At 39.0% G+C, this 250,218-nt stretch overlaps 1 protein-coding gene and 2 long non-coding RNA genes across 4 annotated transcripts; 2 read left to right on the top strand and 1 right to left on the bottom strand.

The window, feature by feature from the left end:
- The first annotated feature begins 12,506 nt into the window (after nucleotides 1-12,506).
- On the top strand, nucleotides 12,507-170,631 carry mdga1 (MAM domain containing glycosylphosphatidylinositol anchor 1). Of its 2 annotated transcripts, none has more exons than XM_086071779.1 (18): nucleotides 12,507-12,921; nucleotides 14,300-14,389; nucleotides 59,550-59,689; nucleotides 80,118-80,292; nucleotides 111,400-111,596; nucleotides 112,327-112,459; nucleotides 120,504-120,773; nucleotides 123,509-123,838; nucleotides 125,187-125,486; nucleotides 130,800-131,066; nucleotides 131,307-131,455; nucleotides 138,415-138,595; nucleotides 140,493-140,516; nucleotides 144,727-144,879; nucleotides 144,948-145,109; nucleotides 150,494-150,624; nucleotides 165,931-166,039; nucleotides 168,009-170,631. In XM_086071779.1, the coding sequence occupies exons 2-18, from the start codon at nucleotides 14,323-14,325 to the stop codon at nucleotides 168,092-168,094; spliced, it is 2,874 nt and encodes a 957-aa protein (XP_085927905.1). In that variant the 5' UTR covers nucleotides 12,507-12,921; nucleotides 14,300-14,322; the 3' UTR covers nucleotides 168,095-170,631. The 2 variants fall into 2 exon arrangements, with proteins under 2 accessions (XP_085927905.1, XP_085927904.1); XM_086071778.1 differs by having other exon boundaries at nucleotides 165,931-166,048.
- Nucleotides 160,452-161,813, bottom strand: LOC147176951 (uncharacterized). Its single transcript, XR_015094408.1, has 3 exons — nucleotides 161,491-161,813; nucleotides 160,741-161,034; nucleotides 160,452-160,654 (listed from the first exon to the last, which is right to left on the bottom strand). It is a non-coding gene; the product is annotated as an uncharacterized LOC147176951 (long non-coding RNA).
- An 18,271-nt stretch (nucleotides 170,632-188,902) lies between the features above and the next one.
- On the top strand, nucleotides 188,903-189,642 carry LOC147176949 (uncharacterized). Its single transcript, XR_015094454.1, has 2 exons — nucleotides 188,903-189,031; nucleotides 189,144-189,642. It is a non-coding gene; the product is annotated as an uncharacterized LOC147176949 (long non-coding RNA).
- The last annotated feature ends 60,576 nt before the right edge of the window (nucleotides 189,643-250,218 follow it).

Raw genomic sequence — 250,218 nt, 5'->3', positions numbered from 1 at the left:
TAACAGATATAGAATTTGTGATTAATCATGAGTCAACTATTGAAGTCATGTGATTAATTATGATTAAAAAATGTAATCGTCTGACGCCCCTTTTTTTAAATTAGGGGCGTCAGGCGATGACATGTTTTAATTGTAACTAATCACATTATTTCACTAGTTAACTCACGATTAATCACACATTTTATATCTGTTCTAAATTTACAATAAAAAAGTCTAGGTTTTCATATTTGTAAGCAAAAGTAAAAAAAAAAGTTAAACCAATAGAAATAGTTCAAATGAATTGTTGACGTTTATAGCCGTCAATGGCAGTGAATGACTTAAACAAAAACAATATGCAATTATTTGTGTTTTTAAATGTCATAATAATTCCCACTGTTAAAACTTACTCTTTCACTTGTCTACATCATTCCTTAAACCATAACTACAACGATGAAAACGTTTGACAACCCGTAATGGAGGTGTCCCATTACTTTTGTCTATGTGTATAATCTCCAGTAAATGACAACAGTGGGGTTAATACTGATAATTAGTATGTCTCAGCTTTTTTTTTTTTCCAGGCAGCTACATTATGTTATCTTTGTACTCGTCACTTATTGAGTGCATAGTGAGCGTTTGATGACGTTTGTGTAATGTCATCTGATACACGAAGACACTTAGCCGCAGCTTGTATTTCACACACTTTCATTAGGGAAACACACGCGTGCATACACCACATCCTTAGAAAAAGTTGACAATGCGGAGATGATTAGTTTCAAAGGAAAGTTTCAAGGCTACGCAAAAACAGTCTGTTTTGAATTCAATGCGGCGCTGTGCTTTGCTTATCGCAGCCTTCAACCAATCTGTTTAGAATTGATGCACGAACCTTCCTGGTTTTGAATGATCTTCGACATGAGATATTGAATGTATTCCAAATTAACTCATTCACTGCCATTGACGGCTATAGACGTCCAAAATTAATTTGAACGACTTCTATTAGTTTGACATTTTTTCCCACTTCTGTTAACAAGAGTATGAAAACCTAGAAATGTTGCTTTTTTTCTACATTTAGAACAGATATAAATTTTGTGATTAATCGTGAGTTAACTAGTGAAGTCATGCGATTAATTACGATTAAAACATTTAATTTTTTTGACGCCCCTGATTTTTAATAATCTTTTCTTAAAAATAATATTAAAAATTACAATTTAAAAAAAATAAATATATTTTTTTAAAGAAAATATTATATTACAATCTTTAATCGTAATTAATCGCATGACTTCACTAGTTAACTCACGATTAATCACCAATTTTATATCTGTTCTAATACAAAAAAAAAGGTTTTCATACTCTTGTTAACAAAATTGGGGAAAAAAAATTAACTAATATAAATAGTTCAAATGAATTTTTGACGTCTATAGCCGTCAATGGCAGTGAATGAGTTAATACAAAATGCCTCCCTATATGTTATCAGCACGCAACCTCATTCCTGACGATCTGTGAACTTAGCATCAGTGATCTTTAAATACCCATACTGCACTGCACCTCCCCATATACAGCTCTTCAGGTCCACTTAAGACATGCGGTCAGGTTCAAGAGAAAATTAGCCCACACTATGAAAAATCCAATCCCAGCACGGCAAGCCATTACTGTCAACTGAACACGTTTTTCTCCATTTGACCTTTAAGAAAGAAGAAGACGGCATATCTGGCTTCTTCTTCTGGATGACTTACTTGAAGAGGGTGAGATAAAGCAGTGAACAGATAGAAAAGGCTCCGATGAAGGATTCCGCTGGGGAGGACACGCAGTGCTTCCATGATGCACATTATGTGACCATAACCTGGCCGTTCACTTTACGTGTTCATCTCTCAGGTCGCACATAATGTAGACATTTGTCTGTTTGGGAACTGCATGTACCACATGGTATGATTTGCTAGCTAGACAATTATTTTATAATGAGTCTTCATCAAAGTATACTTAAGCCTGTAATTATTTTCTATTGAGCATTATGTTCCGCTTATTAGCAAATAATGTAATGGACTCAATACGAAGCATCTGACTGTTATCATTTGATCCTGCAAGGATGCCAATCAAGATGTGTAATCAAGTAGTTGCAATAAGTGTTTTTTTTTTTCTTTACTGAAAACCACATCCACACAATGTCTTCGGATAATATGACATTATTATCTGGTTTAAGCGTCAACTCATTGTTCGGGCAATATTGTGAGGGCACTTCCATAGCTATAAAGCTCATTTAATTGATCGGGATACGAATGGGAAAGATCGGATTGGAGGAAATCTATACTCATCTGTCAGGAAGTCCTGACAACACAATCGCAGCGGCCTCGCCCACCTTTCTCCAGGATCCCATTACACAGGCAATGATAAAATTTCCCCTATGACACCTGGCACCATCACATCTGCAAGAGGCAGAAACATCAATTCAGCGTAGCGCCCCTGCATGGTGTCTAATTTCTAATTCTTATTGCGCTGGCTAGCAATTTGCGCACGCCCATGCTGTTTGTGTATGGACGTGATTGAGTAGGAAGGAAGAGGGAAGAGCAAATGTCTTTTTCCGGAGTGATCCATGATATTGGACAACTCCATGGAGGTTGGCTTTCAACCAGGCGCTGATCAAATTCATGTACAGTACATGTGGGAGGGAGAACTCGTGCGGTCCAATGAAACGCTTTCTAGAGTTATGATTTGAAAAAATGAGGCTAAATCAATTAAAGATATACATTTCAGCTCGTAAACTTTTATGGAACTTTGGGACGTGCATCTGAGCATGTGTGTGCTTTATGGAGCGACCACTTAAAAGCAAGCAGTTAAACATTCCACATATTGTCATACGGGCTAAAACATTTCCGGCTATTGCAGGGATGGGCAAATGTTGGCTCACGGGCCACATGCGGCCCCACATCACACTCGGTACCTTGATTTATAATAATAATAATAATAATAATAATAATAATAATAATTAAAAAAAGTAAATTCTACATTTGTCTTTATTTTCTTTTTTTCCCCTTTTTTTTTTTACAAACCCCAAAAATTCATCAGCAACGCTGATAGACATTAAATACAGATTTGTCATGAAAAAAAGTGGGGGGAAATACTGTAAAAATTAAAAAAATATATATTGTAGAAAGAAAGAAAAAAGAAAGACAGAAAAAAACCCTGCAAATATGCAATTTTGGGGGTGCCAAAATTTTGAGTATACATCGGCTGTAGCTTTAAGTTAAGCAAAGAATGGTTAAAAATAAACTTTCATTAAATTTACTTCAAACAAAAGTCATGTTTTTGTTAAATTTAAAGAGGGAACTCAACTACAAATTAAAATCAATAATGTTGAAATTGAGAGGGTACAGGAAGTTTCTCGGGGTAATTTTAGTTGGAGACCTCAAATAAATAGCACCCGTTCCAAATAAGCAACAAACAAAAAATTGCAATAATGAGTAAATGCAAGTACCTGCTTGATGAAAAATCACTTCACATACTTTATTGCTCACTTATTCTTCCATATTTAAGCTATTATATTGAAAATGATACGTGATAAGTATTTTCCATAAATATGCTAAAGAAGCATATTAGATCCATGGTTTCTCCGGATGTAACAAAAATGTTTAGGAATATTATTATATTATATTTCGGAATATATTGAATATTAAATGGCATTACATTTGGAATAATATGTGGTATGGCGGCAGATAGCTGTATTGCAGGGCCTAAGAACTTATTTTTCATTTGTATTTGTTTTATACATTATTTAGTTTTGCACAGCATTTTGGTTCTCATTTTCAATCGATGTTTATGATTGGTGTTTTTTTTCATGTTGAGTATTAATAACTAAACTAATTCAAGTTGTCATATCACAATTCACCACTAGATGGCAGACATGGTTTAGTAGCACTTACACTGGGTCTTATGCTACAACAAGTGATGAAGACCTGATATTTTTTTGTGGATTTGGAATGACACACAGGATAAACATATTACCTCAATAACATTAGAATTTTGGACTGACTTTATTTTTGCAAAATAATGCACAAAATGAATTATTGCACTTAATACAGTATTGGTTTATTGTTGAGTAGTTTTGTGCTGTCCTTGAATGGTCATGTTCGCAAGAGATCCCTTTGTACTGGAGGGGGAAAAAATCACAGTACAGTATGTGGTTCTTCTTTGGTGCTAGGTTCAGTGTAATTCAATGTATTATTGAAACAAAATATATTAAGAGCACATATTTTTCAAATTTGCACATATTTTGTGTGTGGTTGTATGTGGCCCTTGAGTATCAATGATGACAAATTGTGGCCCCCTCCAGCATTTTAGTTGCCCGTCTCTGATCTATTGCATGCATCTTTCAGTTTTCTAAAGTGCTTGTCCCCCTTTGTGACGTGGGTGAGCTATGGAGAGGCGACGTATTCACTCTGGACCGGGTGCCAGCCAATCACAGCTGAGGAGGAACCAGAAACTGAAATGCATTCAATTCATTTCAATTTTATGTACATATTTACAATTTTTAGACACATTTTTCTTGTCTGCATGCTGTCTCTTGCGACATTGGATATTTCTCTGCATGAGATTTCTTGTTTGGAAAACAAATTGAACATAAATCAGTTTTTTACTTCCTAAATGTCTCTCCGTGAAGCTAAATTGGTAATAAAACATATCCATCAAAAGAAAGCAACGTCCCAACGGAACACAACTGCATGTGGTGGAAAACTCGGCAAATATTAAACACTTTGAGTTGAATTAGTTTTGGGGCTGTGCGGCCTCCACATCGTTTATAGGTAAGAAATAAATAGAGTCTATTAAAGAGGACAAGGACTAATTCCAAGCCACTCGGAATCCCACTGGATTCGTCTGTTGTTCACTGGAAAATCCTAATTGGCCGCAGAGATGTGGCGCCGTGATCGCTATTGGAAATGAAGAGACGCTGTGTCAATTGTCATCAGCCTCTCATAGCTGACTCAATGCAAGGTCTCATCAGGACTTTTTGGTTTATATAGCACTCAATTAACACATGCTAGCTACTATTCCCTGCGTGTTTTAGATTGCATGCATTCATATTGAACCCTCCTTCCTCTCCTATCTAACCAGGTACCCTCTTTATTTGGCTGTGCTCTATTGAATTTCTTTACGAATAACAGTTAGTACACACTTTTTCTTCCTGTCTTATTGGAATGGATTGATTTTCTTCCCCCCTGTCCCATATACAGAAAGTAAAACCATCACAGAATGCCTGCACTAATAGACTACGCAACAAGGGCCACACAATAACAACAATACTCAAAGGGGACCAATCGTGCCGTTTTATTGAGTTCATTCTTTGGTTTAAATTGTGCGTGAATGGCTTTACATGCGCTTATGTCTAGGCACAAACATAACTAGGGGCTTGCATTACATCTTGGAGAAACCATCTCCTGTCTGTTGCTGTCTTCTGACTTTTAATATGGACGGCTGGCGATCAAATCCTGTTCAGGGACCTTTTCGGACTTGAAGTTTTTAAAAACGTGCCACTGCATGGAAGGCAAAGCTTTCAATTAGGCCTCTTTAGCAAACATGATTAGATAGTTGACTTGTGCTAAGCTGTTGTGTTGCTGTGACCTTTTTCCTGGCTCTGCATTTTACCACTAATTGTCACACCTATCTAAGTGGGGTGAAATTTGTTTTCCGGATTTGACCCATCCACTGAGGAAGCGGTGAGCAGCAGTGATCTAACCCTCCAATTCCAACTCATAATGCTGAGTGTTTTATAGTCTTTGGTATGACCCAGCCCAGGATTGAACCCACGACCTCCCAGTATCAGGGTGGACACTCCACCACGAGGCTACTGAGCTGGTTTCCTATCTTTGAATGTGTGTTTTGTCTTCTTTTTATTTTATTTTTAAAAATGTTTTTATACAAACTTTACTGAACACTTTCTCCCCCTACGGTAATCATCAATCTCTAATCGTGACATTATTGCTTGTAAATTGGTGAATTATTTTATTTTTGTAATTCTTATTCAACAAATGCAAAACACCATTTTAGACTAGTGGGGTTAAAACTTATTACATCTAACCAAAACTTATGGGAAAAAAAACGAATTCTAAAAATGAAAATGCTTTTGAAAAAATTAATACTAACTGAAACTACATTTCATATTTACAAAACGAACTATAACTAACTAGTACTGATAGCAAAAAAATATTATAAATAATTGTATAATCATTTTATAATGCTTCACGATTTTTGTTTTGCATTTGACAAAAATACTCCATATATTAAAACAACTAAAACTAATAAAAACTAAACTAAAATGATTAAAAAAAACATTATAAAAAAAATAATTACTGTAAAACTAATTGAAAAACAAAACAAAAACAAATGTCAAAACGATTTAAAAACGAATTACAATAAAAACTTTAACCCTGGTGGGGCCAAATAGAACATAAACTGCAAATAAATGTTTTGACTTGACTTTGAGAAAAATACATTAAAAGTAACACATTTTTGTATTATTTTTTGGGGGGTGATGCAACAGATTAAATATATGTCCATTCATTTCAGTGGGAAAAGATGTTTTGAGATATACATGTGATCATGGAAGTTACGAAGTCCACAGTATTAGGAACATCTCTCATTGTGATGCTTGTTGCGGTTGTAGCCCACATTTGACCAGTGTAGTAATTGATTGTGTGAGTCTTTCAAGGATGCCATTGACATAACTACCATCAATCCAGGCTTTTTGAGGAAAGCGTGTCTCTGTTAGTAACCAGACACACACACACACGCGCATACACACACTGACTGCACTTCTAAGAGATGGGAATGCAGAGACCTCGAGACACTCTTTGTGGCAAATCATTAATTATTAATGGCCGAGATTCACACACAGCTTTTGATGTTGGAGCAGTCAAGCTTCTTAAAGGGTGTGTGTGGGGGTGTTGTATGATAGCTTCTCGGGGGCCGTGACTGAGTTGATAAAGCGCGCGGTTTTTATCTGCGGGGTCACAAGACGAGGGCCGACATTTCTCCTGCACTGATGATTTCCTGTGGGCATCGCAGCTCTGCGGACACTTGCTTTCACATGGCTTTATCGCTGCATCTGCCAGGGTTGGCTGGACTTTCCCATGCACAGGAGGATGCATAGCTAATCAGAGTCATCACTCGCCTGGTTTTCTAGTGGTTTGCTTGTTAGTGCTCAGGATGCAACCAAGTGACCCTCGATAAACCACCTCAACAAGGATCTGAAATGAAAGGCAGTGTTGAATACTGGTGTAGGGAGAGGGAGATCATCAGTGGCCAAAAGTAAAAAGGGAAGTGGCTTTCTTGTATCAAAGGCCCCCATGGTGTCAAGGTTGTGAGGAGATATGATTCATATGTCACAGAGCCTCATGTGATGCATAATCAGGGTTGGGAGGGTTACTTTTCAAATGTAATCCATTACAGTTACAAGTTACCTGCTAAAAATTGTAGTTAGTAACGTAATCCAAGGACCATCATATTAAAGGAATGTAACTGGATTACTTTTGGATTACTCCAATATTGAGTATGCTCATGAAGACAAAATAAAAATAAATATCACCACAATATATATTCTATACAATGTGCCCCTGCTATTTGCGGGTGACAGGGACCCGGGCAGCCTACAAATAGCAAAAATCCTAGTGTCATTAAAAAGCATGTAGGCGATTGATTGATTGATTGATTGATTGAAGGCCATCTGCTGTTTTTGAACTGTCACTGAAAGCAACCACTCCTCACAGATAAATAGATAGATAGATAGATAGATAGATAGATAGATAGATAGATAGATAGATAGATAGATAGATAGATAGATAGATAGATAGATAGATAGATAGATAGATAGATAGATAGATAGATAGATAGATAGATAGATTCAAAAATGTGAAAAATGCCATTGCAGTAGACTCTTCTTTTCATTTGTTGTTGTGATTTTGTGCCAATTGCAACAACATGGGGATGGGGGAGGGTGGGGTGGGGGGGTTGTTTTAGTAAAAAACAAACTTCGAGTCACTGCCAACACTTTTGGCTACAATTGTACACACAAGTAAGAGCGTCCTTAATAACTATTTACAACACCAGAAAACAATCAAGTCTTGGAGAGACATCCAATATTTTGTGTGCAGAGAAATCCAAATTGACAAATGGTATCATAAGCACTGAAATGTGAAGGAGAGCACACAGATGGAAAGAGGTTATCACTTTATTTCTTAGTTACAATAATGATTGTTTGCAGCCTTAAAAAAGACGAAAAGAGCCTCACAATTTGTTTGAATCATTAAAAAAGAAAACCTTGTTACATTCACCATTGCATTATGACAGTAATGACTTCACAGAATAAGCCATGAAGACAGCAAAACGTCACTGACTCATTTATTTCTCTCCTCTTGTGATGCTTTTCACTTCCAATCTGTTGTTCCTCACCTTTTCCTCTCCTCTTCCTCACGTCGCCTCTTTCCCGGCGCGCTGATCAGAACGTCAGCAGCTGTCGAGGTAATGAGGATCGGTGTTGTTTTAAACATGAAATGGTGAGGGGGAGTGAGGAGAGCGAGAGAGTGGGGAGATCAATAAGAGCCATTACTTCTCCTCTCTAATGATGCAGCCCCCCCTCCTGACACCCCACCCGCTCCTCACCCCTGGTCTCAGCCCATTTCTACACGCTATCCGATATCGGAAGGGAGGAGGTTATGAATTATCGAATCCCAAGGGCGTGTGCCTTGCCGCCAATTACGCAGTGAAAAATGGTCCTTTCTGGAAGCGCGTGTGTGTGTGTGTGTGTGTGTGTTTGATGAGAGGAGAGGAGAGGTTGATGTCGACCAGCCAAAGTTAGTGGACAGCAACAGCGTTTTGTCTCTTTCTTATGTTGGTCTGTCCTGCACATGTTACATAGGAAGCATATATTTACTCTTTGTCACTGCACTCGTCTAGAAAAACTTGCTACAAACGTGTCAAAATCTTTACTCATATAGCCTGTGATGTATTCAGGGACATCAACGAACAGTTCAAATTAGGCCTTTGTTCACTCCAGAGCAGCCTAGCAGTTCATTATCACAGTGTCACCCTGCCTTAGCGACATCACCATCCACCAGTGCTAATCTATCCTCCAAACACCGTCTTTAATTTACCATCGAGACTTTGTGTTGTGTCGTGTATTGATGACTCGCACCACTATTTCATAGTTGCCTTTCTTTCGCACATGCACGCACACAATGAAGTTATTGACGGTCTCAAGTGTATCTTTCCTGTCTATTTAGCTGTTGGTGTGTGGGAAGTGCTCGGCGCTGATATACAGCACTTGGAGCTCTTATTGAATTGCACTGATGGAACATCAATTACAGGCCTTGGTGCCAGAGAAAAAGCGTTAACTAAGCTGCTCATATCACATTACAGTGTGCGGCGCTCTGATGGCTGCTCTAAATAAAATCCCATTGTATTGAGTGTTTGCTGCATTGTCCCTTAGTTGGTCCACCACAAACCTCAACAAAGATGGACTGTGTTGTTTGGGCTGGCATGGATTCGTCTTCTTATTTTTTTTTACATTGAATTAGGGAGGAAAAAGCTAGTTAACGTATGAAATGCAGTCCATTGTGTATTGTGACAGAAAAAAGAGAGAAAATAAGCTATGCTAACTGTTAGCTTACCATGTCACTTTAATATTGCGCTTCAAACTTTTTTCCTTGTCATTTTTACTGTGGTGAATGACTTGTACCATAGGTGTCAAACTAAGGCCCACCAATTCATTTTATGTTGCCCGCAACTTCGTATTTCTTGCCAAAAATTGCAAATTGTTTCCACTTTTTTGTTGCTCCTATTGCACCTTTTCAAATAAATGTAATGTAATGGATGTAATGCGACAAGACAAAATAAGAGTGCCTAATATAGGCGCATAGCAACTGACCACATTGTGACATTATCATCATAAGGAACATAACTTCAAAAGACTAGACAAACTAAGCTCGGCTAACACGGTTAAAACATCATCATCGTCACATTATCATCATAAGGGGCATAGTAACTGCATACGCATAAGTCACCCAGAATACAATGACTCCCTGACCCAACCCAAAACACAATCATAACAATTAAATCATTCCAGACACCAATAAATACAACAACAACAACAAAAATATATATATTTTTTCAGATAACAACATGTAGTTTTATAGACAGAAAATGATGGGAAATAAAGCTAAGGAAATTAAATACTTAAAAAATGAAAACGTTAAATATAACTTTTACTTTTATTGCAGACTCTTTCTTATTGCCGCATGGAACATGGCAAGGAGAGGAGATTTAACAGGACCCCTATCTCACAAGAAATTGATCATTAATGTGAACTTTCCGAGGAGGTTCTACTCATTGAAAAATGTGTGAATGTAAGAGTCAATGGTATTTTTTTTTTTAATAGGCAAGTGGTATAGAAAATAAATGGATGGAAATTTAGTTCACTGTTATTGCATCATTCAGAATACAGCATTACAGCCAATGTATGAATAGCTTCAAAATGTGTTCAAGCTAAACTTTGCCAACAACGATTGTGTAATCAGCTTTCTGTAGCTTTTGCATCCAGTGAGCACAATAAATATTAGACTTCTCAGTGGTCGCTTATCAATAAGCGTGCTTTGCTAATGCATCTCCAGTTTACTCAGCTCAAATGTCTGCACGAATATTACCCAGATGTGATAGCCTGCATTAGAGTCCAATGTCATTTCTTGTGAGGATGCTTTAACCACTGCATTAAATTATGATGCATTTTTATCTGAATAATGTCTAAATTGAATTGAGGCTCGTTTGTGCTTAGTGGGGATGCAGGATGAGAATTCAAATTGTGCTAATGCCACCACAAATACATTTTTCATGTATATGCTTTCAGTGTGCACTTACTGGTCAACGATACGAATGTATTAATTGAAGCTAGTCTGCAGCAAGCACATGGGTCAAAATATTAGGAACACATCTCAGTGATGATCAACCACAGTTATCAACATTACCATTAAATTGTTACTTCTATTAATATAATTATTATGTTTGGTTGAAATGGCGCCCGTGCTTTATTTTTTTTATTATTATTATTATTTTTTTTATTTTTTTTAAATAAATAAAAAATCAGAGTCATAAAAAAAAAAGGAAAAAAAGAAATGGCGCCCGTGCAACGGAACCGAATGACGAGGACAAGCTGCACATTGAAGACCACAATATTGTAGTGATGGTGGTGGTGTGTGTGTGTTTGGATTAAGGGCAAAGTGACTCATTACAGGAAATGATTCTAAACATATTTGTCAATGATGATGATGATTAAGACCTATTTACATGTTTACATGACCATAGTGACTCAAAACATAATATTGATGGATGAACATAGTGCACTGAAATAGGCTCCAACCATATAAGTGAAGATTTTCAATCCGGTGGAAGCAAATATTACTCAAACAAAAATGAATGTATTATAGCAAAATTCATTGTGGCAAAGTGTTTAACCTTGAGTTAAACACTTTGCCACAATGAATTTAATCAAATAAGCAAATACAAGTTTTACAGTTTTTTTTTATTGCTGCAAACTCTACTTTTAATACAAATATTGAGAAACTTAACAATCATAACCTTCAAACTAGTGTCTCTATAAATTTACCAAAAATATTAGAAACAGCACAGCACAGTTGAATGACTTTACTTTTAATATTTTTTATGTGTGTTATTTACTGTCCATGTGTTATTATTGTCTGCTTGCTTTGAAATGTACAGCACAACATGCAGTGTATTCACCTTAAGATTTTTATAAGCTAAAGCTTGTTGTGTGGGTCATATTTGAGTGCATTTAACCTGTAAATGTCATCCAAAAAGATAACTGAATGTTAAAATAATAATAAACATTTGTTTACTTGGTACTGAGCATAAAGTTAATGTGTTGGGTCCATTTCAGACATATACATTAGTGCAACAATTCACATTAATATCGCTCTGATATTTTATGTATCTCTTGTATTGTGCAGTTGGCGTACCTAATAAAGTGTCCGTCGAGTACAGGTACAGCTGAATGTGTGTTGAGCTGAAAGTGGGCCCTCTTGTGGGGAAACGTGTAAATGCAGCACTCTGTACAGGAACAGCGAAAGAAGGACGTAATCAGTGCGTTTATGTTTTACTGCCTGTCACATATAATTGCCCCCCCCCCCCCCCCCCCCCCACACACACACCTCAGGAAAAAAACAAAACAAAACTTTTTAGCTTCTAATTGGTAGGCTATTGAACTCCTCACAAATGTTGCACATAACGGCATGGTGACCCATCGGAACCAAAAAGGAGAGCTGCCTGCGAATGTTCTTTTCGGACAATTTGTTCCTCACGACCTCACCACTGTGGAGCCTCTGTTGTCCTCCCTCTCTCCTCTCTCTCTCTCTCTCTCTCTCTCTCTCTCTCTCTCTCTCTCTCTCTCTCTCTCTCTCTCTCTCTCTCTCTCTCTCTCTCTCTCTCTCTCCCTCTCTGCGCACAGACAGGCGCGCTCGTTCTCAGTCTGCGCACATCTCGCGCTTGGCCAGCATCAATTTTGGAGTCCACAGACACGGCTCTGATTGAGCCTCCTCACCAGAGCGGAGGTCCGCGCCGCTCCACCCCAGCAGCGCCCGCACCCACAACCACACACAAGCCCTGTAAGAGTTACACCATCATGCGCACAACAATTGGACGACTGTGTGAGGAGAAGTGCTTTTATTGATTTGGGGCTTTTTGTTTGAATTTTGGCATCCTGGATTGGAGCTGGTGGAAAAGTGTCAAAGCCACCGAGGAGATTTATTTGAAGTCGTTCAAGTGATTTCCGGGAGGATTTCTAACTTTTCTCGTGGTGCAGAAGGGGCAGCGGTGTAATTTTGTGAGCAGAGCCCGGACGAGAGCGCTCAGCGCCGGGGAGCTGGCTGACCCACAAGACCGGACCGAGATAAGGTTAGACGGCTCCCACTGAACGCACTACACCGACTGGACATCTACTCTTCCTCACGTATCCACGATTTACGAATCTTTACGCACTTTTGTATGCATTTAAAATGATTTTTTTTGGGTGGAAATTCCCTTCAGTAGAATGTGTTGAGTGATCAAACATGCGACGTTTGGGCGTCATGCTGTGCAGCGCTATCTTTGAAACTCGCGTGAATTTTTTTTGCAGTAATTAAAAACTAAAAACTTTGATTACAGTGCAAAAAGTATTTCCACCTTAAGAGTTTTTGTGGTTTCCCAACAGACGAAGTGACAGGAAAAACTTCCGGTCACAACATTAGGGACACCTGCACACAGATTCACAAACATACAACAAGATATTGGTGCTTTATAAACTATATTGAGTCAAGGCACATGTTTTACATAAAAAAAAAAAATCTCATGGCACACCACCAAACTGGATACACATAATTACAAACTCTCCCGGTCACTATTAGCCACTGGCATAGATAGTTTAGCAAACATGTTTGATGTGTAGTAAAATAAATAATCTTCACACCAGATAAGGGGCATTGGATAGTCCCCCTCAGCACACCTGATGATCATTAGCACACTGATTGGATAGAGGCTGACATGCTCATTTTAGATCAACTTAATTTAACACCATGTTTTATGATTGTGGTTGCATATGTGACAACCTGCATTGCATCACGGTGTTCCTAATATTTCGGTAACCTTTTTTGAGCTTCAAGTAAGTACAAAAACAATGAAACACGCTTCGGTTACTGCTATTTTGCTCACGGGGTGGAACTGCACTGCTTAGTAGTGGTCCAGGAACAGCTCCGTATTTTTTTTAAAATTGTGACATCTCTGACCGTGTCAAACAGAAACGAGCACATTTTGAAGCCACTAGCATGTGCAAATGTACCTAATGTTATGTCCTTTGAGGATGTTCATGTTTTTAGACTCTTTACCGAATGTGTGTCTTTGGTCGAGTTCGTAACATCCCCCTATGATTACTGCAGTCCAACTCCGGCACTGACCCGAACCACCTGTACTTCACAATGACCAGAGGACAGTCACGCTAAAGTGCTCCCAAATACAATGCATGTCTGATGCTCTAACATGCCTGGCTTGTAAGCTTCCTATAATCCACCATTTGTGATTGAATTACCCGCCCTATAAATTGAATGAAATGTTGTAGGCCGTGCAGTGGGAGCTTGTTCGGGAATATTACTTTCACGGCTTATAGGTTTAGAATGGAGGAAAAAAAAAACAATTGGCCAAAAAAGGCTTACTGTATAGTTATTTCCTTTTTTTTTTGTGTGTGACAGCAATCACTCAGCTTTTAAACGTGACAGGATGTCCTCTCTTTTTCTTTGTTTAGGTTATGACGGAGAGCAGCTGAACATGGAACTTTTGTGGATTTTGTTGTTTTCTAGCGTCTATCCCTTTGCCCGCTGCCAAGGCGTTTATGGTAAGAATGACATCTTTTAGCAATTATTTGTACAGTGTGTCAGCATTGTTTTGCTTCCGTTTGGACTGACGGAGCTCCGGTCGCAGAAGCCATTCGTTGTTTAGCTAAGGTTGTGGAAGACGATTATTGGAGAGATCAATAACATATTAACGGATTTAATGTTCATTTTCACGTGCTTCGAGGAATGAGTAAGAGGCCGCATATCTGTTCTACAAAATGGCCATGTTGCATTTTGTTTGGATTAGAAATACATTTTCCTTAGGTAAATAATGTAAATACAGTAAAAGTACTCTGCTCAAAATATGTCCACTAAGACTTTTATTATACACATAAAAGAAGACGCACAATTGAGTGTAACATGTGTCGTCTTTATTGTCAGAACTTAAATACTGCCAATGATAAAAATCTAATCATCCGTCCAGCCATTATCTGCACTGCTTATCCTCACATGCTTTAATTCACCACAGACGTTAATCTTAAGGCACTTTACGTACACAGCAAGTCGAGAGATGTGCTCGTCACACATCAACATCATGAGACCAACTGAATCCCGCATGAGCAAATGCGAGACAGCGGAGGTGGGGAAAGACAGCGAGTGAGTGCGTGAGTGTGGAGAGAGAGCGAGAGAGTGGATAGAGAGGAAAGAGAGATAATTGCATGTAAGTTCAATTAAAATTGGACCAAAATAAATATTTGAAAATTGAAAATGAACAGTTCTAAAAGATGACATGGAAATATTGTAGTTAAAAGGGAAGTTTTCTATACAATACATTATTCTGATTAGTTTCACATTTGTGGAATTTAAATGAAGCAGCAAAATCCACCTTTTTTTTTTTATTGTATTTTTATTTTTTTAAATCTATCTCAGGGGGCGGCCATTTTGCCACTTGCTGTCAACTGAAAATTACATCACTGTTGCTCAGGTCATGACCGTTACCTGAACCCTGAGCAACTGTGGTGTCATTTTCAGTCGACAGCAACTGACAAAATAGCTGCAGCCTGAGATTGATAAACACAGGTGGCGTTTGCGGATGAATTCATAATCCAGAACACAATATTCTTCAGAATGCTGTGTTTCGACTATAGTGGGGTCACATAGAACATACTCAACAGATCACTGGATGAAAACAAACTTTAAGATACTCTTAACCCGCCATTCATTTCAATGGGGGATTTCGACCCCTTGTAGCCCGCCATTCATTTCAATGGGGGATTTCGACCCCTGGTAGTTAACATCATGCAGAGTTTGAACATTTAATTCAGTGCTTTTTCACATATCACTGGAGGGAGACTGACTACCCCTAGAGGTACCCGTACTGCACTTGGAGAATCACAACCGTAGATTATCTGAAGATGATATGAGATGCAGATGAGTCTCACACTTGATTCTTTTATAAGTTGAAAAATAAGTGAACACCCGATCTTGACTTTGATAAGTGAACATGCAAGCATATGGTGATGCTGGAGTCTTACCACTTTTGAGTCTAATAGCTTTACAAAACGTCACGTTCATTCATTTTCTCACATTTCTGTTCTTTTTTACATTTGACGTTGGATGTTCCACTGGCTGATGATATCTTTAGGGATCCATAATGACACATGACTTTTAGAGCTCAGGAACCTACCCCGTACAATGGATTTCCGGAATTAGGTGGTTAGTGTTTGACTGTACGATGAGGGGGCAGAACTGGTGTACGACGCAGGCTCACTTTCCTCAGCGACAGGCGGCGCTCCGGCCATGTGTTCCGCCTCAAAGCAAACACACACAAGCCGATCTGTCGCCTTGGATACGCCGACCGGGATGTTCGAGGCGTTGTGGCAGCCGTCGCAAACAAGGTCTGTTTAGTCGCGGTGGCAGAGACTGGCGTTGTCATGAGCCATCGCGGGGTAACGCTGACAAGCTGTCCTTTGCTGAAGCTTGTGCGCTCATGAAGAAGAAGAAGAAGAAGAAGAAGAAGAAGAAGAAGATGATGCTTACTTCTCTACAATTGGAACTCCTCCCGAAGTCACCATCAGTGTAGTAGTATAATTAATATAATTCATGTTCGAGATCTGAAAGGCAAAAAAAAAAAAAAAGGGTATTTGCAATAATTTTGAAAAAGATTGCTTGAATATCATGACAGGGCAACTGTTCTGATAATAATAACAAAAAAGCTTGAAAACATTCAGTTAGGATCGATCCGGAATGAGAAAGCGGCACACAAATTTCCATTTATCTGATGAAAGTTTTTTTCTCCAATCTGCTTTGGCAAACAATCGTAAACTTGAATCCGTGTGGTCAACACCGAGTTAGGCCAGGCCACAGACTCAGTGATAGTGACGAGAAACGTAATGATAGCTAACGGGACCTGAAGCTGTACGCTAGCAGGTTAGAGAGGTGGTTACACAAGTCATTCACCACAATAAAAATGAGAAGCGTTTGCAACCGTCAGGTAGGCTAACAGTTAGCCTAATTTCTCCTATTTCAGTTTCTTTCTTATTTTCCAGCAAACTGGAAGCTGGTTGGCCCCCTTGAGTCCGCCCACAGGCACACGAAAAAAGAAGAAGAAGAATACACATAATTGTTAAACACTGATTAAGATGTTAAACATTTTTAAGTATGCACCATGCTAAAGATCGTAAAATCTGATTCGGAACGCAAAGCAGTACTTGAAATTTCTTAATTCACTTCGGGTCACTTCAGTCGCAGAGTGGTCGTCTCCCAACCTGAAGGTTGTGGGTTCAATCCTCGACCCTTGTCACCATCTCGAAGTGTCCTTGAGCAAGATACTGAAGCCCCATTTTCTCCTCATGTCCATCATCAGTAGGTAAAATCAAGTGTAAACAGTGTTTCATTGCGTTTAGTACTTAAGCGCTGTGAAGTGACAGCCTCAGCCCACTTTGACGAGTTCCTCCGGTGATCAGTCCAGGGTTTAGTCTGCTTTAGTCGGCTTGGATAGTCTTCCACTTTCCATGACACTGAGCAGGATAAATGTTATAGAAAATGGATGGAGGAATTCCTGTATGAACTTGAAACAACTGAACCTCCACTGATTCAGAGCAGCATCTAAACTGCCTGACCAGTCCTCTCGCATGCAATGCATGCATCTGTCTAATTAAGTCAAGACCATTGATTCGGTCAATAAACACAACAATTAATATGATTAACTCATTCACTGCCATTGACTGCTAAAGACGTCAAAAATTCATTTGAACTATTTCTATTAGTTTAACATTTTTTTGCACTTTTGTTAACAAGAGTATGAAAACCTAGTGTTTTTTTTATATTGTATTAGAACAGATATAAAAAATTGTAATTAATCGTGAGTTAACTAGTGAAGTAATGCGATTAATTACGATTAAAAATAGTACTCGCCTGACGGCCCTTTTTAATAATCTATTCTTTAAAAAAAAGTAAGGATTATTTAAAAAAAAAAGGGAAAAAAAAGAAATCAGCCGATTACAATTTGCAATCGTAATTATTCGCATTACTTCACTAGTTAACTCACGATTAATCAATTTTAGGTTTTCATACTCTTGTTAACAAAAATGGAAAAAAACGAAACTAATAGAAATAGTTCAAATGAATTTTTGACGTCTATTGCTGTCAATGGCAGTGAATGTGGTGGTTGGGGGAAACAATTCTCATGCCTTTTGGGGGCCCTCTAGTGGCCAGGAGGTCCCAAGCAGCTGCTTAGTTGGTTTATGCTTTTGGCCAGCTCTGGCTGGCAACCCTTTGTTATGTTACTGCTCCTTCCTGGCTCATAGTTGAGCTTTTTATTATTATTCTTTTTATTTTTATTTTGGCTCACAAAAAGTGTGCTGTAGTCTCCTGGGCTGTGTCACACATACACAGGACTGGTCCAAAACCAGCCTCAGTTACTTTTTGTCCGTTGTGTTTCTGAGAGCCGTTTGGTGTGCGCGCAGACAAAAATGGATGAATCACCAACGAGCATTGTGGGAACGACACTGGGCTGCATTGACAGGCCTCCACAGGTCCTCTGGTGGATGCGCATTTGAGACGTTTCATATACTAGGAAGACATCTTTTCACCATGACCACAATCGCAAGTCCACTAGGAGGAGAGAAGAATCGGGGGAGGGAAAAGAGAGCAAAAAATGTTGGCAGGCGTCTTTTTCCTCACGGCGTAATTGTTTCTCACTCACCGCGGCGGACAGATGCGACCGGCGTCCGTCGGGAGGCCAAGTGTGTGAGCGTGCCTGATGGATTTCAGAGTGTGAGCTTCATTTACTGTTGTCCTCTCTGGGGGCGCCTTTGGGTGCCTCTGTCAGCCTGTGAGGACGGATGCAGGTGTTCTTTGCTTTTTTTTTTTTTTGGTGTGTGTACGGCATACACGGCAACAGTTTGCTAGCTCAGCAGGGACTGCAGCATCAAAACGCTCTTTCTTTTGCAGCGGCGTCATGTTGATTGTGCATCTGTCACGTAATAACATCAGTAAGTCACATTGTCACAAATGTGTGTGATGATGAAACATATTTGTTGTCACGACATAACAGGACTATGTAAAACATTGCCACATGTCTGACATGACACTTTGAGGTTCTCGCAGTGGTGGGCGGTCGGGGTCAGCAAGCGCTTTTCTGTTGGCCTACATTTGCAAACTGAATTGTAAAACAAGTGAATTAAAGGGGGGGGGGGGTGGGGGGGTTAGCAGTTTTAAAACTGCTAGCTCGATTTGAATATAGCGTAATTTCACTAGTCCCTCCCTTACTCAAGTCTGATGAAAGCCACGCCCCTCACTTAGCCACAGCTGTAATGTTGGTGGCATGACGTCTCCGTAATCGAGTTTTACTATTACACAAAATGTTATGGGTTTGATTCTTTGGAATGTGCAATCGGTTAAAATCAGAGGTGCTAAATGTACCAGTCAGGTAGAAATGTTGCTAATTTTGCATCATTGAATCCTCAGTTACCTGACATCCCTGCTAGAAACATTTGATCAAGACATCGAAAGAACTTGATTGCATTGTGAAAGAAAATGCACGTTTCCTTAAAATCTCCACAGAGTTCCCTCCACACTTCCCTGCCTCCATATTGCATTTATGCTTTTTCTCTCGTCCATTTAATGTGGATAGAAAATAATCCGCAGGCATTACACGCATGAAGTGACACTCACAAGTGCTAACTCTCAACTTACTGAAGGATTAGGGGAGATTCTCCAAACTTCAAGACTCTCACACAGGAAGTGACTCTTCAACTCCTTCAACACAACACACATATTCACACACACACACACACACACATGCGCACACACACACACTAATGCAGAACAAACGTGTTATTGGGTCGCGGTGTTGTGAACAACACTCTTCACAAGGACACTAAAGCATTGATTTATTTGCAAACTGCCAGTGTCAATAGGATGCCAACTACGTCCGCCTGCTGTTAGATGTTTCATTATGTGATTGTTACAAGAAATTTAATGAACCTTTTGGATTTTTAATGGCTTGCAAAAGTAAACACTTCACTTGTTCCACATTTGGTTATGTTACAGTCTCTTTACAAAATGGATGCAATTATATTCAGTGCAGTAATGGACAAACACTTTCTACATAAGTTGATTATTATATATTTTTTAGCTATCTGCTTTACTTTAGTGTATTTTTCTGATTTGTTTTTTAATTTTACTCTTAACATTTGAAAACGGATATTTGTCCTTTGTACTCCTTACTTTGTCAAAATGAGCTTGTGACTTTTGTCAACATTTTGCGGATGATGATAATTAAAATAAGAAGTCAGTGGTGGATGCGCGAACTGCCACTGAATATGATTTATCCCAGACGTAACCCAGCCGAGTTGTAGAAACATTCTCAAGATATTGTTTAAAAATGTTTTTAATAAACTGTGAAAACTGAACTTTACCATTATGGGGTAACATTTTAATGGAAACAAGAATTTATTAAAATTTGAAATATGGCTGTAACGTAACAAAATGCAGGAAAAGAGAAAAGTTACAGCATGTTTTTGAATGTACTGTACATGAACATATAGTATTTAAGTAGCTAGTACCTCACTGTGGCACTTTAGTCCGAGTTGACCTAGAATGAAAAATCTTTCCAGGTTTTCCTTTCCCCGCCACCGGCTCCCCTGCAAAGTTAACTCTTGACAATCTCACAATCAGCAGTTTTTTCCTCTCGCTTCCTCTTTTCATGTCCATCGCCGCTGAGTTTGTTTGGGATGCTGAATATTGCCCTTTTCTAATAAGCATATATAATTTATCTGCGGCTCTGAGGCAGAGGAGAGGAAGGAAGGGGGGGAGAAGGCAATAGGAAGAGACTGGAGCATTAAGCTTGTGATGATGCTAATCTTTACCTCCCACAACAGAACACTTTCTAGCACACGCACACACTGCCATTTATCCATCCATTTTCGGAACCGCTTGCTCTCATTAGGGTCACGGGCGTGCTGTAGCTTATCCAAGCTGTTTTAGGGCAGTAGGCGGTACAGCCTGAACTGCAGGCTTGGGGAGTAACGGAATACATGCACCGCCGTTATGTAATCAGATTGCAAAAAAATGCAAGTTACGGGAAAAAACATGTCATCGGATTACAGGTACATTGATTAAAAATGGGGATTACTTCAAGGGATTACAAGATGGGGAGAACATGCAAACCCCACACATGAAGGCCGGAGCCCGAATTCAAACCCACAACCTCTGCACTGTGAGGCGGATGTGCTGACCAGTCCTCGGCCAAACATTCTTCTTCCGATTGTCTCCTCTAGCCTGTTCCGTTTTCTCAAATGTCCATAGGAAAATGCGACCCAAAAGGCGGGAAAAGTGCAGACATTTGTTTGAGAGGAGTTACACAACATTGCGTTGTCAGTGACATTTGTTGGGGAATCTCCTTGCGCACAATTTTTTTGTTTCGCGCATATGGAATATGCTGACGATGAAGACCTTATTTATCCTTCAAATTGGCGCTTACTCCTTAAAACTACCATTTCAATGTCTTAAAAATCCAGACACCACAAAGTACATTCTGTGGCTGTGTGTAGAATTTGCCCACATTGTAATTTGTATGTAACATACTTGAACATTTTAAAACACTGTGATAATATGACTGAGTCATTCGATTTTCAAGCGATCATGATAAATGAATGAGAGGTCTGAATTTGGATCAAAAAGGCCCCACACCTGCTGATACCCTCAGTTTTGCATCTTTACTTACATGTTAGTGTTGAGTGATTAACTACCCCCCCCCCCCCCCCCTCCTCATTTGCAGGAATGAGGATAGGCTCCAGCTCACCCATGACCTTATGAGAACAATTGATCCTGATAATGAATGGATGAATGAGATGTGTGAAGCACATCTGTAGGCTATCAAGTATCTCCATGTTATCTATATCGTCATTAAGGTTGCTAAAACAGACCATTTTATTGATTCTATGTCTTTTATAATAACAGTGGTCAAATTATTTCCACACTAGAAAGTTAAACTAAGAATATTATTATTATTATGTTAGTTTAATGATGCCGACAGTTGGCCTTGGAACACATTATTTTTATTACCATTATAATAATATTTATTTGTATAGCGCTAGACTCAAAGACCCTTTACAAAAATAAAACTGATAAAAACTAGAGTCAACGGAAAAATACAAGTAGGACTTCCAAATATTTACAACTAAAAGAAACGGCTCAACAATACATCGTGTAGAAAGTAGTAGTATTTCTTATTTGGGGGGAATTTCTGTGCAAACCTTTTCATGACAATGTACAGTGTAAGGCCAATCTGACTCTGTTAAAAAAAAGTGGTGAAACAAAATGTAAAATTGATGATTGTAAATCAGCTGTTAACTGGAATGTTTGACCTGCATCTGCTACCACCTACATATTATCTGTCTTGTCTTTACCAGATTAAAATAGCCCGTTTCATTGTTTTTACATCTTGATCTTGCGTGATAGCTAATTTAACTAGCTACGTAGCTACATAGCTTGCTAGCTGGCTCGATTGATGGTTTCATTTACTTTATTTACCCACAAGGTACAAAAAACCCATCAACACTGTCAATGGTATCAACACCGGCATTGCAAGACATTTGCTTGTACAGCTAATATAGTTTTTATGATGCTGAAAGGTTATTATTTCCCATGGGGGAAAAACATACTCTATGTTTTCATACAAAATCCAATGACACGATTCTACGGAATAGCCTGACTGCCTCCCCAAGGTTAGATCGAATTTGTTGTAATGTATACTCAGTCTTAAAACACAAGGGGTGAAACAAAATGAAAAATTGATGGGAGGAATGATTCTAGTTAGCCAAAAGCAATTTTCAGTTCTTTTATTTATTTATTTATTTAATTTGAGTCTAAATGATTTCATTCGTCAGTTGGCGATGGGAGCACAATAGACACCGCCTCAATTTATCTTTGTCCCTCGCTCATTGTTGTCCCACCTTACATCATCAGTCAGCCCCCCATCCTGTTTAAAATGTCTTTTTTTGCACGGTGCTTAAATGAAGCTGTTTACTCTAAAGGTGTTTTTTGTTGGTAGAAGCTATGCGATGGCTTGGCCGCTCTGTTTTGGGTGCTTACTCAGCACATTGTCCACCGCTGTCATCCTTCTTTTCTTTTGTGTTCTTCTCTTTTACTCCGCTCCCCTCCATGCTGTATGGCTGAGCGCGTATAAAAGCCTGACAACGTTTCTATTAACCTGCGGGTCAGCCGCGGAGCCAGAGGACTTTGGCCGAAGTGATATGTTGACCATGGTTTACACTAGCCTTGCTACCTGGGGTTAAAAGATAAGAGCGTTTAGATGACGTCTTGGGAGGTGCGATTTATCACCTCGTCCACCGGTGGCAGCCTGAGGTGGGCACCAGGTAGCTGTTAAAGGTGGGCAGTGGGCCGCATGAGTATATCTTCTTAGGAAGCAAATACAGCAGGTGCTGCTTTCCGTTCAAGTGACTCGGCACATATAAGGGATACAAAAACAGGTTGTACGCTGGCTTTTAGTTGTAGTTTTATTTTCTGTAAAAGACAAAACAGCTTTAATATGATATATTTAACTTTTATAAATAGAAGAGAGATTACACAAAACTCTCAACGATGTTGGTTACAATCTTCTGTTTTACACGGACTGAATATGTTGATGATTGCAGGGTGTCCTTGAATTAAATTTTACAAAGTGAAGCCCTTAATTAGGCTAAAAAATGGCACTCCATCTGTAAAATCCATCTTTCAAAGGTTTTAAACATACTCTGCCATTTGCATGAAGTGCAAGCTGGATTTGTTTTTTTTCTTTGGGGGTGGGGGGGGGGGGTTCATCTTTTTGGATGTTGATATGCATGAAGAAAATCCAGATTTTCATGAAGATGCATTGTGGTTGTCCATGGTCCAACATTTCCAGCTGCAGTGGAACACGCACAATCTGCTCCATGACGATGGTTGGTCTGATTTGTTCTGATTTCCTTTTTTTTTTCTCTCCCATTGGGTAAAACTGTCACCACAAGGCAACATTTAAATCCACAATCATGCAAGTGTAAAAACATGTTTAATGACAGTTAAATAAAGCAATTGTGTGGAAAAACGCTAATTTGCCTTGCATGCGTACTTTTGGAAAAAGTGCCAAAAGATGTCAATTTGTTTAAAAGAAACACATCAAAAGCATAAATAAACATTTCACAAGGTAAATCAGGAGTTCTAATGCTAAGAAAAATCAAAATGACACATGGAAATGATTATTTGCTGCTTTATGCTTGAGTTTTCTTTTTTTTGAGTGTAATTTCCATGTACATTTAGTCAAATTCCAAATTGTTGGTTCTTGGAGTGAGTAGACATGATCATGGATGTGACAGTTATTTTTGACGCAATTTTTTATTGGAAAGCAAGGAAGACTCTTCAATTTGGAAAGTTTTCTTAAGTTCATAAGTCCAACTAATGCTGCAAGCTTGTTTCTACCAAGATGAGTTATGTATGACATACATTAATGTACGTAATGTAAATACTGTAAGTTAAGTTTTTAGGAAGAGTCGCTGGTTAACAATGTTGATGTGATTCAACAAACATGCTTGACTTCAGAATTCCTCTTTTAATTGAAGCAAAGTTGCACTGACAGCATGTATGAATACGTACCGCATGGCATACTTATTGAAGTGCATATTCCGAGTTCGACTGAAGGAAGTCAGAAGTCAAAGTTTGATAGGAAGGCTCTCTCTTTTGCGTTGTGGTGGTGCCAACAGAATTGCTATCCCTTTGTCATGTATTCACTCCCTTATTATTTCTTCACCTTGCTCTCAACTTAGCAACGTGCGCGCACACAAACACGCTTTGGGATATAATTGGTGGTTACGTACAGTAAGTATGTTACTGGTTCAGCTTGAAGAGGTTTTTATTTGCTTGTGTCTTCGGGCATAGCTTGTGGACAGTTACTAGAAGAGAATACTTATGAAAGGTTCGCACATTTGTTATTAATGCTCGCGTTACGCTTTAATTAGTTGCTATAAATCATTAGATAAGAACAGCCAGGGTGACTTCCTGCCTGCCAAACGGTGAGACCAAAATTAGCTCTACTGCTGAGTCCCTTTGGTATAGTTAAAATAATAGAACAGAAATTATATTACGCACTTAAAATAAATAAATAATGCCTTTTATAATGAAAATGCTTTTTTTCATACATTAAAACATTTCCCTGTTGTTTTTCGATAATAATATTTGTTACTCCATTGCACAATACACTTTACACACCTGCTGATTAGCCTGTTTTGAGGGGGCGGCGCTGTCTGATGCGATCGAGCCACCTCACATAAGATGAGTACAGCTTTACTTGCCGAACCAATGATGGGGGTGGTGCTCTGGGTAGCTGCGCATTAAGCAACAAATCTAAAAGTAAGGAAAGGTTGGATTTTATTTTCCTTTTTGGAGGCAGTACTTCAACACCGCCTAATTACTCTTGGCAATTAGTATGCAGGTCAGTACAAGTGGGGCATGCATCAGCAAACACAAATGCCCAACCCCGTATCCCTACTGCATCAACAATTTCATCAAGCAGGTGCAGCTCATCAGAAGCTAATGCTGTTGGCTAAGGGAATTGGTAATGCAGCTCTGCTTACCTTGTGGCTATAACATCAATGTTGTCCTTCTAGTAGCAGAGCTTGTGTGTTTTCTTTTCCTTCTGATTGTGCCTGTGTAGTCCGGCCATTGCTTGAAAGTGGCTCTGGATCTCCACCCAGCCTCTACTCCTGTCATGGGTGGTTTATATGTAAATTAGCATAATTTTTTTTACAAGCAATACAAATGTTAATTTCCCACAATATCTCCCCTTTGTAGTTGTCCAGTACAGTAAACAAACCGTTTTGTGATGGTGACAGTTTGTCATGGGGACAAATTATTCCAATTATTGACTCGACTTTGCTTTTGCAGCTTGTGTGCGTTGTGGGTGGCGTGCATGGAGCGGCGAGGGCGGGGAGCATTTGGCATGTGACTTATTCATGGAGATGACAGGATGCTTGTGAACAGCGGCGAGAACACGATTCACATCAGAGCGCCCGCCTCCTCCCGCACGTCTCTCCCGCTGTCACTCTCGTTCTTCTTCACGTCCTTCACGTGCCGTCTCCTCCTCTGCTTTGTCTTCTCTTCTCCTCCACACTCAGCAACTTTGATGACACCTTTCTGGGCGAACCGAATCAGTCAGGTCCAGCAGTAATTGGACATTGCATTTTTGTTGTTGACTTTTTGATTTACAGCCATGTCTATAAACAAACCCTCCCTATTCCAAACTAATTGGACTTTTGACTGACAGTCATGTTTTCAAGGCCAGGTGTGGCCCCTTCGCTCCTTATTTCATGACAAATTAAGCCCATTAAAATCTGGCGCTGAGTTCTTTATTCGTTTGGATTTGATATCTGTCATGATGCTGGTGTGAATGCAAGTAAGTGGACAAAAGAATTGAGACAACCGGTCAATATAAGATTTTGCAGTGTGTATGTGCATGGGCTCTTCACAAATCCAAACATGCCTTCATAAACAGAAAATGCCCTTACCTAAAATGTTTCCAGAATCTTGGGAGAACAGAATTAGGCACAAAGTCGAAAAAATAAATTTCAGGTCCCTATTTTTTTTTCTTTTGTTATTTTTTTCGCCCGTGCGCTCAGCATAAAAACGGGCACATCTTCATTTTTGTGCTGGGGCAAGATAACTCTGTCGCGGTATTTGCGAGTTCACAAACTCCGGAGAATACATCTTGTACCGCCCACGCTGATACGTTTGCAGCCGATCTTTTTCCAATCCGATCAATCAGGCGTTGTTTAGGCAGGACAAAACCAATAAGCGACGATGATGGGGGGGGGAACAAACAAACCTAACAGACGAATGAATGGATGCTGCCATTAATTATGTTCTTGCAGGATTACTCACAGTTTCCTTGTTGAATATGAACAGCAAGAGGAATTTCGTAAATTTTTATTTGGTAAAGATGTTCGTGGTGCATCTGGCAATTTGGTGACCAAAAGGAGACTACATTTTAGACTCGCTAAGAGCAGGTCTAAGTTTTGGCGCAGGTAGTGTAACGCGATTCTGGTGGATTTGATCGAGGCACAGACAGATTCTGTGCACCGTGGAGACGTGTGGTGCATGTCATCATATGATAACAGTGTAGAACAATCCCGCTGAATGTTTGTGTAAATCAAGGCAGACGGTCAACATCATTTGCAAGTAGAGATCTTCTTGCGGTTGTTTTTTTTTAATGTACTTTGCAGGTGCCATCCCCTGCTTCTACATGTAGACTGCAGGTCTCACTCTCCACTGAATTTAAAGGGAGCTGCTTCAATTGGCCGGGAGTCCGCTGCGTTCCCTCCCACAATTTTTTTAGTCTAGAAAAATGCCAAAAGAAAGTAAATGTAGACTTTAGTCGGGCACGAAAATAGGGTCCTTACACCCTGAGGTCCAAACCCTGCTTGTTTACTTATGAGAATAAAAATCCATCAATTAACCAAGCACGACTGTCAAAAACAAACAGATAAATAAATAATCAATAATTGGTTGTGGTATATGTGTAACACGATCACATACTGCATAAATTAGACAATGAGAAATAATATATTGTGTATATTTTAGTGGTTAGCAATGCCCCTTGACTGCCGGCCCCATGCCCGGATAATTCCATCAGGAAGGGCATCCGGCATTAAAAACTGCGCCAACCAATTCAAGAAAGGAAAGTCACCCCAAGTGCTGTTTTTCTGGTGTATCATCTACCTTAGTGTTTGCTGCCCCTGTTCATTTTCACCAACAGTGACTTTAAAAGTTCACCGCAGCAGCGGCAGCCTGTTAAAGCCACAAATCTGAGCAACAAAACAACCTCAGTGTGCTCCTGGCTCCGTCTAAACTTAGTGACAGCAGGGAGGCATCATCGCTGTGAATGTACCTCATGTGCCGACACACGTCTGGCCTCAATAATTCAGCCTTTCTCATTTTCCCGCCGCCGCACACCCTTTCCTCACCCGTGACGCTTTTAGTGGAAAAAGAGAATATTTTTCTCAGTTTGAGATTTTAGCTCTGTGAGCTCACATTTTGCCGTCTTTTTTTTTTCTTCTTCTTCCCATGCATCTCAACATCTCACTCACATAGTGATGGTGTTTGTGTGCAATGTTTCAGTGAAGTTTAACTTCTCATCCTGCTCTGCTTCAGTTTACCCAAGTAGGACAACTTTCACATGTCAAGAAAGAGGCTTACGAATGCTGTGACCTGCTTGAAAATACAATAATGGGATCATGTTGTGGATTTTTTTTAAGGTTTGCTTGAATTTTGGATAAAGTAGTTTAAAAGTGCTTTGCAAGGCTTAAATCGGGGATGGGCATCTTAAATGCTGGAGGAGGGAAATTTTTTCATCAAATTTGATTACAAAATCCTATTTTGGATATGGACAAAATACGAAAATACTAAAAATGTGTGAAATACGTGCTCTTATGATATTTCATTTTTGATAATACATTTCACTGTGTATAAAATATCCACTGGCCTAACCCAACAGCAAACGGTAAGAAGCAAACAACTGAATTACCACAGACTGTTTTCTTTTCCAGTGCAAAGGACTCTCTTGTATAAAAATTACCATTCAAGGACGGCACATAACTGTTGAAAAAGAAACCAAAATGAAGTGCAAGAAATTAATTTGCGCAATTTTTCCACAAAAACCAACTCTCAGTTTTAATATTGTTGAGGCCCCCATGATTGTCCTCCATATCATTACAAATCTGCAAAAAGAAAAAGAAAAAAGTGTGCTCCCGTTGTATATAGGGCAGTAAAAAAAACTCTCGCAATTAAGCCAAGTCTGCCATCTAGTGGGTGATTGGTAACATTACAACTTAAAAACGAACCTGTCATATGTGCAGTTTGGCAACCAGGGATTTGCATATTTGTGGATTTTGGATTTTGCATTGTTTTCCCCCCGGGATTTTAATGTTCATTTCCTTTCGCTCTTTGTGGAGAACGTATATTTAGTGTTCATCTAAGTATTTTGAATTCTATTTTTTGGGGAGTTTGTAAAATGTATTTATTTATTTAAATTAAAGATGCATTAGGTAATGTTAAAGCATTTTCTACATCATGCATGCTCTACCAATGCCCAGATGAGTACGAAGAAACCTGTCTGTTTTACTCTGCATCTATTTATTGCTTTGATCTTCCCTTTTATAGTAGAGTTTGCAGGCCCTGTTTCTTTAGTTTTTCTTACCTCATTTAAAGTCATGTCTTTCTTTGTCATCTGTGACTGTCGCTTTAAGATCGTGCACGTACTCGCACGCGCACCATGAACGAGCCTGACACATATGCTGCAGTTACGCTTTGGGCCAGAGGTGGCAGTCACGAGTAAAAAAAGTGACGAACTGCACAAAAATCCTTTAATCAAGGGCCGCCCGTTGCCCATCCCTGGTCTTAAATACACATATTTTTACGTGTAGATGTGTCAAATTTACATTTGTCCAAGCCCAATAATCACTTCACACTGTTTTTATGGCAATTTGCGGTAGAGGGCTCTGCTGCCCCACTTAGGAGAAAGAAGACAGAGAGAGCGGGCAGGAACACAGTAAAAAGCATATTAAACATATAATTTCTCTGTATTGCATATAAAATACCTATTATTGAGGAAGAAGGATATCCAGCCGTTTATCACAAAGCCATTTGTTGCTTGAACATGTCACTAGCAACACTAATAGAAAACCACCATGACCTCTTTTAATGCAAACGTCTACAAATGAAATCCTTGTTGATGCTGGAGCGTGCTCCTTGTTTCAGATGAAAAGTTTCAAAAAGCTACAGAGAAAAACAATCCTTTGATGCTCATTTAATTGCGGTCTTGCCTCTCACCGTCCATGCCGAACTCCGACATTTCCATGCGAATTCAGAAGTGTTTACCCCGGCAAATGTTAGTCAGATTCCAACTTGTACAACCTCGGGGGTTCTTCACTTTAGAGGTTTCACTTAAGTTGAAAAGTGCTTGAATTTGGAGCGTGAACCCTTAAGAAACTGCTTCCCATCATCTCTGTCCTCTTTAAACTCCTCAACAATCCTCTTTCCCTTTCCTTAACACTACAGATAAATGTTGTCCATTTTCATCTTTTCCAACCCTTCTCAGTATGATTCCTCCCCTCTCTTCGGCAACATTTACTTTTTCCCCGCAGCCGCTATCTCTCTCCTCGCTGTCAGGTCCTCGCTATCATCCGCCGATTGATTCAGCGGCGAGCATCCACCCACCTCTCCACTTAGTTCGTGTATAGGATGAGGGGCCCAATTGTGGCTGATACCTGCAGACAGCCGTTGGGAAGCAGAAACTGGAGGGTTGGCACCAGTAAACAAGCGAGGCAACCGCAGCGAGGGGCCGCTCAAATAAGGGTGGGTGGGAAAGTTAACTAATGAGGAAGTGTGCTCCAACCAGCAGCACTAAGAAAAAAAAAAAAAAGGTTTACTTGGCCAGTAGAGGGCGCTTTGGATTTTTGAAGCGTACAATGACCAATCCAAACTCGTTACAATCGGTCACTTATTTTCCAACTTTATGGATTCTTTGGATGGATGCTTTGTTAAATCTCACTCGTCTTTTGAGTTGCAAGGTCATGCGCTGAATTCATGTTTACTTACATCTTTGGTTCTTTACTCACGACCGGCTTGCTCAACCAAATATGGGCGGGTTAATAAATGTGCATCAACTATTGCATGTTTAAGGGCAGATTAAATTGGCAAACATAAGATGACCCTGTCTTGTTGTTTGTCAAATCATTTGCATTGAATCAGTCTGGGGATGTTTGCAGGAATGGATTGGATGTGACTCGGCTGCATGGACAATTTTCCATCACTGAAATGTATCTTAGAATCTACATTTACATATACGTGCAGTGAAAATTCTCTATGGAAACAATCCATTCTGTGGGGTTTCGGGAACATAACAGAAATTATTTTTTTTTCTTTCCCCAGGCTTAAACTGTAAAAGCATAAAACCTTTATTACCCCTCCCTACAGGCAAGTTTTAGCAAACATTTGAATAATTCTTCATACTCAGGTACGATAAATTAACCAAAATAAATGAGGGTGCTGAAAATGGAACTAATTGTTTCTGGAGTGATACTGGTGGTTTTTAGCATAGTAAGCCTCTCTGTGGAGTTTAATGATAATCATTTAATAGCCATTATGTGATTAGCTACATGCTATCGCTGGGGAAATGTATTTGATTATGTCGAATTAATTTAATCAGTTGTATTGGTCATATTGTAATAAGCAGTTAGACATGTTCTTAACTTTAAGTACGATTTTCGGTTTATATAATCCTCAGGTCTCATGAATTTTTTGCTGACATTTTATAATGATCTGTTTTGGTATTTTAGTTGAGCTGCTAATTCATGTGTGGTTTCCTTTTTTGAGTTGCACTGTATTTCATCAATACAAGCCAGTGATTTGATATTCAGTGGACATCAGATTTGTCATTTTAATTTGTCGTCTAGTCCAGCTCGGCGTGAGCTTTTCCACTTTTATTTTTTTTACTGATGCTTCCCACTGCTTTAACAATCTCTTCCTTCCTAGCCAAGTTAATTTGGTTCTATGGCTCAATGTCCATGGGGGTCTGCAGAGGCTCCGTTGTAAATCATTCCATTAGTTGATGAAAGTCGCAGCGGAATGACAAACATTTATATTTGGATGTAATGTGGGCGCAAATGGATGTAAATCAAAACCATATAATGAGAGAATCAACAGTATGTACGGTGCGGAAAAAAGGAAAACATTTGCATTACGTCAGAAGTATAAAAATAAAACTGACCAAGTTACCCGCTGCACCACTTTTCCACCTTAAAGTAGAAAAGTGCCATTCCGTTATTGTGACAGGGATCTCGCTTATGACATGGAGGAGGAAAAGTTCTCAGCAGGACGGAAAGCTCAAATTACAAGCAGACAAAGGCGCGGTGAGAGCGACATTGCAAAGGGCATCCACAGAAGCTAAAAGAAGAAATACTTATCTGGGAGAACAGCGCGACACATCGACAGGAGGCTCCTCGAATGAAAACGAAACAGGAGCAATGAGTCAGTGTGATGAAAAGTAGGGAAAAGTATTTTTAAATATTGTTGCATCTTGTTTAGTCTACCAATTGTTCCCGCAACACAACAGAGACAAGAACGCTTACAAACAGTGACATAAAAATAAACCTGGCATTAGAAAGGAATTTAACACATTCCGTAAAATGATGGTGGATCAATTGTTTATGTAAAATATTTGCTGTTCTTTTTTACTCAAATATGTCACTTTACTAAACCACACATAACAGTACATGAAATTCCATTCTTCATCATCGCCACTTGTTGCTAGGCAGAATTACATTCCTGTTCCCTTGCCTGTAATTGAATTAATGTAATAAAAGCTCAATGTTTTTTCCCATTTTGCTCTGCTGCTCCATATAAGAGACAAAGAACAGAAAAGTCAGCACAAAAAGAACCACATTTGCATTTATTTATACAGATTTATTGAATCACAACTGCCTATTATACAGAAGTATTGGAGTGAGAAAATGCGTTTAAATATGTTTGCAAGTACTTTTAAGCATAATTGAGGGCTAAATGCTAAAAACATTGGCATTTTTCCCCATAATGCCACACAGTATTGACTTGGATGATTTCCATTCTGCCTTACAACACCCCTCCCCCCCACCACCATTTTGCTACTGGGTATTACATGTGCAAGTCAATACCGCATTTTTAGCATTTGGCCTACAAGTACATGTGAGCGTACTTGCAAATACATACTGTACACTATTACATATTAAGTGGAAAATTAATACTTTTCCACTGGCAAAATCAGTAGTACTACCAGGTGTTTTAATAGGTACTAAACCACTGCTGGTCACTCATTGGTCAAGTGGCTGAAAGTAAACACATAGCGTATGCTAACATACTGTAGCCTATGCTAACTTAAAATCCGTTACTGCGTATTAGCTTAGGATGCTGCACTTTAATACTCCACACCCCACACCGTTTTCTTGCTCCTCTTGAATGAAATGAACTCCTTAGTACTACTACAGCCACAAGTAAAAGAGTAAATACACAAGAAGACCCTCACATATTGTTTTTTGTTTGTGTGTCTATTTCTGACCGCCTGCGTTTAATGTGGTGTGTTTTTTTGCTGTTTCTGGTGGGTCAAGTTTGACAATTTGTCCATGTTATTCTTTACGTTTTATACAATTCCTTACTAAAGTCATTGCGGTGTGACATCAGCAACTGAAGCATTTGGAGTGACCGTGGCCATGCGGAGTGAAAAGTTTCAGCATTTGGCTCATCACAAAGCTGGCTGTCCACATCTCTTCCTGATCCCCGCTGCGCCTGCGGAGCCTTCTCTCAATGTGCTGTCTAATTGGATGGCACGCTGCCATTCTCAATGTCTCACGGTCTCACCTGTTCGGACAACAGTGGCTACTACGAGCTGCCGCAGATGGGGCCCATTTTGTCACCCTCTAACCATTTCCTGCTTCTCTTCCTTTGTGTCCTACTATTAAAAGTCCTCATCTATCTTCTGCTTCATTCTTCATTGTTCTGTCTTCTTATCCTTTCTTCCTCTGCTTCTCTATTCCCGCCCGCAGCACGCGGCAATGCAAACAACCTCTTCGGGGGGGGGGGGAAAGTGAATTATTGAAGGTGCCGCTGTCATTCCCCGGGTGCAGAAGTGGGCCGGGGAGAGGAAGTCGTCGGCAGAGGAGGAGTATGGCGGTGGAGGCAAAGAATGGAGAGTTTTGAAAGGAGAATTGCAGGGCTAATCGACAGGACGTAATTGTGTTTACATACACTATAGGCAGCTGATATGGAGTAGCTGATGCCTGTTAGTGTTAATCAATATGAATGAGACAAACTGGCCCAGATAAGCAGAAACATTCTGTAAAGTTCACATGAGGAGGTTGGCTGGTGAGTAAGTCATCTATTATCCATTCAGCTGCCTCACAGGGGAGACTGCTCAAGTCAGAATTGAGTACTTTTTCATACAAAATTTATATAATTAACATAAAAGTGATACTTTTTCATTGGGTGAAGTTAAGGTTACACAATGAACTGCTATCCTCCTCATTTAAATACTAATGCAGTGTTCCCCTACAATTTTCAGGGGACAGGGACCGAGACCTGCCACAAAAAGTGAAAATTTGCAAATAAATGACACACTAGTGGCTTTCGTAGAGTAAATTTTACTCTAAAAAAGACTATTCGGTCCCAGTCTAAACAGAGTAAACTTTACACTTGGAAGAGTAAAAAAATAGATAAAAAATAAATATATATATATATATATATAAATCACTCGCAGGTTAAGGAACGATCGCACAACCTTTAACATAGGAGACGGCCACTCTACTACTTGAGTTATGCCAAACCTACTGTTTGTTAATATATTGCTGGTGTGTCCAAAACGAGACCAAAATAGTGTTGGAGGTACGAGGACTCCACTTGACCACAGCGATAAACATTCAGGATGTTTTCTATTTGATTTTTTATGGCTTGGAGGTGTTTTTCATCCGCATATTTACAGAAATCATGTATCGTACTCTGTGAGTGTAGATCAATGACGGAAATATTTTGCTGCACATCTCACAAAAGCGCCTCTACGGTTTTCAATACCTTGACTTTTGTTGTGAATAATGAACGCTTACTTGGCAGAGCGCCTTTATCTCATTTTTCTTAATGGGTACACTTTCACTTTAATAGAGTTAACCATGTGAATACAAACTTGTTCTTTGGAATGGGAATGTATTGAAATGCAGACCACCGTCTTTCCACCTGGGCGGAGGTCTACGCTTCACTGACTGCCTTTCATGTATTATAAGTGTAAGGAATATTAATGATGTCATTCCATGTGAAAAGAGACTTAATATGCGTTTCCGTCCGCAAAACACTTCCCATGTGTCTTAATACCATGCCAGTGACATGCTTTCTTCAATGTACCCCATGCAAAGCGCTACAATTTGATAAACATTTCAAGCTCGTGCTTCACTTTAATGATTAGAAGCATATTAACATAATTTGAACTTTTCTTGAGTTGGTTGGAAGGCGTTTATTATAGGCAGGCATGTTTAAAATAAAAACAAAAAGACATGGTGGCCAACTTGTTTACATTAATGGACTGTGTCGCTTTGTCATAAAACATCAACGGCCGAGCATGCAACCTTGTAATTAACACTTGTTGACAAGAGGACACATTAAAAATGCATATGCCATGTTGTTTAAGCACACATCTCATTAGGAGATGCCGACACATGCAAAAGCATTAACATCTGTGTTGCATTGACTGGAATAAAAGTACAGCAGACACAGTAGAATACGTTTTTTTTTTGAGCAACAAAACCTAAATATCTTGTCATGATTTCAAAATGTATATCAATGTTGTAACGAAAGTCATACATTTTGTTTGTCTGTTTGGTTTACAAGCTTTGGATCTATTCTAGTTATACATTTTCTAGCATCTTTTTAAAAAAAATTTTTTTTAGACCATCATACGTCATTCATGAACAAACCCATACATTCAAATCAACTAATGGGAGCCTCCATGTTCACCATGAATTGTAACTTCTACAAAGCCTTTTTTTTCTTCTTCTTCACATCACAATCCATAAAGCTGTTCCATTTTCCCAAAATCCAATTTTCAGTTTTAGTGTTAATTGCGTTATGCTCTTTTCACAGCTATGTATTTATTCATATTCAATTCCACAGCTTTTAAATTTGAACGCTATCAATTAAGTTGCACGGCTTTTAATAACCCTGTGCTGCTGTGAAAATATATATACAGGATGTGTGTATGTGTGTAAATATATATATATAAAATAGTATTTTTTTCAAACGATCCCTTCTTCAACATTTCTAGGAAATCACAATGACTCGCCACCGGTGAGCTATTTTTTTAGAACACAATTCACTATTTAGCCGTGATCTTTTGGCTTCCTAAGGTTTTACAAAAAGAGCAATTAGGGCAGTTTTTACGTGAATAACTGAGGCAAAGTTACATAGAAAAATAACCCCATTAGTGAAGAGCAAATGTCGACCACTGTATTGTTCTTGAAAATGAAGTTAGACAGAACTATAGAGCTGACAAGATGTTCAAAATGTTTCACTCTACTGCAAACGCACTACATAGTAAAAGATAAAACCATGTATGAGTTATAAATAGTCCACCATAAGGATGTGTTATTTGTTGTAATGTGCATGTTTGGGGATTTTCTGCACTTTCATCTCCATCCCACTTGTAGAATCGCTGCATTTTCAGCTTGGCACTGGCAGCTTTGAACACACGCCCAAGAAAATATGTTCTTTTATTGGTGCCAAATTGATTTGAAACTTGTTGATGCAATATAAATGTTCTTCACCGGAGCGGCGGCTGTCGGCCAAGGTGTTGATTCATGTGCGCTGGCTCGGCTTTTAAAAGCGGCGCGGCCACCTTCAGTTGTTTGCGGAGGCTTCGCTGTTGTTTTCTGTTGTTGTCCTTGAGCTTGACAAGACACCTTTTTAATTTATCTCTTTTATTAACGATAATGCCCGCAGGAGCATAATTGTAAGCGAGGAGTCCTGCGAAAGTTCAATAAATCTCCTCTTATAAATTGGACATGTTAATGGTGAATTGTGTTTCCCCCATTCTGCCAGATAGTTGGCATTTTATGTCAGCACGCTTGACAAGTGTGTATACGATATCTGCTGTGGTGTCCTTGAACGGTGAACCAAACACACAAACTGCATACTGTTGCCAAGCGTGATCCATATACAGCTCATGTGGAGATCAATATTACACGCTTGTTTCGTTATTATTGCAAAGTCAATCATAGCGGAGTCGGATTATCGCAGCCACGCATTATCACTGTCTTCCAAGCATGAGAATGCCACTGATATGAAGTCTGTTGTGAAAAATCTGCGCTGGCTGCATGGCACGTTCGAAGGCTCAACCGGTTCTGTTGAGTTGAATTCCCGACATGAGGTTTTCCAGCATGACCCTTGCATCACTTTTGAAAATAATGATAACATTATCGTTGGAGTAGAAAATTGTATCCATCCATTCATTTTCTGCAGCCTTTGTCCTCATTAGGGCCAAGGGTGAGCTGGAGTTTATCCCAGTTGACCAGAAGAAGGGTTCATGGTGACCAAAAGCAGGCAAATTTCAAATTTCAAATCCGGTTTAGGCCAGAAGAGGTTTGTACCTTTTGAATAATTTTGTTTGGAATGATGTCTTTTCGGTTCTTCCTTTCCAAACATTGCAGCTGAAATGGTTTATTAATTTTTATCAGTGAGCAGACATTTTATAGTTACATTCCAAGTTGTTATTTTTAAATTCTTTGACTTGATTTTTGCTGCTACACGCCAATGCTAAACCTTTACAATAAATTCTTCATATTGATTATGACAAATTTTCACCCTTTTTGTTTCTTTGTGGTGATTCAGCAGCAACTTACAGCGTTATTAGATTTTAACTGCCAGGGTTATTCTGGCCGAATAATAGAATTAACCGTTGTAAGAAGACTGGCAAACCATTGGCAACCAAGTGCTGTGATGAATGAATGAGTTATTTACTTTTTTGCTGATGAAGGAATAAGTGATAAAGATCAACCTTTTAAAGGATGTGATTAGATCACGTGGCTTCTAGCGTATACGAGGTCGAGGTGTGGACTGACTTAAGCTGGATCGGCACCTTCCGATTGGCCGAGAGAACCTACACAAATTTCTCTTATGTGAGTTTCCATCACCTTCTTTTTTTATAAATTAATAAATTAAATTTTTTTTTTTTTTTACATGTTGCTATTCACTGTATAAGGGATAACGGGGAGCTTTTAACTAGTTACTTGGAGAGTTAAAGTAATAAATCAAGTAACTGGTTGGGGCATCCGCAGCACCTCGTCTACAATTAATTTCAATGCGCGGCAAACTTTCTTTAACAACCTTCTAATGTTTTACTTTGGTATCTACTGTTGCAACTGTTGAAGATTGATCAAAAATTGAATATTTCAAGTTATGGGCGAGGCACATAATTTTAGGTTATACACTTCATCCCATAAATATGTAATTGTATTGAGTGAGATTTTTTTTTCAGCATCAGATGCACACACACACACACACACACTGAATAATTCCCCACAGGACTCATTCCATAGCCTGAATAATGAATTTCACCCAGTGTACCAGCAGGATTGTTTCACAAGAGGAAAATGTAGAGTAAGGATCCATCAGCCATATTGACTATGAGGACACACACAGGCTTTACTGTACAAACTCTCTCGCACATTTTGACCAACACAAGCGCACACACGCAAACAATCGAACAGGAGCAGACGATGCTGTGCGTTCCGCGGTGGTTGTAATAGCCTCATTATTCATCTGTGCATTGTGCTTCAACAGCCAGCAAAGGTACGAGGAGAAAAACCAGATGCTATTAGACCCGCAACCACAAATACACATGCATTTATTTATAAACACATATATTTATTCTCAAATTACTCTCAATAAAAAAATCTCCATGTTGCTATGAGAACTCGCCCAAACGCAAACGTTCCTTTAGCATGTGAACTTGCTTATTTACTGATCGTTTGATGGGGGAGCTGAATTGAATGTGAATAATTTAGCACATTGAGCGTGAGGCTGGCCCAGGCAAGAAACAAGATTGAAAGTCATGCTTGTGATAAAAACTGCAGTGTTGTTCTAAAAATGAGAACCACATATACATTAAAAGTACACATGGAAGATTTTTATTTTCAGACACAGGCTGTGAAATTAATGCCAAGGTCAATGCCTTGGTCTAGTGAGAGTTTTTGATCATTTCTTCATAATATTGTAGTTACTCCTTGTTCATTGCTAAATTATTGTAATAATTAAACATTTCAGATTCAGTACGTCTATGTAGTAACAGATAACGTTCCAAAATTGGTGTTTTAAACATTAAAGAAAGAAAGAAATGTATTTAGGATGAAGTTTATCATGGTTTCTAAATATAGTAGATCATATCAAATATTTTTTTGAATGAACGTCATTTTATTTATTTATTTTTAAATTAATTGTAAACATATTTAGTCATTGATTTGGATTAAACATATTTTTCACTATTTAAAACCAGGTGCTTTACTGTTTTCAAAACTTAATAACATGAATACAAAATTTCCCCCACTATTATGTTGCAGCTATTTGAAGACGATTAAAAGTCAATTTTTCATGTGTGCATTTAAAAATGTTCCATCTCCAACCAAATAACTATCATTTATTTTTAAGCTTTATAGTATAATTCCAATTAAAAATATTGATTACTTCATTGAGTCCCTGTGGCGACCCCTGAAGGGAAAGAAGATTACTTCATATGGTTTAGCTATAGTAAAATAATGAATTATTGTAGATAACATTAAAAGTACATGTTGCCAAATAGTTGTTTACATCCACTTGTATACTTCGACACTGTTTTGTTGTTCTTACTACACACTATTAGTTAAGAGAAGCGTCACTTATTATTATTATTATTATTATTGTAGTGTGTGTAGTTGCATGTTGAAGTTGGCTTTAACTGACCTAAAATTACTGCAAGACAAGACTGCACATTTAAAAAGCAAATTGACCTTTCTGTGTTTCCACAGATGTGAGGAGAGTCAGGCAATATTGCAGTGTAAATATGTTAAATTCACCAATAAGGCAAGCAATGGCCATTTTATGAGGTCTTTGGGAATATTTAGAAAGACGTTAGGAGCGTGGAGTTGGCAGTAAGTCAGTGTTTGCCTTGAATCCGTGCAAATAACACAACCGGGGCTTTAAGAGTGGACCTAAGCTGGGCTTTCATTAATCCATTTGTCAGCCGAGTGAGCCCCGAGTGTGAGAGTCATATGCCTCTTGTGCCAGTGACTTTGATATTTACTAGTCTGGTTAATTGCCATGGCAACGCTGACATAGAGATTGTTGGTGATGTGGCTACGGGGGGCGGAAGCAACGCGGAGGTTAACAGTTGTGCGTCAACTGGGGCTTATGCCAGATGACTTTGGGCAAGAGGCAAGGTAAACCCTGGACTGGTCGACATCCAGTCGCAGTAAGAGATCAGCAGTGGTTTAAACAACAGCATCATCTCCGCACATTTGGAACACTGATCAGGCAATTGCATTTACCCGGTTGGACTTATTTTTACCAATAGAAAATCATATAGCGAGCAAGATGCAAGATGTTTTGGTTCAGTATTGTTGCTAATAGCTCCAGTGCTAATACCAGAGTACAGTGTTTAATTATGAATATTGAGTTTCCTTGACATCGTTAACTTTAGCGTTAGCTTTAGAAGCATAATAGAAGTGTTCCTTCCTACAGCTCGAATGCATACCTGTAAATTCTGTCTGAGCTGAGAAGCTTTGCTGATTAACTAACACTCCAAATTACACTAAACCTTTAAGCTCCAATTAGTATGACCTGGTACTTATTTTCGAAGGTATCATTGTGCTTGTGCGTATTTAAAATGCATTTGAGGCTTTCAAGGACAAAGTGGGAGCTTTTCAGAGATTTCCTTGATGGGCTTCTCCAATTACAAAAGGGGTAGAAGAGGAAGAGCGAGATGAGTCACCTGAATGCATGCGGCCTTCAGTTTGAGTCATGAGTCAAGACGGTAGACTCTTGTCACACTCTGAGCAACATAGCGGAAACTGTTGTGAAAATGTTTATGAAGCGTACCATTTCAGTTACATTTCATTTGGTGCCTGCCCTTTGCATACAATTAGGTTAGCAGAAAGCAAAATTTCCCACTGTAGTACTGGCTTACTGAAATCACAGCTGTTTTTTTTTTGGGGGGGGGGGGGGGGGGGGAACCCAAGAGGGCAGGACCAAGCCAACAGAGTGGATTCTGAGAAAAATCCCTTGAAAACCCCAGTTAATGTTCCACGGCTGATGCAGTTTCATCAGAGGATTTAATAAGCTAATTAACCGTATTACTGGAAGAGTATTACATGTATTTTGGACAGCGCTGTGACCTAAGGAAATAGCCGAGCATCATTTGGCGCGTGCGAGCATTTAATGAAGGCTGGTAGATGGCTTCTTGCCTTTGGTACATTAAGCATTAGCACGCTGCACTTGAGCTCAGCCTCGATCAATTTACGCGGCCCCAAAGACACGCAGCCATATGCGTAAAATTTGTTGTGGCTCCGAGCGCCACTCGGATCTACACTTTTATTCTTAAATTAACGGCCGCTCACTCTGAGAAAATGATCTCGGTGAAGGCTGCGTTTTCCCGAGAGGAAGCCGGATCGAGATGGAGCTCATCCAAGGGAGAAACCTTAACATATTGAGCCCGTGTGCGGATGCGGGCATTAATTACTCCATACGTTGTCCATAGGTGCTCACGCAAGCATGTACATTATACAGTATTATGCTTGAGCAAGTAATATGAGCGCAAAAGTGTATGAATATTTTCCATGAACTAGTTTGCCTCCATTAAGTCCATTTTAAGTGCAAACAAGAATCACAGGGTCACTGTAGCACTTTTTCCCTCTCTGCTCATTAACTACAATTTACTTCAACATCTGTAGATATCTGATGTAGCTCTTGTTATTCGGAAAAAAAACCCTGCTGAACCGTGTACCACACTACAGGTAGCAGTCTTTTCTTCATGATGTCATCATTCACTTCAACCAAAACTATAAATCTTCCTCCTCTGTTGTCCTGCCCATTTTTCATCCTTGTCTCCGCCGCTGCTGCTTCACTTCCTGTCCAGCAACTAATTTCCTCCTCTTTTACTTTCTCTTCATCACGTTCAATCTTCTCTCTTCTTCAATCTGCCTCAATCAGGAAACACTCCTTTATCTTTCTTTTCTTTCTTTTTTTACACTTGCCATGTTTCCTGTTTCAACCTGGATATATTGAGTGGAAAACAGGTCTAACCATCCCACTAATGACACCAATTATATTTGCTGACCATGACACATAGCATGGTAGCCAGTGAGCGCATGTCTCACAGCATTCCAATTGTCCTAGAGCTTCAGTCATCAGCAGTCGGTCATAGCGGGCTCATCCGAACTGAAGGCTTTCCTATCTGGGCACACCCAACAAACGGAGGCTACAATTTGAAAATGAAATATGAAATAAGTTTAACCAAATTTAATCACTATCCAATCTTCGTCAGTGGTGTCAAGTGCGAAAGACTGTTGACATGCGACGCGGGATGGCAATCGCTAATGCTAAATGCTATCTTGGTGGGCAGTTCAACAGCTGTAAATAAGTCAATACACTCACTTTTAGCTATTGGAAGCTGCCTGTGCTGTTTCCCTCTCGCCGGTCACGCATTGTAACATTGGAAATATGCCGCTAGAAAGCACATCTTAAGGTGTGTGACCGGCAAGTGGTGACTGCAGGATTTCATTTCCCATGATTCATAGATGAGAAAGCAGGAAGTAGTTCTAGTCCCGGTGTCTCGACAAAACAGCATACCCGTCAGAGTAGCATACCTTGAACTTCTGTGAATGCGCAGTAGGAACGGGTTGGGTGTTAGGTTGAGTTTCGGATGAGGCAACAGATAGCTTACATAGAGGCGTATGCTGATCTGACAGAACACCGGTCAACGCCTGCTATCATGCTAGCGATTAGACACACGTAAACGGTTTACAGTTTTACCATCAGCCTGCATGCAGTATAGTGCTGGTTAAAATATCCATACTGCATATGATTATTCCTAAATCACAACTTTGTTCAGATAAGAGCCTTTACTAGAACAGGTTTAATAGCCTGCAAATGCATTTTCAATGCCGTTGTCCAGAAGAGTTTTAGAGCCAGGGCAGGGGATCAATTTACAATCAGATACTAAAGGTGAACTTAACCCTACAGCCTTAAAGGCATGTTCCTCCTTGGCCATTTGTGGCACTGAAGAGTAAATCTTTCCCAACCTAACCCCCGGAGCTGCACCGCAGGCAACACAAACACTTATTATTTACTATGTGATCTATTTCCAAATGAGGTCTTTTAACTTTTTGCTTACAACCTTTTCCCTGGGAGGCGAGGACGGCAGCCTTGTCAACCGTAAAGAGAAATTGCCATGTACAGCCAACACAAACAAGCACACACGCGGGGCTTTGTTCACGAATGTACACAAAGATGCTCACACAATGTTGACCAAACTCTTGCACTTAGTTGAAGGACAATGTCAACCATTTTCTTCCCCAGCAAAACAGAATTGTCAATAGGGTTATTTAGCATTAACCTAGAGCTCCACGGATCCTTTTATGGTACCTCCTGTGTTTTTGTGTGCGCCAGAGTGTATTTGTTCTGACAACAGCAAGCAAAGCTCATGCCTGCAGGATTCTTGCCAGTGCTTTAGTCGTTAAGACAATTTGTTTTAGAAAGTTATTCCAATGTGAGAGTCATGTTGGTGTAATGGTTCACTTGCCTCACTTTGGTGGTGTCGGTTCAGTTGCCACTTTGTGATGGTTTAAATTGGTAGGCATCATGCTGTAAATGATTCTTATCAGAGGTCAAAGTTAGCATTACTAGAGGCTCTTTATCACCTGCTGCTGAATTCAATTTCTTGAGAATGTCACCCAGTTGATAGGGTAGATCTTCATAGTCACCTCTCTACAGGTCAACATTTTCAACCAGTCGTCAGAATTTTGGCAATTCATTCTTCTTCAAAGCAAGAAACCAAACAGTTTTGTTGTTGTTTTAGAACAATCTGACATGGCCAGTAAAGAATAAGCTATATAAATAGGTAAAATTGTCCCTCATCACCTCTATTAGTTACCAACTGAATGTGACTGTTATGTGACACAAGTCACAGGTCAAATTCTTTCATATGTCTTGTAATCCCACTACCTGTGATAGTTGTTATCCAATCTCTAAAACTTCTGAGATTCAGAAGAATCCTGTAGAATTTGAGAACATTCTGAAATATGATAATCCAGTTAGTGTTGGTAATTGTAAATCGATAGACGTTAACCGATATGAATTCTCAACAGATTGGAATTTTACCCCATCCTCCCGCCCAAGAAAAACAAACAAACACAAAATAGCTGGTTACAAATTGTAGAATCATTTAAAACAAGGAATACAGTATGATGTGAAAGCAATAGTTGTACTGTTTTTTTTTTTTATGTTTCACACAAGTAGTCAGAAAAGTGCATTCAAACTAGAAGCTGTTCCTCACGGTCTCTATAGCGGTCTGTTATCATCATTTGGTCCATGTCAAGATACAAATTGATTTTGACCAATGAGTAATCTGTTTTGTTTTTATGACTTCATGCCTCAGTATGTTTGGGAAGGCCATAAAACAAACATTACAAATATACTACCGTATATTGGCTCCATTCGAGGCAGATGCTTAACCAACCAATAAATACTAATATAACTACACGTACATACAGGCATATTCTCTGGATGAATCCTTGTATAAATGCAGGTGAGTCCAACCTCCCTCTTTTGGGTTTCCTTTGGAATTTTATTACCTGTGCTCGCTGCTTATTGATCCTGTTATATACACGAGGCCAAGCAGCTGCTAAATAATTCAGTTTGGTTAAATAGGACTCTTCCATTATTCAGGAGTGTGGCACGGTGTAATTAATATTGTAGAGATATGTGACAGGCTGGGTGGCATTTTACTGACTGACAGCACATCGCTCTCTCGCCACTTTTTGCTCACGTCCCCCCCTTCTCTCTCTCTTTCTCTCTGATGCTCCGCGTCTCTATCTCCCAGTATACTCTTTTCCTCTCAGCTTTGTATGTCTTACCGCACCTTCTCTGTGTTGGTTCTATCTGGATGCAAAATCCAGTCTTCTGCTGACTGGCCTATCATGTGTGTATGCAATAATAGGAAATAAGTTGCCTTACCTCATACTCATGTTTTCTTATTCTCGATCCGCAGTGTTGCCACAGTTATGCTGCACAGTGGTGTTTACAAAACAATGCATTGTAACACTGTATTCAATATTATGCTTACAGTTTTAGCTACATGAGAATGAATAGATGCCTGGCTTTAGCCTATGGGGTATATGCCACGGAGGAGGCGGGACCTCCGACTTCCTGGTTTTCACACATAAGCTTTGTTTAAGTTTCCTGTTTGCGACGTGTAGGTCGCGTCCCAATTCTTGCGCTTCCGCCTTTGTGCTCCTCGGTTGCACGTTCCCATCAACGGGTGCGAGTATGTAGTGTGTTTGTCTCAGTTGTTGTTTTGTGAAACCCGGAAGTCGGAAGTACGTAGCATCTACCCCATAGAAAACCAAAATGTGCTTTAACCCTTCTGAGCCTATTTGTATCTTGGTTGCTAGCCAAAACAGCAGCACCAAAGCACGTAAACATGAATTAAAGTGTGGTCTATACCGAATGTTGTCAATGAGTCACCGGCACTGTATTAGGGATGATTTTATGTGGTGATGTCTTCTTGTAATGACGCCTAGTGTTCTAGTTGACATGTGACCGTTTCTAGTTGACTTATTGATTCAGCCTAGTCTGCTCCAGTTCTTACATTCTAAAAACAGTTGGGTCAAAAGTGACCCAATGTTGGATAAAAAATGGACCAATCCACTTAATGGGTGAATTTGACCCAACTTTCTGGTTTATTTTAAACAAAATGACCCAATTTTTTGACCAAAGTAAAGGATCTGACCAATATCTATGAGTTATTTTACACAAAAAGTCTAATTTCTTGACTCAAAGTTGGGTCCAATTGACCCAGTTAGAGGATCGGTCCATTTTTGACCCAGAGTCGGGTTATTTTTGACCCAACTGTTTTAAGAGTGCACCATCTCATTACAATTTTAGTTTTTTAACCTTCACTTTCACTTCACATGCTATGTAATATTCTGCTAACATTGTTTCATATTGGTTCAAAAATGCCTGCCCCAATCTGCAGTTGAATAAATAAACATCCTTATCACTATGTGGAAATATGATAGCTCCCTGATTGTGTCAGTCAAAAGTAAGCAATATTATTTTAGGCTTTTTTTTTTTTTTTTTTTTTACAATTCTTGTAGTGTCTCATCAGGTGTAGGCCTACCTAAAGAAATAGCCGATGAGTGTATCAGCTACTGTTTATATGAATCACCTCCTCCCTTTTGTGCCGCCGCATCACTTTTAATTCAATCAGCTCAAATCTCTGGTCCCATCTTCTTCTCCACGCTGCCAATTACGAGACATTTTTCTCGCTTTCAACAATCTTCCTCCACTTGTAGTTGTTTGACAACAACAGGAGCGAGGAGACTTCAAAAGAGCCCGTTATGTCATCCACGCACACACATGCAGCTTTTACCAAGGCGCAGAGTGAAACGACAGAAGTACTCGGATGACAAGATGAAAGCTCAAAGGGCCTGATGCTTTTGGATTTGTGTGCTCAAACAACATCCAGAGGGATAATTAACCATATCTCTGTGTTTTTAGTGTAGCTGTGGTCTAAAAATGTGCCTTACAGACATGCGCAGTGCGTTCACCATCACAGAAGTGTTGCTTGACTTTTACACAACTACACTATTGAAATAAAGCAATCAGGATGTGATTGACATTTGAACTTTTAGAATGAGTTGAAACGGTTTTACAAATAGCATTTAGTTGTACTTAATCCGCAAAAGTAAAATCTTAACAGGATCAATGAAACTGCTGAGACACAATCCATCATCAAGTGGTATTTTTTTTCCCAGCAGAAATCCATTATTTTCTCAATTTCGTCCCAGTCTTGTAAAAGAACGCAGATTGTATCGGATTGGAGAAATTCACTCAGCACCTCAATTGACAGATTGATGACATCCTGTCATCCTGTGGCAAGATTATGCTTCATTTAACTAATACGCTTTTCAGACAACTTTTCACTCCGTTGACAAATTGTTCTATTGAAATAACTAATATTAAACATAATTGGATGTTGTGACAAGTATAATGGATGGATACAAGTACAGGAACGTGGAAGAACAATCCGTTTACCAGACACCCAAACGGACTTCGATAGGTTGAGGTCAGGACTCTTCATTACCTTCATTTCACATTTAATTACTGTCCTCAAAAAGTAGCAGGCATATTTGAGGTAAGGCATTTCGTATGGGGAAAGGCATTTTTAAATAGTATCTGCTTAATATGAATTTCCTCCTGCACTCACCTCTAACACTAAACACGCATTCAATTACATATGCTCAATTTTATTGTACAGTCTTCTAAGGTTTTATGGACTCTATTCATCACTGAAAAGCACATCTATGTCACTTTTGTGACTATTCGATTGTGTTTGTCCCATATTGAAACAGCTATGTGTTTGGAGTGTGCCGTTTATTTATTTAAGTGGATGAATTAGGGCACAGCAAGGAAACACGATAAATGAATTATTTAATAAGGACGTGCATCGACCTAATATTTGTTACCAGGACTTTAAGTGGATCATTTTCAGTTTCGGTTTGTCCATTTGACATTTTACGTGTCTTTTTTTGTGTGTATTTCATGCTGCTTCATATTTAATGCTTTCCTTTATTTCCCTTGCTATCTTTCCTCTGTGTTTTTTCTTGTTTCCGAAATCTTACGTCTTGCTAAACAACCCACCACCATCAGATCTGGGCTTTTGAGTCTGACTGCTGGTGAATTTTTAATCTGCTGTTAAATAACACATTGTCAAAGAATCACTGCCTTTGTTATGCGTTTAGCCACACGGTGCATTCAACTGTTTGTTTTGCAAATGTGGTCAACTTGTGTTGTCTTTCTGGTAAGAAATGAACTCGGAAAAACATTCTGGATCCCTTTTTGGAGTGATCAGGGTGTACCAGATGCTTCCTTGCGCTGGGAAAATGAAGAGACCTATTCATAGATATGAAGTCGTAACTTATACAGTAGGTGTCACAAAAGCATCATGGGCAAGCGATGATCCAGAAACTTTTTTCCCATCATCCTTCTTTTTACTCAATATTAATCGCACACAACGGACAACCTGAACCAGATCAGAAAATCAAACCGTACAAATATTTTTGATTAATGATTGATTGAATGATGCTAAACACAATGTGTCACGTTGGTTAAATCCCACTGAAGATGGAGGCAGCTCTTCATTAGGACCCGATAGCAGCTAAAAAAAATGTGTGCTAGGTACGAGGAATGACACATTAACAATGCGTCGTTCATCAATTAGTAAGTGACTCCAGTGGGTATGTGTGAGACTAATATTAATATCCAACGTCGAGCTGTGTTGACAGGCTCATAGGACATTGTGTTTTACATTACATCGATGCCTCCTCGTAATTCTCTTCGACTGTATTAAATTGAGACCTTGTGCTTTTTTCCCCACATTGACCGACCCACTCTTGCGTCTTTTTATCAATTTCATTGCCTCTGCCAAGATGTTCACCGCCTTGGGCGTCTTTCTGTATTTCTTTCGATGAAGCGCTTAGTTTGAAAACCACATTGTTCATTCCTTACAGAAAATAATATCTATTAATTTTCCAAACCGCTTATCCTAGAAAAGAATATATATATATATATATATATATATATATATATATATATAATTTTTTTTTTTTTTAAAGACCGTGTTATATGATGGTCTTAAAATCTTAATTTGAACAAAATGTAGTTATCTGGTTGTTATCTCAGCTCTCAGGGCAGGACATCGCATTTTACATGATAGAGTTTGCATATTCTCTCAGTCCTTGCGTGGGTTTTACCCAAGTACTCTCTTCCTCCCGGATTACAAAAACATGCATGTTAGGTTAAGTTAATCTAACCAAGCTTTAAATGCCTCAGTTTTGCACAGTACAAAACTAACTTTTTTTTTTTTTTTAAACACTTGCACATGCAGTTGAATTGCTATTTAAAGCATAGCCTGTACAGATAAGAAAGGTTTTATATGGTGACAGTTTCACCACAGAACAGATGATCATTCATTACTTTTGTAGAATTACATGAACAGGACCCAAATGCAAGCGGGAGAAAAAACTGTTCCAAAAACACACTGATAAAGGGATTACATGACGGAATTTGAAGCCCTTCCACAGTTAACTATAGGCATATAATGATTTTACTAATGCGGAAGTAAAACGCCCGGTTCAGTAAAACCCTGCCTCTCTCCGGGTGGTTGCCGCGCCCCTCTCGTCCCAGTCTCAGGGCGGACACTCTACCACTAAGCCGCTGAGCTGGCGTTGCAAATGTGCAGGATAATTGATTGCTTTGAATTCATTAGGACAGAATGTTTACTGATAAAGGCTACTTTTGTCACTATCCCATGGCGGTCTCATAGAAAGTGGGCGAGCGTTTAGTCCGCAGAGGCGGTGCAGGGGTGCGTAATGACGTCAAAAAGGAGGGGCTGGTGCTTGGAGAACAGAATGACCTAGAATTTCTCATGTTGCTGTCTCTTTAATAATAATAATAATAATAATAATAATTACAAAAACAAGCTGGGTTTGGTACATAGGAAGGCAGTCAGCCAAGTAAAAAGTAGTTCTTAAAAAACAACTAATAAAATAAAGTACAGAATCAAACCTAACTGAAAGTTTCCATGAGTCGGTGGTAATAAAATAATCGCTGCTGGAATGCGATGACAAGAATGAGACGCAAGGCTAAATAGGTAATGTAATCAGAGATAACAAGGCAATGAGGCACAGTTGAGGAAGGAACAATCAGGAGCAGGTGAGCACAAGACAGGGAGGAGAGGCAAAAAACACACACGCACACGCACACGCCCCCACTCACAACACACATACATGTGCACACACATGACAGAAATTGTTACATTGTTTTTGCTTGACGTGTGTAGATTTATCCTTGGCCTGTTCTATGACCGAGAAGAATTTTGGACTACTGTATACCCACCTCAAGATATCTGATGTCTTTTCAGCACTCTACTGGCTTTTTTTAAATATATATTTTTTAAACATTCTATTGCAGTCTTTTATTGATTTGTAATAATAATTTAAAAAAAGGCTGAGTTAGTTGAGTTATTTTTTTCTGAATCCAAACAAATTAGAGTTTAACCAGCGTCCTGGAACAAATTGGTTTCCGCCTTTGATGTTCCGCTGTATTAAAATCCTAGATTATAGATGATTTCATTTCGTATTTCTGTTCAGCCGCATGAAGAAACAGACTTCCAAGCACTTTCCTTCTGCTTCAGATATATATTTTTTACTTTTCATCCAACCCTGCCAACTCCCCTTTCCCCCCCATGCACTCACGCTCCAAGTCCAGCCTTTAATTCCAGCTCTCAACTTCTTCCAAATCCTTTCTTCCTACCTCCGTCCTTCCGCCCACTTCACCTGGATTGCCCGCCCGCCCGCTCGCATTGCCGACTACTCCTCATGCACAAGGAACTCTTCTTCTCGTTATCCACTTCCGTGTGTGCCATTAAAAATGAGTTGGCGTATTATGGTTGAGTAGAATTGGGTCATGCCGACGGTCGGGCAGACGGATGATGCGGGCCTCACGGCCGTGCTACATCGCCTCGTCTTGCCTCCGAAATATAAAGCGCCTCTTACTGCGCTCTCCTCTTCCTTCCCTGTCATCCTGAGGTTACGCTGCCGTTGGCCTGAGCTGCCTCCGCTCTCCTCTCCATCACGGCACACTCGTGGAAAATGGGAGAATTATTCCATGCCTCTCCTCATCATACCCGTGCTATTCCGGCTAGCTTGACCGGAATCGCCATATGTTCTACCTAAGGAGGTTTAGGTGGCATATGGCTCCACGCACACGTACTCAAAGTAAAGAAAGCTGAACCTTTTGCTGTAGTTTTTTTAGGCTCCTCACCAGCTGTTACCGTGCCCTGTCTTTCCATAACAGATGCTCCGAGACACCCAGAGATTGGCGGGGACTGATGTGTGGGAAGGGCGAGGGAGCAAATCGGAGATAGTCCTTATTCCGATCATGTATTGTTTTCTACTCTTCTCTCCCGTGTCCTCTCAATTTCTCAATTTGAATCTTGATAATGATACGGAATGCCAACGAGAGGGCCCACAGGAGCATGTCACATGACTTGAGATGAAAATGTCGTTAATAATTGAATGCCACAAATTAGTCAACCGGAGGTTCTCGTCCCAGTAGAGAGAGACAAATATGAGTCATTTAATTAATTCCACAAAATAGCCCTGATTTGTCTTTTCTCGAAACTATCTTATGGATTCTCATCAAAAAACACTCTCACGCATCCAGCAGGTTCAGAATGCAGAGGCCAGGCTTCTTAATGACTCAAATAGACAATATCCCCCTAATTTGGACATCAAGAAGTAGGTTTCCAGATTTTAAGATTTTACTGATGACTTTTAGATGTGGTATGGATCTGGCTCCGAGCTATAGTTCCAAATGTTTAACCATTTATGGCATTGTCTTCTTCTTGTCATTGTCATTGTCATTATCATTATCATTATCACAGTAGTATATTGTCATGATAAAAAAAAAGAGAAACTCTTTGAAAGGCCTAAATTCCTGTTTTCATGCCATTGTTGTATAGAACAGAATAATGCTGCCTGGAAGAGCTGTCTTTGGGGACGTCGCTCATCTTGTATAACTGTCTTGAGTACATTATAAATACGGCACATAGTGATTATCATTCACAATTCGTTTTGATTTGAGTAGTTCATCCAAGGAACCCTTGAGGTGGTGTTCACTTGACTATTTTCCTCTGTGGTGATTAGGCTAGTACAGAGATGAATCATTGCATTGTGAAATTCTTTCATCAACATTTTGTGTCAGGTGTTTTGATGGAGAGAGTTGCCCGACTAAAGACAAGTGGAACGTCAAAAGTCATACACAATCCGCTCGCTGACCCTCATTAAGCCCAACGCTAGTGGTCAAACTGGTGTAAATGTCAGCTAATCAACTGGGTTTGCTGACATTCTGCGGAGCAGTCAAGAGATGTCGAACGCTGTTGCCGTGGCGACACAGTTGGTACTGCATGGCTAAATTGGATAAGAGACCAAGCCGTCTTGGTGCTGTGATCCTGAATTTGCATTGAAATGGCGGGCCAGACAGAGGTACAGTTACAGTATGTCAAAAATGTGAAGTTTATCTCAATTTGAGAGGGATATTTTTCCTGAAAGTTTGGTTGCCTTTCGGATTGAATACAACTTTCAGGGTCACCATTGCCAGTTCTGCTGTTGTCAAAATAGTTCTCTAGAGTACTATTTGGTCTAACATATAATGGAAGGAGTTACTGCAGAAAGAAAATATTTTATGCATATGTACTTCGTTTTTAAGCATCTACAGATTTGTGATATTTTTTTCCATTGTACATTTTTGTTTCGTTCTCACCCGCCCCACCCCTTGTTCTCTTCTTATCGTCACTTCCATCCATCGACAAAAAAGTATCCAAGCCATTCTCATCTCTTTGTCGCTTACTTTCTTTATAATTTACCTTTGTTCTTGCAACCTTCGTTTTAAAGGAAAAGAACAAGAAGTTTACGTTTATACAAAGAGACCATCTGAAATGGCCTTGGACGCTTGTAACAGGCAATCTCTTCCTGGCTGTGTGTCTGATGTTTTAGAATTGCACCCTGTCATAACCATTACTTCATCTGAACATTTAATTCAAAGAAAGAGCACAGGATTACACATCTTTTTTTTCCTTTTTCTTTTTTAATGGCATACCTTTAAAACATTTTTTAAACCTTTTCCCAACCTACATTCATTCCAAACCGCGATTAAAACTTGACACTGGTGGCTGTAATTGGTTTGACAAGCTTTGAGAAATATTTTTCTTCATGGTCACGTAAGTGGCTTTCCAGGTGGCATTTATGTTTTTATTGTTTTTCCCCAACAACCATATCTGTTCATTTCATTCATTCAGTTCATGTTTTGCTCCTTGATGTCAGCATTGATATCTATGGTAATATTGATAAGTTTGTGCTTGACTTGAAAACCTATAAAGTATTCTTCCTATTGTGTACCCCCGCATACCTGCTTGAGAATTTTTTACTTTTTTTTTTTTATACAAAGGTAAATAATCTCCTAGAAGCTTATTCACACACAATGAATATACTTTACAACATATTTTCATGTTCATCCAAATTGGGCACTTTGCAACATATTATACTAAACCAAAGGTGTATGACTGAATTTAAGTGTATATACATTTCATTTCCAAAAGAAAGTAGATACATTTATTTATTTATTTTTTTTAATTCATAACTAACAAAAATCATGTTTGTTTAGATGAAAACTTTCTGGCTCGATGAATATATTTACTTGCACAGTCAAGACAAATTTACATATTAGATGTAGGCTACTTCTACTACTATCAAAACATTTGTAATTCTTTTTCATGTTGGCTTCTTTGAAAGTGAATTGTGCCTCTTGGTGTTGCCTCATTTCACCATTTGCTTGCTCCTCTTCATCATGTTTGCAGAAGATGAGAAGATTGACAGAGGAAGGAGGTTTGCAGAAATGAGACAGTTGTTTTTTGAAGACATCATTTCCTGAAAAACTTTTATACAAAACATGACAGGTAGTCACTAGTCACCCCGACCTGTTTCGGGAAAAATCCAGTCACAACGGCATCATTCTTGGCTAGCAGCCCAAATCATGTTATTATATACATAAATTGGTAACATTAGACTAAAATATCACATTAGAATAAATGCACAGTACACTCTTCACACTAAACCGGTGCCTAGGGTTGTGAAGAGTGTACTTGTGTATATTACTCTTGATTTTGAATTGATATCTTCACCAAAATAAAGATTAAAGAAATTATGGTAAGCAAATTTGTGAATAGCAAATAGGTAGGGGTTCCATTGTACATCCATCCATCCATTTTCTTAACCGCTTGTCCTCACAAGGGTCGCGGGGGTGCTGGAGCCTATCCCAGCTGGCTTCGGGCAGTAGGCGGGGTACACCTGAACTGGTTGCCAGCCAATCGTAGGGCACACAGAGACGAACGACCATTTACATTCACAATCACACCTATGGACAATTTGGAATGTTCAATTGACCTGCCATGCATGTCTTTGGAATGTGGGAGGAAACCGGAGTACCCGGAGAAAGGCACGGGGGGAAAATGCAAACTCCACCCAGGAAGGCCGAAGCCTGGACTCAATCTCACATCCTCTGCATTGGGAGGCGGACGTGCTAACCAGTCAGTCACCGTGCCGCCCTCCATTGTACATTCCAAATAAAATCCCAAAACCTGCAATACTCTTTGAATCATGCAAACATACATACACAGGAAAAACAACCTCCTTACTGCTTTAAATTCCTGTTCTTATGTGTGTCATTGTGTGTGCTTTGACTTTATGGGTAAGCACGTGAACAGCAACTTGCAGTTGAGCGAAAGAACCAATACGGTTATTTATTGTTTGGCGGCCATTTACCGGTCAGAACAAATGTTAAATCAATGCACCAAACATGATTTGATATCCAGAGGTCCAATTGAGCTATCATGAAAGGGAACTCATGGGAGTTGCATGAAAGTCATGGCACCAAGTGTTTAGATCTCTTTGCTCTGTATACTAAGAATATATATATATATATTTTTGTCTGTTTGCTGGTGTGAAAAAATCTTTAAGAGAAATCAGCGCCCACGCCATTTTTTTTCAGGTCTACACTTAACATTCTTTATTCGTTTCCTATGTTAGCCTTTCCTTACCCGACATGATAGCAGAGGAAGTGCCAAAGCGACTCAGCGCCGTCTTGCGAACGAAGAGAATAAAAAACCGAGCTCATCTGCATGCATGAGCAGCCGCATAAAGTAACTAGGCATATCTATCACGTTCTACGTGGCTCCGCCTTCCAACAGATTCATGACCCTCGGCGGAAATTCCTCCACAGAAACACTGACACACACACACACACACACACACACACACTTCAACTGGCGCTCTGTCAAGCCCTCCAATGTCGTCGTTAGTTTTTGAGAGAGATGTCCTGACGCCTGTACACATAAACAAACAGGCAGGCTGTGAGGGCTCAATTAATCAGAGCGGCATTTTGCAGATAGTTATGTCCCACACGTGACTAATGTGCATTGAATGTTTCCAACCATGTGGAGACAACACATTCAATCAGCGTCCCATGGGACTTTTTCTTTTGATCGATGGATCATCACAGTCGGACGGATTCCTGCCGGAGCAGCGCTTCTGAAGACTGATAGTCGTCTTTCATGCTTACTCAATTGATGCATGTCTGAGCAGCACGAAACGCAGCATTACTGCTCGTGGGAAGAGATTTTGCAACGTTTTCACAGGAGGGACGTCCCTTAATGTAGTCCTCACAATGTGACAGCACTACATGAGATTTGGTCCCATTCACACTGTCACACACATTTCTTAACCACTCATCCGTTTTCTGTAGCACTTGTTCTCATAAGTCTCTCCTCAGCTGCCTTTGGGTGAGAGGTGAAATACAGCCTGGAGTGGTTGCCAGTCAATCGCACGGCAACAATTGTTAACCCTTTGTTTGTCTTTAATGGATTACTCTCGTTTTCCAGAGCAAGGATGGTATTGGTTCTAAATAACGATGAGGGTCAAGTAGGGTGACCTGACGTTCCATTTTTAATATTTCAGCCTTGTGTCCCAAGTCCCGGCAGATTTGCTTTGTCATATTTTTATGCGGGTCCCATCCTGGTTTTTCCAGTCATCAAACCAATTTGTTCGGGGCATGCCAATCACACGGTTGCCATAGCGATTCATACAATAAACCAAGTGAAAAGGAATTTATCCATTAAATTCCTTCCTATTTACTTTCGCATTCACGTTTGCGTCAAACCGGAACTTAAACTACTCCCGGCTTCTGTTTCTAAGAATCATGGGAAATGTAGTCAGACCGAATGCGAGCTGAGTGTTTCTGGTGGCAAATTTTTTTTCATTTAAAGACATGATTTTGAAAAAAAGAAAAAACGTGCTTGTATTCAACGATCGATAGCTGATAGACGACATTTTCATCCGTGGCTGTGATGGGTCAAAACAAACGTGCGCAACATGCCGCACCGTCCAATCAGCTCGAAGTATTATACAAAATGTCCCGCCTTTCCCGAGCAAATCACTGTGGAGCAGTCCCAGATTGATACTGTGGAGAACTCCCTTGTGTGATTCACGATATCAATCTGCCTATTGTCAGGTTACAGTGCATTGCACCCAAGATAGCATTTAGCATTAGATAAAGCAGAAGTGGGCGCGTCAATGAATAAATTGGAGGCTAATAAGGCAACATGCTAGCTTGCTAGAGTTTGGCGGCAGGTAGGGCTTTTTGTATGTGCATGCGTGAAGACGCGGGTGACTGGTGTCTGACTGGCTGTCTTGCACCTCAATCAAGTGATACATTTCATTTTTAATGCAATGGGATCTACGTATGTGGATGTATCACTAGATTATTTATTTGCCTGCGCCTTTCAGACAGAACCTAACAAAGCGGTGCAGTGATTCCCCCCCACCCTTTCATCTTTCTCCATCATCCCTCTATCTTGCATTTCTTTCCGTCCTGTTCCATCTTCCACATATCTGCCTCTCTGCCGTCATTTCTTTCTCCGATCAGACAGCCGAAGCTGCCAAGGTGCCGGAGGCGGGAGCAGACAGAGAAGCTGCTCTATCTAACCTCTCTCTCCGGAGAGGCAAACTAATGCAGACACGCCAATCAGCTTTTAGCAGGCAATTATTCACCATTTATATCAGCTCCCCGTCTTCTGAACTTATTCCCACATTAGTTCTAGACCAAGCACACAAGGCTCTTTCAAGAGTGTGATCCTTTGGCTGCTTACACTCTTAAGTTCTGTGAGCATGATGATGTGTACATAAGGCATGCAAAGCTGTTTTCTTTATACACAAGACATGATCCTCCCTCCCACAGCAAGTGCCACTAATATGCCCTTCAAGCAAGGCACCTCACCCTTTGGTTCTGCAGGGTATACGCGGTGTCATCATACTGGGAACGAGTGAAAATTGCATTCTTTCGCTCTGAACGGATATCGTAAATTGCTATCATGCTCCTGTAACCTTTTTCGTTTGTGGAGAGCTCAAATGTCCTGGTCTCTGCATTGTGTTGTTAAATTATTTACAAGGTACGTAACTTTTGTTGACTCGTTTACTTCCTGCTCAAACACACAACGTGCACTGGTCAGTTCCTTGGAGCCTAATCTGCATACTATTGCAAAAATTATTAAATTAGCATACTTGGCTAATTATCTATTAGCAAGTGCACAGCGCTCCCAACTCACCCGGGCAGTGACTCAGATCAACCAGCAATTTGTACTCACCGCAAGGAATAGGGGGCGCTGTCGAGCCATTACGTTTAAACAAGTGGAAGCGCTCCAAGATCAAAGTAAACTCTTTACATTCCGTTGACATACAGCAATGACAACATTTTCATAATTTTGCATCAGCCATCTGTTTAGCTTCACAAACAGGATTCACATTTAGTCGAAATCAGACAAAATCTCAAAGATAAGTTTGTTTTTGAAGAACCTCTTAGAAATGCCCCAAAGGACCCCAAAATGGTGGCTTTGAAGCAAATGTAAGACTTCCTATGTCTTTATGGGCATTTACTTTTTTTTTTTATGTCTACCAAATTTCCTTTTATTTAGGGAGGCTGCCTTCAGGGGCTGAATCTTTCAAAAATTATAGTATCAATTCTTATTTTTGAGGTGGTGCCAGCAACCCACATCAAAGGTAAATTTTCAGCAATATAAACACACCGGTAAAATATGGTTTTGAACATGAGCAAGTCCTGAAAATGAGATTTATTTGGCCAAAGAACAATAATGCCGAATAAACAATTTCAAGGCGTACTTTGCATGCTCAGGTCATACTTCTAATGAGAGTGACGATCTGTGATTTTGATCTTGTGGTAATGAATCTTGTCACTACATACTACCCTTAGCACTGCAAGGACCACTAACACTTGTACTTAAAGTAGAACTAAGGAACTTTTCAACCCTAATAAAATATTTTCATAATTCTTCTGATGAAACATCGACTTAAAACTAATTGAATGGTACCTTTGCCATGGCCTGAGTCGGTCTGTATCATTTTTACTGGCACAAAAAAAAGGAGGATGGTAGGAACACTGCCACACAAAAAACTACAAATGTGCTGACTGCTTTATGGTATACGTCACTTCCCCCTTTACCCATTGGTTATGAAGACGGAAGTCAATTTGACTGGTGTGAGCTAAAAAAAACTACGCAATGCGCTTGTCCTCATGGGAAATTTGGTCTTTCTTCAAGCATAACATTACCACTTTTGTCCATATGGCGCCTCCATAATCAACATAAATTGAAAGTTCCTAAGTGTTGCTTTAAATTATTGCTAAAGCCCGATCCCACTGAGGGGCAAACATTTTCAACGCTAGCGATTGGAGATTTCACATCCGGGTTTGTCAGACTTTGTTCAAGGTCACAACATTCAGTAAACATTCGCCAGACGTTCGCCAACAGTTACATTTTTTTGGTGTGCTTTAAGGACATTTTTAACAAGTTCAGTGAACGTTGCGATCTTGAATAAACCCTGATGTGAAATCAACATTCGCTAGTGTTGCAAAGATTTGCCCCTTAGTGGGATATGGGCTTAAACAACAATCAATTTTACATTAAAAGCAGATACAACTGGGGATATTGGGATATTTAGGTTTATTTAAAATAATAATAATAATAATGCATTACATTTATATAGCGCTTTTTTGGACACTCAGTCGCAGTTGATGCATTATTCGTGTGTTCACACATTCACAATCTGGTAGCGGTAAACTACTTAAGTAGCCACAGCTGCCCTGGGGCAGGCTGACTGAAGCGATATGAAGGAAAATGATCTGCGATCGTTTTTTTTGGCCAATTTTATGTATCAAAAGTACTAGTGGTATCGGTAATTGATATCGGTGGGAGAGAAAAAAAATCTAATTTTCTGCTAAATTCCTACTTACTATACCCACTTGCAATATACAGGGCCTAGATTAAAGAGGATTGTCTTGACTTTTGTGCTCATCCGAGTTAGAAAAGCAGATGAACTCAAATCTTGAACCCGAGATGAGCTGCGGCATTATACCTGATGTGAGCTGAAGTTGTAAGGTGAACAGGCCGCCCGCTCGCTTGCTGTCTGTTCAGTGATAACAGTTGCTGAGCACCGTGAGGATTTGTTCTCGGCGTGAATCGATTCTAATCACATCATTGTGCTGTCCCGACTCCCGCGACTTTCCCGGGGGTTTTAACGCTCCTCTCTGGCCTTTTTCCCCACCTCGCCTGCTGTTAGGCTGCGTCTGGCCCCCTCCTCGCTTCTATCTCCCCTCGTCACAGTGGGGTGAGGACAGTTGATGCTAATTGCTCGCAAGCCAGGGTGCTTCATAGGTCACTGGAAACCTTGGGGGGATACATTAGTAATGAAGTCCATTTGAAAAAACAAAAAATCACCATGTGCAGATCAGTATGTGTTGCATTGCCGATTTCAGCGTTCGGTGTAATGCTCCAATGTGCCGTACATGAAAAGACGTCTGTTTGAATTTGAAAGTAGAATAATGTGATATTTCTGTCAGGCAATAAATATGACTTCTCTTCCCGTGGTGATTCCAATTCACCGACGTCGGTGTTCGACTGTATATTAGCAGTGGTCATTCCTTCACACTGCCTACACTCATCGCCCTAAAGTTAGTAATCAGACCTATGGACAAAATTACTAGTTCTTCCTTATTTCTACTCTTTTTCCACAGTTCGAATTTCCATTCCATTTTTTTTGTATTTTCTGTGTGACGTATTGATAAAGCACCAGTGAAAGTTCTTGACCTTTTCCCGCTTCAGAGCTCTTACTGATTACGTAATATGCTTTTCCTCCCCCTTCTTCCTATGGCCTGTCTGTGTCGCCACCCGTGCACGCACCACAGCTCCTGCCAATGCCCAGATTGTGCACTCGGGCGCCGCGTGCAACGTCAAGGACGATAACATCAGCGAGAGGATCTACACCATCAAAGAGGGAGACACGCTCATGCTTCAGTGTATCGTGAAAGGACACCCGAGACCACAGGTAAGTTCCGGCATCTGCTGCTTGTTTTCAAGTGATTGTTTTGGGACAATTGCATACACTTCTTGGGAGGCCTTCAAATGTCAAGTAAGGATTTTACCATTTGGTAAATGGACACTGATAATTGTTTTCTGTAAATCACCACCTGTGGATCTCAATGGGTTCTCAAAGGGAAGTTGAGTCAAAAAAATGTTTTACAAATATATAACCTATGAGCCCCCACTAATGCAAACACGGCATTCTGATTCATATTTTGTTAGTGGAATATGTATTGCATATGGGGCGGCATGGCTCAGTGGTAGAGTGGTCGTCTCTCATTCGTGATGTTGTGCGTTTGATCCTCTCCCACGGTGACCATGTCGAAGTGTCCTTGAGCAAGACACTGAACACCGGTGAGTGAATGTGAGGCATTGTAGAGCGCTTTGGACACCATATGGTGTAGATAAAGCGCTATATAAAAAAAAAAGGAGTCCATTTACCATATGAATTAAGCAGCAAAACCCGCCATCTCAGGTGAGGCGGCTATTTTGACAGTTGTTGTCAACCGATAATGACATCACAGCTTATCAGGGCTCAGTTAATGACCAATCACGGCTCAGCTTGCAAAAATCTCATGACCTATCCCAGAAAACAGGTGAGCCGCGACGGTCGTTACTTGACGCTGTCATTTACCCAAGCACAATATTAATCTGAATACCATGTTTAGAGGTAAGGGTGGCATATAGTCATAACATGATACAACATTATTCTCAGGACATTTTTTCACTTGACTCCCCGTGTGGCCTTGTTATCGCTGTAAAGGCAGATGTCTGCATACGGTCACCAAAGGGTTTGCTTTGTTGAGTCTTTTTAATGTCACAGGTGATCTTGAGAAAACTTCATGGCTGGATGTCATGACAAACGACATTTCCCATGTTGTTTGCACATTAGTGCTGTTTTTCATGATAAATTATAGCAAAGCCTTAGGCCTGATGAAGTTTTTGCTGTTATTAGGACACATTAGCACATTGTGTTAACATTGGGGTTGTGTAGCTTTTGGGATAAACATCACCTCGGCGATGTTAGCATTTTGGTGGCAAAAACACTACTGGCAAAACATGTACTGGTCCGGATAATCTGTCAGCGCACCCCTTCTCCTCTTCCAATTCTTTGTATTTTCGGGTGGACACTGAAGCCACACAGCATTCCCCCTCATCATCCTCCATATGTTTTCACACAGCTAAAAGTGGTTAAGACAAAAGCGAATCCTTATGACAAGCTACAGTGAGATTCTCTCTATCCACTTTGCTGCTTCGCTTGAAACGTTCCCCCAAGTTTTTTTAAAGCCAAGCTGGCGAGAAGTGAAGAAGAACAAATGAATTTATGAAGCGGCTTTATGGGTCGCACATGTTGGCTTCCATTCCAAGACGGCTCACAATAAACGTTACGAGCACACACAAAACATCCACTTAGAGCTCGCCTTGTACTGTGGCATCTCCACAACCTTGTACTCTTTTGAGATGAATGTTCACCGGCCAATTTTCTTCTCACCACTTTTCCTACTGTAAGTCAATAGATCAGAATTGACTCTAAATGACGAGCTGCAATATGCATAGACCGTACTAATATTTCCCTTTAAAAGGTACATATTTGGTGCATATAAGCAGATGCAAGGAAGTTTAAAGTTGTGAAAGATGGACCGAAAACTTAATGACTTCCTTAATCTTTACCCTATTTCCGAAAGGTTGGTATCATGCAAATGGATTATACCAAAACTTAACACATAATAATTATGCTAATTATTTTTGATTCATACCAAAGTTAAATTAGAGAATGTGGCACTCAGAACATGCAAAGATTAAAGCTAATTAGAGCTGAGAATGAACAAACACTATGCAAATTGCTCAAATACATGTACATCGCAAAAACATAGAATATCATGAAAATGTTCAATATTTTTCAAAGGTCATTTCAGAAAGTGGAAATATTATTTTACATACACCACGTAGATATTTAAAGCTTTTCTGTCTCGTCATTTTGAGGACTATAGCTAACAGATAAAAAAGCAAATTTGAATATCACATAAGATCAGTCCAAAAAAGGATTCTTTAAGCACAAATACCAGGCTTCTGAAACGTATGTTCATTTCTACGCATGAATTACTGCATTATTGCGCCGTGGCGTGGAGGTCACCAGCCTGTGGCACTGCGTAGGTGTAAAGGAATCTGCCTTCAGGTATCTGCATTGTTGGGTCTGGTTTCTGTCATCTTCCTTTTAACAGCCCATCGATGTTCTATGGTGCTCGGGTCCGGAGAGCTCGTTGGCCAATCAAGCTCAGTAAAACTTTGGTCATCGAACCAGCCTTTGGGTACCAAGTCCTGCTGGAAGATAAATCTGATCTATACAAAGTATTTAGCTTTCAGCAGAGGGAAGCATGAAGTGCTCAGGAATTTCCTCGTAGATGGCTTCGGACTGTTGACTTCTGAAAACCAAATTGGAGCAACACTAGCAGATGACATGTCACCCCAAATGATCACTTGACAGTGATAGTGGAGAAGCACAGAATCCACCTGGCTTGAAGTCCAGTCTGAAGTTTCCATAGGAAAAACAAAACAAAAACAAACAACAACTACAACTAATGGAAAAAAGACAACCAAAGGCACAAAGGAAAAAAACACGTCTACAGAATCAAATTAAATCAGACTATAAACTGTCATATGTACTGCCCAGCTTTTTTGGGGGTATTTTTGTTCCTAGTTTCCATTGGAGCTCTTGAAGAGCGCTGTATTAGTAAACAGGCCTAATGTTTTGGGATATTTGGAAAGCAAGGTGGACTCAGAAGTCTCTTTTTATTGGTTTTAGCGTGATTCTTTGTCGTCGCTGATAGTGTAGTGGACAGCAATCAGTATGGGATCAACGTGACTAGGTACGAGTGTTTGTGTGAATGTTTGTCTTCATGAATTTAGATGATATAAAATGCATGTATTTAGTTAACTTAGAGACATTTGACCTACATTCAGCTTGGATAAGCTCGAGCGCATTTGTGATTCTGAACAGAAGAACAACTACGAAGGGAATTCTTCGTTCATTATAGTCAGGTTTTTATTTATTTATTTTGTGTTTTTTAGTTTAGTTAGTGCTGTAAGTATACTGCTTCTAATATTAGATGTATCGCAACACTAACGTCTATACTAAAGCTAGGTGGGCCTCATTTTCTGTCCCTTGTTTGCTAAGTTTCCAACTTCTAAAGTAGATTTGTCTGAGATTTGTTAACTTATTCACTGCCATACATTCATAAAAAAAAAAAGAAGATGATTAAAAATTAGGGGCAAGAGGCGCAAATTGTTTTAAATTGTAATTAATCACACGACTTCACTAGTTAACTCACGATTAATCACAAATTTTATATCTGTTCTAAATGTACAATAAAAAATTCTAGGTTTTCATACTCTTGTTAACAAAAGTGGGGGAAAAGAATGTTAAACTAATAGAAATTATTTTTGGACATTTATAGTCGTCAAGTGAATGAATACAAAAAATAAAAAGATTAAAAATTCGGGGTGTCAGGCAATTCAAGTTTTTAATCGCATGTTTATAACCATCAATGGCAGTGAATAAGTTAAGTAGCGTCGCAATTCGGGCTGAGGTAGGACGCCATGCAGCCGCAAGCATGGCTGTTGCCTATAGGAACGACGCCATCTGGTGGCACTTTTTTATTGGTTGCCAGTAGATGATGTCACTTCTACGTGACACACAGTAAAAGGACCACAACTTCCAGACAACTGTTCGACCTTCCTTTTTCCGGTTAACACCGATACATTTAATTTAAAATCACGTTTATAATCAACCCCAAAGGCTTGTTTAATTATTTGCCAAAGACGAAAAAACGAGACATTTTCCCGATAATTATAGTTAGGTTTGTAAATGTAAAATGCTGTTTCAGTAAGTTTTTTTTTTTTCAAACACTTTTGTTTTCCCCAACAATAAACAACCATATTGGTCGTTTCACCTCTCTTTGTTCACAAAAATGTTTTCAATTTTCTTCATCTGAAAAAGTTGGACATCATTAAAGTGTCTCATACTAGCATCCACTGATGAAGCCATGGACAAGGAAAGTCTTTCACACATGTATGACTCAGCAGCACAAGCAATTAGCACCCTTAGACACACTGCCCCCGGCAACAGATGACTTTCTTATCCTAAAGTGTTGCTTGGAATAACTGGCAAATTTTGTCACAGCTTTTTCTTTCCGAAGAGAATTCCAATTGGAAATAATTTGTTTGTTACCTCTCTGGAACATTTCACGCACGCAGACTGACTTGTTTTTTTTTAGAAACACATCTGCCCTTAGGTTTAAATGGTTCCTGCCATGGTGCGTGCTACACCCGTCGACGAAGTTTAGTGAAGAATCTGTGAAAATTGCCTTGTGACAAACAAACCACCGTTGTTAAGAGAGATGGAAGAAAACAACAACCTGGCTTTCTAAGGGGCAAAATGAGGAATGAGAGCAAATAGGAGATGTTGCTGGAAACATCTGGTGTCCTGTGGTGAACTCGCGTGCGTGTGAGAGAGCTTGCAGAAGGCTTGTGTGTTTTGTGTGTGTGTGTGTTGGGTGAGAAAAGCAGTGTTCCTCACGGGTACGTGTCCACTAGCATCACGTCAACATGAATAAAACAGGCCTTGTGTGTTTACTCCTTGTTCTTCTTCTGTTGATGTTTATATGTACAAAGTGCACACATTTATTGATTTAATTTTTAATTTTATTTTACTCTCTTCCTAGTGTAAATCTTAGTTCACTCTAAAACGGAGTCTATTTGGTCCCTATCTAAATTGTCATCAAATTCAATCAAATTTACACTACATAATTTACTGTGTATAAAAGCAGAACAGGAAGTGCCATCTACTATTGCGCGGCTAAGAATCTGAATGCCCTGTACAATATGAACGGGACAATCAATGTGATATCAATTACATGTAAAAAATAAATGTAAAATTATTCATAATGACAGTTGTTTATTATTTATTTTGCTATCTGCATATCAGTACAAGCCTTAGAATGTGTATGACCAAGAAACTTACAATATGTATGCACACACATTTCCAGACAGGAAACCTTGGGGGCTGCGACAATGAAATCGCATGATTAAATCTTCGACATATAAGCGGATAAAACAATATAGGGGGATAACGGGTAACCACAGGGGATAAGAGACATTTTTATTATTGCTTTTATAGGCACTTTTTGTTTTGTTTCTTGTCCTTATAATGTGTAAAATACAATGTGAACATCCACCACGTCAGGACGAGCATGCTGCAATCACTAATGCCCGATGATAATGTGAACACGCACACAAACCCGCAAAACATCCGATCACAAAAGATGAGGCAATGTAGCTAAAATTGAATGATGCAAGATCACAAGAGGAAAGGAGCAAAAAGGGCTTCATAATGGTGAAAATAACACATGAATTCTACTTTAACTCAGTAAATGCAACTATTTCTAAAATCTCTCTATAAGACACATTATTTTCATTTCCACTGAGCGCTACACCACATTAACAAAAAAGTGGCCTACCGAAAAGAAACTTAGAAACTTGAAGTGATAAGTAGTTATGCTGACCTCTGTGCCAGTCTTGTGTGTCGGATAAGCACACTGCAGCATTCTCAATTGTCTCCCTTTGGGCATATTGCCTTCCCACCGCACTCCATCAGCTGTATTGATCATGTGATCCACGTCACCTGAGCCGCCGCCACTGTCTTTTTCTCTTTTCTTTTTCTAGCTACAGTATCTTATGGAATATTTTTTTTAACACAAAGACATGTATTATACGTTGGCTTTAGCTGATGCCAACGCCCATAAATTGCCTACTTTGTCGCTCCTTAGTTTTTAATTAAATGTGGTGCTTTATGAAAGAATTGCAGACATGGTGTTTTTCGCTGTCACATGCATTTTCAAGAACATTTTTATTTATACGACACTGCTTTTTACCTGGTCAACCTTGTCATTTTTTGTTATAGTTTATGGACTTATTCTTGTCACAATCTCAGCTTGTTTTGATCTCGGTCTTGTCTTGGTCTTGGTCTTGGCTTGCCTCAGTCTTAGAGTGCTAAATTGGTGCCCATCACAAGTAGACAGCAACTTTGCAAATGGAGGCAGTTACCTTTCTTTTTATATTTTTCAGATGTGCACCATTATACTGTAAATGGGAGCTTTGCGCCATTGTGGGTGTGAACACCAGGGGTGTGTAAAAGAAAATGGCCGCACTTCAAAGTTAGTCAAATTCTCGTACTGTTTTGATGATCGCTAGCAGTTTCTTATGTCATTAAATGGTGTTCAATCTGCTTCATAAACAATTTATATTTTTTTTGGAATGAAGTCTCAACTATCCATCCATCCATTTTCTGTACCGCTTGTCCTCACAAGGGTTGCGGGGGTTGCTGGAGCCTATCCCAGCTGGCTTCGGGCAGTAGGCGGGGTACACCCTGAACTGGTTGAAGTCTCAACTAGTCAAATTGAATATTTAGTGCAGATCTCAGTATGCTGGAAAAGCTGAAAAATTGATCTTAAAATCATTCAAATGTGTTTAACCTGGGAAAAGGTGTATGAATAAAGAATTTCAAGGATTCACCAGATCAAAAAGTAAAACAATTATATTAAAAACAGCCCCAAAAGTTACATAAAGTTGAGCTTATGATGTCTTTTTTTCCCCTTCCTCTTACCAGAAGTTTGTATTTGCCTGTGGGTGTTCACGGTCTATTCTGGCTGCTTTATTATTTATGACTAAATTTCCAATTTATCAAGAGCGTCCTCATAATTCTCTCTGTATGCAGCCATCAGAGAGACAATACACCAACAAATTTGAGCCGACAACATTTAAATGAATTTATTGATGAAGGCGCCACGCAGAATCTTAAGAGTGTTGTAGTTAATTTATTAGATAAGTGGTTTCATTTCATTGAAGAATCTTTTATCCATATCCTCTGGCTTTGGAATGACAATGTGGCATGTTTAATGGCTCGCTCCATTTAAAATCATAAGATGTCCTGATTAAGAGTCTTTTTTTTTTTTTTTGGTGCTTTTCAAGCCATGTCTTCTCTGACCGAGATAGCTTTCACTCTTCCCTCACAAGGAGGATCCAATTTAGGCAGGTGCGGGCGGCCCAATAGAAAGCTGCTTGGGCCAGAATGAGGCTGATTGAGGATTTGTCCAGTCCTTTATCAGGAGCGATTGTTTACCTTTGCCTGAGCTGGATGAGATTGAAAAGGGAGCTCCGTACACCTGCAGAGCAATCTGATCACTTCTCTTTTTGGCCACACATCTTCTTTTTGTTTCACATATTAATGTAGTGCTTCACTGCGGATAACTTTCTTAACTTTAAAATCTTTTGTTTTTGCCTCTTTTCTGCTGGTTTCCTCTTACTTTTCCTCTCCTCTGTCATGTCAAGCGCCACTAATTCTTCTTCATCGCCTATCGTCATTTTGATCCACTTGTAGACTTTCTCTCGCTTTTCTTGCTGTGCTTCACTTCGGACCAACTGCAACGGTCTACACATCTAGTCATCACTGCTCACTTTAGTCAAGTACACTGACAAGACAACTGAGAAAAAACATCATGAATATTTTGTTCTTATCGCTAGCGTCGGGCCAAAACTCCAAAAACACAATTTTTGTTCAACCATTGCATCATCAAAGATAACATTCCATTTTTAACACATTTTTAGATTGGTCAATAATTTAAAAAATAATAATAATAATAACACCGACATGTGGACGAACCAATAGATCAAGACCAATATCAGACTGCAAGGAAAGAAAAAACATATTCAAGGGAAGGGAGGACATGAAGGAAAGAGTTTAAGGTAGGATGTAGGAAAGAAGGAATGGGAGATGAGATTGAAGATTGAAGAGCTAGACGGAGGAAAGAAAGGCGGAACGGCAGTAGAGGTGATGGCCAGAAAGAGTGATTAAAGAACAAAAGATGGAAGAAAGAATAAGTGATGTAATAAAGAGGGGGAAAAAGAGGCGAGGTCAACGCAAAGGTGCTTTTTGCATCACTTAAGTGAACTCCCAGGGCAGCGAAGCTTTTAGTTAACAAAACGTTCTAGTCTCACTCAGCAACCTTTTGTTACACACACATACACACACACACGCATACCCCCCCCCCCCCCCCCCATACACACACACAGACACCCACTCACATCCCCTCTTCAAGAACACAATAGGACAGTAAATGGCTTTTCTGAAAGTGATTCCAACCCACTTTATTATTTATTCATGGATCTGCTGGTCACTGCAACCTTGAGCTCGCTGTGCGTGCGTGTGTGCGGAGGATAGGTGGAGCTAACCATAAAAGAGAAAAGTGGCGAGGCAGAGACAAAAGAGGGGGGGGGGGGTCTGTGTGATGAGGGCCGCAGTTTGGAATGTGGGTTTGGATTTCCGTCCTTGAGGGGCGAGTGGAGGGCGATCGATGGCGAGGATGAGAGCCGCCTGATCGGGTGGCAGCGTGAGGCGGCGCAGTCACCGAGTGGCTACATGACTTGGACACAAACAAGGTCACAAGCTTGGCCTATGACTGGATGGCGGGAATGACAGGGGGATGATGAGGAATAGAGATATAGTGGACATTAAGACAGTGACACTTTAAGCCACAACAACATTTTAGAAACAAGTGTTGAATGGTGGCAGTGAACTCAGTGCCCTGCAAAACAAAAAGCAGCAGCAAATTGTGAATACTTCTAAAAACAAAAAAAAGCAGTTTCAAGATGTTTATTGCCACTGCCAGTCAAAGTTAACTCTCAAATTAACAGAGAGAATTACATATTGTGTATTAAAAAATCAAAAAAAATTCACATAGCCTACTGTAGCTTTGCTTTTGTCAATTTAGCTAATAATGCTAATAGTAAACACTTAACACTCAAAAAAGCAGCTTGTTGCCCCTCTCAGTTGATGTTTTGTGTCAAATCAATTATAACAAGTATGTTTATGACTGGAACTCCCCTCACCACACACTTTATACAGTCAGACAGGCATTAAAATATTTTTTTCCTGAGAACAGCGAGAGGTGAACCCTGTATAGCCGTACAATATCTCTGTCGTATACTGCCCCCCAGGGGGCCATGGTGCACACATCAGAAGGAGCAGCATCATGTCCATTGTATTGAAGCAAAAAAAGAAGAAGAAGGAAACACTGATTTTTAGCACGGATCGTGGAAGTTTGCACATGATTTGCTTTCATGGGCCACATAAAAATTATGTGGCGGGCCCCTCGAGTTTGACACAGGTGTTCTATAGAGAAAGATGATTTGAGTTGAATCAAACTTGTATCTCAAGGCACCACTGGATTGCACTTTTGGCAGGATACAAGATTCTATTAGGAGAACGTAAAGTGGCATTGAACATCCTTATTTACAATGAAATTAAATATGAGCATAACTGTACGGACACAGAGTGTCATTTGAAACTGACTTTATTGTAATGCTGAGAGGAAATTATGCCTCTTGTCTTGTTTTTGGAAAAACATCTAGCATTGCATTGTGTCATATTTATCCTATTAGTTTAATTGGCGAATTCCACGCTGACGTGCTGCAATGATGTCACGCTATTTATGTGGCTGATGCCGCTATCAGCATCCCGCAGTGCAAATGCAAGCCCGGTCAAGATTCATTGATGTGAACCGAACTGAACTGGACTGCTTTAGTGGCTTTGCATACACAAAGATGTGATGAACAAGTTTTACAAGAGCAAAGTGCTTATGATGAATCGTGCGCAGTGTGAAAGACTAATAAGCTTGGGGGAAGGAGCCAAGTTGAGAAGGTGGGCTGGCAAAATATGTCCATTATGTTTGCCGTTGCGTGTTCGACCTCAGATGAGTTTTTCAAACTCGTGAACTGGTAAAAATACAACCGTGACGTCAATGAGTAAAGGTCCGCCAGGGTTCTGTGCTTCCGGGAGAAATAATAAGCAGCTGGGCAAGGTAGAACATCTGCTGCACAATTTGTACATGAAAAGCTTGTTCACAATTGCTTGGGATGTTTTTGTGACGGTTCATCATTATGAAGCTTAACTTGACCCTTTTAGTCATGTCGGAAAAGTGGTTTGTTTTTTAGGGCAATTACACAAAATCGTTATTTTGTCTGTCTTCTTTTATAAACTTCACATTCGATTGGGAGCTGGTGTGATGGAAATTAAGTAGACAGCTACATGGGTTCAGATAATAATGTCCTGGTGAAGGAACATTTGGTTCTTTAACTAATGTTTTTCTTGTGCACTATGTTCCAAGTAACTATAAGCAGCTGAGCAAGAGACATTATAAACTGTACTGCATGCTGTGCACCAACTCTACAATCTGCTCACAATGACTTTTCCCCCTATCAGTCTTAATGTTATACAGTATTTGAGTAAACGCAAGTTGATAGTAGCTCATGTGTTTATTTTCTAACCTCCAGTTGATTTTTGTTTATTTATTTTGCTAACTAAACTTTAAATTGTAATGCTCAGAAGTTACCCTAACTTCACTTTTAGTCTTTTCTAGTCTCGAATTGTTGACAAGTGCCAATTATCGGATGCTCAAAATTCATTGACCCCGCCCCCTCCGCTGACCTCACTGGATTTGAGCACATTTGGTCTTAAGCATATGTCTCTGTGCAGTATCTCTAATGACTTATGCAACACCTCATTAGGGAGATTTTAAAATACACAATTTGCTCCGCATCTTCTTATACTTTATTTTTTATTTTTTTATGTCACACTTCAATTTAAATTGACAGATAACAAGTACAACTTCTTAAAATGTGTTGGTGAAGGTGTTAAAGTGTGAGATGCACAGCCTTGGCAAAGGCTTCCTTGACTGCTTGATACATAGAGAGACAGAAATAAAATTAATTTGCTCATGAAGCAATGAAAAATATATATGAATAAACGCTGAATATATATATATATATATATATATATATATATATATATATATATATATATATATATATATATGCAAAGGTCCCTATCTTAAATAAAAATGTGCTATGAATGTCCGTGCCGCAAAGTAAGAAAAAAAAAACAAAGACTTGTGGCTTTTTTTGTGGAGTTTACATTGAAATCAAACGTAGCATGGCATTTAAAAATCACAGAAAGTCTCCATTGTAGACCAAAACTTTTTTTTTTTTAAATGCATTCACAGACCATCTATACAAACATAAGGTTTAATTTGGCACCATGGTGGATCATTGGTTGTGTCTGCCGCACAGTCGACATATCACTGTCAATTAAACAACGGACCAAGAGAGTAAAACAAGTTGTAATTCCACAAAACAAGTTGGCAATGTGCCAAGATATTGCATCATCCTTAAAACCTGATGATTCCTCTGTTTCCTGTAATGTTATCACAGCTTGGGAATCAAATTACTCTGGCAGCAAGACCAACTCAGTCATTCATATTGGATGACAAGGTTAAAGAGAAGGAAGGCGTGTTCAATATCAATGAGTCAGTTTTATTGAGCGTTGTGCGGCCCCACCTTCACTCCACATGGCAAACTTGTATTACTCGCCTTAAAAGATGGATTTGGAAGAATGCACATTTATCATTTCACAAGTCCACCTTGCCAAGGTTCAAGACGATCCTGGACCAATCAGCATCCTTTAGGAAGTATAGAGGTGGCATCTGCAGGCGTGGTTTACACGTTGACTGAAGTGGCATGCAGAACTGGACTTTATTCATTATTTAGCGACGTGCTTTGTCGTAGAATCTTGGTCATATGTCATTTTGCATTTTCAATGCCTTCCAATACCATCCCAAATGTGTCCAATATTATCCTGTTTATGAATTTTTGTAAAGTAAATGGAATGAAATTCACTTCTCAACTGCTTTGTTTGGTCATTTGTGAGCTACAAAACTGGTTATAAGCAGACCACGCAGGTTAAGGGCTGTCTCATTTCTCTTCTTTTCGTACATGCCTGTGTTTATTGTTGTTTTTTGATAGCTTTGCTTTGAAATGCACAAGCTTCCATAATTGTATCTACATATATGAACATTTACATTAGTTGCACATGATTAAAATGTATTAAACTAACATACATTATTCTGTAACTTTGAGAGGGGAAAATACATCAGTTTGCAAAATTGTTTATAATTTAACTCATTCACTGCCATTGACGGCTATACACGACAACATTTTATTTTAACAATTTTTATTAGTTTAACGCTTTTTTTCCACTTTTGTAACAAGTAACTAGTAACAATAGTATGAAAACCTAGATTTTTTTTATTGTACATTTAGAACAGATATGACATTTGTGATTAATCGCAAGTTAACTAGTGAAGTCATGTGAATTACAATTACAAACTTTAATCGCCTGATGCCCCGAATTTTTTATAATTTTTTTCTCTTTTTTAATTCATTCACTGCCATTGACGGCTATAAACGTCCAAATATTATTTTAGCAATTTTTATTAATTTAACATTTTTTCCACTTTTGTAACAAGAGTATGAAAACCCAGAATTTTTTTGTTGTACATTTAGAACAGATGTAAAATTTGTGATTAATCGTGAGTTAACTAGTGAAGTCATGAGATTAATTACAATTAAAAAAAATTATCGCCTCTTGCCCCTAATTAAAAAAAAAAAAAATTCAAATCATCCGATTGGGTAGCACACAAATAATCGGGGTTTACAGCAGTCGTGCTCACTCGACACAAATACAATTGATTGAAGTCAGCTATGACCACTCTCACAGTGGTGCATCCCTCCGTCTTGCAGATCCGCTGGCCTACGCTCATCAGAATTGATGCTGAAAATAGAGCCTAATGTCACTCGTCTTGCATTCATTCAATGCATTTTATTACAGTATGTCTTACTCCTGACTGTGTTCATTTGCCGCTCTCATGCTTCACTCCGAGTAGATTATGCAGCCTCTGTGCTTTCATACAGTCTGTGCATTTCTGAGGCTCTGTGTGTGTGTGTGATTTTTTTGTGTCTGCGTGTGGTCGTGCGCCGCCGCCAAGTAGTATTCCCTGATAACAGGATTACCATCTTAAGCCTATTCACGGTGAGTGAGCCAGCTGGATGGATAAAGCATTGTATCGTTGACTCCGCTGGCGTTACATCAACAAATGCATAAAAGGAAGAAGTAGACAACAGGCATAGCAAAGCTTATAATGGGTTAGTGAGGGGGGCGTATAAAGCATTCATTTTTTAACACACCAGGAAAATGCAGTCATTTTTAAATGTTGCATAACACTCAACATAAGCATGAAAAGTCAACAGACCAGTGGAGGACATGGAGGATTATGAAATAAAAGACAAACTGGAATTTGGATGCACATTAAGATAAGGAATGACAGTGGTCAGCTGTGGATTTGCTTCTTGATCCTGGTCTTGATCCATTATTTGTTCTGCATGGCAATTATTTGCAAAGCTGGTAGATTATCGACCTTTTAATTACTTTGTCAGATATGTAAATGCAGTATCTAAGCGGATTAAATGAGGATCAAGGGTTTCGACCCCTATGGACCCCATTGACTTTGTCGATATATCCTTGAATAGCATCATACCTTGCATGGAGGCATCCAGTTTAGGTCGCACACAGTCAAATGAATTGTATGCATGTTTGAATTGCGGGTTTATTTGCAATTTCTGATATATTATGTCCAACTGACTTTTTTTTATTTATGTATTAAACTTTGGGATTTAATAACAACTACACGTGGAATCAGATGAAGTGAAGGTGTGAAAGGTTGGTAACTGTTTTTAAATGTGAAGTTTAATGACAGCATCAGAGTATAGCAAATATCACTGATTTAAGCAACTTTTTTTTCCCCCTTCACATTTAGCCTTGTGTGGGAAATTTCCAGTTTGATGTACTGAAGGGTTGAGTGGTGTGGCCGTTCATTGTGTACATTTTGAGAGTAATAACAGCATTGCCTTGTGGAAAATCTCTATGTATCAACATACATTTTTGTGTTAGATGTATATTTTGTGGGAAATTTCAATTCAGATGGATTTAAGGAGTGAGGGGAATGGCGCATTTGGGGATTAATGACAGCACCACCATCATATGTGGTCCAAAGGACTTTTTTATCGAGCACATTAATACATTCACTAGCCATTTTTAAAGCATTTTCTCAGCCAATTTTGAATATTTTGACAGATCTTTCAAGGCCCACAGAAAATTGTGTTTTGTGATAATAAAAGCATCAAAAGAAAGTGTAGATTCTTCTGTTCTTTCACCAGAAAAAAAAGGAATTTGTTTCTCGCTAAAATATGCGTTGGTTTAATCAAAAACACTAATTTCTAATAAAAAATGACTTTAATTGTAACTTCAAGCACAACAGTGACTTTGAACGCAAGTATTTATTAATTTTTTTGCTTTTGTGACACCTTAAACTGTACTAAATAAATAAATGTCTGAGATATGGCTTGTAGGTCAGCTCAATTAATTATTTAAAATAATTGAGAGTGACTTTTCATGTTTTTGAACTTTTTCCTACCCTCCTGTTCTGCGATCGCGAGACCCAAATCAGGGCTTCCCACATTTCGTCTCATTTTGGGATCAACTGACAATCTGTGAGTTCAACATATGCAGAAATGACCCGATTAAGTACAAGTTGGTGCTTTAGATTAGGTTGAAGTGGTTAGGTTAATTTCAAACCAGATGGACTTAAGGCATGAGGGGGAATTAACTCATTCACTGCCATTGACGACTATAGACGTAAAAAATTAATGTGACCTATTTCTATTAGTTTAACAATTTTTCATTTTGTTTCATTTTTTATGAAAACCTTTTTTTTTTATTGTACATTAATAACAGATATAAAATTATCATGCGATTAATTACGATTTAACTCCCCTTATTTATTTTATTTATTTTTAATTAGGCCCTTCAGGTGATTAATTTTTTTGATTGTAATTAATCACGACTTCACTAGTTAACTAACGATTAATAAAAAATTGGATCTGTTCTAAATAAAAATAAAAAAATCTCTCTAGGTTTTCATACTCTTGTTAGCAAAAGTGGATAAAAAAAAAACCTAATAGAAATTGTTAAAATGAATATTTTACGTCTATAGCCGTCAATGGCAGTGAATGAGTTAATAACAGCACAACCATGCGGCAACCATCCAGTGGTCCAACAGACTTCATTGTGTGTGAAATTCCAAGTGATTAAGACAGATAGCAAGTGATGTCAAACCCATATTTTATTTGCCTCCCTTTTCTGCACTACAGTCAACGCAGTTCACTGCTCAGGCCTCTCATGTGTTCAGTCGTGTTGACAGCTTACACTTTGGACAGCGGGCCAAAGAAGTCTGACAGCACTTGGGCAAAATCTGCTGGATCCTGTTGTGATGTGTCACTCTGATGAGGGAAGTGAGCAGCTCTCAGACAGATCAGCAGGCAAGAAGCTGTGCGCGTGTGTGTGTCTCTGTGTGTGGCGAGACAGATATTTTTACATGTTGGGACAGAATGTCAGGGGGAATCAAAGAGTGAGACAGACACAGAAGGATGATAAAAGGTATACTTCTGCACTCAAATAAAAGTAAATATGAGAAGTCATGGTTAAATGTGGACCAGGGGTGTCCAAACGTTTTCCTCTGAGGCCCACAATATTCAATATTTTCATAACATGAAGTGGGCATGCCCTAAAAATGTGCATACATTTTTGGTGATGATCGATTACATTAAGTAAGGCGCTTACAACATCCATAAAATCAAAAGCATTGCAACAATTGTTCTAATATTTTCAAAATATGAAATGGGCACATAAGAATCACGGTTTTCTTAAAATAAGTGACGTTATAGTATACAGTATCTTCTTTAACATGCTCAGCTAAAAAGCTATGTGGAAGTTTAAAATGGTGGTACATATAGTGCAAGTCCCCCTATGACTATGAATCTTGTAAAACATTATGGTTGGTTTTCAAATGTGCATCCAGTAATGACCACACAAGATGTGACCGCTAATGCGAATTGGACACGGCTGCTTCTTTAATGTATTTCTTATAGGAGCACTTTGATTGTGGCCATGATGGCGCCGTGCTCTCATCAAAACAGTCCCGCCCTCACAAATAAAACTAATGCTGACAGTTCAGTGAGAAATGCCTCTTTATCAAGTAATTCCTTACATTTAATGTAACATAATGTAGATGTCCAATGAAACACATGTATCGCAGCTCTTTTTTATTTATTTATCTTTTTACACTGACATGTAACACTACTGAAACATTTGAGAATATAAAGATGCATGATTTCCATAGGATAGCAATAATACGAGGGGTGTCTGTAAAGCTCCAGGACCGGTGTCACAAAATATAGATTTCAAACCCAAACTGCAAACTACACATTTCCCCCTTCAAAGTAGTCCTCCTGGAGTCTGAAGCACTTTCTCAGGCTTCTCTTCCATCTAGCACTTCTAGAATCACAGCCGTCTTGACATCATCCGCATTTTCAAACCGAGTCCTCTGGATGACCCCCTTGAATTTTGGGAAAGAGAAAAAAAATAACGGAGAGGGTGAGTAGAGAGGTTGCTCCAGCCGGCGACGGTCTTCTCGGCCAGGAACTGTAGGATGCTCAGGGCATTGTGAGCATTGTCCGCCCACAACGTTTGCCTCTTCCTACGCATTGAATGAAACAAGCACAATGATGGGGAAAACTTCTAGATTGTAGTTTAGGCTTGAAATTCTTCTTTTGTGATACCAGTTGAGTTGTGGAACTTTTCTGATGCACTTATGTAAGATGTAACCAAGGACTTAGTAGGATTTGGACAAACACATATTTTTATCTTTATAATGTTGTTAAAGTTTGCAATGATTATTTCTTACATTAGTGTGAGAACTCAACCGATATTTTTCCTTATCCTTCACCAAAGGATTATATATACTCTATTTTTGAAGGACATCTGATGATTTGAGTTTATAAAGGTAAAAAGGTCAGGCGGGTAGCTAAACTGCTATTGTTTCTTCCTAAGTAAAAAATAAATAAATGATTCAGCAGATCTAATTCAAGAACTGCAGCTGTTTTTTGTAACCGTGACAACAGATGCATTTATATGGTGTCTGGGATACATGTTCTATTATGGGACATTGATGGCTGTTTGTACTTTACTTTAATACATGAAGAATTCCCTCGCTTCTCCGCCCTGCGATGTTCTGACAAGGCTTACATTTTCATATCGAAAGGTGAACGTGTGCACCGACGGCATGACACTCACAGCCGAAGACAGAGAGTGCATTTCATGTCAAGCCATTTCCCAGGGGACCTGCACATGGCGCCCTTAAAGTGAAGCGCTAGTTTAAAAAAAAAAAAAAAGAAAGAAGAAAAAAAGCGGCTCTCTCAACGAATGTAAATGTGGCTGTCTATCGGAATGCGCATCATTCAAATGAATGTATTTCAAGTCGAGATCTTATAGGGAGTGAGAGTTGGACTTTGCTGTAAAAGAAGACAAAGGAAGAAAGAAGCCGCCAGATATTGAACAGATGAAGGCGGGGAAAAAAGCAGTGAAAGATATCCACACGGATCCATCCACAAGGGGGCTTACGTGCGCGCGCGCACGCGCGCGCACGCACGCACACGCACGCACACACACTTCTGTTGAATAAAGCAAGAAGAGGCGCGGCGATTGGGGTCTGAGGAGGGAGCGCGTGCGCGCAGGTGATGGCATTCAGCTGTCGGTGTCACAGGCTGACAAAAGCTCCTCTCTCGGCTGCCTGTCACATTCAAGAACTCTTTTATTCACATTATCACCTCACCACTCCACTGTATTTTCACTTCATCCACCTCCACGGTGGAGGAGCTCGCAGCTCCTTTTTCTCTGCCCGTCACACAGTTGACGGCCGTGTTTTATATACTACAGTCTAGAACTTGCTTTTATTCCTGCTTTTTGTTACACACGCACACACTCAACCACCCAAAAGTGTTGCGCTCATCGTCTACACATCATCTGCCTCTCAGGCAAAATTCTTCCCTTAAAAGTGATTGAAAGATAACTGTTTATTAAACACAGTGGCCCACGTTATTCAGCCTTCAGCGCACACTACAGACAGTTGAGCACATATGTTCGCAAATGGACGTATTTGAGTGGCAGGTAAGAGTCAAGCTGGCTGTTTTTTTCCTGCGTATTCAATGAACATGCCCACACTGTCCGACAGCTGAGAAATTGGCTCCATTTCATCATGATTTTACTTTTCTCTTTGGTATGTCAAATTTTAAAGGGATGCTTGACTCATTTTGCCATTTTCAGCAGTACAAAATTATTTATTTGTCTAGAATTCATGTTAAATTCATTATATTTCCTGAACAATTAATAACTTAGAATTAATTTGCTCACTTCATGATTTTTGTACAAATTAATACCTTCAAAAACACATATTTCCACTTGCTGTTGACCGAAAATGACATCACAGGTGCTCAGAAATCAGGTAACGACCAATCACGGCTCACCTGTTTTCTGGGTTTGGTCATGTCATGTTCGCAAAACTGTCATTTGCAGTAGACAGCAAGTGGCAAAATGTGTTTTTGAAAGTATTAATGGTACATGAAAAATAATGGAGTTAGCAAATTAATTATAGACTAAATATCAACTTCTTACAACTGAAAATGTGCTAAATGAGTCAACTATCCATTTAAAGACATTTCTACATTCACTACAGGGACTTTAACACTTTGCCTTTTACAAAACCACACGCACATGCACAGACAGAATGAATCCCAAGTGGCGTCACTAAAGCACGGCAAAGCAGAGTTTGGGTCACTGCTCACCTTGACCAGTTTGATCAATGGCAGAGTGCCCGATCTAAATCCCTCCTACAAACAGAGCTGAATAAACAGACATGGAGCATTTGCATGCGCCCTGATAATCCACTAATCCATAGCACCATTTTTTTTTAACCACACACACACTGTACATGCAGTGACTTTTGCCCATTATCCTCTTTGACCTCCTCAACAGAACATGGCTGAAAGCCTCATAGAGGTTGATAACTGATAGAGGGTTTAAATGGGATTAATGGATGTACACTCACATACAAATACTCAGTAAGAATAAAAGTCAAACACGATGAGTGTCTGTCGCGTATATGAGTGTATGTTTGTGTAGTGGATTAGACGCGGGGATGCTTCATGTCTGCTGATGGCGTAATTCAAGCGTGAAAACCCTTATAGAGTTTGTCACAAACACTATTAATGGTCCAAGCTGAGTGTCATGGACACCACAAGTGCTCCAGTGCTTAGTGTCACTGACTATGTCCACTTGATGGCAGAGGCTGATTTCATCTCGACGAGTGATAAGGAAAGAACATTAATCCGCGAGTCACACAAACTAATAATTGAAGGACCAGTTCATATTCATCCCATCTTCTTTTTTACCCCCGTTAGATCATGTTCACAAGCGTTTCTGCTCATATAAGTGTCATTCATGACTTCAGTCATTTCCTTCCATACATGACTTTTGAGGGTGCTTAAGCAAAAAACAAAATAAACAATTTTTTTTTTTAGATTTTATATATTTCCGTTGGGTAATTATATTTAAAAAAATGAAACCGTTAAAAAATATTCCACAGATTTTTTTGGGGTTCAGTAATAATAACTATTATATTAGATATTATTATATAACTACTATACTATATTTTGTGCACTATATTTTCTTCATAATTTGGTCTATTCTAGGTGTAATTATATTCTTGACCAATAGATGGCGGCACCCAATTTACTCTGAGATGGTGTCAATTTGAAAGAAGAAGAAGTCCAACCTGGAAGTCACCCGCACAGCTAGCATCCAATTTGATGTCATCATCTGAAATCCTTCTAGCAAATGCAACAGATTCATTTTAATTTCATTAATTTGATGCTTATTGTGAGGTGATAGGCCAAATGTGTTAGTTTGGACAAAATGGGGTTGTTAACAGTACTGTAAACACAAAGTGATCAGTCCACTGTTAAACTGTACTGTAAAATATTTCTGGGTTATGAGTATTATATTTGTTTAAACATTTAATGAAATTAAATGAATAAAAAAAAACTAAGTGACATAAATGCAATTGAAAAAACATTCCTAGGGAGTATTTTACTAGGATATTTCTATATCACGCATTTTACTTATTTGGAGGGTGGTTTGAAATGATGGATTTATCTTTGGCTTTCTCACACATTCCAAACACACACACACATTAGATTGATTGAAGTATTTAAACTGTCTATAAGTGTGAATATAAATAGTTTGTCTATATGTTCCCTGTAATGGAACGGCATCTCGTCCAGGGTGTACCTGGCCTCTTGCCAGTCAGCTGCGATAGTCTCCTGCTCACAAAATCTTTAAACTATGGAGACATGATGTCATACTTTAAATAGTTTCTGCCATTATTAAATGCCATCTTAAAGACAAGTTGAAAGTCTTTATCTATCTGTATTCTATTGATCAGTCATTATTGGTTGGCCTGACAAAACCTCAACTGACATCTTCCTCTCCTCAGGTACGATGGACGAAGACGGCCGGCAGCGCCTCCGATAAATTCCAGGAGACGTCCATCTACAACGAGACGCTGCGCATCGAAGGCGTCCAAAGGGTGCAGGGGGGTCGCTACTACTGCAAAGCCGACAACGGGGTGGGGGTGGCTGCCATCAAGTCCATCCGTGTAGATGTGCAGTGTAAGTAGACAAGGAGGAGCAGCACTCCTTCCACATGTAGCTGACTCTCACTCCAGCCATTCCCATGACCGAGGAAGCCAGGGATGAGGTGATGGAGCGATTGAGGGAAGAGAGAGATGAAAGACAGATTGGGGGGGGGGAGTGGGGGGGAATGATGAGATTTCAGGTGGGAATGGCTTCCAGGAGTATCTGATGATTTATGGTGGAGGGGATGAAAAGCCCGGCTGGTGATTTGAAGGGGAGACAGATTCATAGAGCTAGTAGAATTTCTGTATCTGGGAATGAAGATAAGAGGATGCAACACGTTAAAAAAAATCATATACCTGCTGGTAAAGTGTAGAGATAATGCAGGTGTGTACTCCTTTGATTCGGTTAAAATGCCAAAGAAAAAAGTGTCAGATACTCCTGGGTGAAAAGTGAAGTCAGTTGGACTTTATCAAATCTTTACAACAGTTAGTCCGAGCAGTACGGGCTCCCTAACCCAATGCTTCTCTGGTCACTCTCAATACACAAAAGTTACAAGCCATTAGATTTGAAACTACCTGCTGAAGACTTCTATATACGTCTTTTGAACTGGTGACACTTTCATTGTTTAAAAGCAGCAATCTTTTATATTAAAACTTCTCCTTTTGTCCCAGACACTAATCATTACCAGACTATGTTAATTTCCCAGAGTGACACTTGCCACGCAGTGGGTGTAGACGTAGTGCTAAAAAATGGCGGGAAAAACGTTATATAGTGAGAATATTTTTCATACAAATTGAGAGAAATATGTACCAAATGCTTTAATTGAGCTTTTATAGATCGTTTTTTATTTTTTATTTTTAGTACCTGTTGGTTGTCAATCCTGTTATAAACATGTCTACAGAGGATCTGATTATAACGAGGTCACATTAGCATCAACAATAAATTCCACACAATCAACAGAATTCTTAACAATCAGTTAATTGACAAGCGAAATCATCGGTTACTTTCTTAGTTATTATTAGTTATGCCCATCCTAACTAAGTAATGCTCAGTTTGATAAAATCACAACAAATGTGCACATATAGAAGGTTCGAGCAGTAAGGTTGTGTAATTCCTAAACTATGTCCTCTGGTAGTGGTCATTAAAACCTTCACCCTACATTGTAAAAAGGAAAATTGTAAGTATGTTTAAATCTTTAATGTATTGGACTACTAAGAAGCATTGTAGTGTTGTAGGGGCCCCGTGCTGCTGCTTGTGTCACTGCCCCACTGTCCCCGTGAGCCAGGAGCCAGGTCGTGGCATCGGGTTGAGACAGGACCATTTTCCATACATCCCTTCACACGCAATGAGCAATCCCACACACTCGTATTTCCAGATGTATGCGTGGGTCCCAGGGGGCCTAAAATCCTTTATGAATTCACTACAGGCATTCGTTGCCCCAAACACTTCTTTCCCTCATTGATCCAATTCTTTAAATGGTTATTTTAAAGGCTGTATTTCAAAGGGCCTATAACACACGCACGCGCGCACACACCCACACACGCACGTGCGCGCACACACACACACACGCACACACACAAAAATCAATTCCGTGTAGTGCATTTACTAAATTCATCTTGTCTTCAGTCCTGTTGTGCATGTCCCAATGGCTTCTCACAGACCCTTACCGTCAAATCTCTTAAACCAAACAATTTAACCTTCACACTCTCACCCAGCCACACACACACAGATTTATCGTTGATCCGCTACCCTACCTTAATGAGACCCCTCCTTCCTCCAGCCTTGATCTGCCTGTCCCCAGGCGGTAGCGTGGCACCCCTCAGCTGGGGAGCTGGTAATTGCTAGGGTGTCTGGCGAGTAAACGGGTTGTATTGTCAGCGTAGTAGTGACAGGACTTCTGCGAGGCTAACCAGCTCTGACGGCCAAAGCTTGTTCAATTACCCATCCCCCCCGAACGCTGGGGTCAGAAGGAGTAGCGAGCCGCTTCCCACTCGGCAGTCGAGCTAAAGCGACGTAACAATTAGCACGGCCAACCAGGTTAATAGCATAGATAGCAGAAGAGACTCCTGCCAGAAGATGGGATAAAGCAGTCAAAGATGTTCTTTTAATGCCATTAATAGAAATTAATAGAAAAAAAAACGACTGTGTGGAAGAAAAAAAATGATCAAAATAGGCAGTCAACTCATTCTGTTTGAGATGGCGTCCATATTTTTCCAATACTCTATAATGTGACACTTTATCAAGTATGTTTTGAGCACAGTAAGAAAGGAAAAATGAATTATTCTCATTGATTTTGACAAAGGAAGAAATGGTCTTCTAAAGCTTAAAAAAAATATACTTCCATATGCTGCCAAGAGCAGGTCAAATGACTTTAACACCGTTGTAGCCAATCACAAATGGAAAGAAAGTCATTCCAGGAAAAAGGAAGAACAACAATGGTCTTCTCTGTTCACGTCTCAATAAGCAAGCAGTAAGAAAACCAGCTGCTGCAACAATATGCACACTGTGCAGAATTCTACTGCAGCGTTCAGAACAAAGACACAGCAACAGGGTGTGGTTTCTTAAATGTTACGACGATTTGGCAATTATAAGTGTGCTTGACCAATGGGCGGCCAGCAATAGTGGAGAAGCGACTCGTCATTTCAGAAACCCTGGGTGACTAGGAACTAGAAAATATACATGACAAATTGTAAAGATGTGGACAGTGGAAATGGAGTTTGCTTCCTGCATGCCACACGCTAAAGAGCAAATAAAAAACTAAGGCAAGGCAAGGCTGCTTTATTTAGCTTATTCCAGTTGTGTGCAGCATAACAGCTATATGCAGCTTCACCTTGTTTACTTTGAACTTCTGGGCTCCACAAACAGAAGTCCTGAGTTTCGCAAAAATTCAGCCTAAGAGGTCAAAACACTGACAAAAATGTGTTTACAAAATATCTGTGTTGGTTAAATAAATAAATAAAGACGAAACTCCTAAAAAGTTTATATGTAATTAATTTCTCCAATGTGTGTACATTCAGAAGACCAGCTACTGTACTAGAGGGAAGACAAAGCTGTTGCTTTGGCAAAATAAAAACAAAAAAATAAGAAAAAAAATATGCTCGCTCACTGATCTCTTGCACATTTTGCAAATGCAATGCCAATCCAACCAATGTACATATCTTTAGTTATTGTTGGTGGTTATTCATTCATCATCATTAATCACTTACATTTCATTCATTTATAATTTAATCCACTTATAGCAACAAAAACTAAAGCACGCCCAACAGCATTCACACATCATAAAAGATGCACTTACATTTTGAAAGGTGTGCAAGCGCAGCTAGGAAGAGCGAGGGACGGCACAGCAGACTGAATGGCAGATGGAACCAGCAAAAGAAAGGAGAAAATGAGCAGAGAAATTCAAGACAGACATGCTGTACTTGGAAACCAAATAATGACAGTATTTCTCAGGACTCTCATTTGTCGGCAAACCTGACATGTTTTCATTTCAAACTGTGCTCAATCACTAGTTTTGTCCAAAAATTAACTATATACTAAAGTAGTCATTCAACATCAATCATACTTAATCTGTTAATCACAGAGTACACACACAACAGAGTTCCGAGCTCTCCATTTGACACTTCCTGCAAACCCTCTCCCTAGTTTTCATTAGAGCCCCATCACAACGGATCACCCTTATCAACCAGATGACCAATGACCTGGAACCCTAACGACTGAGACAGTGGGGCAGTGTGCAGGCGAGGGTTAACTCTATGTAGCCTCTACTGATGGGATGGACTTGGTTCAGAGACCCAACCAATTTAGTCTGAAAAGAGGAATGATATTGTATTCATGAGGGGGGGGGGGGGGGGGGGGTTATGTCCTCCCAGTGGCTTTTCTTCTCAGGACACCACCAGGTAAGTGGCGGTCTTCTTTTGCCAATGCTTTTGAATACAGCCATTAATGATGATGACAAAATGGATTCCGATTATGTTGCATGACTGCGTTATGACAGCGTTGATGAAGCCAATGATATGTCCCAAATGCCTCCTTAGCTAGGTTCTATTTATTGCTGTCAATCCAGACATGCTATTTAGTCATGTAGAGAGTTTTAATTGAATATCATCTGCATCACGTTGACAATGACGACAGCTCACTGAACGATGACATATCGCATGCAACGCATGAGAAAAGGATTGTCTTCGGGAAAGAGGAAGTGAGGCGTTGATTGAATTCTGTCTGGCAGTGAAAACAATTTATAGATTTGTGTATCTTGTTGATTGGAATTAGAATTTGCTGGATGGTTATATTACTGTAGAATGTTTTCTTATAGTTCTTATAGCAATTTGGTGATAATTTTACGTCAATCAATAGTGACGGAAGGCCTGTCAATCTGTCAATGACGGACGCCTGCCTTATTGCTGATTAACGAATGACAGGAAACTTTGATTTTTTTTTTTCATCAATCCAATCGTCAATCCATCAATCTAATCATCTATTTGTCAATGATGGAATGCCCATTTCGCTGAGGAAATGACGGGTTGACGATTACAATGCGGTTCGGCTTGAAATACTGACAAATTGACGGAAGGGTGTCCTGACTGCTGACGATTGATTGACAAATGACGGACGCTCAAAAGCCCACCTTTGATCATTTATTTGATAACCCACTTATCTAATAGGTGCAGCTTCATGGGCAAGATGATTTAAAATATTTTTCATTCATCATTCACATTAGTCAAGTGGCATCGACTTCACTTTTTCATTTGTGCAATCTTATTTTTCCAGTGAAAGATGATGTTGCTCATTCTAGACGTCCTCTTTTTTGACATAAAAAAAAAGTCTGGGTCAGATATTGCATTTCTTTAGCTTTCTCTTTATCATTACTGTAGAGACAGTTTTCAGTTGCTGTTCACGCAACCATGTCAGTCATTTTATACAGCATTTATTTTATTATGTTTTTATTGCTTTAATTACCCTTGATTAAAAACATGCATATTTTAATATGGAACATTGATAAACTACATGAGTAAAATGAGTTACGGACTTGGTCACGGAAATAATTCAATTCATAAGCCAAGGTACCACTGTAAAAAAATAAATAAAAATCTTTCTACATGATCGTGTAAACAGACTCCACTGATTTTGTGTAACCCTGGCATGACTCCACACCTGGCCCGTACTCACAACTCGCATGCTTGAGAGGGCACATACAAGAAGGCTAAAACCCGTGGGGGCTAGCGACTGACGCTAGTAGCCTCTCCACTGGGCCTTTAGACACGGCCTAGCTGGAGCATGAAGAACGTAAACTGACACGTAGCGCTTCGGAGAATCAAGCAAACTTCTGGGTGAAAAAGAGGAAGAAACTCTGGAAAGATACCTTGACCTTTCCGCGGGTTAGAGGCTAAAAACCATCAGGTGAATCATTGGGCCAAGACGCACGGAAGCTCACTTCCCATTGTTCATCACCTTGGTCATGTTTTCCGATTTGTTTTTACCTTGTTCTTTGTTGCAGTTTTATTCGTGGTTCAATTGATTTTCTTCTTTTAGCACTTTCCAAAGTGATTTGTGTGCGTTGCAGTACGCCTTGTCTCGCTGGGATCTGCCTCCCCTACTTTCTTTGGTTTTTCATCTTTTTAATGGTACTTTGTTGGACTCTTCTGTGTCAGTTTTACTTCTTTACTTTTTAATATTGAGGCTCATCTGTGTCTTGTTAAGGATTAAATACTTACATGCTCCCTGTCCAATGCCCCTGCTTTTTGTTTGGACAGATTATGGAGTTGTTGCCGTTGTTGTTGCTTTGTGCTTTGTTTACTGGTATATTTTGCGGTTTTAAATCATTGCTCATGTTGATTGGAATTCATCCTCCCAGGATTCGTTTGCTAAGCATTGGCTTGCATTTGATTTCTGTTATTTATCCTTAAGTGAAGTCATACTGTACATACACACAGACAAAGGCAGTTATCATATGCCTCATTCAACTAGCACCCCTTCCAACCACAAATATCTTCCTTTGTCTCACAGCAAAGTAATAATACAAGATTAGAGAGAGAGGCACAAAGATCTACTTCCTTATCCTCACACGTAATAAAAAAAAGTATGTGATTACAACTAACATAGAATACACTTTTGATATAAAGTGTCCACTTTGGGATGTGTACATACCATGTGAGTTTTTAGACCGTAAGTACCAAAGACAAACTTTGAACATTTTCTGTTGAAATTATTGTGGATAAAAAAGGGGGTGGGGGCAGTAGAAGGGTTGCCACCTTGGATTTGTGAAAAAAAGGGACACCTGACCAAGCTCGGGCATTTAACAGTCAAGCCTGAAATTATTCATACCTCCCGGCAAATGTTGAATACGTGGAAATTTTTGCATGACAAAATCCCAAAACACACAGCAAAAGTGGTTAAGAAATGGTTTCGCGCAGGAAAATATGAACGTAGCCCAGACAGTCCAGAGTTAAATTCCGTTGAAAATCTGTGGAGGGAACTAAAGATCATGGTGATGACAAGAAGAGCTCATTGCAAAAGATGAATAGGCAAACATATCAGCCGGGTCTTGCAAATATAGGATGCGTTTTATTTTCTGTAATAGCCAATAAAGGCTTTTCTATAGATTTTTGAGGCGAAAGGTACGAATAATTTTGGACGTGCCACTTTTTGTTCAAATGTATATAAAAGCTGATTTTTTTTTTCCACAGACAAAGAGAGAGAGAGAGAGACTGCAATGCAATGTATGTCCCTCATCACAAAACAAACTGAACTTAGTGTAATGTTCATTATTCAGCTCGTCGTCTCACACACTGTAAACTACAAACAAGGCGCGCACTCTAAAAAAAACAACAAGATATAAAAACGACGTGGCAACGTGTATTGCACTATTCTAGAAAAAATTCACCCCAAATGACGTACATACGGTTCTGTAAAAAGCCACCATGTGATACAAGTGTCGATGTAATGTCTGAAAATCTAAATGTTCTTCTCTGCACTCTCGTCGTGACTCACCGACTTCCCTGGCTTCTGTGGAGGACTGAAATTACCGTAATGACGATACTTTTTCTGTAAAGCAAAAGGGCTTAGCTTTCAGACACCATTGGAATTGTTCAGATAGCACAAACGGTGCCAGAGTTACGGTAATCGACGGGACGTTTGGTAACAAAGCGTTCCACAGTAGCGCAGGGGACATTTTTAGACTACAGAATTAAGGAAATCAAATTAGCTTTTGGCATTCTTCCTAAAAAAAAAAAAAAAAAACGGGGCAAATTTTGTCCTAGGAGAGATTTTTTATTTTCTCAGGACAGCTGGTCAAAAAATAGAACAATTCTGGGAAAAACTGGACGGGTGGCAACTCTAGTCAGTAGAGTACCTCAGTTAATTTTAATATGGGGCTTACCTTTGATATTTTATACATGGTGGTAACACACTGCCGTGTCACCGTTGTGTTTGATTGCACACTGATTAAATGGCATACAGGGGTGACAAGGACGGCCTATTCCAAAGACAGACTACAGTTAAAGTGTGTGACCAAAGCATAGATTTGGAGCACACTATCATTCCTATGTCACTGCTTCCTCCATCAGGAGAAAATGTCTTGATGCTACATTGGGTGCGATGCTGTTGATAATGTGCAAACATCCCTGGGCTTTTCACACTAGCACACTGCTATGTTTTGGCCAGAAGGTGTGCAGCATCACAAAGTGTGAATAAACAACCACACGGCTCGAGCCAAGGCCAACAGATCTCCTGTTTTATGGTTTGGAGCATTGACATAAAGAAGAATCAATGTTCCATACGTGACTTGCTCCAACATAAGGCCTCAAACAACAAAAACGTGTGTTGTGGTTGAATATTCCCTCATGTAGTACATAATAAAAATGCACTTGCTTTTAAAAATGTGACCATCTAAAGTTTTATATAAATCTTGCAACCCTGTTTTACTGTTTTACTTCAAAAGCTGCTACAGTATGTTTTTTTTCCCTTCAAATGTAATCACTCATATTTACATCATCAAGGGATGGTAATGAGATTGTGTAGTTCCACAGGGTTCTATTCTGGGGCCAGTTTCTCTGTTCTCTCTACCTAGCAATGATATTTTCATTATTCATCACTTCATTAAATCCGCTCAAATATGCTAATTAAATGACAGGACTAAATGCAAACAGATGTTATCACTGCAGAGTGGATAAGAGTTGAGTAGACGTGATTGTTCTCACCTTCAGTCTACCAGATTCTCAGCATACCATTGTTAACGATGTTGGAAACTGACGTGACTAACGTGTGAATATTACCATGGATTTAATTTACAATCACTTATATTTATCCACACCCTCGACTCTATAAATACATTTTATTTATTGAGTTGCTTCAGTTTTACTTGGAAAAGTTTATTTTTCATCTTAGTTTAAGAGTGACACAGTAATATTGGCTCATTAGTATGCAACTGCTGTAAGAAAAAAGATATCGTGCGAAAAGAATATGTCTCTCTTTCTATCAAATCTAATTTAGTCCCGTCTTGCCACTTTTTTCCTTGTCTTTTTTCTTGAACAGGCAAAAATATATTCTATAGATATGGATAGGCAGTCGATATGAAAAGGTGCACTAGCTATTGTCCTCTTTCTTTCTCTCCTTTTTTTTGGCGGATTTAATTAATCTTTGATATTTAAGCTCAGTCGGATGAAACGTCTGGCGGGGCATTTCACTCTCTTGTGACATTCAGCTTTAATGTCTCATTGCGATATCAGCTTTGTGAGAAAACGAATAATTTGATGCATATCAAGTCAGAAGTTTTCACTACATTTATTTGAAAGAAGGTGGCTGGTCTACTGTACATTCAGCTTAACATGTAGCCAGTTGGATGCATAACATCTGCAGTGCTTAAAAAAAAGTACAAAGGAAACCCCACCAGAGCACAATTACTGACAAAACATGAATTTGTTCTTGTTCCTTAAAAATGTTGCTCCGAACAAGCCACAATAGTGCTTCGCATGTGTGCTCACTTTAGTTGGTTGCCTGTGATCCCCATCCGTGGCTTATGTACATGACACGCATCATTATGCAAAACAATAGCCAAAAACAAATGCGTTTGATCTGAAGTGTTTATACTGAGCGCCAAGATTAAATGAAACCTGCGCAGAGATTGGATGAAGCGCATTTAAAAGCCTTCAAGGCAATTGCGAGATGTGAAAAATAGCTGGTATAAAAGCACTCATGATGTGGAGCACTGTAAATGGTTCGCGCATGCAGAAACAATTGTCTCGACTCAAATGGTCTTTTAATGAACCGGCTGTCGGAATGCATCTGTGTGATGATCACAGGCTTACCGCACTTTTCTTTACCTGAGCTCTATGCACTTTGTCTTATCGAATACATGGAAGCGCTTTCTCCAGGGGTGGTGTTCTGTCCTCGAGCCTCGGTGGCTTGCATCTGACAACATCGTTGAAGACATAGTGGAACCTTTCAGTTCAAACGCAGACCATTGCTGGATGATACTTTATCACAGTAAGTGTTGAGAACAGGTTACAGCCAGCCAACATAGCAAAACACAGAGTTGGTCCTTGTGATTCTTATTGTCTCTGGATGAGATGAAAGATCGACAGTATTTTCTTTGAAATTATTCACCCAATGCACGTATTTCTTTACTAAAGGAACAACTTTGGTTTGTTATTGTAGTTTGTGTCCTTCAGAGTGCATTGGGAACTTGGAACATTCCTCCCAGGAATATGTCTGGCAGGTTGTCAAAAATGTTTCATTGATTCATTGTTGCCTTCAGCAGACTTCTTGTCTCATAAAGATATAAAATCAGCGTCTGATTTTGCAATATTAAAAGCAGTGTTTTGCCTGTAGAGTATAATGGAGAACATCCATCCATTATCTGATATCAATTAATCAGACTCTGACTGCTGACTGGCCTTGGATTCCCCCCCCCCCCCCCCCCAGCCCTCATAAGGCAGTGCTCTCGTAAACGGGTTTGCAATTTCTTACAGTCACATGTCCTCATTATTCTTCTTCCTTGACATTGTGTATTTTCAACCCACATGAGAAAGCCTTAGCAACCAACTCTAAAAGCATTTCAGCAACCACTTTAATGGTAAACGGTCATTCACTTGCACCCATTACACTCGGTACCTTCGAGTTACTTCAAGTGCTTAACGCTGGCCTCATTCACATGCCGGTGACACAACAGCATCAGCCACGGGGGGGTTCAGTGTGTTCACTTTGACAAGGTCGCAGGGGTCCCGCAACAGAACTCGGGTTGGGAGATGACCAGTCAACCACCTGAGACATGTATTTCTATGTTTGGAATTTATTATTATTAAATATCATGTTACGTATTTTAATCTGGGGATGTATTTTAGTACTTGTGTGTGTACTGTAGTTCCAAATGCAGAAGGTGAGAATTAATAACTACATTACAATCATATTTTATTTAGTCAGCAAAGCTCCTTTTTTTCCTCGATTGAATGAAGCCCATTTATACCACATTTCCATAATATATCATATCTTGTAAATAAAGCAGTTGAAATCAACTTCAAGGGGATTAACTGGGATAACATTTTAATGTTTCTTTTTTTGTTGTTGTCCTTCTTGAATCTCCATTTCAGTTGCTTTGCATGGTTGACAGATAAAAAGACTTCCTCGATTGAAGCTTCTTTTTTTTTTGTCTCTCTATTTAAGCTTTCTTTCTTCACTTTGTTCAACCTACTGATACCTTAACCATGTATTCATACCAACCATGTAACCAGTATATACAATCAGTTAACTTCAGCAGGGAGTAGATCTGTTTTTTACTCCCAGTGACCCATGTTATGGCCATGTTTAGGATTACAATCCAACAATTTGCACCGACACCCAAATAAGCTTCAGTCTTAATGCAGGTAAGACCTACTGTATTTCCAACATTTTAAATGGGGGAGAAAATGTCTTGTTTGAGACTACGACGAGACATAAAGCATGTATTAAGCACAGCCCGTGGTGTATCACCTTTGTCTATCGAACTCTGGTGATTAATGCCCGACAGGCTGTGTGTAAGCAGCTTTCTAACAGCTTGTGCAGTCACACTTGTAATTAGCTTGGTGTCATTTCCTCAATAAAGGATGACATGAGGTGCTAAAGGTAAACACCTCCATCTATTTGATATGTTCATTTGCGACGTTGAATTAACTCATGAGTGAAAATGTCATGCACCACGGTATGCACCGCATGGACTGCAATTATGTTTTATCCTTTCAAAATTGTTGCTCGGGATGTAACCTTTCACATTAGTAACAAATCATATGATAGACATCGTTTGCTCATGGAGAAGTTTCATAGTTTGTGTCTTGTCAGACAGACAGATGGATGAACAGATGGTGACGAAGAGCACAAATCACAATCAGTGTGCCATTGCTTTCCATGCTTAATATGACAATTAACATGTACACTTTGACACCATGGTGCCATTTCTCAACATTTCAAACACAGGAGAAGTGCACATAGAATCAGATTGTATGTGAACAGTTGCTCTTTGATAGCCATTAATTTGCTTTTTAAGCACATCTTGAATTTCATTTTAATTTTCCCTTCAAGAGTCCTATGTTAGTTATTTCTATTGACAAATATACATTTTCAGACTTAACACCTATGAAGAACTTCACAACAAGAAATAGAATTCATAGGAAACGGGATGGAAAAAATAGACATAAAAAATAAATCTTGTTTGAAGAAGTGCAACTGATGTGGGTATGTACTGGTCCTTTAAGTGTTTAAGTAATGGTAGGATGATAGGAAAGATCACAAAAAAAAAGAAGTAAATAAACCAAGAGTAATAAATAAATAAGACTACTGTCAGTGTATTTACTTATAAAAGCAATAATGACACAAGAAGACAATGGAGGCAGAGAAGTGAAGGAAATAGAAGTAAAACCTTGAGGGATGTCACATTCAAAAGCAACAGAACCAGTAATCCCTAAATGGGGTGAAAATTCTCCCTAACAAGAGCAGCTCTATTTTTATTTGTTAAGAGGCAATTAACTGAAGTAGCAATGAAGCATTTTGACGTCAGTGCAACCAACCGGAATACATGCGTGAAACTTCTTCAGACATAATAATAAACTAGTTGAGAATGACTAAATGATGCGTCTCTAAAGGGTGAGCGTATCTGACCTACTCTCACTACTGTAAAGCTTATGGCGCGTCCCTATGTGGATGTTTACAATTATGACGGTTATGATAGAATGAGTTTAAGTGACTTTATGTATGCATGCATGCACGCACAGTAGAGTACCACAATGTTCTTGTCACCAGAATCTTCAGTGTCCATGTGGTGACAACATGTGACATAGGCTTTCATGACACTTTCAGTTTGGCTCCTCATGTTATGCAGGTCATGTGCATGTTAATAAATAAGGACGAGAAAGTAACACGTCAGCTTGGAAGACGGAGAAGCTTGTACAATACCACGTCAGAGGAATATACTACATTTATTCATGCAATTGTTTGAAAATGCCCGAGTTACAGTAAGTGATGACTGAACATGCAGAGACCCAAATATTAGTATGTAAGCAATTAAAAGGTCACCAAGCACCATTCATACGTCATCTTTTTATGTTACACTACTGTGGAAGTGTTATGTCATTGTTTTGTAAAAAATATATGGGGCTGGTGATTTTGGGGATCATATTTCGTGGATTTTTGTGACCTTTTCTGATAGTTTCTTCTCTTGTCATAAATTAATTTGGCAGGTTTCGTTTTTTTCTTAACAGGCCTATTCGGGGAGGTGAATGAGTGTTCAGTAATTATTGATTCTTTATGTCTACTTTGGAGTGAATGCTTGAAACGTCTCCAGTTCTCTGCTATGCTCTTCTTTTCATCAAGCTATGTTGTCCCAATTCGGATAAAACTGCTCTTGTTGCAACCTCTAATAGAGGATTGTTTTTATCTAAGATGAAGGTAATGGCCCCAATGTTCTTATCCTGCATCATCGCAATCTTTTTGTGCGAAGTCAAGCAGACTGGTGGTTGAAAAATTAGCACTGTGCCATTGTGAGGTTCCAAACACCACCCCTCAATTTTTCAACATTCTTTATGGCCAGGAGGTATGTGGATTTTTTTGGGATGGCAGTTTATCCGTGTCTCATGCATAATTAAGTCAGGCTTGACTTTTATACCAAATATTGAGAAAGAAAAAAAAATACAGAATATGAAGTAGATATACTGTATAGTACTTAACAAATGCATTAGATCAGTGTTAGGAGGTTCATGCCAGATGTGCCCTGAATTAATAGCAGTGGTGTTTACCAAAATCATCATATTTATTATGATGTTATGTACTAGTACGTTGAAGCAAAATTTGTAATTGCAAAGTAACTTTTGTGAGACCTAAGGTGAGGCTTTTAAAGTCATTCTTCTGGCAGTGTTAACCTTCTTTCTACACAGTAAATTGTATATTCTTATGTTACCTGCTGAAATTTGACTACTCCCATTTACCTACCAGCCGCCCATGCCAACTTTAATAAAAGATGACCTTGGACGTAAGGCTTCAACAAAGGTTTTACGTTTTATTTTTTACAATGTTAACTTGAATTTATTACAGCAGATTGAGAGTAGAAAGTAACAAGTATCATGTTTCACAACTGTAAGTTTTTTTTTCTTTTTAATTGGACCCTTGCACAATTAAGTAATTCCGCATTTTGAAGTAGTGACAGATCTGCAAATATGAAGAGAAAGATAAGTGGAGTGTCGCTTCCACAGTGGCCACCATTTAGAATCGAGAGCCAGTAGCTGTCTGTCCATGTTGACAAATTCAAACGTGACCGCAATGTTACAGGATATTTTCCGATGAAAGTGTCACTCTCACGTATTTAAAAACTCAGTTACCCTCTCCTATGTGTAAATGTGCTCCGTTGTTGGTATCTTTGTTTACTTAAAAGTTGACCTGAAGTATGTAACATGAATGAAAACTGGCAAATGTTTTTTTTCCCCATCCATGTCCCCTAAGGGGCTACAGTACATAATTTTTCAATAGTCCTCTTTCGGAAAAATAAAAAATAAAAATCTGAACTGACTAGAATTTCCCAGGAAGCAGAAGATAATCTTTTGTTGAATACTGTAATTGACAATAGTGAAACACACATAGTGAATAGGCTAAGGTCTACACACCCTTGTTCCAATACCAGGCTTTTGTGATATACTGTAAAAATGGAGAGAGAAAAAAACTTCCAGAGACAAAAAATAAATTAAAAAAATGTAATGTTCAACATGCTGATTGCACCATCAGAAAAAATAACTTCCACAGAGACAAAAAAATAAAATAAATCAAAATAAACGTACAACATGCTGATTGCACCATTAGTTAGTAATGAATGATAAAACGTCAAGAGCCGTCTCAAATTAAAAGACTCCGCATCAGACCACTCTGTGATGCTAGATGCTCTCTGAAAATTAGGTCATATAATAAGCAGAGATGCACATAACAATTTTAGCCTGGTTCTCAAAGAAGCATCAGAGGTTGTTGCTTGGTGCTCATATTTCCCCCGACCTCGATGAAGACTTGCAGGCAATGGCGGTTCCTGGCATGGCTGGTGGGACGACACTATGCCAGACTCCCTCCAAAAATTGCTCTGTGAAAAAGCAAATAACGAGAGCTGAACAAATACGCTGCAGCAGATTGTTTCGTTGTTTATTACATTGCCGCCCTGGCAGTCCAACAAGTGAGGAGGGACACTCTTGGAAACAGAAGAAATGTCAATCATTGCCTGGTGGAGTTGCCCTCTAGACTGGCCATACAATTGCTCCTATTCTTCTGCATTTGGTCAATATTTAAGTTTTAAACTGTAACTGAAATTTTGGAGGTAAGATTACTAACATTGATGGGTCAAGATATGCCAGACAGTTTTGTTTACTTTGGAATTTTTGCAGTCAGTGTTATGTTTGCACAAATATTTCTTAGCTGTAAGGTTTGTGTGCTTCGTTTCAACATTGCAAGAAACGAATGCTCCAATACGTGTCACTGTTAAATTGATGTCTAAAATATATTTGAGGGTATTTGTAGGGTCTCGTAGCAGGATGCCATTCACGCTCACACCAGATGCGCTGGTTACAGTAGCCAATTGGACCACAGAATCAACTGATTTGGCGCAGTTCTCTATTTTGCACCATGGACTGGTCTCATGTAAAGACATATTTTGACAGAATATCGTTGAGAGCTACACACCCAAAAAGCCCGCTGGCTCAACTGTGACCCCTCCGTGCTCAGAGACCATCACATTCCTCGTGCGGCACACGTTGGAATGTGTTCTTTTCTCCAGTCCCATCTACAGCTTTGCTTTCCCCAAAAATACTCAAAAATAAAATGCAAAATTCTTGGGATGCAAATGCACAGTGACACACAAATCCGGTGCGCATATTTTCACTGTGCAAATGCACCTGCGCCCCACTTAAGTGCACCCTTGTAAATAAGCATGCCTCTGTTCATCTTCACAGACAAAAAAAAAATGCATTGAGTTAGACAGGAAACAGATCCTTTTATCCTTTAGGTGACTCCCAATGTATCTGAACTGATTGAAATCTTCCAGGAAGTGCAAGTTGATTTTTCGTTGAGCACTTTAACTGTCCCCAATGTCGCACATAAATTAACTTCAGTTTGCCGAAGCTAAAGAAATAGATCTTTGATATATAATACAATATAGTCCTCTTTCCACATTGCTTCTTGGAAATTGGCTGTGAAACGTTTGAGTAACGTTCAAACAAAAAGCAACGCCATTTTCACTTATGGGGCAGTAAGTAAGTCATTGGTTGCATTGTATCTAAGCTAAATAAGAGCAACCAAAAAGGGTGTACGTTAATACCATTGTTGTATGAAGCGTGTCTTTCTTTCTATCCTTTATTAAGTCTTCCACAATACCTTCTACAAGATGGAAACCAAACAATCAACAATCGCTCTTTATATCTTTAATATTTTTGGCCAACCTCAAATGTAAGAATGCTGTTCAAATTAGGCAACTCCCCCAAGCCATAAACCCTGCTGGGTGGCATCTGTATTCATCAGTGCCATAAGGCCAAGACAAATTTAATATTCTTTTATGACAATGACATTTTTCATTCCACTCCATCTCCAATAACTTCCAACTAAGGTTTTTATGCCCCTCTTCTCTTACTCCCCTATCAGCCTCGTACTCACACCAGGTCTCAAGCTCCATATCCATCCTTACTATTTGCCTCCACAATTGACTCATTGTATGTATTCTGACCCTTCCCACTCCTTTTCCCTTAATTCCTTCCTTTCTCTTGTGCAAGCTTCCCTCCTACCACATCTTCAGTGTTCCGTTTATGGCCAGCTGCAGCGGGGCTGGGGTAATGAAGGCAGCGTTATAAAGTATGGGAGGTGCCTTGGGGCATTCTCACAGATAGAAAATTGAAATAGGATGAGGATGGAGATGGGGGGGGGGGGCAGAGATTGGAGGATTAGAAGGCCACGAGACACACAAAAAAATATCCAAGTGTAGAAAAATGTAGTGAAATACGCCAAGAACAAAGTCGTGGATGATGTATGAATAGTGTGCTCCTGGTGGGAATGCATCTGCCTTTAGTATTCAGTCAGAGTACAGCGAGAAACACGATAGAAGTCTTTCTAATATTTTGAACCTCTTTTGTAGCACCAAAATATTAGAAACAGTTCTCAGTAGAATGATGTGTAGTTCTACCTGTAAAATAACCCTGGGAGGACAAAATGAATATTGCATCACAATCTCTTGTATTAGATTTTGATGTCATTGTGCGATGTCCAGTTATGTGCCTTTAAGGATGAGGAAAAAAATTGTTCGTCAGTTATTGAAGCGGTGAGAATGGTTTTTGGACACACTGTTTTAGACTTTGGTCATTCAAATAGAAATATGTATATTAAAATGTAGAGTTTTGTTTTGAACTACCTAATTGCTTGAGTTTTGTTGCATGCTATAAGACTGCCAGTTTTGCTTCTTTGTAACGTCATGTAATGTCACCGCTCCCCCGTTCCCATTACACAGGATCAATGTTAACGTGCTATCATATCTCAGCGCTTGATACTGTAATTGTGTGATTTGCTGAAGGAGCCATCTTAGCACTACAACAATCTTTACAATCAAGTGATTGAGTGTTCTGTTCCCCCAGTGAGATAGGCTAAAGATAATAACCGCTGTGACCTTTTTTTGTTTGTTTTTTACAAACACAGACAAACAATACACACAAGATTAAAGGATTTTTTTTACATTGTACTTGGGACTGTTATGACTTGATCTTCCATCTCATCTTTGATACCATCAAAATGAATCGTGTTATGACAATGGCAAATAATGCTTAATTTTCAATTAACAATTCGGATCCTCTTGGACTCAAAGCAAAACAGGAAACTAATATGCAGATGTCTGCAATTAGGTTCAAATTACTGAATCAAAACCTGGTGGTAGTGATACAAAGAATGTACCAATCAGGATCAAGATGATTATCCTATTCATCAACCAATAACTATGCAGTCTTTGGGTCCCATGATACTTTAGTCACTGTAATGATGACTCGCACTGGTGAGCTTCAATTCAATGACCCGTCACGGTGTTTCTCATGGAGTTGATGACCCATCGAAAGGCTAACAGCCTGGGATTCTCTGCCACCAGCTACACATAATATAATCCCCATAAATCAATTTAGGTACTGTGTTTTTGTTTAAAGAACTGACCAAATGCATCATTTCCCTTTTTATTAAAAACAAATAAATAAGAAAAATAAGAACGAAACTTGTTTCCTGATTCTAGAGTGCAATTCATCAAGCTCAACATTTTCGAGAAGAAGAAGGGACTAAAAGATGTAATCAACCGACTTTAAATCAGCCTATAGAATAATCTCTGAAATAACTAAATAGAGAAATAAAACCTTCCCAAGATAAAAACACAAAATGAGGATATAATGCAGTTCATCATGGCCATCCCTCTAAAACCTTCCTTGCCCTAAGCAGTCCTTGATGTATCATCGTCCGCTTAGGACAAATAAATGTCTCTCTCTATTAAGTGTCCTGTCAGGAAAAAAACAGGTATTAACTGTAATTATCTCAATCCACATTCTTTAGTTTTTAAGATAAATTATGTGGAGTCCTACTGCATACCCGCTCAGTATTTCTCAGTTCTAGTCCTTTTCATTTTGTTTTAAATTGTAGTATCACTTCACATACATTTTATTACACTTAACGTTGTTGTATGCCACCCCCCCCCCCCCCCCCATCTGAAGTTGGTAGCCACTATTTATATATATTTAAAATAAAATAAAAACACGTGGAAAGGTTCCCGGATGCTTGCACGGCTACAAATCCAAGGTGTTTTCTTAAGGGCGGTCTTGCTTTGCTCAACACTTTGTGGGTGGTGCGAGCAGAGATTCCGGTGGCTATCTGGCTGGCTGCCCCCACCCTCACATAAATCAGTTTGGGGAAACGGGCTATAACCATCGCAGGTGTTGTTATTTACTTTGGAAGGAGTGCCTGATAAGCACAATGAAGAGATAAGTAACTTCTGTTGGGCTTGTGATAAGCTGGATTTCGGTCTGGAACAGATCCATCTCGGGGCTGTTTAACTTTTTCTAAGGTGGAGCTTTTTTGTTGTTGTTTTCTTTGTGAAGTGTTGATCTAAGATCCTGGCCTTTGTTGCGTTGCCAAAACGGTATAATACAAAGCCTGCTATAGATATTTTACAGAACAACTTTAGATTCACGCGTCGCCTAGTTATATGCTGTTGTATGTTTCCCCCCTTTTTAAGACCCTTGGGTATGCATTGCATTGTGAGTATCTATACCACACAATAATCACTTAATAGTTGAGAATGAGTGCAACAAGCAGAATCGATGTTGATTTAGTCTGCGCTGTCTAAAGAGAGACAACATGATGTCAGCTACAGGAAGATCCATCCACACCCCCGGGGCAGCATTATTCTTCTCAGTACAACACTTATATCAAAGCAGTTTCAAACATTCAGGGAGACTCACTGACAAAAACAACAACCCTTTCCTGAAATCCTGGAATATAGTCTGACATCATCATTAAAACGTGAGTGGTTATGTACACAGTATCATAAACAACGAGCGAATGTATGGTGGCCTAAATGTATTGTCGTCGTCTGCAAGCATGCATTTCTAATCTATTCACTCCTCCAGCCATTTTGTCTTTATTGAGTATTGGTACCTATTATTCACAGGTAGTTTTCAAGTTAATTGTTTTGGCATCTAAAATAAAAAAATAAAAAATACGGCTCTGTAATTCGATATTGACCTCGGAAGGTGCTGGAGGGCCTCAAAGTAAATCCTCATGTTGTTCACTGGTAATTAATTCTTAATGGAACTTCTGAATGGCCAATTGCAGTATTGCATGATAAATATTATTTTAATGGGCGAAAGGGGATAGCTAGGATGAGTCAAGCCACAAATAATGTGCAGCTTTATTCTTTGGTTAACATTAAATGCTGGACTCATGTTTGGTCGCTCGTCTACTTGTTGTATTTGCATGTTTTGCTAGAGCTAATAAATTAAGTACTTACTGTAAGCAGCCGAGCTTTTCAGTTCCTTTCTCAAAACTTTTCTTGTAAAAAACAAAACAAAAAATTATTGGTGAGAATTAATGTACCTTTGACCTCTTAGTAATGAGATAATAAAAAATGTAGTATAATCAGAGAGGGGCTCTTATGGTTAGTTATGCTAGTAATTCATTGCAGTTCACGTTGGGTCACACATCACTAAATAAAACATCAATACAATATGACGGAGGGAATTTTCGTCACTCACAGCTCTCTCATTAAATTAATAATGAGGTATTAGACTTTGGTCGGAGGATGACATCAACAATGAAAAGACCAAGATGATCTATTATAATTTTTCAGGAATGTCAAGCAAATAGTAACCCTTTTTTTTTTAAATCACACTAACTGGCACATCTGTAGTCTGGGTGTCCCGCTCCCATCCTCCTTATGCGTAATATAGAGTAGCTTGTATTGGATGCTTAATTAGGTACACCTATGCACTTCAATCAGATGATGAAAACATTTGAATTGTTGTAGTTTGCATCATACTGAGAAATGTTTCTAATACTTAGGACTTTGTATGTATACTGTAATGTAAGGACTTGAATAAAAAAATGAGCAGTATTGTCTTAATTGTAAAAGACCATTTTGATGCAGATTTTCATAAGATTGAATAAGTGCATATGGTACCCAATTTTGTGAAGTAAAAATCTACACACATACTAGATACCACACAATATTGTTTGTTATTACATCATCCCATAAAAACAGTGTAATAATCCAGGTTTATGGATCCCGGCTGTTACACCTTGACCTAGAAGTCATTATGACCGCAGACGGTGTTAGAGGGGCATTCTTTATCCTCTATGCTCCTCTCCCCAATAACTTCAGAGATGACTTATGGGCACATGCCACATTTTTCTTGTTTTACACTCCCATGGGCTGAACCCACTGAAGAGAGATCCATGTGTTATTTGATCTCTTGTTTTTTTTGGTCTTTTTTTTTGTGATTTGATTTTGCTCCTCTCCACTTTGCTTTCTTCTCTTAAAAGTGATACGTTTTTGCACATTTCTTAAATGAGACATTTGGCATTTTTCTCGTAGTGTACAACAGTTCCCTGGCGTCATCTTAACATTCCTGTAAAAAGCTGTATTCAAAATATACAAAGGATCAAGAATTAGAGCACACATTCAATGTATTCTCAGCAAGAATTGCGATCTCATGGGAATGTGGCTGTTTCTGTTTGGTTTTGGCTGTCGATTGAAAGTTGCTCTGCATAGTAGATCAAGCCATGGCCGGAGTAACTCGTTGTGGGGACGAATGGCATGTAAATTGACCACACGGTTACATAAGACTCGCCACACACACGACATGGCCAATACTGACTATGTTGCGTAGTGTGAGGTTCGACAACTATAGTATCCTTGAGTGGCTGATCCCCGGCGTATGGTCTGGCAACGTCACAGATGTGACGGCCAAATGGGGACTACTAAGATGGTAGATATAAACAAAACTGATCATTATATAAACGTTTTAATTCATATGGATGATTATGTATTTTGTGTTATGTCTATGTAATATTCATTTGTAAGGATATATGTATAGTATATGCTTATATTTCTATGCAAACTTGCAATAGTGTAGGAGTTTAAAATGTCAATACTTTTTCCGACTCCTTTTCCGATCACGTGTAAATGCTATGCATTTTCAATATATTTTAATTAAATTTTAATTTTTCTAAGTACTTTTTTCTTTCTATACATGTCTGAAATTAATTAATTAATTCATTCATGTTTTAAATAAATTCATTCATTCATTCAAGAACGTGCAATTGTTTTTTTCACGTGATCTGTAAATCAAAACATAAAGATATTGGATTAGGCTACTTAAAATTTATTATAAATGAATAGAAAAGTAAAAGTGTTTTTTGCATGACTGTGCGCACCTGACGGCTTTGAGGGTGAACACTTCCCCACGTTATTCGTCAACACCCTCCTGACGCTGTGATGCGACACTGCCACTGTAAACAACAAAGCCCAAATGAGTGTCTTATTGCCTGGTATAATAAGTCATTCCGCCATTAATGTTTAATGGCATTTTGCAGGCTCGTCGCAGGCCAGCGCATAATTATGTCTGAGTAAATTGTGTATGCATAAGTTTGGGATGAAGACTTTATTAGTTCCCTGCAAACAAAGCCTTAAATGGGGTGCACGCATACATTTTTTAAACATCTTAACTATTTTTTTAATGTAAGAGAACCCACAAGCTGAGGACAAAAATTGCAGATTCAAGACAAAAAAGGAGAAGAAATTGAAGCTAAGCTAAATGCTAGCTTGTCAATCACTACATTGCAGTTGCAAACTCGTCTACTTCACATCACTTCCTTTTTTTCCCCTCTTTTTTTTGTATGTGCGTGAGTATGTGCATGTGCGTGTGAGTGTGTGCATATGTGCGTGCGTGTGAGTGTGTGCTCATTAATTCACCTAAAACCTATTAAAATCCCATACCGTTCACCTAAACCAAATACTTCAGAATCCAGCTAGAGTCGTGAGGTTGTCAGGAGACCCGAGGAAGGATCAAAGAAAAGAAAGGAAAGTGAAATCCAGCACCGACCAGACATTACCTACTACCCACCGGGTTACCAACCAGAATCTTTCACCAACCCCAGAAACATCTAAATTCCAACAAATTAGGGAGACTTCAAGAGCCCAAAGGAAAGACTGAGGACAGGAAGGAAGGACAGATGAAGCAGAGTGAGATCCACAGACATCAGCCTCCACCGATTCAACGACCAGAGGAAGAAGCAGATTGTGTTTGAATTTCGGTAGATGCTGGTGTGGTGGATCTGGCATGCATGAAAACCTCCACCAAAGAGGGAAGCCGTCGACCCCGGCCAGGACAGAGCAAGCACCCACAGGGCCCCCCAAGCCGCGGCAGCGCGAAGGCACAACCCCCGGGCCCCGCAGGAGCCACCGGCCGGAGCGCAGAGCCAGGAGCGCCCCCCTACTCCAACACGCCCCAAGCCCAACGCCTCACTTCCTAATTGTCTATCATTCCAATCATGGAGTGCGTATCTATGTGTTGAACACGCACATCGTAAATATTGAACAGGTTTAATATTTGAGATTGTCAGCGCAAGGCTGCAGGTTGTGCCTGGTGACAGGGTTAGAGTGTGCCTATAGGTGCACACATGTCTGATACGTCTTCTGTCTCTGATAGGTTGTTCCTCCTCAGGCGTGGTGGTTTCTAAAAAAATTAAAAAATAAATCTTCCAGCTCGAAAAGCTTATGGTTCCCCTTCCTCCATTCATGCAGCCTCCGCGACGGTCCTTTCGAAATATTCTTTGTGAACGCAAGCCATCTGCTAAATGATGCAATGTCTTATTATCACAGGGGCAAAATGTTGTGGCTTAGATTGAAGTGAGCTCAGGAATCTTAAGCAATTTCGCCAGAGTGATGCAACTGACTAAAACATTATTTTTAAAAATAGATATAATTAATGTCATTATTAAACTGTAGGTCACTGCGATTCACAAGCATGTGGAGAACAAGTTGGAATATCATAAGAATGCTCTGCAGAGTAGCTCACTCTGTAATATACAGTATACCCTGTGGCACATATGCATTATTAAGCTAATGCATGGAATTTACACTTAAGTGCTTCCTAGCCTTCACTTTTAGCTCTATAATTACATAATGTTCCATTGCAGCACGGTGAAACAGTGGTTAGCACATCTGCCTCATAATCGAAAAGTTCTGGATCTCCACTCAGGCCTTACTATGTGGAGTTTATTTGTTCTCACCATGCTTGTGTGGGTTTCTCCGGGCAATTGGTATGAGTGTATTTCAAGTTATTAAAATAGGGGGTCCTAAATGTAAATATCGACTTAAATATTAATCTAATTAGTGAACACAAAAGATATTTTTTTTCCTCTTAAATTTTTAATCAATAAATCAATCTTTGCTCCTCACCTTCACCTATTAAAATACAGGCAATGCTCTTGTTATTTCCAAACGAGGGCCGTGTGCATGCTTCATGGCCTCTTTAGCGCTATGGGTATGCGAAGGATGCTGAATAATTGACGAGACGCAAAGCTGGATCAAATGGCAAGTCTGCCTCCCCGCAGGCACAGTCTTGTGCATTTTTTTCTTTTTGGCATTTGGTTTGCGTGCACATTTGCGTATGCGGGCGCTTGTGATCATTTGTCAGTGTGCGTGCGTGTGGTCAGTAATGCATAATGATGCATTTTTAACATATGGTTTTGGAAAAAGAAAGAATTGTCTGACTGCTCATCCGGATGGGAGAATATTTTCGTTCTGTGCCTTCTTAGCTGCCATATCGCTTAGTATAGCGGACATGTAAGGTCAACAACTACCTGTTGTAGGACATTGTCCGTCCATCCATTGTACCGCTTGTCCTCGTTATGCTTACAGGCGAGCTGGAACTTATCCCAGTCAACTGCACGAGAGTGTATTTAGTCTGGACTGGCCAACCAATCGCAGGGTACATAGATACTCTCATATTCCATTTTATGGATTACATGATTTCAGTTATTCCAACACACATTTTTGGAATATGCAAAGAAGCTGGAGTAACTTCAGAAAACCCACACACGCATGCAAGAATGTGTAAACTTCACACAGAAGGGCCGGAGCATGATTAAAGCCCCAAACCTCAGAACTGTGGGACAGAAATGCTAACCAACAGACCATGCTGCTGCCCTGTTGGTGGTCCGATTACCAAAGCCCGCCTCCCTTAGGATATGCCGTAATTGAAATAGAAATTCAGTATCCAGTTTCGGGACTCATCTGTCACTATAATGGTGCGTTGATAGATTCAATAGAAACGATGTAGCTGTTGTTAATCCTTTGATGAATCAGTTTGAATGACTGATGTCCTTACGTTTTGTGTAACCTCCTTTTTCTAATCACGTGGGTCTCATTTGAAATTATTCAACCTTTCGTTGCATCCAAATGCTGCTATTGGATGGGTGTAGCATGTCAGTCACCTCGGATAGGCTCCAGCTTACCCCTTATTAATTTGATTTTTTTTTTTTTTAAGAGCTCAGTATTGTTCATTCGGTAATGTCATCATCATACCTCTCTTTTTTTATTTTTTATTTTATTTATTATTTTATTATTTTGAATGTGGGTGAGTATGTGTGCGTGCGTGTGAGTGTGTGTGTATTCGTTAGTTCACCAAAAACCTATTTAAAAAATCCCATACCGTTCACCTAATTTGATTTGTTTTGATGGAGGGGCGGCGGGGATCAGTGGGTAGAGTGGTCGTCTCCCAACCGTGAGGTTGTGCGTTTGATCCTCACCCCTGGTGACTATGTCGAAGTGCCCTTGAGCAAGACAATGAATCCCAATTAGCTAAAAAAAAAACAAATTAAAAAAGCGCTATATAAATAGCAGTCCAGTCCATTCAATTGATTTATGTCATCAACATAAGATTCAGTATATATAATGTATGTATCTAATCAGTGTATTTCTTGTCATTTCATTAGTGGAATGACAAAATGTGCCACCAGTCCAAGGGTTACTCGTGAATTTAGTAATACAATAAAACTTGTTGATCTGCTGTAGAGAAAGTAAATCATCCAGAAGAAGCAAAACTGTCAGGTTTTTTGTTGATCAATGGCAATGAAGTGGCAATGAAGCAAAACATTCATTACAAATAATCATAATTTAACACACTTTTTAATGTTCTAGGAGGAGTTAAAAAGAGACAGCTGGCTGCAATTAAATATATTTATAATATTTATCCTTTAATGCACATCTTATCTTCCTGACCAGCACCAATCCTTGATTAACTGAAGAGAAAATAGCTCCTCATTAAATGTAGGTTTGTTTGTTTTTTAATCTGGTTTATGAGGCAAACTCATTGAAAGGAACTGTGCAGTGACCTTGAGTGAATCACCACCCGTTCAAGCGTTTACTCAGATAAGTACATTTGCTGCTCTATGTTAGACGATAGCAACCAAACATTTCAGGCACATAATCAGCCTTCGCCACATATACACACACACACGTAGTGCGCACACCAGGTCTAATTCTTTTCCATGCCACGTTCTCACTCAATTGAGCCTGTCATCTTCTCTTTGCTCCCTTCCTTAATGGCCGTCTACTCCCTGAGTGCTATTAGGGAACAGAACATGATATTGGAAATCAAAGAGGATTTGGCGGATCGGGGCGCAGTCTTCTTACGGGGGTGGGCGGGCGTGATCGGTGAGCAGAGGTCAACTTGTTCTAAAAACACAGCTGACTTGTTACGAAGGCACACTTGCTCAACCGTGGCTGCTACAATGGATTATTTCCCAGGAAATCACTGCCATGGTTCCTCTTGTATAAGCTGCTGTAATGAAGGCATCTCGTCCTACCAATTTGCCGCCTTTGGTGCTAGTTTTAAGTGGGGTACAGACACACAGGGGTATAGGGACTAAGCCCTGCCGCTATTAGCGAAAATCCTCGAGTAATTGACCTGCCTAAAAAATACAAATAAAGGTTTATTATTGCCAGTAGATGCCACACGATGGCAGAAGTTCCTCAACACACTTTCACATAAAGTAGCTCCTTGGCATGCATAACATAATGCGACAAGATGGCATCAAATACTGTTATTGTTTTATCCAGAGCGGACGACTAGCATCCGGGCATGTGTTTATTTTATTTTATATAACACCTCTCACTTTGATTCAAAACAATACAAATGACAAGGAGATGAACAGCTACCAGAGCTTTGTCCATTTCTTCAATTGTATCTCTTGCTTCTGTTATTTTCTGCCAGTTTGGACTCCTTACTGGCGCAAGTCAGCCTTGGAACTATGAAAAGAATCATAAGTGTTGTGTTGGTCATGAGACAAAATGTACACGTTTTTTTTTTTTTTTTTTTTTTTCTCAATCCAAAGTATTTGTTGTTATATGTGCAGTAATGACACGTTTTCATGTGCAATGTCATTTTCCCCTTGCTGCACACTGCAGAGATAAAAAGTGGTGCAAAGCTTGGTGTATGTTTGTGCAAAGTAGTTGACAACAACAGCTGATTGTGCAACATTTAACAATCAGCGTTTAATTACATATGTGCAAACCGAAAGAAACAGCACAGGAGGTAAAGTATTTGAGATCGTCCAGTAATCCTAAACTCAAGTCAGCTTTTTAAAACTCGCTTTCCCGTTGCCAGAGAGTTAACGCGACAAGTCTTGCATTTCACCCATTCTGAACCTGGAGCCTGGGTGTGGGGTCCTTGAGGTTGTTGGCAGCAGTTCTGTACAAAGTGTGCTGTGATCTTCTGAGCAAACTTCATCACTCTCTGCAGGCCTTTGTGACAAGTATCACCTTTGTCAGGTTCTGTGTAAAAAGAAAAGTGTCATATCACTTTTGCGGGATCTAGAGGTGAACATTTACAATTGTAACTAGGGTCAATGACGGAAATGTAATGCGAAGGTGATTCACTATCAAAAGTTAACTAATGTAAAATGTGACCCATAAATTTTAACTTGATGTGTCACTCTGCTTCTCACATTTTTTTTCTCTTAACACCCCTTTCTGAGGCTTGCCTTCCTTTGGAATAAGTGTTGCCGGTGGAAAAAAAAAAACACTCTCAATGATGCTCAGTGTGTTCGTTTTCAGTGCACATCTGTACAAAATCGATCACATCAAATGATGGCCTTCATACTAACAGAACATTGGTGTTCAAATAAACGTACAACCAGATACATATTTCAGGGTTCAGCTCTCGAATGAAAATGTATTATGTGTGGGTATGTCGGGGGGAAAGGGCTGAGTTTGGAATTCAGTAAGACAGTAAACAGATGTACATTAAACGCTGTGGCCAACAAAAGCAGGTAGGAGTGCAAGTGTTCTAAGTTGTGTGTGTAAAAGGGAAGTCTGTGGGGAAATCAGAGGCTTCATTAAAGTTTCATATAGTTTTTCTGTACACTTGCAGTTTCATCTCGCCTTTCTTTACTCAGGCCCCACAACCACCAAAGTTAGACTCAACGTGAGAGGCTTGCTCAGTGGATTTATCATGTAAAACTAAACAATAAAATGTGGAGTATTGTTGTAGATAACAAAGACTATTATGTGCAGTTTTGATTGACGGTCAGAGAGATATTCATTTAACAATATGTTTATTGTGGTTGTAGTGGCAATGCTGTTCTGCACTGCATCACATTGAGAGGCTCAACAATAATTAGCATGTACCTGTATTACAATAATTTATCCATGGTTTTAAAAAAAAGTAATTAAATAAATCACAATATTTTCACTGTGGAATAAATGGCTTGTAGCTCAATCCCCCCCCCCATGTTTTTGTTGTTTTTCAGATAAAGATAATTATAAAGATAAAGATAATTATCCGAGTAAAAAAAAATCATATATATGTATATACCTCAACATTGCCTTTGTTTCTTTTGTTCAGAAAACACAAACAAATTACTTTTTGTTTTTCTTTTTAATAAAAAAAAGTTATTGTCTTTTTTTAATTAAAAAAATCACAATGTTGTTGCTGTACAATTAAAAGCTTGCAAATCTAAAATGTATTTATTTCTTTACTTCTTTATTTCATTCTCTATTTCTTTATTTCTTAATTTTAATGAATGAAAGATAGTTACTGGTCAGTCACAGTAAAGTGCTTCACTTCAGTTCTGCATGAATTTCACTTTTCGCCCAAGGTCAAATAGGGTCCAGCTCCCCACAAACCTGAACACTATAGAAAATGGATATATATAAGGAAGAAATATTTTCATTGCTTTTAGGTCAAAAATATGAAACCTACAAATTCATAATTGTTGAGTACAATACAATTTACGACACTGAAAATGTACCACTGTACCACTAAGTCATTTTATAAAAGTCCTTCAGAAGTAGGCACATTTTTATTTGCCACTCACTCCTCAATCGATCAAATAACATGATCCTTAGTGACCATCAAGTCATTTCCTTGAGAATCTACTGTCTCCACTTGTTTGTGTGTGTGTCAATCTTCCACGGACAGAATGACAGCACTCTTCTCCCTTCTGTCACACAGACACACAAACTTGTATTAGACATTCAGGTCTACCGCTACACTGCAAATAATCCACCAGGCAGGGACAAAAATCTCGTCAGCCTGAACACAATCCCCAAAATCAAGTCAACACATTTGAATGTGTTCATCCTTACTCTTTTGCCAGATCTCCTTCACACACAATCACACGTTGACAGTGCCAAGACGAGGCATGCAGATACCTTTGATAAGCGCCCAGCTTTTGAAGGCCTGTTGCTGGCATCGCCATCTCACAGCGCCCTGTGCTGCCTCGCTGTGTCGCCTCCTGCTGGGCCTTTTGTCGCGAGCGGCGTGTTGTCGTTATCGGAACGAGGGCGTCCGCGCTGAGATGAAAGTGAGGGAAAACACAGGTGAACACTCCAGAGAGTGTTGAGCAAAATCTCAGCCAAACAGATCGAGAGCAACTTTAGTATGAGAGATGTATTAGAGTAAGCAGCTTAGTTGGGTCACTCACAGTACACCACACTCAGGTTTTGCTTGAATTTTAACTTTTTTAGTTGAATTTACTGGAGGAGCATCTGCTATGCTGGGTGATCATTATAATATCTGAAAAGCATTCCGTGCCGATTTTGGGCAATGGTACATTTGATTTTGCTTGAAAGCTATATGTAGTTAGCAAAACCCCCAAACCATCCAGTAGTCATTATTGTTGTTGCGATGAAATGCTGTCGCAGATTTTTGACCTAAGTCTATTGCAGTTTGGGTTGAATATCAGAACAACAGAGTTATCTGGCTTTGACCTAAGGCAATTTGCAAAAGGATATGACGGTAGATTTGTGCCAAAATTCCATAAATATGAGGGGAAATACGGTGTTTTGTGCATACAAAAAATACGTACAATACACTGCCTCACACTTGCGATATGTGACCACACATTACTAACGACAATTGTCAACCAGTCAGGAGTCAGACAGTAGGACAAATTCTGATTGGCTGTTCAACATCCAATCAGACAAAATTTTGGATTGCATCATTGTTGCTTCAGCCATTTTTGGAGTTTACTACTACTCTGTCCTGTTGGATTTGTAGTGTCCGTATCTCTTGTCATATTTTGTCAGGCAAACTGAAGTACTTTTATGGTGAAACCTTGTTGTGTTACAGTAGTGAAGCAGATCCTCACTGCTTTCCTGCTTAGCAAAAGAAAGAGGGAAGCCAAATGTAGAGGTTTTTTCTCCCCTTTGGACAAAAGTATTTTTTATTTTTTTTTTAGATTTAGTTTTTGGGATAAATCCAATTATTCTGTTGTTTTTGTCCAAGTTAAAGAGGAAGTCAACCCCCCCTTTTTTGACAATAATAGGTTCTATCCAGCCCCACTGGTCTAAATATAGTATTCTGGTTAATATTATATTAGTAGAATATGAGTTAAGCAGCAAAATCTAACAGTTTTAATCAATATTAGAAGGCAGCCATTTTACCACTTCCTGTCGAGTGAAGATGACATCGCAGTTGCTCAAGTCTTAGGTAACAGCCAATCACAGCTCAGCTTCAGAAAACAGGTGAGCTGTGATTGGTTGTTGCCTGAGCCCTGAGCAACCGTGATGTCACGTCAACAGCAAGTGGCAAAATGGCCGCCCCACGAGATGAATAAAAACGGCTGGATTTTGCTGCATAACTCATATTCCACGAATGTAATATTAATCAGAATGTCATGTTTAGACTAGTGAGGTCACAAATAACATATTATTGTCAAGAAATGTTTAAGGTTGACTTCCCCTTAAGACGTATATTTTATTATTATTAATTAGTATCTTTATAAATGTTCATAATTGGGATCTGGTAATCTTCCTTCATCTACATGCTCTCGTCATTGTTTTTAACTAACTACAATTATTTATCACTCATGTTTTAATTACTGTTGTGTTAACGTGCCATCTGTTCTGGTGATCTCCAGCAACCAGGGACATTGAAACCAGATTTGCGTGTGTCACGCAACCCATTCGTGACGACGTTGCCTCTTCCAGCAGCACACAGGATCTAGCATGCATAATCTACACATTGTTCCTCTTAAATATGTCAAATTAAGAATGCAATCAGTCCAGTACATGTGCAGCACTTGTCTTGTTACTTCACCACGCTCACAAGATGGAGTCGAGGAAACACACAGCAGCGACAAGGACAAGTCAGCCCATTCCCAAGAGATAGAATGCGGCAAAGTGTGAGGAATGACCCATGTATGTGTTTTCATCGTGTTTGACGAGCATATTATTTCAATTTGGCCGCATTAAATACACGAAACTTGCCGCAAAGGTATTCTCATGAAGTGAAAGGAGGGGATAGGGAAGGATGGATGCTGATGAGAAGTGACAGTGAATTTTGGAGAAATGGCAGATAGTGAGGATAGTGAAATCGCTTCCACCGTGGGAAAGGGAGATGACAACATGGAAGCAAGACAAATTGTCAAAAGAAGCAAATGGCAAAAAAGAAACCCATTGGGCGTTTGGGATCATGTGTGCAATGATCAAGAGGTGTGTGCTTGGGCATCTTTGGTTAGTTTGTCTTCATTTGCAGTTTAAACAGCCATGTTTATTAACACTGTTACTGTTTCTTTAATGTGTTTTTCCTAGGCAATAAATGGTGCGGTCTTATTTGCCATAATATTTTTCAGACTTGGACACGCCCGTTCTGACTGTTCACCAGACCATCAGTGACGTCCGTGGCAGTTACTACCAGGAGAAGACTGTGTTCCTTCGCTGCACTGTCAACTCCAACCCGCCCGCTCGCTTCATCTGGAAGCGTGCGAACGTGCTCATCGAACAAAGCAAAGACAACGGCGTGGACATCTACGAGCCACTTTACACTCAGGTACCGAGCGCTCTCTGTATTTGCTGAGCAACTCCACATCTACCCATCAATCACTCGACCAAAGCAGACTAAAGGACTTTTCTGGTCTGAATACGCATCACATGACAAACAAACCTGCCTGTCTATCAAATGACCCAACCAAGTCTTAAACGACTAACAGAACCAACTAGCATCACATCTCTTCCCTAACCAAATGTGCTGGATTTTGTTTATGTGGTTTAAGCAAGCCACGCAATCAGTCAGTGATCACAGTGATCAGTAAGTTGCAGTAAACAAAGCAAAAGTCTTCAAGCCGGATCTCCCAGTCTGAAAGGGCAAGCGCGACGGCTCCTTTTTACTCTTTACTTTTGAGAGTATCAGTCAACCACAAAGCAGATTCCCTGGAGTTCAATTGTCCTGGCAGCAGAGTACGCTACTCGTCAAGACTGGCTAAGAATTGATTAGCCCAGCATCTGCAGTCAACGCTTATATGGTATCGAGCAAACACAGCAGGTACTGAAACGGTGGGGAACATGGTGGAGAGAACACAGATCTGCCATCGCAGTGGCAGTCTTGTGTCTGTGGAAATAATTGGGGCATGTGTTTGTATGGCTCATAAGAAATGGAAGACATCATTTCAATATGCTTTTAGGAAAAAAAAAATCTAATTGAGCCAACAGATTTTTTTTTCTTCTTCATTAGGCCGAGTCCGGCGTAAGCATCAACACATGTTTGTTCTTTTACACTTTAGGGTGAGACCAAGGTCTTGAAGCTGAAAAACCTGAGAACAAAGGATTTTGCCGATTATACCTGCCAGGTGTCGGTTCGTAATGTGTGTAACATTGAAGACAAGTCGGTCACCTTCAGGCTCACAAACAGCACGTGTAAGTAAAAACACATGGAGCAAAAACACACACGCTGTGTTGACCAATTACGTCTGTCCTCTTTATTTTCCAACCGTCTATTCCTCTCTATCCTCCTCATTCTGTGTTTGCTCTTCTGCCTTCTCACTCGCCCCTCAAATTTGATCCATCTCTCCTCTCGCCCGCCCCCCCGGTGCACCCAATTGTCAAGCCGTCTTGTTGAAAAGGCATCGCAAGGCCGTCAGCTGCAATTCAGTTGTCACGTTGCCTGTTATCTCCAATTCAGTCCGCAGCATTCTATCCATCTCCTTACCGCCGCCCAGCAACAACATTGCATTGACAGCTCTGTCAGACTCGTTATGGTCAAACTGATACACTGCGAGGGGAAGCCCTACTTTAGTCTTTCTTTTTTTTTATTCTTGAAGATGGCTTATTGTTTTTATGTGCTATTCTCAGCTTTTTACATCCCTCTGTTTCTGCTACCGACCATAAGAGTTTATCAATGTGAACATTTCAAGAGAAGCATCCAACGATTGATAGGCCTGATAAGTCAAAGGAAAGCTTGCTGTAGTGTAGGCTACAAACCCTCCTATCTATCTATCTATCTATCTATCTATCTATCTATCTATCTATCTATCTATCTATCTATCTATCTATCTATCTATCTATCTATCTATCTATCTATCTATCTATCTATCTATCTATCTATCTATCATCCGTCCATCTATCTATCTATCATCCGTCAATCTATCTATCTGTCTATCCGTCCATCCATCCATAGCCTACTGCACCACAAAAACGTCAGTGAAAGTTAATAATGTGGGAAATTTCCCTGTTGTGAGTTTGGAACCAATAAATTCACTTTGCATTATTTCATTTAAGAACTTTTTCTTTTTCTTTTTATTTTAAAAAGTGAACAGCTCAAAAGTCCACCAGCCTCATGCAACAAATTGTGTTCAAAGTTTGAGGTACTGATTGTTGTCATTCTCAGCCTTTATTAGCAATAAGAAACGCTACCCTTTAAACTGCAAAATGACCTTGTAAAAGAGTCGTCGTATCTTAATGGTAGCCTTTGCTGGAGGTTTTGCATGAGTCCTCTTGAATTGGGTTTTTAATGGGAAGATAATCATTTGGGCTCTCCTTTCAAATGGAGAGGAAACGTGGACTAGAAAATAGATTGGGGTCACAAAATTAAAAATAAAAACACAAAGAGAAGAAAAAGAAGACTGAAAAAGCAGATACGGAAGAAAAAAAAGCAGAATCAGGTTAATAAATGATTACTGGCTGACCTGACATAAATTAAGATTATGCAATTGGTCTTTGTCTCATTAAGAGAAGCCAGAGATGCATTTGTCCACCTGCTATGTACAGTTAACAGTTTATTAAATAATCTAGGCGCCATCCACTTTCTGTCTCTCTCACACACATGCATGCACGCACGCACGCACGCACGGTCACACAAAGCTTGATGTTGCCGTGAAAGCTCACTGACTTGCCAAAACAATCTTGTCTGTCTGAACCTCACAGCTTCAGAGTGATGAGAAAATCCACTGCTCTGTGTGAATGTGTGCATGTATTTGTGCGTATTATCAAAAGTTCTTGTTTTGTAAGACGTGAAGCAGTTAAATGAGAGTTAGTCAACTTTATTTCCAATAACTGCAATGCAGCAAAATGAAGAGAAGTAATTAAATTTTTACTCCAACCTGAAATTGTATTAAAGTGCACACACTGTAAAATTGTGCTCATTTTTAAAATACATCTTTTAAATTATATTGCATTTTTTCCCCATAAGACTATTTTTTTAAATAATGACATTATACCTTATATTTAAGATAAAACGAGTTTCAGCACTCAGGAGACATTAATGGGCTATAAAGTGACAAATGTAGTAAAATAGGGTAATGAATTCCATTACATCTAGCAACATTACGCATTATAGCAGTCTCTTATCAGACTTGAAATGGCATATTAAAACCCCATCCTCATAGTAAAAACAAAAAACAACAAAAGGGATGACAACAAGAGACAGAAACCAAAGCAAACAGAGGCCATAAGGTACACTAACAAACGGACAAACAGAACCTGTATTATTCCCTGCCGAGCTTCCGTGTGTCCTTGTGGCGTCACTCACCGCGTAGATTAAATTGCCCCAACTGGGTCACGCCATCACTGTGGTGGGACAAGGGGATTGATTGATTTTGGGATCATAATCCCAGTCCTCCCACTTGCTGACGGCAGCTGCCAAATCCTCTTCCTCCCTAATAGGAACGCAGGGGCATCGATGGGTGGGTGAGGGCACACTATGTTAGGCAACAAAAATATTAGGTTGTCTCAAAAGTACATCAACGGTCTTATGGAAGCTGACAAGAATCTCTCCATTTTTTTTAAATCATCGGTGGTATTTGGACCTCCAACCCTGCTGTCACAAAGCCAAGTCCTTGTGGACCGAGCTACTGATGCCCCCATAAATGTTTAAATATGACCATTACATGTCTGTGCTGATTGGCTAGGAGATGCCATGTGATTTCACAGAGGTCATTTTGGTTCAAGTTTGAATACCAAAGTTGCTGGATATCCCTGCGTGAAGGGTTAAGACATTATTTAAAAATTTAACAGGAGTGCAGTGGAAGTGAGAAAAGTCATTGACACAGTTTACAGTAACTTTTGCATTTTTTTTTAAATATACCTGCTGATTACTATATTAGGTGGATTGTCATTTATTTAATTTAATCTACACATTTGTTGTCAAAAGTAAGAATAATTACACAGTGGCGCTCGTTGTCTCTTTAAAATGCACCTTGTTTGTTTTTAGTGGCAACATTATGAGCTATTCACTTTTCTTTATCGCTATGGTAAATGCTTTATCCGGCCTGTTAAATGGATATCGCTCTGACAGTGTCAATAAACACTGAGCGTGGTTATCTTTGAAATGCAGACTTGTTTTATGTTGCCCTGGTATATTGGATGCTATCATAATGTGCACGTGTACCTAATATTGTGGCAAGTGAGTACAAGGAAATGAGACTGAAGAGCCTGTCATGCAGAGGTGTGTAAATGGTTGACAACGCGACAGAGGGAAAATGGAGAGTCGAGTGAACGAGAACGCGTGTTGAGGATGGAGACATTTGTTACCTGCTTGTAAAGTGCGATGCTGCACACAAATCCCATTAGTTTGGGGACGAGCGGCGGCTGATCCCGCTGTCGCCATCACCCACACATCCCTAGGAAATTGAAGCTATAATTCTCAAATCCTCACTTCCCCTCCTTGATTCACTTATCTCTTCACTCACATATTTGGTTTTCTCCACATAACACACCTTATTTTTCATCTTTTCTATTTTAAAGTGACAATGCTTGGTTTGGCCAATAAGCATGCAGTGACCATTTATGTGATGGAGTGTTTATTGGGAACCATGCTGCTGATGTAATCGGGATGTATGGTCCGCAAGCTGACATTGTGAAATTTCGGATTGTTTGGCTATATCGTGTTCCAATACCAGTGGATTCCTATATTGTATAGCTTATTTTCATAATACTGTACTAGGTCAGATTAAAAATATATATTAAAAAATATATTTGGGGTTTCTGACATTCGGATGGATCTGTCCAAAAATTGTGAGACTGTTTTAACTAACATTTTTGTACTCTAAGTTAATGTTAAATTTTAAGGCTTATAGGAATGTTAGTCTTCAATGAAGTTAAGACATAAGACACATGATAGTTTACATATTTGTGCACTATTCTAATAACGAAACAATAAGGTTAAGGGTTTAAGTAGGGCTGGGTATCGATTAAAATGTCCTCAATCGATCCCATTTCGATTTGATTCAGTTCACTTCAATTCAATCCAACATCAATTCTTCTTAAAAATCAAGGACATGATTAAAAACTCCACAAACATTAAATTCCAAATTAAATTTGTGGAGGCAGTAACTGGTTAAATGATTTATTAATGAAAGTAACTCATGTTATAATCTCTTAAAAGTGACACAAATACTGATCAGCAAGGATGAGATGAAAAAAAAAATCATAACTCTAATTCAATAGTTACTTCTAAATTCATGTAAACAGTAAATTTCAAGTAAACAGTAAGATTAAAAAAAACTTAAAATTAAATTTCTTATGAATTATGGGAAAAAAGAGATACATTTATAAATTCATGGTTTTATTAATCGGGTTTGAAAAGGAAAAATCTATTCGATATTGATTACTCTTTTTTTATTTTTTTATTGTTTTTCAAACCCAGCCCTAGTTTTAAGTATTGTGGCTGTTTGTCCAACAACATTTTTATTTCTGTTATTTCTTATGGGGAAAAACTGCTTAAAAATTGGCCCAACTGTAACTGGTCACGAGCAGCCTAAAATGGAGTTCTACTGTAGCACAATTTGTTTCACTGCACTCTTGAATGTTTCAAAATGTTAATACATCCCTTCCCATGTGACCCTCCTGTTGGGATAATAGCTAAACTTTGGACACACTAGACTAGCCAAAAGTGAATTATCGTTGAAAAAATGAGAATGCTGCATTGATTTTTGGTCAGTTGGACATGTCTGAACACAGCAAACGCACACTGGTACAGACTGAATTAATCGTTCCAGTACAGTTGTAGGTGCTCTCCACATGGTTTACATGTCATGCGATTGCCAATCCGACCTCAGTCTGTAACTGGCTACATATGATCACGTTTGTAAACAAACCCCTCTGTCGCCGACTCCTATTTGTATTCTTCTATGCAGTGTGTGCCTGCTAGCACAGCATTAGCGATAACTTCAGCAACTAACAGATAACATGAGGTGTTGGATCTCCTGCCACCACACTCTAAAATCATTATAATGACAAAACTACAGGAGGTGTGTAAGCAGATTAGACTGTTGACTTAACGTGCACGCCTTTGGGTTGTAGTTCGCACCTGCATCCATGCTGAATACTTGCTACCTTGTTTTGCTTAGTTGTGTGATATCAGCGTGTGTTCAATTGAGGATAATGTGCTTTCAAAGTGCACTCGGCTATTTGCTGGTGCGTTGTAGTCTTCTCGACGTGCCAGGTAATTATAGAAATTAGAAACAAACACCAGGTTTGCTTCATTTTTCTATGTTTTGATTGCTTCGCACTTGCTCGTTCGTACAGTTGAAGTTCAACTGAACTTGAACTGATCCAGATCAAACGAAGTGAAACCACATGAACTCCAGGTGAATACGACAGGTATAAGGAGAGCTCTGGAGAGATCGACACAGTATAATCTCATATTCTGTGAGTACAGGTAAAAACGCTGGTACTTGACAATGACTCCCTGCTGTCTCTTAAGGGACAAAACAGCATTACAAGATTGGTTTCAGTGCTTAGCAACTCCTTCACTCAATTACCTTAATACCGAACGTGTTACCAGACGTTTTTCAGTACTCTTGAATTACTATAGATTGTCCATCGGTGTTCAGTTTTCACAGTACACACAACAATAGGATTTGTCAGCCATTGATTGAAACATATTTATTGCACACTTGTCCAAACGACACATTACCGGGGATGATATAGTGGAGACGGAGCTGCACTAATCGATGAGTGGCTGAATAAACTCTCCTGTCCTTCATATTGACTGGCGAGCTATGTCTGCTCAAATTTGCTCAAAAGATATAAAACACTGTGTGCGCAACAGTTCTCCAGAGCTGTCCTCCTTTAGGAGAAATAATTGTGATGTGCCGATGTCAGTTAGTAGTAGTCAAGGAGACCGATATTTCAAGCCAACATCCATTTGCAGCAAAAGAGAAAATATCTTTTAATTTTGAACGCATAACGAATTGACAGCTTTGTTTAATAATTATAACAAAAATTGCAGGGCGCTTCCAGGGTCATCAGCTTGTTTTTTTGTTTTTTTTGTTTTCTTATTGAGAGAGCTAAATATTGTTCATTCGGTAATTTTACCAATTCGACATGTCATCATCATTGCTCTCTCTCTTTGTTTGTTTTTTCATCAGCTTGTGTTAAGCTAAATTAAAAGTTAAATAGTTTCCTAAAGTTTTCCACTGTGGATAGTTTTCCAAAATTTCAACATCATTTGTTAATTTAAATTTTTCTTTATTTTTAAAAAATAAAAAAGTGTAGCGTGTTCCCAGTGTCAGCATCATTTTATATAAAGTGGAAATTTGAATCAATCCATAAATAAAAAGTTCCCTGTATCTCACTGAGCGACCAATGCATGCAAATGTATCTCATTTGGGGTTTACGACAGGTTTCAAAAGATTTTCACAGACAGTGAAAAATTGTCTGAATTTGTTCGAAATCTCTTTGCGACAAGTAAAAACAGTTTGTGAACATTTTACAAATCCTGATGAAAAACCTCAATTCCCTACGTTCGCAAGCATTCACCGCTCAGTGAGATGCCAGCTTTATCGGTCTTCAGAGTCATAAACAGGCCGATGCCGATATTTGTCAAAATCCCAAATATATCTGCACCGATAATCGGCCCGGGCTATCCCCAGTCGAAAACAATTTTCTTAAGTACCTGACGTGGTAGTGGTGGTGGGTGGTACTGTAGGCTATATGCTTAATTCTAGAAAACAGGTTAGTTAGGCATTTTTGACCTCAGACAGGATGTAATCTATTGTACTGTAGCAGATATTTTGACTCATTAGAGTGTACTGTATACATACTGTATATGGTGTAAGTAAAACGTTCTTCTGCCAAATAGATTATGTTTGTTGTCCGGACTGCTGCTGAAAGTCAAATGATCAATTCACAAACAAAGCAATTGGTAGCTTATCGTGGGCCGTCAGCCATGCTTTTTTGTTTACTTTTGACTGGGACGTTTTAAGGTCGAAGCTTGAAAGCTGCCGATGAATTATTTTTTGCTTCGGCAGTCTTGAATGTGACATAAGCAGGGAAGGCTTGTAATTTCCTAAAGGTCAAACTACACTGGATGCTGGTACACAAAACAACAATCCCATACGTTTTGTGCCTAAAATGCATAATTATAGATGAATGTATTAATATGTATGTATCGGCCTGTGTGCCATAAATGTTGATCAACAAAGGTTCCAATGATGAGTCTTTTGTATACACAAAACCCAATGTAATAATATTGGACACATTAAACTAAATCATTTTCTGTGAATACAATAAACTTAATAAGCAACTATACCGTACTGGACTATACTCTTAACTGAACTCCCTTAGGACCATGAGCGTCGATCTGAGGATAAAAAAAGGGAAGTCCTTCTGGGAAACCCCAAACATTTTGGGTGACCCCTAAGAAGACGGCCCTTCATGATATCATTATGGGGTCCCTATTTGGGACCCACAGCTTTTTACGTTACGTGTTTTTGTTGCAATGGAACAGGAGTAGATAGAGCTATAGAATAGAAGTCATTGTCAGCTCGCTAGGAAATGTAGCTAAAGAGATAACACCATTAGCGTGTGCGTGTGTTCTTTGCGTTTTGTTTTGACACGCAGCTTTTTTCTTTAGTGTGATGTGCACTTCTTTAATTTAGCCGATCAGTTAAAAATGATTGGTTGAATGGATCTCCTAAAAAATATATATATATATTAGAGGAATGGATGCCTTGGATTAAATTTCTCTCTGATAAAATCCTCAAATCTGCTTTCAATTCATGCTGTATTCTCCTTCTGCCGGCACAAATATTACTACGTAAGTATCTTCTCAAGTATGTAGTCACACTGTGCGATACCCGCATATCGATCATTAGACCGTATGTGATCACTTTATACCTGACTTTTGATCAGCAAAGGCCAGATTATAGATCATGATGAGTTTTCCGCCACAATTTGTTCCAAAAACTGTTGAGGCCAACAATCATTAGTTAAACCCGAGCGAGACAGAAGTTGCATAACAGCAGTTTCACCTCAAATCGGAGCAATATAGAGATAAATCAATTCTTATGCTGCAACCATAATGTAATGGCAGTAAGAAACACCTTTCACACAGTAAAGTATTGAGGTACCCTACCTCATTAGGATTTTAATTTCTTCAGGTTTCATCATCAAATCATTCATTATATACGAAGTGAAAGTCCAAATTAACAGTTCAATCTATGATTGCGTCACTTTCCAGCTCCGCCGATGATCCGGCTGTCCGTCAACGACACGGTGGTGGCCGATCCCGGGCAGGATGTGGTCATCGCATGCGAAGTGACCGCAGGTTTCCCGCCGCCCACTGTGATTTGGTCGCGGTACCCGGGACCCCTTCCCCTCAACGCCAAGGTTCGAGGTGCCCAGCTAACTCTGAGGGCCGTCACACCGACCGACGCGGGCTTCTACAACTGCACGGCTGTCAACAATGTGGGCAACCCCGCCCGTAAGAACATCAACGTCGTTGTCAGGAGTAAGTATTCAAATGATTTACATTCATATTTATTGAGCTCAGTTAAAGCGCTGTGCGGGATCAATTTAACACACTGGTCAACGAGTGTGTACGAGAACAAATAACCAATTTGCATACTGCAGCCTAAAAGAAGATTTACAATAAAACAAGGTCGGTGCCTTGAGATACACGTAAGATTTGAGCACTGCCTGGGGACAGTGAACTCAGCTTAACTCATTTCACAAGCAGCAGTTCTTCTTCAAAAAAAAAAGGCTTCAAGCTGTATAATGACACTCCCATTTCAATTTTAATGTCTAAAAATATAATAAAGGGCATTGTATGTTGTGCATGTAAAACAACCAAATAGCTTTGCCTAAAGGCTATCTTTAGGCTAATTCATAATGCTATAGATGGGCTAACAAATACTGTAGCATCTATGTGGTGGTGTTATATTTAAACGCAAACGATGCGGCAACAAATTTAAACAGACAATATTACAATACTCATAAGCATATATTCTTTATCCTTTGCGACAAATGACACATTTTACTGCATCTTACCGAGTTAGGGTAGTGCTGAAACTCTTCTTCGTTTATGCCTGCATGCCTACACTGCACTGCCCCCTGGTGGCCTGCTTACGCACATCAGAAGGAGCTGCTGCACTGAATGAATCATGATGCACAAACTGTGTTTAATTATGTTGTAATGTAACTATAATTAAAAGAAAGAACAGTATTAGAGAGTACTTTTTTCTTTATTTAAAAAAAACAAAAAAACTTTCCATTCATTGACGTTAACAACAGTCAATATTACTGATGCCGATGTCATGTTATACAACATGGTCCACCGTTATTCTGGACCACTAAAGAAGGCTATTACGCTAGAAATGAAGTTGTGCTGTGCGCGGGGGGGGATAAGTATTCCTCTTTTGTTCAACCCTCCCCACCGTTGATACAGCCTTCCATCGCTTCTCCCCTTCAGCTATTTTTAGTGCCTTTAATCATCTTTATTCACTCCAATTAGTTGGAGCGGACTGCAAGCAATTAGCGAGAGTCTCGCCCGTGAGCTAACACCGTAGACAATGTATGCTGGATGGCTTTCTCCTGTAAACCTAATGGGCCTGAACGCATCATCGCACCAACACAGGTGACAAGGCAGCAAATGAGACACGTACACATTAAGTGTGCGTGTGTGTGCATGAGCGTGAACTGAGTAAGAACAGTGTGAACCTGTACACACACACATCCACTATATTGAGCATTCATGCATATTAGACTGGCTGCGTTGTCTCCAGACAGCGATGCATGTAAAACATATGGTCAGTGCCTCATGTGTGAATCTACCCGGCATCTCCGAGCAGGCTTGAACGATGTTGAAATCAAACCGTTCGCTGCCTTTCCGTCCTTTTAAGGAGGGAAAAACACACAACTGTTGTATTCAGAGTTTAAATCTTGTGGGGAATGTGTAGCTATTGAAAGTGAAAATTAAATGTGACACTCTGAGAGTTACTCTTTGTCCTTGATTTTGTTCCTCTCTCGTTGCGATTCATTCTGTGCAAGGCTCCTTTTATGTCCACCGTTTTCCTTCTTCCCCTCTCACGCTTCCTTCTTTAATAACCTTTTTTTCTTCTCTTTTTGCCGCTTTGAGTGATTTTGCATCATCCGTATGCCTCAAACCATTTGTCCCACATTCTTGTTTCGCCTTTAAAGCCTTTCACTTTCACACTGTATTCCATTTTTTAAAATTTAAATTCGTACTTGTGTATTTATTCTTAAAATCAAGTTGTCACTAATCACTAAATAACTTTGTGATGAAACATCAATTTAAAACTAGCTGAATGGTACCTTTGCCATGGCCTGGAGGGGTCTGTATCATTTCTCCTGGCACTAAGCAACTTTGAGGAGGATGGTAGGAACGCTGCCACACAAAAAACTACAAATGTCCTGACTGCTTTATGGCATACATCAAAAGCTACCCCGGATGAAAGGACAGCCAGGGATCGACACTGGCCCGGATTGCACTCGCTGGTGTGATCTAAAAAACTACGCAATGCGCTTGTCCTCATAGGAAATGTAGTCTTCCTTCAGATATAACGATACCGCTTTTGTTCATTTGACGCCGCTATAATCAACGTAAACGTTAAGTTCCTTAGTGTTGCTTTAATCCATCAAAGTCATTATTTTATCATGTTGTTGTTGTTGTTTTTTAACATTTCTAAATGTTTAGTTTTTTTAACACTGGCCCACACATTTGTATTGTCACTGTTGGGCAGAATCCTCATACTGTCAAAATGACAACTTTTCAGCAAGAAAAACAAAAAACAAAAACAACATCTTGATTGAGTTCCCAGATACCGCTTTGTTCAACTTCAATTATATTAATTAATTATTATTAATTATATAATTATACCTTATTACTATTATATACCATTGCACATTCACATGATGAATGCAACACCACCCCAAAAATATGTAATAGCTACAAAAATCACAAATTTATTTTGCTACCATTGATTAAAATGGTACAAAAACACGAAGCCAGTGGCATCCCTACTCTTCAAAGTCCACGGTCATTCTGAGCCCAAATATTTGTTGAATAAATAAATAAACAAATAAATAAGACGTGGTTTGTAAATGATGAGACACAAAATTAAACTGAAGTCGTGTTTTCTTTTGACCTTTTGAATATTTTCCACACAATGTTTTGAGACTTAATCAGCTTCCAGTTAACCGGCCCTCCCCCTCTCGTTGACCCAGCAATGAGCAACCTGACCTTCCAGATTACTCCGGATTCCAACAAGGACAGCGAAACTATCCAGATGGGTCGAGACCTCAAGTTGTCGTGCCATGTCGATGCCACCCCTCAGGACAAGGTCAACTACACCTGGTACAAGAACGGCGCGCTGGTCTTCAACACGGACAGTTTGATCTTGCTGCGCAGTGACCCCGATATGGCGCCGGGCACCAGCAGCTTGGAGATCGTGGACATGAAATTCAGAGACTTGGCGACCTATAGTTGCGTGGCAAACTTCCCGGGCAGCAGTGTGCCAGAGCTCCGAGTGGATGTCAACATATCCCAGAACAGTGGTAAGATCTTTTTTTGACATTTTTCACATATCCGTCTGTGTCACATATTTGCACGACTTTCAAAGTGTCTTTCAGTTAAAAGACAAAATGTCGTAATGTCAAGTAATTTCTTCTCTTAAACTTTTGCCTTCTGTAATGTGCTAAAAGTTACTAAAAGTTCACATCAGCCTAACTTACATTTTTCTTTGCAGCTAATTAATTTTCCCAAAATGTTTTTTTTTTTTTTTACAAACTTAAAAACATTTTTTTAAAACATTGCTAAACATACATTTATGTTTTTCCACATTAAATGCAGTAAAAGGGAGGAAAACATATTGCGGGAAAAACTGGAAAATCAAAATATGAAAAGAAAAAAAGGGGTGGGGATCTGCAAATATGCAAACCCGCCGTTGCCGAACTGCATATGCAGAGGTCGACTGTAGTTTTGAGTTGTAATATCAGCAACCAACATGAGTAGGCCTAATATTTTTTTGCGGATTTGGAATGATATGCAGGACAAACATAGTACCGGTAATCAATAATATTAAACATTTTTATGAGTTTAAATTTTTGTGAAAAATTTACAAAATGTCTACTTGCACTTAATGTTAGTTTCTTGTTCAGCAGTTTTGTGCCGGCATTGAATAGTAATTTTTATGCAAGAGAGCCATTTGCACTGGGAAAAAAAATCAGTATGTGATTATTTTGTTGTTTGCTTCAAACCCCAAGTCATTGGGTTAGGATAGCGGATATTTTGAAAATCGTGAAAATATTAAATGCCACGCATTGAAAAAATTTTTCAAAAATGAAATATATTGAGAGTACATTTTTCACATATGCACATATTTTGTCTATATATATATATATATTTTTTTTAATGTTATACATCTGTTTAGGATGAGCGTGGTCCTATGTGGGCCCCCCAGTAGCACTGATGAAAAATTGTGGCCCCTCTAGCATTTAAGTTCCCCGCCCTTATAGGCGACTTTTTCTGTCCCATTTGACCAGTTTTGCATTAATTAATGCCAACAAGTATCTACTTTGACTCCTTGTGTAATTAGCCAGAATGTTAGCGCTCCACACTGAGCGGCCGTTGCTTTTCACGGTTCCCATGTTGCATTAAAGCGTTGTGATTGTTCAATAAAATTTGCCTTGTTAACGTTGGTTTCTTTTGTACCTTTTTATTCGCCATCTGCCTCTGTTTTCACGTTTAATTGTCAGACACCATCTGTGGGTTTTATATCAACGCTCACCTCTTACCCTCTCACATCCTCACCGTCATTCCTTCCTTGCATACTAAGTCCTAAGCTACTATGATATCTTGTTTCTATTAATGTATGTTCCATCTTTTGAATCTACCCCCTCCTAGTATCTCCCCCAATACTGACGGTCCCTCCAGGAGGTCAGTCGGTTATTGCGCGAGAAGGCGGGACAGCTGAGCTGGTGTGCTTAGTGATGGATGGCAAACCACGTCCGCCAATCCTATGGTCCCGCACAGAAAGGGACCTGCTGATGCCCTCTGGGAAGGCTGTGGTGGAGACACCCGACGGCCGCTTGAGGCTGAGAAACGTAAGCCGCGACATGATGGGGGCTTACCGCTGTCAGACTGCTCCTTACAACGGACTCAACATCAAACGGCGAGAGGCGCAGGTCCAGCTCAATGTGCAATGTGAGTGTTAAAGTGACTATTTTCAGTTAAGAATTTTTTTTTATTTTACTCGTACCACCTTGGGCCTGTTCAACTTGTCAAGCCCTGGGCAACTTTCGGTTCTACGATAAAGATAAGTGAACAGAAAGGTAGGAAACCAAATGTGCATGTGTGTATCTTTTTTCATACATTGTTTCAGATGAGTGTACCCACAGAGATGGACTTCACTGTTAAAAAAACAACTAAACCCCGTAAAAAATTACTTTCTCATAAAAACACACTTTTTTTCCCCATACTTAAAGTACAGTTTTTAACTGTATGTTTAACAAGATTGTATGTAATAAAACAGTATATGAAAAAAATAGTGTGATTAATCTTTCAAAACATGGCCAATAACTGTTGAAAAATTAAATATTGGGTTTAAAACGGCAACTGTTTATTAGTAGGGTAATTCATTTATTAGCATTTTTCCACCTTACGAGGCTCTCAAACCGCTTTACGTTTTGACTAGTCATTCACCTTCTGATAACACAGCATTGGAAGTTCAGCATTTTGCTTAAGGATACTTCAACATGTTCACCAAGGGGAACCTCAATGATCCACGCTGCCACTGTGGTTTATAATTTTAGATCTCATGAAATGTATACTTGGTAGTGCTGATGCCTCAGCAGAGGCAGCATCTGTAAGTCCAATTCTTTGCTTTGCATATTATTCACCCTCTGAAGCTTTCCCCTTTACCTATATCTCATTAGATGTCCTTTCAAAATAAATGTTAATAGAATGAATGCTACCATCTAGGACATTACAAACATTTTAGTTATCTTTTCACTTTTTAAAAAAAGGTAAATTTACAAAGAAATTATGGTAAAATTATACATTTTTACTGTTAATTTCTCAGTAAATATAAATGTTTTCTTTTTTTAGGGTTTTATATTGAATTTTATATTTTATTCCATTAAATAACAGATATTTGTGGAATTACGATACATTTGTGAATGCATTTTAACAATCAATATATGTATTTCTAATAGTTTTTTACATTTGACATGTAAAATCTGAGTTTATCTTTGAAAATTAAATAATATTTTTAAAAATTTAAAAAACTGTAAAATAAAAAGTAAAATTCTGTTATATTTACAGTTTTTTTGACAGTGTTGTAAAGTACTGACTGATGCCAAGCAATGGCATTTCTGGTGACCGTACCATATTAGTTAGTAGGCTTTCCTCTTAATGAACTTCCTGACCAATAAATAAAATGACACACAATCTATTTGGCGCTCTCTCTTGACCCACCAGAGCACAGAATTCCTGCGCGTTAGATTTTTGGTTCCCTTTATTATCCCCTCCTGTCAAACGGTTTTATTGTCCTTTAATTATTTAATTCAGCTATATCCTTGAGGTGTTGTAACTGAAGTACTCTAGAGTATAGTTAAATGTACCCTGCATAAAAAGAAAGATCAAAAATTATTATTGTATTTGAGGCACCCAAAGGCCAAGATTTACTGTATATGATATTCCCCGGAGCAGAATGAAGCAGTTTAAATTACCGGATTCTATTGTGCTCCTTTCCCGCACAAGGATTTACTGGGCTTGCTAATGCAAGCCGGGCGGAAGGGCAACACTGTGTGAGCCCTGCTGTCCACACTGGCCAAGTCTGATTAATGGACCAGGTGGCCACCCCACTCTGGGTGCAGAGAGAAACATAGAGATGAGACACACGGATACACCAGCAAGAGCGTGTGGACGAAAAACAGGTTTAAAAGAGAGCCTGAAATGGAAAAGTGGCATTAGGGAAGGTGCGGAGATGGATGGTGAGCTGCTAAAGAAAAAAAACTAAAAATGTGTTTTTGTCAGGTTATGCCGATGGAAAACACACTAAGCAAGAAGGTTAAATAACAGTACAACAACATCTCAGGAACGTGTTGGAAAACAGATCTATCTCCATTGCACGCCGTCCTTAAATTATGCCTAATTATACAATTTTTTTTGTTTGTCGCAATTAAGTAGCTATGCAGTCTTGGCGCATTTGCCCCCACTCTACTTTCTTTGTATGCTATTCTTCTTCTTTCCATCCCACTTGGCTGTTCTTCCTCATTGCTATCCTCATCATCATCAATCAGCTAACGGAGGGAGGACCCCTCTACCTCTCTCACCCGCTGCCTGTCCATTCTGGCCCTTCCGTCTCTGCATCCTTTCGTTCATATTCAATCATCGACTTCGTTCACTTTCACGCCGCACTTTCCCCATCATTCGTCTTCCTCATTGTCCCTCCTCATTGTCCCTTTCTCCCAACCTGTCATCCCTCCTTGCTGCGTCCACACCCCACCTCCTTCTCTAAATTGATTTTTACTTTGTTTATTGTAAATGTTAAGCTTGGTCAATGTTGCTGTCGCAGGGAGGAATCTATTTGCATTCAATGAAACCTTTGTTTATATTCAGAGTGCTCTCCTGATGAGACGAAACATTGCAATGCGTTGCCAAGACGGGGAGCAAATAAACACAAAAGGCGATGCATTTGAAAGAGTAAGGTGCTAGTGAGGTGTCATGACCATATAAATAATTTGAAATAAATATGAAACTAGGCCTAAACATACTTTATATCCTCCTGTAAACATTTAAAGGGGAAGTCATTTTGTGTATGTTTGGGATGCCCCACTAGTCTAAATATGGTATTCTGTTCTGGTTGATATTGTGTTGATCGGGGGCGGCCATTTTGCCACTTGCTGTCAACTGAAGATGACATCAATGTTGCTCAGGGCTCAGGTAACGACCAATCACAGCTCACCTGATTCCTGAAGCTGAGATGTGATTGGTTGTTACCTGAGCAACATTGATGTAATCAGGTAACAATCAATCCCAGCTCAGCTTCAGAAAACAGGTGAGCTGATTGGTCGTTGCCTGAGCCCTGAGCAACATTGATGTCATCTTCACTCGACAGCAAGTGGCAAAATGGCCGCCGCCTGAGATGGATAAAAACGGCTGGATTTTGCTGCTTAACTCATTTTCCGCAAATGTACTATTAATCAGAATGTCATGTTTAGACTAGTGAGGTCACATATGACATATTATAGTCAAGAAAGGTTTAAGGTTGACTTCCCCTTTAAGACAGACATCGATTAGCCAGTTTAAGAATGACTGACAAGACCAAACAATAATTGTAGACCAATCAATATCTTAGAAATGACCAAACATTGCTACATGAACAAGTATTGCTTGATATTGATCAATGATAACATGAACATTGCTTCACATGCAGACTAGCGATGGCATGCACAGTGTTTGGGTACAAGATTGGTATTATAGTTCCTACAGATCTCAAATAACTTAAAATAAGAAAGGATTAACACAAGCCAGAGTGGAGAGGAAGAATGCATGCCGACTAAAATCAGAAGAAAAAAAAATACAACAGACTTTTCTAGGTCTCAAAAATAGGGCATATTTAGGAAACAGGAAGTACTGTCAGCATATTTAATGGTTGCCGGAACTGTATAAAATGCAACCTGTGACAAAAGGATCACATTGAATTCCCCCAAAGGGCACAGACTCCCTCTTTTGGCCCGTCTGTTAAATTGGATATACTAAAAACCATATCACATAAGGGTCTTCATGTTAATAAAGTCCTACTTCTCACTCCCTCTTCTTCACTTCACTCTGTGCCCTTGACACATGTTGCCAAAGTCGGACATCGGTATGTGCCTATAAACAGCAGCAGGCTATGTGACCGTACACTAATCAGTCCGCAGCATTACAAGATAAACCTTCACAGCTCAGCCATCCCTCAGTGCCACCACATAGTATCACACTTTCCATTACATGATGTACTTGCATGCCAGTTTGAGCAGGTCATCATTTTAACCTGAGCCATGAAATATGAGAGAAAATTCAGATTCTTTGTAAATAGAGTATTGTTCCTTTGGAACAAACAAATGACATATGCCTTTTGATTTGTGCTATATTTGATACATCTGGTCACAATGCTTTCAATTTGTATATTTATAACTGTCAAAAATATAATAATAAACAGACATATCGAACATATTAGTATTTCCAAAAATCAGAAAGAACATTTCCCACTATTAATAAGTATAGGTGTCTCTCATTTGTCAATGGGGTAGATGCCACGGACTTCCGACTTCTGAGTTTCACACATCAGAGTTGTTTCCGGCCACTGATGGCCGCGCTTGTCCCAACCACGGCGATGGGCGGAAGCGCGCAGGGCGTCTCAACTCTCCGAAATGCTTCCGACAACTGAGACAGACACACTACACACTCGCACCCGTCGACGGGAACGCGCAACCGAGGGGCACAAAGGCGGAAGGCCAAGAACTGGGACGCGGCCCACACGTCACAAACGGGAAACAGAAGCAAAGTTGATGTGTGAAAACCAGAATGTCGGAAGTCCCGCCGCCTCGGTGTCATATACCCCATAGGGGCGATCTTGCAAGGGCGCTGGAAAAGCCATCAGATAGGTGATACTGCCCTCTAATGGATTATCAGTGCAATGCATGTGTCAGATCATTTACCTTCAGGGTTTTAATGGCAAAAGAAAATATACTCATGAAATAGAGGGCTCAAAATGTCTTGTATTTAATATGTGTTTGGCTTTATAGGGTTAAATTGTCTAATAGCAATGATTTCTCTTGTATTTCACTGGTTTCACTATCTTTGGATCTTTCTTCAGCCTCTTCTGCTAATCGATTTTCACCATCCCAGTCTGTGTACATGACATAGATTAGACTATAATTACACCTGCATCTATTAAACGCGACTCATAATGTACTGTAGCCACGCCGCCTCGCCCCTGGGACCCCGAACACACGATCCCATTGCCGTTAGTGAGGCAACAGTGCCATTAACAGCGTGTCTATTATGCACATGATTAGCTTGGGGTGAACGAGCTGCCTGGTGATTTGTGGTGAACTAATTTGCGTGTGTTGTGTCTTTGCTAACCTCGGGGCAACGGCAGCTAGTCAGTCATTATCCGCAAAGGCAGGCAAGGCTGCAGGTAGGTTGGTGGGTTAATTGTGGCTTGTTAGCATTTTTTTTTGTTTGTGCTCACTGGAAATACTCTCTTGGAATCTCTCTTGTTATTAATATTGTTTAAGTTAGAGGAATTGCTTATAACTTCTCTTTAAGTGGTCATCTTTTCAGGTAGAGATATTACACCAATTTTGATCAACTTCGCTAATGCCACCTAATAAGTTGGCACCTAATTATGACCACATACAAACAGGTGGTTGCCACCATTTTGGATCACAAATTCATACTCAGGCACTGTTGTCTACAAAAACGACATAAACAGACTAAACCTTTATATGCTTGTTGTCTTCACAGATCCTCCCATCCTGGACCCAGTGTCTCAGGACACACGTGCAAGGAACTATCAGATGGTGACCCTCAGGTGTTTGGTCCTGCGTGCCAACCCGCCACGTATTACGGACATCCGCTGGTACCGCAACGGCGACTTTGTCAGTATACCCATGCCGGACTTGAAAGAGACACCTGAGCTGAAATTCAGACTGGAGCCCACCAAAAATGGATCTTATGAGTGCAGAGTCGGCAATAGTGCAGGAACATCCACGTGCAGGTTTAATGTCTCTGGTGAGTAAATAAGAAATTGATTGAACAGCAACAAATTACACACCTTCTTGCATGAATCAGAATTTTGTCACATTGAGAATTTCTTTTTTTTTTTTAATACCTAAATACTGTTGGTCTACCAACATTTTATTTCATTTGAAAATGTGAAGTGAAAAAGTGAAGTTTAAAGTGATGGAATTGGAAGTGTTGGTGGAAGAGGCAAATCAACAATTGAAAACCTTTTCTTTCAATGCTCTCCAGCAAAACCTTACAATGCTGAATTCTACTTTGACACGCCCAACCCAGTGAGGATTCTGAAAGGCAACAACTACTCTTACAACCTGCAGTGGACCCAGAAAGACCCAGAGGCCACAGATCGTATCATCGGCTACAGGATTAATGTCCTGAAGGTAAAGTAAAACACACTTATGCACTGAAGGAACCTGTGAAATGAGTGGAAAGTTGGGGCTTGTGGTTAACACGTCACACTCAGCAAAGTGGTTGCGCATCATACACACACACACAAACACACACGCCTTAGATCTGCTTGTTGTTTGATCTGTATGTAGTGGAGTGTGCATGCAAAGTAACCATGGGCCTTCAAGAGCTCCGGGAGTGTGAGTAAATGTGTAGTTAATCAATTGGGGACTTAGACTGAATGAACAATGACAGCATGCACCTCTTTATTTTAGTTTTTTTATCGCCTGGCTTCTGAGGCTCACAACTGTCAATTACTTTATTTTCATGCGACAGCTCTTTTCGATCCAGCCCATAACATTATGTTAAATAGAAAAAAACACACACAGTAAGGCTAAGATAAGTGTATTATGAGAAAATGAGAAAAACAGCGGAAATGTTACGATATATTACAAGCGGCTATATGCTTTCCCTCAAGACTGCTTTTCTTCAGTGACTGTGTGTGTGTGTATGCTTTTGTGCAGCTGAATCGTTGATTCTACTCCCATTTTAATTCCGGGATGCTGGCCAAATGAAGTAAACCACTACAGAGAGGAGGAGAATGAGCTGTGTCCTTCCTTGAGATTTCAATTCATAATGTGTGCCCCGGACCTTTCGCTTTTCTCCTCGATCCCTGCGTTGTCCTCTGATTAGGAAAGAAAATCATATAACACACACGTACACCCTTTGAATTCATTTTGTAACCCGCAGCTCACCTGGAACTCTCCAGCGCTTCAGAGTTTTCATTTATTTAGATGTTTACCCAGAAGTGGGCAAACATTTTACTCAAGTAAGAGTACCGCTTCTTTCAAATACTTTGATGCAAGTAAAAGGGAAAAGTAGTCTTCCAAATAATTACTCAAGTAAAAGTAAGTGAAATGAAAAAAATTGAGTAACTGGTGAGTAATCAGAACATGAACATCAAATAACCATAAAATAGGAATGTGCAAATTCAGGTATTGGCCAACAATACACTTAAACAATAATATACTTAAAAAATTAAATAAAAAATAAACGTTAGTTAACTTTCTTTGACGTTTGAAATTGAGTTCTCGTTAGTTGAATTGTGGCCATTTTTAGGCGCATTGGTTGATTGTAAGGCTGTGATGTAATGTCATTCATGTAATGGCAGGCAAGGCAAGGAGGCTTTATTTATATAGCACATTTCGTACATAAGGTAACTCAATGTGCTTTACATGATTAAAAGTGTGAGACTTAAACGCATTTAAAAACAAACAAACGTGTAGATGAGCCACTTTGAAGACGTTGCTCTTGTGTGGTGCCAAGGAGGCTTTTGTGCGGTTATGTCATACTCTGGCAACTCCAATTTATCCCAAAAGTAAATGTGACAGACTCAATGTAATGTACAACTATGCCCCTTTGTATTTAATATCACCTGAAGTTTTTACAAAGTTAAAACAATAGCTTGAGTCACACTTCCTTAAGAATGCTTGTTTGGCGCAAATATAGACGGGAAAGAAAAGAAAGACGGCGAGCGGGATTGAAAGGGAAGAAATAAGATGGAAATGAAAGGAACAACATTAAATCTCGACGGCCCCTTCCACTATTAACTAGAGGAGGAGAACATTGAAAAGTAATACCACATCAATTTCACAAGCCATCTATTCCGGCAACACTTTCTACGGCTCATCCTCTTAACGCCTCAGCACTCCATCTTTTTAGCACATGCCCGATGATGTGGGGCTCCCGGGGGACACATTGAGACGGTAACACGCAAGCGCTCATATCAGACGTTGTGGAGCAGACGTCTTTACTGTAGAATTGACGTACTTTTGAACACCCACATGCAGCACACGTGTCGGCCTCTGCTTGTTAGGTTTATCTGAAGTGTTAAAAAATAATAATAATCACGTGAAGTGTTTTGTTTCGTAGTTGTGTATGTTTCCCTGATTGGTTTGGTGAGTGGCTATTTATGCCAGCAGCAACGTGCGCTCGGAACATAAGACACTAAAAGGCAGTTCTTGATTTTGTAGCATGTGTAATCAAAAAGATGTCAGCTACGCTACAGCATCTTCGCTACGAATTTAGCAGGAACGTAGCATTTGTTGCGGGAGTGGCTTACACTGAAGTTCAACCACGCAGGTGACTTTGACAGATGGACACATTCGGTAATGTAAACATCAGCACAAATCTCGGGATCTGCTTTTTGGGGGGGGGGGGGTGAGGGGGTGTGGGGGGGGGGTTGTGAGCTCATGTGACACAAAAGGAGGTCCCACAACTGGGCAGCTCCGATTGTAGGCAGCCAAAATTATTAGCAAGGTAAGAGATAGAGAACATCTATATACACACAAAATAATTTGTCTGAACATAAGAAATCCAATTCTGTTAAATTCTGTGAAGATATTACTTCAATTTTCAAGTGTGGATACCAGGAAATCGTGGGAGAGGAAAATAATGCTTTTGAAGGGTGATTTTCAGGTGCGTATAAATATTGTAGTGTGTTAGTTACTTAGCAACCACATTTAATTTTTAAACAATTTTTCACACACAGACACACGAAGGCTGTCTCCACAACAAGTCCTCCAACAACAAACGACCATATTGGTCGTTTTACCATGCACCAAAATACGACCAAGTGTTACGTATTGTAGTTTAGCGACCTCTATATTTCTTTGTTAAATAGAAAAGAAAATAGTCAAGTGAACCATAAATTTAGCTTCTGGAACTCAAACCTGGGTCGTCTGGTCAGAAGACGAACATCTTCATGCCCGAATGTGGTCCACCTCCAATTATCATACACATGAAAAATTTGAGAACAAAATCATGTTGAATTTAAAGGTGCACGTTGAATCTCGTAACTGCATGATATATGGATGTAATATAGCCCACAATGCAGATGGAGTCAATTGTAATCTCTTTCAAGACTCGAGAGCTTGTAATCGTACATGCGCGCATACACAAACAATGACTTCGCATACACACGGCTCATAGCAGCAGACTGCTGGATCAAGTCATGAAAGAGATCCATTAATAGAGGATGAGAGAATAATTAACCTCACACTCTTTATTATTTGAAGAGGCCGCCTCCTCTCATGTTCTCGATCCATATTTAGTTCACATGCATAATTGTCTGTTTCTATTGTGTGAATGCCTCCACAATCTTCCACTCCTTTTACACATTGTTTGGCTCGTTATCATTACAAAAGGACATATTCGGTGATTCTATTGGATATGTTTTGAAATTTAACATACTGGTGTGTGATTCGAGTGAGGAAAGGATCTTTTGTCTGGCGATATCGTTGTTCTCGCCGTCGTTCAACTGCAAGACAGTTATTGATTTTGAACAATGGACAATATTATTTGAGATGTGTGAAGTCGCTGTGGTCGATGCCCAGATTATTCTGAAGAAAATAGTCTTTGATTTTTTATTTTACACGAGTTAGTCAAGTTTGCAGATGTGTCTTAATCGAAAATGTTCAAATCTCAAATGAATTACTACAAATGTTGTTGGTCTAAGCATCTGTCCTATTAGCGTGAACTATCCAATTATTTTCTCATAAATATGTTGAAGGAAATTCTACACATTTACATAATAAAACTGCTTATTCAAGCAAGAAGCCTACTTTTGAATACTGGTCACAAGATGCTCAAGCCAAATGAATTAAAAAAATAAAATTAAATACACATTATTTTTATAGTTCTAATTTCTGATCTGATACAAGTAGGTTTTTGCCTAAAAACAAGATCAATACGTGTTGAAATTGAAATTCATTTGTTCAAGAAATGAACATTTAGAGAGAAATTACAGAAAGTATTATATTAAAAGGCATGTTCAAGCAATAAGTCCATTTTGAATATCTGACCCGATCAGACTTGACTGAAAATTGTTGCGGAAACATGAAAATTATACATATGATCGTTTCTTCCTTAAGTAATTAAGTAAGCCTTGCTTGAGCCTCTATGGTCGGCTAAGAAACATCAAATTGTTGCATTGTGCAAGTATCCAGTGTTTTAAAACATCGGATACATGAAGGCAGACCATTCTCTGTCGACCGATCAGTGGACCACAGTGTGTCAAGAGTCGCATTTGACCAGCATACCGTACTGCTGCGACAAAAGAATGATTAAAAATATGCTGTATCTGTTCTATATTTTGAGTCTTTAAAATGGAATCAACAAGTTGTTCACAAGCGGGTCCTTTTTTTGTGTCATAGACAGGAAGTCAGGCCAAGGCGCTAAGCAAACAGTTTGAGCAGTAGCTCAACTAAGAGCACTCCATTTTATTGTAAAAGATGACACCTGCACATTCAAGTTGTCCTTGATGGTAGACAGTCCAAATCGGAGTAGAGGAAGCCATCATAAGGTTTTAAGATCTCAGAAAAGTTCCACAATGGTGAGCTCCTCTTATTGCCGTAATCTTCTATGTCTGTTTTCCATGACCAAAACAAATGTCTATGCGTGTATTCACAGACCTTGACTCACTCCCACTTACCACATACTTAAAGTATATTACATACACACCTTTCTCCTATTTTCCACATCATTATGCACAGTGTGTTTATGTGATGTGCGAATGTTTACACGTATGAACACGGGGCGTAACTCTTTGCATTAAAATGTCAGCCTAAATGTTGATTAATGGGTGTTAGCACTGGTAGTAAATTGATATAAATATGAAGTGTGACGGAGTGACAGATGCACTGCAGTTATTTGCCACCACAGGAAAATAATGTGCTGTACATGTGAGCGACTGACTTTCATGAATATTATTATTTTGTGATGTGTTAAAAGAGAATTTTTTTTCCCATTGCTTCAAACTATTTTATTTGATCAGAAAGATGGAAATATTTTACACTGGTAAATTAGAAATGAACTCTAAATCTCTTTGCTACAAGGGATGGTTTAGTGAATTCGTTGTTGATAGATAACTAAAATGATTAAACATTGAGAGGCAGTATGTTGGAAATACAGCATAGTTAGACAACGCGCCGTGGAACTTCAGGTGTTTAACCCTTTCATACACGCACACGCACAAACACACAGCTCTGTTGCATGAATTACCTGATAATGGCATGCTGTGGGTGTACCAGCGTGTCATGGTCGAGTAGCTGACCTAATACATTAAGGGGAGCTGGCTGTCAGGTCTTTAAGTAGCTAGGATCAGCGGCAGATACACAGCTAATGGAGCCTTGTGTACGGGGGTGGACTAACACCGCAAAAGCGTTTAAAAAAAATGAAAAATGGTGTCAACTAAATACACACTCAAACCTGATTTACTGTACTTTTATAAGATTAACGTTTTACGCTTGCCAATTTGATTAAAACTTGGGATTTAATGACAATTGGTTATGTAATGTGTTTTTGGACTGGACCAAATGAAGCATGATATGCAACCACAATTTTTTTCTGTTTAGAAATTCTGGTAAATAACTACAATTGGATATCTTAATATTAAAAAAATATATTGTAATTAACTCATTCACTGCCATTGACCCCTATAAACGTCAAAAAATAATTTAAACTATTTCTATTAGTTTAACTTTTTTTTCCAGTTTTGTTAACAAGAGTATGAAAACTTATTTTTTTAAACCAAAAGATTACTAAAAATTAGGGGCGTCAGGCGATTAACATTTTTAATTGGAATTAATCGCATGACTTAAATAGTTAACTTACGATTAATCACAAATTTTATATCTGTTCTAAATGTACAATACTTTTTTTCTAGGTTTTCATACTCTTCATACTCTACTCACAAAAAAAATTATAAATTAAAAAAACTAATATGAATAGTTCAAATGAATTTTTTACGTCTATAGCCATCAATGGCAGTGAATGAGTTAATATGAATAAAATATGAACGTTTTTCAAATACCCCCAACGGTACAAAGTTAAAAAAAAATATCCTCACATGGTTTCTCTGTGCCCCGCCATGTCCTTTTTAACCATAGTTCTTCAAGTTGTGTGTGTTGTGTGTGAGTGCGGACGTCATCGTGGGGATATTGGAGGGAGGAGGCAGGTTTTGTTTTCATGTTGTACCTTGGATGTTTAAATTGCATAGCACATCGAGTTGCATTTTTATGTATGAAAAGTGCGATATAAATAAAGCTTCATTTGATACAAAATTAACCACCCAATGACATTGGGGCTGCACTTTTTTTCTTGAATTGGATCGCATTTTGTAATTCTTTTATCATAATAATAGTTCATTTGTTCATGTTCTGCCAACATTTGTCAATTTTCTTACTGATTCCAGTGCAAATCTCGTAAAAAACAAACAAAAAACGGAGTCATCTTATATGCTAGCAAAACGCTTAAGAGTTGGCTCGTACCCTTTCTCCTTGGTCATTAATGGAAATGTGAAGGGCATGCACCGTTGTAAAATAATATGAGGATATACTGATCAATATGATACCATTAGTGGTTATCCACAGCACAAAGTGCATATCTTCAGCGTTCCAATCAGGGATGCTCTCATCTAATCATATTTGAATTGTGTGGATTTATAATAAATGTCCTGCTTAACCTTGTATCCTCATTAACTTATTAGTTTTGTCCGGAAGGAGCCGTCAGTGTGGCTGGGTGATAGTAGTGCTGCTGGCACTGATGGATACGTTTACAATCTCTTGGTGCTCTAGTACAAATCTTTAAATTATAGTATTTGGAAGGAAAGGGATGTAGAAGACAGCAAAATATATCCAAAGGTAGCAGTGAAGGGAATAGGGAGGGAATCAAGTTATTCAGGCAGTACTGCAGTCTTTTGAGTGTATTTTTTTTTTATTATATCTGCATCTCAAGCAGATTTGTTGTATTTGTGATCCTATTTGTTGGATTTGTGCACTGTGGGAATTTATTTGTGCTTGCTAGTAACTTTTTCCCCACACTTGTAGATGTTCTTGTACATTATATCTGAGCTCGGCCTCTGCCTCTCTACACTGCTGTGTGTTCGATCCAGAATAAGCAGAACATGCTGTCGAAGCCTATTGACCTCAAAGGCAAGGAGCCAGAGAAGGGCGTGCTGATGTCCTACACCATTCCTGACCTGAGAATACCTCTCTCCTATGAGGTCCAGTTGGCCCCCATCACCACCTACAGCCCGGGGGAATACGTCACTCGCACCATCCAGTACTCAGAGCGTGAGTGCTCATACATTCATTTAAAGTGGAACATCTAATATCAAAGACCATACAACACATTTATATGTATTTACAATTAAAAAAATAATAATAATTTTTAAAGCAAAATTTTTTTTTTTAAAGTGCGTGTCGCAACATTGACGCAAATTTGAGTGTTAAAATAAACATATTTTTCACCCACACGTGTTTTAAGAACTGTATAATGGACAGGAGGTACTACTGTGGCACAATGGCTGTTGCCCCTATTTTCCTGTAGAGTGAAATAATGATCGAGGGTTCGGGATGGAATCTTAAAGCTTTTTCCCTGAGCGTGAAGTCAGTCGTGTGTTTCTACGAGTCTGTGGGAAAAGACAAGCGTGTGCCACAGCGGATATAAAAGTCTGTCAAAATAATAATAAACCAATACTGCAGTGCGACCCTCCGTCTCCCGGTGGCTGCTTTTGTTCGACCATCGGGCCGAAAGTTTGGCGACATGCAACGGGAGTTGTCCACGGAGGTGACTCTGACCGAAGTAAAAATCTCCCCTGCGTCCCCCGACCACAGTCAGAATACCGAGCAGGAAAACATAACACTCTCGTGTGGCAAAAAGGGCAAAACTGAAGTTGCACAAGCGTCGCAGGAGGATGTGGATCAATATTGGTGCAGAGTTAATATTTGAGTAGGTGGAAAAACTTAAGAGGATGAAATGGGACCCACAGCTTGCTTTCTTCTTGCTAAAAAGGTAAGACCTCGTCCCGAAAATGCAATAGGGTCGATTTATGATAAGCAATGCACAATAAAACTACCACTAACTAACGTCTCGGCACGTGCACTTCGCTGTCTTCGATTCCGCTTTTTGCCAGAGGGGTCGCTAATCTGCAAAAATTCTATCTCGCGACATGGACCTTTGACAATGTTTTTTTTTCTTCATAAAGCTGTTTTTCAAAAATGACAACACAATTGATATATTTCTCATTATAAATAATGGAAATAGCACAGTTACCATCACAAAATAGTAAAACATATAGTAAAATCTCATTTATAACATGAAAAATCACTTTTTTTTTTCTCCAATTGCTAAAGATATGTTAAGGATTCGAGTAAGTCTGGGCCACTGAGTCTGGAAATGGCATCTGTTTCTTTGAATTGGCTCTAGTTTTAGAAATATTGATATTTTTAACAATTCATTGATTGCTAATTCATTTGGTGATATCAAAAAGGCTCGTCATTTATTCTCTAATAAATGTGAAGCTAGCTTGTTGTTAACTGCTAATATTGCCTAATTTTATGAATTTTTGTTTAATTTTCACGTGACAGATGATTTGAATATAGACGGCTCTCTGTGATAGTAATTTCCAACTTTCACGATATTGCATCAAAAATGAAAGACTACTGTATGGACATGGCTGAAATGACAGATACAGCCTCAAAGTTGTTGCATAAAGAGAATAGGCCCTATATGTCAAAATTAGCATATTTTTTAGCATAACAGCACAATATTTTCCTCTCTACAAATATTAGTAAGTAAGATTTTAGATAAATCTCTTTCCACAGATTCTGGTTTATCAGACAAATTCCCGTCAAAACCATATAAGTGATTTTGCCGGCTTAACCAGCGAGTTTGAGTAAAGACTGGTTTGTTAAAAAGTGATCAGTAAGAAGGACAACTGTGTCCGGCTGTCAGCACCGCTAAACGCTGCATCATGCGTCGTATAATACAATCGAGTCGTTTTTTTTTTAGCATCCTTAATGAGGGATTAGACTTGATTTGCACGAGTCCAGTCCAAATTTAGCTTTGTCCGACTTTTGTCTGACTTCAAATTCATACATACTGTATACAATCATTTGATTTTAGAAGTTCTACTTTCTTGAGTATTCTACTTATCTACATGTTAACCAGTGCTCCATTTTCTTACAGCATACACCTACCCAAGACCCTCAGGTGAGTCCTCTCGTTCAGCTTTCCATCATCCAAATTCTTCTAATCTTCTAAACCCGTTGCTGTCAAATGATTGATGACAGGGTGGTGAAATTAGCAGCACATTTTTTCTTTTTTTCCTTCTCCTTCCAAAAGCCAATTTATGTTTTTATGGCTGCAAGAAGTGTCAACATTGGTTTGTAAAGACTTTGGATGATCCAATCTGGTTGCTTTACGGAACAGGATTCTGATGAGAAGCATATGATAATTGCAGGTTTATTCTATGTTCAAAATATCAGGAATGGAGGATAGCCTTTATTGGTGGCTATACAGTATAGCTATATAGAAAATAAATATTCATACTGTACACACTTCTGTTAATTAATAAATCAATTAGGATTTGGACTCGACCCCTTACTTACTAAATTAAAAAGTGTTTTAGTCATCGAGACATGTTGAGCAATTTAATACTTTCAACTTTATGGGCAGAGTTTGGGGAAGACTCTTTCCAGTTCCCAAGGTTTATTACTGCAGGGCATGATTGGATGAGTTTGGTGTGGAGGAACTTGACCTCGAGCCAATCCGATATCTATGAGACATACACTGCGATCCAAATTATTATGCAAATTATATTTAAGGGGGTTCATTTCCAGACATTTGCTTTGGTAGGCTATTCTGACATCATGTTCAAGTTCAATGGATGCAAGTATTGTAGGATTATCTCATTATATGAATTCAGTCCATTTCGATTTATTGCATTTAACCGATGGATATGATGCAATTAACAAAAGGGAGAAAAGAGGCGTCTATTTGAGGGAGGTGTTTATTTGTCTTAAGTTTATGATGCACTCAGCAACTAATCGGCAAAATATGTCGATTCTTCCAAAAAAGATAAGGTTTGTTTTCCTCGACTGCTGAGAGCCAGGTCGTCTCCTCACAAACAAACACTACCTTATTGCGCTGGTCAGCCATATTTTTCGTTTACGTTCCACTCTTTCCTCCTGAGGTCGAACCTCATAAGCTCGTCCAATCTGTCCTCTTCCCCGCTTTACCCCAATGCAGCATTAAACTACATTAAACCTACATCTTATATCAGGTTTGTGCCATCTTTCCTTTTACGTGAATATGCTCACAGCGTCTCAAACGCACTCTTCTCTTTTTGTCTAATTTCTTTATTTTAACACTTTTTTTTTTCTCCCTCTGTCTTTATCAGCCCACTCAACATTCTCTGTCCTCTTTAGTAGGCGACATACAGCATTTGTCTGGCACGGGTGTCACTCAGCTCTGCCAGAACGATGCAATTGAAACAACTGCAGATTGGAACGGTCTGTGAGAACAACGGTGCAAATTGAAATGAGCGTGTGTGGTGGAGCAGGGTGTGAATAGAATAGTAATAGATTAGCTCATTGAAGCAAATACTCACACGTACAGCAGATACAGTATGTAAATATGTTGCAATGAATAAGGGCCTGATGAATGGTTTTATTCATTAAACATACTGTGTTGATTATGTGGAATTTGATTAGGCTGATCAACAACGTGTACGTGTGTATGTCGGGCTCATTGAAGTCTCTAAATTGTCAGAAATGAAAAACAAACAAAACATTTTTGGGTTCGTGACCATTTTTAAATACTTAATATATTATATACCTTGTAAGATTAGTGCCTAACTACCTTAACACTGTGTGTTCATTGAGGTATCAATAGCTGCGCTGACTTCATTATGTTGCACTTAGCTTGTACATTTGAATGTGAAGATGTTTAGCTCTGAGCCTCAGAACCACTTACCTTTCTGTGATGTCGTTATCTAAAAATGCAGAATTTAAATTACATTATTGGTGTGCAAGGAGTGTCGAGTAATGTGGACTCTTGTAAATGGACTACGGAAAGTGAGAGGATTCCTTGGTTTGACAAGTTATGTTAACATCTGAGACACAGTGCCAAAGAGCGGCTGGCTACTGCCCGGGGCGTGTAAAACAATTTGATCCCTTAGGACAGCACACTCCTCAGGTTTTCCAGGTTTTCATCACCTAACATCTTGTGAATGTTTATAAACACCAAAAAAGCCAAAGAAAATGCATTTGGAAAAATACAAATAGCATCCAGCACTGATGGTGCACTGTTTTTGTTTGGGTCATTGAAATTGCCTGTTGAATTTTGATGATTTTGAAGCAAAATATAACTTGTTCATTGTAATACCGGGGATGAACAGTAATTTCTAGACTCTAAGCCGCTACTTTTTTTTCATTGCATTCGACCCTGCGGCTAATACAAAGGTCCATCAGTTAACAGGGGCGCGCTCTATAAAGGAAGCGCAAGAGCGTCAGGTAGAGCAAAACAAACCAAGTGAGCCCAAATACAGTAGGATAGAGAACCAGAGCGAGACAATTTGCACCCTCATTATGGAACCGGGTGCAGAAACATTAAAACACCTGCGGCTTACAGTCGGGTGCGGCTTATATGTGGAACAAACTCGAGTATTCCCCAAATTTAACTAGCGCGACTTATAGTCAGGTGCGCTTTATAGTCCAGAAATTACTGTAAGTAAGTTTCCACCTCGATATCGATTTGGATGAGGTTTCCTTTGTAAACGTTTTCCATTTAAACAGTTCTAAAACTGAAAACAAATCTTAACTAATAATGTCATTTACATTTACTTCATTAAATGTGTAAAAAAAATACATTACATGAAAAAACAAGTAGCACAATAAAAATATACTTAATGTTTTAACTTAGTAAATCTTGATAATTCTACTGAACTCAACTTTATTTGTAGAGGACTTTAGAAATGACCATAGCATATAAAGGTCTGTTCATAAAGTAAAAACAGACATGAAAATAAAGACCGTTAAAACATTAAATAAATAATATAAAGACAGTAAATACTTTACAATAGAACGAAAACAATTTTGAGCCTCATCCTGAGCCGAAAGCAAAACATTACAAATGTGTTGTAAGACGAGTTTTAAACAAGGACAAAGAAGGAGCTTGCCTAACATTTGACGGAAGGTCAAGGGACGGACCGGCAGCGGAAAAGACTCCCCCCCCCCACCACCCCCCTTTTCAGCCTCAGTAGCATCTGGTCCGCTGACCTGAAGCATTGGGCGGGTGCTTAAGGTTAGAGGAGCTCAGAGAGGTAATGTGGGCCGAGACCATTTAAAAATTTGAAAACAAAGTCATCTTAAAACTAACTCTTAGCGTGAACAGGGAACCAGTAAAGGGAGGCCAGAATTGGAGTTATATGTTCTCTCCGACGAGCTCCAGTTAGGATGTAAGCAGCCGCTTTTTGGACCAAGTGGAGACGCTTGAGGAAGAACTGGCTGACTCCAAAATAAAGTGCATTCATTCAGCGGGGATCGAACAACTTAAAACAGTTGTAAATATAATGATCAACTCAAAATGATATTTACAGAGCCAAAAATACACCCAACCTCCAAAATGATTAGGATTCCCAGGTTGTACTGTACTGCAAAGGCTTTCACTTCCAAAAATGTTACCCTTTTGCTTTCTTTAATGCACACCCCTTGCAAGCAACTACAGACACATACATTTCCTGTAGTGATCTATGTAGTGGCATTCTCGGAGCATTCCCTGTCCAGATCAGTTGATAAACTGCACTTGGCTCCAGTCCAACTTCTGTGCTCTTCACAAAGAAAAGCACTAAAAGTCACACTGTGCTCTTTGCGAGGAGGTGTCAGAGTACACATGTATATGAGTCGGGTGGGAGTTGGGTCAGCGGTTTGAATTAGAAACAGCGACAAAAAAAAAGAAAAAAAAAAGGGCAACACACTTTGATAGTAATCCAGGTCAGCCACTGATTCATTTTCCTGGCTTACTGCTAGCAAGTATTGATTTTAAACCAAAGATACAAAGCACTCCGGCACACAGGAGGCTTTTTCATTAAACTTCTAGTTGGGTCAGTTCGGGGTTGGACCAAGTTCTCTTCATAAACCCATCCAATATGTCAGGCGGATTCAGGCAGGGCAGTTGCCAGGTTGCAAAATGCCAATTTGAGTCGGATTCTGTGAATTAAGAATCAGCACAGAAAATGACATGATGATGAGGTCATGATGTCTGAAATGTCATGCTTGATGACGGCGTGCAACCTCTTCAGTGACTTTAAAGGCATATTTTTTGTCTGGAAGAACATATTGCATTATCACAAATGTTCTGCATATCATATCGCTAATCTAACACAGTTGCACGCTCTGTTTTTTCCACATTCCCACACCAGACCACGTGTGCGGGTTTGAGGATGAGAGGATTTGTGGTTTCTCACAAGACCGAAGCGACGTCTTTGACTGGACGCGACAAAATCACCTGACCCAGAATCCTAAGCGGTCTGCCAATACAGGCCCGGAGACGGATCGCAGCGGAACCAAAGAGGGTGAGGAAAGGGGAATACATTTAATCCACAGCAGTGAAGACCTCTGAATGTGGTTTTCTTGTTCCCAGGCTACTATATGTACATCGAAGCATCGCGGCCACGGGTTCAAGGGGACAAGGCCTGTCTGCTCTCTCCACTTTTTAATGTGAGCACGGTCAGGGGCCCCAAGGGCTCGGGCAGGGTCCCTTACTGTGTCTCCTTCTACTATCACATGAAGGGCAAGCACATAGGTGAGTGAATGAGGGGACAATAACATATATAACACACTTAAAGTCGCTCGAGAGCCTCAGCAGAAACACAATGGAACATGCAGTAAAGTCAGCTCCGTATCAACCTTCAAACATCAAAATAAGGACGGATTCTTATTCAGCACGGCATATACAGTACCGTATATATTGGTGCAACATTCAAGTTTTAATTTTAGTCAGCGCAATGTCTAAAATTCGATTGAAATGACCATTAAACAGCTCTTAAAAAGTCTGCAGATACTCTGCCATTATAACTGAAGTCATTTTTCATTTTCACTGAAATGAACTGATTTCACTAAAAGGCTAATCAAATATTTGTTCAGGGTTTGCCACTTGACATCGCTCTGGTGTTGCCAAGCATTTTAAAAGTTTGTATCATTGGGTTGGTATTTGAGTTGTCAACAGCTGAAATGTGCTTGATTTGTACTTTTTGTACTACTTTCCATTCCTTAAGTCCCTCCTATTCTGTCCTCTTAACGGCTTTCGAGAATACATGACCTAATGTATCTGGCCCAACGGATGAAAGATGACTATTAAACTAACAAATCTGAACATTGGAACTCCCAAAATCAGGAGAAATAGACAATTAATGTGACAACAGGCATTAGTGAAATATGTGACTCTTCTTTGAAAATCGTGAGGTTTGGCAAGCTGTGCTCACAATCAGCGTGCTTCTGTGCAAATCTCAGCTTTGGACTTGAACCTCAGTTTGACATATAGACAATAGTGGGGGTGGCAGGTCTTTGTACATTTCCACTTGTGCCCTTATGCGCGTGTTTCTGTGTGTGTTTGTTTTTGAAGTGGGCAGTGGGTGTGTGATTTATGGCAATGGCGCGACACAATCAGTCACTTGGGTAAGCTGTTCATCATAATATGCTCTGTCACACAGCTAGAAGGCATCCAGCACAGAGCCTGCAGAACTCAACACAGACACACACGTGCACACACGTGCACACACAGTATTCCCATTAGAGCATCACCAGACTTGCACACAACATAACACGGAGCACACAAAGGCTCACTAACAAAAACGGTTTCCTAATCAAACCCAGTTCTCATTTTGTGGAATAAGTGGAGGGTCAAATGAATGGTGTTTAATAGCAGAGACCAACTCAGATGCATTGAAATGGAATATCTTAAATGTGTAGCGTAATGTGGACAATACAATATTAGTGCAAGAGAGGAGCGACAGTTGCATAAAAAACGCCACTTGTTCATTGAAATAAAATAAAAAGACTTAATGATTTGAGTTGGAAAACGGTCTTGTAGCCAAGAGTTGTATATGTTAAATGTGATAATTATTTGGAATGTAAAAATAAAAAAATAAACAATCTAGCAAAACCTTCCTTCAGCTACATGGAGATGGGGAACTACAAGAGCACAACACTTTCTTAATTCAAGGTAAAGACAGACAGAGACAATGAAAAGGCTACTCTCCCTGTTCATTTTGTTCACCAGTAAACCCTATACCTATGTCTTAAATAAAAAAAATTAAAAAATCAATAAAGAAGGATTAGGTAAAATGTGCATAGGAAATGAGTTTACTGAAATTTTGTAGAGGGCTGGCACAAGGGCCAGGGAGGAACCAGTTACAGTCTGCTGGCATTGGGGCCAAGTCAATTAGTGACCCATCAGATACAGCAGATGGAGCTTAGAGTTGCAATGTACTACCAAAGCACATTGTGAAGAATTTTGTATTACACGAAGAAACTCTCGGCCGGTGATTTCCCAGTTGACAAATGCTTAAGCCTTTGCACTTTTGTTTTTAGGAAGACTTTAGAATTGAGAACCAAAACACAAAAAGCAAATGTTTACAAAGGTAATCAATTCTACGAGAAACAGGGCCATTTTCTCTGAGGCGTCCATAAAATCAAAGTTCTCATCACTGGCGGTCTTGTTGCGGTGGTGTTTCGCAGCAAGGCAACATCTGTCACCGAGCACTTGCTTACGATTACAACAATCTGTTAGTAGTTTACGCCAAACTCCTCGACAAGATCCGCTTTCATCGGCGCTGTTGTTCTCCCATTCGCTTCCAATCTGTTGTCACTTTAATTGCCTCTCCGCGGCCAAGCTCACGCTGCAGCCGCGGAGTCGCAGCGGTGCTCCTCACGACAAAATAAAGAAAGAGGTAAAGGGGTCCTGTAAAAGGAGTGAGGAGGTTGAGGTAAGTAAGATGAGCGTAAGAAAGGAAGCATGGAGGATGAGTGTTACAGCATTCGAGATTTTTTTTTATTTTTTATAAAGCTCTCAAAAGAGCTTGAAAGGCTGTTAGAGATGCAAGGTGATGCAAAAAGGCTTCAACGGAAAGATGCCGAAAGGCCATCAGCATATTGATGTTCACACACAGTCAGATGACACAAAAGCACCGTTACCAATGCACATGCACTCCATCAGTTTGAAGAGAAAGTACACGAAGGCTATTGAAAAACATACTTGTACTGTATATTCCGTGTTTTGCTCTCCTTTTGCCGAGGCCATTGCGTTGTAAAACAGTATCTGGCGAGGAGAGGGTGTTCTGATTTGTTTGGTTCAGCTTAATGCAGCAGCACATAAACAAGATTTCATGATGTTTCTGTGGTCGTACTTTAGTTGAACCCCCCCCTCACACACACACACACACACACACACACTTCCTCAGTGCCACTGGCAAGCCAACTTGGAACTGTTGGATTGTTTTGAGAACACAGTGATGGAAGGCAAATGAATGATTATTTAAATGATCCCTCACTTGAATGATTGTTTGGTTGAGGTTTTTAATTAAAATAATTCCAGTGTGATTTACAAAGGGAAAAACTTTTTGGCCATATGTTGACAAGTGTCTGGCTGAGTCAGTGTTAGTTATTGTTATGAGTGCAATGGAACCTCGAAAGTCAAAGAAATTGGAAAAAAAAAAATCCATTGGAAATAAAAATGATCGGTTCCAGGTAGAAACTGTCACATAACATTGTGGAGCTTCATACTTGCGTTCATCTGAGACTATGATGGTGCTATTTTGGTTATGCCTGGATCAGACAGCAACATTTTAGTTATTGGTCCGTTTGCTATCATGAACAACTTTCAAATATATATATTTTTAATTAAAGAAGCGAAAAAATACTAATGCAATTTTAGATGGAAAACAGCAAAGAAACGCTTCGGCTTATCAAGAATTACAAAAGCAAACGCATACGACGTCATCGCACTGTTCTTCTTCTTCTTTTAAATTACTGGTGGATCACATCTCTATGGTGTATTCCGCCACCAACAGCGGCGGATTCCCCTCTCAATATTCGCAAAAAAAGAACAGATTCAAACACATAAGTCGCATGTCCGTTTTGCGCATTTTTTGTAAATTTGCTTTAAAAATTCTAAACAATTGGATGGAAACCCCACCATAGTTCAAATAGGGTAGCCACTACTATAAGAGGAAGTCGGAATATCAGAGTTTTCTTCTCTTCTGATATTCTTTTCTCAACACCGAATCCTAAGGCTGGTTCTTGAACTAAGTTGCAAAACAACCCAAGACAAAGAAAATTCAAACACATGCGTTATATATTCTGTGATGTCACGCCTGACATGGCTCTGATTTTCTCCGGCCAAAAGTGTAACTGCAATCCACCTCTGTGTCTCGCTCGTGCGCTCAAATAAACGTCCTTTTTTTTCAGCTTTATTGGAGTCAGAGCTGACGTTTGGCGATAGTGAGAATTAGCTTTATTAATCTTCCGACATTATGACGTGCAATAGCTTCCTTGATGGATAGCTACTTTAGAGTCACGTATTTGTCATTCATCCGATCAAGACGTTGCGCTCCTAATTCAAGGCTGTTGGCACTTGGATCATTAATCCAAAGTAAAGGCAATTGGCTCTTCATGCTCTTCATCATGCCTTCGCTCGTCTTCACACAATTTATCAACCAGAAGTCAGGCAAGTGAACCAGTACACCATCAATGAACAAAAAAGTCAAAATAACATTAGAGGTGTGTAGTAGGCTAGCTCATCTAGTACATCCGATTTTCTAGCGGAGCAGCAACTGAATCAGGTTTAACCAAGATGATTTTAAAATCTTGTGTGCACAATACATAATAATGTTGTGTCATTTACAGTACGCTTACCCTTGGCATGCATCCCATGCGACAGAACAAAATGTTAATTACTTACTCGCTTGCTTATTTCAAGTCTTGAGTCACATTACCTCCAAAACATGCAAATCTCACCCGTGAGAGTGGATAGAACATTTTGTGGGCATATGGGGCGATGAATTTTCTTGCAAAAAGCAGACTCCCACCAAATGGAAAGACATAAAATACCTTAGCACCACTGCCTACGCATGCATTAAGAGACTGGATGTTGGTTAATATTGCGCTTAAGAGCTGTCTGGGAATTCTTAACAAGACGAATGCTTCTTTAACAACTTTGAGGCCTAAGAGACTTGGAGGAGTTGCGCTCGGTGCTCGTATATAGGAGCTCAGGGAGGAAATGGGATGCTGTAACAGTCGTTACTTGGCTTTGTGATAGAAGTGAATCACTATACTGATATTAAAAGTTAGTAAGACTGGCCAGTTAATCGCCAAATATGTGTGCCATCATTTTATTATTTACTTGCGGCACCAAGGAGGGAGGATTCCACTTGCAATCTGAATCGAAATTATTCTCCTTTTTCCATCTTTACTCTGCAATTTTTTTTCCTGGTAGAATATTTATTTAAGGGAGGCATTTGTTTTTTTCTTGGGTAAATGACACACATTGTGACTAACTGCAGAGGGATATCCATTATTTGAGGACATATAGTATTTACCTGTCATAAACTGTATGTTAATGTTTTGGAATATTTGTGCTCCAGTAGAGTTCATAAAGCCGCTACTCCACTAATGAATCCATTATTATTGACGTTTTTTGGTTTGCCTGATGGAATCTTTTACAATGTGGTCTTAATACTCTTGGTATAATGGTCAGCACAATGGCCAACTATATGAGTTGGGTTCAATATGTGGGAGGAAAGTAGCCATCATGCGGCACATGGGTCAATATCTTGAAATGTTTCAAGCCTTTGGAGTTGAAGGTCAGTCCGTCCTTTATAGCTAGGAGCTTGTCCTCACTGGGGTCGCGTGTGAGCTGGAGCCTGCAGGTGGCTTTGGGTCAGAGGCGGGGTTACACCCTGGACTCATTGCCAGCCAATCACAGGGCACTTACAGTCGAAGTACAGTTATACGCTCACATTCAGTATGGACTGTTTAGAATCTTCAGTTAACTTAACATACTTGTCTTTGGAAAGTGGAAGGAAAGTATCTGTAAAAATAAATAAATAAATAAAATAATACAATTGTAACATGCTATGTCCAACAAATGTATTTAGTCAGCTTTCCTAAATATGCCCTGCATTTTCACAGGCACTCTCAATGTTCTATTGAAAGTGAGGAGTATTGCCTCAGTGGACACCATGTTGTGGACCAAGTCAGGTCATCAGGGCCCCGACTGGAAGAAAGCATACTTCGATATCAGTCCCAGTGGACCATTTCAGGTAAGAGTGCAATGAAAACAATATCCCAAAGCTATTGTTACTTTGTCTAAGAAAATAAAAAAAATCCATGGGTTGTATATTATGTTAGTTGTAAAGTGCATGTTAGTGTTGGTGATTTTTTTTTAATGACTATTGTAAAACTTGCTTTTGGTGCATGAATTGTTCATTTTTCTTGACTTTTGTTTTTTCAACATCATGTTAATGCTGGTCATTTTGGTCATCTTTCTCATCCGAATCGCTAATGTTTATAACCTTTCAAATCTATTACCTAATTGAATTGATTATGCACCCCGGGGCAGTGTGGAATAATTCTTAAGTGAATTCACAACATAGTGCAAAAGGTTGCAGAGAGTTGAGATTATAGTTATGCAACTGAAGTGTGTGTTTCTAAAACGACAGTAAGGACCTTCTTACTCGGCCCTGCAGCTTTACGCTCACCTATGTTGAATGCGAAGCCATGACTTGACCTAAATTTGTGACCCACTCATCTGTAGTAGTAACCTGGGTACAATTTGCTGATTGTCTCTGAACTGACAAACAGGCTCAGGCCCACGGCATGTTCCAATTCGACTGCAATTCCGTTGGCCCAACAAGAAGAAAACAAAAATAAAGAGTTTATGAGGCTTTTATTTCCACGGCATTACATGGTATTGCTTGCGTTTCTTGTCAACTCTCTTATCTTTGGGAGATTTCATCTACTGAAGGGTTCCTCTCTTCTGCATATTTCCCAAGAGGGAAGTCTCCTATGCAGCCTAGATAGAAAAGAGCTGGTGGGGGTGCGCACTCTGGGGGCTGCTTGGAATAAAATGAATCCAGTGAAGAATTGAGCTTCAGACTTTGTTTGGAATTTGATACATTTTTTATAGGAAATTCACCACAAGTGGTGCAATGGAAGAAAAGTTGCAGAACAACAATTATGAGCTTACTTGTACGTGGAGTTGACGCATATCTACCATTTTTAGTATTGCGTGTAAATGCAAATAAATCTCGGTAAGTAGCTAATTGCTGACAAGGTTATTGAATCCATTTATTCCAATGTCATAAAAATAAACCTCCAAGCATCTGTCAAGTTGGTGCCTGTGCCAAAATTGTAGGTTTTGGAATGGTTTCCCTTTCCATATAGTCGGTTAAAAAAGCACATGAATCAGAACGAATGGGAGCAATTAAAAACATATCACACGTTTTAATCAACCTTAAATTTTGACACTGGCAGTTAAATGTTTTTTTCTCGTGAAATACATCATTTGGGAAATTTGGAGCATTTTGATATTTTTGGATGGAAGTCCGTATTGATAAATGAGAATCTTTTGAGTGAACATTCAGCTTTTTTTTTTTACTGCTGAATATCAGCAACAAGCTTGTCCACGCAGCTGCCAGAGGATTATTTGCCTGCAGGTGGAGAATGTGCTGATCTCAGGGTGGACAACAAGTTATTGCGCTTATTTCACAGATCAAAACAGGATGTACACACCCAATGACACGGACTCTACGTAGAAATAAATCCTCATTGCAAACTAGTGATGATGCACAAGTTGGCTTACCTTATTATATTTCAATAATAAATTTGTACAAGATGATTGATGATATAATATACATTGTATTGCATACACGACCAAATACTGTACTACTTTATCAGAAGGTACTAGGGAATCTGTATGAATTTGGGATGTTCAATCCACCTTACTTTCAGACAGACACCAGTACCGGTGCTCCACTCTTGAGTACGTAAATAACAGATAGTTTTAAAGGAAGACCTATATATCTCAATATCGCATTTTTCCTACATCCGTCTGTTCATCCATCTTTCTATCCAATCCATCTATCCATTTATCCATCTTTCCATCCATCCATTTGTCCATCTTTCCATCCATCCATCCATCCTTCCATCTGTCCATCCATCCATCCGTCTGTTCATCCATCCATCCGTCTTGTCTTTCCATCTTTCTATCCAATCCATCCATCCATTTATCCATCTTTCCATTTATCCATCTTTCCATTCATCCATCATCCATCCATCTTTTCATCCATTCATCCATCCATCCCATCTTGTCTGTCCATCCATCCATCCATCCATCTTGTCTGTCCATCTTTGTATACAATCCATCCATCCATCATCTCTCATTCACGAGTCCATCAAATTGACAGATGAACGATGCTGCCTGCTCTGTTTGAACTGTTATCGTTTCCTGCCCAAATGTGAACGCGGATAAACATTTTCAGGAAAGATAACAAACGTAACATCATATTTTTGGCCTGCAGCGTGTCAGTGCTCCCAGTTAGTTTTCCCCGGACGGCGTCTAACAAGACGAGTAAAGATGACTCAACATCGGGCTGGAAGTCAATTTCCCCGGAATTTTAACCCAATATTTGGTTGTTTGTGTCGGGCTGAGTAAGTTTACAACTCAGCGGTGTGAAAAGTCGTGAGGGCAAACAAATTAGTTTTTTTCCTCCCGCTCTTGAGTTTTAGTTGTGTCTGTTTCCCTTTCTCTGGCCTTGTGGTGGAACTCTTACCCTGCTCTCTTTTTCATGCCATCACATTGCAAAACTGACAAATGGCCCCATAATACACTTTCCCCCTCCGAACAAACAACAAAATCTGACACTTTCCCTTATCGCAATGCATTTTCCTCTGAGACTGTAATTTTTTGTCCTCAAAGAGGACAGTGAAATCTGAGTACTAAGTCTTCACTAATACAGGGAAATCATGCTTATGCACATTTTTTAATCAAACATCTGTTTAAAAATAAATAAAAATCCCATCCACCTGCATAAGTACCATGTTAGATCCAATTACATTAGCTTACACATACACACACGTACACACACACCCACACAGCAGTCTCCTATCCCCTGCAGCAATTAGCTATGACAGGTCAATTAACATGTTTATTTATGTGCAGGGGATGCCTGCAAGTTGTGTTGTAATGATTCCTGATTCTCTCAGTGTGTGCATGCATGGGGGAAATCGAATCCATGATGAATGTAGACTGAAAACCTACGCTGGGGGGTGCGTGAGCCCTTCATTAACTTTGTTTCTGCTGCTATGTGCTTCCTTCGCGAGTATGGGGAACATTGGGATACGTCTGAACGAGCGCACAAGCAGAGGTACTCTCCTCTAGGATGTTAGGCGATCTCAGCGGTGTATTGATTGAGCAATGTAATGAGCGCCTATAGTAAACTCTCACACACACACACACACAAGCTCAGGTTCATTTTGATGCGTGTGGCTCACATGGAGAACGCTTTGCAGACAAAATCCATTCATCACATGTCATGTTTATTTTTTTCTGGAGTGTTTTTATTGGAAGCATTACCAATTGATAGCATTTTGGAGTGCATATCATATCATTACTGTGTAGCCATGCACACATGCCCAACATCATGATGAATATTCATAAGGCAATGCAAGTGCTTTAATATCAACTATGCTCCACCTTGCCCACAGTACGCGCCTTCCAAGTCGGACTCGAGTGCATTAAACATTACGTGCAGTGTGTGTTGATTGTGTTATAATGTATATCCGCAAGTCTGGTTGGTGGGTGGTGGAGTAAAAATGTAAAATAATGGTTATGATGGAAGTCTACCAGAACCGGCAGCTACAGTATATGCAGGTTTGAGCAAATTACTTAAAAAAAATAAAAAATAAAGTGAATAAATTCATTAACTTTACCCGTTCACACTAAATTCTACAGTAGTCTACGATGAGTGTGTGTGGCGAAGAAAATCATACGGCACATATATTTGCCGCATCAATAAAGTGATTACTGCATCTTAAATATTCATCATATCGAGACTCGTAAAGCAAGATGGATGAGAGGGGGGACGCCTGCGAAAGAAGCGTCTCCGTGGCAACCGAGGAGGCTGCATACGTGACTTCCATCTCTCATGGCAGGAGTGGAGCGCTATATACGGTGATCTTGAATAATACAGTCAATCCAGATATGAATGTGGTTACTTGTCATGTTTCTAACCCTGTCGCTTAGAATAATGTCCGTACTCATGCTGTTGGGCAAAAATATCCCAGACAAATGCTTCTAAGGTTAATCTGAGATTCTTAATTGTGAATGTGAGTGTGAATGGTAGTTGGTCTGTATGTACTCTGCGACAGACGGGCGACCAGTCCAAGGTGTACCCTGCCTCTCGCTCAAAGTCAGCTGGGGTAGTCTTCATCTGACCTGAAACCCTAATAAGGACAAGCACTGTAGAAATGGATAGATATTACAAATTAAATACAACGTAAAAATGTGTTTATATACTTGAAAAAACATTTACGCTTGAGTTGAGCAATTAAACCCAGCCATTGTATGAGGAAATGACTACATCATTTGTGGCTCATTTGACGCAGATGAGATATGCATTTTTGTAAATCAATTAATCAGTTCCACAATTTTTGTAATATGATAATAACACTTATCATTATTATTATTATTGTTTTTATTATTATTATTATTAATATTTTAGGAGAGCTCAGTGTTATTCATTTGGCCACATTCACAGAGTCAACATCTCAACATCGCTTTCCCTTTTTTTTTATTTGTATTTTTTTTATTGTGCTTTTTAATTCACATCTTTGAAACCAGTTATAAAGACCCTTCACCGTCACCGGATATTTTAGAATCCCAACAGAATCAGGAAGTTTTCAGGAGACCAGAGGAAGGATAGATGAAGCAAAGTCAGATCTCAATTTTAGTATTATACATTCTGATGGATAGAAAAACTTTGACACTGTACAGAGATAAAAAAAAAAAAAAAGTCAGCATTATGTTATTGTAACCTAAATTCATAATACGTTTTCACACATCCATACACGTTTTCAATTGTTCATGTATGTTCAAAGGTGAATAACACTTTGAGGTGAGTTGCTCAAATAATTACAAAAAGGTAAAAATGTGAATACATGAACCTGACTTAATGTGCAAAGTTTAAAAATAGTAGCCATACTTATTGCCATATTAATGTGCCGCACATATGGTGCCTGAAAGTTACATTTGTTATTCATAGAATATTATATGACCTTTAAATCAATACTTTTATTAACACTCTATCATCCTTCAAGTTAAAAAAGGCTGTTGAGGAACCTTAATCTGTACAAAGGTGGTGACTTGGCGGAGGAACACACCAGATCAGTTTGCTATCTGCCGCTAATTGCCGGTGGAACTGTCGCCTGCGTGCACAGAACTCATACTGTTGGAACAATTAATATTTATAAGTTATGGATCATTTATAACTTTGTTGCTTCATTTGATTAAACATACATTGGTATATAAAAATAACTTAGTGCAACATGGTGAATTTTCAACAAAGACTCTTAAGTCAACGGCATTTATTTTTTCTTTTTTTCCAATTTCACCTGTCTAGGCTTCTGACACAACCACCATGTGTAACCTGAAAATTCTTGCGCAACCACCAAATATGTATTTTTTCCATTCACTTTTTAATAAATCCAATGCGAGATATTTAATCGTAACACCGTGCTCATAACTGAGCGCTTAGGAGACGACGCAAAGTGAGTTAAAGACGCTATAAGCAATGCAATGCACAATCCCAAAAAATCAGTAATTTATTAATGGGAAAATATTTCTCTGGGAGCACCCAAAATTTCAAGGTCGCCCCACCCAGAGTGCATATATTTCATGAAGGTGCCAAACACTCAGGAGAATATGCCCCCTACTCAGCATCCATTCATAAGATGTATAATGCTTAGGTCTGGTCTAAATGCTTTTACTTTGATGCCATCTCTATGGCGTTCACATCTGTACGATATCAAAGGATCGCCGTGACGTATTAATCCTCATTTTGCTCATCGCGGCATCGACACGCCCAATCGGAATGTCTAGTTGAGTGGAAGAACCTCTAATGACGGCATTACGCATTCAGCTCATGCGCAAAGCTTGCCTTGTGGTTAAGGTGGACGAGCAGCACGCTGAGGAGCAACCAAACTCAACGCGGTCCTTACTGAGCCGCAATAAACCATTGACTTGTTCATGCAGTGACTCAGCCACTTGTTGTAGAAAGAGTGATTGCCATTGAGTGTGTGACGTTCGATGTTTGAGCCAAACCGAATGGTCGAATGCAAATCAGTCATGTTTGATGGTCATTTCAAGCTAAGAGGAAAATACCAGAGGCTAAGCAAACCGCTATTGTGACTATATAATGTGCTTAGCTTCCTCCTAAATGTCAGCTACAATACTAATTGGTATTTCCTGAAATATATTCAAATATGATGTGATCAATTATGAATGCTGCTACCACACACACCTAACACGTAACACTTGACATTTTGACTTTTGCTGAATTAATCAAGTTGTTTCTTTTAAAATGCCATTCTTGAACGCTTTTAAAGCAACGCCCCGAGACATTCGAGGACTTTTAGCTGTTGAACACATACAAACACAAAGTATGGCGACTGCTCCGAATGCGGCACAGGCCATCTGAGGTGAACTGATAAACTACTCTTTTTCTTTTTTTTTGCTCTAGCCCTCCCTGTCACACTTTCCCCTTCTTTCTTAAAACTTTCTTATGTATCAGGGGCCGTGGGGCGAATCCCATTTCTCTCTCCGACCGTTTCATTCCTCCATCAGCCTTCTCTCTCTCTCTCTCTCTCTGCTCTGCGTTTTCCCCTCCTTAGACTGCCTCCGGTACTGCCGTCCCACATCTTCATCCTAGTCTGTCACTCGTTCCCACTTTTTCGGTGGTGAGCGTTTCTGGTGCGATCAATAATAATGATTAGTTGGTCTGATGTTGACAATGGGAATCAGCTGGTTGTCATTTTATTCCAGTTTTGATAAAGCAAAGGATGGCTCTTTATTGGCTTCCATGTAAAGCCTATATATCTGATTTGTTTTTACTTTATATTTCCATCCATTATGTATATTATTTGTCATTATAATGCGGTTTTGGACTATTCAATTAACTACTATTACAAACGTGTCAAGTGCCTGCCATTTTTGTGGAATAAAAATATCCTTAGCTCCATAACAAATACACCAATAAAACAATTGATGCCAAAAGTGTATGACCTATTCTACTGCCAACACAGCTTTGGTTTGGCTTTGTGCTATGGAAGTCGAGTTTTATGGGCGAGTGACACCGTTTGAAATTTCATGCTAATTTTGATGTTGATTCTGAGAACATTCAGAATTTTGGCCCATACAAGCTTATTGGTGACTATCTTCAACTGAAACTGAGTGATCTCCTTTCTTGACGACATCACCATGGTACAAAGTTCTCACCGCCACTCAGGAAACACTCGAGAACTATCGGCATTGTTTCGGTAGGTGCTATACTGTACAGTATACATCAAGAGTGGCATGCAGGTAAATCGGACGCCACAGATTTATTTGGAAAAGATTCTCCTTCTCATCTGATGACTTTTTTTCTATACCCGCTGCCATGATCAGGATCTGAATTGGACCTTACAGGGGAAAATGGGGGAGGAAAAGAAAGTTTTGCGCAATGGAGTGCAATGAGTCCCAAACTGTAGCAAGTGCCCTCCAGACAATGCATGACATTAAAATTGTAATGGTGGTCTAGTATAATAATTATACATTTACATTAGTTTTTTTCTTCCCACAAGTACGATCCCCCCCCCCCCCCCACACACACACACACAATTCCCAATAGCAAAATTTCCTCTATTAGATATCATGAAGGAAGCGTCTTTCACTGTTAAATGAAAAATTAGCATAGTCAAGTAAATATTAGCTCAGTGGCATGCTAACGTTAAACGTTGAACCTCACTCCATTCATTTTTCACAATATTTTATTGTGGCTTAATACTGTAGCAATATTTCCAAACTAAATTGTATTTATGGTCCACACTGATGCCATTTTTGTTGTTTTGATGTCAACAGCAGTCCGTTTAAGCAGCAAATTAAATGGACGTAAAATAGCTGTTCTCCACAATGCCTTTATTGCTTCATGACGACACACGCACAAAAAGTCATTGATTAAATCTTGGATTTGTTTTCTACTTTCAGAAAAAGCATTTTTGGGTGTTTTTTGTTTGTTTGTGTTTTCCCCCAAATCCCAGTCCATCCACTTTGCATAAATTAGAATGAGAAGTTGAAAAACAACAAGTCCCCGCATTCCTTCAAGTGAAAGGCTGTAGTGTTGTTGAAGGAAGCCTGGGAACATGACCGAGGAGACAACAAGGTTTTCACGGGCTTTTCTTGCTCACCGTGACAAGTACGCTGACATTAACATATAAACTTAGAGAAGTTGCCCTTTTAAGTTCCAGCCTGTGTGTGTGTGTTTGTGTGTGTGACTCGCTTGCTTGATCTTTTTGGGGAGTCAGGTAAATGTTAAATGTCAGTAGCGTTGAGTTCAGGCAGTGTGCGTGACCCGTGTTCACCTGTTCTTGTTGGATTGATCACATGAGCTTCACCTGTGAAAATGTCCGTTTTTGCCAGACGTTGACAACTACTGGTTTATAGCACCTTTGCATTAACGCCATTAGTTGCGTTAGACATGGCATGGAAGACAATGTACTGAGAGCTGTACTTGTGTAGTAGTGTAAATCATTGTGATATAAAAAAAAAAGAATATAATAATAAGTAATACATGGTCACTGACGCATCATCTCAAATAGGGGCTCAGGGTCATTATGGGGAAACGTCCCCTTCAAGAAACCTCTGTTTTCAGGGAAATAACAACTAGAATTTTGTCTTTGTTCAGTGAAGGGCTGAAACACTTTTGGGATGTTGAGGCAGAGCTGGAGTCAAGACTAGCCCTTTTTTTATGTGCAATAAACTGTTATTTTGTTCTAAAAAGCACTTTTTGGAATGCTGTTGATATAGATGTAGATGTTTGAGCTGTCACAAAAGAAAAAAATAGTAGTGTTTAAATCCAAATTGTTTGTATGTTTGTTTGTTTGTTTGTTTTAAAAAAAAAACAAATTTTCTATGTTTTTTTTTTATCAGGAATTGGTATTTAGACCAAATTTAGCTATTTTATTCTAACGCTGATAAGAACGGAAAAGGATAAAAGTACACTTTTTTCTGCTGAAAGAAGATAGTCTAATCTTTGTCTTGGTAGGTTCCATGTTTATGTAGCAATAGAACACAATATTCTGTGGGCCTTGCAAGATCAGTTAAAATTCAGTAAAATGGCTGGGATTAAATGAGTTAAATTCTAACATTAGCTAAAAATGTCTACCCTGTCATTGTCCACCACTGATCTGAATATATGCCTGGATAGCCGATAGGCCAAGACTTTTGAAGTCACGAGGCTGCCATATTGCTCTTACCAAGAAACGTTTCTCAGCATACAATCCTTTACATTTACAGTATCGAAATTGGAGAATATTTGAAACAGTATGTAGTAGAAACAGCATGATTTATGATGTTTTAAACTTGTTAAGCATAAAAAAGAGGACTTCAGACAGTACGTAGTAGAAACAGCATGATTTATGATGTTATTAACTTGTTAAGCATAAAAAAGAGGACTTCAGACATTTTACAACTTGCCTTAACTCATTGACTGCCATTAGCAACTATAGACTTTTAAAAAATTCATTTGAATTATTTCTATTAGTTTAACTTTTTTCTCCATTTTTGTTAACTAGAGTATGAAAACCTAGATTTTTTTTTTGTACATTTAGATCAGTTCACTTGTTCATTTTTTATTTTGTTATTTGTTATTTTTATTTTACTTACTTAAAAAATTGTGACCACCCAGCCCCCCGGCCTTATACTAACTACCTGCGAGCTGTATATGTCTCATCTGTACGTATACCCGATAGTTTATACAGTAGTCTGCTCGCGAGATGGGAGGAACAAGATGGCCGCCCTGTGACTTCAACAGCTCGCACGGGCGTGTATGGGCTATCGGCTATCCAGTCATATATTCAGATCAGTGTTGTCCACCCTCTGACACATTTTGCTTTTAGCATGCACATTTTCTTTTTACAGTTCAGTTATATCATCTGCTCACAATGATTTTGAAGTTCAGTGGATTTTATTTGATTTTTTTATGGAACATCTCAAAGGCACCTCATGGTGATATTGACCGTTTTGAATCCATTGTATTCCTGTGGGATACAACAAACTTTTTGTTATCACCTTACCACCTGTCTTCCTCTTCTTAAATGTCAGAACAATTATCATGTGTACCTACCTCCAAAATCCTCTTAGGAGTTGCACATTTAAAGCAAATGTTATCTGTGTCAGCACATGCGGCCTCGCATGGATGTTTGTTTCATGTCGAGCGCCACCGTAGAGAAGGCAAACTTTTTCAGTCATGTGTGCAGCACACCGACTGCAGCACACGCCAGAGGCCTTTGAGGTGCTGCCACTCGTCTCGGCAGCTCCCCCTTGCTTTGTTGCTGCTGCCAACAAAAGTGGATGTCTTTGAGAGCGTGCCTCTCCTCTTCCTGTCCCTCCAAAACAAGAGCCGGGCCAAACGCAACTGCTGTGGAGAAATTCAAATTGTTTACTGCTGCAGAGAGAAACATCATGCAAATTCATAAAATGAAAATCGCCATTTTATGAGCTTTTTTGTTCTTAATTTCGTCTTTATTGCACCTCCCGGGGAGGCGTGTAACCAAAACAATTATTTTGCTGTTTTGTTTTTAGCTTGGCGTGCACATTTCAAAATTGCCTCGCGTTGTCAGTCAGCAGATCTGTGGCGATGGCTTGTTATTGTTCCAGCAAAGCGCCATCTGCCTCGCGCCTGTGAGCGTGCCAATCACCATCCTGTCTGAAATTGACTTAGTTAGAACTGCTGGCCTTGATGCCACTTGTTTATTCAGGTCAAGAACTTATCCATACATATAAAATCAATGGTGAAGCACATAAGAGCGTGTCCCTGCTTGAACCCGTGTGGACTACCCGGGGGCCATCTTGTGTTTCGTGCGGAGTTTGCTACCTGCGTAGTTGTTATTTCTTTCTTTATTTTTCCCGAGTCAAACTCTCGTCCCTCGCGGCCGTGTCCCCTCTTGTACGCGGACTGCACATCAGTGGCAGCGTTAAAGGTTACAAAGCTCGACAAAGCGACACATTGGTAGCGCCGGCTCGAAGCTTTACTGTAGCCGCTTTGATGTCGGAGTCACGCACTCGCACGCAGGCGACTTCCTCTGTGACACGCTTCGCCGACAAGGACTTAAAAGTGAGCGCGTTTTACACGCGTGTCACAAAGTAGGGTGCGTAATTACTGGTGAATGTCAGCCTTATACATCAGGCATGTTACGGACGGCGGCAACCTTCTGTGACCCATAACCCCATTTCTACATCTATTTACAGTACAAACCGTATAATCTGACAAAGTGCTCCAAGCACTCTTTAATCTTTGTCTTTTGAAGAAAAAAAAAGAGACATTATGCATCAGATTAATACAGCAAGGCCTTCATCGCTAATCATCTTCACCTGCCTATGTGAATATTGAAACCTCATTTTTCCTGTTCTCTTTAATGTGCCAAAAAGGGAGAAAAAAGTGGAATCTCCAAAGTGGAACACAATCCATTCTGGGTTGCTGGTTGACCTACAACACATTTTCCAACAGGATATACAAACTCTTTCTTTTTTTAACTGTCCGGGCTGAAATAACATTCGTAAATGTCATGGAAGTGGAAGAGAATATAGAATAAATAAATATTACTATTAAAACGACTCAACTTGCCTGAATAACAATTAATGGAAAGGCTGGTGGTGTTAAGTGTAATTTGACAAGTGTATTTACATGCAAATATTATGTGTATGTAATTAACATACCCAGACCCTTTTCTACCTCCCATGTTAAATTTTTGCTTCACTGGTTCACACTTCAGGAGTTAGTCCAAAATATGATGCCAAGACTGAGCTGAATTCTAAAGTAACATTGCACATAATGAGGGATGGTTATTTATTTATTTTGACTGTTGAGGCCTGTTTGAACAAAATCTTTTGGTAGAATTCCCAAAAATACAACTTTTGGGTAGTTTAACTTTGGACGTTATCCTGAAGACCCTGAGAAGTGACAATAAGTAGTAAACATGCATATAAGCAAGAATGTTATTAACAAGCCTGCCAAATTCAAATGATTAAAAATTTGGCTCCAAAATTGTAAAGTCGTGAAATGTTTGCGGCTCTCAAACACTGGGTGTATCTGCTTACTGCGATGAAACCACGCCCCACTCAAACATCAGTCAAATACTATTGCTATTGCTACCAATGCTACTTTAGCTAGCATCTTTCTTATCCCTATTCTGTACAGTAATTACATGTTTAAGCCCCAAAAACATATTTGATTAAAGCACCCTGTGGCTAGAATACAGTGCATCCAGGTCGTTGTGGGGCTTTTCCAAGGCGTGACAACGAGGCGCTCTAACGCAGCCATGCCAGCCATGCCAGCCGTGTCCATGCGCTGGCTGCAAAGTCAAGATTTGAATGTTCCCCCTTCATTCACGGCAATCTTTGTCACGCAACACTATTCAAGCCGAAAAAAATACTATTATATTTTCTTCTTCTTAAATTGTTTTACTCTTTATACAAAATCCCACAAAACTCTCTTTGGAATTGACTTTGCTAACATTTACAACAGCCCCACAGAGACTTCGGCATGAATGATGTTACAAGATATGTTGCTCTTTTGCTTTTGTGCAATTTGTTATGCATCTTATTTACGTTTCACACAAGCTCAAGGAAACTGCGCTTATTTGTCAAGGTCACTTGTTAATCTGTGGATTTCCATCTCCCAATTAGTTTTGCATTGTCTCTTATTATGCAACAAGCTTAACGTTGACTTGTTTCTCGCAAGCATGTTTGCAAGTGCACTGAAGCATGTTGTCATGATGACATGCGTTTACTCAGCAGATAAAGGTCGTTCATAGATAATGCAGAAACTTTGCATTGACCATTATTTTAAAATGAGCATGTCGAGAGAGAGAGAGAGAGAGAGAGAGAGAGAGAGAGAGAGAGAGAGAGAGAGAGAGAGAGAGAGAGAGAGAGAGAGAGAGAGAGAGAGAGAGAGAGAGAGAGAGAGAGAGAGAGAGAGAGAGAGAGAGAGAGAGAGAGAGAGAGAGAGAGAGAGAGAGAGAGAGAGAGAAGAGTACCTCTCATTGTAGAACCTCCCACTTAAAAAAAAAAAAGGGCTGGTCTCAATTGTAATTTATTTGTATTTTATACAAAAATCAGACACTACAATTAGTAGAAAAACTGTTTTTGAGGTGTGTTAATAATTCGTGCTTTTAGTCCTGACGTGGAAGGTTTTCAACATGTGTGGATTCCCCCCCCCCCCTAAAAGCAACCCCAACTGTAACAAAGTGTTTGCTCTATATGATTTATTTGGTTGCTACTTGCATAAGATACATTTTTCGAAAATAATTTCAAATTCAATATATTGTGGAGAAACTTCATTTGCATGTACGCCGCCATTTTTTGCTTGCATTGCAATGCATTCTAGGTGGTGACGTAGATTTTTTATTTTTTTATTTAGATTTTACTAGAATCTGCAAAAAATACACAGTAAATTCTGTAGAGCAAATTTTACTCTATTTAGAGTGGGACCAAATACACTCAGTTTTAGAGTAATATTTACACTCGGAAGAGAGTAAAATAAAGAATTTAAAATAAATAAATAAAAGTCCCTCAAGGAACGAAATCACAACCTTCACAACCTTCACAACCTTCACAACCTTGTTGTTTTTGGTCTCTTGGAGATAAGCAAAAGGTAGGAAGGACATAGCTCAGGTGGTAGTATGGCAGTCTGAAGGCTGAAGGTCGTGAGTTTGTTCCTCAACCCTTGAGTGACAAAAAAAAAAAAACATCTTTATTTTACTCTCTTCCAAGTGTAAATATTAGCCTACTCTAAAACTGAGTGTATTTGGTCCTACTCAAAATAGAGTCAAATTTACTCTACAGAATTTGCTGTGTAACTTTCAAAGAGAAAATGTTAAGAAAACAGTTGGAGGATGCATGTGGGAGAGTCCAGTTCATCATTTTACTTGTATGCAAATATATATTTTGTATTCAATAATTTTTTTCTCTCCAATATTTGAATATTTACATTCAACAACATTCTTGATCACTTGCATACTGTAGATAATCACTACATCGCGATGTTATCATCGGCAAAATATTGCAAATATTGGATAACGAATTTCTGAGTAACATCCATTTTATTATGGACTAATCTGTACGTGCCTTGCTCATGAGTTGCAGTACAAGCCACAAATCACACTTTTAAGACATCATTCATTACACCTCTATTACACTTCAGACAAGATAACTTGTCATATTTTATATAAGTAAACTTTTGCCAATATCTGTTATAGTTGTGCCATTATTGTTACTTTGCTCCAACAAAGTAGTTTCCTTGTTTGTTTGCGCTCCCCCGGTATATTCCAGGCTGAATATGCTCGGTTTTTGATTAGCTGGGTGCGATGGGCTTTTGGAGCCTCGGCACAACACAGTAATTAGACTGTCAGTCAAAACCAGATGGCTGCTGCCTGAAATGGGAAAGTCGCCTGAAAGTTTGTAAGCGAATCTCTTCTTTGGATTTATTTATTTGTTGTTGTGGTTGCACAAAAAGACGAACGCTCCCCTCACATTGGAAGATTATTGGTCAGATTTACAGTATGATCCGATTCCCAAACTTCACACAGATAGTCGTCCCAAATGTTCATGTTACACCAACAATTTACATGCCTTTGCTTGTTAAGTCAATGTCGGCGGGTGGGTTCCCCATTGTTGGATGATATGTCTTGTTTTGGGTCGTAGGTGATATTACTAATGGACTACTGGGAATTGTCATTTTCATTTAGAGGGATACTTGACTCATTGAGCCATTTTCAGCAGTAAAAAGTTAATATTTTGTCCAGAATGAATTTGTTAACTTCATTATTTTTCTTGTACAATTCATAACTTTTAAAACTAATTTTTCCACTTGCTGTTGACTGACGATGACATCACCTGTGTTGAGGAAGTAGGTAACGACCAATCATGGCTCACCTGTTTTCTGGGTTTGGTTTGGGTTTAGCAAACTGAGCCATGATTGGTCGGAACCAACTTCCTCAGCACAGTTTATGTTTTCTTCCATCGACAGCAAGTGGGAAAATTAGTGGTTAAAGGTATTAATTGTACATGAAAATTAATGAAGTTACCAAATTCATTCTGGACAAAATATTAACTTTTTGCCTCTGAAAATGGCTCAATGAGCCAAGTATCCCTTAAGGGTCCAAGGATCGACCCTTGAGGGACCTCATGTAATGGCCATTCCATCAGATTCAAACAACTTAAACATTGATTTCTATACTACATGTGATTTTTTCTTTAAAGAAAATGCAATTTTACGAATTGCTCACAACCCTTTGTCTCATTTTGTCTTTTCCAGATTATTTTCGAGGGAATCCGAGGGAAAAGCTTCGAGGGCGACATTGCTATCGACGACGTGTCTATCACCATGGGCAAATGCAAGCAGGAGAACACTGTTGCCAGCGCAGGTAAGACAGGTAAGATAGATTGGGGGACTGGTTTTCACAGGTGAATATTAATTACATGGGCAAAACATGCAATCATTTGTCACTGTTTGATGAAAATCAAAACACTCAATTCTAATTGATTTAAATAGCACTAACAAAGTGATGTACATACAAATGTAAGTAACAATAATACAATCATAAGATTCTAAAACTTTTTTTTTTTCTTATGTTTTTGATGGCCAAATTGTCTACCATGTATTTTGTATCTTATATATTTCACATTTCCCTTCCACCACAAATATATGTACACTTTCATCCTCAAACTTTCTGCACCCACGCTGACACTTTCTACCTGTTATTCATCAATCTACTTTATTGTCAGTACACCTCTGCAGAGCCGCATTCTTAAGGGCTCTCTTAGACATGAGTGGGGGAAGTGTTCATCCTGATACAAATAAAATGATGGAGAAATATTTCGGTGTACACAGAAAGAGTGTGGCTTGGATCGTGTGTGCGTGTTTGTGTGTAAGTACATGTAGGAGGTCAAAGGGCATTTGTGGCAGAGAAGCTGATTTAAAGTAAGACTCGAGTTTCAATTTGCAATTATGTTTTTTTTATCATCTTTTTGCACTATTCTTGTCCTTTGTTAACATCAGTGTATGCTGCCAGCTAACAAAGGATCTAACTTAAAATTTGGTCACATGGGGAGAATTCCCCTCCCCTCAAATGTGTGACGCTGAATCAAACAACTGCCTGCCAATGTTAAATCACAGTTTATTTATGGAGTGACAGCAAAATGTAAAGGTGGGTCATGACAATTTGTTATTTGGTCTAAAGGTCGTTGTGAAAGCATCTCATGTGAGAAAACACCTTCACAGTAAGCCTGGCCCACAACACCAGAGCCCGAGAAAAGCAACAACACTGAGAAAGTGAATTATTAACACACTCTTTTTTTTTCTTTTTTTTTGCTCCTCAAACCCACAGCTTGCCGTGCGTGCATGTGCTCTTGCTCGCTTGCCCGCTAGTGTGAGATGTGGCACATATGTGTGCGTAAAGACACTGGCGGATGCTTTAAATAATGAATGAAGGTGTAAACAGGAAGGGGAAAGCTCTTGAGCACTTGAGAGTTGTGTGAGGTTGTCCTGCAGGTTGTGCGCGAGTAGGAACTCACCGGGCTGGCAGATGGGTAATTATCAGGCAGGCGGGCGGCTGAACGCTTCCTGTAAGACACAAACGTGACGTCTGCCAACGTGCAGTTGGGGAGCTAAACAGCAGGAATAGCAAAGCATTCAGCTCAACTTGGGCTTGACATCTATTCAAAGTGAAAGGAACTTTTGATTAATCTTCAACATGTGCCAAAACATAGTTTCTATTCACGGAATGAATCAGAACACTGGATTACTGTATATTATATATATTATATATATATTATATATATATATATATTAACTAGGGATGTTTGATACCACTTTTTTTTCTTCTTCAGATCGATACCAGTACGAGTACTCAACTCGAGTAGTATGGAGGACCGAAACTGCCAAAATAAAAAATAAATGAGTAAAAGTTAAAATAATAATGAATATTAAAAAACCACCCAAATTAATATACATGAAATATATATATATTTATTTATATATACATAAAAATGAATACAACAATAAAAAACATAAAAATAAATAAAAAATAAATATAAAATACAGTAGTATAGTAATAAATGCATACAAATTAACTATCAATCATTATAAATCGTATAAATACGTCTTTGGGAGCATGGTATTATTTAAAATAGAACATATTTCTAAGTTTTGGGGAGCAAATGAGTTAATGACAATTTTCTGTTCTTCTGATTACTAATATCTAATACAAAATGAATCATTATGTCTCTCAATTTCCAAAGTAGGACAGGAAGTAATAATCCCGGAAAGTCATAAAACAACATGTATTGAAAATCACATTACCTCATTGGGTGTTTCTTCTCTCTCGTTCATAGTTCTGATCGGTGGCTCACAGGCGCTCCCAGTGGCCAGATGGGTGACCGTTTTCCTCTCCTGCGTCGCCGCCTTGCTCTGCAGATGATGAGCGGTTGCCCACAGCGCCACCTTCTGTCTGTGCTGACAGACACTGCCCTAACTCGCGCTCTTACTTCTTCTCTCGAACCCGACTCCCAGACTTCTTCCTCATCTCGCCTGTTTCCTCCCTGCATCGTTGATCCGTGCAGCCTTTACTTGATTTCAACATTTTTGCTCCAACGACATACTGTAACAAACATATTCCTATCATGTATTTAAGAAAAACATCTCCTCTATTAGTCCATTAGATCTCCTAATATCCATGTCAAGAGTCCCCTCGTCTTCATTATTAGCATTCATGTATGACCACCCCCCCCCCTTTCCACCCCTTCCCCGAGACACACCAAAGTGTCGGACACTCTACCAAAGATAACCTGAGGGAAAAGAACGAGGGGCTCCAGGGAGCTAGCGAACGAGACAGATAATGTGGGTGAACTTTTCCTTCTGCTGACCTTCGCCACCAGTCGAGCCGCCGAGCGACCGAGACAGCTTCAACTAAGTGAAGCGTGAATGAATGAACTGGAAAGACAGAACGAGATGACGGATGAGGCGGATGGTAGCCTCTCTGCTCGCCGCAAAGAAAGTAAACTCAGTGTGGATTATACGTGTACATTAATCACTATATATTAAATATAAGCAAAGTTTAAATATAAGCGGGGGATGCTGAAGGACTCTATGAACTGAAATTGAAGAAGCACAACATTTATACGACCTCTGTTGTTCCTTTGGGTTTTATTGAACTTATGTGACGTTACAATTTGTCCAAGCAATTCCCTGTTTTTTTGTATTTTGGGATTTGCTTATGCCGCTACGGGCAATGGCTGATGTGAGTGTCGTGACACAGGTGTCGGGCAGTAACCGTACCGAGCATACTGTCTGTGAGTGTGTGTGTGTGTGTGTGTGCGTGTCTGCGCTATGGAGGGCCAAAAAGTGCAACAAGTAATTGAATATCCCCTAAGTAGAAGTTGGAGACGTGTATGTAGCTGCTGTGCTATTCACCTTTCCGCTAAGCCATGCCCCTGAAACACAGACTAGCCAATCAGAGTGCAGTACCGAACAACGGTCCAACACTTTCCTGGTGACTTCAATGATACCTTTACTGGGTTTTTTTTGTGTTTTGTGCTTTTGAAAGGGAATGTTGGGGGGTTCATCATGCCTTTTGACCAAAATCACAACTCGATTGAAGATACGTGCCATAGAAAGTGGATGTGAAATTCAGGCTCTGGTTAAAGCTATACAACCGTCTACGTAGATTCAGTACGTCAAAAATTGTAGTTGGCAATATACTCACATTATCTATAGAATCACAGTATGTTGTTCTCAGCACGGTAACCAAATCGCTAACATTTCATTAAAAATGCCTTAGCGAGCTAAGCTAGCCGAATGAACGATTGTATAAGTAAACACAGACTTTTGCTAGCTTTAGCCTCGTGTTGCTCCTTAATAACAGTCTCGGTTGCTCCATGTGTCATTAGGTGGGTTTCCGTCCACCTATTTTTATTTAACTTACTAAACATTGCAAACATAACCCTGAATGGAAACGCTAGAAATTCGAAAAGCCTAAAATTCGCAAAATTAAAATTATGCTTGGAGTGTGGGGGGGGGGGGGGGGGTGCACATCGTGAAGAAACAGGTTTTGCGAATAAACGATGGTAGGATCGGATAAAACGTTTGCTTGTTTTGACTGGATATTACGTCACAAAAAATGGAGGTTGACGATGAAGTCTGTTCGGGGGATGAAGAAATTTTAATATTTCTGAAATTAATAAAAGAAGCGACATAACTCTTTTGTTGACAGTCAACCGAGAGGTTGTTTTTTTGGGCCATTTTTACTAAATTTGTGTAAAAATAATACTTCAGATGGCGGGAGCGTCAGGTTGAATCGGAAAGCTTGACGTACTTAGCAACGGTCGCTAAGGGGGCGGGTCTTAGCGAAAGGTGAATCATGAAGGAAATCTGCCGACATTGTTTAACGCTTGAATGTCTATGTCTTGTGAACAGTCGCACAAATATCCTTGCTGTGCAATGAAAAGCATGTATCACCACATAACTGCTCATTTTTATTGACAAACGTGATTTTTCTTGACAAATCACAACGTTTGGGGTTACATGCTTTGCATTGCCTGGTATGGATATGATTGTTAAAATCAAGCAATACTCATATCTATAGCTCTATAACCCATAGTTTACGATTACATTTATGGTAGCAGTTCATCTTCTTGTCCAAATGGCATCATTAATCAGTTTTGATGTATAATTATGTGTTTATACTGTGACTACAACTGTAGCCTGTTTAATCATTTATCAATGTACGGTATCTCAATAATAATTCTCTACTTTGATTCCGGCGTATTTTCAAGCGTTTTGTGTTCGCCTGTGTCAACCTCACGTTTTTATTGATCATGTTTTGTTTTTGTTTTTTTAAATCTCATTTTACCTTGACCACATGCTTTCGCTAAAGTGTGCATTATAGAGTGTGTCAATGTCACTTTTTGTTCTGTCGCTCACGCTGGACAAAGTGCTACAGATGGATGAATTAAATCAAGCAAAGCAAGCAGCTTTCAAACGTGTTTTTGTCTGTTTTGTGTCTCACATGCGGAGTTGATGGTTTTATTATATTTCAACAATGTGTTAGAAAACATGTATGCAGAACATTTTTGCACATTTGCAGGTACAACACATTTAAGCAACTCTTTAATTAGTATTAAATTAGATATTATTTGTGAACATTACAAGGCTGAAAGGGTAAACATGCACATTTTGTTTCTGCAGGAAGATTTTTTAAATGAGCTTATCCTCATTTTTTATAAACAATTCTGTCTAGATATAAACCAAGCTTAAAATATTTATTGCATAAACACCACCTGCTTGCTAATCTACACTGTGTTTATCAAAAAAGCATAAGGCTTTGTTTCATATTATGCCATCTGCGAATCTGCCCCATTCCCTAAAATGGTGGCCTCCACTTTACAGAGCAAATAAATGCCATACCTCAAATGGAGACCCTCTGAGAATAAGAAATAACAGGACATAATTGCATTTATCGTAGATCTTTGCCGCAAAACCCACCGCCGGCTGTGTAGATGTGGCATCTATAAAGCTGATGTTTGTGGTGCAATGTAAACGGAAGGGCAGAGAAACACAAACTGCTGATAAACAAAGCAACAGAGAATATAAGATTACAGGTTATAATAGAGGCACAATTATCTCTAATAGATTCCCGAAGTAAATTCCCCGGCCACTGTTTGAGAAATGGTGGTATCGTTAAAAAACATCAATAATATAAGCATCAAAAGCAACATTAAATACTTTAACATGTTTAAAGGGGAAGTCAACCTTAAACATTTCTTGACAATAATATGTTATATGTGACATCACTAACCTGAAAATGAAATTTGAGAAAATTTGTGGAATATAAATTATGAAGCAAAATCCAGCCATTTTGAATCCATCTCAGGGGGCGGCCATTTTTCCACTTGCTGTCGGCTGAAGATGACATCATAGTTGCTCAGGACTCAGGCGATCAATCACAGCTCACTTATTTTCTGAAGCTGAGCTAGGATTGGTTGTTACCTGAGAGCTGAGCAACTGTGATATCATTTTCATTTGACAAAATGGCCGCTCCCTTGAGATGGCTAAAAACAGGTAGATTTTGCTGCTAACTCATATTCCACTAACACAATATTAACCAGAATAATTTAGGGTCGCATAGAACATATTATTGCCAATCATTTTTGGGGGGTTGACTTCCACTTGAAGTATTTTTAAGCTCACTAATGAGAATGTTGAGAAAATTCTCATCAGAAAACAGTAGCTGGAGGACGTCTGCAATGCAATTCATCTGAAGCCTTTTTAACAAATCCAGCAGCAAGTCCAAATGGGGATGTTTGCTGTTTGTTTAAAACACTCCCGGAGCAACAACCCATTTAAAAACATTATATTTCTTCACCACATCATTTATAGTCAGTGAAGCACCGATTCTCATCGCGGGGCTTAAATCCACGGAACAGGAAGTATTTAACTGTTAACATTGCACCTGCTGTAGCTATACTATGTGCACTCTCTGGAATAGATTGAATTTGGCCCGTGAGAAGCACCGCACTTTAAAATCATCTAATAAATGGAACACATACAGCATATTCAGTCCTCAGGGCAAAATAAAATACATGCAGGCATACGGGTAGAGTCAAGTGGGAGGATATTTTATTTTATTTATATGTGTTATATTTTTACAACAAGCATCTTGATAAAACTGCCATTTTATCACTTGCTGTGGCTAAGGGCTCGGCTTGTGACGATCACATGACCAAACTACACCTCATCGTCTAATCATCGTGATATACGAATAAAAACACATGATATGACTCGACTTTTAAATGTATTGACGATTTCATAATGTCTTGCCATTCCATTTTTCTTGCTCTCTATGGATGATAGATTGAACATGTGTTGGATGCAACACACGTGACGATTAATGAGATTTCTAAGGAGGAAATAAATGACCCGCATGCACCCAGGAAAAAAAAAAATCAGCATTGGCCTGCTAATGAGTTTTATATCCAAAGCTGCCTGCTCGTGCAAGGCTAATTTGTGCATAATGTCTAATGAATCGTACATCTCATCGCTCAGCGTGTCACCACAAGGTCTTAACGACAAAACAAATACCGCACCATCTATTATACTCTCGCACTGTGTGATTACGCTCTTCCTTGTCACACAAACAGTATCGCTCACCATGCATTGTTGTTTATTTAATTTCATCTTTTTCTTTTTTAATCATCATCTTGTTTGGATGTAAGCACGTGTAATACATCACATCCAAAGCCTTTAGGAACTAAAAGTAAAACGTACCCCCCCCCCACCCCCGCAACCCGCCACCCACCCCACATGTGGCCCCCGATTACACTCTGAGGGGACCCTTGATTAATTTTCAAAAATTTTGTACAAACAATCCCAAAAAATCCTTAGAAAACACTGATAAATGTTTCTTATAAATGTTTCACGAAAAACCAGGGGTAAATGTGGGGAAAAAATACCAGAAAAAATAGGGGGGATTTTAAAAAATATTGAAAAAAATAGGGGAAAAATATGCGGTTGCGGTTTTGTGCCATCCTTGAATTGTAATTTTTATGCAAGAGAGTCCTTTGCACTGGAAATAAAAACAAAATCATTGTATATGGTTATTTTTGCTGTTTGTGTGAAACCCTTTGTTGTTGGGGTTAGGATACAGATACAGTTGATATTTTATACATTATTTGATAAATGTATTATGTATTATAAGAAATAAAATATGTATGCATGTATTTTGCTCATATGCATATATTTTGTGCAAATCTAAAATTACATTTTTGTCATCCATTTACATTATTTAAGTTCCCTAATTTAACCCAAAACACATGGTTTTTTTTAGTTTTTGTTTTTTAGTTTTTTTTTCTTAGGAATCATACCATTTTAAAGACATTTGCTTTGGGGTTATATAGAATGGCTAACAGATAGGATATGTCACGTGATTAAAAGTGGAATGGGAAAATGTATTGTGCTTGAAGAGTTGCTTCCATTTTTTTGATATTCGGCCGCGCACATTCCTTGTGTGTCAGCCACGAGCGCGCAGGGAGAACAATTGGACATCCTTACGACTGCCCCCTTTACATTATTCATCAATCACTCCTTCTGCTCTGCTGTCTTTAAATGTTTCCTCTGTTAAAGAAAAGAGGGCTGCAAAGGTAAAAGGTGGAATTGTTCTGATAAATGTTTCACGATCTCATGAGAGCGATAAAAGAGTGAAATTGACCTGAATGGGTGCTAAAGGTCAGATCTTTCAAGATCTTTTCTCTTCCAACGCGTACTTTTTCGACTTTTGTGCTTGAATGCCATAAGCCTTCGCCACTGTCTCCATCTGATTGGTGGACAAAAACTGACCTTTACAGGTCTCTCCATGACCACAACCAGCATTGGCTCAAATCCAATTGATTGCATTGCCTTTTGAAAGTAATTTGCTAGATTACAGTATTTCTGTAAGGTTAACATTATTTTAGTATGATTACAAATAAAACAATTGCAAATATATAAACAGCACTCCCAACTCAGGAAAATCTCTCTCAACCAAACTTGGTCAAAAAATTCCATTGACAAAATTCAAGTTATGATTTACAGGCTGCAGTCAATACTTTGAGGAATAGGAATTTGTCATAAATCAACAAAACTAGAACTGAGTTTTAGCATTTGTTCAAAATAAATTGAAGTGTACAGGTTCAGCCGTAAACTATTACACGATGAAGTTGGAAAATACGACTGGGAAATCGATATCCCTTACTAATGTTGACTAAAAACTTCAAAAGAAGAAGAAAGTGCACACGTTTTTATTTTGTTTGTTTTTTGGACAAAACTTTCCTTTTTTGAAAGTTTATTCATGTGCACATTTTCACCAAAAGAAATAACAAAATAAATGGCATTGAGATTCATGTTGCACCTAAGAATTGTGTCCTTAAACATGATATCAGCATATGTTCAAATCGGGCACAAGGTAAGATAGATGTGCAACATTTGAGTTTGAAATACATTCCCAGGTCTGGTGTTCCTTGGCATGCAGCTGGAATTAAAGTGACTCCCATTGCTGTAATGATCACAACTATTGATCGGTGTGTGCCATATATAGACAAGGTCACGCAGTAGCTCTCAGACTAAAGGACAAAAAAGAAAAGAAACAGGAAGCGGCTTTAATCACATTTGGATTTACAAGACAATACCGATCCATTTTCCATTTATGGTAATTCCAGATTCACTTAAAGGGTATACATATTCTGAGGACATCCTCTTTGTATGAGCCATGTCTTTATACGCCACTATTGTGCAAAGGTACCGGAACTTCGGGAGAAAGTTCATAATGAGGCATTTCAGCCAACAGGATGATGGATGTCGGTCATATAAGCCTTAATAGGGCATTCACTGAAATACAGAAGAACTCCACAAATGCAGTATTGAACTGTAGTACATTTCTCAGAAGTTTTAATTATGTTTCTGTGTTATTTCCAGTATAATAGACATGATGTTCCATAATGTGTAATTGCCTGGCGACCAGACCCCAAGTCAGCTGGGATAGACTCCATCCCCCCGGTGACAATGAAGAGAAAATGGATAGATGGATGCGAGTATCTGTCCTGTATTTTTTTTTCTCCATTAACGTAAGTATTTGTCTTCATTTGAATGAATGAATGAAGTTGTTGTATTGGATCTCATGAGAATGTACAGTCATGTTTTGACCAGAGAGAATGAACATTAAGGATATTGTTGTTATTCTGAAATATAATCATACTTTTATTAATGAGCCGTTCTTTTTCAGGTGGGCGTACAATGTCAAGTGTCAAGCGAATGTAATTGTGGCTGCTTTTTTTAAATGATATGATTTGCATTTTTACCACTATCCATAATCATGACTTGGATACATTACATAAAAGTTTCATACTTGCACTGCAGTAATTTGCTCCCATGTGTGTTGGATTTTCTATCAGTGAGATTTTGGAAAAAAAGAAAAAAAATATGTGGGTCATTTTTTTTTTTTTATGGTTTCATTAAAGTATTTTTGTTATTCAGTTACATGGTGTAATTGTTGTTTTAGTCAGGCACGTTTGTAGACGGCCAGGGGGCCTTATGAGAGCCATTATGCTAGCGTTGGGAGTGTGAGCTCATCATTGCTTGGTAGGAAATGTCTTCATGAACAGGTAAGCAGTTAAGCAGTTACTAGTTTTTAATAGGTTCTTAAGGAAACATTAGGAAAGCTCTAATATGTACAGTTTATTTATATAGCACAACTCACAATTCACTTCAGGGGCACTTTCTACGAGTTCAACAAGTAATTTACCTCTTAGGGGTCAATAAAGGGTGGGAATCAAATTATAAACACTATACCATTAATAAAAGAAAAGCTCATCAAAACAATCAAGTGTGTTTTTTAAGAACATCGTTAGAAGACCGTCAGTTAAAAATAAGTAAACCCATTAGATGATTAGATAAATATTGAGCTAGATATAGATATTAAATAAGTAAAAGATAGATGTTGTGACCTTGTTTCTTTTTCCACAATGGCGGCATTCTCCTTCACACATTCCAAATATAACACGTGGGACGGTCATTACGCCACTGATCTTAGTCGTGGTCAATTAGTCTGATATCCAAACGACACGCTTATCCGTTCCCTGTTTGCGCATATGCGTCAGCATGGAGTAGATAGAGTGTCCGCGTTGGCTATGCTAACGGAGATAAAAGCCTGATTCAGATTTCTATGTGACTGTTATTGAAAAGTTTTGGGGGAAAGTTTTTGTCATGGAATAAAAACATTGGGACGAATAGTACAGTCATTATGTCAGCTGACTGAATTTGTGGCTTAGGAGTTTGAACAGAATATGTCGTTGGATAAAGTGGGCTAGACCATTTCAAATCCAGGCTCGAATCTTCCTATATGGAATTTGCTTGTTCTTCTTGTGCTCGTCTGAGTTTTCTCTGGCTTCCTCCCATTTTCATAAACATGCATGTTAGGTTCATTGGAGACTCGAAATTGTCTTCGGGTGTGAATGTTGAGTGTGAATGGTTGTTTGTCTATATGTGCCCTGTAATTGGCTGGTGACCATGCCCGGGGGCGTAGTTTGCCATTAGGCAAGGCAAGCAATTGCTTGGGGCCCCCCAGCCAGCAGGGCCCCCCAGAGGGCCAATAGATTTGACGCAAACTGCATATCCTTCACATTAGCAGTGCAGCAATGACAATTGACCATCTCAAATTCCCTGAGTGTGTTGTTTGTTTTTTCCTTTTAAAAGAACAACAACCATGTATACAGTAAGGCTGATTATGTTTTAGTAAATGATCAGGAATAGTAGCAAAGCTTTTATCTAGGGGAAAAAAACGACCATGTAGTTTTTTGTTTTTTTAAATGAGCATGGCGTGGTTTTTTTTAAACAACCACGTAAGGCGTTTTTTTGTTTTTTGTTTGTAAACGACCATGTTATAGTAAAGCATTTTTAAAATGATGACCATAAGTCATTAAAAAAAAAAAAAAAAACGACCATGGGGTAAGGCGTATAGCAAGAAGTTTTTTATACGACCATGTATATAAGGCTTTTTTTTTAACAACCAGGTTTTTTTTAACGACCATGTATAGTAAAGCATTTAAAAAAAGATGACCATGTATATGATCTTTTTTTTTTTTTTACGACCATACATAGTAAGGCGTGTTTTTTTTAAACAACCAGTAAGGTGTTTTTGTTTAAAAGGACCATAGACCATAAAAAAACGACAATGTAAGGTGTAAGGCGGGTTTTTTTTTATGACCACGAGATTAGTAATTTTATTTTCCTGTTTTTTGACTCACTACGAATTCTTTCTAAAGATAAACAAACTAAACAAAACAAGTCACTTGAATGAAGCACAATTAATGCTGATTGTTTATTGAAGATGCGGATGTGCAATTTTAAAATGACGTACTATTTATTAGGGATGTAACAATATTATCGCAATATGAAGGTCACAATAAGATAATTATCACGATATTTTGGGGGGGTAGCCGGTAAAATATTATAAAATATTACAAAATATTATATATAAAAAATATATAAATGTAATAAATATTGAGGCACTTACTTGCTAATGCAAGTACACATTACAAGCATATTGCGTTCCCCTGTATCTGACGATTAGCGTGGATTTTAAACATAGAAGGGCCAAAACATGCCGTGTGAAAATTTAACTGCACTGAAAAAAATAGCCACCAGAGGGTGCTAGAACTGCACAAATGGAAATCAAACTGACTTTTTCAACAGGTGTGCTGCTATTAATATTGTGACAGGACAACGACGATGTACTGTGTGAGTTTTAATATCCCGATATCAAGATATTTCCGTTATCGTTACATCCCTACTTTGTATACTACGAATGGCTGGCGGGGAATGTTGCTACGCCACTGACCAATGCCCAGCCTGTCGCTCAAAGTCAGCTGGGATAGACTCGAGTACACCTGCGAACTTAGAAGGATAAGTGGTATTGAAGATAGGTATGAAAAATATGTTTAAAAAAAGTCTCTCGTGTAACAATATTCTGAACCAAAGCAGCATTTTTTGCTAGAGCCACTTACTGAATCACTGTCATTAAAGCAGGAGTGAAAAATTACATTCGTTTGCTAAATGAATGGGAATCCATTCTTAAAGTAAATCCCAATCTAAACCTTGAAAGCAGCACATTTGTAATTATTTCCTTCCTCCCGAACACTCCTTCATTAGAGACCAAATAGCATTTGTCGGGTGAACACTGATTTGTATCCCTTCAGCTCTAATTAAATTTGTGCTGGTAAAACAAAAGTGAAAGCCCATCAACAAATAACAGCAAAACAAACACGTCGGGTAGAATACATAGAGCAAGATGAGGAAACCTTGCTGTGCATGACTGGGTTCAGATGTTCTTGATAAAATACATAAAAAATAAATTAACAAGAACAACTTGTACATTGAAATTGAGTCAATGAAAAAGTGGCATATTTTAACTCATTCACTGCCATTGACGACTAAAGACGTCAAAAATGTATGTGAGCTATTTCTATTTATTTAAAAATAATAATAATTTCATTTAATTTTTTATGAAAACCTAGAAACAAAATATCGTAAATTTATAACAGATATCAAATTTGTGATTAATCGTGAGTCAACAATTGAAGTCATGTGATTAATTACAATTACAAATTGTAATCGTCTCTTTTTTTTAAATTAGGGGCGTCAGGCGATTAAAATTTTTAATTGTAACTAATCACAAGACTTCACTAGTTATTTCACGATTAATCACAAATTTGATACCTGTTCTAAATTTCCAATATTTTTTTCTAGGTTTTCATACTCTTGTTAGCAAAAGTGAAAAAAATATGTTAAACTAATAGAAATAGTTCAAATTAATTTTTGACGTCTATAGCCGTCAATGGCAGTGAATGAGTAAAAAGGATTATTTGAAATTGTCAGCTCCAAGAATGATTTGGGGCCGATACTGTATGCTGTCTTGTGCCAGCCTAAAAACCATCATCTTCTAAAGTTCGAAATTCTCCGTCTAATCTCAAGTTCTCTTACATGATGCCTAAAACCTTTCTCCATACCAGTTCAGTGAGTTCTGTGGGTTCATAACTTTTCACTTTGCGTTCCGATGGCAGGATAAAACACCTTCATCGTCCTTCTTTCCCTACAGCACAGAACTCTGTCACTCACTTTCATTCCTGGAGCAATGAGCGGGGCTTCTCAAATGAAGTCTTCAGCGAGCTCACGCTGACAGATGTCTCAGTTCTTCAGCCAAAAATGGCGACTGGATTCATTTGACCTCCGTCTGCATCTCAGTGGTGGACATGAGCAGGGGAAAATGCTTTCCATTAGGATGAGGCAGATAAAGAGGAGGACTCAGGCTGGCGGCATGTTCTGTGGACAAGTATACGAGGCAGATGGTTTATTTGACAGATGGTTAAATACATTTGTAAAGCACCGCACAACAGGACAATTCCCGGTTGTCATGGTTCGTGACTACATTTGCCTTTTTTTTTTCTTCCTCAAGCCTGCTAAAGATAAGAGTGAGTCATTCATTCATTTCTAATGATGTGTACGCCTTTTATAACGACACAATTTATGGCACTAATCATTACACATCCTGACATTGCCTTTTCATTCACCCGTTTCACAATCGGATCTTTATAGAACTTTTTAGGTGAGTGCAGGTCTGACCAAACAATAGTCAATCTGTTTTTGTTGAAAAGTTTCACAAACAAAGCCGCGTTACACCGCACATTTACCTCAATATGGTAGAAAATGGAAGTGAAAAGGCTAAACTACTAATATATGCTGGCAGAGCTAACTTAAGACATAATAAATATCCTGCAATTTATAAAGTCTCAAATAGGGCTGGGTTTAAAAAAAATCGAATAATCAATATTGAATCGATGTTCCTTTTTGTGCCCAATATCGAATAATAAAACCATGAATCGATTATTTTAATATCTTTATTTTCCACAAATTCTTAAGAAAATAGAATTTTAAAGGCCAATTTGTTGTATCTTATTGTTTTCTTGAAATGTGCTGTTCTCATGAATTTTAAAGTATTTTCTTACAGTTATGAAAGACCTGACTTATTGCGCTTTAAGACAATTCGGAATCTTTTTAATTTATATTTACAATTGCTGAATCTCATCCTTGCTGATATTAGTGTTTGTGTAACACTTAAGTGATTATAACACGTGTTACTTTTATTAATAAACGAAACCATTTGTCCAGTTACTGCCTCTGCAAAATTTACTTTAGAATTTAATGTTTGTAGAGTTTTTATCATGTCCGTGACATTTCGGAACAATTGATGTTCCATAATTCAGCTATATCGGATTGAATTGAAGTGAATCTAATCAAATCGGGAAAAAAAATCAAAATGGAATCAAACTGAACTCCTACTAAACTCTAGAATCAACACCCAGCCCTAGTCTTATCTATTGCGTAATCTTGAAGCCCGGAAGAACAACAAGATTGTGAGAATGCCACACACGTGACAGTGAGTTGTCATAATTGAAAACTCTTTTCTTATTCATTAATCAATTCCTCATAATCCAAAGAGTAAATAAACTTGGCAACCAACAAAGGCGCTGTTAATTCAGTCTCTACTAGTTTGCTGACTATCTATCAGCTACTGTTTGAGAAGATGAGCTACACGATGGCTCCTCCTCAGGTTGGATTATTATTCAAGCCAACACCGGAAATATGGAAATAAGACTTCATAAAACCCATCGAGGTAAAATTCCATTGATCTATTTTCTATAGCGCTTGGCGTCAAAGGGTTTGTTAGGTGAGTGGGAGCCTACACCAGGGAAAGTACTAAAAGAAAACCCACAGGGTTAACATGCCTTAGGAAGGCCGGAAGTGATATTTGAACTCTCACCTTTTAAAGCTGTAAGACATACACAAGGCCTGATAAAAAAAAATGAAAAATGAAATCATCAGTCAATTCAGGATTAAACAGGTTTACTGTGTTTCTGTCGAGCAATGCTTAGCATTCAGCTACGTTTTGGGCAAAAAACAGTTTGTGTCAGAGTCCTTTAGACGTGTTGGCAGTTTAATCCTTTATTCATGTCCCGTTTACATCCAACCGGCACTAGTGCGGCATTCACTTTCCATTCCTCATCTGCCAAATGTGAACAAAAGTAACTGGTAGGCAGCCTGAAAACTGATGCTTAGAGGGGTGCCAAACAATGTGCTAGCTAGGGTGAGATGGACTTGCCAGTCGCGTAACAGGCCAGTGGCGAAAAACTGTTTGGAGAAACCAAGAGAAAACGCATAGGGGGCCACACTTTCTCAGTTGCTGCGGCAAAATTGTGCAACAGACAGATTCACTTTCTGTTTTTAGATCCTCTCTTAAAACGCTTCACCTAACATCTCTTGTTGAGACCGAGGCTTTTTTTGAAGTATGATGTTTAACACACACAAAAAAAGAAAGTACTGTACAAGTTAATTATGTGATGCTCACTGTACTGCAGGCCTACTATGCTTCTCAAATTCTGTCATCATCATTATCTCATCCAGACACTAAAAAGCAAGCATTTGCGCTTCCCTATGCTCACTTTTAAAGGGGAAGTATAACAATAATATGTTCTATGCAGTCCCACTAGTTTAAATACAGCATTCTGGTTAATATTGTGTTAGTGAAATAAGAGTTAGCAGCAAAATCCACCCGTTTTTAGCCATCTCAAGGGGCAGCCATTTTGCCACTTGCTGTCGAGTGAAAAAGACATCACAGTTGCTCAGGTTTCAGGTATCAACCAATCACAGCTCAGCTTGAGAAAACATGTGAGCTGTGATTGGTCGTTGCCTGAGCCCTGAGCAACATTGATGTCATCTTCAGTTGACAATAAGTGGCAAAATGGATTTTGCTTCATAACTCACAACTCAACAATAAATGTAATGCTAATAAGAATGTCATGTTTAACTCATTCACTGCCATTGACGGCTGTAGACGTCGAAAATGTATTTGAACTATTTCTATTAGTTTCATATTTTTTTCCACTTTTATTAACAAGAGTATGAAAACCTAGAAGAAAATGATTGTACATTTAGAACAGATATTTGTGATTAATCTTAAATTAGCTAGTGAAGTCATGTGATTAATTGCAATTAAAAATGTTAATCACCTGATGCCACTATTTAAAAAAAAAACATGTCAGATGATAATTTTGTAAAATTGTAATTAATCGCATGACTTCACAAATGTTATATCTGTTCTAAATGCACAATAAAAAAATAACTAAATGTACAACAAATGTGGAAAAAAATGTGCAACTAACAAATTTGTAATAATTTTTTGACGTCAAAAGCCGTCAATGGCAGTGAATGAGCTAGACTAGTGAGGGTACATATAACATATTATAGTCAAGAAATGTTTAAGGTTGACTTCCTCTTTAACGGATACAAACATCCCATTCACACATGACATGATACATCTCTTTGCACTTTCATCTTCATCTTTGCTCCTTTTGTCTCCAATCCCCTCTCGGAGTTTAATGTCTGCTTGCGAGTAGAGTAGCTTTCTTCTTCTTCGTCTTCTCTCGCATCCATCTGCTTGGAGCTAATCAGTATCTAATCTCAGTTTTAATTCTGCTGCTATTACCCTCGTGCTTGTTTTACAATTAGCCTCCACACACGCACACACACACACACACGCACACACATGCACACTAGATTGCCTTCTGAGCTAAATTGTGCTTTATTTCCACATTGAGAGAGATATGCGGAGTTAATTACAGGGTGCAAATGAGGCTCGAGGAGGATGGTGGCTGTGCACTGGGGGAATGAATGGATAGTGCTCGCAATACAAACTCGTATCTTAGCACTCGTGTGGCACTCGTTTACAAACGTTTCCTGCCAATTCATGTGTTCTTTAATGCCTTTTTTTCAGTCTTTTCAAGAAAGTGTTTGCAAACACAAAAAATGCATTAACAAACCTCTCTGTATGACAAATTGTGTTGTAGCTGGATGTGTACGAATCGGGCCTAGAAAAACGGGTATCAAGCTGTTAAACCGAAAGTGCGTTCCTGGATAGGCCTAAATGAGAATAGTTAGTCAGCTAACAAGCTTTAAATCAACCGCTCAGTAGTATGGTCTAAATCAGGGGCGTCAAACGTACCCGCAAAAGGGTTCTAATCCGGCCCGCGAGGCGATTTTGTAAAGTAAAAAAAAAATTGGTAATGTCGGACCAATTAATCAGTCGGCCAAAATCAAAACATGTAAATTAGTAATCTCACAAGTGGTCCTCATATGAGAAATGCAGCTTGACACAGAATCTTCATTATTTTACACCCAACTTAAAGTTACGGTTTGTTTAAAAATTTAAAATAAAATAAAAATCACAGACCAACATAAACATGTTAAATACAACATAAATTCAATTACTGCATACTTAACACAAATACATATGACAAGGATTAATGTCCTTATAACTTCATTAACTGCGCCACACAATGCATTCTGGGAACAATATATATGCAAAACAGATCGATTTAACACATCCGGAACTCATACAGGCAAAATGTTGCCGAGGCCCATTTGCATTTGTGTTATTTTTTGGAACAATATGATTACAGTTGAGCTCCGTAATGTAGGGCTGGCCCGCATATAGCGAAAATCTGCGTACAATTGACGGCAATTGTTTTTAAGGTAAATAATACCATTATTTTACCGACCCACTTGGTATTATATTTTCCTCCATGCGGCCCCTGAGCTACGGGGTTTGACACCCCTGTTCTAAATAAATCCCATCTCTGCACCTCTCTGCGTCTCTGAAAAAAGTCAGAAACTTCCACTTAACTTAATATTCAATGCATTCGATATATGTTATACTGTTAGAAATGCATTCTGTATTGGTCGTGCTCCCACACGTTCTTTTATAATTCAATTACAAGCAGCCAATGTCTGAACAGCAAAATATGTGATCTTGGTGACAGGATGCACTTTTTTTTCTCGTTTTTATTTTTTGTAGCATTTATTGAGCAAAAGGTGGCTTCAGTTAGCAACATGTTTCAGTTAGCAAGCAGACTGTGTATTATTTAAGTTTTTTATATCAATTATATTTCATTGATTAAAATTACAAAACACAAGTGTAAATAGTTATTCTGCGGCTATCCGCTGTTTCAGCCTGCATTGAAGAAAGACAAAATGATGCACGATCATAATGTCACTTAAAACGTTAGTTAGTTAAAGAGGCAGTTACCATCTCATGACAGAGGGTGCAGCGATTTTTAGGAACGCAAGCAAAATTTAAAGGACTCATATCAGATAACTGAGAACAAAGATTTTGTAGCATTGAATTGTATTGCACAAAAAAAATAAAAAAATAAAAAAAAAAAAAATAAAAATAAAAAATAAAAAAAAATAAAAAAAATATAAAAAAAAGAAAAGAAAAAAATAAAAATAAAATAAAAAGAATTGTATTGCACACAATTTGGGTGTATGAGACATACCAAAATCACCTTTCATCCAATTCAAAATGGAGACATATCATTGTGTTGATATGAGTGCAAATGTTTGGCCACTTGTAATAAGTCCTCAAAGTTTCATTATCATTATTCTGCTACGTTTTCATGATAACTCAGTGATTCTGATGAGGACACTTCATATTTTACAGATACAAAATTCAAGTGCTGCCAACCTTGGATAATGAATAAAAATCTTTTGAGCACATGATTGACAACAAAAGATGCACTTGTGCTAAATGATCAAATTCAAATGATGTCAAAATACAATGACTGGGAATTAATGTTGCAATTATGCTGATTTTAATGTCAAATATGAAGGCAATGTGCTGTCAAGTCTAGCTTTGTGTAAACATTACGCAAAATATCCTTGAAATTCCTGTAGTGTTGATTAGGAATTAACTGTTAATTGTTTTTTTTGTGATAAAATCCGTTGTCAATCATGTTCATTTCTGTAACAAAAAAAATGGATGGGAACTTTTCAGTCATTTTTTTTTTTACTTGCCTTGCACAGATATTGCGATATATTTTCTCAATATCTTGATTATCGCATAATAACTGTAGTGTGATGTTGAGATACTATATGGTCCCCACACCTAATCAATATACCGTATAATAACGTGTAAAAGAAGGGGCCGCAGTCAAATCCTGTCACTCGTATGCATTATGACTTGTCTCAGTAAATTCAATTAATTCAATGACAGTTTATAGTCGTTGTTAAACCTACTTCCAATAGTGCAGGGTATCCGGCGTTCACTTTATGAGATCTTGCCACCGTATTTTATAAGCTCGTTAAATATATATGTGCATGGGAATAAAACGGGCAAATAAGGACAAGCGCTCTTTTTGTGAAAGCTTCGGGCTGCAAAAAGTAACAGTGAGCTTAGATGAGACTTTCATATGGAAGATTGAGTTTTCCCGCTTCATACAGCAGAAGCAGCAGTATATGCTGTAGGTAACAATAAGACAGGTGTGGGCCGGCGTCCAATGAATAAAGGCGAGCGGTACATTTAACCCTCGGAGGGGCTGATTTTCAATATAGCCAACTTGCTGTTCTCCGGCTGAGTCAACAGTTCTTTGGAGGCGCGCGGATCAATGAAAGATGCATATTCTATTTGGCCGTGCTCCGCTGTTTGCTTTGTGTTTCTTCATATATATTTCCAATGAGCTGAAGTTGCAAAGGGCCACTCTGGACAAATGAATTTTCTATTTCAGTCTCAAAGGGGACCATTAAGATGCTGCGGTTTAATATAGTGGTTGCAACCTAAAAGGACTCGCAGCACTTGACTGCAATTTTTTTTTTTAGTGCTCAAAGGTTAACCGCAGGGTTGGGTAAGATTCTCGTTTTCAAGAACAAACTGGGATTCAACATAATGAGGGCCCCATTTCTACTTTTTTTTTTTTGTCTCCTTTATTCTTGAGCCCAATAAATCATCACTTTGAGGGAGTCATCACTCTTACAAATGCAACAAATTGTGCAGGCTTGATCATCCTAGTGAAAGTGCTCTCATATGCAACCCATAAAACTGGTCCCGTAGTGCTCTTTGGACACCCAAAGTAGTTCCATGGGAGCATGAAATTTGATAGGCATGTATTTCATGAGTAGACCCGCATAAAAATCTTGAAAGACACAGGAAGTCCGCCATTTTGGGTTTGCCAAGAACAGGAAATTCTCATACCTCAGTTTAACTAAGTTAGATCATGACCAGGCATCTAAAACAGACCAGAGAGCGGCTATCGAGGACCGGAGTTCCCTATCCCTGGCCTATAGGGGCTCAGCTAGTAAATCTCACATGACCAGACCACCCTAAAAAACATCTTTTGATTAATCTCAATTAATCACGCAGTTAAAAAGGCTTTTTATCAAAATAAATTGACCGCCAAATTTGAAGAGCACCTATTATGTGTTAATTCTTTTGACATTCAATGTGAGGTCGTTTTCAATTTGTTTTTTAATCTACTGCACACAAACATCCTCCTCTTTTTCTATTCTCTGATTTTTGGGTGTGCGATTCGATTCAGAATCGATTTTCGATTAAGAACAATTTTTGCTTCACAATGATTTAATTGACAATGATTTTTGCTTACATTTATAGATGTTCAAGGAATGGTAATGATAATTAGTGCGCTACTCGCGGCACTTTTATCACTCAAAAGAACGTCTCCACGCGGCAAAAAAACTACTTTTATTGGAATAACTTGATTGTGACTTTTTCCTTCTACTCTCCATTGTGGCTACAAGACCGCGTGGAACCAGACTTCCCCCAAGTGGCCAAATTGGGTACAACATGAACAGCGCTCCCAATAACGGCACACAAAGGGAAGACAGTATAAAATAATTTAATAAAATCGATTTTTTGGCAAACCCCTAATATATATATATATATATATATATATAGTGTATGGTTTCTTTGGTATTTTCTAAAATACTTCCTCAACTTTCCACACAGCAACAGTTAAAGGGTTCAAGAGCCCATTTTTCAGTCTTTGCAGCTTTTAATTACACTCGTGATAGCTGGAACCAATTTGGCAAAGCCCTGCTGCTAAACATGACATTCATTTTCAAACTTATTTTTTCCCACCGAGTACTGAATTCTTCCATCGAGAAAAACAAAGACCAAAACCTTCGGCCTTATTTACATTGCCAGTCTGTGCTGCTCGAGCTTAATTGGCCGGGCTGATGGAATCACACTTCAAGTTAGAAGTGCACGAGGCATAGATCGTAGACCCGGAGCAGTTCCCAGGTGAGAGCTGTGCTGCGGGAAGCTGCCTTTATAAGTCTCACAGCAATTTGCTCCAGACTGTCAAGAGGAATACCAAGAGGGGTGTCACACGGAGAGGGCGAGCATGCTTACTTTGTTTTAGATCGTTTATTTCCACAACTTCGGCTTTACTTATTCAAGTAACCGCTGCTTTGCACCGCTGTGTCGCTCTAATAGGCACTCTTCCCTAAATTGTTGTCAAAAGTGTGGGTAAGATGAGAAATATTGCTGGTATATTCTAATATATGTCAAGATAAAGTTTTAGAATAGGGTTTAAAACAAAACAAAATGACAACCGGAGAAATACAGTGAGAAGGTAAGAATGGGAATTCATTTCATTTCATTTCAAAGCAGGCAAAGAAGAGTAAAGTTTTGCAGCGGACTCACTGTGTGATTGCGTGTGGTAGCAAAACTGTGAGAAGTTAGCATCCAGAGGAGTGTTTTGCTGGAGTGTTTGTTGAGCATGTCCTGGAGCTGTAGGGAGCAGCGCGCTGGGAAAACGGCACATTATGGAAGAAGGACGGGAAGGGGGAGGTGGGTTTGGATGGAGGGAGGGAAGTGGCAGCAAAGGAGGAAAGGGAGATCTTTGATGAAGCCCCGCGAGTGTCTCTAATGAGACGCAACGTGCCGCTCTCCTCCATTGCAAACAGCGGCGTGCCACGCTGCTACTGTGTTCAAGCCAAAGACATAACCAACGGCCTTAATTAAAAATCACAAAATCACCATTCCGCCCAGCGCCTTGCGAAATGCTTGCTTTCTTCCAGCAGGGAATCTCAGAGCGGGTGCACAACAGGGAGACAACACTATCAAAAGCTTGTTTTGACAATCATTTACACTTTTTAGTCGCAGTCTCGCAACTATTTACTTAAATGTGAACTTGTCCGTAGTGGTTCTGTTTGTGCACTCGTTGGACATAACCTTCCCCAAAATTTCCGTTTTTTTTTTTACCATGTCAGAAGGTGCGTTTCCGTTACAATTTTTCGCAAAAATAGAAGCAATATTGTCCTATTTCGATAAATTACCATTTCGAGTTGCCGGTGTTTCCATTGAAGCGAAATTCTCGTAATGTCCCGTCTCGCGGGATCTCGCAGTTCTGTAGGTGGTGCTCATGATGTTTACGGAAGACAGACGCCCGGAGTTCTTCATATTACTTTAAAACCATCTCCCTCCCCTCATCGGGGCGGGTTCTCGCATTTGGTGTTGGTGTTGTATGTGTGCGTGCTTATAACTCGTGTTATGGTGCGAACGGATGGATTTCAGTGACGACGTGCGCCGTATGTCGCTCGTTTGCTTGTTCCCCGGGGCAACAGCATGGGACGCGCATTGAACGGCAGCATGTAAGAGGATTCTGTGTGACGTATTGTTTGTGTTTTGCGCGTTGCATCACGGGAAACTGTGTGGCAAGAAACAACGTGTTTTACATGGAGTTCGATGGTTTTGCACACTTGGAGGAGGATAAAGAGAAGCAGATGGTTCATTCTTGTTGTGCCATCAATTGTCCGGCCCGTCGGGGCCTGATAAAATTTTTTTTTTTTTTTTATTGCATTCCCACCGAAAGGGGCCGCGAAAAATGAAAGAAATGGCTGCGAGGCGGGAGGGTATAACTTGATGATCAAAGCCTGGATTCCGACTGACGCGGACGGGTTTGTGAGGCTCACTTTATTGCCGGTAAGTACTTGTGACTATATATTTGTTATTTGGAGAGGATTTAAAGAAATAATAAATCAAGTTTGTGCATTATAAAATCCGCTGAGTCGTATTGTTTTGCGGTCTTATTTAGGTGTTCCAAAGCGTGATCGACAACCACCCTGACGTTCCTCGTCCTGAAATGGGCTATCCTGGATCGGTAAATGTGAAGGCAAAAGAAAAAGCGTCCAATCAAAAGGCAACGAGTATCAGAATTGTGTTATGGATTCCTATAAATGAGACAAAATATATTTTTGTGCCTAGTTTTTCACTTGAGTGTCCACATATTGTTTATCTTATCCGAATAAATATTGCATTCTGCATCTGTGTTTTGATACCTGCCGACCTCACTTGTGTACGCGGTAGCTATAGTTGTTAAGTCCTATGCTAGTATGCTAATGCTACGTAACATGACTGCATGTTTATCCAAGACTGGATTTGAAAAGAAGAATTGTGTAAGCTGTGATATTTATTTGTGAACTAGAGACCAGAGGCCATTGAAGTTCTCACATCACAAGACAAGTGTCACTGTACTAAAGTCACTGCATTTCCAAAAATAAATAAAGAATAAGGTGTGCTGCTTGTTGACATAATTCCCCCATGGAACTAATGATTGTTGAGTGTGTTGGGGGGATGGTTTTGGAGTGACGTTCTTCCACAAACTTAACTGTAATGCGATGAGACCCTCCTTCCCTTCACTTCAATTAAGAATAATTACCCAGCTTTGCACAGGACTTTGTATTAAATAAGAGTAAATATCCCCAAAGCAGATGTGTGGCCAGGAAACAGGTGAGTCAGACCAAATTTTGTCATCATCCCACGTCTCATATGGGCCTTCAACAGTTTCACTTTTGTCGCCAATACATACATTAAGCTTCTCCGTAAAACTCATCCGCCCTTCGCCCGTTAAAGTTCTTAACTAGCGGCGATTTTGCCCACTAACTTTCGTCGTATGTCATGTCTGGGAAGATCTGGTTTTGGTTGAGGGTCCCGATTGGTCCTGAGTGGGTTCCAGCCCTTCCGTGGGTTGACCAATCCGGGCCCTCAGCCACTTGTGCCTGGTCCCAGGTGTGGCTAGTTACCCAATTAGTGTGGGTGTATTTAGTTCCCGGGTGGTGATCAGTCGGCGTGGGATCATTGCCGCTTGTCACGGTCAACCCCGGAGTTCTGTCTGTCTGTCTGTCTGTCTGTCTGTCTGTCTGTCTGTCTGTCTGTCTGTCTGTCTGTCTGTCTGTCTGTCATTTTGATTTTTGTATCTTTTCAGTTTGTTGTTTAGTTAGCATTAACCAGTACCCTGGTTAGTGTTTTCTGTAAAATAAAGCACGCCAGTCTCGCCCACACTCCTGCTGTGGTTCAACTGCCTCCCTGCATTTTGGGTCCTCCACTTCACACGCCGACAGACACCACGCCGCTCCGTGACCACACCGTAACACGTATACGCTGCGTCTATACAGCCAGCCATGTTTTCTGCCACTCAACCATCGCGCATGCGCTAAAAAAATGTCAACAAAGGATCCTCCTATTGGCTCCATAGCTGAATCGCTTTGTGCTTAAAAAGAAATTGTTATCCCCTCCGGAGGCAGCTCCGACACGAAAGCAAGCGTATTTCCTATTTCCTTTCCTCCGTGCTGGGCGGGGATCACATGACTACAGGGAATGCGTAAAAAGTGTTTTCATTACACTTTTGCGAAATGCATCATTTTCGACACGTCTCAAAAACCACTTCATGAGAGCGTAAAAAACATTTTCGCAATATTTGAGAGTTTTTTTGAAAATCACGTGTTTCCATTACAAGCTTTTGCGCAACTTGCCTTGACTGAGAGTCATGTGCCCCAATTAGTTGTGTGTCATCCACTCAAGCCTCCCTTTTCCTACCAAATGCGAAACAATCACATCACTTCATAGATGCTATTCTTCACACAGAGATAATAGTGAGCCCATTATGGCTGCCGCTAACTCTTTTGCTAACCAAAACAGCAACACCAAGGCATGGGAATAGACTAGTCTTTCGGATGAATTCAAGTTCCATGTAATTAGTAAAGATTATTAATACTACTTTTTTCAGACCAATACTATGCGAATATTCAACTCTTGAGTAGTCATGATACCAAGTACCGATACCATTAGTGCATTGGATACATAACCCCCCCCCCCCCCCAAAAAAAAAAGAAATACTGAACATTTTAAAGAAAGACCCAAATATCCCGATATAGCATTTTCCTTAAAATTGCACGAAATGAATGGCAACTTGCTAGTTTCTGATTGTAAAATGGCCACAAGTATCGGCCCGATACTGATACCTGGTATCAGTACTCGCCCATCCCTAGTAATTAGTGAACCTGACAGTGATCTCACTGTCTGTCAATGTATGTTTAATTCTAGTTTTGTTGAACACACATGACAAAAAAAAGTGAAATCCAGCTCAATGTCATCCATCACAAGAGTTTTTCATTTTACAGTGCATAACATCTTTTTTTGTCATAGTATGACAATGAATTACAAATAAAAAAAATACAAATACAAATATTTAAAATGGTCGCATGATGGGGTTAGCTTGAGTTAGTGTTAACCACAAACAGACTTTTTGTCTACGATGTGGGACTGATGTTTTGATTTGATTTGAGACTAAAAATGATTAAAGTCAGACAACTAGCACATTAAAAACAGCACACGTGACCAGTGGAAAAAAAAGACCAACATTTTTTTCAGACAATAAAGACCGAACCACTTGTATTCATTTTGTGCGTTATATGTGCAGAACACAGAGCAAGGAATAACTTGAATTGTCCATTTATTACAATATCACATGCCAAAACAGCATAAGGCCGAAAAATGGCACACCAGAGAAGAAATATAAAGTAGCAGAGAAAGTGTCAGGGACTTGTCTGCATTTAAACAGTTTTTACGCTCTCGCTAATGCCCCCAAATACGACTTTTGAAGTTAACATGGATTTGTGACAGATGTAGAGCTCAGACTAAGACCTATTAGCTACTCGCTTCAGTGGCACTGTGATGAAGTCAGATTAGCGAGATGTATTTGACACTGAAGTCATGCACAAGGAAGGAAGGAAGTTACCGCAACAGGTCTTAAAATGATAAAATCTACTGACTGCTTGGAACAGTGATAAACACATTATTATTTTATTTTACGAGATTTTCTGTCCAATGTCAGCAAAGATCATTATGTACATATTTTCTAAATATTTCTGTAATTTGATGCTGTGAAATGTTGTTGGGTTTCTTAAATAGTAGCGTGTCTTGCTTGTCTCCACTATGACGTGCAATCATGTTGCTGCAACAATAAAACACTAAGTACATATTTTTAAACATAATTTCTATAGGTTGTATAGTGCTGTGGAATTTTGTATTTTTTCTTGTATGCACTTTTTGTTATCACACTGCTTCAACAAGTACATTTTTAAGCGTGTCATGATGTGTGTAAGCGTAGAGTAAAAATAATGATGGCATGTGTTTTAATAACATCAATGAATCAAATAAATACAAATAAGTGTTTGGGATGCTAATCTAAAATGATCAACTATAATGACTTAATGGGTTCATTTGATGTGACACGCACGCAAAAGGATTTCTAATCACCAGGCTTCTAAGAAACTGTGAATCGCTGTTCATTAACAGTGATTAAGAAAACAAGGTCCCCTATTAAAATAAATGAACTAATTAACCTTGTACTTGAATTAAACACTCGACCTGCAATGCACAAACTGATGACCAATTTCACTCAATGCTCTGAATCTCAACAATCACTGGAAACATTGGTTGCAGTTGAATACAACTCCAGCAGTATTGATATTGCACGCATAAACTGTTTTTGATGAGTTTAATTTCAAATGCGTTGCCCTGGGAAGAAGGAAGATGCCTCAAATGTGGATGAACACCAAATAATGGAGGTCGATTTTTTTAGTTATTTTTTTTAAGGGCTGACAAAATGGTTTACAAGCTTGCTACCGGGAGAGTAATTAAAGAGGATGACGAAACAGCGTCCCAAGTTTTATATGAGCGGAATACACGCACGCTGATCAATGAGCCATGAAATGAAAAGCCATTGATCTTTGGCTAGCAACGATTCCAGCATTATAAAGCCTTGCAGCATCATCTGCGACTGATGAAGTACAAGTCAGGCTTCTTTGGAGAAATGATACAAATATGCTGATTCCATTGCAATAAGTCAAGTGTTGATTTGAATTTCTTTTTACAAAGCTCACAAATATTGTAAGTGGAGAAAATTGAGAAAACTATGATGCATGCTTTAGAAGGACTGTAATAATTACTAGGGGTGTTCGATACTACATTTTCTCAGACTGATACCAAGTAATGATACCACTAATACTTTTGATATATCAAATTTTCCCTCCCAAAAAAATATGTCATATAATTTAAAGACCTATATATCCCAATATTTAAAAAAATCCTTAAAATTGCATGAAATTAATGTCTAATTGCTGATTATAAAACTACCACAAGGGGCTACTGGTATTCACTGTTGTCATGATTACCGATACCTTAAAGGGATACTTGACTCTTTGAGCCATTTTCAACAGTGAAAAGTTAATATTTTGTCCAGAATTAATTTGATAACTTCATTATTTTTCATGTACAATTAATACCTTTAAAAACAAAATGTTCCATATGCTGTTAACTGAGAATGACATCACCTGTGCTGAGGAAGTAGGTAACGATCAATCATAGCTCACCGGTTTTCGGGGTTTGGTCAGTAAATGGAGCCATGATTGGTCATTATTTGCTTCCTCAGCACAGGTGATGTCATCTTTCGTCGACAGCAAAAGGAAAAAATATTTTTTTTGAAGGTATTAATTGTTATCATATTAATTATACACAAAATATTAACTTTTCACTGCTGAAAATGGCCTAATGAGTTAAGTATCCCTTTAAAATAAAGCCAGGTATCAGCTCATCCCTAATAATTATCATAAGTTAAGTGTCTTATTTTTACATGTATTTTATGAAACAATTTAACTTTTGGAATATTTAAGTGATGGCACTTTGATTTTGTAAAGAATAATATTGCTTTACTTTACTATAAATTCTGTGAAGGACCCCAGGACAAAAGAAACGTTCATCATGCAAGCCAATCTCCTACCTCAGCCCCCAATGTCGGCTTCTGCAATGTCAAGCATGTGTGCGCTTTGTCCGCCTTGATTTTATTTTTATTTTTTTTCTTTATAAAGAGCTCAGTATTGTTCATTCGGAAATGTCATCATCATTGCTCTTTATTTTTATTTTTTTTTATTTTTTATTTTTTATTTTTTTGTGTGTAGGTGAGTATGTGTATGTGCGTGTGTGCGTGCGTGCGTGCGTGCGTGCGTGCGTGTATTTGTTAGCTCACCAAAAACCTATTAGAAAAAATCTCATACCGTTCACCTAAACCGAACACCGCCGTCAGGAGACCCGAGGGGACCAAAGAAAACCAAGGAAGGTGAAATCCAGCACCGACCAGACACCACCCACCAGAACTCCTCTCCAACCCAAGAAACATCCAGACCCCAACAAATCCAAAGCCTTGATTTTAATGGCAATAGGAGCCGCTTCGATTGGCAGAGGGTCGGCTGCATTCCATTGCACAACGATGCAAAACGCGCAGTTAGAATTGCACTAGGCACAAAATGAAGGCTCCTAATCTTTTAATTTGATATATATTTATAACCTGCAAGCGTTGCCATGGTTACGTTGGGAACAGGCAATGGAATGAGAATGATTTGAAGCACAATAAAGATGACAGGACGTCTTAGCAGCAACAGCTGAGTTTCAACGATAACCGCCGGGCACCAATCCCCCAACTTCCCGTCCAAGCTTGACAAATGAAGAGGGAGGAGAGATGACATATACGACGACCCCGTCATCTCAGCTTCCTGAGAGATGACTCAAACTTTCCATTGCTCGAGCTTCGTTTACACACACACGCGCGCGCACGCACACCCACACACACACACACACACGTAAGCCATCTGCTGAATGAAGACTTGTCTTAAAGACGTCTTCTTTTAGCCAAGAAGAAGTTAGCAAACTAGTCTCTACAACACTAGATATGGGTAAGATTTGCATGAAGGTAACACATGACACAGTATGTTCTTATGACCAAAACTGCCAAAATTATAAATAAATAAATGAATGAATGAATAAAAGATAATAATAAAAAAAATACATAATTAAATAAATAAAAGTAAAAATAAAAATGTATCTAAAAAATATAATTCCATATGCCATATATATATATATATATATACATTAGGGGTGTTTTGATTCGAAAATCGATTCGGCAATATATCGCGATATTACAGCGCACAATTCTCGAATCGTTTCGATATGCGGCCGAATCGATTTTTAAACATTCATTTTTTATGGGAGTATTCAACAAAAAACGTCTTACTTAGGGTTAGGATTCACACATTAAGCATGGAAGAATGTTATATTAATGGAACATTAAGCCTTAATATTTTATTTCAGTATCTTACAGTGTACATGTACAAGTTTACTGGTTAGTATTTTCTAAATTTGAGTTAAAAAAAAATTGCAATAATCTATTTATAGATTTCGTATCGGGACTAATCGGTATTGAATCGAATCGTGACCTATGAATCGTGATACGAATTGAATCGCCAGGTACAAGGCAATTCATACCCTTATATATATATATATATATATATATATATATAAATATATATATATATATATATATATATATACGAATTGAATCGCAAAACAAAATGGTGAAATAAATGTGGAAATTAATGTGGAAATAAATGTGGAAATAAATAAATATAACTATTTATTTATTTATTTATTTATTCATTCATTAATGTATTCATTTTTCATTTCGGTCCTCTGTGGCTTTTCTAAAAGTAATCATGCCCTTTTAATTCTGATCAGAATTCACACCAAAGCACGTGTTCTTGCAGTCAGCGGCAAAATAACCCTTGTTTATGAACCCAAATCTGTCTTTTTTTCTTTTTTAATCCAGCCCACCTCCCTGTGATGTATGGCCACTGTGAGTTATTCCAAAAGGACTCTGGGCGGCTTCACAACGTGTTTACCTTTCTGCTTCACGGCACAGCCTGTGTAACTTTGATAGCAGGTACTCTTGTGGGCATTGGGGACAAAACAGAAGGTAAGCATGCATGCACACAAAGCTGATCCTCATGGAAGCAGATTTAGCGTACATGCGTGAGATACACACGCGTGCGCACGAGGGCAGAGGTGTGTGAGCGTTGCAGTGGTGATTGATGTTGCGGTTGAAGAAAGTCGCACAGGAGGTGAGAACAATGGCTTCTGGCTTGTCCACAACAAGAGTGTAAATCAACTCTAAGCAGGAGCGTGTGTGCGCTCTGACAATAACGTGTCCCTAAGCATGTGAACACAGGACATTCATAACACTGACACGCTAGTAGCTGAAGAAAAATGGCTACTGTATCGAACTGCTTTTCTCCATGTAATGCACATTATTTCATATGATCCCCGGCGTTGCTTGTTACTTGAAAAATGTAAACAGTGAAACCCTAAAAGCGTAATGTCCATTTGTGACGGATATTTTTTGGGACTTTTTTTTCCCGATACCAATACTGGTACCAATACATTGTGTGGTTGATTTAAAAATGTGTTTTGTTCATAACATCAGCAAATGGAAATTATATTACTTAATTTTTATGAAGGATATGTAAATGACTAAGCATCCAAAGGCACACTTGAACTTTTCTTGAACTTCCGACCAGCCACCATTGCATTCAAAACAATAACAGTGTCACGAGTTTATGCACAAATAAATATTTAACATAATTCTATATTAAATAAAATATGAATGAATTAAACACAACATTTAATGTTTTTAGATGAACCATATACCTTGGTGAGCAGGATTATTCATAATATATATATTATATATATATATATATATACATAATCTTGACAGTTATCAATCAAGCCATGATTCTGCAGTTCCATACGACATTATGAACGGACCCATTCCGACTACTGCAAACGTCAACCCAGTCAGTTACAACTTTGTTTGCTTCTTTCTATCTGACCAGAACACATTTGGATCTGCCCGCGCCGAAACTCACCATTAAAATTATAGAGTGTCATAACTTCTCGTTTAGAGAGTGAGGCATGAGAGGCAAAGCTTGTGAGCAAATGTGAGAACGTCAGTCCAATGCTTTTCACACACCTTCCGCTCCCGCTACACAAATATTTTACAGGCATCATCATGCCAAGAGCAACAAGCACCTTGTTGCCACTTGATTCTCATTAAGCCCCCTCCCGTCCATTTATATGTATATGTATGTATAACCTTGTTACATTAACACACACGATTCACAGCCACCAATGACGATTACTCTCACATAAACACATGGATGCTCTCTCTTAGCACAAGCAGCCATGCTGAGTGTTAAGCGGCGGGACCCAGATGGCCGCCACCTGGGGTGCGGCCATGGGCTCCGGACAGGATCTGACACACGCATACACAGATGGAGACCCACCGCAAGTGGTTGAGAGATGGACGTGCTTGCTATTGGTTTGCTCAGATCAATGATGAATTTGATTTAAAAGTGGATTAGGTCTGAAAGCCACCACTGCATTAAGAGCTCAAATTGTACACCTTAATTTTTTATCTGAGAAAATTGCCTCTGTAGGTGCTGCTGTTATGGTTAGCAATAGCCTCCAAATGGGCAGTTAACATAACAGCATCTACGAACTCTGAGGTATCATAAATGAGGGGGGAGGCACTTTTTAGCTCATTCACTGCCATTGACGGCTATAGACGTCAAAAATTCATTTGAACTATTTCTATTAGTTTAACATTTTTTTCCACTTTTGTTAACAAGAGTGTGAAAACCTAGAATTGTTTTATTGTACATTTAGAACAGATATAAAATTTGTGATTAACCGTGAGTTAACTAGTGAAGTCATGCGATTAATTACAATTAATAATTGTAATCGCCTGATGCCCCTCATTTTTAATAATCTTTTCTTCTTTCTTTTTTTAAATCGCGTCAGTGATTAAAATGTTTAATTGTTATTAATCACATGACTTCAATAATTAACTCACGATTAATCACAAATGTTATATCTGTTCTAAATGTAAAACATTTTTTTAGGTTTTCATACTCTTATTAACAAAAGTGGAAAACTAATAGAAATAGTTCAAATTAATTTTTGACGTCTATAGCCGTCAATGGCAGTGCATGAGTTAATCAAGTGGATGATGCACCTCAGTAGATGAGTACAAGCGCCACCACTTGAGAAAATAAAATAAATCTGTAAAAGATATTAAACTGTGCATCTGACATTCTCCACTATATGTAAAATGTTGTCAAAGATTCCAGCACTTGGGAGTTGTGTACAAATATTGAATTAAGATTTAGCCAAGAAAAAGAAATACCTCGAAAGCTTCTCTGGTGTCTGCTGGTTGTTTGTAAGAGAAGCTGAAACATGCGAGGTGAAGGTAAGACTTTTTGTTACAAAAAAAAAAACACAACTTAGACTTACAGAATGTCCAAAATATCGATTTTTTTCTTCTTCATCTGACAACTGGAAATTGACTGTTATAGAATAAAGGAGCAAATGCTGTTCTTTGGCTGCTACATCAGAGCAGCACATGTCAATAGGACAATTCCAAGCCCGACAAACCACTTGTTTGAACTGCTGCCCCTTGGCCGGCGCTGCAGAGCACGCAAAATCCACACAAAAAGACTCGAGGACAGCTACTTCCCCAAAAACCCGTTATCACACTCAACAGCCATAAACAACACCACACGTATTCCACTTTGGAAAGGAAATTAAACAACAATCATTCTGGGAGGATCCTCTAGCTGCCAATCACATGAGACTTGGAGAGGGTTAAGATGAAGGCAGCCACAGTCTGGTTAGTAGACAGCGATGAACCTAATACGAAGTTTCTAATAAAAATGTAATGTAATCAAGTGCAGTATATTTAGAAAGGCATAGCCTAGTTTTGTAGTTAGAAGTTATAATTCTTAACTTAAGGTGCAAACAACGGCTACTTGCACACTGTATTCTCTCAACAGTAAGGAGGCGGGATCTTTTGTGGGGAGACCTCAACATTTTGAAATACTACCAACCATTATTATGTTTTATTTCAAGGGAAATGTGAAGTTTATAACCAAACAATAACCAACGACTATAATAAAAAATGCATGGGAACAGAAAAAGTACGGCAATGAAAATTTGTTTACAGATTTGTGCACTAAAATGACAATTAATGATGATATAATGTTACTTAAATATTGCATGTACATTATTTAAATGTTTTATGATGATTTATAACAAATGGAAGTCAATAGTATAGTATGGCATGGAGAATAATTTGCAGACTCATTTGAATAAACTATAGTGTTTTTTTTTTTTTTAATAAATCCCGACTAAAGTGTTGTTAGAAAATGTTATCTGTTGTTTGTGTGCATGTGTGTCAATACATAAATACAACAGATTCAAACTTTGTACTAAAACAGTTAAAGTGATCGATGGTCTCATGTATCAGATATTCAAAAAAAAAAGGGATTGGCTTGCATAGGAACAACACATCTGCTTGTAAAGTTTTGGAGTTCATGACCTCATCGGTTCCCTCAGAGCAAGCCTCTTCCTCACTGCCTATTCTGCAGTGTTCAAGTCACAGTGGGGGTAAAAAAAAAAAAAAGATGGGGCGGATATGTTAATTTTCAGAGGCAATTAATGCTTAACACCCCAGAAGCCATTTAAGTTGCTTGGCTTATTAATTATGCACTTTGTACATACTAAAATATCCTCCTACGTTGGGGGAGAGAAAAAAAAATCAGCTAATTAGTGTCTCCAAAATATTGGTCGTTTTTCTTCTTAAGACCTTTAAATAGGACAAGCGGGTGTTGGGAAAGCGAGCCAAGTTATCTTTTCTTTTTTTTTTTTGCATTAATTTTTGTTGCTGTTTAACATTATTTAAAAGGACAAATTAACTGTAATGAGGTTCTTTAGACCAAAAAAAAAAAAGAAGTGCATTGGCACAATCTGCTCTCCACACTGTTTTTGTTAATGAGCAGCACGACTTTTTTCTCAGCAATTCTTCCAAACTAGACTCGATTCAAATTGTGCTTTTGGAACGAAAGCAGAGATAAAGGAAGGGAGGTGCAATAAACACTGTATTATATATATATATAATATAATAGTTGTGTCGTACTTTACTTCATTGCAAAAGGCATACACGTGTCAGACATCAATTTGTGATTATATAGGGCCACATCCGACATATGTGATCAGATAATAATGTCATGTAATTGTGTGCTTTAATTCATCGCTGGCATCAATTTAAATAAATACATCTATTTCCTTAAATATATTTCCATTTCCACCATCTGTGAAGTTCAAATCCATGCCTCCTAAGAAGCAAGATACTGTTTGCAGTTGAGTAAATAAGCGCCCCCCTGCCACTATCAAGGAAATCACATATGTAGGGGCTGCACTTGGATCACAGCAAGAGTTGGTTAAACCTTCACCGTTCGCTTGGTCGCCGTCATTACTCGAGAGGTTGTGCTTTGTTTTCTCAGCAACACATTTGGAGGAAACATTCACAGCCGCTGGAGTCTGTCCTAACAATGACAAATCCCTGGGACGAGGCGCCTTCTCACAGATGACAATGACAAATACCCCGGGCTATTTTTTTCTTGATGAGTCTACTCTGGGACTCATTGTTCTAAACTCACCTCAGAAAAGTGTATCTCTTTGGGAAGTGGGTTAGTAGCCCGTGTGGGATTTCATCCATGTGCACTTACAGAAGAGATGTCAGTCAAGTCATAGTTATATAGAAAACTCAGTACAAAATGGTGTTTGGTGACATTTTGGGGTTCTTGCAGGTCTCCCACACACGGTTTCCTTCTGGATGATATGGACAGTGATGTTAAAAAAAAGAAAAATAATCCTTGATCGTGTCACCCAGTTGCTTTGCGCCAACACTTGCATTTCCACTGTTCATATTACTATTTAGGTAGTATGAAGATTATCCACAAACTTACATAATGGACTTTTTGAATTGTAGAAAGAGTTTAATATGTGAGAACGAAACATAAAAAAAATCAGGCTGCGATTCACACAATCTGTGATCTGACATGATGGGAAGACAAGCTGATAGTGTCAGTTGATTAAATGTGACTCTAATCCATTTTTTGATTCCTTTTAATCCTATCAAGATTTTAAATGCAATCTTCCGTGACGTCTGCAGTTAACACCTCTGAGAGAAAGATATTATGAAGAAAATATATTCAGATTTTAATGTTTACTTGAATATACAGTGTTCCCTCATTTCCCACTGGGATTAGGTTAAAAAAAAATACCCGCAATAAATGAAATCCGCAAAGTAGTTAGCCTTATGTTTTACATTTATTATAAATGTCTAAAATGCTTCACCACACAGTTAATACACTTTCCTCATCAAGGCATTTACATTTGTACTTGTTTAAACATTCTCAATGTTCAAAACTTCTTACATTTTATCAAATAGGTACATTACTGTAAAAAAAATGCACGCGTTATAGCAAGGGAACACTGTATTTAGAAAATAAAATATTATTTAATTATTTTTTAACCTGCTGTATAAATATGATTTAACCAAGTCCGTCTATATTTTATAATATATATATATATATATATATATATATATATATATATATATATATATATATATATATATATATATATATATATATATATATATATATATATATATATATCTTTATGCTGATTTGAATGGTCAATGACATTAAAGACGGTTTTCCCACCTCATATTTTTTTTTAAGAAAATGGTGACCTATAGTTCAAAAACATGATGTGGTACAGAAAAAACTGAGATGCGTTTTGGATTCCGTACACAAACATTAGTTAAAAACAGCTGTCAGATCTACCTCAACAAAAATTGTGTTCCCTGATGGAACTAATTAAATGACAAAAAAATGTCACCAATACTTAAATACATAAATATCTAGGTATGGATGCTGTATTTGTATTCACAGTATGCCTTTGTATATGTTACCGTTATATCAAGTGACATTTTGATTTATGAAACAATGATGACTATTACAGAGAAATGCATAAAAACAAGAATCAAGGCAACACACAGTTATATTTGACATTTGAATTTATCTGCTTGGTAAGTGCTGCTGTTTTTGTTTTGATTAGCAAAAGTCAGATTGTGCAGATCTTTGTGTCAACAATAGTGTCCATATGTACTGTAATTATTTATTTTGCCTGGGAGAAAAAAGTACAGGCAATTCCAAACTCAGACTATTATGAAGGTACCCCCCAAAAAAATCAATATGCTGTATATCTGTCGAGCTCATTGCCTCCGATACACATTTATATTCTCAGCCACTCATCATGGTACTCCTATCACATATTGCTGTAATATAAAATGTAAGCAGGCTTTTCCTTTTTTTTTTTTGGAAGAGGGGGTGACTTTTCCCTCCTTGTCTTGCTCCAGCGGTCCGAAAGGTCACAGGTCCTGTTTACCTCCGTGAGGATCCATAATGCATGCTTTGTATCGTTTACTTAAGGGACTCCCCGTGCCACTTATAACTGGCTCGGCCCGATGAGACAGTGTGTGTCGGGACACTCCTTGGGAAAACTGTGCATAGGCATTGCGCACACGTATGCATGTGCAAGCACCGCATACGAAGCACAATTCATGCCTAGTTCATGTTCTCGGCAAACATTTATTTATTTATCCTACAAGTTGTGTGCGACAGGGACGAGATGAATGTTCCTGAAACTATCGCAATGTAGAAGCATTGGATCCACTCTTACTACATTAAAAGGGGATGCGTCTTAATAACATTTCTCTAACTTCTATGATAATATTTCTTCAAAAAGTATTACAATTTCTGGCTCTGTATTTCATTTCTTGCTGAAAATAGCTATGCAATGACTTGGGTCACTTAGTAGAGCCTAGAGTTCAAAGCAGACATGGTGAAGCAGCATTGAGCTGCTATGCTGCACAAAACTGGAATAAGCTGCCAATAGAAGTGAGGTCAGCCCTAAGTGTTGATCTTTTTAAATCAAGGTTAAAAAATGTGCATTTTACTTTGTTTTATTTTATTACCATACCAGATTAAGGTATTTTACAGCATTTACATTTCCAAATACTGATACCACTAGTATTTTTGATATATCAAACTTCCCCAAAAATCAATGGTAGGTCATTTTAATGAAAGACCTATATATTCTAATATAGCATTTTTCTTTAAAAAAAAAAAATGCATAAAATGAATGGCAATTTTCTACTCTTCTAATTTCTAGTTCCTGTTTGTAACGGCCTCTGTCACAACTTGAAATAAGGCCTGGTATTGGCCCGATACGATACCTGGTATCAGTACTTGTCCATCCCTATTGAAAATGTTGGTTACTTTTTGGATTTATTTTTAACATATTACTTTTGAGTTATCAAAGCAATCGTAGTCTTTCCAAAAGCCCTTATGTCAGTTTCACCATAGCAACAAGGAACTAGCAGCAAATAGAAGAAACATACAGTCTTATTTAATTACCAGTAGATTAAGTAGGGCAGAAAATGAGGCTCGTTGCCCATCCAAAGTGATCATATGGACAAATCAAGGGTTGCCTCAGCATGCAACCTGAGCACAAGGTGACGGACCCTCACTGGCCAGCAATTGTGTGCGTGGGCGTATGCCTGCACATGCATATGCTTCACTCCATGTGCATGCTGCATGTGTGTGCATGCACACGTGTGTGTGTTTGTGAAAGTGTGTGTCCATGTGTCAGGGGACCTTGGCACCTGCTGATGAAGAAATCAAGTCAGACAATCCCCCCATGGTCACAAGCTGCCCTTACACCCCACGTGTCCTTCTTAGCAGTCTGTTGCATTGGCCTAAGCAATCATTGCTCAGAGTGGGATGATAAATATGTATCTGAGTGGAACACACACACACACACAGACAGACATGGTAACAGTCACCTCCAGAAAAAAACGTTTCTTTACTTGTCTGTCCATTAAATGCAGATGTTATCAGTTCTTATCTAGCAGTGAACACTTCAGACAAGGCATGCTATGCCTTTGGGGTGTTGTTCAAATAGGCCTATCGTTCTGGCAGCAGAATCACTAAAGGTGATTCCAGGACAGCGAAGCATAGTCATCTCTGGATCCACAGCAATACAGCTTTAAATGCCAACAGCTTGGAAGTTTGAAACGAAATGCAAAAACACAAAAAGGCGATAGAAATAAAATAAATTAAAAAGCACTTGAAATCCCTGTAAAGTGAAAAATAATTCTTGTAAAATTGGCACAAAATGGAGAAGAGTTGCTAACTACCCTGCCAAATTTTAATGATAACAAAAAACACTCTCAAATGCTGTAGGTGTGTCTACTAAATGCTAAAACCACATCTGGCTGAAAAATGGATCACTGCTTTGTCTAGCATCATCCTGTAAACAATATATGAATTATATCTGCTTAAAACCTCCCATCAGATTGTCGCGGAGCTTTTTTCATGCAACAAGATGCTATAAAGTGGCTACATCAGCGCAAAACCCTGGTCCATATCAGACTCCCCACCACCGCCCACGATCTTCCACCTTTCTCTTTATAAGCAGAATAAGCAGTGAGCACTCACAGCCAACAACAATGCGCTCTAAAGCGGCCATACCAGTGGATAATCCGACGAGATGATGCTTTTTCAGGGTGCAGATATAGCTAGCTAACTAGCTATATCTACACCCTAGTTATAGCTAGCTAGCTAGCTATATATACACCCTGAAATTCATTTTAAAAAATTGTTGTGTGTTTAAAAAATATATATAAAATACCAATGTACACCAAGACAAGCCATTTCAGAATTTTGACTACCTTTTGGGTCATCATCAGCACATCAGAACTTTATTTGGGTCCCAAAGTCCCTTTTAAATGGCTGCAAGTGTGTACTCACTCTCGTTTAACATTAGTGTTGGTTAACGTTATAAGAGGGTGTGCACACTTGTGCAGCCTCATTCTCTTCTTTTACTTCTCATATTTTTATAATAAAAGGAAAAGCTGACATTTGAACAGGGATGTACAGACTCTATAGCCACTGTATAAGTATAATCAAATCCCAGGAACAGCCAATTACATCCTTCCAGGATGAGGAACAGTGCACTGCTGAACTGGGACGGATATGTCCCTAAAAAGACATTGCCATCCTTGGTGGGAGTGCTGCAGGCAGCAGGGCAAAGTTCTACAGACTTTAATGAAAAAAATCCAAATATCCTCGGGTCTTCCAAAAAACAGTGCATCAGTTATTGGAACAAAACTTAAAGAAAAACATATTCGTAACTGGTAGTAGAGAATAGCAAGGTGTTCCATATGATGAGGCAGATTACCGGTACACAAACTTTCACTTCATATTTTTTGAATGTCACATTGGACTATTGTGTCTCCACTGTGCCATATTGTGACACTACAGTTGGTAACAGAAAGGTGCCTTGAAGTTTATACTGCTTGGTTGAAAGGGGTTACGTTCAAATGTAGCTGATTTGGCTAACAGCTATAGCGGTTAGCCTAATCTAACAGCTATAATTTGGAGTTCAACACTAACAGTAACAATATGCCTTAGGTTGTCGCAATATTTTTAGTGTTAGTGTAGTTAACACCAAGTTGACTTTGTCATGTATTACTTCCTAAGCAATTCCCATATTATTATTCCAGCAATAAGCTCCACGAGGGGACAATCATGCTGAAAAGAAAATCCTGGTCCGTCTTTACACATCTGTCAGGTTGGACAGGAAAATCGTGAGTAGTTTTGCTTTATTTTGTTGTAAAGTGAAACATCTTTAATTGCGGGAATCGCGTTCCAAAAAACTTAACCTGGAGAATTTAAAGGCTTAAACTGTATAGGTAAACAACCAAACCATACAATAACAAATTTATTAGCTTAATGCTAACATATAAGGTGAAATACCATAATGTAACTTGGACGTCCAGCATCACAGAATGGATTGTGTTCCACTTTGTAGATTCCACTGTACCTCTATCAACAAATACTTTTGTCTGGTCGTTTGACATCAGCATAAAAGTTATCAGAGAAAAGGTTACGACCGCCATTCAGACGCCACAGTTTAAACCGTGAAGCAAATCAAACTATAAAACGCTAGAGGAGACCGTGTCCATAGAGCAGGACCATCTGTTTTATGATACAGCAGCTGTGCCATGCTTTGAGGCGGCGACATTAAACGCAAATTGTTCCTTGGCGTTTGAGAACGGCGCTAAGAGCGAGCGGAGCTCGGCAACATGCAGCTTTTTGAAAATGAAGAGCTGAAGCCAATCGCTGCGCGTTCCTCTCCGACTTTATTTAATTACCGTGCGCAGCCCTACGTGAAAAGGTGTCAGAAGAGCAGAGAAGCGAGTCTTGTTCTAATAAATGGCAGCAGATGGACGTGACGAGCAATGAAAAGTCGGATGACAGAGGCTCTCAAAGGAAAATCGATCTATCTATCTATCTATCTATCTATCTATCTATCTATGCCCCCTTACCTCATTTAGGTCTTGGGCGAGCTACCTTGGACTGGTCGCTAGGCATATCTGTCCAATTATCCCCCTAAAAAAGCAGACTGGTGGATGGTGACAAGTCTCTTGTGATCCCTGTGAATCAGCTTTCGTTGAGTGAGTGCAGGGATTACAATGATGGCTGCAATGGACTAGCTGTTTAGTCAAGGATGTAGAATTTAAACAGCAATTTCCCTTGGCAGACTGTTATGTCTTACTTAGACAAGTGTTCTTCAAGTAGAATGCACGAAGCAGGAGTTTTGTTCGGAGAAAATGTCATTTTGTCATGAAACAGAAAAGTACACAATTTTTGTGTATGTGCTTGTTTTCCAACTGTTGCTGTTTTTCTCAGTCACTGGTATGTTTTGAAGATCAGAATTGACATTTGCAAAACAGCTAGAGCATTTCTCAAATGCAAATTAGCAAAACATCATGCATGGTTCCCCTGCAAAAGCCATTTACTTTCTCAAAATCCAGATCTCTCAAAAGAAAATATGTGTTACTGAACATGTGCACCATCAAAACGTCAACTATTTGTGTCATTGTGTACGCATAACACAGTCAAATTTCAAAATTAATCAAATTATGTTGTCTATATAACAATGTCATTTGATGACAAATTCAGCGATTTAACTCATTCACTCCCAGCCATTTTCACTGAAGCTTTCCCTTTGCTCCTTGTTGTTTTACTGGATTTTGACTTATTTTGTAAGGCCCACAGAATATTGTGTTCTATTTCTGTAAAAACATGGAACTTACCAAAAGAACGATTAGAGTCTCTTCTTTCATCAGGAAAACATTTATTTATTTTTTTATCTGTGTCCGTTTTGCAGCAATATTCACATTCCTGGTGAAAACATTGACAAAAAGAGCGTATTGCAACATGATCTCTTATAATCTGCTGCCACCTGCTGGCCGTTTAAAAAAATACCATTGCTTTAAGCCACCTATTCATGTTAGAAGCTGCATCACAGCCTTCTGTATGCTCTTGCATTAAAAAAAAAAAAAGGGAAAAAAGTGTAAATACATTTTTGGGAGTGAAGAACAAAGTATTAAAAACGTTTGTACACATTTTTGGGTTTAAATAAGTTTTAAATGTCAAGTTTAACCTTTGTGTATGTGGAAGATTGATTGCAAGAGACTGGGCAAGAGTCACATTTCACCCATTAATCAGAAAAAGTACAAATGGGACAATCTCCTTAGGGAAAATTGTACATGCAACACTGTAGAATTACACTGCAGTCTCCCTGCCACATCACAACAATTATCTTCACTTGCTACGAACTATTTCAGAAAACTGGTTGATAATTGGTTGATCTAATGCTTCATACACAAATACATATATGATGAACTAATACCAAAATGTTCAACAGAGACACATCATTTATTTTAATTAACAATAGCGGTTCAGATAATGGATGGATGACAATTGATGTCATAAACAGCTGAAAATTTTACTTAAACATTTGCATGAATGTGCCAAAGCATGTGCAACTTGTTCAAAGAAATGTGAACCTGCTTTTATATTGTGAAAATGTGAAAAAGTAACACGTCGTTCAAAAATTCGGTTCTGGTCTAATAAATGTACCAAAAGGAACTGAGAAAAACTGGAACTCCCAAATTCTGAGCGCGCAGCTGTAACCGCCACCTCTGCGTGTAACACGCCCGTCTGTGTGCATGTATCAGCAAAGTGGAGAGGAAAGGCTCAATAGATTGCTTTGCATGGCTAATTTGCGCCGCTCATTAAATTATGAGGCGCCTGCGTGATTGCCAATATAGTGGCTCCGCTGCTCTTTGTTATGCCTCGTAGCCTACAAAATGGGAGTGAGCAATGCACTCGGATGGGGGGGAAAAAAAACAGAAAATGCAGAGACACTTGTCACGGCAGCAATTTGTGCTTGAAGAGCGTACAAATCAGTAAAAGCATTTTCAAGGTTTATTACAAGTGCAAATTAGTTGAACTTAAGTGATTTTTTTTTCATTGTGTGAGTAGAAATATTAAAAAAGGGGCATTGTGCAATCATATTAGGCCATTATGTGTTATTTTAGCAAGGCTATGCTGTTTTAATAAAGATTTCACAGCCTCTTTATTAAAATGAAAAAAGAAAAAACTGTAATAAACGCTACAAGTTTTTATTGTAATTTCCCTTTACACTACACTTTAGTCATAAACTCAAACTCAAATAGTTTCATCCATTTCTTTAGCACTTTTAGCAAGAGGCAATGCATACTTGTTGCCGGCCAATCACAGCTATACTAACGCTCAAGATGAAAAAAATGGTTTACCACTGTAGAAGTAAAACATAATAGATCAAAACGATGGCATTATTTTTTAGAAGGACGTATGACAAAGCAGCTGGTGGGCAAAGTATGGGCCATTCTGTTTTTTACTCTATCCTATTATCAAGAGTTATATAATACTTGTAAAATCAATTTAACCGTTTTTTTCCCCCCTCAAATGGGTTAATAAGCACAAAAGTTTGCCCACACCAACAATGCAAGTAAGGTTGCAGGGCACACGTGATCTATATTACACGTACCCTTTTTTATTGATGGGCCTAAAAACATGCATTCAGTCATAAGCACAGTATGTTGAATAAATTACTTTTTTGGGCTTTATTTTATTCAAATTAAGAAAAAAAACACGTGCTCCTTTAAAGTGTAACGGTTAGGGTTAGGGTATTGTAATTTTTAACGTGTGCTATATTTTCAAAATGGTTTCTATGACATTCAAAAGTCTCCGGAAAATTTTACAGCCAGCCTCACATCCTTGAGACCGTGCCTTCCTTTGGACTACCCATTTAAAAAAAAAAAAAGGCACCAAAGGTCAAAGCAAGACGCACAAAATTCATCCTTTTCAGAAACACTCACAATTCACAGTGGTTTGAGCTATTAGGTTGGTCAATGTCAAAATGATACATGGGGACAAATCTAATAACATTTTGCAGTTTTTTCCCCCCACTATATTTTTCTTGCATCCGAAAAATGTTTGAAAAAGGGCTCACATTTTATGCTATGATACTACTTTACCTTCCTTCATCCAAAATATCATAGTAAGTTATGTGTAGGAGATGCAGACTAGGTCAAGACTATGGTTACGCATGAAGAAAGCCACTTGTGGCTCCTACTTGAACATTTCCAACAAATCCCCTTCCAGATATCCCACCGCTTCTCTCCATGGAGTTCTGCACAGTGCTAAGGTTAAGCATAAGAGCCCATTGTTCTGTGCTCTTCTTGCCCTCACGTGCTTAAAACTGGTAGTGGTATGCAGGACTACGGCTGTATAATATATATACGTACATCTCGGCATTCCTCTACCCCAATTGAGGAACTCGAATTCCCCTGCACATCCTCTCAAATGGCCACTTTAGCCTGTGTTGAATTGTGCTCCAGTGCAATCTCGGCCATTGTCAGATGCAGTTTAGAGGCTATTTCTTAATGGTGCAGCCATTGCTCTCTGTCCTGTTTCCCCCTCTTCCACTCTCTCCGTTCTTTATTGGGTTGCAACGTGCCCTCCCTTCTGAGAACAGAAGCCTTTTCCCCAATGCTGCTTCGAGGCACCTGCAAGGGCAGCGAGTGCTGTCAAAACAGCTTTGGTGAGAATAACAACTACATAGGCAAAACCAAACCATGTGAAATTATAGGCATGAACTATAAATGATCATGTTAAGCATTTTTGTCAGAATTACTTTGTTTCCGAGCAGGGACAGAGTGGGAATGAATTTCAGCCCGGGAAAATATTCATCAATGGGGATCTGTGGGGAGGAGATTTGACGATGGATGACAAGCGGCGAATCTTATTTGTCGACGGGAAAAGGGAGTAAAATGTGATTATGTTGCAAGTCAGAATTTTAAGTGAAGTGTGTTTGTTGGAGGGTTGAAATTAAAATATGACTTTAACGTTACACTTTTTTTGATTAGAAACAGCATGACGTATTCATCATAGTAGATTTGGGTGAGACCATCCGTTAGTTATAATGTTGTAAAAATGCAGCCACAAATTTTATTGATGCTGTGTCAGAATCAGAATCAGATTAATAAACACCTCCCTCAAATAAACATCTCCCATTTTCCCATCAGAATAAATGGTTATAAACTAATTTCTCCCAAAAACGTATAAATACGATCTATTTTAAATGTTTTAAGTGTCCCAAAGACGTGTTTATACGTTGCTGGTTTTATGCTAGAGCATACAGAAGGCTTTGATGCAGCCTCTCAACTGCAGAGAACGGGTGAAGCAATGGTACCAATTGTAAAAACGGCCAGCAGGTGGCAGCAGAGTATCGGAAATCAACCAGTACCATGTTGAAAACAAGCTCATTTACCCACAGTTCTAAACAGATTTGTGAATAATTATGAAAATTTGCTATATTCTAATGCTAATTTCTGCAAAACAAAAACATATAGAAATATAAAAACAATTCCTGATGAAAGAAGAGACTCTAATCTTTCTTTTGGTAGTTTCCATGTTTTTATAGCAATAGAACACAATATTCTGTGGGCCTTGCAAAATCAGTCAAAATCCAGTAAAACTGCCGGGAGCAAAGGAGGTTGCTTCAGTGAAAATGGCTGGGAGCGAATGAGTTAATTGTAATTACCTCAGTTCATACATGGACAGTGCTTATTTAACTGCTGTGTACATTTGAACTTGTTGCTAACCAAAACAGCAGCACAGTGAAATAGTGATTAGTATGTCTGCATCACTGTGAAGATGTTCTGAGTTTGAATCAGGCCCTTCTAAAAAGTCAGCAGAAAGAATTCAGCTGTATAGACAATAGATGCTAACCAAAACAGCATCACTTACTGATGATTTATTAGTTCTGGCCAGTCTGCCTCAATTTCACTTCATTTCTCCATAATAGTACTTTTTCTCATTTTACGCTCCAGTTTCACTCCAGTTTATTCGTTTAAACAAGTGTACTTTCTCACCAGAAAAAAACATAATGCAAAACATATATATTTACTATTGTATTGTAAAATCCATTTGAGGCTGCACCCAGTGTGTAATCAAGTAAAATAAATAAATAATAATAATAAGAAGAAAAATAAAAAAATACACTATATGAGGAAATGCTAACTTTTATATCTGTTCTTCCTGAATAAACATTCATCTGGTGTTCAGATGAATAGTATGGGAATTTTACAAAATGTCGAAGGAGAATTGTAGAAGAGTGTCGGAAAGTTCCAATCCGAAGAAGGTTTTCAAGATGTGATGAGCGGCCGCGCTGTTTATATGCTCCGTGCGGAGTCTCGGTGCACGGCTGCGATCCAACGTGTCGCCACTATATCTGGCCTGGATAACAAGCACTGAGCTGTCAGACAGTGTCTAACCCTCTGAGGATAGCTGCGTGTCTGGACCTCGTCTCGCTGACGGACAACTACAGGCCAAGAGAGAGAGAGGTGGTGGTGGAGATAAGAGAGATTGTGCATGAAAAAGACGCTGACAGGTGAAGAAAGACTGAGTCATTGGTGGACAAAGTGTGTCTTTGTGGAGTTTACATGTTGCTTGCGTGTGTTCTCTTCCTCTCACTTTACAAAAATGTGCTTTAGGTTAAATGAATACTTTTGTCTATAGGTGTGAATGCTAGTTTGTCTATATGTGCCCTGTGATTGGCTGTCCACAACCCCAGCGTGGAAAAGAATGAATTTGTATTATAGTGGGTGGTAACTTCATGACTATAGGAAAATGTATGTGCATGTCTCAGGGTGTCGTCGTCCCAATGTAAACAAAAACTGAAATTAACATCCTTGTTTAGCTACTGACAAAAACTGTCTCATAACTTTCCTGAGTAAAATTGCAGCATCGGACCACAATTTGTATCCTCAAAGGTACAATTTGTCTCCAGTCCAAAATCAATAGTTGGCAGTATATTATTACCATCAAAAAGTTCAGGTGTCCATCCCTATTTGGAGAAACAAGGTTACGTGTTACTTGTCTCGCATAAAAAGTTGTTTTGGGGAGAGTCGACATCGACCTGTAAACACTAAAACAACTCTCGCTCAGTTGTTGAGTTAATCAAGCTGCTTTGAAGCACGCCAACAAATGATGTAAGGTTCAAACAACGCAAATGTTTCAATCTTGAGCCAAATTACATGAATAAAAATGGACAAATATTGTTTATCAACAAAGTGAGGAAGGACAATTCCATCCATCCATCAATACATTATTACTTATTAAGTTGCGAAACAAAAATGTACATTCACACAATGTAGAGTCTTTCATTAACCAATGCATGTTTTTGTAATGTGGGAGAAACCAAAGTCCACACAGGCGGGCCTGAGTCAACATTCAAGTCTCAGAATTCCGGAAGGTCCGGACCTTCACCTTCATGTCTGAAATTCCGTTTTTTTGCGTGGAGAAACTGAGTGGTTCTCTAGCTGTAAATGTCCTCGTCCGACACAGGAAGTGCAGAGAAATCAAGACGATGCATTAGTGATGGTTTCATTGGAAGCTTACAGCTCAGACGAGTGTATTTCCATTAGTGTAAGTGGTCCTCTCTCAGCATTTTACCTTTGTGAAAAGAAAATCAAACAGGTTTCCCTTTTTTTCCCCTGTCTTTTGTGTCAAGCGGTGTCTTTTTATTGAAGAACTGATAAAACTTACATCATTTTTTTTAAACAAGAATGGCTGATGTCATTGTTCAGTGTACTTGGGATTGAAGTACCGGTTTTCAGTGTGCACAGCAGCACAGTGATACACACATACATAATACTGTCTGTGTATGTATGGGTCATTAACTAAAAAGGATTTCAACACAGCCAGCACAGTTAAATTATTATAAAAAGGCACAAAATATTTATTGTTTATTATTATTTACTATCATCTGCAATTTAGGACATACCTCTACCTTGGAATGGTCACACCAGATGATGGCATTGCAACTCAAATCAATGTTATGAGGTTAGTCATCTAAACAAAACAAAAATTTCCCCCAACAAAAATATATTTTCATTATAATTTTACTTGTAGCCGTACCACATGATGTCCACTACATACTTTTAACTTTTTTACATGGTTGTGAGATGGGTTCTTTCTTGACTGTCTTGAAGATGATACAAACCACTGTCTTTAAATGAATTTCAAAATAAAAGTCCCAATTTTTTTTTTTGGTCGCGCCTCATGATAATTCATAAAAATGGGCATCATGGGACAAACGTATCTGTCAATGACACATATGCGTGCAACTTTGAGCAGTTCTAATGTGTTTGCTGCTTCAACTTCTTTTTGCACGGCTCAAGTTAAGAAGCCTTTTCTGAAAACAAGCAACAATAAAAATATAAAAAATAAACTGTAATGTGTAATCAGAGACAGCAAAAGCACACCAGGGACGGTCGAGTTTCATCTAAATGCAGATTATATTCATTATCAGTCCACGCTGCTTTCACTGATCTTTTGGCATTTTTCCCCCTTCATTTGTTGACTTCTTTTTCTCGTCTGAAGCGGTGAGAAGGAATAACAAATATTTTTGATACTTTACTTCAATAGAAATATCACATCTTTTTCTGACGACTTTTCACTCTTATGCCTTATATTTGAAAACACATCTCCCCATTATATGAAAAGTGCTTGTGATTACCCATGCGGTACTTTTCGTCAAAAAACTCTAGGCTAGTAGTTCCTGTTTGGTGGACTCACAACCAGCGTCAACCATGGGCAAGCTTTGGACCATCCCCGAGAAAACAGATTGACGGCGCCTCTATCTTATCTTCTCTTCTTTGTCACTGCATGCAAGCATGTCTGAGCGCATTTCAATAGAAGTTTCCGCAGCACCTTTCGCATGCAAGGTGACAGTCAAAGTCACTTTTTATCAATCAAAAGGCGGATCTACGTCACACGCTGCTACCGCTCCATAATTTAACATACCTTGAAAGGGAAGAGAAGCTTTGAATATCAATTCCAGACGGCACAATATGAAATACTTTTTTTTTCTTACACACGCAAGTCTACATTGTCATTCTCCACACTGGGAAAGGTCTCTTTGATATTTTCGCATCGTTCCGGGCCGTGCTAGCAATTAGCAGCCACGCCGGGTTCGCTGGCCAAGAACGTTGTGTTGAGAGATGAAGAAGAGAAACCAAAATGTGGAAAAAGAGCTGCAGGGACAAAAGGAAAAGCGAGTGAGGAAAAGCAAGGCATGTTGGCAGATTTATGTTTGCCCGGCGAACACAAGCAGTAAAACATCAAATTGGACTCTTGTTGTGTCCAACTTTGAAGGAAGCGGCTGCAGAGAGGTGAAGGACTTATTAAGTTCAACTTTGGAAGAAAAAGACAGCGGTAGGTAATATGTTACCACTGTTGACAACATATGACAACACTGTATGTCATATTTTTATTTCACGATCAATATAAACCGCATTATACAACAACATTTCACAAAAACACACCACAAAGGAATATGTTTGAAAAATATGTAACATTTCTACAAATTAAAAAAGGGAAAATAAAAGGAAGATAAAGGCATTGTTATGAACCAGCATCACCCAGGATGACCACATACACGCGTTGATGAGGATGTTGGTTCGGATTGGCTTTGCCCACCTTAATCCAAGTCTGAGTGGCCTGCCTCTTTAATAATGGCAGTCTTACCTGAGCTTTATTGAGTGCACAGCAGGTCTTTGCGGCCTCCTCCTTGTTATTTTTATCCCTGCTGCGCGCTTCACAATTATAGCGCATGGCTTCGGACAGGAAGTGGAGGGTCACCTCAAGTGGATATGAAAAGGTCTTCATAGGTCACTTCCATTTTATTAGGGTTTCATAGGAGTTTTGTTTTTGATTAAGTTGTTTCGCAAAGAATGAAGGATGTGGTTGTTGTGTGAACTTTATTTATTTATTTATTTTTTTACTATTTCCAATCATCAACTGCCTATAAGCCACAATGTGCAAAAACATGTTTAGTATTTTTTTAGGGTTATTATTTTACTCGTATTATTATTAGTTGTTGTTTTTTACAAGAAAGTCTATACTTTTAATATTACAAAATGGGAAGTAACAAAAAAAAAAGTTTTTTAACAAAAAGTCATAATATTATGAAGTGATAATCTTGCAAAAACAAAGTCATTCTTTAAAAAAATAAAAGTATTCAAATTATTTCAGTAGACCTCAGCTATTCACGGAGGATCGGGATCGTAGAAAACATAATTAAAAAATTGAATATTTGTCACGAATAGGTAGTAATTCGGACAATCGTTTAAAATGTATTTACAATTTTATTTCATTCAAAATGAATAATCGAATCATAAATTGCGGACTTGTATCAGATGGTGTGATGTCAAGATGCGCAAGCGCAGCCGTCATAATAGATATCGATACATAGTGTTCGCTCTGAGCGGCTGCCATGTTAAGCAGTCCCGCGATGGTCTCTATTTTAAAGCCCCGTTATTAAATGACGCATGTGGCTTGTATCATAGCTGCACGTCTGATGTTTGCAACAAAACAAGCCGCGTCAAACTTGCTTACAAATTCGATGAATTCTAACTTAGTGGAGCCAAACACACGTAAAGGCTTGCGTTATAGTTAGCTAGCCATATATATATATATGGGCTCCACTGCTAGCTACTATACCAAGTAGCATGCAGGCAAACACATTCATCATTTAGGATGTTTCCCACGAGGACTAGAGTATTTACTGCTATTTTACAACACCAAAGTGTGCAATGACCGACCCAGATTTTACCGTTAGCAATAGTATGTTTAAATAAAAATTGAATGCCGGGGGTTTGTAAAACACTTTGGACAGTGTATGGGGTAGATAAAGCACTATATAGGTCCTAAATACACCATATTAATTTACAAGTCCAGCCAGAATTTGCTCCCTGACGTCGGCACGATTAGCGAATCAGAATTTCAGGAGAAAGTCCAGCCCCTAGTAGGAAGTGTACCCCTCGTATAACACTGATGAATAACTGTGGTCGCTCCTCCAACCTTTAAGTTGCCCGTCCCTGTTTATTTTCAACATCGTTTGCTGTGACTTTTCGCCATTACAGAAAGATCTTCCCTGCTCTTGTCGGCATATTGTGACTCTGCACTTCCAGTTCTCTCCATTTTTCCCTATCTAATGCGCAATTTTCCAGATTGGAAAACGCAGCCGGGGACTCATAAGAGCGCCTGGCGACCGGAGTGAGAGTTCAGCCGCAAAGCAATAACTGGCTCGGGGATGCAGATTGCTTGTGGCTCACCAACAACACGCAGCCATCGCAACTGGGAATTACTCCCGTCCCCCGAGTTCTATGCAGACACGAGGCGGAAAAGTCCATTTTTTGTGGTCAAACTAATTTGCAAAGTGAGGCATTAAAGTGGATTGAAAATTTGTCTCCCTCTTAGTGTTTGACGTGTACAAAATGATGATTGAAGAACAACTAATGGGAAGTATGCGCGTCTCACTGGTGTGCTTGGATGTCCAGTTGTGTTGTAGTGTCCGCGTAATGATTGCAAATGGCGTGCCAGCGGTCACACTCTGAAGCTCCGATGATCACTTGGCTATACACATTGACCTCCATTCACTTTTTATTGATGGCTCTTTTCTCTTATGCATTTTCCCAGGTAACAAGTTGCCACTACTTTATTCTAATAGATTAAAGACTTGTTTTTTTAATGAAATAAAGCAATATTTTACCATTTTTTAAAATATATTTTCTTTATAAAACAAGTCAAGCTAATTTCATGGGGGGGGGGGGGGGGTCGAAAATAAATAAATAAATATGTACTTTTTAAGCATACCATTGTTCTTGTAAAATTCTAATGTTTTTCATGTAATTAAGAATTTTTTTTGTTGATTTTTTTTGTCTTGGAAAACAATCGAAGATTACAACAATTTTTCTCAATACGATAACTTTTTTTCTTGTGAAATGATGACTTTCTTTTTTCTAAAACTCATAGTAAGAAACTATTTTGTTGAAAGGGTTTGTTATATTAGTATTTTTACTTTATTTTCATTAGATTTTTTCATGAAATGTGACATTACAACTATTTTGTATGTCCTAAAATATTACTTTCTTTAAAATAGATATACAATTATTGGAACTATTCTTGGAAAATTAAGTCTTTGTTTTCGCAAAATTAAGACTTTTAGAGGGCACATTTTTAAAATTTTATTATGACTTTTTAACATATGAATAAATCATTTTTTTCTTGATTAAGAATTATTTTTGTAAAACTTGACTAGTAAAATTGTCAGATTTTCTTGATACAATACACTCTTTCTTAAAAAAATATATACTTTATCCTTCTAAAATGGGGACTTTTGCATGTTAGATAAATCATTATTTTTGTAAGATAACGTCTTTTATCGTTTATCAAATACAACTTTTCATTGAAAACAATACGACTTAATTCTCCAAAAAAAAAGACTTCTCATAACATTACAACTTAATTATCATAATAAAGTGATTTAAATAGTTAATGTGACCCTAACACTCTTTATTCTGCAACCAATTAGCCAGTATGTAAAAAAAATGCTTTTGTTCCATTACTGACAACCCAGAAAGTGTTTCATAACAGAGTCGAGCGCTTCTCGACCTCTAACAGTCCACTTTCATTGTGTCTGCTCCTGTCCCTCCTCTGAGTGAAGCTGCCTTCTGCTACCAATGAAACAAAGGAGGTCACCTATCACATGCTGGCAGAAGAGAACAAGGCAAGAGGGAAGGATTTTAAGGGGGCAGTATGGGGGATAGAAGTGTCGCTGAAGTGGAGCGGGAAATAAATCATATCATCTGAGTATCTGAGTAGTGTTCTCAAAGTGTGCAACAGTATCCCTCAAATAAATGTTCAAACATGCGCATAATGGTCTTAAATAAACATGTTTAACCCTGTGCAGTACATAAGTTAGTATAGTTCAGCTGCTTTTATTCTTTTACAACTTTTGTTTCTTGTGTTTTAACAAATCATTATTTCAGTAAAAGTTTTTTTATTATTATTATTATTATTATTATTATTATTATTATTATTATTATTATTTGAAGACAATCCAAGGGGATGTCAACCCCCCAAAACTTATTTACAACAATATGTTGCTTCAGAAAGCAGCTGAGCCGTGATTGGTTGTTGGGGAAGTTAGGAATGCAATAGATGAACAACAGTAGAAACTATGCATATGCTTGATTAAAAAAAAAACCTGCGGGATGAAAAAACAACAACATTACACTGTGCACCTGGCAGCTGTTTTATGTAGTCCACATTGTACCTTTGAGCAGGACTACCAAAGAGACTTGTCCCAAGTCAAGTGTCCATTGTGCTCTTAATGATCATGCAGGAGAGCGCATGTGCGCCGCCTTATTAAAGTGTAGGGAGTTTCCCCGCACAAGTCTGCCAACTCCTCTCAGCCGAGCCCCACAAGGTGATAAAAGCAGACACTTGGCAAGCCACTTTCCCCAGCAAAGCATCTGCCCATTTGCAGGCAACCGCTTTAATGTCAGACTCTATCATTCTTACGTTGAAAATGACCTTGGCATCGGCGTGCGCGCGTCACTAACTGATGCATGGCTCTTAAGAGCAAGAGGGAGAAAATGTGACTGCAAATCAATTCAAGTTTCAACACAGGGCCGTGTGACGGCCATTAGTAAAACAAAGTCACCTTCAAAATGAGCACAGACAGCCATTACTTCTCCGAGAGCCACCTTATTGACATGCCGCTTGATTCTCGTCACGCTTGCTTGCCTTGCAACTTTTGGAAATTGGGTTCTCCATCCAGTTATGAGCGCACACTCGGACGACTCTATCAACTGACAGTGACGCTCTAGTTCGCCGCCCGCTTACAAACTTAACCCATACGAGACGTCGCAGCAGCAGTGTGACGTCGCTAGTTTGCTCAGCATCGCCTGTAATGTGTGAGCTTGCGCAAAGTGGCTTGTCGAAGCTTGCTCATTTAATGGGCTTCTGGGGGGGAAAAATGCAACTTTTTTTTGCTAGGGAAAAAAATTGGGATGGACGACGAGTAATGATACCGGGTATTAGTATCAATATTAGGCCAATACATGGCCTTATTTCAAGTATCAGCCCCCCTCTTGTGTGCCATCTTACAAGCAGAAACTAGAAATTAGAACAATAGAAAATTGCCATTGATTTCATGCAATTTTAAGAACAAATGCGATATTGAGATAGGTTTTTCTTTAAAATGATCTGTTGTTGTTTATTGGCGGGAAACTTTATTTATCAAAAGTACTAGTGATATTGGCACTTGGTATTGGTGACCACTCAAGAGTAGTCTTCTCATAGTACTATTTTCTCAATAAAACAGATCATTTTCTTTCATAAAAAAAATGACCTCTTTAAAAAAAAAACACACACACATTATTTTCTTGATCAAACATAAAATTGTTCTTGATAATAATAATGTTGTTCTTAATAAATGTCAACTTTTTCCTTAAGAAAATAAGACTGTAGAGTGGGGATGTGCAAATGTTACTATATGTACAAATATGCTAATATGATATAAACCTAAACCTATCTTTAAAAAAATAAAGTGAGAGAGAAATCAAGACAAATCATTTTATAGTATTCAATTGAAGCTACTATTAAAGTAACGTTTTATTCTCGTATTATAGCCCTTTTTTTGTTTTTTCCTTTTTTTTAATAGGATGGACCTTTTCTGGGGAAAAATATCTTTATTCACATAGAAATGATTTTTTCCCCCTGATAAAAACCAGCATAGTTGATTAAAACATGACTTTTACTCTAAAAAAAAAAGAAATTCTCACTTGCGACTTGCACATCCTGTATTTGACTTCCTCCCACCTTTGCTATCTACAATATATGAAATGTGTGCTTTTCGCCTTGAAAGAGCAGCAACCTGCTGATATGGCGGCTATGAAGCGTCATGCGAGGCTCGAATGAAGTTCAGTGTGACACCCTCGAGCTCTTGAGGGAAATAACATGACCTTTCCATCCTCTTTTTATAGAAGAGAGAGGCACGGGTTCCGGCAGATATTCCCTCGTTACAAAGGAACGGGAGATATATGCTGCAAGGCGTTACATAATTCCCAGCTGAACGGTAAATAATTATGACTAACACAACCGCTGGCAAGGTAGACATTATTTTTCAACTTCTGCATTGATGTTTAGTTGGTGAATAGATCCAAGGATTACATTTTAATTCAGTTCTGGGTTGTTAGGCACAAATTTCCCCATTGTCAGTATGAAAAAAAAAAAGGCATCATGGTGTGATATGCCGGAACAGATGGAGCTTAAAATAATCAAGAACCTTTTACACTAACAGTGGAACCTTTACGTTCTCCACTTAAAAGACAAAGGTGTAAATTCTGTTCAATAATAAAAAACCTGTTCTTGTACCTCAACTTTGCCGCACAAAAAAAACAAAGGGGGAAAAAACACACACAATTACTTGATAATCGCTGAACTGAGGTTTACCCTTTCAAACTTTTCTTTGACTATACAGTAGATGCCTTTTTCTGCATATGAACAATGTATTGACATACAATCTAACCGTGACCGCAACAGTAAGTGTACACTTCTAATAAGTCCTTCTTTTATAGACACATTGAATCCTATTTGGACAATTTGAGCAGATTGCACACACAGTTGCTATCTCCGCTGATGCAGAATGCTAATCGGGGCTAATATTGACAGTAGGAAAGCAATGATGCAGAAACAAGACAAACAAGCAGAGCCAATGGTGCATTGGGAAGGTCTGTCTGTCTGTCTGTCTGTCTGTCTCTTTTCATTGCCATGCATTTGTAAATAAACATGTTTTATTTCTGTCGTTAACTTCTCACTTGCTATAAGGACACTACGACGTCATATTAGGGCCATGTATAAATATATATATTTTTTAGAGGGAAAAAACTCGCAAATTTGCCTCTTTATAGTCGCAAATTTGCCACTTTGCGAGAAAAAATATATATAAAGTGCCAAATTTGCGACTTTATAAAGTGGCAGATTTGCGAGAAAACCCCCCAGAAAGTTACGAGAACTACTAGAGTACTACTCGACTGTTTGTGCCAATACTTTTCGGTCGGGTTTCCAAATGAGATAGTGATTGCTTTAGCAGAGTTTACCCATATGATGTTAAGCAGCATTCACTCTTTGAAGCATTGTGTACTGCCACTGGCCAGCAACTTGCAGCAAATGTCCACACCCGGACGATGGAGCATTTAAGTTAATTTGTTAAAATGTATATTTACTAAATTCAAATCCCAATTTGAACCCCGTTTAGTACCTTCAACAAGGTGAAGAACCATTGAATTAGAATATGCTTGTGAACATTGTCTTTCATACAGTTCGCTTCATTCTTAGGGCACAACTGGACTGCTCTGTGCCGTGCTGTGCTGTGCTGTGGTTGGCCAGTCTGCATTTCAGGGGCGTTACTTTGTAAAAGGTGAATAGTTTTATGTTTGGTTGGACACTTTTCAAAGACAGCATATGTCTACTGGGTTATTTCTAAATGTGCGAAATATTGCAACGCTAGAAATCAATTGAGTTTTATACCAGTTATAAATTTGCCACTTACGCTACCCATAAACAGTTTTAACAGCCGAGCTCAGCTTTTGATTATGGAAACGCTATGTTTTTGTTTTGAATCATTATTCTAAAAGCCAAACATTTTCATTTGCAAGGTAAACGTATCCAGCCGCAGGAGATTAAATGGTATGCATGAAAGTGAATTATCCTTGCCTTGTGAGATATGAGCCACAGTAAATGTTTCCCATTCGTCTTCCATGCAAACAGTGAAAGAAGTGACACCTTAGCAATGACTCCCGAGTGCCTGTCTTGGAGTTCCAGCACTAGGCCAGCAATCTCTTTTAAATGAACTGTTTGTGTTCCTCTGACACACTCGGTGTTATTTTAATGGTCTGGAAACCACAGAGCAATATCGTAAAGGATTATTATAGCTTTAAATCACCTGTGAGAACCAATCAGAGTGCACAGGTATTCCATTAATCATCTTTGCCGGAGTGCGGCTCAAATTAAATGCTGAGCTTTAGTCACAGCAAGCAAGCAGCTTTTCAAGCTGTGGCTATTTGTTTTCAGAGGGAGAAAAAATGCAAGTTTTACCTTGGCAATGTGTTTCCTATTTTATGATTGGTGGACAGTAATAGATGGTGGCCCAATCTGGTCCAGCCAGGAAGTCGGAGAAGACTAGAGGAAAGGCAAAAAACAAAACTTTAGCAAGTACATAATTGAGCTACAAAAATATACCCTTGAAGCTTCAAGTGGCTGAAATGGATACAACCAAGTCATCATAGGGCTTTTCCATGCCACAATGAGGCACTCTAAAGTGGCCATGCTAGTATAAACCCTGCATGAAGAAACTGGCTGTCAAATCAAATCTTTATTTTTTATCCTTTCTAGCGCATCCACCTTTCTCTTTCTGATGTTCGCCTACTTGTGGCGGACAACGAGGTGTTCTAAAGTAATTACGGAAGTCGTCCAACTTCTGGCTGCGCTTTTTTTCTCTCACTCTTCTACCTTTCCATAAAGATTTAAAGCGGCCACACCAGGGCGCTACCTGAAGGCAAGATGCATTTTGGGTGTGTAGACTAGGGTGACCAGATTTTCAAAATAAAAAACTTGGACAACACAATTTCGTTAAAATACAAATATACAATACATTCTAGTTCCAGGAAATGTTTTCAATAAATGTATTTGCTAGTCAATCTGTTGACCTGTGGTTGGGTTATTACTTTAGCTAATGCTAAAGGCTATCTTGCAAAACAAACCAATGTTACCCAACCCTTTTTCTTTTTTTTTTGGTCAAGTACGTGAATGTCAAAATAAATAGGAAGGAATTGAACGGAATTTAGCAACAAAACAACGGGGCTGACGAAATCCGCCAGGACTCGTGACAAGGCTGAAAACCCTGCGACTGCCCCATTTTAACCTAAAAGTAACCTACTGTAGAAGAAATGATCTTCAAACGGTTACAATGTAATTAGAAAACAATTTCTGAATTCAATTCACAGGGTCTTTAATATGTTTGTGTGCAAACATCATCCTTGTTTTTGTTACATGTTTGAAGGACTTTTCTGGCAGCCATTGGAGATACTTGTTTAAAAAAAAATGGTGTTGACCATATGCTTCAGTTGGTTGTTTAGTTTCATGCTTTGAACACCAGAGAAGAGAATTGTCAAAAATGTAAAATCACCATGAAGTGGAGGCCCAGGCATTTCATCGGACAGCCATTCGTTATCAAACATAGGAGGCTTAATTGCTGAATGTATTAAAAAACAAAACAATCTAACTCTCTCACAAGTGTATTATTTATCATCTTATAGAAGAAGCAGACAAATAATATGGATGAAAGACAGATACTCATCCAAGCGCAGTGAGTCAATCGATACATCAGCCAACAGAGCTCCGTGCCAACGCCTCTTTAATTGCCTGTTCTCAGTGAATGATTCAGGTTCCGCTGAAGCCTTTAATGAGGTGTTGAATTTCACTGCAGGGATTGAAACGCCGGCAATTAAAAAGGCAGATGTAGCGCGGCCCAGGTGAACTGAAGGATGGCTACAAGATAGAATATAACATATTAACATCGTCAAAGCTGATGATTGGAACAAAGGTCCCAGATGCAATACCGCTGCCTATAGAAGTGTGATAAAGAATTAAAATGAAACTGATAAAAATGCATTTGCTCATATTAAATACATTACCGTTGCTTCTGACACAAATAAATGTAAAATCTATTGCTCCAGTGTTTTTTTGCAGACTTGCATAATTTTTTTTTTGGTCAACTTCACCTCTGTCTTAAATTATAAAACAGTACCTGATTAGTTTGGGTATCTATTACTCATCCACAAAGAGAAAAAAACTAAATGAGTAATAGTGCAGCAAATATAATCGTTTTTACACAAAAGAGCCTTGTTTACGTTAGTTCATTCGGGTTAATGGTGCAAAAGTGTCTATTATCAACTAATCACAATTTGCTCTCCTTTAAGCTTGGACGGATCAGTGAGTCCGGATTCAACCAGCGAGCGGTGAATTCTAATTAAGGCAATTGAGTGTTGTGTGAAACACTTACCAACAGGCTAATGGCTTCTGTGCTAACATCCCATTTGCAAGCAAATAGCCAATCATGGGGCAGCACGATAGGGCACAAGGTTAGCACGTTTGCCTCATGGTATGGGGAGTGGAAACATTTCTGCGGAGTTGCAGACTAAGGGTGTATTCAGACCTGCACTGTTTGGTGCGCTTTAAACGGACCAGAGTTCGTTTCCCACGCTGATCCGGACCTTTTGTGCAGATCTGAATACACACAAACGAATCCTGCTGCGGACCAAACAAGCGGACTTTTTGAGGTGGTCTCGGACCGCTTCCAAACGCACTCGGTCTGAATACAAACCACGGCTGATCCGCTCCAACTGCAGGACATATGAGCCTTTTTGGCCTTAAGAAGCCACCGTAGCTAAATATATTGCCCGGCCGGTAATGAATATTGTGCTAAATTCATTCAAAATCATTTGTATTCTGTTTAGCCACGTTGCTCTCAGCATATTGTGGCGGGCACGCGAAGTGTAACTTCTCGCCCGGTTACTGCACACAATCGATGGCGCGTTCCAACTTAGAACCTCCGTTGAATGAGCTGCCATTGACGCTCGCAAATATTTTGCATCTAATGATGATGAGGTCTGAATACACCCTAAGAACCTTGTTTTGGTGGACTGGCGTCCGTGTTTTTTGTGTTAAAAAGGGCACAACATCATCTTGGTGTCGGGGCAAGTCTAGTCGAGCGTGTTTAGGAATTTGGTAGACGGCTATGCCTCCCGGGGCGTTTCAGCACACCAAGCTGCCGGATGGATGAATGGTTAATGTATGTTGTTTCATAGAGTCAAAAGCTAAAAATAAGTAAATGACGGGAAGAGGCAAGAGTCATTTTATGTTTTACAGATAAGAATTTTGCTTTTTTTGGCACAATATATTTCAATAAAGAGAGAGAAAATGTTATTGAATTAACTAACCCACAAATAACAGGAAGATGCGCCGACAAGACACGCAATGAAATGAAGACAAAAGACTGTTGACAACAAATTAATAAAAATTTCATGTAAGTTGTTAATAGATGGTCAGTGGTTTGAAAGCGTCAGGCTAGTAAAACACACCACTGAATGAAATGAATCAGTGTGGCTTGGTTTACAGAGTACAGAACAATATTACTCTGTGCCTCTTTTTCTTTTCTCTTTCTGGAGTTTTCCGTGTCCACTTTCCTTAGCTGAGCCTTGATGTGCTATGTTGGGCCCATCCTCAGCCACTTTTTGCTCCTGCATTTGCCTTACTTCCCATCTCTTCTCTTCTTTCTCCCACATGAGAAGGCTTACTTTAATCTCTTTTTCTTGGACTCTTTTTTTCCATCTCTTACTTATCTGTAACCACGTCCCTTTCCAACATCACTAGGCCATCTAACAATCCAGTAATGGCAGAATAAGTCTTGGGAGCCCAAAGATACAGGCTTTTACGCCTCAAATTTTTCCCCTCCGTCTCTCTCCCTCGCTATTCTTTTACTAGTAGCTCAACTGCTTAGCCCTAATGCATACAAATTGGCCACAAAAGCGTGCAACATACAGGCCAATCTCAGACATTCTCAGCGGATGCAGTCAAAATAGGGAGTTAATAACGTCATACTTGTGCAGAATTGAGGAAAAAAACAATAGAATAGTGCAATCATGCAAGGTTTTTACTTTTGAAGTCATTTACTGAAACACTTTTCTTCGCTTGCATTGTTCAATATTCCACAATCCTCCGGCAACCCCCCCCCCCCCCCCCCCCCCGCTCATTGTCGCCATTTCTAATAGCTGGGGATTAACATTTAATATACTCCGCTGTCGAGGATTGGCGAACAGGTGACATAGTTTTATTTCTGTGTCACTCCAGTGACGTGTGGCCAAATTTCATCCAGGATTACCGCAAGAAGATAAAACACAAAATGATAAAAACGATTGTGTTTGATGTAAGCCGCCTTTGATTTTTTTTGGAGACAACTGGATTAAATTGATCAAACCACGTGGACTCTCGCTTTTTATATATATATATATATATATATATATATATATATATATTTTTAAAGGTCTGCATTTGCTGTCAATAACTATAAGAAAAATATAAATGTATGCTTTTTTTTAACACTTTGACCGCCATAAACGTTATAACGTTTAGTAAAAACCTACGGAGGGGCGCCAAGGACGTTAAAAGACGTTCACTATGTTTTTTTGTTTTTTTGGGGGAAACGGGTGGAGGAAAGCCTTGGGCAGCTGTGTATCAAGTATCAAGCAGATCTAGTTAGTTTAATGACTCGTTGTGGCCCCTAGATGGCAGCGATGACTCTCTTTGCACAAGGTTGGGTGGGCCGCCCACCGTGGGCGTCAGTAGAAGACGCGAGGCGGAGCTAGAGTGTTGAGGAGACAATGGCTGATGATGCAACAATGGCTGATGAAGCAACAATGGCGACCGGTTGCAAGCAGCTCACGCTTGAGCATTTTTTTCAAAGACGGAAAGCATCGATCAATACTAAAAAGCGCATTGATGTCGACGATGATGATGACTCCGAGCTTGACGCCAAAGTTGGAAGCCTTGACGCGACCGTTATGATCACGTAGTAAGCCTCACCGGCTAGCGCTGCTAACGGCGGAAAACGCGCAGCACAACCGACCGGGTACTTCTGCACAAGCGGAGATTCGTTCGGGCGATGGAGAGTTGTCGAAAAGCATCGACCAATGCACATTGATGATGATGATGATGGTGAATCCCGAGGTTGACGCCACAGTTGGACGCGGCCTTTATTCTCACGTCATAAAGCCTCACCGGCTAGCGCTGCTAACGCCGGAGCTGCACAAGCGGACATTCGATCGGACAATGAAGAGTACCCCGAGTCCAATGCATATTCATCGGAGGAGCGGGTACAGTCTGATCACGGAGAAGACACTGGTTCTGGACTACGATGCCACCATGAATGGAGTGGATAAGATGGATCAGAACATCTCTTACCACCCGGTATAGCAACTGAAGGACATGAGGAAGCCAGACGTAACACCACCGTAACGTAACCGTAGCATGATCCTGATATTAGACTTGATGGCAACACACACTGCAGTATATACTTGCTATTCCCCGGAAAAAAACGGCCTGCAAGAAAGTGTAGCTTCTGCACGCGAAGAGGCAATCGCAGTGAAACTAATCTGTTGTGCAAATCATGTTGCGTCTTCTTGCACGCAGGGGAGTGTTTCACAAAAAGAAAAACTGTCGTTGAAACATCCACATAATTGTAAATAGCACCACAGTTGCACACATTTGTAAATAGTTTGCCAAATTGTTGTCAAATTGTTACACTGTTGAATGTAAATAAACGTATTTTGCTATCAAAAAACACTTTTTCATTCTTGGTGGTAGTGTTTTATAGAAGTAAAGCACTATTTAGGTGTTTGTGGCATCATTCATGGACAAAAAGAAGTGTAAAATTCACTAGAGTGCATGAAATAATATCGTTTCCCTAAAAGCTTGATTTCTCCGTATTTTGGTCCAAAACAAGCGCATTCGTGAGAACTAACCATTTTCTATTGTTGATTACTAAAGAACGGAATAAGGTAGAAGCAAACTTTTTTTTCTAATGAAAGATGAAAGTTCAATCTTTCATTTGATAGTATGTGTGTTTCCATAGTCCAAACAGAACATTTTCTGTGGACCTTGAAAGATCAGTCAAAATGCTTAAATCGGCTGGCACTGACAGCATCCCTTTTCTGAAAACGTCTGGCAGTCAAAGTATAGTGGCACATACAAGGTTGACTAAATTGTTCTAATATAATTCCAGACAAACTGGCAGTTTTAAACTATTTATGCAAAGGGTTAAAAAAAAGAATTAATTCATTTATTTATTATATTTATATGTATTTTGTCATTTATAGTTCCCATTTGATGTGTCATTTCTTGCAAACATCTTTACACGTCATTGCTTATTAACCTAAAGTCTAGCAATGTTCCTTTTAAGGGATATTTTTCCGGAAAATGTTGGTCGAACCCCAAACCCTACCACTTCTGCACCAGTCTGTACTGTTTGTTTAACACGTGGATATTCCCAGCCGACATCAATATGACACACAGAGCGAGTACGTTGAATGACAGAGCGGATTATCATCGCATTGGCTCCGCTTTTGTTGCCACAAACCCTCCACGGCTCTCGCAGCTCATCGGAGGTGACAGCTCCTGCATGAAAGAAGCAAACAGCCTCTTGACATCCTAAGTGGGGGTTTCACTGCCGGCGATCATAGCACAGCAACACCGGGCCAATCATGGCTTCCTGCAGGGCGGAGGCTAATTAGGTGACCTTCAGCCCGTGTGGCTGCATGGCGGTGTGTGGAATGTCACACTATCGCGCAGTTTCCAGAAGCAGAGCAGAGCGGCCATCCTTGGCTCGGGGATATTTTCAATTCATTCTTGATTCGCACACTCAGCATGTTATGTTGTGATGGTGATTTTTTTAGCAACAAGATTGTATGCCAGATTGCTTTATTTATAAATTAATTCTAAAAAATTTGGAGTAGTGACAAAAAGATTCTTAAATGTGTATTTAAAGGGGAGGTCAATCCCATTTTGGGGGGAAAAGATATTCTATGCAGCACCACTAGTCTAAATATGGCATTCTGGTTAATATTGCATTAGTGGAATATCAGTTAAGCAGCAAAATGCAGCTGTTTTTATCCATTTTAGCGGGCGGCCGTTTTGCCACTTGCTGTTGACTGAAGATGACATCATTGTTGCTCAGGGCTCAGGCAATGACCAATCACAGCTCACCTGTTTTCTGCAGCTGCGCTGTGATTGGTTGTTACCTGAGACCTGAGCAACTTTGATGTCATCTTCAGTCGACAGCAAGTGGCAAAACGGCCGCCCGCTAAGATGGATAAAATCGGCTGGCTTTTGCTTCATAACTCATATTCTACTAATGTAATATTAATCAGAATGTCATGTTTAGACTAGTGAGGTCAGAAATAACATATTATTGTCAAGAAATGTTTAAGGTTGACTTCCACTTTAAGCAAAATAGTCACGTCAATAATACATTACAGCAGCATTTTTGTTCGAGCACAAAGAGAAGAAATGAGAAGCAAACACTTTTGATGTACAGAATTAAGCATGTTTTTGTCCATGTAACAAATTATTAACTCACACTGAGAGAAAACATAACAATTGGAAGCATTGCAAGAATTTCAAGCACCCACAGGAATTTTATTTCCTGAGGCGAGAAAAAAAAAGCATCACAATGCAAATGGGTTTCTTTAATTAACTCATCCCAAATTGGGAGAGACTACAACACTAGTGTGCGTAATGCACCATGTCTGGTCCATGCACATCTATTATTCAAGTCCCTGTGTTTATATGACGGTGATAGAATTGCAGCCCTAATTGTTCAAAGTGATTTGCATGACTTATTGATTGACTACACTCACGATGACCGTTAAGGGGTAATTCAAGTCACACTAAGATGCATACTTTACGTTGCACACCACACATAGAACCAGATGACGGATATGGGGATGGAAGGAGCTGCTTCCATTGGCCAGTCAGCTAGACGGCTGTGTTCACTCCCACAACGGTGCCTCTTTCTGACTGCACCGGTCAATGAAAATACCAAAAGAGAGGACGTCCACCATGTGCAGTTAGAAATGAAATAATTGTATTTTAATTATTTATGAAGGGCCTACTTATTTTTACTCATGTAGGGAAGTTATGAATGCTTATCTGTTACTTAAAAAGTTTATAATAAAAAAGTTATGACGGTGAGAGTTTGACCCTAGTGATCATGTTGAATATGGTAAGTTTAGCCTGAACTAAAAAGCCAAACTTAAGTGTTTTTTCCCGAAATTGTGCTTTAAATCATGCTTTTAAATGCATTTAATTTGTTTAACGAATTATTCCGCGACAGTGGAGTGGTGAAGTACTATATTGTTTGTGCATATCAATCCAAGGTCAAAGACCGGGCGCATGTCTTACGGGCATCTTGCATCACCCACAATCTCCACATTGACACGCCGAACACGAGTGATTTGTCAGTCAAAATAAATCGTTTTTCTTTCTTAGCAAATGTGTGCTGAGAATCAAGGCCTTTGTAGGCTCACTGTAGCGGCGTGAAGGTCGGCAGAATGGTGATGGCTTTGTCATTGCGGGAGCTGTTAGCGTGCGGCGTGCAGTGCAATCAACCTTAAGAAACATGTCAAAACAGTGAATGTAGTAAAAACAAGAATGTCTCGCTCGCTGAAGGTTCACCTTTAAGCCAAGGTGAAGGGCTAATATTTCAAAAGAACGTTTTTTTTTTTAACCCCGAGGCATGACTCCAAAAAGCTTGCAAAGGTCAGTGATGCAATACTGCTGGTGAAAACTGGACCAAGGCATATTAGAGAACCTCTGATCTATTGTGTCATTCAATTGTAACTTGAAATCACCAAATCACAAAAAGCATTTATCTCAAGGCGCTCTCAGTACTGAGCCTGACTAAGCGGGTCTCAAGTAAGCCAAATGGTTTCAAACGGTCATTTGTTGATAACTAACTGGATAATATAGAAGGCCACAACAACAAAAATGCAAATGACTGAGTTCACGTTAAACACAAGACTTGAGCACAATGGCTTCATTTGTGCAATGCTAATCCAAAAATGTATTCTTCTCCCTCTTCCGGCGACCAAGAAGCTGCAAATGATCCAACTTTTCCCCCCAAACTACTGTACTTTGATCACCGTTGCTGTTGATGATGTGATTCCTGTCAAAGTCAGCTGCTTACGTGAGCGTGAGCCTCCTTCATCACATCCTTTCAAGTTTGGAGACAACCGCACGTTGTGCTCTACTTTTCTGCTATACACGTCATAATATACGTCAACATTTGACTCCAGTCTTGTCACGTATTAAAAGTTGAAAGGTGCATTTTTCGTTTTAAAAATAAACGATATAGTCTAAATAATTGTTTCATTCTAAGATGAAAGCTATACATCCAAGACTCTATCATGTCCTACTTTTAGACAATGGGCCAGTCTTCTTTTTTACTGTATTTGCTGTCATGAATACAGATGTTAATTATGCATTGGTTTTGGATTGGATTGAATTCAATGTTATCACTAAATTTAGAATATTTCATGTAATGTCAAGTAAAACCTGTCAGGAAAAAAACATAACTCTGTTGTGGAGTGAAACAGTAGCACTTACTGAGGCAAGTCTTTCAGAAGATTTAGTAATAGTGCATGTTAGTCTTTAAAACTAATAAACGTAGAAAATTCCATTTCGAATCGCTACTGCCACCTGTGGCTGTAAAACGAAACTGCACACACCCTTCAATGTCACATCCGTACACAGAGAGTGGGAAATTCGAACCCGAATCTAGTCTGTAAACTATTTGCCAGAGGCTTGCAGGAGTACCCATTGTGAACACAAAATATGTTAATCTACTAATTAGATGTTTGTCATAAATGGTCAACTAAAAAGGCTGTTGTAAAGATATTTTTCGCCAAAATGTTACAAAGAACAGTTTTATCGAATAGACTTGTGCCCTACCCTATGACAAATTTATTCCGCTCAGTCTGCCTCAGTTATTGTTGTTGTGCTACATTTCTTCATGATTATTTTTATTTACTTTTGAAATACAGGCTCAATTAAGTTTTAATGCCAATTTGCATATTGATCTTTTCAATGTGCAAATAAGCATTAAAAAAAATGAACAGGATGTATGCATAGCTACTTTCACCATTCTAATATGTTTGATTAAATGACATGTTTAAAATGTTTGTATTTGATTTTAACTACTGTAACTTAACTAGCGGTAATTGTAGCACACTTTGAGAATCACGGAATTACAACATTTGTACTTAAGGACCATCTGGCATCATCAGAATTCTCAGCAGCCATTAAGAATGATATGTTAATTGATCTTTTAATGACTATTCATAGAGGGCAAAAATATGTATGCATGGCCAAGGAATTTTTATGAGGCAATAAAAATGTAAAATCTTGTTACAAGTCACATCAAGGATGGTAATGTTGACACATTGGCATAATTGAGTCTGAATAATAATAATGATTTTCCTTCTCGACTTCTGACCTCTTCTCGTGTCATGTCAAAATGTCAAAAAATGGTTATTAATTATGAATGTTAAATCTATTGAATAGTTCAAATGAATGAGATCAAGAGAAAAACTTTCATACAAGTAAATCAGCCTTTCCCAAACTTTTAAACCGCAAACTCACTTCAACATCATGTCAGAAACTGTGCGCCCTTTCTCTTAAAAACTAAATAAAATATACAAATAATATAATTGATTTTTTTTTTAATGTGTTTTAAGATACAGTGGTTGACTTCATTCTAAAACTGTGTGACAGTTAATTATTATTTGCAATTAGTGGGAGATATTTTTTTTTCTAATTCCATTATTTACAATGGGGAAAACAGTTGATTTTCAAAATGTTGTTCCGAGTGTAATTTCACCCCATGGATGACTATTTATTGTTAAAACTTTAGCATCCATTTTACAGTATATATTTCTTTAATTTTCTGTGCCCTGTGCAAACAATAGTATCAATTTGATGAGCACCTGAAGCATATTTACCTAGAAGCGCCCTAACTTTTACTGTCAGTGCTTCACAACGTAGCGCCCATATTATTCCAACCTTTTATCCTTCACTGCTCCCTTTGCTCTGCATCAAAACAGACAGCCGGAGGTGCGTGTATTCTTATGTATTGATCTATTCATTTTTAATGGCCCCCACGCTTCCCTGAGCAGGAACCGTCGCATGTCTGTTCCGCCGGGGCAAATGATGCTGTCAGGCCTTGTTGCCACTCTGCGCTTCTTAAAAGCAGACCCGACAACCTTGGAAGTGTGTTGAGCATATTATCAAGGGATGTGGCCTTGTGGATAGTCTATGTCCTTGTCATTCACAAATGTCATAACCTTTTGGTCTCTCTGCCCTTCTTTCACGTCCGTCACTATCAAACAAAGCCATATAACTTTTTGGTTTTTATTTTAATTGTATTTTTTACAAAGGATATTGAGATCCCTTAAGGTAAGAATGGAAGAGTAATTCTCTGGATTGCATGTTCTCACTGCGTGACTCCGTGTGGTCACAAAATGTCACCAGGGCATAGAAACCGACACGCATCAATCATATTTCTTCTACTTTCTCCTTCCAGATGCATTAGAAGCCCATTCCTCTCGTCTCCTGACTCCTCTTTTTGTCCTCTGTTCTAACCGGTTTAGCTCATTTCCTCTTTGTGATGAGGGCGATGTTACTAATGAAGGTTTTAGACACTTAAAGGCCAGTCAAAACTCAGCCAGCGGAGATAGCGAGCAATTATTTGCTCAGAATTCCGAAAGATATCGAGTCAGAACTGGCCAGCCAGAAGATGAAGGTTAGGACATTTTGGGAGCCGAGCTGGAAAGCCATGCTCTAATTCCGTGTTTGAAACTCTGACAAATTGAGCCGTGCTTTTTCTCCTAAAGTGTACCACAGAATGCACCTAGAGGTTGTTGCAAACTTTTTGACTTTGTTATAGATTGTAAGTTGTTTATATTACGGTCTACTGTCTCACCTTACTTCTGAGTCTGACCTAAAAAAAAATATATTTTTTTTTAATCCTGCAGATGTACTCCGAAACCTTGTCGAAAACTCTGCCAGAAGAATAGAAGCTTTTACAGCTGCAATTAAAACAAAAAAGTGTGATATATAGTTACCTTTTCACCTCCATCCATTTATTTTTCTACCATGTTCCCTTTCAACCTAACCCAGCTGACTTAAGAAAATCAAACAGAGACAACATCAACTTGAAGTAACCTTAAAAAATGTAGCATTATTGGCTACAATGGTGAATGTGTCGTCTTGTGCCAGCCTAAAATAAAAATAAAAAGCTGTCTATTTGAAAAATACAAATGTAAGGGGTTTAAATTGTTGTCATAAGCTCATTTTGATTTTTTGGTTTGTTTGTATGTTTGTTCCCCAGTTCAATGTTAAAAAAAGCTATGGGCAGACATTGCTTTATTGATAGCATAAAAGTCAAGCAAAAGCTAGCTAGCTTTGATAGCACAAAAATCAAGCAAAAGCTAGCTATAGCTCATAAACAGCTAAATGTGACATGTAACATAATTCTTCTTCTTAGTATGATCACTATTTGGTTTACTGAAAGAAAGGGACAATGTTGTGATTTTGTAGTGTTTTTGTCTGATATTCACACCACTGAGCAAACCAGACTTGCATCGTGCTCATTGCCGGCTTTTTATTTCTCTCTCTTCCTGCGTACACAACGTCACTTACAATTCCGACGTCACGTAACAGACGTACATTCAGGAATGCCATACACTACAGATTTTTATTCTTTTCATTTTTTGTTTGTACAGGTTATTTAAAAAAAAAAAGGGTATTATGTATGTAAATGCCTTTATCTGTACTTTACTTTTACGTAAGTACTTCTACTTTTAGAAGTATATATATATATATATATATATATATATTTTTTTTTTTTTATATATATATAAAACTATACTTCTACTCAAGTACATAGTGTGAGTATTTTGGCCACCTGTAATGGTGTCCCAATACTTTAGTGTACCGGTACAGTATATTGTGTAGCTCCAATGTCAGCCAGTTTCAAGCTGCTCTTTTGTCTACACTTGCTGAAAAACCAGCTTAATGAGATCACTGGCAACCAATTCGGCACGGGTCAACACTCGCTCAGAACAATTCCTTTTTAATTGGTCTCAAATCCAATCCATTTAATATTGTCGGCCCCTGTATTCATCACTATCGGAGTCGGCTGAGTGACACGGTTGTTCCCTCAAGGTTGTTCACGTATTGTGTCTCGTCAGTTTGCCTGCTGCGACGATGTCATATGTTGTCCAAGTATAGTCATCTTTTCCTTGCCGTCCACAGCGATGTTCACAATTAACAAACCTGATAGAAAAATAACGTTTTAGTTCTTGTTTTTTGTTCATTGAAAGAATGAAACCATTTATATGGGTCACTGGCTAGCACATCCAAATGAAGTAAGCGATGCTAATGTCGACATCGCAAGCTAAGTCACCCTAAAAATCAAGCATGGAGAACCTTCATGATATCACAATTTCTATTATAAAATATACCAAATCTATCAGCCTACCGTTTGATATGGCAACTAGAATAGTCGTCGACTAGCACGAGAAGCTAAAGTATGTTCGCTCAATGCTTGCTTTTGTCAAACATCCCAATTGGGCTCAAATGCAATACACCTGTCACAGAAGATCCCAATCAAAGTCCTTTGTTCACAAAAAGCTGCTCGATGCAGAATGAGAGTCTTATCCAGCCTATGGGAATGGGAACAAAGGACAAACATACCAAAATACCAAAACCTGTTACAGAACAGCACTTGATGTTGCTGGAGATTATTTCAAATGATCATGCGACTGAAACAGCTGGTAATCCAGCTCCATATTGTTCTTTTGGCGTTTTTCAACTTCATAGTATTAGTATTATATTCATCAATCTCGACATAGTCCACTTGGTTTGGATTCTATTTGTGTCTGCTTTAGCCACACGCTCCTTTTATTTTCTTCTACTTTACAAGCGTTCGCATCCTCCGTCTAACTTTGGTGACTAGCTGTGCCTCCTGCTTTGGTTCCATCAAAGTGTCACTTCTAATTTGGTGTTTGTGCTGACTCCATCCCTGCTAGCAATCAGTGGAGAAGACATCCATTACTCCTCGCCGTGACAGCTCCCTTCAGACTCCCACTGGACTTTAATGACACCTGACAGAACACAGGTTTACTACTTAGCAAACTGCCCTCCCCAAATCCCCCAAGAGACGGCCGACGGGGCCGGTTTGGATAATACATCCTTACTTGGTGTACAAACACCACACAGGGGAAAGCAAAGCAAGTGATCTGCTATAACAGTTCTAACCTTGGCCAAAAAGAAGAAGAAAGGGTGTACCTTTGCTACAGTGTTAGTTATTTTTTTCTTGTACAGGGACCTTATTTAGTCAGTTGGAAACTGAATTAATCCAGATCTGAGCTCCAAATTTTGAGCCATATTTTAATTTTAGAAGCTTATTTTTCCAGAACATTTTGGATGGACTCCGAAATGTACTACTAATTTTGAGATTCCACTGCATTTCCAAAAGATAGTTTAATTTACCAATCACAGAAATTATTTTTGAGGCTGAATCGTTGGGAGACAAAATGCAAAGGATTTTCAGTTAGAAAGTTCATCTTATTTGTATTAAGGCAATTCAAGTGTTGCTTGTCACATTGCTTGCTCCAGCCATAGACCATTTGTGACCTGCAACAAAAAAAAAAGAAGTCAACAAACAATGTGGCATTGACTGACTTTCTTATGCCCGGGGCTGCACAAAGCAGCATGCAGTGAGCAAGACACCACTCTAGGGTCCCACTTGCAATATTTGCACAGAGACTAAAAGGTTAATCACGGACTCAATTAGCTTGAAATGGATAAGAAATGAGTGCCAGATATGATCCTATCATCATTATTGCTTTGTGCTCATCATCAAATGTACTCATGAAGTGTGAGTCAAACTCTTTTAGGGCTAAAAATGGTTAAGCTAACTTTGCCGAAGTGGCTGACCCACCCTGAAAGTGAAGTCATAATTTTTTTATATTACTGCTGGTCTAAAAATAAATGCACAGAAACACATCACATAATTTGGCAACAGTTACTGCATGAGAACAGTGTAGGACGTGAGGTAATAATTGTTTAAAATGGACCCAGATCCAGTAATAAGAAGGCAAATGTCCTTACCACTTCCTGGGGTGCAAACTTGTAAGTCTTTTGATTTACTCCAAGCATTTCATCTTATGCAAATTCCCTTTTAAAAGTGTTCAGTTAATTAAGCAAGCCGTGATAGAAGGCAGTTTTAATGTATGCATTTCTCTGCATCTGTAAATCACAATGTACGAGCCGAGTTGGGAACACCAATGCTAATCCATTTAATATTGTTGTTGACCGTATTTCATCCACTCAGACTTGGAAGTGACACGCCAGTCACTTGTGAATGAAGTTTTAAGTGGATGCTCTGAGTTGATGTTGTATACAATAGCATACTCAATGCCAAAACATATAAAATCTTACATTCCGTCTCAGTCTGTAGAAATATACTGCACTTAACTTTCGAGATGGACAATTTTCGATTGATTCTGAATTGGTATGCAATGCTTCACAACGTAGACTGAGGTGGGCGCATGAATGAATTTTGAGCGTTGTTCGTTTGTTTACAGTCGAAAAAACCTTTCCGTCATCATCAATCCGTCAATATTTCAATCCGAACCATCATACAGACATTCATAGATTTTTCAGCAAAATTAGCAATTGATGAATTTATTGACGGATGACGATTACATTGAATGATGGAAGCGCCCACACCTCTGTAAAATACTATTTCTGATTATCTACCATAAAAAAGGATTGAGATAACATTTGGACGACTTCAGTTCATACTGATGTTTTGTGTTCATGCATGTGCTAGAAGTCCATTTTGTACCAGTGTGTAAGGGTACATTCGGTAGAAATATAGTTTTGGCAAATCGAATTTAAAACCAGTTCTTGGGTAGAGTTTTGGCATGTCCAGTTTACACCCACAAATTAGGAAGTACAGTCTTGGCTAGCTCAATTTGTATACACAGACACAGGTGATAGTACAGTCTGGACGAGACCCGTTTATACCCATGGATTAGGAAAATTCGTACCCACAATTTGAATATGGGGCGAGAGTACAGTCTGGACTACAACAGTGGTGTTTTACCAATAAAAATATAAGAGGGAAGGACACATGGAAGGGCTACATGATGTATTTTCATTCAAAAGCAAGAGACCAAAAGGCAAGAAAAACATTCATACTTAAAAGGGTTGACTACAGCTAGAATTGTCTTTGTGACAATAAAATGTGTCACACCGCTCCAGATGGAGACTTACTGTAAGCTTTTTCCAAAATGAAGAGGTAAAAGATGAAGGGCGAGTAAAATCCTGGCTTAGCACCTGGCTGGTAAAGACACTGGACTCATAAAGCGTCTCGACAGCTAACCACTGATTCATAAATCCCTCTGCTTCAGGCTTTACAATGATATGTCTCCTATTGTAGATGGAAATTTGGACCAATGCCTTAAAATTGGCTGCATTAAATGTGCTTTGTAAATGTTTTACAGTAGCAGAGGCCAAGATCTTGGTCTGACAGCACATACTGTGCAGTGGCTCTCCATGACAGACATTAACAGCACAGCAAGACAATTCCTTGCATTTCAGTTGTTTAATCAATTATTTATAATTCTTCAATGAGAGTTAGGGGGTTGGATTTACAGTACCTTTGGTACCTTTGCTTCACCTTGTTCCTGATTATGTGTTTGTGTACCAAAGTCTGCCCCACCATCAACACTCAATCAACCAATGACTCCTTCTTAGCAAACTTGTAATAAATTGTCTTGGACTGGAGCTTTTCACACCTGGTTGGCAGTATTGATTAAGGTTGGGGATCTTGTGCTAACAAATTAATTACATGTCAAGAGGCCTGTTGCTCTACGGTACATTATAACATCAAACGATTGTATAGTGTACATGTACAGCTTAAGGTGAGATGATCTACAGAAACTGTCAAATGTTTCATCGGCGTTTGCATTTTTGATGTCGTTTGCATTTTTCATTATCCTTATTTTTTATCCTGCCTGCCTTCAAAGCAATTTTGCATTGGTCTCCTAAATGTCATGCTTGGTTTAAATGTGGCACATTATAAAATGTCAGTCTTTTTTTTTTTTTTAGCTTAACATCATTAAGAGTAAATACAAATATTATTCTTGATAAATGCCGCCCGGGGCAGCAATACTTCTATACGGCCTCTGTGGCGAGAACATGACGTATTTTTACAAATAAAGAATCACAGTGAGAAGGAAGAGATGTGGAAGTGTGAGCTTGAGAAACCTCGGGGCACTGGTGACCTTTTCTGTCTGCGAGAGGCAGAGTTGAAGTTTGTGTGAGCTGATGAGATGTCAGCTGCAGCTCATCTGATGACACTTCTCACTTGTGGCTCACATTTGCTTTTCTCAGGGCCAGCGGGTCCTATAATTGAGGTGATGCCTGTGGAATGTGCTGAATTCTTGCGGGACGAAAAAAATATCCATGAGGAACACGGTGTGGATATAGAAGACTTACTTTATTGTCATCCAGGTCAAGGTCAGAGTTTATTAAACACGGCATAGTCTAAATTGGAATGGAGCAGAACAAATTATATATAAGACATTTACACTTGTTTATTAAATCCATTCATCACATGGATTTAATAGTGATGAGTCTAGAGTCAGACAAAAAAAGCACGGTATTTATAACATATGTAACATTGTCCTTTAGAAAAATACATAACCAACTCCTTGTTCAATAACTAGCTGGACAGATATACCAATGCCGCACAAGCTCCATATCCAAATTAGGGATTTCATCCTCATGAAGTATTTATAAAGGGCAAGATGAACGTATTTTAAATGATAATCAGGTTTGCCCTTGTGTGTAGGATTTATATTTAATTATCACTTATTTGTGGGTACAAGTGTAAATTAAACTTGGCACACAGCTGAACGATTTCGATGGAGAGGAGGGAGGGAGAAAGGCAGTGCCAGGCAGGAGACTGTGGATTCATTCTGGTAACGGGTCCAATAAACCAGGACCCTACATTAATAGTGTTGTTGTTGTTGTGTCAGTGGGTGATTTGTACAGAAGGTGGAACTCACACTAGCGGTGTAACAGGCTAGCAACTAGCTCTGCCGTAGCAGGTGCCGCAGAACTCTGACAGCTTGCTTTGTAAATATTATTTAAGATTAAGTCTTTCAGTGTGTTTAAGGTCCAAACAGTAACTAGTGGTCACTTCCTTTGTGCTGCTTTCAAACTGGAGGACACGACATTGCCAGTTCACCCTCCCAACCGTACTTGTACACCCATTGCTCTGTAACTGTAGCGTAATACTGTTTTTTTTTTGGTTGTTGTTGTATTTTTGTATCTGAATACATTCCGTTACATGCCACTTTCTCCAGTCAAGCATGCGCTAGTCCCGTTTTGTAAAAGCACCCTGTTTCCACCGGGTAGTGGCCAAGGGTCACCGTTAATGTCAGAGCCTGAGTACGGTAAAGAAGTTGGTAACACTGAGAAGCCTCACTTCTTCACATGTACTTTTGTCATGGTAACGAAAGCCATACTCGTCATTTGCATGAGACAGGATCGCCCCCCCAAAAAGACAGTGATTTGAACCAGAGTGAACAACCATGTTTTTTTTTTTATCCTTTTTGTCAGAATGCCAGACAGGTTTTATTAAAACATGTGGGAACTGTTTAAGATTGTGATGGAACTGCATATGTCTCCTTTTAGTACAGTTTATCTGTGAAGTTGAACAATGGCATTGCATATTTTCCTGAAAAATCCTGTCTGAGAACTTTTTTTCACACCAAAAAAAAATCAACTTCTGCGTAAGCCACAAGTCATCAGTGTCACTTCTCCTTCTGCCGACCAATCAAAATCAAACAGAGGTGTGACTTGATTACCAAGGTGTCTGATATCACAGCACTTGCAATCAAAAAAACTCTTGCACATGTGCGCCCTCTCCCTTCCACCTTCCATCTTCCCCTCTAGAGCTTCTCTGTTCTCTCCCCAGTCGGGATTATTTACCAGCATATCCAGCAGACTGAAGCGGTGCGGCTCCCCTGCCCCGGGAATGCCCGCAGCAAAGCAGCAATCAAAGCAAAGCGTCATCTCTCTACCACCTGCTCCCTTGGGTGCTGCGGAGGCGGTGCAGTGGGGATGAGAAGGGAGAGGTGGTGCTTTGGGATGGGAGGGAGACGGAGAAAGCGGGGATGGAGAGTGTGAAGACTATGTGAGTGAAATAACACGAAAAGAGAAATAAACAGTGGATCAGAGGATTGGAGACGGTCTGTGGGGTGTGGATTGGGGGTTAAAACTGAAGGACGACAGTAGCTGAAAAAGTTGAGTAGACAGGTGACAAAGTCCATGGATGTTACGTCCAAAGAAGCAAGAAAAAGAGAGATCTATCATGATGAATATCACTGAGGACTTTGAGCAGCTGTAAATTCTGCCAGTGTACTTCTGTCTTCTGTTATTAGTTTGACAGCACGTGTGTTGTGGCAATTAACATCTTGAAACCACAATTATGAAGAAGTGATTTGACGCAACCATAGGAAACTCCAGTGTGTGCTCGCAATTCAAAGCAAAAAACTAAAATAAAAAAATCTGCCAAATGACAGCTTGTATCTCGAAAAACTCGTCAGTCAGGTTACTCACACACTGTACCGGACAGAAAAAATGTCATACAGTTTAGTAGACTCACGGTTAAAGCAACAAGACTCCAGTTTCGCTATGAGTATCAACACATCAATGTTGAGACCTACCTGTAAACTTTCTTTCTAGCCTTGTTTTACACTTATAACAATCTTTTATGTTATACAGTGTTTGAGTTATATAAACAGAAGCAACCATAACAATGTGTCTGGCAGGTCATAATCAGGTGAAATAAATTCAAACCAACGGGCATCATCTACAGTTAAAGTTAAAGTGGACTTAAGAATGTTTTCAGTTCAGCATGATTTCCTAAAATTTATGTCAGGATAAAGTTGCCCAAACATTTAATAAACAGCCATCGGCACTTTGACTGACCGATAATGAAACCGAAAACGTGGAACCGAGTGAGGAAGCAGGGGCATCACTTCTCCCTCGCTCTCATTGTTTTGTGTGGAGGTGGGCGGAAGTTAAGCCCCGTAGGCGACCCGGGCCCACCTGCTCCGCTGTCAAAGGGTCTAGTCTGGTTTCTCTTCTCTTCTACATTATTCATAACATATATGAAAAGTTTCTTCTGATTTTATTTTGTATCCATTCATGGACTATTAAATGATGGATGACAGCTAAAATGTTGAAATACAGCATTAGTTAATAGAACTTGGCGTAACCTAAAATAGCTTAGCATAACTTAACGTGGCTTGACTTAGCACTGTAAGACTTCAAGTGCCGTGAATCCACATGACCGACATCGCATGGCAAGTGCCGTAACTTCACAATGTGAGACAGTAGCGACAGCTCACATACTCTAATGTCATGTAGCGTAGCATAACTTGATGTAGCGTAACTAGCATCACCTAGCCTAGCATAGCTTAACATCATAAGCGCTACTTTATGTTGTGTCATTTAACATAGCTTACATAATGTCATTCAACACAGCATACAAGATACATAACACAGAACCCCCACAGAGGAAGTGATTAATAATAATAACATCAAATTTTATTCATGTATAATTGCACATAAATGATATACTGTAATAGGGTAACAAAACAGCTACAGTCCTGGTAATTTACATAATGTTCTGCAATACAGAGCTAACATTGTTTCCGATTTCAACTTTATCATCAGCTGTGAAGGGGGCCTTGTCATCTGATACTATTCTCCAGATGGAAGAAAATACCGCTCCAGAGGATAATGTCAGTGTTAACAGCTGGTTACACAAATAAGCAAGTGTTTGCTACTGAAAGTACCTCATTTTATTCAATTATGTTCTATTCATGGGGAATAAAATGCTATCATGATGCTCACTTTTCTCTTAGCTTCTCTATTAGTTAGGAGTATTGCATAACCTATGGAATTGCACTTTTGCGTGAATATGCTGTATATCAAATATTCAAAATGGTCACATCCTTTGTAATGAACAGCTTTGTAGCGCCCCAAGCAACAGCCTCCCCCTGCCTGTTAACCACAGCCGTTCTCCAATTACACTATGATAAAGTTAGTCTGCCTTAATTATCCATTAAGGTAATTATCACGCACAGTAATTGCCTTTTAAAATAATGGGAACCCAAAATCATCCGGTAGCTGAATCCTGATAAGCGCTACACCTAAATTAGACCCATGATGTTTAAAACTGAGTGATAAAAATACGGCAGGGAGTCATTAAACCACAGGAAAACACTTGCTGGGATCATTAAATGTTCAAGAAACACAATTACAAAACCCTTCCTTTGAAACTGCATGAACAAGCCGATAAAGCAGATAGATCTGTAAACAAAAACTTGATCAAACTAGAATAGCACTTGATAGAGTGCAGACTTCTGGGAAGTCTGAACTGTTAAGAAAAGTGAAAACCAGTTAGTAGGCTACCATGAGTCTGATTGTGGATGCCGTGGATTGCAGCCATAAACTTGTAACTAAGTTTTACACGATCAGGATATTAGGGTCGATCACAGATCAGCGAGTTTGAATAAAACGATCAGCGATTCCATCAGAAGATGGAGTAATATATTGATTTAAAAAACTTTTGTTTTTACTCAACAGTAGATCGCCGCTACTCATAAGGGATAGGGACCGGCCCACAAATAGCAGGGTTTTTTTTAATGGTTTTTTTGGGGGGTAGTTATTCCAACGCCCGGTTTTCAATAAAAATGTATATTTATTAAAAAAATAAGAATATTTTTGGGGGGTTCTAAAAATGCATTTCAATGTGTATATAAGTCTACATATAATAATCTACTGCATATAATGAAATAAACCAAAAAGGAATGAGATCCAGCATGGTGCAGGAAAGAGTTATTGGGGCCCCCTGCCAAGCAAGGGTCTGATAAACACCTGAGCCTCAGACAATGATGATGGCCGTCACGGAGCGAGGGGTGGCTCACGCTCGTGATAATAGTAATAAACAGCAGCAGAAATGAGATTGGCGCGTGTATGCATCCACGTATTTGCAAAATGAGCTCCCCTCTTAGCGTCGACGGGGCTTTATGGATGGCTTGCGCATTGGGATAAAAGGCAGATCCATTTGCGTCTCACATTAGGTGAGTGCACGGGTCAGTCTTTTCTTTCGGAGGGGCCATCATCCCGCTACCATGTTCTCAGATCAGATCTCCTCCCTTTTTAAGATCCCTCTTAAAGGCTTTTACAAACCTGCCGTGCTCTTCCTTTTTGCACGGGCTGTGATGTTATATTATTAGCCTACCCCTACACGTTAGAACTCTGTTTAATCATATGTTCCTCATTGTTACAAGACATTTCTTCTCAGATCTGAATTGAAATGTTGCTGAAAAATGTGAATCTATACAAGGAAGCCGTGGACACCTGCAACCAAAGAAGCTCTTTGGCTTGTGTGCAGAAAAAAACAAGAAGTAAAATGCAGAAAATGAAGAAAGCGGGGGAGAACATCATATTCTATCATCACATTTTGAATGTGTTTTTGACAGCTGAAAGAAACAGTGCTGTATTGCATTCTATGTCAACACATCCAATTCGTTTTCCTCACTTGGGGCCAACCGGTCCCAAAGCATGTGAAATGTTTGGACAAGGCTTCAGCTTGCTGCCAGGACTTATTTATGAGAAACTACCTCAGGAATTTCGAGTCTTGCACATTAAAAGGCTCACATTGAAGCTTAGAATGGCTTATGAAGGTGGGATGGCCTCCTAATTGGTCAGCAATATACTCTGACTCAGCTGCGCTGCCATCCCACAGGGGTGTGTGCCAAACTAAGGAAATAAGATTTGTGGACTAGGCTGCTGGCAAGAAGGTGGATGACCTTAATTATCAGTAACAAGCTGCATATTAAAATCCGTGAAATGTGTTAATTCCTGCCAGGGTTCCTGACAGTGATGACTTTAATGGTTCCCATTCAGACATTATTCCCCATCACTGCAAATTTACTTTGAAGGTCCACGTTACGCACCGGTGGGAAAAAAAAATCCAAGGAAACGTGTGTTTTTACTTAACGGTCTGCATTTTAATCGATTGTGCCTCGGTGACTGTACTTTATACTTTAATCCTGTTAGCAGCTTCATCATGCACAAAGTGTACTTTGTTAGTCCTTGAAAGAACTCTGATGTAATGCACCAAAGTGTGTTAATGCCAATTGTTATGTGATGGGATTCCTAAATGATTTATGAGTGTAAGAGCAGAGACCTCCACCAAGGCTTACATCACACAAAACTAACAAGTTAACTGTCCATTTTAAAACGCTCTTGTGAGCTGGAGTCTATCCCTAATAATTTTGGGATAATTTTAAAAGTGTCCAGCCTTGGAATTTGGAGTGTCCGCAGTGTGGGCAAAGAAGCTGCAGTAACAGTAACACAAAGTTATAGACAAAATTGTGTTCAGCTTTGTAAGCCAACAAACATATCCAGTATATCTATCAAACCTGTGAACGTGTGTGTACTTCTGAGACAGGGGCTTTCACATCTTGCTGGCTCCGCATGAGGAGATCACTGGGATTAAACCTGGGGTCCTCTTTTGTCCAAACCGCAGCCTCTCGGGAACTTCAGCAAAACAAAGAAACATAAAACACACGTCACGTCACTTCTTTCTCACCACAGAAATAGGAGGAAATAAAAACTAAAAGGATGTTTGCACCAGGTTTATTATAGTTTGGGAATTTTCATTTCAGTTCGTTTTTATTTCGTTTTAAGTTTTGTTTTTTCAAATTTAATTAGTTTTCAGGGTGGTTCTGTTAGTTTTTATTAGTTTTAGTTAAAAGTTGTTAAAAGGTTTTAGTCTAGTTTTAATTAGTTTCAGTATTTGTTTAAGAAAAAATGTGTACTACGTGTGCGCAATATTTAATAAACACCATGGTAAAATTAAAAAAGGAACTCATTTCTTACCTACACTGTAAAAAATTGCTGTAAAAATACAGGGAATTTTCAACAGTAGTGCACCGTTTTTCATTAATACAGTTGAATAATGTAAATTCTGACATCATGTAAATGACGTCAATAAATATTTACAGCAAATTTCTGTAAAATAATACGGTACAAAGCAGTTTCTTTGCTTTTTTTTTTTTTTTTTTTTTTTTCAGTAAAGCATTGCAATTGTACAGTATAGTACTTTTTCATTCCACTAGGACCCTTGCAATTTGCTGCTACTCTGGGCAAAATTCTAAATTGAATGATATTAAAGAAAGGCCTTCACATTAGTATTTCATTTAAGATTGTAGACATCATAACAACAAATGGAAGCATTAACTTTCATCCAGACTCACTTAAACTGAAGCACCGAATAGGACGGAGCTCTTGACGAATGAGCCCTCCGTCGACATCACAGCCAGCGCCATCCTGCCCTCGTGGCTCGTTAAGAAAGTAAATAGGATCTTGCAAAAGTCAATTTAATGCTCTAATGTGCTTTTGTGTTGGATTAACATTTTATTGACAGTTTTATTTAAAACATGCAAGAATTCAGCACATGAGTACTGGATTTGGAGAACTTTGGTGTACAGCAGGGTTCACCAATTCCGGTCCTTGAGGTCTAGAGTCCTGCAGGTTTTAGATGTTTCTGCCTACCAACACAACTGATACTAAAGATAAGGATCGTTATTGGGCATGCTGATGAACTGATTATATGAATCGGGTGTACTAGTGGGCTGAAACATCTAAAACCTGCAGGACTCTGGACCCTCGAGGACAAGAATTGGGGAACCCGGGTGTACAGTTGTCATTTATATCGCTGCTCTGACTGATAGGGTTCCATTTTAAATGCAAATGATATTTACTTACTGCACTTAATCATTCTTTCTCTATTATTTCATTTTAGATGCCTGATCCTAAGAGGGCAAGACCAGCCTGGGGAAGGTGGTGTCAAAGAAGACAGGGAAGCAGGTCTGCAAAAAGACAGCAACAGTGAATCTACATTGGCCGCGCTCATTAAAATTCCACTGGACTTTAAGTGGGACTTTATTTAACCACCAACCCCCAAGTTCAGTTGTCTCAGATGTCCACGTTCATTTTTTGGACTCACCGCTCCTGACAACAATGTGAACCAGCGTGAAACCAGCCCACCAATCAGGAGCTTGCGTTCACACAGCGAAATTTGCATATACTATAGCTTGCCCTCCTGTGTTACAGCCCACGACGTTTCGTTGCCATTTTGTGTGTGTGTGTGTGTGTCCTGGGTGTCAGACTGTGGGAGCTCGCCTTTGTGATTTGTGGCCTGCGTCGCTGGCCTGACGGGCCCATGATTGCCACATTTGAGTAAATACATATTTGCCAACCCGAAGGAAAATATTATTAAATAACTAACTAAAAAGAAGGGGAGGTATTTGAATGAGCCGGAGGCAAATATTTTTCTAGATTATATCTTTTGAGGCTTTACAGAATGAACATACAACATGCATGAACATGGGAAGAATTTGATCATCCAAATGACAGAATGTATTAAAGTACTGTGTATGCATCCATTTACAGTAAGCTACTGTATGTAACAAACATTCAGCCATTTACAGTAAATAAATGTTCATCATTGCTTTTGGAAATACACTGAAATCAGAGTTAAACTATACCGAGTGCTATGAGGGCTTCAATAGGAATTCACATCACATCTGTTCTCTTCTTGGTTGAATCGCTCCCACAGCCTTTTATATCAAATTAAGTGCAAGACGCTGACCTTTTCAAAGATGTTACTTTCTTGTCTGTGCTTTGGCATACTAGTAAAAAAATAAATAAAACGTGAAATGTAACTCAAGTGTTATTATTTTCGCAATCTGCATGCCTCACTTGTGTGAGGCTGTCGCAATACAAATATAACAAAATGAGGACTGCTTCTCCCTCAGAATGAATTCTTGATAACATTTATTTTCAGAATCTTTGTTCAAAACATGTTTTGAATAAACTTGTGAAAATTGGATTTTGAATTACATCTTTGAAACACCCGGTTTGTTCATCTTGAAACAACGCACACTGAATTGAATGGTAAATTGAATGGTGGTTAGATTTGTCTTGTATGCAAGTGTTAAACCAGTCACCAGTATACTGAGAAACGTCAAGTAAAAGTGGCATTCAAACAAAATAGAAAGGACTTTATGGAGAAATGGTCCTCACAGAGGACAGAACTAATAATTTGTGTAGCTCCTCAGAAGATAAACATGGATGCGCATTGTGGGAAGATTGCTTGTCAAGACTGGAATTAAACAAACATCATCACAAAACGTACAGAACTCATGTATGTAATGTGCTTGCCGAAGACTACGCATGTGAGTTCAACTCAGCCATTTTGCATGCTTCACAAGGTGGGTACTGCTGTTTTGAGTCGCAACAGAGTTCAAAAGGGCTCAGCAGTTACTTCTTTAATGTCTGTGTTTAAACGATAGCACTAATGAACTGAGGAAATTATAAACAACTTTTTTTCTTGATTGGAAGGTGTTTATTAGTGCACCTGGCAAATAACAGTGGTCGAGGATCTGTTAGGACAGATTGTACATACCAGCTCAGTGGCCTAATGGTACAGTGGTTATTAGTGTTTTATTAAATGCCTCATCAAGACAAAGATATTTTTGGAGGGAACACCCAAGTAGCGCTTGCCTGACGGCGTGTCAGCATGAGATCTTTCATTCAACGTAATATAAAGAACCAAATAGATCATACTATTCTGAACATGTCATCCATTAACTCGACTAGAAATTAAATTAGACAAGAATCACCACTAATACTAACAGTTAGCCCACCTGACTCGTGATCTGGGCACGCTGCGTGGGTTCCATTCCCACTCCAGTGTCTCCATGCGTGCCTGCTTTTCATCCAAAGTCAGCTGGGATGGGCTCCAGCTCTTCACTATAGGAAGCTCGCATGGATGGATAGACAAGAAACGCGTCACTAAATAATGTTGAATGACAAAACTAACATAGACGTTCCTGTCAGGTTTGGTAAGTCAATGATGACTCACGAAAAAGACGTGATTGTATTGTATAACAACCAGAATCCCGTCCCATCTGCTGGGTTTGTTTTTTTCTTGTTTTCTTGAGATCAGCATTGCTTCTGCTCAGTCGTCACACTAGAGGCACAATCTACTTCTCCGAGCGCTTTCACTGTGAACAAAGATGTGTCAGAGGCCTCACACCTCGACCCATAAGCTGGACCCAGTGAGCAAATGTGGCAGGTCCACTTGCAGGAGTCCACAGTGGCAGCTTGCATGTGGTACAGTCCAGTGTTGCCTTGGTGAAAGATGACACTGCCCGGTCTGTTGCTGTGAGCTGTCATCGTTCGTATTGATCGGGTGACAGATGAGCCCCAGGAGGAAGTTCGCAGCGGCAGATTGGGTCTGCTTCTTGTTTTTGCCTCCTGCTTTCTTGGCATGATGCAATTGACACAGAATCTATCGATCAGGCAATTATACGAGTGGACTGGCAAGGAAATAATTGCGCATCCTCAGATCCCCCTTGTGGACGTTGGCTGGTTGCGAGCACGCTCTGGACAACTAACAAGGGGTTTTAACTGGGAACATCATGAAATTGATTCCTGCTTGTCCCTAACCACTTGCTCATTAGCTTGGGCAGCAGCGGTGGTAGGCAATCCACTCGCACATATAAGTATCGATTGGCCAGGGGGACGCGGAGCCTAAATCACAAAGAGACCTAAAGCTACTTGTTAGGACAAGAATCAACCGAGGGCCTAATTGCGTTGTGTTGCTTAGAATTTTTTTTGTCTCCCGATTAGCTCGATGCCTTGTTGTCAAGCTGTTCAGCATTCAGGTGGGCTCAATCAAAACAGCCCCCATCTTTAAGCAAACGGCAGCACATATTGCAAGGCGAGTTGGAACAGCGTGGGGCCAAAGATTACTTTTAATGGTGCTCTTAAATCAGCCCGAGTGTCAGGGTGAGGGGCTTGTGTGGGCGCAACATCCAGCACACCGCATTACTCACTCTCCGGAGACTCGCGGCGAGGGGACAGCAGCGTCATATA

Source organism: Leptonotus elevatus, chromosome 3 (assembly GCF_054856555.1).
Source record: "Leptonotus elevatus isolate MCC_2025b chromosome 3, RoL_Lele_1.0, whole genome shotgun sequence".
NCBI lineage: Eukaryota > Metazoa > Chordata > Actinopteri > Syngnathiformes > Syngnathidae > Leptonotus > Leptonotus elevatus.
This window is presented reverse-complemented; position numbering and strand designations above follow the sequence as displayed.

What these genes read in the sequence shown, in the direction of transcription:
- mdga1 (XM_086071778.1), top strand. Translation starts at nt 14,323, where the DNA reads ATGGAACTTTTGTGGATTTTGTTGTTTTCTAGCGTCTATCCCTTTGCC. An exon ending in GGTCCAGCTCAATGTGCAAT is followed by an intron (nt 125,487 to 130,799) that starts GTGAGTGTTAAA and finishes TTGTCTTCACAG; the next exon opens with ATCCTCCCATCCTGGACCCA. An exon ending in ACAGGATTAATGTCCTGAAG is followed by an intron (nt 131,456 to 138,414) that starts GTAAAGTAAAAC and finishes TGTTCGATCCAG; the next exon opens with AATAAGCAGAACATGCTGTC.